This window comes from Pagrus pagrus (genome assembly GCF_965226575.1).
Source record: "Pagrus pagrus genome assembly, chromosome: 9".
Taxonomy (NCBI): domain Eukaryota; kingdom Metazoa; phylum Chordata; class Actinopteri; order Spariformes; family Sparidae; genus Pagrus; species Pagrus pagrus.
This window is the reverse complement of record NC_140193.1, coordinates 15369631-15584462: the sequence shown is the minus strand read 5'-3', so window position 1 is coordinate 15584462 and position 214832 is coordinate 15369631. Positions and strand designations below refer to the sequence as shown.

The 214832-nt window shown below is 40.3% G+C and overlaps 8 protein-coding genes across 17 annotated transcripts; 4 read left to right on the top strand and 4 right to left on the bottom strand.

Annotated features, from left to right (window-relative positions):
- Positions 1-4353: 4353 nt before the first annotated feature.
- On the bottom strand, positions 4354-7426 carry dap1b (death associated protein 1b). Of its 2 annotated transcripts, none has more exons than XM_084361820.1 (4): positions 7267-7426; positions 5521-5617; positions 4995-5061; positions 4354-4855 (listed from the first exon to the last, which is right to left on the bottom strand). In XM_084361820.1, exons 1-4 carry the CDS (start codon positions 7334-7336, stop codon positions 4739-4741), a joined length of 351 nt encoding a protein of 116 aa, XP_084217946.1. In that variant the 5' UTR covers positions 7337-7426; the 3' UTR covers positions 4354-4738. The 2 variants fall into 2 exon arrangements, with proteins under 2 accessions (XP_084217946.1, XP_084217947.1); XM_084361821.1 differs by having other exon boundaries at positions 4995-5058.
- A 4319-nt stretch (positions 7427-11745) lies between these two features.
- Positions 11746-105166, bottom strand: pkp4 (plakophilin 4). Of its 5 annotated transcripts, none has more exons than XM_084361865.1 (23): positions 104943-105166; positions 87132-87265; positions 66062-66174; positions 58905-58939; positions 52487-52618; positions 51906-52099; positions 50788-51370; positions 48879-48905; positions 40815-40985; positions 37617-37827; positions 36520-36652; positions 35126-35339; positions 26281-26464; positions 24403-24520; positions 23576-23767; positions 22084-22257; positions 21669-21819; positions 19805-19997; positions 18230-18314; positions 17948-18065; positions 17710-17850; positions 16881-16945; positions 11746-12770 (listed from the first exon to the last, which is right to left on the bottom strand). In XM_084361865.1, exons 2-23 carry the CDS (start codon positions 87258-87260, stop codon positions 12525-12527), a joined length of 3609 nt encoding a protein of 1202 aa, XP_084217991.1. In that variant the 5' UTR covers positions 87261-87265; positions 104943-105166; the 3' UTR covers positions 11746-12524. The 5 variants fall into 5 exon arrangements, with proteins under 5 accessions (XP_084217991.1, XP_084217992.1, XP_084217993.1 ...); XM_084361866.1 differs by having other exon boundaries at positions 52493-52618; XM_084361867.1 differs by lacking the exon at positions 48879-48905.
- Positions 105167-105252: 86 nt separating this feature from the next.
- Positions 105253-139285, top strand: LOC311262484 (coiled-coil domain-containing protein 148-like). Of its 3 annotated transcripts, none has more exons than XM_084361872.1 (15): positions 105253-105355; positions 107446-107534; positions 107988-108109; positions 112216-112319; positions 114143-114234; positions 114348-114499; positions 116680-116775; positions 116904-117085; positions 117594-117732; positions 123260-123466; positions 134014-134154; positions 135815-135933; positions 137367-137484; positions 137670-137804; positions 139071-139285. In XM_084361872.1, exons 2-15 carry the CDS (start codon positions 107480-107482, stop codon positions 139212-139214), a joined length of 1806 nt encoding a protein of 601 aa, XP_084217998.1. In that variant the 5' UTR covers positions 105253-105355; positions 107446-107479; the 3' UTR covers positions 139215-139285. The 3 variants fall into 3 exon arrangements, with proteins under 3 accessions (XP_084217998.1, XP_084217999.1, XP_084218000.1); XM_084361873.1 differs by having other exon boundaries at positions 105306-105374; XM_084361874.1 differs by lacking the exons at positions 105253-105355; positions 107988-108109 and having other exon boundaries at positions 107450-107534.
- Positions 139229-184356, top strand: LOC311262483 (activin receptor type-1-like). Of its 2 annotated transcripts, none has more exons than XM_084361871.1 (12): positions 139229-139252; positions 168674-168747; positions 169371-169625; positions 171578-171850; positions 172106-172372; positions 174840-175045; positions 178580-178679; positions 179657-179803; positions 180711-180986; positions 182244-182441; positions 183028-183158; positions 183260-184356. In XM_084361871.1, the coding sequence occupies exons 2-12, from the start codon at positions 168681-168683 to the stop codon at positions 183392-183394; spliced, it is 2055 nt and encodes a 684-aa protein (XP_084217997.1). In that variant the 5' UTR covers positions 139229-139252; positions 168674-168680; the 3' UTR covers positions 183395-184356. The 2 variants fall into 2 exon arrangements, with proteins under 2 accessions (XP_084217997.1, XP_084217996.1); XM_084361870.1 differs by lacking the exon at positions 139229-139252 and adding an exon at positions 155259-155624.
- On the bottom strand, positions 139355-143744 carry upp2 (uridine phosphorylase 2). Its single transcript, XM_084361875.1, has 7 exons — positions 141822-143744; positions 141553-141667; positions 141296-141454; positions 141082-141196; positions 140780-140989; positions 140545-140691; positions 139355-140354 (listed from the first exon to the last, which is right to left on the bottom strand). Exons 1-7 carry the CDS (start codon positions 141872-141874, stop codon positions 140212-140214), a joined length of 942 nt encoding a protein of 313 aa, XP_084218001.1. The 5' UTR covers positions 141875-143744; the 3' UTR covers positions 139355-140211.
- On the bottom strand, positions 143832-150107 carry LOC311262486 (uncharacterized protein C7orf57 homolog). 2 transcript variants are annotated; one of them, XM_084361876.1, is made up of 8 exons: positions 149862-150103; positions 149623-149669; positions 149295-149459; positions 148544-148640; positions 148059-148179; positions 147714-147793; positions 144352-144449; positions 143832-144061 (listed from the first exon to the last, which is right to left on the bottom strand). In XM_084361876.1, the coding sequence occupies exons 1-8, from the start codon at positions 149870-149872 to the stop codon at positions 144057-144059; spliced, it is 624 nt and encodes a 207-aa protein (XP_084218002.1). In that variant the 5' UTR covers positions 149873-150103; the 3' UTR covers positions 143832-144056. The 2 variants fall into 2 exon arrangements, with proteins under 2 accessions (XP_084218002.1, XP_084218003.1); XM_084361877.1 differs by lacking the exon at positions 143832-144061 and having other exon boundaries at positions 144358-144447; positions 149862-150107.
- A 4942-nt stretch (positions 184357-189298) lies between the features above and the next one.
- On the top strand, positions 189299-206651 carry acvr1c (activin A receptor type 1C). Its single transcript, XM_084362576.1, has 9 exons — positions 189299-189467; positions 194764-194994; positions 199712-199957; positions 200076-200306; positions 200404-200571; positions 201056-201212; positions 201675-201799; positions 201934-202064; positions 202885-206651. The coding sequence occupies exons 1-9, from the start codon at positions 189398-189400 to the stop codon at positions 203008-203010; spliced, it is 1485 nt and encodes a 494-aa protein (XP_084218702.1). The 5' UTR covers positions 189299-189397; the 3' UTR covers positions 203011-206651.
- Positions 206652-209560: 2909 nt separating this feature from the next.
- On the top strand, positions 209561-214012 carry cytip (cytohesin 1 interacting protein). Its single transcript, XM_084362929.1, has 8 exons — positions 209561-210098; positions 210412-210461; positions 210591-210645; positions 210791-210893; positions 211130-211223; positions 211332-211398; positions 212554-212620; positions 212837-214012. Exons 1-8 carry the CDS (start codon positions 209931-209933, stop codon positions 213313-213315), a joined length of 1083 nt encoding a protein of 360 aa, XP_084219055.1. The 5' UTR covers positions 209561-209930; the 3' UTR covers positions 213316-214012.
- The last annotated feature ends 820 nt before the right edge of the window (positions 214013-214832 follow it).

Here is a 214832-nt window from a genome sequence, read left to right as displayed (position 1 = left end):
TATGAAACTTGTGTAATCCACATTTAGGATTGTTCACATTAACATTGAAGTTGGAAACCTAAATACAAAGGTGAAGTAACAAGATACATTGACACAAGTATTGTACTTGTAGCCGGTTTCCATTTTGTGCAACTTTAACGCACCGGAAGGCTTCATGTGAGAGTTTAGAAGGAAAACGATTGGCTGATTAATCAATAGATATTAATCAACAACAATATTTGATAACTGGCATAATCGTTGAAGCCACCTGTCAGACAATATGACCAAACATTTTTCTGATTCCAACCTCTAAAATGTCCGGATTTGCTGTTTTTCTTTTGTCATATTATTGTGAAGTAATTATCTTTGCAATTTTTGGACACAACAAACCATTTGTAGATGTCGTCTTGGCCTCTGGGATTTTATTTTTTACCCATGCCAGTCATTTGAAGCTCTACACGACCTATCTCATGTCAGACTATATTTTATATTATATGGTATCTCTTACCCCGCAGTATAGATATATCTTATGTCTTTAGTTATTTGCTACTCTGCAGATTAAGATTTTACGCACCAGATATAAAGAAGCTCATAAAACACGATGCATCACTATATTAAATCATCAGAGGACATATAAAGAAACATGGCACCACCTGGACTGGCTGCAACATTAAAATGCTGCTTTGCATTAAAGATTTATCGGGCACTTTTACTATTAATACATTTTTGTACCCGGTGCGTCTGCACTTCATATTTATTTTCTTTATTTAAATGTGGAATCTGAGCACTTTTCCTACCTCTGCCTGAGTAACACACACGTTAACTGGTGTTCACTTCTTGTGGCCTATTGATGCCCAAATGTAAAATTATCAGCTGTAACACTATCACCAATCTTTGTAGATAATCAGTGACTTCTTCTTTGTTGATGTACATTAGAAGAAGGTAGGGTGAAACACAAGTCGGGGCTTTTATGTAAATGTAGTCTAATTGATTTAGGTTTGTATTAGTGGCTGTTAAAAGCAGGATGTCGTCCAGAATCTGAGTCGACTGTAGGCGTCTTTTTAATTACATATGTCAGCATATAGCTTCATTTAAAATGCCATGAGCCTTCCTGCAGGTATACCAAACCTTGTCTAATGAACCTTTAATCAAGTAAAAGCTTTAAAATTAAAGCTCAGGCTGATGGATTAGTGCAATAATAGCACGGTAGTGAAGCTCACAGCACACCGTAGTCTGTGGTGACCTCATGAGGTAACAGTGTTTTATGCAGCTTGTTTCATGTGCAGAATTTGAGAGGTGTCATCACAGTTTCTTGTATGTAATTCTGTTTTCTTTACTTCATCAGAGATAATCTTAATTATTCTACAGTAAACCATCATATTTAAAAGTGTAATGTGCACATTTTGGGGGCTGCAAACCACATCTTCCTTCAGTCATCCCACTCCTCCGCGTGTGGCGGTGTCGTGCGGTCGGTGTGCGCACTGTTTCCTCAGCAGTGTGGTGGGCGTTGTGGGGTCAGCGAGCCTCCTCAGATGGCTGGGGAACGGGCAGACACTGGCAGTGAAATGCGCCATGTCTGCGAGTCAGAAGACCACCAACTGCTCGGCTCCTCAAACAGAGCCGAAGAGGGCTCTGAACTTCACTCACAGATGGTATCAAAGGCATGTGCGAACAGCATGAGCATCAGAGAGAATATAAGGTCGGCACATTGTGTTGACAAGGCTCTAATCAAGCACTTTTTGGCGCACGGGCGAGCAGATATTGTTTGTGGACTCGTCTGATGCAAACAAAAAGGCTCATGTATGAACACACGGACTTGACACAGAAGAAAGAGGGTACACACGCTTTCATGTACACAGCTCAGGGATTATAGATGGAGATGTTGTTTAGCAGGGATCTTAATTGACAAGCAAGAAAGCACATTGTGCAGTGTCAGGGTGTGCATATAAAGCAGTACTTATAGACAGGGTTCATGCCCTATGGTTAGGTAGTTTATGGAAGCCCTGAGAGGCAGGTAAGGGAAAAAAAATCTAGTGACACATAGTCAATTTTGACTGAAGTGCATGAAGAAATTTAAAGTCACCTGCAAGAATACATAAACGATTTTTTAGTCCTAGTTGGGAAAAGGAGTAGTGGTGGTGCACATCAGCCTCTGGTGGGCGTGATGAGTATTACCACAAAACCAAACGCTTCAAGAAATGAGTCTGACATGTTTTTTTTAAAGACTTTCACTGGTTAGGGGAAAAAAGCAAAATTATCCTGATAAAACCTTTTTTCACCTGTTTTTAGAGATTAAAACCAAAAGTCACTAGTGTGTCAGGGCTTCCGTAGAAGTTTAGAGCCTGAAAAGGACCATTAAAAACAACATATGGACATTTTTTTGTTCTCAAAGTAACGTGTGAAACTGCAAAAAAATAAATGAGAGAAAAAAAAAAACCAAAATTGGGTTTAAAGGATTAGTTCACCCAAAAATCAAATTTCAGTCATTATCTACTCACCAAAAAATGCTGATGAGAAGTCAGGTGAAGTTTTGTAATCCACAAAACATTTCACAGATAATCAGCGTTGTAGTGTTCTCCTAAACAACTGAAGTAGATGGGGACTTGTTTTAAAAACCATCATGCTGCAACAATGTTTTGCTGTGAAGCTCCTGAAATGTTTTGTCGACTACAAAACTGGACACTGTTGTTTCCCCTTTAATGACAAGTTAACATGTCTGCTGTGACGAGGGCCTGTGTGCAGCATCAAACCATCAAGGTTCATTCTTCAGCACAAACATGACCTGACAGAAACTAAGAAGGCTGAGGAATGTAAAGTGGAAACCAAAAAATTGTTTATAATCCAGTCGGCCACCCATCTCCCGTCTTCCACCTCGTTTAAAAATGCACCCTTGGCCTCCACACAAACCTGCATTCATACATTTCCCAGAAAAAAATCCTAAATCCAAAGAATCACTTGCCTGTCTGCACCACAGCCACAATGACAGGCCTACTTTCAAATAAGTGCTTACAGGATTACACGATAGTTTGTGCGTGCTGTCCTACATAAACAAACCTCTGGGTGGCTGCAGTGTCTTCTGCAGACGGAGTCGCCCCGCCCTGCGAAGGTAGGAAATGGTCAGAATCCAACATGACACACGTTTATCCTGCTGTTGTTTGTGCAGATGCTTCAGTACATTTTGTTGGACTGATTTTCTTCCATTCAGAACATTTCAATATGAGTCACTGCCTAAACATACAGGAGTCAAAACAGTTATTTTGGCGACATGGAGGGGTAGTTTTCTGTAACACTGCAATCGACAGGATTTAGGTCCAATCACAATGTCCCTAAATCCCTGAACCCTCAACGACTTTGTTGAGAAGAGAAAGCTCTTCATTAAACAAAGTAAATAAACTCTCTTTGTTTTCATGGCTGAATAAACAAACTGACCTTAGTATGAAACTGTGTTGTCCTTTGTTTTACTTTGTTTATATGTGGTGGACCCTGCCACCTTTCTAGCTTCAAACAGTGTTCTGGGGACCTTATTTTCCTCCGAGAACAGCTTGTTTAGTCAGTTATGGAGAAAAAAAAACCTGTGAGTTTGTTTGAATTTCTTCTCCTCAACTACATAGTGCCCCTTTAATGGACGAAGCTTGTATTCAAATGTGAATTTATTTTAGTTCCTCTTTCTCCAGACAGTCTCAGAGTATTATTACCTCATTAATACTATAAATATTTAAATTCTGCTTTTGAATTTCTTCTTCAAAACTATATAGTGCCCCTTTAAGTGCGAGGGGGCGCAAGGGCCAGGCACATCTCACTTTAACTGGTGGGTTTGGGAGTTTTTTTTTAACATTTTAAAATAAAATAAAGAAAAAAGGTATGAATAAAAAGCAAAAGCAGGTGTTTCAGGGGAAAAGCGACATAATATTTCACAAGCTTATTACTTTTTTTGCCATTTAATAAACAAGAAGAGAATTCAGCTGTAGCAGAAAAGGGGAGATCTTTGGTCTTGATTTAGAAATGTTGTTTTTGCATATAGAATAAAATACATCTGATATTCAAGAGCATCACCATCTGGATTGTTTTTTTGTTTTTTTTAAATCCTTTCCAGGCCTCCCTAGTGTTTTACATCACAACACTATGAACTGTGTGCAATTACCTCAGGGGAAGTCTGCAGAAATACAGAAAGGGAGCATATGGGCTCAACATTTCTGCAAGAGAGCACTCATGCATTCCACAATTTGACAAAGTGAGAGCCCTAAACCCTTTCAGATGATCCTCTGACCTTTGGAGTCTCAAGTTTATTAACAGCTAAATGTTGCCATCTAGTGGTCGTTGTAGTGCACAGCAGAACGAACCATTTGAGGAATAAGGAGATCTGCAATCAAGTGATTCCATGCAATTTCTTTTTATTATTAAATCTAGGAAGTGCCAAGCGATACATAGTAAAGATTCACTGGAGAAAACCTCAAAAACCTCACTTTACAACCCCCAACCGTCACATTACACATACCCAACACCATCTGTTTTTCATCAGCTGGTAAACAACTACAGCATTTCTCTGACAACACTAAGAAAGGCACGTTAAATGCTGGTTTAAAGAATTCTCACAAATAAGCACAGCCTGAAAAAGCCCATTTTCTCAACTAAATACAGAGCTCGATGAAAACTCTTCATCAACACTCAACAGAGTCCCCTCGTGTCTAACACTTCATGTTTTGTCTTTCACAGCTGACTTAACACGGTTCCCTCCGGGGCCTTCTCGAACACGTCCTGTTCAAAACTTCCTCGGCTGCTGGATGAAGAAGGTCCGGGGCAAGTGGGGCTTCTCCACCGCTGGTCGCACCTTGCTGTGCCTCACGCTCACCGGTGTCTCTGGGAAGTCGTGGCTCAGCTGCAAACACAGGAGGAGTTCATTACCAACACGGCTGTGGCACCTGAGAGGCACTGTGACAAATCCAGTTTGCTCACTAGGAGTGAACTTGACACGCAGAGTAAGAACTGTTTTTTTTAAAAGGGATGTTTTTGTTTACCTTGTCGAGAGTTCCTGCCAGGAGAATGCCAACTTGTTGCATCCTGTTGGAGGTGGCGACAGACCTGCTGCAAGATCACAGGTTTCAAATGGGAGATTCATTTTTAAAATTAAAAAAATAAAAAAAGTAAATATCAGAAGTCTAGTAGGTCAAAATGCTGCTGGATGTTCTTAAAATATTAATATGAAACTAAAGCTGCAATTATTCATCGATTAGTTGTCAACTCTTATTATGACGATCTATTATTCAGTAATTCTGCAGAAAAAGAGTCAAAATTCTCTGATTTCAGCTCCTTAAAAATTGTGAAATGTTCTGGTTTCTTTTCTTCTCTGAAGGAAACAGAATATCTTTGGTTTGTGGACAAAAAGATATTTGAGGACATTGTCTCGGGCTTTAGGAAACACTGATCGACATTTTTCCCCCATTTTAAAAGACCAAACAACTAAATCGATAAATCAGCAGTGGAAATAACCGTTCGTTGCAGCCCTAGTTTCTTATGTGTTGTTGATGCACACTGTCGTCCTACCTCATCTTATCAGACCTCTTGGTCTCCTTCTCTGGGGTCCCATGGGTGGCACTCTCCTCCAAGCTCTTCTTGGCAACCCGTTTACCTCCAGCCTTCACTGTTGACCCAGAGGAGAGAGGTTATCTAGGCCGTAGTAGTATGCTGTATGCACCTGTGTTTGGCAGGGATCCCAACCCCCCTCTGTAAAATCCTCTACCAAACATTCAGCCTTTAATCAACAGCAACAAGACAGGGAAATGGGACAGCTTGGACATTTTGAGAAACTCCAGCAAATGCTCCTATTGCAATGGGAAATACCACAAAGATAGTCAAATATGGTAGAGCCGTACTGATATATTGGTTGGCCGATATTGGCACACAGATCTATTGGTATCGGAGTTTATGTTGCCCGATATGAAAAGTCTCATTATAGCGATAATGCAGAAAAAGATGCTTAATAATTCTTAAATGTCCAATAAGTGTATAGAAACACGTGTTTTGGTCATGTTCAAGATTGTAGGAATTTTGGAAATCAATATTTAGGATGTTAATTCAGTTTTGCAACCCTGCCCTACAATGGCAATGTATAGGGCCCATGGGTGATAGATATTAACATGCCTAACCAACAGTGCCAATAGCTCGAAGGAGAATACTTGCTGAATGTAGATGAGATCACTGCGACCGCCTCAAGCATCTTCATCGCTCCAAAGTTATAATAAATATAAAAATATTAAATATTTCCTTAAAGGATCAACTAAAAAAGCTCTACAAAGCCTGCGGCACTGACTGTTGACAGCACTCCCCTCTCAGTAGCAGATAACATGCACAAGCACCCACACGCCTAACCACCTGACCGCTTCAGCTTATAGGCGAGCTGTTTTTCCCTCAAGGAATTAGGTCATTTTACACTTTCTTTAGTTTAATTTTCATACTCAACATCAAATAGTATGAATGCTGTTTTTTTTAAAACATTTTTTATATCCGTTGATAAAGATACTTGGAAAAATATGAAACAAGAAAAAAATCAAAATCACTCTGGAGAAATCATGTCCATGCTTGAGCCATATCCTGAGATGTGGGGCCACATAAATAAGACTTGGAAAGTTATAACAACGTGGAAATGGCAGCTTCCCATGCATGCAAGTGTGCAAGCTTCACTTAAAATGCAAAAAATAAAAAATTAGCCACACTTTATTCTCTCCAAATACCATGTCGGACAGATATTTTTTTAGGCTGAGTTGATCATGGCTGGGGCTTCATTTTTGGGTGAACTGATCCTTTAAAGTATTTCAGTAAACATGCAAAAAGGAGGCAGATCGCTTCAAAACATTTTTTTTTTCCCTTCGAGCCGAGTTTCTCTGAATCAATAATGAGCAAAAACACAAAGAAGGACGGGATATCGGATGCGTTCAAGTGTGGATACAGCCAGTGGGAACACTGTGTGACTTCGAGCACTGGGGCCTGCTGCTGGGGAAAAAAACAAAAGCATGTGGGAGGAAATCACGGCTGCAGACGCTCACAGTGATGCAATCATCACAAAAAAAAAATCTACAAAACTAATCACTTCCCTCGAAACAGTTACAGCGGAGCAGCGTGTGCACCATAACAGGATTTAAAAAAAAACATTAGGTGAAGAGGAGTGTCGGTGTGCACGGAGCCGTATCTGGGTCGAGCAGTGGAAAACAACAACGCGTTGGCTTCGTGTAGTAAAACAAAAAGAAAAAAAACTCAAGTCAGCGCGAGTAGAAACGTGTGAGCAGGCTTTACCTGCTGGAGGGTGTCCAGCCTTCAGCAGAGGACTCTCCTTCGGCCCGGATTTGGACAGTTGCTGCACCATTTTTGAAAAGTTTTCCGGAGATGATAAAACAAAAAGCACCAAAGTCTCCTCTCTCGACGCCCACTTTGTTGTTTTTATACTCAAAGCGAGGTGACGTCACGGGTGGCTACAGGAAGCCCGCAGCCGTGGACACGCCCTTTTCTCAGTGTTTCACCGCTGTTGATCCTCCACTAATGAAGCGAAACTGAAACGGTGTGTCTCACACCGATCATACGCTCCAGATTAACGAATCGGACACATCTATGTATTTTATTGATCAATTTAAAATGCTCTTACTAAGATTTATTTCTCTCTCTTATTTTGAAAAGCTCACATGGACAACAACAATATGATGCTCTGAGACTGTCTGATGCAGAAAGAGGAACTAGAGGAAATTCACATTTGAATACATGCGTCGTTCATTAAAGGGGCACTATGTCCTTTAGGAGAAGAAATTCAAACAAACAGAAATATTTATTTCTGAATAAACAAGCTGCTCTCAGAGGAAAATAAGGTCCCCGGAACACTGATTGAAGCTAGAAAGGTGGCAGGGTCCGCCACATATAAACAAAGTATAACAGTATGAAACTGTGTTGTCCTTTAAGGTTTGTAAAAACAAAGAGAGTTTGTTTATTTAGTTTGTTTAGGCATAAAAAAAAAAATCAGTCAATGAAGATCTTCTGATTAAAATGTCTTCCCTGAAACTACATAGTGCACCTTTAAGTACAAGATATTAAGAGTCTGCAGACACAAACAGTCTCTGTGGAGCTCAGGTTGTATATGACTCACTGAAATCCAAACTTTCTCTTGTTCATGTCATGGATTTTCCTTAAAAAATTAATGTAAAAACATTTGCAAAATCCTACAGCTGTACTCCAAATGCTTCAGTTATGAGTGTAGTTATTGAGCTAAACGGAGGCTTATCATTGTTATGATTCTTTCTATATTTATTTCAAAGGACACCCCTCATGCTGATGCAAAGTAGGGGGAAGTTTAATAGTCCATGAAACATTTCTGGAGCTTCACAGCAAAACAGCATTGCAGCGTTCTCCTAAACTACTGAAGTAGATGGGGACTTGTTTTAAAACATAAAACAATGAAGAATAATTATAATGAAGAATGATTACATTTAGCTCTATGGGTCAAACTTAAAAAGTCTCCAAGACTAGGTCTCCTACTTCACTGTGAAGTCCATTCTCAGTTTTTGTGCACTGGAGGCTTCAATTTTCTACATCACACTTGTGTATGCTAAATACTGGACCAGGATTGACTATTTGTGATCACATTTCACGCTAAAATCAGATTTCCAATGAGCAAAGGGAAAACCTGCACTTTCAGTTTGAAGGTACACACACTTCTATAGTGTATTTTTGACTGCAGGGAGACTTTAAAAGTGTCACTCAGTTCAGTGATGAGCTAACAAGTCTAACAGGTGAGTCAGTAGATGTCAATCAAGCACAAATGAAAACACCCGCAGGTGTGTGTAAATACAAAAGAGTCCCATCTGGTTTACAACCTGCTTCTACAGTTACAGATAGGCAGTGTTGTAAACATGTACGCAAAAGTCATACCTGAGTAAAAGTGTAGATACTGTGTTAAAATGTTGCTTTGGTCAAAGTGAAAGTCAGTCATACAAATAATGCTTGAGTAAAAGTGTTAAAATATCTGATATTAAATGTATTTAAGTATCAAAAGTAGTAAGAGTATACTATATACTATATATAGGTGGACTGATTATTGACCTTGCTGATTATCAGACTCCATATTCATCATTTTTCTGATAATCAGAATCAGTTTAAATAATGATAATAAAAAATAAAAATAATAATTGCATGTGCTGCTTTGGCTCTGATGCAGCATGTTGCAAATAAACTAGTAGTTGTATTGGAGTAAAAAGTACAATATTTTCCTCCAAATTGTAGATTGGAAGTATAAAGTAACAGAAAGTGGAAATACAAGTACCTCAAAATTATACTTAACTACTGTACTTGAGTAACTATACTTACATTCCATCACTGCAAATAAGAAAAAAAACATTTGTGACTCTACGTGCTCTGTCCTCTGTGACATGTTGCCTCACTGCAGATTAAAGCAGAGTTTTCCGAGGTTTAACCCTCAGCTGAGGTCGCTGTCGTTGCTCTGCCAAGCACAGATCTATAGCTGTATATATAACTGTCCTTGTTTTATTCAATACTGCAATGTTATAATCCTCTGTCGCAGCTCTCGTGGGTATTATTTGTGTTTTGTGTCTCAGTAGTGCATGTGTGAGGTTGTACAGTATGTTCTTGTGCAAAGTCAACATGGTAACACATTAATTTTCATTAAAACATCAAAAATTGAAGCCTTTAGTGGTGAAATGTAACAAAGTAGGCTTACATTTCCTCGAGTACTTTACTAAAGTACAATTTTGAATGATTCCTTTACTTAAATACTTGCAATTTATGTTACTTCACACTTCTACACAACAATCCAGAGTTAAATATTACACTTTTTCACTTCACTTCATTTATTTAACTGCTACAGATACGAACTATGTTGATTTTACGTACAAAACATGGAATCATCTTAATAAATATGGTGCATTGTTGTAGATTAAAGGCCCCACAGACCCTCACAGGTGTTTTCAGTTATGTCGTTGATGAGACTGGCTCAGGTCGGGGTTGTGCAAAGCTCTGCTGGGCTTTCTGTGAGATCATTAGTTACTTATAAGAAGAGTCAAGATAGACCCTTTTCACAGCAGACATTTTGACTTGTCAAAGCAGGAAAATCACAGGTGGAATTTATAACGTGAATGATGGCTGCATTCCATTTAGGTGAGCTGGTTCCAGCGCTCTGCTGTTGTGCATGCTCACACGCTGACACAGCTCACTGGGACACTTATTGAAGCGGAGCCATCGCTATTAACGTAATTGGTCACACCTGTGCGTTTCCTGCTATGACAGGTCAAAATGTCTGCCATGAAAACGGGCAACCGAAACAAATAAACTCCTGAAGTCCCCCAAAACAATTTTTTTTATCTTGTTGCATGTGATAAAAATGCTCCAATCTTTAAGGGCCATTATGCATGGTGAGAAATTTCCCTCTTGATAGGCCTACTTCATTTTGTTGGCAATTTTTATGTTCTTAAATTCAAGTAGAGTTTTGAAAGCAGCACTTTTACTCACTTTAAGTAAAAGTACAGAGGACTTCCTCCACTACTGCAAGCCCTTCATCGTTTCGGTTCGGTACTCATGTTTGCATATTGCTAAATATATGTGTTTAATCCAGATATCACACAAGGAAACTGTTTCAAAACGGAAGGAAGCAGATTTCTTTCTGTCTTTATTCATTTACCTATGAACTGTTCCATCCTCTAATATGGAGATCATGTGTAAATGTTAAAATGTGCTAATTAGTGAGTGAATCTGGTGAATCTGGTGAATCTGGGGCTTTGTGGTCAATCAGACCATCAGTGGTTAAATACAGTAAAGACTGAAGAGCTGCACATCTGGCCCTCTTAGCCATTAAGTCTAGAATCAGTCCTGTTTTAGATTTATTGTGATTTTGACTCTTTTAAATACTTTGTCTGTGCTGAGTTGACAGCTGTGTTGGTGTTGGTGTTGATACCGTTTATATTCTATATTTCCTTCTTTTCCTATTTGACAAACATCACGTGTAATTCATGGCACAATTCAAGCAGGATCAAAACTGTATTAGTCTCTCTCTGTTGACGACTGTACACTTTGTTTCTGAAATAAGCTCTCATGGGACACACCTGAAGAGGCATGACCTCACATCTCTATATCAACTCCTACCTTGACTTCTTGCCAGGAAGCTCCAGAGGGCAAATCTGCAACTGTGTATGTTTGTTTCCTTCCCTTTTCCTCCTGTTCCTTGAGTTAGAGTTTGTATTGTGATATGATTTTCTTGGGATCCAATTTATTTTGCAGTGTGGTCTTATTTTTGGATCCAAGGCTGGATTGTTGTTTTGGCCCACGCTCTCCCAATTCAATTTAAGTTTCCATATTTAGCACAGACCTTACCTTTGAATCCTGCGCTGTAAACACATTCAAACTGTGTTGTTCATATCCAGTGCCAGTATTTGTTTCTGAAATTATATACTTATTTTGACCCCAAGGGCAAAATGGTAAGCACAGGGTCAGTTACTGATTATAGTTTGCTGGGTTTCGCCGTTCTGCTTCGGGGCGTCTCAGCGGTGCAGTTTTATGAAACACAGGTCTGCAGGTTCACGGCGTGTTTGTGTAAATACAATTTAATGAAACCGTTTGTCCCGCAGGAGCAGAAAACTGCAGAGACACGACTTCAAACGAGGGAAGCGTTTGATTTCTCCTTTTGGATCTCTGCATGTTCACACTAATTTCTATTTGGGCACCGGGAGTGTAAAAGATACGTTTGTACCTGTGAATAAAAAGATGCGATTACACGCTGCGTTTAAAAAACAAAACTGACCTTTTTATTATTTTAGCGTGGTTGTATTATGATGCCATCTTTGTCCACATATTTCTTCATATATTTATATATCTCTAGAGATTTTAACATGGCACAAGTTTCTTTTTTTAACCAGTGCTGATGAGTGTAAACCAGGTAACATGTTGTTCTTTTTCTGTATTTACAATAAAATGAAAGAAATGTACAAGACTCCATGGCATTACACAGCTTCAACATTAAGTACAGATACAATTTGATCCCTCTGTACAGTCTAACATTAGTTTACTATCTTTTTTTTTTCTTTTTTCTTTGTTGTTTTACACAGATATGAGTTCATGATCCATTTTGGCTTCGGCACATACACATTCCCCCGTCTTGACTCTTACCGCGGACCTTCGCGCACATGACTCACACCTTTCATCATGCTATCACAGCTAAGAGTTTCATAAAGAAAATAAAACTAACATCTAGACAAAGCAGGACACACGTCTCCTCACGCTAGTGTCACATATCGTCAGACCCCTCCAGCGTGATTCCATCATCTTCTACTAAAATAAAAAAAAATAACTTAAAAACCAAAAATAAAAACATTCCTTGATTTCCTTCTTTGGCACACATTCCATCTTTCCATCTGCCATCACTCTCGGTTGAACTCCCCGTCCGTACACACACATTCACTTTACAACAAACACACTTATAAAGCCAAAGATCATGAAAAAGTTTGTCAGTTCTCGTGTGCTCCCATGGCTCCTCGCTTCTGCTGCAGGCTGAATCTCCCCACCTATACCCAGGAGTCAGGAGAGCCGGGGTACTGCTCTGCCCTGTATGAAGGCCTCCGTGTGCTAGCGTAAAAGTCCACGTAGTTGGTGGTGGATTTCAGTCCATGAGGCTGGGAGCTGTAGTCGACCGTGGGCGGGTAGGTGATGACCTCCTCCAAGTAAGGGTCGTCGTAGCCGTGGGGATGCTTCAAGTACATTCTGTACGTGTCGTAGTTCCTCCGGCCTTGCTCCTCTGTGTAATACATAGGCTGCATGGAAGAGAGACAGGTAGGCTGTGGTGAACTCATGTCCACTGGAACATTATCAAATATTGTAATTAAAGTTATCCTCAAGGACAAATCATGAAATCAAATCATGTTTTTGATTCTCTTTATGGTCAGCATTTCTTTTTAAGCAAATCAGTGTAGCTACTTTCTGTAATTTCCTCTCTATATGTTAGTGTTCAATGTTAGTGGCAGCATCTGCAAGACTTGAAAAGATAGTTGATTGCGAAGTCTCACCCTCAGGCTGTCAAAGACTGACGCTTCCGACATGAGCTCCCAAAAGCTCAGTATTTGATGATCTGAAGATGAGACTCGACAGTTAATCATCTTTCCCCAGGAAGTTACATTTTGTTGCTTTAATCTAGTGAGACTGTTTTTAATTTCATGTCATTGATGACAGCATCAGAGGTGTTTTACAGTAATTTAAAGCTAATGCAAATGTAACATTTCTCACTGCTGCCACCTCATGTTAATCGGTTGGCTTTTATTGTGAAAGAGTCACAGGATCACAGAGCATTTGTCGCTGAGGGTAGCTCTGATTGTGTTTGTCCAACAAAAGACTTTTTGGACAACGGAGCAGTTTTGAGATACTTGGACTTGTTTCATCATTTTCTGCTACTTAATTAAGGTAAAGGTATATTTATTTGTCATTTTACAATACCAACATTGAAAACAAAACTGAGTTTATGAATGAATGGCGAAGTCTCACAGCCAGAGGTGGTATGGTAGCAGGGTGATCAGACTGTGGCTGGCATGGGTGTCTTATATTATAATACTTACTACTACTACTACTCCTATTACTACTTACTATCAGCATTGGACTAGTATAACCTGGGGACCTCTACTAATTTGTAATAATTGCAGAGTTTGCCTGTGATCTTAATCCAGGGAGAATCTGAGAAACACATTTCACCAAACACAGAGGTCCAAATCAGCACCTCTGTGATTTGGGGTCATACTTTATTTGACATCTGTTTTTATAGTGTTGGGCAGCAGTCAACAGCTCTGCTGTGACATCGGCTATATTGACATTTATTTGAGCGATTACAGAGACGGTAAGGAAGAGACAAAAGGTTGTCATATTCAAGTACAGCCACAAAGTCTACTGTTACTTGATTTAAATGAGCTGCAAATGTGTTTTTAAGCTTCTGACACATGCAGAAAGTGGCCAAACCAACTCTAAACCATATAAATAGTGTGGGTGCTGGAGAACAGACGCTCTGCTTCTGAAATGTTGATGTTATGTTGATGCCTTGATATCATACCCGGGGGATGATGTCAGCAAGTTCAAGTAAAATACAGACTTCACTTATTCTCCATGAGAAACACTGATGTAGAGGGGCGATATCAAAACTCACATGAGATCCCCTGGTAATATTGTGCAAACAGGGCTTGCTTTTGCTTGCTCGCTTTTATCATTTGTTTCTTGTGCTTTTTCTTCTATAATCTGTAAAGCACACTAGGCTGCCTTTGGCTATGAAATGTGCTTTATTACTAAGTTTGCCTTGCCTTACTTGGATACGTTTCAGAGGAAAATATTATAAGTTCTCCTCCACCAAGTTATCTTACAGGTTTAGTCAGTGTCGACTTTGCAGATTCCTGTTTTCATTCAAAACCTTGATCAGCTTTTATGATGCATCGTTACCCAGCAGCATTAAATCAGCTTTAAATGCAACTTACACATAAATACATCATCTCTGTTCCCAGTCTGCCAATTTGAAATGCTGCATAATTAAATGACACTTACAGGGGCCAACGAGTACTTTTGCTTTTGGTAGTTAAAGTAACTTGTATTTTTACAAGTAGGAACTCAATTACAGGGATTCTAGACAATTTCACATTATCTTACTTTTACCTAATGGAATAATTTGACATTTTGGGACAACCGCTTATTCACTTTCTTGCAGAGAGTTACATAAGAACATCGATATAAGTCTCACGTCTGTCTGTTGAATATGAGGCTACAGCTAGCGGCAGGTTAGCTTTTAGCTTAGCATAAAGACCGGGAACTGGGAGACACAGCTCACATGGCAACAGTACCAGCACTCATTAACATGTCATAAACTAATCTTCCACCTGATGGTAATAAAATGACACAACATATACTAACATCTCCCAGGTTCTGCAAAATGCACTCTCATCAGGCTGGAGGTTTTTCAGTAAGTAAACTAATCAATCACCTTCCAGCCCGCATGTCCCTGGTCGCTAACGCAACAGAAAACTGCTTCAAGGAAAATGTCAGAAACCCGGAAGATAGATTGAATTGTGTTTATCTGAAATAAATGGGCTAATGACTGTCCTCACACATTAACTGGTCTAAATGTGATGGGATGAAGGACACAAGAGAGCTCCCTCTTTGTCTCCCCCATCTCCTCCCTCCTCTTCGCTGTGCCCATTATCTGAGTGGGCACACATGGACGTGTCGCGCAGTGACAGGTGCCTGAGACGCACCCAGACCAACCCAATCCCAGCAGTCACATCCACTTTGGCTCAGACAATAGCTGATGTGCTGGGTCACTCCCAGCATCGTCATTTATCCACAGTGGAATACGTGTCAGTCTCTTTATATTAGTCAAGTAGGGTGGAAGAGCTGGTTGTCCGCGCCAGGTTTATACAGCGCAGGGTGGAGGGATCTCAAACGAGCGCCTTGTACCAAAACTATCAAACATTTCCTCGAAGAAAACATTGGTTTTCCAGGATGGGATCACACCGAAAGTCTGCTTTCTTCGTCTCAACAATGAAACCAAGTAGGCCCTAAATGAGTAGTCATTTAATCAATGACAAATCTAGTTCAGTTAATCGTTTTCAATGATAACCATTTAATGTTCAAGCCGCGTCTCCAGTGTTTATAAAAAAGCCTAACACGTCTTATCGGTTTTATTATTCATGTTATTGTTCTTATCTTTACTGTTTGGGATTTCCTTCCTTTTTATTTTGTGTTAATATTTTAGTCCACTGTGTAGGATTCAGTGACATCTAGTGGTGAGGTTGCAGATTGCTACAAACTTGACACCCCTCATTTCACCCTCCATAACCGTGCCCGCTAAAAATGGTAATTAGGTTCTCTCTAGAGCCGGTGTTTGGCTTGTCCTTTCTGTGCTACTGTAGAAACATGCAAAATGCACAACAGTGTGCACCATGACACAGCAGCGTGCGTAACTGTGCTTTCAAAAGTGCTGTTTAAAAATAGATTTATGATCAGTATCATCATCGCCAAGGGGCTAGAGGAAATTGAGAAAGTATGATGGATGCTTTTTTAACTTTTTTCTGACATTTCATCAAAATAGTTAATCAGAAAATAATCAATATTCTTTCTTCCCTTCTTTTTTTTGTTCCTACCATGGGTATGTGGTTTACCACATTTGGGATGGTATTCTGATTCCTTACTGTGACTGTCAGTTTTATGATGAATGTTGTGGGTGCTGGTCAATATGACTATTACACATGAATATTACACAGAAAGAATGAAATATTTGGTATTGTGACTTCCTTCTAAAATGCCATTAGGCATTAGTCATTTTATTTTCCTTTGCCGACGGGATGGACTGATACTAATATGGGCTTTAGATGCTTCTCGTTTGACGGCCTGTTGGTGACGGCTCTGCAGGCGGCTCTCTCTTTCCGGGACTATTGTAAAAGTAACTCTTAACTCGCTAACTATTGATAATACGAGTTTTATTATGTTACCCCTGGTGGTCTGTTTGTTCAGTTTTTTTCTGTGTATTTGTGTTCTAAAAAATAACCGGAAAATAAAGAAATTAGAAAAAAGAAAATAATCAACATATTAAAACATAATGAAAGTTATCATCAGTTTTGAGCGCAAAACGTTACTTGATTGATTTTCTTTTGTTTTGTGATTTTTATGTCTACATGTATCCCTATTCAAAGAGCACCTCTAAGAAAACAGGAAGTCCAGGAAGCATCACACCATTACAATTTTTGTGTGATACTGAATGTTGTATTTGATTACCATGGTGCTGTTTTGTCATTGTCATAAGTTGTAAAATACTGTATGAATTACTAAACTACTGTATGCAAAAGAATAATTGTGTAAAACAGTAGAACCAAACATTTATGCAGAATGATTGTATTTACCTGTGTTCTTCTGGGCTCCTCTCTTGTGGGTGAAGAGTAGTAATATGGAGAAGGCTGTCCAGACCCTGAAAAAAGTCAAAATAAAAAGTGAAGTTTTGTGTTACTTGCAAATATAGATGCGAATACAGTTCATTTGAGATCAGTGAAAACGTCAGCACACCACATCCCCGTTGGGCAAATGTCTGTATTTAGACAGAGCAGGATCAAGAAGTGCTGGAGAGAGAAATAACACCAAATAATTGAGTTGGCCTGGGCTGCTCTGTTGTTTACATAACCCATGGGATGGGTATTTCAGTTGGCACTTGATCCAACCGGTGGATTCCTGAAACACAATTTCCACTTCGTCCTGTAAAGCACCGACTGTTGAGGCTGCGGCTCATTTTGTTTACTCTGCCCGCCCCCCTGCTCCCGCCAACCAGCGTAGGCTGGCGAGAGTTCTCGTCTGGCGGTAGTACGTCTGGGTGCCCACTCGCTGCCCCTGTCTGCATGCTGCGACTTGGGCCTGCTAACAATGGCCCCATTGTAGAGCGTCCACCACTGGCCAGGCTGTTCCGTTTACTGCTGTGGGGACCAACTCCAGCACAAAAACAGCTCTGAATTAAACTGACTGGCAGGCTTTGGAGGAGACGATAAGAGAGTTCTGTCTTGGCAGGGAGACGAAACAGCCATAGAATCTGCTCGGAGTGTTATGGAGGATAAAATAGATAATGCCCTGCGCAGAGAGGACCACGGGGTAGCTGTGATTACAGTCTGCTGCAGATACTGTTTGAACAGGACTTTTAAGATGATATGCAGGCTGTAAAACGTTTAAAAAGCTCTGTCTGAGTACCTGTATACTGCTTTTTATGGATGGTGTTGTCCCCTTGGTAATTATAAAATTGCATAGTTGACTGTGCTCTCTGATAATCTCTGATAGTGTCTCTATGCTCTTTGATGCCCAGCATGGCAGGAGACGACGTGGCACTGGCAGCTGTGAAGAGAGAAAAAAAACACATTTTGACATTGAATTCCAGAGGTTTTCCTGTTTCACTGGCGGTGTCTATTTTCAGTGCTGAACTAGAGCCTACCAGGGTGGTTGACCGGGGACATCTGAATAGTGCTGGTGGGCAGGGTGGGCTGGGACTTGAACCGGTCCCTTTCAAGCGTTGACACTGGAGTGAGGAAATGGTTTTGGTTCCATCCATCCTGTTGGGGGAAAAACGAGAATTCTTTGGTTCCTTTGCTCGCTGCTTTTTTAACCTTCTGACCCGTTGGTATTTGCAAGACATGTCTTTCTTTTCTGTTAAAATCAAAGCATGTTGTACACTTGTAACAATGTATGTATAAACTATCAGTCCTAATGTGCTTACTTTCTTATAGATAGTACGCAGATCTCGGTACTGCCACAGTGTGTTCAGCACCTGAGCAGTTGCTTTAACCACCTTCATAGAGTACCTGGAAAACAGACAACAACATACACGTCAGGGTCATCTTCATCCCTTTAGCACGTCACAACTTCACTTGTTTCACAGCGGATAAACTGGAGATATTCAAACTAATGGTTTCACATTTTGTGTTTATTTTCTATTAACGACTTCCTGCTGTTATGTTTGAGCTTCGTTATTATTCAATGGAAAGAAAATGTCTGTACAGTTGTGGCAACAGATTCATATTTTAATGAAAACACAAAACACTTTGTGGACTTAGCTTCTCAGTTGTGATGATTTGCTGCTTTTCTTTTTGATTTAGACTTTTAATCAAACAAACTTAATAGATTTTTAATAGTCTCCTCAGCCTCTGGGAACATGTGGTGGGGTTTTTCGACTAAATGATTAATTAACAAAAAACTATATAGACCCACATTTTGATCAGTGTATGTAGCATCATTGGCAAATATGAACTCGGAGTGTGTGTTATGATATTGGAGTATTTGAGCTTGTACAGAGAGGGAATAGATGTTGTATTGCTTAAAGTTATATTTAGAAAGACACCAACAGACATTGATAATACAATGATGGGAAAGAGAGACAAAAACAGCTCATAACAATTATTAAAGATAAAGATTCTGTGAATAGCAGTCGTGCTGCCCTGACTCGTTCATAGTAATTTCTGTAACTAATCGTGTTATACAATCTGCTTCCTGTTTACAACGGCATGCGCATACTCAATGTACATGAGTTGCTGAAACAGTGCTAAAACGCTTGTCTGGAGGGAGATTTATATTCTTTAAAACCCTGTTTTAACACGTATGGACTAGGCCTCAATCTCCAGTTTCATGACACAAGCTTAAAATCTTCCAAAAGTAACAAAAAACACGAGCATCTTGTACAAAATAGGCTGTAAATTTGGAAAATATCTACCTCATATTAAACGAGTACTGTGGATTTTGTCCAGGTATTACAGCAAGAAATCTTTTTTTCAATGCACATATGTGTATCCAAGTATTGTTTTAAGACAGGCTTGAAAAACTGTGAGCCTATCCTTTATATACATTTCACAATGGGGAAAAAGTAGTCGTAAATATGTTCCAAATGCATTATTATAGCTGCCATAATATGACTGAATACATTTACATTTATTTTTGAGTATTTTAAAATACACTGTAAATATTAGAGGACAGCCTGATTGAAGGAAGAGAGTGTCCTCAGTGTGTTTTAACCTGGAATATAACTGAATATATAGCAGGCTGGAAATAGCTACAGCACTGTTCCTTCATTCCACGGGGACTTAAAACCTCAATGCACACAAAACCACCTTCCCTGTGGCTATATGAAAAGCCTGTGCGTGTGTGTGTGTACTAAAAGTGGGAGTGGCTGTGTAGAACTGTACAATGTCAGGGACAGTCTGTACAGCCCAGCCACCAGCCACATATGGCTGATGACTTGTGAAGCGAGTCAGGTTTACAGCCTCACTAAAAGGGACAAACACACGCTGCTGTAGCACACCTGTCTCCTCTGCCCTTGGTGATGTTGACCAGCTTCTCGATGCCGCCCGTGTCGGCCAGGGCCTTGGCGTTCTCCATGTTTTTGCTGGTGACCTCGTGCAGGGTGCAACAGATGGCAGCCACGGTCTCGTCCGACAGCAGGGTGGTGTTCCCCCCGGGGAGACGGTTGACCAGGTCCCTCATCGCGTACTTCCCTGAGAGTGAGGAGGGGAAACACAATGTGACTATACAGCACAGTTGTGAGCAGAAGCTTATGCAGAGACATACAGAGATTAATTTAAAGCAGTTTTTTTTAACATGTTACATAATGTATAAGCGGATGTATGCCACAGTGACCCACACTACATTTTGTTCTCTTTATATCATGAATGATACATGGATTTAGCTTGAGACTGCAGTGAGGTAGGCAGTCTTCCGAAATGACTTTGCGTTATCATCGCAAGGACGTCGGACTGTGTGTGTGTGCATCCTGGTGTTTAAAAAGGATTGTTTCCCCTATCTCTCCTTCAGCACAGCAGCCCAGCTGAAGGTCCTGAATGCATGCAGCACAAACACACACACACACACACACACTCTCTCTCTCTCTATACCACACACACTAAAGCACCTTAAAGCCAACACTGCAACTCCTCCCCTCTCTGCCTACAGGCGTCACCCCTGCATTGCTGGAACTGTAACTCCTCATTAATTCCACAGAGAGCGCACATAAAAACTTGTTTTTCATTAAATGAGACCGCTTCATGGAACAAAAAGGGTCTGGAGTGAGATGAAATTAAAAATAATGACTAGTGGGGAAAATGGTTACACAATACACAATGCCCTTGTTCTGTTTGTACACTTAAACACATTGTTTAACACCGCTCATGCTGTCAGCAGGCAAAACAAAAAAGGATTTGGGACGATATATGTTGTGAAATAAACAATAAAATGTCGACAATATTGCATGTCTTGCAAATCTGATGCATGTTGTACCAATTTCCCAGTCCCATGTACTTCCATACTCAGCAGTTAGATGCGTATCTGTAATGCACATCAATATATTCATGTTTTCTGCTGTATTAGTGCACGCAGCCAAGCTAAAAACATTCACAACATGGCTTATCAGTATCAGCAAAGGTGAGTACAGTATTAAAAGGTGTAGAATCGTGGCGAGAATCGAAGGTAGCTCTGAGACCAGTAGATACAGAGACATGCAGGCGGGGACAGGATAGGCATGAAGATGCAGAGGAGAGAAAATAGCCGAAAATGGCGTGTAGAGCTGGAATATTTTCACGTTACTCGATGGATTGAGGATATATTTCGGCCAAACCAAAGGTGGTTGTGGAAAGACAAACTATTTCGACAGCAATATTTTGTTGGGTTTTTTTATTAGGTCGGGTTTGAATGAAGTGTGTTTTACGATGTGTTAAGGAGGAAACTGAGCTCAAAAAGAGAAACTTGAATTCAGACTGTGTATGGTTGTATTTTTGTTTTCAAACTAGGCATATCAAATATTTCCTTTCTTGACATTATTTTGGTTACATATTAGACTTTCAGATCTCCCGAACTGAAACTATGAGGGGCGATCAGACTGTCGCCTCTTGCCAGTACAAAGTGGTATCATGAGACAAGCTGGGCCAGGGCTAGCTGGTTAGCATGCTGACGTCAGTGGATATCTCAACAAAACATTAATTATAGGTCTTTAACATAATGTCAACACTGTTGTTTAATTTTTAAGTTCATTTTTAAATGTTTTAAACTAAAATTCTGACCATATCTTACAAATCCCCCCTTTAAGGATGCTCATATTTGTATATAATTCTATTTAGCACATCTGAATCCATTACAGTCTGACATGTTAGTTGTTTGACAGTGTGACTCCTGACCTATGAGCTCCTTGTTCCTCACATCCAGTGCCATGTTTCTCAGAGCAGTGGCGACCGAACACACCACCCTGTCGTTATCCATCCGCAGCAGCTCCACCAGGATGGGCAGTCCCTTCTCCTTACGCACTGCTGCACGAATGTAGGCTGCAAACTTTACACACGAAAACACAAAAAAGGCATTAAACTTTCAAAAGGTCGATACGCCACACAGGAAATGGATGGTCTTTGAGCATGTGTTCTTCCAAGTGTGAAACTGACATCAGCTTTGACTGACAGAGGAGGTGAGCTGTTAAATCCTTTTTAACCAGTTGAATAGATGCTTTGTCTCAGAGGACATCACATTTAACAGTAAAAACAAAAGACAATGTGTGATGCTGTTGCTGCGTACATAGATACACAAACACTGGGACAGTACCTTCCAGTTGCCAGCTGACAGGTTCTGGAGAGACCCAGCAGCGCCCTCCAGAGTGGCGGGATTTGAACTCTCAGCCAGCAGTGTCAAGTAAGGCTTCACTACCGCAGGGTGCCACAGCATCTCTGCCCCCTTGGGAGACTTTGAGAAGCCGGGGATCGGTCCCACACCGTCCCACTGAACAGACAACCACAGAGTTAAGTCAGGCTGAACGAGCGGTGATTTTCATGTCAAAAAATACATAAAAAATTACAAAACATGTAATGCAACTAAGGTAGGGAGGATGTAGAGGAGAGGATGCCAGGAAATGTTCCAGCTCATCATCAGCACTGCAATTTTTAAACAAGCTGGCCCATGGTTTTAGATTAGACTGTTCTACAGGAACATGGTGGTAAAATACATACTGTCGCATCTCCAGAGGAAGATAGATAAATCTCAGTCTCTTCCCTAGGATATACTGGACATTTAATATGCAGGCTCTTTACTGTTTGCACCGTATATTGGTGGTATTTAAGCACTTCATATCCTATCATGTCGGAGCCAAATTAAAATTAAAAACAGAAAAAAGACATTTAGATGACACTTGTTGCACAACAGTTGAGATGTATAGGTGGGAACGTTGAAAGGGAATTTGGCCTATTACATTGTAAGATAAGGGAACATAATTGCATGAGTAGAAAAGTTGATTAACCTTAACTCTTTTCATGCAGATGTTATTAGGTAGCACACACAGCTTATGACTGCATGCCTTTCTGTCTGTGGTTTGTACTTGTCCAAAAGATTTAGTCAATTCTACTCCCAAAACTAAATTAGCACTGAAATTCCATTAACGTTGAGAGACCTTATCGTTCACAATTTTGGGATCACCTGTTGTATTTTTGTTTTTCTTGTTTCCTTCAATAATTGCTCTTTTAATTTAGATTTAAACAACAGTGTAATTAAGACACCAAATGTGTTATTCAAATTTTGAAAAGTTAAGACCCGGAAAGAAGAAGAATTAATTGATTCAAATCTTCTTTTCTTCATTTTGTCCACAGTGTTTCTCAAAGACAGAGCTAGATTTATTGGTTGTCACAAGATAAAACAGACATTTAAAAATTCAATTTCAGTCAGGACTGCGCTTTTGCTTTGAATTTGTTTTGCAGTCCGGAAAAGCTTCAGTGCAATTGGGCTTTAGATGTTTTGGGAATACATTTTTCTTTGGGCTGTCTGCAGTCTAGTCAGTGGTAAGTTTAAATAAGTCCAAGAGTTTGAATAAGTTTGAAGTGTGATTTGTCAGTCCAGTTCAGCTAAATTTCAGGAATCAAATTCCAACAGTGCTAACGTTAGACTAAGCTTTACTTTCTATTTTAAGCTTGAAGAAAAGCTCAACCAAACCAACATGTACTTCTAAAAAGGTCTTTCTAAGACCTAAAAGTATGAAAGACCATTCAAAAACACATTGACTGTACTGAGTCAAACTCTTTGCTCTGAGCCTAATTTTAAAAACACTCACCGTCTCTTCCTGCAAGCTCTTTTTTTTCTTCTTTTTCTTCCTGCCCCAGCAGCTGGAATCCACCTCTTTACTGGGCGACTCGTTGCCCAGTAAGCCATCCAGCTCCTGCCCCCCTATCAGTCGGGACGGCGGCAGCTCCAGCTCCAGACGATATGACAGGTTCCTTAGAGTGCAAATACAGTTCTCCACAATCTGACGGCAGGCAGAGGGAGAGGTTTGGGTGGGTTGTCACAGTAGCAGCTTTCTAAATCACCATGACAAAAGTTTCACGACAATAAACTGTATGCAGCGGCACGCTACAGTATCTACAGCCAATGTGTGGTACACAGGCCTGCTACTCACAGCGTTACAAATCAATTAGTTATGGAACCCAAGGGTCTGCAGTTAAAGGATATCTGGACCAGAGTAAATAGATTTTACTCCACGCTGTTTGAGTGCTGAACTGGATCGGTCTCAGGGAATGTCAATGAGCATAAAGTCTGTGTGACAAAATTATGATGCGATCTCACATTAAAGACCAGCCATCTGACTTTATATGTCTTTTATGGCACAATTTCATTTCTACTACTGACAGAGAAGTGTTTATATACTGTAAAGCAGGTTGGTGAGTGGATTCTGAATGTCTTCTGTTGCTCATGAATGGCTTCTGCTTTGGGCAACAAAAGTACATGAAACAGTTGCTGCTGGATGCTCTGAGTCATTTAGACACAGGCAATGAAATGATTCAAACAGGGTTAAGTAGGACTTTTCCCTACGGTCTCTTATCGTGTGGTAACATGTTTTCCTCCTGGCCTAGTGTGTGTGAGTGTGTGTGTCTAAGTGCGTACCTTGCTGTCAAAGTCAGAGGTGTTTACACAGGCTTTGATGACATACAGTAGTGAGTCAACGAGACCCTCACAACTGCGCATCTGTTTTCTGGCCTCCTCTCCAGCTGAGCTCAGGTTCCTTTAAAAAAAGCACAACACACAAAAATAAATTAGGCCTTTGATTTGGGGCTTTGCTCAACAAACAAATGAGCATACGCAAACACACAAAAACGCAGCTGCCTGGTTGTGTGGGTGTGTTTGTGTGTCCCACTTGAATGTGTAATGTGGGTTTTGCCGTCCCAATACACCATCCATAATGTATGAAGTTTGTGTGTGGTCTGACTCAAGTCATTATAGCACTTTGCAGAGTAAATAAGGAATTAACCAAGTGCACACACAGACAACCATGTATGTGTGTGCAAAGAGGTACACACACACACACACACACACACACACACACACACACGCACACCCACACACACATTAACACACTCACACTGAGGCTAAACCACAATGTCTTCAAAGGAAGAAGCCCCAGGAGAGAAGCTGGGAGTATGTATGAAATGTTGATAGTTTTGAAACAGAGATTAAACAAGTTAAAATCCAAGCTTCTAATTAAAACAGGCAGAGTTTATGTCTATGTTGTGTATAAAACCATTATTTATGTTAAAGTACACACCATTCTGATGCTGATGGCCATGAAAATGTGACGCTTCACTCGTCCTCATTACATTTTTGTGTTTAACGCGTTGGTAGATGAACTTCCAAATGAACTCTGTACCCTTCTGTGTCTAAGCTCTGCGAGTTACGAGCTATGCTCCATCAAGTGGTTGCTTTTTAACGTACTTAGGTTTTTGAAAGATGTTGCGAAAACTGCTTTGTCTTACTATGCACCTTGGTCCTTGGTGGAATAACTTGCAAAGAGATCTGCAATTAGACAATTTAAGGGCTATTCTCTACAATTCTCCTGTTTAATTGTGGATTGTGTATATCATGTTTTATATGTTGCTTTCATTATGTTAGTGACTTTAATATGGCCAGGTCTCTCTGGTAAAAGAGATCTTGATCTCAATGGAACTTCCTGGTAAAATGAAGGTGAAATAAATAAATAAATAAAAGCTATTTACAGAACAAATGAGAATCAAATCTTGAATGCAACTATGATAATGTCAATTGGTGTAATATCCTTGAAATGAATAAAACACACAGAGATGTAGAGCCTGCGCTGGAGATTTACTTCATCTGCTCTGGAATTGCTCTTATGTTGAAGAATTTAGGAAATACATAATGTGAATAACTTCTGATGCTCTAATAACCAAAACCTCATCTGACCTTAGGATCTTGATTTGGGGAGACATACAAGGTCTTAATATGAGCTTTAATATAAAAAAATACTTACTTACTCACAGTATGTTCTACAAAACTGCAATTCAGAAATTTCTCCTTCACAGAGGCAATGGTTAAATGAATTAACATCTTTTACTACAACTAAAAACATCTTGTTACTGTGAGGAGGAAACTAGCAATGTATGAATAATTATGGGCCTTACTACATGATTACACCCCCTCAAAAAAGTGAGTATTACACCCCCCTCGTGCTCTCATTGTCTGCTTAACGTCGCTTCATATACTTCATTATCACACATTGCGACCTTACTTTATTTATTTTTCAGTTGTGAACATGGAGACATTTCTATTATACCAGGGCTGTGGGTGGGCGTTTGTTTCTCGGTTTGGCTTCCTCATCTGTATTTGTTTGTGAAAATAATGGCTGTTTACTTCAATAAAAACATCTTTAACACAGCAATTTACAGTACGAGCTCCCTCCACACTAGATGTAATAGCGCCAGTCATCCACCTAGGGGTGCTAACACCAAGTGTGTTCATCAGGTGGTTCACCTCAGACAGCCGGTGGTGTTCCTCAGCACCAGGGAGGAGTGGAACTTCAGCTTGTGGTCGTCGTCGAAGGTGGAGCTGCTCCATCCGGAGTGAGGGATGATCACAGTGTTGGTCAGAGTCGTTAAGGCGTCCCGAATGATTGTCATCTTGACGGCGTCACATGACGACAGGTTCCACAGCACCCCTGCCGGAGACGACATGGGCGTTGAGAAAACAGGCATGCAGACGTCCGGTTATGTCAGCTGTCACGTGCAGTCAGGGTAACCCCAACAGTAAGACCAACAACTTGGGCTTTTAATAGCTCAATGTGTGTGTGCATGTGTCCACAAAAACAAACAAGCAGAGACAGACAGACAGACACACACGCGCGCGCGCACACACACGCACACACACAGATCCTGTGTGAAAATACTCCTCTTCACATATAAAACAACAGCTCTAGCATGAGGGCTTCAGACATTCACATCAAATTTCATCCTAGCAGAATACCCTCAGGGCAAAGATTATTAACTTGAAACGGAGAGAAAAAGAAAGAGGACGAGGCGGAGATCCATATGGCACAGCCTCAGACATCTGAAATCATGCCATCATTTCACTGAATTCAAATATACTTTTGGTAACCACTGATAATCATGCACAGTCCTCAAAAGCCTTTGATGCTGCATCTGTCGAGGATTAGCCCGCATGTAGCATGTTCTTCTAATTAGCTGCCTCTTGCTAGGCTTATGCTAAGGCACAGGCTGACTTCTGCGGGGCACTTTGGAGGAGGCTAATGCTGGACGAGCTGAACTCCACTGTAAATACAAATATGATGCCACAACAAAACTACAAAAATGCATGTACAGTATGCATGTGTGTTAATGGTCCAACTGTAACTGCCTCATGACTTGTGCATAGGGATGGGAGGAAATAAGACTAAAAAAAACAACAAAATACACAAAAGTTGATTGCGGTGAATTTTTCTTATCAGGATAATGGTGAATATCCTCACATGAGTGACTTGAGAAAGCAGTCTAGCTCTGTAACGTTCAGTTTTATTTTGATTTCCGGATTTATTTGGACTTGCCACAAAGAGGCTGCATCTTTCCAGCCATGCCAAAATCCTAAGCCTGTCACCAAGGTTGAAGGCTCAGCTTGCACATTGTATCCCCCACAAAAAAAAAGTTAAATCGGATGTCTGGAAACACTTTTTCCAAACTAAAGAACGACGGGGAGATGAATTGCCCAAAATGTATTTATAATTTATTCATCCTTTATTTATGCAGGGGACCTTATAATTTATATTCACCTTGCTTAATATAGTTTATTATTTATTTTTCTACATGGGCAAGTACAAATGACACTGCTAGTTTGAGTGTTCATGATGACGTTGAGCTATAATTAATGTTTGATATGAAGTGAAATCAAACATGAGCTCATCATTATGTGTAGAATAATGCCTCTCACATTTAATTTCTACATTCTGGCTTCAATTCACCACCTCTGCATCTGTGTTGCCAATTCCCCCTGCATCGAAAATGTGTGTACGCACGGGTCAAAGTTTCCGTAAATTAACGCACATTTCCTCGTCGAGTATATTTTTATAAATGTCGATTGCTTAGGAAGTGGCAAGGTTTATAAATGAGACCCCACTGAACTCTACACCGTGCATACAAAAACACCTCTCTGGTAGAGGTCAAAAATAAGCATTTGCTTTCCTGACTTCCCCTTTCTTAACCTCACTGTTTATTTCCTCTCAGCACGCTGTTCCCCCTCTCTCTCTAATTGAACCAATGGAGACAATAATAGGCTATAATATGGCCCTGGAGCCCAATTCAAACACACTGCTGGCAATGAGCTATACAGGCTGATCTGTGTCTGCCAAGCAATCCATTTCATCAACAGCCATTTCCCATACCATTATCCTTATTAACACGACATCAAAGTGCTTTTAAACCAGTTAAAATCCTTAACTGAACTTTGATTATTTCATTTTCATTTGACGGAGATTTAAGCGATACTTTGGGAGTTAGTATGCAGCATATGCGTCTTATCAGGGCCTGCCAGAAGTGTACGTGGGGCTGCATGTGGAAACCCTAGCATCAGGTGGGCTGACGTCTTTGCTCCACTCAGGCAGTGGGATACATTTCAATCAAATCCTTCTGTGGCGATCGAGCTCTGCTCCTTGCGCAAGCACATCCAGGTCTGTGTTTGCCTTTCTCACGGGATACCCGGACACACAAGGATTGCCCTGAAATAGGACCTCTAATGCGCCGATAACACATAAATTCTCATGCCTGCTGACCAACTTTCCTTTTAACTCACCAAAAGATGTTCCTCCACACACACTTTAATGTCAATCTGTAAAACATCTTCTGCAAGATTTCTGGTCTAATGGAGGCCGTGGCATGCCAGAGAACTCACCACATGAATTCACTGAGGTGTGACTGACAGCGCCGTCAGAGGTGCAACACCAGCAGCAATACCCATAAGTCATATCTGACAGTCAAACGGGGCAGACCTGTGTGTGTGTGTGTGTGCGCGTGTGTAAATATAGTGCTAAACCGTGTTCGCTGCTCAGTAACCTGTTCTCAGGTGCCTTGGCCTGGCTTTAAAACACTGACCCAAGGTAAACACTGTTGTGACACCAGGGCCAATAGTCTGTCCAGAGTTAGGCTCCAGAGAGCACAAGGAGAGAGAGGGAGTGCTCAGCACAGAGAAAATATGAAGCTCGTTAGAAAGTCTAACAGCTATTGAAGCATTGATCCCAGGACTAACTGAACTGAAAACCAGATGGACATTTGCCCGGAACTGTTGCCGTTGTCTGCAACAATTCACCAGTTTTGCTTGTAAATCAATAATGTCATCCCTTTATGGAAGGTTTTCCTTGATTTTTTGCATTGACTTTCTCTTTTCTTTTGCCAGAAGACACACTTCAAGTTAGAAATGCCAACGCAAAGCAAACCAAGACTTTATAGTACCGGTTGCGATATTTTATTCGACATAATCTCATTCATATTACGAGCATATAAAGAGACTGCTTAAACAGATTCATAGTGGCATTAAAATGGCAGGCTGAATTACAGATAGAGAACACGGATTTCCTCCCTCAAAGGTGCAGAATACTCTGTAGGTGTGTGTCAGTGGTCAGTAGTGCTGCCCCGAATATCATTTTTGGGGCTTTAAAGCTCAGTGAGACTTACCCATGAATATTGGAATCCATAATATGTCAGCCATAAAGAGATTTCTAGCAATTGCAAGACGAGTGTTACTTACAATTTTCAGGTGATTAGCCAAACTCGTAGAAGATTCGTGATCAGCCAGTTTCCTTTAGCATATCTTGAACACGACATTTTGCAAATGTTGAGGTTATTCCAGACACTTGACTTTTTCGACATTTTCCTGGCTTTCTAACTCTCACTGTTGCACGATCAAATGTCACTGTCCCAGCTTCAGTGCAGTGCCGGTGACCTCAGATGAGAGCTGTGACGCACAAATTCAAGCTGAAATCTCCTCATCTGAGAATAACTAATGATAAGTAACGTGATGTATAATGAATAATATTGCCCTATTAATACTGGGTTATTTGCTGATGATGTAAATCATTAAAACAACAACAACAACAACAAAAAACGCACCAATGCCGATTTGGTCGTCTATTACCATGGCAACAGCAGAAGCTTCGAAACATTCGTGTCAGCCCTCGGGGTCAGACTAGCCTTTTGGCATTTTCATCTTTATTAGAGGCTCGATGGTGGACAGACAGACGACTGCAGTGATAGCTCTTTGAGGGATCGACTTTGTGTGTCAGGGCCCAAAGTTCACAAACTGACTAGCACAACACTGAGCTTACAAACCTACACCTCCTCCAGAACAGGTTTCGTATTCTTTTTTGCAGTATTTTTCTCTGTAACTCAGCCCTGCAGTTATTATCTGATTACATTTGGTGTCATACATACATCAGGCTGTCTACCACTAAAGAGTACAACACACTGCATATGCTAAAATTGTTTTGGTGACATTTGCAGGAAATATAATCTGCTAAACTCTTGCTGTAATAATTACAATGACTCCAAGACCCACTAGGAGATTGATTCTAATCAAAAACAGAACAGTCTGTCTCTTGGAGAGAGATCAAATGAATGATTCATAGTTGCTATCAATATCCTGATTGTTATACAGGCTATCCCCCAGGTTGTTAGTGGTCGTATCACAGGCTAACTTCTGATCTATTGACCAAAATCCGAAGGCTTTTTGGATGGCTTGGAGTGCAAAAAACTTTCTGCCTGTGACCGAGTTGTATTTTTAACTCTCTGCCATCATTACCACATAATTATTGTTGAAATATAGTCAAATTTTCTTTTTTAATCAATGAAAGTGACGTTGTGTGACTTCTGTCCATCATGCAGCGTGTTCAGTGCAGCCCTGTGGAGGTGCTGCTTTTTTCACAATTTAATGTCAGTTTTCGTTTTACAATTTCATATTCAAATTTAGATTATTTGCTTACAGCACTAGCATTCGACACCCTCTATCCATAGCCCCTTGATTCGGATAAGGAAAAGCTCCCCTAAAAACCCCTTAAGCAGGCTTTAAAAAAATAAAAAACAGCTTAGGAGGAGAGAGTTGGGATCCAGAAATGCAACACAGAGGTTGTGTGGACAGAATACTGTGAAAAATCTTAGTGTATCTGTAATTTTACTACAGCAGTTTACTAAATCCAACCACTGAAAAGCTGTCTTGTTTACATGTTACTGGTTAAACTGCTAGCTACCAAGCTAGCCATCAAAAATCTGCTTTGGTAACCACAGTGTGTTTCACTTCTGATGACAACATGCTAACAGTTTCTCCATGCTTCTAGTATTTGTGCTAACCAAGGCTAAAAACAACCCACAACCATCTCTCTCCTGGACACACAGAGATTAAACTGGTCTTTTGTTGGATGAATCCTAAAATGTCTGACAATCTTCATCTCTTAAACCGCAGGTCAGCATGTCATCGACTTTGTGAGGTGCGGTTACCGGGTAGGCATTTACCTCACTCTGTGAAAAGCTGCTGATCATTCAAAAACTGCACTGTTTATTAACCTTTCAATTTCTGGGAGCTGAACTGGAAACTTGTCAATGCTGCATCGACTAAACCTCAGACCGCAGCATGCTGTGTGATTTGGAAGTTTGTGGGCGTTTCTTACTTTCTCCCTCATGCAGTGGAAGTCGGTACTTTGCGGCTTACGGCTATAAATGGATTTATTTCTGGATCAAATTAAGTTTCTCATTTTTCTTATGATCAAAAGGTCTTAACCTCCTCATTCACGGCTCTCAAACAAAACAAACACAGCAATCGATGCCAGCACTTGGCGACTGGGTCTATTTGTGTTAATGCCATTCTGATAATCTTTGTGTAAACTGGAAAAAGCCTCTTTTTCACAGTAGGTTTAGTTTGTCAAACTGATTGTTTTTCTATCTATCTATCTATCTATCTATCTATCTATCTATCTATCTATCTATCTATCTATCTCTGGACAGAACTGTAGTCAAATAATAAAAAAAAACCACCCACAACAACCAAACAAGTTTAAAATATGTTAAAGTAATTATTTTACTCTTTTATGTTTTGAATGCAAGTCTGCAGGTTTAGAGTTGTAAAAACAGGTTTGCCATTTTTGGAAGGAGCAGCTGACTCCAATGTCATTAATGTAATTAAATTTGGCATGCTCTTAAATGCCATCAAACAAAGCTGTGTGTAAATACCAGCTCACTCGCTGCAAATCCACATCTCCACACCAGAATGAGACCCAGACAACAAACTAATCGCAATACTTCCTAAAAGAATCTAAAATACTATTTATGTACATGCTAACATTTAATGGCTAGGTTTTGCGCTACCCTCAGATTAATTGGTGCAGATTTAGTGGCGAATGTGTGGGTAGCTGGGACAATGGCTGAGGAAAGAGAGAAGAGCTAATATGGGCACTTTAGTATTTGTTTATATACCGCAAATCATATTGTCATCGCATTGCTGAATAAATGTTATCGCACATTGCAGATTTTCCTCATATCGTGCAGGTATACATGTAATGGGATAAATTAGGATACAAAAAAGGTAACTATATTCCCCTAAAGTTATAGAAAAAGTATGTAATTAGATTACAGATACATTTACTATAAAGGGTTTACCAACAGGATCACAGTTTTAAATAAAAGTCATCTTATTGATGTTTCTTTTCTCTTGTCTTCATTTCCATATGTCTGGTATTGAGGTAATCCAAAAGTAACGGAAAGTAATCCAGTTACATCACTTTAATATTGATTGATATGATGCTTGGATTGTTACTGGCAACATTTTTTACAGGTGATAAGTAACTGTATCAGAATACATTAACCCTCACAGCCCTGGCTATCATATGACTGTAGTGAAGTACATTAGTGGAAGAGTGTAATAGTAAAAGAGGAAGTCAATGATAAAAGAACTGGCTCATGTAGTATCGATAATACAGTTGCTTAACCAAACAAGATCAAGAGATTTGTCTCTTCTAGCAACAGATGGGGAGTAAAGACGAGTGCATGCCAGTCAAGTTGATGAGCTCCTGAATGAGTGATTCTTGTTATTTAACAATCATCTTTTTTTCTGTATGAGCAAAGAATATTCAAACAGACTCTCAAAAGCTCCAACACAATGAAATCGTGATTAAGAAGAATGTAGCTGACTCTGCCAAAGTAAAGCCAAGATAAGGGGAGTGATGTAATATCTAACACCGGGTGACAAATCATTGCTTTTGTGTGCGTGCAGTTTTATCTGTCCCCCCCTAAATGGAGCTAATGGCGGTGCTGTGAGGCCTGGCCGTTTGATCTGAGGGGTTGTCTAAGGACAGAGGAATCACCACGACAGCTGCTGGAAGTCGAGGCAGGTAAGGGAGCCGAGGTCACTTTTGTGTCCCCACAACATGACCTCTGACCTGGAGCTAGATCTACTGAAGCACAGGCGACACCTGGACCTCCCAGCGGAGTCGAGAAGGAGCCGCTGACACAATGGGAGCCCTGAAAGCTTCTCAAGCTTAAATCTCGCACCTGTTGGTTTCCCCACTAGCTTCAACAACAATGACGCTGCCTTAAAAGGTGTTACGATTGTGTACAATATTTCCCAAACAGTGCTTTAGAAGTAGAAACGAGCCGCTGGTGAGTGAGTGATTTCTGTCTGCACCACTGAAAGCTCTGATGTGGGATGCCCTTGTCATCCAGCTGAAAGCTCTTTATGTGGATTGTTCTCATCAGCGGTAATTAACCAGAGGTGATGCAGCACTGCTGACCTTTTCTAATTGCTCCACATCCTGGGGCCTGCACTACCAATTAGCCGCAGCAGGCTCTCAAGACTCGTAGATGAAAGGGAAAAAAAACAAAAAAAACCCCAACTTAAAACAGAGCTCACATTAAAGCATGTCTGCACAAGCTCCTGAAATTTGAATTAAGGCAGCGAAGAAAGACATTTTAAGTGTTTTTTCAGTCATCAACTCCTTTGCTTTAACATAAACACCAGTATGAGCAGAGACAAATTACGCTCTTTTAAAATGTTGATTATTTTCTCCTTTGGTATGCTTTAAGCAAAGTAAACAGACACTTCATTGAAACAGGAAACTGAAGACCATCTCTCCCCCAACAATATACAAATACTACAGAGTATTGTGTCTGTACCCCGTGTATTGTTTTCCTTTGAAAGACCACTGGACTGTAACCCGAGATCATGTAAGAGCGGGGGCTGGAGTCGAGCTCAAACAGCTGACTCAGCCACCTAGGAGCCAAATGTCTTGGCTTGCTTATTTCTGTAGCGCTCCACCCTGATCCTAAACAACATGGATTAATACCCTGTTTGCAGAGCTTAGACATCACACAGTCCAATGCAGGGAGGAGGAGAGTGACAAGCAGACCGTCAGCATCTGTTGTTTTCAGACAGAGAAGGAGCTAAATCTCTGCGTACAACTCCTGAGGATGTGTGGTTTCATTTCTTTGCAGGCCTCATAGGCAGCAGTGACAGCAGTAGCAGCAATTTAAGGAAAAGCCTCTATGACTCAGGTAATATGACAATCATAAGCTGAGGATAGACCATAGTAAAGACTCTGTTTAATTGTTTAGTCACTCTTACTTGTTAGGAGCAACATGGTATGGTTAACCATGACATGCAGCGCCTGATCAACTCGAGCAGCATTCAGAGAACACATCAACATAACTCCCTCAAGACACCCCCAAGGTATGTCAGGTAAATAATTCAGCAGCTTCTGCACAGCCTCCCGGTCCTACTGTAACCTCACGATAGAGCGCCTAAGGAGCTGATGAGGGTGGGCTGTAACAGTAGTGCCAAACTGACCAGCTGATTAATGGATTAGACGATCAACTATCATTAGACAACAATTTTGGAAATTGATAAGTATTCAAACCTGCAATAACTGACTTTTTTGGCCCTTTGTAGGCAGCAGAAACACGTTGTGAACAGTTACACAACCTCACCTTTTAAAGTCCCCCTCCCTTTCCTGTGAGTGTTGATGAGCTGCACCGTTCTCCAAATATTTAAATGTAATTTTGAACTATAGCATTTCTTTAACTATTTTCTTACACTTTATAGACTGATTAAATGTATTGATTGATAAAGAAATCAACTGTTACTTGAAGCCGTAGATTACAGGAAGTTCATTTTGATAAGATAATTTGAAACAATAACTTTGCTTCCTTTTTTATCCAGATGAAGGAGTATTACAGTGCATCGTCATTATGGGGTGGATGGATAAAGTATGAAGTATGGATACTACACACTGGGGGAGAAACTATCACACACACAATTTATACAACTACACAAATATTCTCCACACATGCTCACTTACCTGTGACAAGCTCCCGCACTTCTGCATCTACAGTCTTTCTCAGCAGGCGGAGCAGAGCTGGGATTCCTCCTGCATTCCTCACAGCGATCTTGTTTTCGTCCATTGATTTGCCATAAACGAGGTTCCTCACGGCTCCACAAGAGTTCCTCTGAACCTCAAGGACCTTGTGGTCTAGTAGGTCCACCAGATGTTTAATTCCTCCCAGTCGACACACCTATGGGCAATTTGTGAATGAGATCACACACCATTAGAAAAAGATTCTGACCACTAACAGCATTTTTAGCTGTGGAGAGGACAGTCATGCATTTATTCATGTGACAAGAAAATCTACACCCTGGGAATTTATTCATACCCGATATAAATTATTTGGAGAAGTAATGCTAATTCATGACTACAGGAGACACAGGAGATGGTAGTTTGACAGACTCAATTTATATGTTCATCTGGAGAAAAGAGTGACATGTACAAGGTAAAAATATTTCCATCAAAATAAGCTTCCTGCTTTTTTATTGTATAGTATGATCCATATTGTGATATACTGACATTCGGCATCTGAGAATAAAAGACACTTCAGATCTCAAATCTCAAGTCCTCTTCCTGCGTCTTCTAATCAAACCTTGTCTTCTTTCACCAAAATGCATCAGGAAAAGAAAGCAAGAGCTTGACCTTCAATGTTTGAAAGGAAAAAAAGGTTGGAGTTCTGCGTGTCTATCTATTTAGTTGCTGTTACGGCCGTTTTTATGACATGAGTGAGCAGTGTGAATGTGTGTAAATCTGCAGTAGATTTTGTCTCAGTGAAGGGTATGCTGAGCAATTCTATCCAGCCTTGGACATATTTTTCATATTTATATAATTGTGCTATCCACATTTTTGGATATAATGATGTTGACTCACCAAAATGATTGCTGAAGTCTCTGAATACAGCAAAAGTACTAAAAATAGGCCTTAACATGCAAGAAGCCAGAATCTAATCTGCTAATCTGCCAGAAGATTTGATAGATTAGCTGTGATTTAACTGGGAGGTAAAACCAAAAGTGAGCCATGATGTCAAGAACAATCTCTCACTGGACAGGAAAACTGTGAGCATATGTGCAACTATATCAAGTATGCAAGGTTGTGTTTAATGCAGAATGGTGGTCTGTAGACTGTGATGAATGTCTACAACGGACAGTATGGTTTTAACTTTAATTTCTTGCCTTTTACTACCATTATGGGGGTTTTGTTTACAGCTAGTCTAATGGTCTTGACACTTGTACTTGGTGCCTCGTTGGACTAATTTTTCAAAAAAATTAATAAAATTGTGGAATAAGCATCTGGAGTGAAGGTAATTGAGCACAGATGACGACAAAGTCATTTTAATAAGACAAAGTATCGGATCAGTAGCAAACACCTACCTCTGTCTTAATCCGATTATCCCCATAGCACAGGTGCTGCAGGTACGCGGCTGCGTTGGCCTGCACGGAGGGAAAGTGGTGCTGCAGCATGTGAATCACCTCTGTCAGCTCTGGGTCACGCCACGCAAACTCCCTAGAATTGCAGGTAAGGTGCAAAGGTATCAGCACGACGACAGAGGCAGAAGAAAAGTTGACTCAGGCACAGTTTCCCACAAAATGAATACTTCAGCACCTCAGGGCAAACTGATAAGCCCAGGAAATTACATTCACATCCGGTTCTATATAACAATCCACTTTGGTCACACTTGGATTACTGCTTTTCTGTTGGCAGTACACTAAAGAAAGGAGCGTGGAATGCACTGTCTCTCGACTGCTCTTGAAATACACTAAAGAAATACTCTAAAGTAAATAAAAATGTCACTTGTCAAAATTCCTTCAGATTGATATTTGATAAAGAAAACATAATTTGCAAAGCGAGAAGCTACACGCTACATGAAAAACACCAAAACTTGGTGCTACTAATTCATTAAGTATGAATTATGTGCAGCAAGACCCAGGGAAGGCTGAGCTATTTTTCTTTTGGATTACATCATAGCACAAAAAGCCAAAGATGAAAAATAAACTATTTCCCCATGACAGAAATCCTGTCAAATCTTGGGGGACGTTTTTCTTCGATGCACTTCCTGGGTTCTGGTGTTCCCGCCTGGTGCACTCACTGTAAGTAGTAACACTACAGCAACATACACGGATGTAAAGAAAGCTCCCAATGTGCAAGGTCAGGTGTTTACTGCAGAGGTCAATCCACTCTCTCTGCTGACACACATCTGTACGACAAGAGCAGACACAGCACTTCAATGTATGTGAGACTCCATTGTTAAGTGGCCAGGCGTAGTCGAGCCAGCTTAAAGGCTAGAGCTGCATGTGACTACCCATGGGGCTCCCTGTTTGAATAGTAAGAGGACACCGGTGTTGACCCAGCAGAACAGGGATGCCTTGCAAGCATAAGTAGTCCCTGTGGGTGACTGGTTCCTGCTATACAAAGCTGGTAACTAACGGCTGCCTATATCTGGTAGTGTAGAAACGTGAACAGTGCTTACCTTGGATCCTTCTGAATGCTGTCTATCGAGGGTGAGCGAGTGGCACCATCGTCCATGACAACAGCCTGTCGAGCGTAGTTGGGATCGGAGGGCCGGTACTGGGCTGAACGGTATGGGTCGGCATAGGTGGCTGCGGTGTTGAGAGCATAGTTGTTTCTTTGGTAGATCATGGCACTGCGCTGGCTGGGTGTCCGCTGGAGACTCCCCACACCTGTGGGCCAAGAATACAAAACCTTCAGACAGAAAGTTTAAACAGAAACAACACACACAAGCCGACAAAGCCATGTGAGTAGAGATTAGCAGACCTTTTCAGCTAAACTCTGAGCCTCGCACACCGGTAGCACACAACTTTAAACCGAGCTGAAAACACAAGCATGCGGCCGTTCCGACAGACTCAGCAACTTCTAAATCTGGAACCAATTAATGACGAGGATAAAACACAGCTCCCATGGTTCCACAAGGCAGAAGTCTTCTCCTTCAAGGGGCTGCTTGTTGTTTTGTTTTTACAAGATTGTGTTTAAGCAGAGGGATCCTGCCGGTTTTCAAAGAGGACAGGAAGCCTCAACCTGCTCGATGATCAACAAATCCTTCCCTCTCCGTCCTCTGCGCCATTCTGAGGCTAACTTTGCCAAACACAGCAAGGAGGCAATGGCACACCATGACGAGGTCCAAAAACAGTCAGAGATACGCTAGTAAAGCGGAAGCATCACAAACACAAACATGTAGAGAAGCCATCCTTTCAGGCAAGGTCCAATACTCAGCCTCACACAGCACCCTGCTTCAGTCATCTTTCCTCCTATAACAGCTCCAAGTGATATTATGACCTAGTTTATAAACACAATGGGTCACAAGCACAGAGCTGCATAAACAAGCGGGGTTGGATTTAGCCCTCCTTCTCACCAGAGTCACGTGATGTGTGGCAGCGTGACTGCTGCGCTGGTCAGATCCCTATCAGACCTCCAACAGAAGGACTGGGCATGTGCGCGCTCAAACTCCCTCCTCCCAGAAACCGAGACGTCAACTTGTGGTGCTGCTCCAAATACACAATTTCTCACATCAGTGCACTTCTATGTTGGGCAGCAGCACCACCACCACCCTGCAATATGGTTATCTCCCAAAATGTAACCTAGCAGAGCCAAGGAAGACAAATTATAAACAGCATAGTGGAGCTTTGCAATTTTACCACAACTATTTGGATTCAGTTCCTCATCTTCTCAGCCAAGGATCAATATTTCTACTTAACATAAAAATCCCCCACTTACTCACACAAAAACAGTGCAGTGCAAGCTTCCAGAAAAAGCCAAAGAATGCATGCAAAGCCGGTAAGGCCTCATTGAAATTTCATTTCAGAACATAACAAAGAAAATACTGGGATCAAATTGGATTTTTCTAATGAGGTAGCTCTTACAAATCCTGCATATTGAACACCCCACCAGCTCCGCCCCACTCGCCTTCTTTCAATATAGCTGGCATAGACATATTATAGAGGCTTGTCTGGGGGCTTTTTCACAGCATCAATAGCGTTTATTAGTGCGCTTATCGGTCTAAGCAGATCTCCGGTGTGGCAAGCAGAAAGCTGAATGAAGTGTGTGTGTGTCGGTGAAAGCTATGCATGTGTATTTGAGGCAGGAGGGATGATGAGATGAGAATGCCAACATCAGGAGAGCTGGATGCTGTGGATGTGGGTAACCAAGCTGTCCCCCTGGCCCCTTCCATCCTTCTTCTGATTCTCAGTGTGACACACGGGTAATGGACTCCTTTGTGGCAGGATGACATATCAGTACCTGCCTATTAACTCATGTCTCACCCTTTCTGCCTGACAGTGGAGGGAGGAATGGAAGAGAGGCAGGAAAGGTGAGGGTGACACGGAGAGAAAGAAAAATAGAAAGCAAGAGAAAAAAGCACGGAAGAAAGACATAACATACGTAGCGCTAAAGGGCAGGTGGACAGAGAAATGGTGCTCTCCAAGAGTCAAGAGGGCCTCAGATTAAATGGGAAAGACTTCGAGAGATTTCAGGACAAAGGGAGCATCTGTGATGGATAACACAAACAAGTGCTCTGTGTCTGTTTGAAATGAAAATATTATGAGAAAAGAAACACTGCTAATCTTGACCTGTGTGACTCCACTGCATGAAGACACAGCACGGGGAAAGGGGAGAGAAGATGACGGGGGATAAGAAAACCAAATAGAGTTTCTGGTAAAAACACTGTGGATCATTTTTATACTAACAACATCAATCCAGACAGGGCAGGAGGAAGGGAATAATGACCAACACAACCCTTATTTAGGGCATATGATATTATTTAAAAATCCCCCTTTAAATTCCCCTTAAATATTTGACTTTTTAAAATTAACTTTACCTAGCTAGGTGCAATAGCTCGAAGAACACCGTACATGCTGATCAAGCATCTAGTAATGACAGATTACCTCATGTACTGATGAACTGTAAATCAAAATAAAGGTGATTGCAACACAAATAGCCTATAAGTTGTAAAATAATTATTCAGCGGTTGTTTTACAAAAACATGTTGTTTTCTTGTGGCCTGGCAGCAAAGAGGCCGAAAATGATCGTATTTCAGAGAAAATTATCGTCCGCGAGTCACAACCACAAGAACAAAGAGGTGTAAATGTGTAATTTTACAGAACAGGTGTTTAAATAAATTACTGGGCTTACTGGTGCATTCAAAACTAGAGGTGTGGAAATTTCTTGATTATAACATGCATCGATGCAGAGACGTAGCATAAGTGGGAGTCTGCAGTTGATTGTTGATTTTATGGCCTTGGCTGAACAACAAAAACAACAAAGTTGTAAAGTTACATAGCAACATTGCGCATTTAGCAAGAACTGTTTAAATGAAATCATGTTGCAAAGTTTTCTTAGGGTCTCTTGGATGTTCAGGACAAATTTCAACCCAGTCCAGTAAGAAATAAGCAATTGCTGAGGGTCAGAATACACATGTGCAGACTATGACACCTCTTCAACACCTAATTCTTACACCTCAAATATCTGAATCAATTCACTTTTGCTTTAAGTTATCTCTGAGAGCTTTCTTTTGGTTATGGAAAATAAACAATAGTTGGTAGTGATGTCTTATCGCGAGTGTTAGACACAAACTTTGGCATTTGATGTCATTACAAGGGGACAGCCCATAGATTAGATGCTTATAATATAACCGTATAAATAGTGTGGGACCAACCTGAGGTGCTCCTGTAGAGGGTGCCCCCCTGGGTGTGGCTCGGGCTGCGGTACAATGGGCCCTGGAACGTCCGATCCTCGTAGATTGGTGCAATGTGGCGGTCCGGGGATATGGCTGACCTTAAATCCTGGCCCAGCTGGCTGTGCTGACTGGCATATGAGCTCCGTACTCCTGAAGATGTAGCAGAGCGGTTAGCGGATAAGTGGTTAGCAGATAAGCATTTAGCAGCAGAATGGTGTTCTGATTGGACAGACAGCCTCATAACTGAAGTGTCAAAGGTTTGAGTGCCGTAAGAGCAAAGATCGGTCAATCAATTCCCCTGTGTCCTGTCAAAGTGTCACTGAGCAAGACACTGAATGACTTTCAGCTTATTTACTGTAATTCTTTCTGGATGGCAGTATCAGCTAAATGTCTGAAACATATCAGAGTGCTAAGTAAGGCGAATATGACAAGAAACAGAAATAGGAAGGGAGGTGTTTTTTCGCTTTATATTACCTCATTTTTTATAGCATGCTTGTATTATACTATCAAATTATTTTCCCTTCACTTTCTAGGCAGCCATTGCTTTCCATTTATTCTGTGATGGTACAGAAAACAGCTCAAGAGACTTCACACTTGCGTAAGTTGGGTAATCAATCATATTAAACAGCATGTCTGCTTTAATTGTTGTCAAAGTTACAGTAATGTCATTGTTGCACGGTAACGCAGTGCACTGATTTGCAAAGTCTGCTCTGCATTACCATACAACAATGATGAGACCATGGCAAAAAATAAAAGCAGATGTGATGTTCACTGTGACCTCTCTCATGCAAGTTAATTTTGATACTGGCTGGAAATGAATGGGAACCAGTATGCTGCAAGAAAGGTAGGATTTTATTTCCCTTTAATTAAAATTTAAAGGAGCTCTGTGGAACTTTTATGTTGTGCTGGGAGGCCGGTCGTTAGTTTTCGTTAGCGAACTAAATTTCTTAACCAATATCAGCTACTGTTGCTCCCTGTTAGCGGAGCAGGGAGAGGCACTGAGACAAGGCACTGGAGAACATGCATAAAATCACATCGTGTCACGGAAAATCTGACCCAAGTTCTTAACCAAGAAATCCACAGTCCAGCAGCGTTTAACAGCTTAAACAAATTGTCCACAGGCTTGTATAGGCCCTTTAAAAGAAGTATGACATGCTTGTTGATATCAGTAATGAATACATATAAAATTAAAAGGTAGTATACACAATACCTATAAATAACAGAAAAATCTAAATTGTGTGACTATTGTACAAAAAGTGTGAGGCTAGAATAATAAAGCATGTTACCATGAATTTGATTTTGTCACACTAACTAAAGACTTATATAATATAGCTATAATATTTTTCCAATTCTCTATAAAGCTACTGAGCCTTGAACACAAAGCCCACTTCAAAGCAGTAGCACTGGCACAGACAGACTGCTGCATTGCCTTGTGTCCTCTGTTGCACTTAAAAATGGCACAAAGGCTAAAGTCCAATAAACTGTGGGTTGAACGGCAAAATTGAAGTACACTGTGAACTTGCCTGGATGGAAATTGGTAGCACTTATACAAAGAACATTGAGTAGAGAAGGACAAAACACCCAACCTTATCATGCCACTGTGGATCTGATGGAACAGTCTGGTATGGTTAAAACACAAATTAAAAATGTTGTTGAAAATGCTAGACCAAGTAGGGTGTGAACCAATCAGAGCATGGCAAGAGCAGATGTTTGGAAAAGTGGAATATGGGAAACAGCTTCTGTAATCAGCAATATGCTAACCTGACAGGGGTGAAAAAAGAAACACGCAGGTGAGTTCTGCAGCTAAAAGTCCCTGTAACAACAGGCCGCAGGAGCAACGTGAAGCGGCAAGTCCGGTATGACTCAGATTCACTCCAGATGTGAAACAATAACAGCATGATGAGGCAACAACATGGTCTAGAACCACAGCTATGAGACTCCTCACCCATCACCTTCCATTATTACTCAACCAACCTCTACTGTTTTTTTCCCTTAAAAAGGTCAGTTTCAGATCGTCAATGTTATTCACCATTCATGTTGATCCTGCTATTTCCAAAAGGTAAATGAGTTCAGATTCATATGTTTTCTGCTCAGATTTAGCTCTGTTTTCTAGTTAGAAAGAAAGACTGAATCCAAAAGTCCACCCTCTGGACTTGCAGTCTTAAGTCATACATATTGTGATGCGTTCACAGTCATCAAGTCAAGTTTGCAAGGGGGTGAGACTGCAAGCCTAATACAAGACAGGCCTAAAGACTACAATAATAAAACACATTTTGATTACCTCTACAGTCTATGTTTTAATAAAATAACTGTTTTACACATTCAAAATAAGTTCTACAATGTCACGTCCGTATTGCAACAAATTTTGGGTTCAGTCTGGTGGGACTGCACTCCAAGCAGACGCTGCAGAAAGTCTGCTTTAAGGCCCTTGCGGAGTGGATAAATTATGGGTTTGGACAGCCCTTAGCACTTGCGACCTTCCCCCAAACGCGCCTGCAAAGTCTGCTAGTCTGATGATGACAGGTATTTACAAACATGTAGGAAAATGTTGGAAATATTTCCACGATTTAGTAGAAAAAACGTCTGCGTGACACAGTAATAAGAAGAAATAAGCACATGCAGAGCCATTTTCTAGCCCGTCACTGCAGAGAGCTGGGGTTGATTCTTGATAGAGCTTGGTTGTGTGTTCCTAAAAGCATATTTAGCTGTTTTTTTGTGTTGAACTAGTGAGTACTACTGGCAGATAGGGGTGCCTTCACAGTCATGTGGCGGAACCAGGAGGACAGTGGGAACATGCTGCACTCTACACCCTCCCAGTGAAGCACATCGGTGACAGGTTAAAGGAGCCTGCTGGTTTACACCCTCCCCAGATCAACAATAGGGTTAGCAAGATTAAGAGGGACAAATCTGCAGTAAAACAAAAAACATGTTTAATTAAAACACAGTACAAAATTAAAATCTATGTCTCTGTGTTTGTGTTAAATCTCACATCAGTTAAACTCACTAAACTGTGAAGCCCAGTGGACCAGGATACAGTTGGCAACTAACTGCTCATTGCACATTTCACGAGCCTCCAAACGTCACTTGGGTCCTCTCCAACTGCATGAGCTCAGACGCAGACTGCTGCTCAACAACAACTCTACCATGCAGGACCGGCTAAATGAGGGATTCTTGTCACAGTCTGAGACGGAGGAAATTAATAAATACGAATATTTGCCTCCTCTGGGAGCAGGGCAAGGGAATATCTTAGATATAGATAGCAGGCCAGACTGAGACTAACCTCTGGAGCAACAAGTCTTGAGCAGTTAAGAAGAAGAGCTCGGGGGGGTGGGGTGGGGTTAGCTGCATAACAAATACTAACTACTACTACTGCCCTCTATTGCTCTGGTCTGACAGGGTTAACAGCCATGGACTGAGCTTACTTCTCATACAAAAACACACACATACACTGGTAATAGTATAGTGTAGACTACAGAGTACAGAGTAAATGAGCATTCCCCACCAAAATGATAACAGTCCTGAACTCTGAACAGTGGGTGTCCTTGTCAGGTTTGGCAGTATTTCACTGAACGTTTCTCAGGGCATTTTCAGGCCTGTATTTCGTTTGCTTTGTCCCGACTCAGAGTTTAATTTGATATAATTGTTACATTTTTTCCCTCGATTCATTCAAAAGTTGGCCTTGTAAGTTGCCCTTGTAAACTTGTAAACAAATGCCACACGCGAGTAGGTTGTTCTCTAATAGTTGTAAATATAACTGGGAAGATTTGCCTCAAAGTGCTTCCTCCTTTTCGTTTTTATCTTCTTTATAATGGACCACTAGCAACCTGTATTGCTTATTGTTTTCAGTTCGTTCATGTGGTTAATACCCCGTTCAGGAGAGCATATAGACAGCAACTAAAGAAAAAAACAGTGTTCTGACACATCTTGTTAGAAGATGTGCTGCCAGAAGAATTTCACTGTCAGAGGTGAGCTCTGGCAGGTGCATACCACCCATAGTTACACAACAATTATTCCTCATCAGGTAAACTACATTAGATTATCATTAATAATCTGTCTATTATCAGTCTGTGGAACAATCTGTCGACTACATCAGATCTGCATGCTCAGATCACAGCTCAAGACCCACCCCTTCTGTTGGCTTTTGATCGTACTTAAATTGTTACTAATAAATGGGCTCTCATAATGTTTCTTTTAGTAGTTTTTACATTCCTCTGGGATTTTATCTGGCATGATATTTTATTGTGTGTTCTGTTGAGCTTTATTTGTGATTAGTTCAAATGCTAGCTATTCAATGCGAAGAAGCGTTTTCTAAATACTAACTTAAGTTAAACTTATAAAACAAATAAAAGTTTCCTTGAATTTTTATTTTATCAGCAGCTGTCTGTTTAAACAAACTGAGTTGTAAACAGAGGCCAGTCATTGCAGCTCCCCCCCCACTTTTCACCTGTGTCTGTCAGTTGGTTTGTCATAAGGATTTCACAAAAACTACCGATTGGATTTCCAGGAAACATGGATGGCGGATGGGTCTGGGCCCAGAATAGAACCACCTAACTTTTGGTGCAGATTCTGGATAAAGGGACGGATCAATCATTGGGCGTTTTTCAACATTTTTGTTAAATTCACAGGGAATAATGCATGGATCTTGATGAAAAATCTGGTGTTTTCATGTGGCTTGTATCTATGCGAGTAAAAAAAAAAGGACTGAGATTTTTTGTTTTTTTGTGGTTGTGTCTTAATTACCAAATCTGTTCTTTACTTTGACTATGCAACAGGTTGTCCCCTGACAACAGCACTTCACCTCCCCCTCCCAACCACCCTACTTCAATAGGCCACCCTGCATTGTTTAATTCCTGGGCTGAACATCAATCCCATTCCACAGTGGCTACCAGGTTTTTTCTCCATAGTCGCAGACTTGGTGGTTGCTTGGTGGGGAAACCAGTCATTTCAATTAACCATTCAAAAGAAATTGTTTTTCAACACCGTTTTAATAAAAGCAATGAGCCACTTAATGCAATGCTTTTAGAGCAGCTTAGAGGGTTTCGGGCACTCCAGGGCAAACATCTCTTAGCTTTTAGCGTGTTCTCTTGTGGCTTTTCGCTAAATGAACCATTTTAGCTGCAATATAAACTGCAGGTTCACAATATTAAACTTATCAATGGACTGTATTAAATACCCAAATAGCTTTGAGGCACAAAGGAACTTAAATATGAACTACATATAAACAAGTACTGTGAAATGGCAGTCGTGCTGTAGTGCAGGATAGGGAGTAAAAACCGAGCAAAACTGAATAATGCTGCTGCTGTAGTGCCACACTCAAAAGCCCAGGAAGGGTTTCAGCCTCTGTGGCAGTGCACACAATAGCCACTAGCAGCAGCTTGGCATGAAATCAGTTCAGCTTCTCTTGTTCAAAGGTTTAAAAAGAAGAGAGGGGAGGTATTGGGGAGACATAAGGAAAGGCGGGAGCAACGGAGAAGAAAGCAGGAGAGAATATAAGAGGGGGAGGAAAAAGAAAGGATGAGAATGAAAGGAAGGTTAATGAGGCAGCCAAGGACCACCAGAGACTTCTCATCCCGTGTAAAGCCTGGCCACATGAACCGCGCTTTTTGGCACAGCTGTGACCGAGCGCGAGGGACAGAATCTACCAGACACAGGAGCCTCAGTGCATATCTCTACCTCTCAGCAGCCCCACTCCTGAAAGTAGCAACATTCAAACAACCTTAGAGAAGACTAATCCGTCTGCCTTCTGTATTCTGCTCCCCTGACAGAGGGGTCTGCAGTCACTTCTAAAAGCATCTGCAAATTGTCAGGGAGAAATAACATACTGCTGTCTATGGAGGATGAATGGCCCACATTCCTGGTGCGTTATAGTCATTTAATTCTCCCCCCTCAGCCCTCTCACCGTGGCTTTAACAGATTACACTTGGCAGAGGCTAGATGAAGGGCGGTGGCGGCTTGGCGCGTGCTTGCTCTGGAGAAACAAACACTTAAATGGATGCAGCTGACTGCGTTCCTCAACAAAAATCATTTTCAAGAACCCTCTGCAAACAAGCAGGAGAACTGGCGTGATCACCAGCAAAATCATTGAGAATAGCTGTATAAACAGAGAGTACCGTGGCTGAGACTACCACTGGCTGTCATGCAGGTATGCCATTTCCCCTTGCTCTTTCTTCATCCAACTCTGCTCTGAAATGGACATGGGGCGTAATGAGCACATTATTAGAGACAATTTGTCTTCATTTTTCAGCAACGAAGGGAAGGTAAGACTTCCTGCCAATGACAGTGCAAGGAGCGGAGCCAGGTAGGAGGTAGGAACAAAGAAGGGATTGGAAAGAAAAGAGCACGAGATAGGTGAAGACAGTAAATACACATGAAGGGATAGAAGAAAACAGAGGAAAACACAAAATATGTAAGAGGAAAGGAGCGGTGAGTAGTGGAGGCAAAATAACATTTTCTGATAGATACCGACAGGAAGCCACCGACAGCAACAATATCAAGGTTAGGCTGTCGGATGGTGTTTGCCAAATCCTTGCAATTGAGCCAGATCATGTGATCACCCCATTTCCTTCCACCATGGCTCATCAAACACTGACAAATTACTATATTAGGGGTAAGGCCTCACTGAAGTGTATATGAGAGAGCGGGCAGGGGGTGAGAAGAGGGAGGATGTGTGAGGGATGCTTTACCAGAGAGAGGAGAACTAGGCTGGTGTCTCTGCTCAGAGGACAGACACTGAAAACCCATTTGTGTCTGCTTGAGACACCATCACTCATGGCACTGTGACATAACTGCCTACTTACAGGAACCTGCAAATGCTGTGGAAAATGAACGCCTGAGAGAAGGGTAACGCGTCCCCAAAAGAGGAGGAATTCTTGCAACGAGGGGTCACAAAGTCTCTGTCATTTAATCATGGTTGGGATTTCTACGGTCCAATAAAGAGCAGATTGATATCTGTTACAGGCGACCTGTGCCAACAAGGCTGGGAAACAAATCTCTACAGCTATCTGAAAAAAGTACCAACCCGCTTTAGTACACTAAAAGCTTGTTTCCACCAACAATCCAGGTAAATTCAGTTCAATTTATTACACATTACAACGGTTATTTTAGCGGATCCACAGTTTGTTTCCTTGTTGTAATAATCGACTACGTGTGTGTGCTGTGCATGGTAAGTGTGTGGTACCACTAGAGATGTAAATGCGAATGAAACAGAGGGTACAAAAAGGCTACCAGTTTGTATATGTCATTCAGGCATATGCAAGTTAATACATGCATCAGCTTCTCAAAAGTTAGAAGCAATTTCCCTTGTTGTTTCCCAACTGCCGGAAAAGTTCATTTAAGAATAATGTTACTGATGGAAATGCAAAACAGATCTTATGTTTCAGTACAGACACTTACCACAGGTTATATATGGGTTCAAAGGGTACTATACCAAAAGAGCTTTGGTGGAAAAGCAGCTTAGGAATGGGGAGTTTGTGGGTCCGAGTTGCTAGCACAAGAACTAATTTATGAAATACAGTGTGTTTGTTGTTAAATCCAATATATGTAGCTCAAATTGTCTATTTGATTTTATTGCTTAAAAGTTTACCCACATTTAGTATTAATCTTCCAATATTATGCTCGCATTATTTTTCTCATACTGTCTATTAATAAGCATCTCTATTCACTACAGGAGCTCCGTTTCAGCTCCTGTCTCTTTAAGGCGCCCACTGCCAAAAAGCCCAATCTGCTCTGATTGGTCAACTTTCACAGGCCTGAGCAGGCATTGCCCAAGATGATTCAGTATCAACTCTGCCACACAACCTTGTGATATTGCAACCTTACAGAAATTTGATCAGCCGTCTGATTTATATAGGGCTAAAACCAAAAGATGAATATAGCTTTGGAATTACATGAATTACATGCAATGGTTACAATGGCAAGCTGTTGGAGATGGCAATTTCACCGAGAACAAATACAAAAGAGATGTGTACATGCAGCACCGACATGCAAACACAGAGCACTGAGGATGATGGGAAACCGATGTCACAAACAACCAAAAATGTTCACCTTGAACGTCATCATCAACCAGGGCATCTGAGGATATCCCCAGGCAGCATGAAGTCAAGCAGACAACAGTCTATTAACCTTGGAACAATAATATAGTGATTTGCTAAAAAATGCTTCTTTTACCTTTGGAGGAAAACAAAAATGGACCTCGGCTTGGAGCACTTACAAAACACTTCTTTCATGTCCTTCTCCCGCTGAAAAGCGTTCACGTCTTACTGAAATATGAACTGTGGTTTTTATTATTTGTCAAAGCTACATCCTTATCTACAGGAGATACCTTAAAACATGAGGGCTGAGCATGAATCAGCACAGGCTGGCCTCTTCCTTTTTGCTGTGTGGAAAAATTGGTTGGCTCCAGATTTGGGACAAGATAAATGTTTGGCTAGAAATAGCCAGTGTTTGTTTTTTGCCTCTTTACCTCTCCTAAAAGAATGACATACAGGCTAGTTTAGGCAGGCACGCTCTCCAATTACCATCTTCCTGATATCAACTCACCTCAATAATTCTGAAGAATTTACACACACACACACACACACACACACACACACACACACACACACACACACACACACACACACACACACTTCTTTTTTCCTTGGTGAGTGCCAAAGATATAACCTTGATAAGGCACCTATGAAAATAGTGAAGCTTGAAGGAAATCCATTATGTGTGGAAATGTTTTCTTCTACCTTCTATTTCAGTGCATAGAGACACCTCCTTTTGTATTAAGTTAAAACTTATTAAACCTTTTCACATAAGAATTTAACATTAACCAATACTTTTGGTTGAACTTGCTCAAATTAAAGAGTAACTTAACAGCAGCAGGAAATCTTGTTTTTTTTTTTTACTTCCAGTGGTTTAACTTTTCACGTCTTCTCACCAGAGCGATGTAAAAATGTACTGCTAACCACACTGTTGGGTGTGGTTAGAGGTGCAACAGAGTACCAGAGAGGGTGGTGAAACACTGCTTTCCAGGCTGGTGTTAAGTTACTCTCGAAGCTAACTGTATGCAGGCTCACAATGTTTCAGAGACAAAAATATAAAATTAACCTAATGGGCATGTGCACATATATGAACCTTATGTTTTGCTGGTCTTTGTGTGACGTGTACAAAATGTTCAAACATGTGAGGAATGTCTTTTCATGGCCACATACTAGCTAAGGGCTACTAGATTGTTGTTTCCAACTCTATTGTCAACAACAAAACAATGACCAGCAGTCTGATATCATCTTTGAGCTAATATTTGTCCTCTTGCGGGAACGATGGCTTGGCTAAACTCCAAGACAACAGCTGACCTCACAGTTATTGTTTATGTTCAGGTTCAGTATACTGAGCACAGAGCCAACGGCAAGCCTATAAAAGTATCAATGTATCACTGTCCAAATATTTACAGCCTGCACTACAAATCCTCTACTCAAGGAAATCACAAGAATGTACGAAAAGCAATAATGTTACAGCCTTCACTGAATTACTTGAGGTTTACATACAGGAAACACAAAATACCCCTTTTAAAATCTGTTAATTACATTATATCTTGCATATTACATTATTTCAAAGGAAAAGAAATTCTGACTATGTTGAAGCACTTTATCTCTATGTACTGTATGCCCTTTTATTCATTTTGGAAGTTAGCACACAAACACACAATGACACAGTGATTCACACAGCTATGCGCCAGAGGAAAAGAAGGGATATCGGGGCAAAATAAAGAGGAAATCACTATGTACTGTACTCTTTGCCTCTTCCTGATTTGACAGAGGGTATTTTCACTCTTGCCCTTAGATCTTTTTATATAAAACACTTGAGCACAGATATACAGACATTTGAAACTAGTTACTCTAAGTGAGTTAGAGCAGGCTGTTCAGCTAATACAATATAAATGTCAGTGTGTGTGTATGCGTCTGAGCACCTGTGAGGCTGTCAGGTCGCGTCATCCTCTCGTAAATGTCGTAACTCTGGGGTCCATAGGGGTCGGTGTTGTGGAGCATGGAGCGAGGCAGAGTGGAGCTGTAGTGCTGGGGCACGGCGGTCATAGTGGCCCTGACCGGAGACGACGAGTGACTCGGCTGCTTGGTCAGCGGGGGGTTGACCCCGTCCACCATCGTCAGAGGCGAGCCCATGCGGCCTGATGTTGAACCTGCAGAGGCCTGATAGGGCGAGGTTGTGCGGCTGGCACTGCCCGATCGCGAGTTCGTGGAGCCCATGCGTCGCAGTGCAGCAGGGGAGTTTTTCTGCGTGGTGTAGGGCGAGCCGCTGCCACCGCCGCCGGTGCTACTGCTGCGCTGGGCTGAGGGCAAGGTTGTGGAGAAGATGCTGGAGAGGGGTTTGGGTTCGGTTACGATGGGGGAGCCGTAGGCACTGCCAACTGAGGTACGCAGGGAGCCGCGGGAGGGGGACATACTGCTAGTGTAGGCTGGCGAGTGAGAGCGAGAAGGCACTGAGCTGACCCTCCGCATAGCACGGCCAGGCACTGCTGTTGTCACTGCTGGAACCTGCGAGTCAGAGAGAAAACAATATGTCTTCATGCATTTGTTACTTCAGTCCTTAAGGAGCTATAAAAACATGTTTAACTCCCTGCTATAAATTTACTTCTGCAATGACAATTAAATGCTAAACAGCACAGCATTACACAAACCAATTCATTACAGGGCATGACTGTACTCTGGGCCATATTTATTTTCTCTTTTCCACCCCTCTCTGTTGTGTGTGATAGTGCCATTTGGTTTCTCAGTGGTGTGTGTGTGCAACGCTGTATGAAGCATGATTGTGTCTCAGTATACTGTTTACCTTCTGTGCCTTTAAGTGTTACATTGCTACCTTCACAGAAACACATGCAAAAGCATTTCTATTTTGTTGTCATGAATTAAAAGATTAGAATCAGTTATGTAATTAAACTTTCGGAGCCCTTGAACACCGTGAAAAGACTGGTTAATTAAAAAACGCTGTGTATATCCAAAGATAAGTCTTCACCGATATTTTTTGTGCCTGACAACAGCAATATGTTGTATGTGCAGTTGCTGGCAGTACCTGGGCTGAAGCCTGGCCCTCGGCCCTGGCATTCCTCACTAGGGTACCAGTGCCAGCACCGGGGAAGGAGTGCTGCATCCTCAGCTCAGCCTTGCCCAGATTCTGGCTGCTGTGGTAGCCGCTGCTGGCATCCTGGTAGCCGCTGTCCGAGTACGAGTTCATCTGAGTGGAGCTACGTGAATTCCCCGCGGACCCTGAGAGAGAGAGCATGACAGAAAATGCAGAGAGATAGAGGAGAGAGGGGAGGGAGACAGAGACATCATAAATGGTTTCATAATAGACACGACCTTTACCTAGACAGGATTACTAATGACAAACGGCACAGGAGGGGGAGAAATGTTCTCCCATCCTATAATTCAGTGTGCCTTGGTACATAATTCAGCCTTCATAAGCTGTGATGATGAATCAGTTGTAAGCAGTGACACTCAGAGTATCAAGGCAAAGGTGCGAGACAAAACAGTGCTCTGCATCATCAAAAGAGAAGTAACAGGAAACAATTTGTAGCTGAGGATTCGCAGAAAATGAAGAAGTGACTGAAAGAAAAGAGGGCTGCAGAAGATGGAGAGAAGGTAATAACAGACCCTCACTTTCATGGAGGGAGGACTGCTCCGGGGAGTACAGAGACACCTGCTCTGACTCAGTCTTGATGCGGTAGCTGGGCGACTGGGAGCTGTCAGTCACCCGAGACTTGGCGTCCCCTGAGGCAGAGGCATCTGGGAAGACAGAGCAGATCAGGGAGTCAGTCACAGAGGAAGAGGTTTAAGTCTGAAACAATTATATAGTTTTGGCTTTGGATGGAAAGATTACAATAGTCATTAAAGCAGTCAATAATGTTTTGAGTTGAGAGGAAACGATAACAGACAATGATTTCTGCAACATTAGTTTCATGTTTGTGTACAGTTGGGAGTCATTAAATTTTACTACCATACTAATTCGGGAAGGCTAAATTGTGAAGCACGTCACTTCAACAGTGTATACAGTCATGCTCCAAATAGTTTCACTGCTTTCAACATTTCCCGTCACCACTCCCCCTCTCTTCATGCACGACAACAACCAGTGTGGCAAACAAGAGCTGGAATTAGCCTCCTAATGTCTCTGTGCACATTGTTCACTCATAATCACAATCTAGTTAAGCGTGACCAGTGTCAATGGGTTACTCCGCAATCACTAGAACAATAGGCAGCAAGCGGCAGGGGGGACAGGGAGGCAAACATTGGCAGCCAGGGTCTGACGAATCCTGCCTGGTTAGCTGGTGTGAGAATGAAAGCTGAACCCCGTGAAGAAGCCGCTTTGTTGCCTGAGCTGACCTGTTGAATAAACCCGTTGACACATCGGACTAATGTGTCTGACAACCTGGCACCTTGCACTCCCTCCTCTGAAGATTTAACAGTGGTGGCCTGTTTACAGATGGGACTCAAGCAGGTCTTGAGTCATATTGCTAGAATACACATTGACCTTAAAAAAATCTAGTCAGTATCAAAAATTCTCACTTTTTGCCAACTGTGTCACTTTCAAAAGTGCTGTGATTTGTAATTCAACATACAAGCCATCACACTACACACATGGAGCAGTGTGTGTGTGTCAGTCTTAATGCTGCTCATCATCCACATTTCTCTCCCTCCCTCTTCTTCCTTTTCTGTCAGAATCAGCTGCGTATGGGCTTTTAACCAACCAAATATTCCTCGATCTTCTCAAGCCAACCATGCTGTTGCTGCCAAATTTTAAATCTGTTCTCCTCTCTGCTGCAATTGTTGCAACCCTAGTCTATCCCATTTACCTCATGTGCCCCAGGTCTGAGCTCCCCACAAGCTAGCTCCTTTCAAATCAATTCAGATTTCCAACCAACTCCACTACTGCCAGCCTCCAACTCCACTACTGTCAGCCTCTAACTCCACCACTTGCCAGTCTTCATCCGGGGAGTATCCTATACCACACACTGTTTCATCACCCCCCTAAAATACGATGATGTCACGATGGGGTCTAATCGCCAAAGACTATTCACATCTTGTTGTGCATGTCAAAATAATTCTATTTCACTTGAATAAGTCCCTCCTGATTAAAAAAATATTAACCATGAATCATAAATTCGGGCCCTTGTTTCAACATTTGGACTCAATCTAACTCCATTTGTATTTATATATGGATCAGGTCTCTACACCAAATCCTAATTTTTGCATTTCACAACCAAATGTGGATGACATGTATGAGCTTTTGCGTCAAGGGCACTTAGGGTGATTATTAATAGCTATGATAGCTATGATAGAAATGTGGCTGATGTTTCCATTTTATTTCATATGGAAGTTTATATATATATTGTTGGACAGGAATTAATTTGTGAGAAGCATCATGATCTTTTTGAAGGATTCACAACATTTTTCAATGTGATTTTATTTATTTACGAAATCAATTCATTTAAAATGTAGCTAATGAAACCAAAGCATTACAGCTGAGACTTAATTACACTTTTGTAAATCGTGACGGAAGTCTGAAAACTGCATAGTTAAGAAAGATAGGCTATTGAACAGCTTTTCGTTCATGCTAGAGAGAGTCTGAATCTGGTCCAATCCTTCCTGCCTCAACAGATCAACAGGCCTACAGACAAATAACTATGGGACACTGTACAAAATATCATATGAAACCATCTGGAGGGATCATGCCACCTGGGGGTGTTTTTTAACAGTTTGCAGGGGACGCACCCTGCGACAGGCCCGAACATATAGAGAGAAAGCTCAGAGGGTGAAACGAGGGATTTGACATTCTACTGAGTATTTACAGTAAAACAACAAGACAGTTCTATAACATCAAGAAGCATTTACACGTCCTTTAAACCTAAGCAATGACATGACTGAACAAGTCTTTTGTCTCCTTCCATCCTGGCAGTGACTCCGTGTCTGGCACACAGCGTGTCGTTTCGGACCACAGGGTTTTTATACTGAGCCTTGACCCTGTTTGATGAATGAGATGCCAAAAAGCCAGAACAGAGGAGGAGCAGGAAGAGAGGGAGACAGCAAGAAAGACAGAAGCCCCTTTTCTTCACAAGATGAAACATTACTGGCTTCAAATATCCATGTATGGCAGCAGGGTTTTTGGCATTCACAATTAGCTCTCTTATATGTAATAATTTAATGCTGTTATTTTAACACACAACACCACCTCTGAGTATTTTGTTTTCCTACAGACACTGAAGAGCAGAGTTGTCTGTTCTCACAAAGCGCTGAAATTTAAAACTTAATTTTACACTTATTTGCTTCAGTACCCCAGTTGTCTAAGCACCCTGTATCCATCTACTCTCTTGTCTATTATTAATATATAATAATAATGCGCAGTTTACACAGTCCAGCAGCATACAACTGTCTGCATCTCAGAAGAATTTGAATCCTATTTTCTTCACAGGCTGTTTTAAAGGTGTTGTACTGGATTTAAAGAGCAACCTTTAGGTTGTTTCTCTCATTTAATTAAAGAGTTGGAAAATTACATTGATTTCCAAAATTATATCCCTGCAATCTCTACATTACTACAGCAGAGTTGTTATAAAAGAGACAAACATACTGTATCTGCTAGTCGTGTTGTTCCACTGACACGAGCGCACAATTGAAATTCACAACAGTTTCAACTGATTTGGTGTGGCTGCAGATGGAAGAGGAGGATATCACGCTAATGCACAGGATTACCAAGAAAGCCAAGGTTATTCAAACATAGACATTAAAGTCCCAGTTGTTTAAGTGCTCTGGTGGGATGAGCTGACGGTGTCAGGTCACGACACTCTGGATTGAGCCTTAAAAGGAGTTAGTGTTGTGAAACTATGCGCATGTGAAGAAGAAAGTATATCTTGTTTGAAAAGGTGTTTTTAAAATTTGTTTTGGAGCAAAGTTTAAACTTTATAAGCCTGTTTTGATTAGATTATTAGTTATTTTATTGATAGGTCCAGGTGACCAATGAAAGTGAAGTTATGGCTCTATCCCTATTTATTTAGATAGGGGGCTGGTCTTCTTTAGTGCATAATAACTGCCTGGGGACATTGCCAAAATGGCTGCCAAGTGGCAAGACATGCCAGAAAGGACTACAGTGACATCTGGAATCATTTTTGTTTTCGTGTCCACCCTTAACATTTTGACACTGGACGTCACATAATGGAGTGTGGCAAACTTAATTAGCAAAAAAATTGTATTTTAATGCTAATTATCAGACTGGTGAGGATTAAAATACATATTTAAAAGCATATAAAGGGCCACATCCTTATAACTATGACTATTACTACTAACTATTACCCTTGCTAAGAAGGAGTACAGAGAAATAGAGCTCTGTTGTGAGGAGAAGCAGTGGATGGGATGCTACAGTATGCGTGGCAAAAATTGCAATCACATATTAGACAAACCAAAGTACTAGTGGCTGGCTACTTTTTCTTTGAATTTTTGCTATGATGTCTTGTTACATATAACAACATATAAAATCAAATCACTTGGTAAAACAGCATTTTCATTGCACCTTCACAATAAATGCAGTGAGGAATTCAACCTACAAATTGCTCTTTAAACATGTTGAAGAGATAGCAGAGTCTTGTCACTCACATCACCTGTATAAAAAGAGGGATTTACACAAATCCTCAGTATGCTGATTGCCACAGTGGTGGCTGTTAAAAATGACACAGTTCCTGTTTTTGAGCATGATGCTGACATGTTCAACTGTCATGTCTTAAAAAGAACAAAACAGCTAAACAAAAAGAGACAGGGTACAGAAACAGAGACAGCTTTCATCCTGACGTGTTTGTTGTCTACTCTCAGTGGACACGAGGTGTGACTGCATTGACATTTCCTGGGGCTAAAAGGCTCGTTTCCACAGTAACACTTCTATCCCAAACTCTCAGACAGTGGAGACAGGCACTGGCCCACGAGGCCTCCCAGACAAACTCGGCCCATTACACTCTGTGCCACACATCTAAACTTTAATTCATTTAGATTGGAAAAAAGTACATTACCACGTTTGATGAACATTTATCATCTACAGCACAATGAGAAATCAATACCAAGCAAAACAGTGATTGTGATTAGTCCCCGGCTCTGTTCAAACCCTAATGAAATGTATTCAGCGAGGAAATGGGGAGTGGGCCGCAAGTGAGAAACGCGTGTAGTATTAATATTCCCAGTGCATATGTACAACTGTAGCCCCCCATGGGCTCTTCTGACGGGATCGACAATAAAAGATTAATGACCATGGGTGAAATTCGCCAAGTTCCTCTTTGCAATTAATAAGCCATGAAATACATTAGTATACTCAATTCATTATCTGTTTTCTGCTGAAGATCCTTCCAAGGATGTGGACTAAACAAACAGAGACTAAAGGGGTCTGAGAGGGATCCTTCCGCTCCCCATCACTGATGCTGTTGTGTGTGTGAGAGTGGGCTGAAACAGCTTAGATAAATATTAAAACAAGAATACGCCTCAGGCTGCCCATTAATGTAAGCTTGGTTGAAGAGGCTCGCATTAGCAATGATTACTGTGGAAATGTAAAACATGTCTGCACAACACATACACACACAAACACACACTTAATCAAGCCAGTAAAGAAAGATACACACACAGTCTCTAATGTTGATATTAAAGAATAATTCAAAAGCACTTGGCTGAACAGTTAAGCCTTACTTATGTTCCACATGTCACTTTTTTATCACTGTATTATTCAACAGAACTGTCTAGGACAGTTGGACCTCATAAGATAAAGCAAGAATATGTAAGCAGATGGGTATTTATGGTGGTTATTGACCACTGACTATAGGTCTAAATTAGAGTCAAACAGGACCAGAAATTAATATACACTTTGTGAATGTAAGCTAGAGTTGCTACAATTAGTAGATTAATCTTTTAGTTGATAAGTCAATTGAAAGAACCTTTTGCGACTCTTTTGATAATTGATTAATCATTTGACTCATTTTTGGGGCAAAAATATCAAACATTAGCTACTTAAATGTAAGGATTTGCTGGTTTTCTTTGTCATTTATGATTGTACATGAAATGTCTTTGAGTTATGGACTGTTGGTTGAAAAAAGAAGCAATTTGAATATGTCACTGTGGACTCTGGGGATTTGTGATGGCCATTTTTCACAATTTTTGACATTCTATAGACTAAATGATTACTTGATTCATCATAAAAACAATTTGCAGATTAAACAATAATGTAAATAATCAACATGATGATGAGATCAACTTCTTATGAGTATGTGCTCAATAGTATGAGTGACAGGACCAACAGAAAAACACCAATGTGTGATATTTTTTGGACTCTTATCACACTGACGGATAAACCTGTAGTATGAATGTTGCCTCTTGATATAATTTAATATTACAATCTGTTGCGTGGATGTTCCTCCTAGTAATTTTTCTCTTCTTTACAATACCATTGATTCTAGGTATACTGTAATTAACAAGGTTTGTCTCACAAAGTGAAATATACCTGACAAAAGCAATTAAAACTTGTAATTGTTAGTTGAATCCCTAAAGTAAGCTAGCCGTAAACAGAAGATACAGAGCCACAGGTTGCATCAGACAGTGTAGTGAGAAAATAAGTCTAAGTAGGTGGCCTTGTGACCCATCATGTTGCAATAAACCTCTATTGAGTTAGTAGTATTGCTGTTGTGATAAATACTGTTTTGAAGTTTATTTCAGGTTAGGGAGTGCATATACACCAGAGCTGGACCGATACTAGAGTTTTGGGACTGATGCTGATATATTAAGTACACACACACACACACACACACACACACACACACACACACACACACACACACACACACGCACACTCGGAGTATATACGTATATACATTTCCTGCAATGATCTCTTAGATGTGGTTGTTAAAAAGATATGTGTGTAATATACGCAGGGTATTTTACAGTTTTAGAATAAACTTTCACAATAAACTTGGGAAATCTCTATTATACAGTGCACATGGGTTTTTGTTAAGAAGAGGGATAGCTATCCAACAATTAAGTGTGTGTATTGACATACCTGCAGTCCTCCAAGGCAGGGACTTCTCAGACGAGCTGTATGGGGGACAACAGGACATGAAAAAGTCAATACATGACTATAAACCAGAAAAAAACACAGATCACAGATGGTAATCACTGTGTTTGAGATAAAACAGCTAGAGGTTCAGAATATACTGCCTGAGTGCAGATTTAATGTTTACAACTCCGATATAAAGTCCATTCCTGTCATCTGTGTTTATCAAGACCAAAAGGTGCCTTTGGTGACAGCAAGTGTTTTGTTTGATCCTCATCAAAAAACTATAAATGTGGGGCTGGGAGCTTTTCTTCACCTGCAGCTTAAATAAACATGCCAAGCAGAAAAGTACAAAAGGCCAGAGGAGGAATACACCCTGATCGGAGCTGAAACCGAGCACAGACAAGCGAGGCAAGCTACTGAAGTAAATCAGAAGTGATCATACAGTACATTCGCACCCAACCTCACAGCGTCCTGACATCCTGACATAATCCTGACATGCATGCCAGTGTATATTGCAACATAGAGATGCTCAGTCTCCAGAGAATAATGTAGCAGAATAATGGTCCAGCCAGAGAGCAATCGCCGTTTGTGACTATTACTCAGCCACGACCACTGAGGATACCGAGCGAAAACAGAAAGGATCTTGTGACAGCGAGCAGTGATTGATGATGAATCGTCCTGGATCAGTGGGTGAAGGATTATTCACAATGGCAAGCTCAGACCAAGCACCCAGTAGACAATGGCACACATCCCAAAAAGATCCCAGATGAATGTTCAGAATCTGCATACTGCCACAAGCCTTTAATTGCGTCTCTGCGTGCTTGATATTATTTAGAGCTTGTCTGACATAATATTCTCTCACAATTGCTCCGAAACACGCTTGACATTTTTGTTTGCGGTTTTCTAGTGGGCTACACAGTCTTATTGACTCTTCATTTGTTGCACACATTGTTTTAAATAGGGTGAGGCCTGAGGTATTAATGCCTGACAGCAGGAAAGCTACAAGGGAAATGCAGACTCCAACAGCTATCTGGAGTTTTACTGGTGAACCCACTGATGCTGGAAGTATATCATCCCAACTCATACAGGAGCAGGCTTTTGGAAGAATGGTCTTTCCTGCGATCTCGCCATGATAGAGAAAATAGGTCTGCTTCGATAACTGTAGAGCAGGATTTAGATTTCAGACACAAGAATGGTGCATGATCAGGAACTGTCATGCCTTAATTGTATTTCCTACAGTAACTGTGTTTATTCTTTCACTTGAGAATTTAAGTTGAATCTGGGTACTTAACAATATTTTGTCTAATGGCTACTGAATAGGAGACTACCATTGTGCACTGTGTTTATATTCATTCATTTATAGAGTACCAATCTAGCTGAAAAGAAGGTCTGCACTGTTACTGAAAGAGAGAAGATTACTGAGAGTCTATCCATTACTTCACTAATGTTGTCATCGCTATCAACAATCTCTACCAGCATCAGAAACTTGTAGGAGAACAAAAGCAACTTATGCTGACCAATTACAGTTCTTTATCTCTTCATGTACTACCTCTGTTGTTAGCCCAGATGTTCACTGATTGTGATGCAACCTCTTCTATCTCATGGATGACTTATGAAAGCAACATTATGTAGGCGAACGTTGATTCTGGAGAAAGATTGTTAACTTTTGAGTCAGAGACGGGACTATAAGCATGATTTGTGCTATCACAAATCGTTTGAGAGCCAATCCTGGTCCAGTATTTGGCATACACAAGTGCGATGTGGAAAACTGACGCCTCCAGTGCACATACACTGAGAATGGACTTTTTGAAGTAGGAGACATCTTGTTTCCAGTGGTTAGACTTGTGAAATGAAAAATATTTGCAAATTTACATTAAGGAAGTTTCAATGCGGAAGAAGGGGTAGGTGCTATTTTAAGGATTTTAATGTGGTAATTATACTTTTTTCCCCCTGCTAAACCATGGCTGACAGATTTTTTTGTATTCCTTAATACATGTGTGGAGGGGATCTCTAAAAAGGAAAATTATAGTTATCCTGCAGCTAAAGCATTACACTCAAATGATTTTATACAATACAGTCAAGTCCTCAGCAGAGAGCAAAATGCAGAACAGCCTTGCAGGCCATCTTAACAGCCACCTAATAATTTCAACTTATTTATGTACCTATGAAAATACTTCCTGACCAAAGGGAACAGAAAGCCATCCTCTTTCTCATAGCCATTTTTCCAAGACTGGTTATTATGACAGACAGAGGCCAAGCAGGAGACCTCGGAGCAGTTTTGCCACCCATTTCTTTTTAATATCCTCTATTTACTGGTCATTATTATCAAGCGGCTGATGTTGCAACTGCTGCTATTTTTCCATCTAAGGTGACACTCAATGAGCTCAAAGACGCATGACTCAGAATTTTAATGAGCACACAGGCAATTAAAAAGAGGAAGTTTGGCGAGTTGTGCTCCACTGAACCATGGCAGATGAAGTAGAAGAATGGCTACCATAATGATGATGCACTGTTCCTGCTGCATGCCGACCGTCTGGCTGAGTGAAGGCAGCGTAAAGTGATTGTAAAGCTGCCGATTTTGATAAACACCAGGTCTAACCTTGACAGGACACTTTATTTCCCATCAACCCTTTTGGCTGAGCAGAGGTTGCATCTTTAAGGATCTTTGCCAGAGGTCAAGTTTGATGATCACCCCTCTCTATGCTTGTAGAAATGGGGTGGTCAACTCTGGAGGTGTCATGAAATGTAATGACTCCGATCAGAACCCTTAAGTGTGCTGTCACCTCTGAGGTCATCCAGCTGAGCTATTGAGCCAAGCAGTGTGACCTCAATGGTTAAAGCTAATCTCCATTCATACACAAATGTCCAGTGACAGCCATTTTATTTGTCCTTCTCTGGCTTTAAAGAAAAGGCGTGAAAATGGTGTTACATGTTTTTTTTAAATGAGCCCCTAGGAGGTGGTGGATGGTGACTGGTCCCCCAGTGGGAAAAGTGGTTGCATTTACATGCTCTGGTGTCTTTGTGATTGTAGAAACCTGCTTTCTGAAACGCTTATAGAACAGGATGATAAGAAACCTGGACAAAAAAGATAGATTTCTGCTGGAAAGACCTGTTTATTTTCCCACTCTTCAACCCTTACCTATGTTTTTAGGAGGTCTTGTGGCTATTTTCATGCCAATGACGCGTATCTCTATAGTCTACAGCTGTTTGGGGTTGAATCCAAAATAATTAAATCCAAACTCAACTCATAACTGAAAAAGAAAAACATTATTGACTTTTTGCTACAGCTAGAAACATGAGCAAAATAAATCAGGAAGCAAAGCTACACAGCAGGTTATTTAGAGAATTTGAACACGATCCTAGTCGATTTTGCGTTCCATTCACATCTGAAGAATTGTGACGATCAGGCCAATAATAGTTTAAAAAGCAACTTTAAGATGCAATTTTCCACACACAAAGAAATAACATAGAGACAGTCTTGGTCTTTGTATTTGACAGTTGCACTTGTCACACAACAGCCATGCAGGGGTAGAAAGGGATCCTGAAAACCCTGGTTGCTTTAAAAATATCACTGATTATTATGTCCACAAAAATAGCAATGCATTTTCACCTTTATATCCCCTACATTTGTTGCAACTCGTGCTTGTTTACTGCATGAATGAAAGCTGCATGGATGTTGCTGTCTTAAGGATTGTGATTGACCTCTGAACACCAACAAAAGGAACTAAATTTAGACCCTGGTTGCCTCAGTCAATTTTTTTTTATTATACTATTTTAATCCCACAAGGGGAAATTCTTTTTAAAAATGGAGGTAAAGTGTGTGAGTTCCAATAATGGCTCCTGGGTTCCTTCAACAGTTCTTACATACACAGGGAACCAGTCTCTATTAATACAGATATATAGGAATGTCCCTGGCACTACTAAATTATTAGATATAATATGGCATAATTCAGGCCCTACGCTGTCCACTGTGTGGCTGTATTATGCAGAAATACATTTTTAAAAAGCAAAAATAAATAACAGGGTAGACCTTAGTGCTAGTCATCTACTCAGTATCAACAGACTGATGTTGCCAAGCCTCTCAGCTGCCAATGATGAACTGGTGAATTAAGTGAATGAGCTGATCACTGCACAAAACAGATTTGAGTGCTGATTTTCATTGTGACTGGCACACAGAGAAAAACCCTTTTAAAGGTGCACTATGTAGTTTTGGATAAGATATTTTAATCAGAAAAGGAAAATCTTCATCGATTGATTTCCATGGCTGAATTAACAACCTGTCCTCAAAGGACAGGCCAATTTCATACTTATTTACCGTGTTTATATTTGCAGAACCCTTTTAAGTCGCCAACTTTGTAGCTTCAAACACTTTTCTGGGGACCTTCTTTCCCTCTGAGGAAAGCTTGTTTATTCAATCATGGAAAGATATTAATCAAATAACATTTTTACCTTATTAGTATTGTAAATATGAGTTTCTGAGTTTGAATTTATTTTTTAAAACTACATAGACCACCATTAATATATAAGACTGAGCAGAGGAAACTTGCTTGGTCCTCTAGCTTTGATGCTAAAATAAATCTTGAGGTGCAATTCAGAGTGTTAAATGTAAATGTGTACGAGTGACTACGGGGAACACCACAGGAAAGCAAGGGTGTTGCTTATATCTCCAAAAATGATCGCTGGAGTGGTTGGACACACTAAAATTGAGGTCTGAAATACAGCACTTCTTAAAGAGGAAATGAAAGTAAATAGGCCGGCAGTGAATATTTTCAGAGAGCTGTTGTCCAGACCTTTTTGGCAGCACTTGAAGCTGCTCTATACCTGCAGCTCTCTAAAAAAGGGAGAAAGGGGAAATGGACACTCTCACTCCTGAGTACTGCAATCTGCTGGTAGTTGGTGGGCACTTTTTGCAGGTATGCAGGCTGGAGTGCAAGAATGCAATGTGTCAGGGCATAGGGCTCATTATGACAAAGCAAGAGGAGATGGCAGGAAGCCATTACAGCCCCTGTTCAGACCAAGTGTCATATATCCAGATATATCCCAATTGTATCATGGCCCATTTGAGTACAAATGCAGCTCAAACCAGGCATCAGAATACTTAAAGTAGTTTAGGTGATCATCAGGCCTCCAGTCTGTCAGCAAAGTAATCGCACTGTTCCCTTTTGTATGAAGAGTACTCCGTTTCACTGATCATCCAGAGTGAGGGGATGGAAAACAATGGTGGTTGACTACCTAACTGTTAGGAATTTACTGTTTAATTTAAAATCTCACCATTATATCCTTACATCCGCAACCTTATACACAATCGTACACTTTCCAATTAGCCACACATGATGAAAACAGTTACATTTTCAATGGTTGGTTAAGCATTAGTAAAATAACCACACAGTATAGCTGCTGCCATCAAAACTGCTGGCCATGACCGGAGGGAATTAGGAAAAGGAACAAAGAACCATCATTTTAATAGTCCCTGAAAAATCAGACTATTTAGCTATCTCTTAAATGTCACAGTCAATTAACCTCTTTTGTAATTTCCCCTGCCGCTTTAAAGAATTACATTTTTAACCAGACCAAAAAGATGGTCCACATTAATACGTGAAACTGCAACTGAAAAGGATGATGCATGAATTTCTGATAAACCTCACTCTCACTATTCGATTTTGTTTGTCACTGGGCACAAAATCTCCCAGGAAAATGAAGGCTGACTGGTGATACAGGCAGGCTGGCAGCCTGGCACCATATCTGCTTCCCAGGTCTCCAGTATTGACTAATACCACTTTCACACCAAAATTAGCATGTATATGTGAGGTTTTTACCATATGTAAACCGGCTAAAAGTAGGCATTTCTCTTTCACAATGCCGGGACTTTTGTCTTTCAATTTTGTTTTCCTTGTGTCACGTTCGTCATCACGAACGCAACAGAAAATCAGGGACCAGTTTTTTCTCATCTCTGTTGAGAGTTGCACATGTGCAATACCGACCAGGTAGCTGACAAGCACAATGATGTTCAAGCATGGAAAAGTATCAACAAGCCAGCAGCCTTAACAGCAACGTTAGATGTTGTGTTTTCATCACAGCTGATCAGAGCGAGAGTGGATAAATATCCATGACTAATGCAGATTCAATTTGGAAACAAAAGCCAGATTTAGCGAGTATTAGCTGTATTTTTGTGCAGTTTGAAAGGCGTATATGTGAATCTCCTGTGTTGTTAGTAGTTGCTGCTCTGAGGAAAAACAAAGCAATCCGTCAATGCGAGAGTGGCACCAACAATAATACCACTGTTAGCTCCCCACGCTTGGGTCTTGTCTGTTTCCATCTGAATGCCAAGATTATGTCTACCTCGATTATCATTTTGCAGTATTTTATTACAAGTTTAATTCATTGTGGACAAATATCAGTATTGATCTTTACTGCTGTTATTGGTCAGTGCCAACAGCATCCCTATACATCACTGCATCTTCTGCATCTTTGACAAATTATACTTAGAGTTAAACCATCAAAGCCACGTGATGATATAAGACTGGTGTCAGCCCTTCTTCACAGCGGCTCTGTGAAGCCCATTGGGATATTGTATGCGGTATTGAGCTGTACAAATGGACCTGACATGTCTGAGCCACAGCAGACAGGACAGAATGTGCGGTCACTGAGGTGTGATGATCAGGCGGCCTAGAGCCGTAGCTGATGAAGTGGGAATGAGTTCCCAGAACAAACTCAGAAGCTCCACACTCCTTCCACACTAACAGCAGTGCTTCACTGAGCAAACAACACTCAACTATCATGCACATTCACAAGCGCATACACATGCTGTCACTGATAAACATAGGCTTAATATTTCTGCCTACAAATCCAGTTTTTATATTTTCATTTCCGCTTAGCTTAAAGGTGACTTGAGTCAATTCAGCAGGACAAAATCCTGCACTGATGTGTTTCTGATTAGCTTAGACTACACTGGAGCAATATGTCTGTTTCAAAATAACAGGACAGGTGGGGATTGTGTTCAGATTTACTGTCCAATCAGAACTGAGCACACTGGGTTTTCTCCATCACTATGCCATAAGGTTACACTATGGAATATGGCCACTGCTGTGAAGGATGAAAAAGCCATGTGTTGGATTGTAGTTGTCTGTATGTGTGTGTGTGTATGTGCATCTTCTCATTACCTGCTGCTACCAGCGCCTGGCGACTCGGCCCCGAGTCTGCATCTTTCCAGCTGACTGGCCACAATCTGCCTCTCCACTTCCAGCTCCCTGGTTAGCCGCTCAAACTGGAGCTCCTGCACATAAACACACACACACACAAAAAAAATGGGCCAGAGGGTCAGGAATGCATACTCATCAGAGAGAGCTTAACGTACTTCTATTGACAGATATGACAAATATGAAGTCAATATGAGGGAGGGAGGTTGACAGTTTGACAGCTTGCTTCAACAGTGTTGTGCTTCATTGTGGCGTCGAGGTTAATGATTACACAAATTAGAAAATAGGCAATGCAAAAAAGCTAATTCAAAATTGAAATGTTTGCTCATGAGTAGCTTTAAAAATAGACACCATATACATTCCCGTACACAAAACATGCACACACACACACACACACACACACACACACACACACACACACACACACACACACACACACACACACACACACACACACACACACACACACACACACACACACACACACACACACACACACACAGGCTATATGGTACTGCCATTTTTCCAGCCCACACAGTGAGATAAGCACCACTTCAGTGGGTGATATTTAGCCTCGGTGGCACTGCTCCTATGGGAGTCGAGTAGAAATCAGCATTTGACTAATTATCTAGCCTGAGCGAGGCTATTACTTGCGCAGCTCTCTTCTTCCAAGCACTGCATCGTGACACTCATAAGACACACACAGGGTCTTTTGTACACATAGAAAATGACTGCACACACAGACGCAATCTGGTTTACCTTAGAAATACCTTTTTACTCATCCACACTGCAAACATGGCAGTATAAAGAGTAAAAGAGTATCCAGCACTCCAGCACCAGCACTTATGGTCTCACAAAAAGGCCTTACTCACCATAACTCTGTGTACAGATGGCAGGATTCTCGCCTTGCAATCCTTACTGTCCCTTATAATGTCCATTACCATGGTCAATTACATTCACAGCCAGCTGCATACACATACACCACACACACTTGCACAAAGCGGCTCTCAGCTTCTTTTGTGACCTGTCTGAGGAAGTTTAGTCAATCTTCGGCACTTAGACCAGCCTACTTTTCACACCTACTCTCCAATGTTCCCTGAGGGCACATTGAAATTTCCTTTCACATTGTAGAAATGCTCTACTCACCCCTCCCCCCAAACTACTGCTTTATACCCTCCACTGCTCTCCTCTCCTGAAGACTTGACTGCAGTGAGAGGGAGCATGCAGGAGGGAAAACTGCTAAGTCCTATTTCCTTGATATAATGGCATTTTTTCGTGTGGCAGGGATACCTGTGTGGTGCCATGAGAAACCCTGATCTAATCTTGAGTAGCGCATATGTAAATTTGAAGAGACCTTTCTTCATTCCAAAGAAAATGTTTTTTGCCCAAGATGCTATGATATAGAAAAATAAATCAGATTTTCTTCTTAAAGGTCAACTCCACCAATTTTACACATTAACGTGTGTTTACAGGTCTTCGGGAGTACTACTGCATATGTGAAAAAAGTAGCATGAACACCTTTGTGGCTCCAGAGGAAGCTGCATGTAATCTGATAAACTGCCTCCAGTGATGTCACTCCATAGCTCAGTTGAACTGTGAGTGATATAGGTGCTTTTCTGTTTTGAAAAGCAGTCCACTGGTCTAGCATTGCACTCCTATAACACTGTTGGACTCATTGTGAACAGGTCATAACAAATCGAACAAATCCATACAGAACCAGAGATATTGTTTTTTTTCCCCCCACATCGTCTTCCTCCTTTTCAAACATACTGTAAAAAAAACTTTAATGTGTACAATTGGTAAAGTTACCATTTTAATGTGATTTTTTCTGTTTCCTTTACTCCTCTTTCAATATAAACTGAACATATTTGGGTTGTGGACAAAACAATATTTGAGGACGTTGTTTTTGGCGTCGGGGGAGACACTGTTTAACATTTTCACCATTTAATGACACTTCATAGACAAAACAACTAATCGATAAATCAAGGACATAATCCACAATCAATAAAAATATAAAATCAATAGACTAAAAAGGACCGCATGGTATGGATTGTTGATCGTCATGACCAGAGTTGCAAAGATTCGTTAATAAATCCATTAAAAGAACATTTGTTGACAGCTATTTTGATAATTAATCGTCACTTTCCAAGCAAAAATGTCATTAACACTAAATTTTTTTAGGTCCAGCTTCATAAATGTAAGAAATTGCTGCTTTTCTTGATAGTAAATTAAGATTCTTGCTGGACTGGACTGCTAAGTTGGACAAAAGGGGCATTTGAAGACGTCACTTTGGGCTCTAGGAAACTGAATCACAATTTTTTGATATTTCACAGACTAAATGATTAATCTATTGATCATGAAAATAATCAGCAGATTAATCAATAATGAAAATAAAAATTAGTTGCAGCTTTATTCATCAGGAGGTGTGTTTGCATTTGCACAAACAACATAAAACACAGCAGCTCACAGTGGCTGGTACCTCTGGTACCATTCTTCTTTTGCAATACTCAAACCCAGTCCACCAACAAAGTAATGCAGAATATGTCCACACCTTACTGTGTAAACCAGTTTTCATTTTACAATAGTGTAGCTACAAAGCACTGCTAATCTTGATGTGAGATAAAATGCATTTCCTGTAGCTGCTTCTCAATAAAAGCTTCCCAGGGGGTTCCCGGTGGAAAGCTTTTAATGCCAAGAAGCAGCAAGGAATGTTTAGTTTGCATTAGCAGCAACTTAACACAACAAATGCAGCTCCAGTTCAGCTGCAGTGAGACTGATATCTACTTTGAAGTACAATGACGAAACATAGGAGTTAAAATAAACTCCAAATCAGACAAATTCAGTAATAATCTAGCAATAAATAGTGCCTTCTCTCATAACTATACTTAATTAGCACTGGCACTGGCTGATGTGGCTGAAACATGGCCATGCAGAACAAAACGTTTAGAGACAGTAAATAACAACTATTTCTGCCAAAGATATTTTCAGAGGTTAAATATTCACTTTGTTGATTTTTTTGATGTTTGGCTACATATAACTGTATTCCTCCAATTTAATTGGCCTTTGAGCTGCCACTTTGTCTGGAGAAAGCAGTTTTATTCCCCTGTATACCAAAAAATTATCGAGCATATTAAATGTTCACGTTCAGATTATTATCCCAGTCCATCCCAGAGTGCAGATACATGTTCACAGATACATCTGGGAGCAGGACAGGGATAGTGGCCAAACACTGATTTACTTAGAAGAAGAAATGAGCCATCAATCCTGTGTGTGACACATAACCCCTGTTGAGAGATTGAGTTGCATGAAAATTGCCAATTTCAACCTTTCATTCCAACCAATCATCCCTTTTTTCATTCTTCTCTCGGGACAGATGTGACTCAGTATGAATAGTCAAAATACTGAAATGTAGTTGAACACTATGCATGCGCAGATTGTCGAGGGGAGGAGGACATATTGAATTCATGGGCTGCTTTGGGCTGTTACAAAAACATCTTACAGCTGTAAATCTTGAGATCTAAACTCTTGATCGTGCACATACTCAACCAAATCCTTCTTAACATCGAAACAGAACGTGAAGGTCACTGACAATACAGATTATTCTCTTGCTAAGGCTCAGGATTGAGCCCTTTTAAGGGATAGACCATACTGGCAGTGTAGTTTTCCCACAAAATAAATCGAGGGATTGAACTATTTTGACACCATTTCCACACACACACACACACACACACACACACACACACACACACACACACACACACACACACACACACACACACACACACACACACACACACACACACACACACACACACACACACACACACACACACACACACACACACACACACACACACACACACAAAGACGCCTGTATCCTGTATGCATTCAAAGGGCCTGAGATGGCTTCTGCCCACTGCTGGTTCAGCAAATATAAGATGACTTTTACGAAGGAAACAAGGGATAAGAATTGCATTTAGGAATTCGATGTATAGGAGAGAGAGGACAAAGAATAATAGGGGAGCCTCACATTCATGCAGAGAGAGAGAGAGAGAGAGGGGGTTGATTCAAACACAGTCTAACTGCTGCTTATACAAATCTGGAATTACTCCAGTGTGAGATTCTCCCACCAATATGCGAGAGAGAGAACATAAGGTGAAAGTGACAAGAGAGGTATATAATCCACATGGACACACACAGATAAAAGAGGCAGGAGGGAGAAAAATCGAACATTCAAACTTTTAAATACAGATCAGTACTGCTAGATATGGGAGTCTGGGAGCAGTAGGTCATTGTGTGATTATACAGGAGTGTAATACAGTGTAAATCCACAATGATATACCGTACATATGCACTTTCTTGCATGTGTAAAGCTTACTGAGTTACAATATGCGTGTCATTTATGAATATGTAGCAGGTGCTTATGGAACAAAGATTAAATATATGGCGAGACACAGACCAAACCGCTTTGTTTACCGTCTTTATAAAGACAGAGATTTCCTGCTCATGCAAATGTCACTATTCTTGGCCAACCAATTCTGCGCCTTCTTTCTTTTAAGCTCATTATCCGACTGTTTTGTTTGGCACTGTGTCACCTTCTCAAGTCCAGCAACTTCATCTAAGGCAGCACTTCTCATTATACAGCGCTACATGCAGGCATGTGAGGAATAAACAGCTATTCCTTTCTTAGTACTTTACACGCAAAAGTGCGTTGGCCTTCAGTCCTGCTGATTAGATGATCTGTGATCTTGATCAAGCACAGAAGAGAGAGACATCTGTTATGGACATGCGGCACAGAGGTCTCTGTCACTACTGATATTCAGAGCTACCCCGAGCCCATAGTGGATGGGCATCCTGCCTGCATGCCTGCAGCAACCCTGCTGTTCAGGGCTGAACAATTAATAACTATTATCAAAATCGCAATATGGCCAAGTGCAATATCGAAAACACAAGAGCAGCAATTTTTTTCTGATTAAATGTATCACAGCTTTGTGGTGCTTCAGAGTAATCATAGTCTCCAGATGTGAGGAATATGCTTAGAATCATCATCCGCATCATCGTTATTTTTTTTTCAGTGAAAATGACCATTCCCATTAAAGTTGCGACTAAATTTACAATTGCAATATCTGTCAAAAATGATGTCATAAATATGTCATATCGTTCAGCCCTACTGCTATTTTTGGCATGGAGGCAGTCCAAAGTTTCCTACATGGAGCTCTGTCCTCCAGGTCTTTTCTATCGCTTGACAAATTGGTCGAGGCTCTCTTCTCAGTTGTACAACTCTTGTGTCTGTTGTATTGATTTTTGTAAGAAAGTTGTTTTACACTAAATTGCATTTTTTATTATGGGAGCACTTCAGAGAAGCAGGAGAATAGAAGAGTTAGGTGGCATACTCTCTCTGATCCTGCAGCTATGAAACAACAATGCACCTTTTCTGTAATGCAGAGTTTAATGGCCTCTCCGGTAGCTTTGCAGAGCTACAAAGCATCTGCATTTGCAGGTAGACAATGAGATTCAAAAATCAACGTGCTATTTCAGAATCGCTTCAGGTGTTGATAGTGTTGCTTCAATTGTCCACCTTAATGCACATACACTAACTTGCCTCCCTTTCTGTTTCTCTCTCCCAGCATGTGTCGGGTCTGGTGACCTCAGCAGTATGTTTAATCAAGTCTAGGGCTGTCCTGAATACAATTTTTTGGGCTTTGGAGCTTCGGTAGTAATCAACAGCAAATATTCAATGTTTTGTTCCGGCTAGTTAGTGTCTGCTCATAAACTAATTTGATTTGCTCATCTTGCTTTTGCCTTTCCACCTCTGGAAGAGCAGGTACAGGTATGGGAGGGAACGAGTCGCAGGAGATTGTCCACTAGTTAATCAACTGCGGATGGCATCATTCTATCAGACTTAAAACATAACAAAAAAAAATAAAAATAAGATAAAAATATATTTTAATGGGTGTTAATATAACTGGGCAGCCCACCCAAGTAAAGTCTATGTGTGGGAAACACTATGCCATGTGTAAATGAGAGAGAGAGTGAGACAGCACAGATCTGAAAATAGAAAATCAATATGTGGAGGCCTATTTTGCCACAAATAAACAAATTTATGGGAAACCCTGTCCCCGTTGACATGCACTTTGTGAAATAATCACAGCGTAATCCAAACACCAAAATTGGAAAACAAATACCTACCCAACAAACTAGTATCAGAATAGCTGAATATTTGGGTCCAGCTCTCAAAATCGCCCAAAAAACACATCTCATGTTTTGGATTTTTTTCACAGCAGCAGGTGAGCTGCATGTGGATGAAGCTTGTTGTTTATTATATAGCCTCTCAAAATGATCAAAATCAACGTGGTGCCGAATGACATCACAACAACCAGGTACACTTACAAACTTGTACAAAACAACAACATTAGTAAACCTACATTAAATGGGAGAGGTCACATCACAATCAGTGCCTTTACAAGAGGGATGTATTACCAGAGAACATCTCTCTCTCTATCTCTCTCTCTCATGTGCAAATGTCATTAGGCAGGAGGGGGAGAGCGAGTGGAGATTGTCCATGTCCATCATGTTCTCAGGCGGATAAAAAAATAGAAGTTATAAAAAAAATTTTTTAAATTGTTAACGAATATACCTTTGCGCAAACTCGCCCAGGTAAAGTGTATGTGTGGGAAACACTGCACTAGCTAAGATCAGTGTATGATGGAATTGTGGCATCAAAATGTGCCTGAGGCCACCAAATTTGGGATTTTACAGGAAAAATGAACCCACCTAGCTGGCAATTTTTCACCATCTAGCTGGCTACTCCATATCCTTGTGGAAAGCCCTGCTTGGAGGATCACTGCCATCCCTCTTTACTCTGTCATCCTCAGGCTTTCCTTTGCAAGAAAGCATTTTAAAACTTTCTTTCTCTCACACGTTTTTCAACAGATTTTCCTTATACTGCATGAATCATTTAGACTATTATGAATATGGATCCAATATAGTCCATAATTAGCTTGTGATAGCACAGGGCTATGTGCCAAAAGTGGCCCTGGTCTGATGAAACAGGGACAAGGATCACACTCATAAGTAGGGCTCACATTAGTAATGGAGAGAGAGTACTCACTGTCCGGTGTAATTCATTGCATTTGCCATGCTTGGCCCCTACACAGAACGGGACACATCTATTCAGCCTAACGATCAGACTGAGCGCAGCAGTAATGACCATTAAACAAGGCCTATGCTTATTTAACGGGTGTGGGCCCAGCCTTGGACGGTACCAGGCTTAGTGTAGAAAGAGAGGACAGGGACAATGGGTGGCCAGCTTTCCTGTACCAACAAGGCCTCAACGCTTTTATTTGCCATTATAATGAGCCTGTTGGGCTTGATCTGCCTGTAGTCCAGGAGCTGATTCAGATCCTGTCCCCTTGTGTCCTCAGACAGGCCCTAAAGAAACAGATGACACATGGCAGTAGACCACAGAACCAATATACAGGCTCCCTTGTCATCTTTATGGATGCTGACAATACAAGACCCATCTGAAATGCCTGAAGTGGCTTGTGCCCGCTGCTGGTTCAGCACAGAGACTGTGGTGCAGCATAGATAACAGAGGCTTACGCACACACAATCCCCAAATGTCATGCAGCCATATAACATAAACATATACCAATTGTACTGCAACTAAGGATTATTTTCAACATCATAATGTTGCTGCTGATGATTTTCACGATTAATTATGAAAGTGCTCATCAAAATTTCCCAGAGGCCAAAACCCAAAGACACTTCATTTTCTCTCATCAGTAACAAAAAACAAAAATTATTTGATCCAGTTTGCCTTTTTAGCTTGAAAAATGACTGAAATATTTAAACGATTATCAGAACAGCCAGCTTCTTTCGATCGATTAATCAACTAATCATTGCAGCTCATGACGATCAACAATAACCTGTTTCTGTTTCATACGGTCCTTTTTTTCCGTTAATTACCAAGTGACATTAAATGTTACACAGCATACTTGAATTCAGCACTGAAAGACAGAAACTTGGCACAGCCAAGCAATCAAGAATCAAACAATCTATTGAGGATGTTCCTTATTTACCATCTTCTAAAAATCCAAGTTTTAATTTTCTTCAGTTCTTCTAAAAGATAAACATCTTGTTTTGCAATAAAACCAGTTAAAAGTAGAAGCCCTCCAAGAGAGGCTGCTGACTCTGAGGTAAACAAAGTTTCCAATCGAGCCCAGCTCTTCAACCGAGATTGTCTGTGATCTAAAGTCTCTCCATACTACTCGAGTTTCGAACATTTTTCACACACTAAATGGTCAACAAGCACACACTTGAATTGTTGTTTCCCTCCCTCAAATAATCATTCAGTCTGGTGTCAGTGTATACTGTACCGTGGCTTGTTTGTCTGCTTACAATTTTCAATTCAGGGAGCATGAATACATTATCCAAAACATTTTAATGCATATCTAATGCTTTGGCGGGCAGGTTTGGGTGCATGAATGTAAAGATTGATTATGGAAGTTTATTCTCCTTAAGTCAAAATGAAATCATATAAATTGGAATTGCAGTCTGCTACACATTTGTCTTTAAGTGTTTATGCAGAAAATATGGTCTTGGTATCAAATATTCTGACTTGAAAGGTAGTTTTGCTTTAATTTCAGGTTAAGGATTGGAACATCACCTTGATCCGACTCCCTCCACTTTGCTACTAAGACATGTGACGCCATCTATCTAACTGGCATGTCTGTACAGGAATGCATGTTCACATCAGTTCTGCACAGACACAACCTAGTAACTGAACAGATGCATCCTTTCACCTCCTGTATGTAAAACAAGGCACCTACAACATCAGACATGCCACAGTATGACAGATTACGATAATGTGATGCAGTGCTGTGATGTGTGAAATTGTGCTTAAATATTCTTGGTAACTCAGCACCTTCCTTTATATGACAGAAAATAATTGAGAGGTATACATCATGGCAATTTTTAGTAGGTAGTCTTGGTAGTGAGTGTCCAAATCTCACTATCAATTAAGACCTGAGATCTTATCCTTAATAGTTCTTGTAGCCCATGTGAGCCTGTGTTAAAGTGTGTTTTGGTACTGCTGCCATTTGGGCCTGGGCCTGGAAAGAAAGACTTGCACGTTCATTTATGATATTCAGATCCATTATGCATAACCAGTGCAGATGGCATTGCCTCTTAACCAAAGACAGGAATCTACCAGAAATATGTTTGTTCATTAAATGGCAATGAGGCTTGACAGCTCTGCATCCCCACTGCAGCGTGGCAGACCAGTTCCAACGAGAGCCCGACAATGCAGCGCAGTGGGAGAATGACAGCAGAGGTTAAAGGATTTCTGCAGCAGCGGGGACAGAAAAGCAGGCCTGAGGTGTGAGCGAAGAGAACAGGCCTCAGAACAGTCCGTGTGACCAGACCTGAAGGAACCACACAGTGCAATTACTCACAAAAACTGCCACAAAGTCACCTTGTTAAAATACTAAGGTTTTGTGGAGACTGGCTGCCACCATAGCAGAATTATAATAATAACCGTGTCGGATGGAAAGGCATTTAAAAATACAGTAAAGTGGCTTGCTGAGGTAAGAGAGTGTACAGCTGCAGGCGTAGCTATAGGTGAATCACAGGGAGAAAATTGCTTTAGCACCCACAGCTGCACCGCAGCTTTTATACTGTATAAGCTGATAATGTGACAAGAGGCCACAAACAGGAATGTGAAACATCATTCACTCTCAGATAATGGAAAAGCAAGTTTACAATAGAACATCATTTCTGCCAGGGTTTCTAATGCCGCATTACAAGCATTTATAGCAGCAAACTTGCAGCGCTACTAAAATGATTTTTTTTTTAATTCTTCCATCCAGAGCAAAATGACTTACTGCAGTTGTATATACAGGTCAAAGCCGGATAACACAGAATATGGGTTCTTATAAAATGTGGTTTCCTGGTGCATGTACAATTTTCTGCTCGCTCCCTGTGACTGTCCAATCATGTGTCTCATCGTGGTGACCTCCATGTTGTACCAGTACACTTTTGCTGCTTGTGATTCTGAGCTCGCCACTTCACATAATGACTATAAGCAAAGGTCATAGTAACGGTTAATAATGCATATAGTTAAATCCATGCCTCAAGTTTCTCTGTCCTCTAACTGTGATGAAAAATACATTTCTAGGGTGTTTTAAAGAATTCCTATCTAGATAGAAAATAAAAAAAATTATAAAAAAACTTCAATAATCTGGTGTAAGGTGCTATGACAGAGATAATTTTGTAGCATTCAGTGGCACTTTTTTCTGACATAGTAACAGATGTTTTGCAGTTCACCTTCATTGATAGTCTATACTCAACAAAAAATATCCAACAACAACAAAAAAACATATCTGAATCCCAAAATTGAAAACGAGACACCTACCAAATGAACAAATATCTGAACAGTAGAGTTTTCCAGTCCAGCCCTATTAAAGATTCTGCATACATAAACTGATTTCTTTGTAAAATTCGGACTAGTCTCTCCCTCTGCTAGTGGCTGCTAAAAACAAGCAACATGCAACGTGATGGACTGCATGGAAGAGGACCTGCTTCCTCTGTAGATAACAAAAACAAAACAATTCTTACTTTCAGGTGATTATAGACTAATGATAACTAGTAAAGAACACTTTTTGTATTGTTGCGCCTGAATCCCCCTAAATCCTCCACACTGGACCTTTAAACTGTTGCCGCAGGAAACAAAACAACTGAGACGTGATCTGGAGTACTCAGATTACTCCATAAAAAGATTAGCATTATTTCAAAATTACTATAACAATGATCTCCAGATTTCATCACTCCAAAAATAATCCAACGTTGTAAAACATGCTGGTGACACAGATAAGTAAGACCACTGAAAACATCATTTTCTACATTTGAGCATGAAAAGGAAGTTACGACTTGCTTGATAAATGTCACTGAAGAAACTGTATATTCGTGTGTTGATTGCTATTAAAGGAGCTGTCATCTGCATTGGCAACTGCAGCAGCAAGCACTTTCCGCACAAGAGATTGACAACAAAAGAAAGACTGTCAATAACAAAGACACAGACGACTGACTTTGCGGAGGGGAGAGAAGAAAAAATCCTGTCAGCACTCACAAGCAGATCCACAATTCAAATTTTGTTTCCAGGCGAAATTCTTTTTGTTGGGAGGATTTTCCTATTTATTTGTTCATCCACTTTGACAGTCTTGGCTCATTTACAAGCACTAAGTCATTTAAATGCAACAGATTTGTTGCTGAAGTGTGACAGAGACAGGTGTTTTGAGCAGGCAGAAGAAGCATGCTGGAAATAGACAAAATGCAAAGGCTGATGGGTTTTCTGTTCTCCACAAACTTAACTCACCAAAGTAAATGCCTTTCCATTTCTGTCTCATTAACATTCACAGTGTGACGCACATAATTACACCTTAAAAGCACAATTTATGCACCATTAGCAGTTCAAGTGGAACCAGCAATATGCATCATCATTTGAAATAATTTAAAATTTTAGCGGACGCAAAGTTTCCTAAAAAACTTTCTTCTAATGCACATAAAACCTGATTTTTGCGAGGGCCCATGTCCGACACATACTACTGGCGCTTTTAATCCAACTTCATCATCTTATCATTGCTGCTTTTAGCACCTGCGTAAAAGCCTGAATTCAAAAGACTTTCCCTACATTTAAAAATCCTTCTGATCTAAGTTTTCTACGAGACCTGCTGTTGTTTTTGTGCACTTACAAGTTGTTGAATCCCAACAAAAGCCTCTTATGTGATGCCGCCGATAATAACGCCGAGGCAGAGTGGCAGTAAATGAGAGTAACTCACAAAGGCAATCTGTATCTCCTCTATTGGAACAAAAACCAAAAAATGCTGCCGCGGTGCAATCACACAGCCAGTGCAATTCACGTAGACCTGTGAACATACAATTCCTCGGAGAGATCAATAGCGTTGTGTCAGACAAAAAGAACATTGCTCCCGGCCAAAATGAGGAGAGTAAGCAATCTAGGGAGTGTCAATCTGGAGGTTGCTGTGTTGAACAAAGAGTGCAGTGACTTGGGCGATTACCTCAGGATCAGTCATTTAGAGAAACTCATCTGAGAGATGTTTGGGCAGGAGATGATACGGAGACATAAACCTCATTGGTGATTCACTCAGACAAGTACCTTAACTTCCTCAGGGGGCATATGCCAGTCCAAGGACAGCCCCACAGTATTTACTGTGCTTCCACCTTCCTGAGAACAACTCCTGCTCCCCAATGACCGGGTCCTCTGCGTGCGCTGTTGACGGTGGCAGTGATTACAGTGATAATGATGATGATGACATTGACGATGATGAGTATTAACAGGCTAGTTTGGGGGAGATCTCCCGGGGCTGGGTTCAAAACGACAGCGCAGTGCCGTGCCAGAAACACACACCACTCTTTTGACATCATGTCACATTGGGGGCAGATTATCTCCTCTTCCTCTTTTCCTTGTTCTCTGTTTTCCACTGCGCTGACAGCCTCCTGCCACAGCGCTTTAGAGAACCATTCACAGGTGACAGCCTCTCTGACTCTGCCTCCCTCCATCATGCTCACACTCTCACTTTTGTCCTTTTCCCTTTTTCTCACCACCCTCTGCGCTCTCCCTCTGTATCTGAGCTTTTTGTCTTTCCACTGTATATCTGAGCACTCTCCTTCACCTGTATCCCTCCCCTCTGAATCTGTCTCACTCTTTCCCTCTTATACTCATTCTGCTCCCCCATGGGGTAATTGCTCAGAGCCAGGCTTCCATTTTTATGACTATAATCGAGGCCAGAATGCTTATGCCTCTAGATTTCTCCTTGCCTGTGTCACAGCGGTAGCACGACGGAGAGGAAGGCAGATAAGACCCTGAGGAGCGGAGAAAATCACTAGTCGATTGTAATTAGAGTCCTTATTTCGCCTATGGAGGTGGAATAGACACTATCGCCTGCAGAGAGAGAGAGTTCAACCTTTCTGCTGCGCTTATGGCATGGAAATGCAAAATGGCAAAAACGTTGCCTTGAAGTTTCGTCCTGGCCCCAACTATTAAGTCCTTAAGCTGGGTCACTTAGACAAAGATGACTTTGGCTTCATTAAAACATGACAGTGTCTTGCATCGGTATCTCAGGTGGCTAATAATTCAGTCAGCTCATCAAGCCATTAAGAGGGTGCAGGAGTTGTTGCACTCATAGCAAGGTTAGCGCTTGGGCTTTGCAAAGCAGGTTGGAGTTGGTCTATGTGTGTCTGTGCCTGATTCGGATGAAAACCGGGTCACAGAGTGTGACTCCAGTAGCGCGGTGGTGAAAGCAGGAGGCAGACAGATTTTTCATGTGTAATGGACTTTAACAAAGTGGGAAAATTCCACTGTGGTGCTTTCTGGGAGGCAGTGTGTTGAAACACCACAGCGCGGCGTGCCTAAAAGGCCCTTTTTGCCGGCTGTGTGGCACATATAGGCATGTCCAGGCACAGCTAATAACAGCATCACTCTGAAGGCAAAGCCTCATAATGGAGGAGGAAGAGAAGCACAGCAAAACACAGCGTTTCCAAGGGCAAAAAAACGCTGTCTTGATACTAGAAATGATCTGCTCAACTGTGGTTAAGACTGCAAGGACTAAATTTGACCACAGAATTACATTTATGTTTGAGGGGAAATCTCTCCACAACACAGAAAGGATAAAGAACCGAATCAACTTCCTCCTCTGCCCCGTCTGAAGTTCTTATTTCTGCAAAACATCTCAAGTACCCGCCAATTAAAAAGGCACAAAGTTTAAGCTGTGCTTCTGATCATGATCCTTTCTAAAAGAGAAACACAAAATGTATTACACTTGCTACGAAATGTGGCAAGTGTACAGCTGCTAAATGCTAACAACAAAAACAAACAGTGCCTTCATTGCTCCAGATGACAGTGTTGTTGATACTGGACATTAGACGGCTGTTTTTAAAAGTTAAAAACATTTCAATCATGATTATTGCTTGGAAAAATGATCACAGAGGTACTTGGGAACCTGTGGTACAAGAAAATGGTTGGGTTTGCTGATAAGTATTTGATCAGATCGTTTAATAGAATTTTTAAAAAGCTGCCTATGTAGAAATGAAAGGGATATTGTTATGAATTAATGCTTCAAATTGTCAAAAATGTTGTAGTGCAGTGGTTGCCAAAGTGAGGGGCGTAGAGGCTAAATGATTGAGGCGCGATTCTGTAGCCTAGCAAAGCATGGACAGGGTTCAAACGTGACAACTACCAAAACAAAGACAAGAAAACATGACGAGGCATATCTCACCCTCAGCTTCACCAGGACAACAGTGCAGTGTATTTCTTGTAGAGAAAATTATCAAGTTTGTTGATTTGTTCCAAGAGAGTTTCCATTTTTGTGCAGCTAGACATTTTTTGAGATCTGTTGAAAGCAATGAGTGCTGCTTCACAGTAATAATTGAGAGAAGACGCATGCTGCACTTCTAATACTTCAGCTATAAAGATGACTTGTTCCTTATTTAGTGTTTTCAGTAGGATGTCACAGTGAAGTGGCAGTTCTGTATTAATTACAGTCAATTTGTGTGTGTGGGTAGGGAGCTTGAAAATATTATCTACAAAAGAGGAGCCCTGCAGAAAAGTTTGGGAACCAATGCTGTAGTGAAAGAACACATTAATGACAGATACAGGCTTATGTATTTCAACAAAGAAAAAAGGAAAAAAGGAAAACGTTCCTATTTAACTTTCTTTTTATGGACTTGTATGTATAGTTCTATGTTTATTTTCATCCATCTTTGTTGAGTTTAGTCATCCTGTTTTTAAGCTGTTTTCATTTCTCTCTCTATTTCAATTAGAACTATTAGCACTGGGTAACACTGAGAACAAAAGAGAGAGTGTCAAATTCCTTGTATGTGTACACATAATAGGCCATGTGATTCATTATGGCTGCAGTGTTTCTGCAATAAGCCTTGACATTTCAAATTAATAACCCTTAATATGGCAACCATACATAGCAGGTTCATTTTCTAACAATATGCGAGCTGTCAGGAAGGCATAAGCCTCGTCATCACCCACCATCCCTCCCACTTGTTCCATTTCTCAGCTTACTGATGCTGTAACACAAACATAACTAAAATAGGCATACTGGGGATCCATTGAAGACGTGTGTGTACATTATGCAGTGTTTGGTGAGGATTAAATCAAAGTTGGACCCCCCCCCCCGCCTCGTTCCTGCAGCTACTACTCTCCTGGGGGTGCGGTAGGAAGCAGAGATGAGGGCAGAGTGATCAATGCGATGCTCTTTAAAGACCTGGCCTCACACTGATGCCGTCTATGTGGGTGCTACTGGCTCCCTTATGAGACAACCTAAGGGCACCTGTATACTTGTTTTAAGATTTGGCTTGTTCACAAAAGGCTGGTAAATATGGTGCTGGGTGCAACAGCCAGGAAACTTCAACATCTACAGCCTATAAAAGCATTTGTCCTCATGTATAGTATGTGCAATTAAACGTGTGCATAAGAACACCTGAATGGAAATGCCCTAACAAATAAATATTTCCTTTGCAATAATCATGTATCTTCTTTGCAATGGATAGCTGTTGCCCAAGAGTTAGACTTTCTTCATCTTTGAGAGTTTGCAAACAAAGACACTGACCGACCGATCTCTTGTATCATGGTTTAAAGGTGACCTGAGGAGTTTACTTGTAAACAAACACAATGTATGATGTGTATCCTTGAGGCCTCACAAATGTGTTGACTGCATTTCCTTCCTAATAAAACAACTGCACAGCTGATTTTTTAAAAACATATTTTAAATCCTGCATGGTTTACTTTGGTTTTCTTTGTTCGCAAGCTTTCTTCGCCCTATATAGGGCTTTAAGTCTGATTAATGGCAGGGTGCTCAACACATTTGATAAGAGTCACTGGACATAAATTAAAGAGCACTGCAACTTCTTCAATAAATGCCTTGGCGAAATGTTTCAGTCGTCTCCATGGTCACCGGTGCCAGCTTGCTTAGTAATATTATATCAGTGTTAATACCCAATCAGGTTGCAGGACAAAATATGATTGTATCTGCAACATAACATTCTCCAGGTGCGCAACATGAAAGCAATGTGTCGAGCTACCCTGACCTATGTTACCACTGCCAACTATCAATCAGTGGAATAGCTTTGTCTGCATATACAGATAATATGGGGAGCCACTCGTAACAACATTGCTACATCGTGCTACTAGTGGTCAAAAGATCTAGGACAACTTTAAATACTCACCCATTCCCTTTACTGTGACAACCAGAAAGGGCCCAACCAAACTGACCTTGTGACACCATCACATTATTTACCCTCATCCTATTTGGTTTGTTGCATTGATTAAATACCTTTAACAGGCTATTATTTGTTGCCTTCTGGAAAGTACAACAAATCTCATGTAACCTCAACTAGTCACCTTCAATCAGTGCGTTATTGTGGCCGTTGTGTGGCTTCAATAGCATACACAGCATAACGGATGCATTGAAAATGACAATCTTTCATTCATTATTGCTAAAACAAATGTGACAATAAATTGTAATATGGATTTGAGGTCATAACATAAGCCCTACAACACCGTTATGGGCTGTCCTGGAGATCATCTTGTGGCAGTCTCTTCCCAATATTTACATAACGGCAGTTGTTGGAAACACATTTTGATTTGCATTTTGTTTAACCAACATGTCCGAAACTCATTTGAAATTTGCATATTATTTGGGTCTACACAGTCACATTATCTCAAAGGATGAAAAATAAAATAAACACGCCAATTACCTTGCAGATTCATCAATAAGAGATCATCTTAAGCCCTTCTACACATTGAAGTTTTAACTACATTTCATATCTGTCCACCGCCATTTATGACTTTTGTTCATTTCAACTGAAGCAAATTGCTGTGTTCTGCTGTCACATAGTATTTAAACCAGACAGAAAATAAAATGTCACATTTATTTTATGTTGTAAATGTGGGTTTTTAGAGGTCGTGTTATCAGAGAATGATATGGCATTGTTTATTTGCACGTAAATGCACACAGTGTAAGCTCTGACAAAATGCAGTCAACCATTTTATACATTTAACAGTTGTAAACTGCTAATGGCCAAGTGGTTAAAAGCCACTTGATTGAATGTGGCTGTCAACACATTTCAGCATCAGTGAACGCTATGCTGACCCTGTACCTACGCTCCTTGTAAGGCACACTGGATACATGCCTGAGCTAAACTGAATATGATGAAAAACTTTAAAGTAAGATGCAGTATTATCCAGCTCTAGAAGTTCTTCAGCTGTTTTCTAAGATCTGGGTTATGCTAGAGGAGAATAAGCTCATAGGGCGTGTTGTCCGACCATGTTGGAGGGCAAAAGTGTTAATAGTTGTTCTGAACGATCTCACTCAATGGTGAGGTAAAAAACGTCCTTTCATAGAGCAGGGAGGGACATGTTAACTGTTTAAATATGGAGATAATAGTAAACTTTATCAGACAGTCTCCCTTAAAGGCCATTTATAGTGTTGCACTTGGTTGTTCACATTAAAAGAAGAGCTTGGGAAAGGAGTTCAAACTGTGTTCATTTTCTCTACTCCGAACACCTGGCCACTGTTGGTTTCAGATCAACTGAGTTAATAACATTCAAAATTATGGTCCAATTTTCAAGGGATGTACAATACTGTATGGTTTTGGAAGTGCCTCAGAAAAGTGACATGCAGGTTTTTTTTCCTACAATACCAATAGTGATAGCGATGCGATTTATTAGTCAGCACTGCTTTTTTCAAAGAACCTGCAGTCACTGAAGGACAGGAGCACAAATTAATAAAACTCATGTGTACAAAACACTGACAAATCCTTGTACGTCTCCTTGTCATAGTATAATTCAAATAAATAGGGGCTAATCTATTCTAATTAGAGACAATCAGCTTTGTCATCAGTCCTTGACAAGCTCTTTATGTTCTCTATAAATCAAATCTTAGCAATTTGGAAATCAACGGAAATCCTGACTTTATTTTACCAATAACGTGCCCGCATTATTTACGTACACTCAACTTTATAGTATAGGATGCTTTTTTAACAGTAATTCAAAACATTACAAATGAACAAAAACTTTAACAACTGATTTTTTCAATTCATAATTAAAAAATGTCCACCCATTTTTTGGACAACAGGGCTTTGTGAAACAAAAAAACTATTTTTAGGAATTGATCAATATTGACTTATCACCCTGGCCTATCCCCCACCTGCCCCTTTTGAGTCGCTAAGGCAGAAGGAAACTAGATTTTAACATATGGTTGCCGTGTCTCTATATTGAGGGAGCGTCTGACATCCAGTGAGGCAGTATCTGACATCCATGTCAGATGCCATTAAATCAATTAAAGCTCCAATGAAGAATCACCTTGAAAAGGCATACTGCCAATAATTTTCAGTTTTTAACTCAAAACTGTTCCCCCGCATTAAACAGTTGTTGTTTCCTACTGCAGCCTACAATAAACAGGCTCCTCACCTGGTTAGAGAGCAAATGCAAACGAGTTGGTGACTACACTGCCAGTTTTGGAATTTAATAAGAATATAAGTAGCACTTTAAAGCTCAGTGATGGTTAAAAAAAAAAAAAGGTAAGAAAAAAGGTAATAGTAGGGTAATAGTTTGATAATAAGGAGGTAAGAAAATAAGCTGTCTAATATTATCCAGATGTATCCAATGTTAACACTCAACACTTTCACAATTACATGGTATTACTTAATGATTACCTCTTTATTAGCGCACCGTTACCCGACTATTACCAAGCTGTAATGTTAAGTGCTAACGAAAATAACAATATCAACTATAGGCAACAAAGCTACACAATGTATGTGCTAACAAATGGTATTTTGCTAGATATTTCTCATACAGAACTACTGAGTATTGATTTTTCCCAAGATATTTATTCTAATATTCAAATAATACCAAAAACATCAGTGGTCTTTGGAATTAAAAACAAAGAAAAATACAGTCAAATACATTGACAAGACATACCAGAGCGCTGCTATTGCTGAATCCACAGAAAAGACAATCTGTCTGGATGAGTGCCACAGCCTCCCACTGCTTCAATTACACTTAAGATGAAACAGATAAAAAACTAGGTCTTAGATAATCCTCGAAACAACCCTTTTGCTTAAATTACATTTTAATAAGAGAATAAATACTGACGAGGGGAAATTCTGTCAAAAGTCAATTCTGAATTACAACACGGTTTTAGGTTATGTGTTCGTGTCAGGCTTGGATAAATAGCATGTGTGATTATTCAAAGCCAGCAGGAATGTGCAAAAAGAAAAACATTGACATTAAGCACTTAAATGGGGTCTGTAATAAACCATTATGGATATGACATCCAGATGGTGGATCAGTGCTGTTAAAGAGGCACAGAGCAATGACAGGACTCTAATAAGTGGGAGCTTCAGCACGACAGAACCAAATCCTCAAATTAACGGCAAAAAACTGCAGCTCGTTAGCAGTCAGAAGGGAAGACAGGGAGAAACATAAGTCCAAGCGACTGAACACACAGGGAGAATGCAATCATAAGATGTTGGTGAAACTGTCCTTGTTTGGGCATTTGGGCAGAGCCTGTGCAGCTGTAACCACAGCAGTGACAGAAGCAAAACTTTAGTAAGAAAGACAGAGAAATGAAGGAAGACCAGGAGTGAAAAGGACAAGTGAAGGGGGAGAAAGCAGCCAATAAAAAGGAAAAAAGGACATAAATTAAAGATAGTGAAGCCAAAGAGTAAACACTTACCAAACACCCAGTCATCCTAAGCCCCAGCCCTAACCGCGACCACAGCTACAGCGCAGCAGACTTGCATGTTTACAGCGACAGCGAGATCCCTCGAAGGTCTGCCTCTCAACAATCACAGGAAAGCCTCGTGCAAAAGCACAGAGAGAAGAAAAAACACTCACACTAGCCCAGTCTGACCTCCTCCATCTTTACATTCTCACTCACCCTCTGCTTTGCCTCTCCAACTCTGCTAAACACTGAGCAGAATGATCATTTTGCAGCCTCTACTCTTTAGCAGGAATCCCCTCTGAGCCTGTCGCTCTGAAAAGCAACGGCTCAGGCAGGCTACTCGCTCTTCCTGCTTGCCTGCATGAGATCTGCTCTAACCGGACGAGCCACTGAGGAATACTCTAGGGAAGGAAGTGACATCGACAGGTGCTCCCTCCTTCCTTCCTTCCTTCCTTACTTACTCATGTAAACAATACCCACTTTCCTGCAGTAAGCCTAAATGACACTTCTGTGAGTCAGTCGCTAATAAATACCAGAGAACGCATTTAATTCATTTCAGCTCAACTAAAGTGTCAGTCGGGAAATAGAAAGGTATGTCGGATGTCATAGAGGAAAATTAACAACATTAATAATGAGCAAAATCTCTTTAGCCCGGTTTGCCCTGCGCTGGATTCCCAAGAATATAGAGAGCTGGAGCGAAGCCAAAGAGGAAAGGAGAGTGTGTATGTGACAGAAGGGAGTGTGGATGAATCACAGAGAGACAGGCATGGATGGAGTGAGTCAGAGGGCATGTCCCTCCACAGGCTCGCTGCTAGAGATGATCTTCCTGGTTGTCCATTCATGCATGCCAGGCCATGACTGCAGGCAATAAACAACCAATAGCTCCTAGTCAAGCTTATTACATTTCAATTTTCCACAAGATGACAAAAGGAAGTCCAATCTGCCCACAGTTCTGCTATAAACAACAAAAAAAAATCTTTTCATCGTCCCACACGCAGAGAGATGACAACTTTCTACTGCAAGCTCTGTACCGCAGAGGTAAGTTATATGATTACAGTGACAACAGGGTTTGTGACACAAAGTCACAGGAAAAAAATGTCCACATGCGTTCCCAGGAGGACTTCTTCTTAGTAGAATTTGTGACTCACTGGACAATTTAGCGTTCTGTAAATGTCACTTTACAAAGTGGTTCATAAAAAGCTTTAACAGTGCCGTAATATGAGAAATGTAGCATGAATCAGTGGGTTCTTAGCAAAGTACGAACAGAAGAGACACACTACCTGTTCTTTGACAGAGGCCAGGATGTTGTTGGCGGTGTTGTCAGCCTCCATGTTGCGGCCAGTTGAACTGTCGCGGATGGTCAACAGAAGCCCCTCCTCCGTCACTGGGCTCTGCTCAGGAGCTGGCATTCCTCCTGCGTGAAACACACACGCACACACACACAGACACATATGATCGGGTCACCGCAGGCGTTCTTCTGAGAAAAAAAAACATCACAATCTTGTACACACATACCAGACTGTGTGCATGTATGTGCAACCACACACAACACTCTTTTGAGTCAACCACTCCCTGAAACACACAGGCGAGTGATGAGGAGTGACTATCGATGGCCACGCGCCGCAGCCACCACCAGCAAAACACAAAACACACACCCACACACGCCATATGGCCCGAAGAGGAAAAGGCTGTCAATGTTTCACGTCTGTGACAGTGCAAATCAATGCCATATGGCCTTGAGACAACACACAAGTTAAATAATGATTTGTGTATGCAATACAGTCACATAAAAAAATACAACACAAAACAGAACGACAGCCAAGGCACACAACAATTGAAATAAAATCCTAACAATGCAAAAGCTGCTCTAAAATACTAAGCATGTGTGCACAGGTGGTAGTTATACACATTTATGTTTAAGATGCTGTGGAAATAAGTAGATGGGGATGCGCGAGGGCAGGTCTTTGAGGAAAAAAGATAAAACAAAAAACAAGTCAGCAGCCCGACGGAAGAGATAAGGTGTTCCCTGTCTCCTTCGCTCTCTCTGGCCTCTTGTCCGCGATTGAAATGAGAAAGTAGAACGAATAGTTATGGTCTCATTATATCCGTTGACAGGGAGAGTGTCAAGGGAACGCTGCTCAAGGTGGATCCATATTTACTAGAAAGAGCCTGTTGAGCCAGACAGGGCAGCTAAAGGCTGTGATGGCTGCCTCACAGCTCAGTCCTGCAGCAGGAGCAGCAGCAGACAAAAGCAGAGGCTCTAATAACACAGGAGGAATGCGACTTCAGGGAAACGGGGATTTTACCATGACTTTTACTGCCTTAGAGATCCACTGCCGCTGTCATCTCCAAGATACGAACAGAAAGACATATTCCACCCACTGGTTCCTACACATATATCACAAACTACATGATTTACTAACCCTTACCCTAACGATGTTGTGGTGAGCTATCTTTACATGTGGATATGTCGGGGAATATTAGCTTCTAAACCACCATGAAATAACCATATGGTAATTTACAAAATAGCCTTGCTGCTAGCAATTGAATACTCCCCCCATTAAAGAGTCTATTATAATATTCTTAATCCATGATGGCAGCCTGAGGGTGGGAAGACCTCATATACAGTAGCTTTACTGAATGAGACAATGTCACGCTGGCAGACATCATTTAAGAGGTTAAAGGGTCATATACTGTGATGTAAAAGCACTCACCGACTTGAATCTGTTCTCACACACACACACACACACACACACATGGGCAAGTAAGGAATCATTTAGCTCAGGCTGACAGCCAGTTTGTGTGAGCTGGTTGGGTTGTTTACACTGAGAACATAAAAGTTTTTGGCCAGGGATGAGGCGGTTGAGGAGGAGGAGGAGAGGGGTGGATGAAGTATGTGGGAGGTCCCCCAGACATTTGGACGAAATGTGACCCTGAGGTATTCTGGGAGTCTGTCACCAAGGGCTGCGTGAGCATTTCAAGGTGTCTGAGTCCGAACGGAGCCGTGTGCCAGCCCTGGTGTTAAATGAGGGATAAGGTTTTACTACTACTACCAAGCATGTTAGTCTGCGCAGGATATTCCATTTATCCCCCTGTCAGTCTTGCAAATTCCTTTCCTGCTCATTCATAGCGTTGCAACACACCGCGCTGGCTCCCGCCCACCTCCACACTGCAGAATCAAGGACATGGCACTTGATTCCCAGAAAACACAGCAACAGGAAACGGGAAAAGCTGTTTGAATTTGACAGAGCTCCTCCTCCCTGACTTCTGCACAAACACAGAGGAGAACAACGCAGACGGGACTGACTGAGTGCACATTTTTAAAACTGACAGAAGTTGCCAACCCGGTCAGGGTGGACAAAATCCTCTCTGCTTTGTTTCTGACTTCTCACAGAAAGACAAAGAAAGGTGTACAACTAGGGAAGCTAGGCACTGTTGTGGTAATTGTTGTTTAAATCACCACAGATTAAGAATAACACAAGCCTTATCGGGCCTTCCTGTAACCCTTCACTATTTGATAAAAGATTCACTTGCCTGCCAAAAAATAAAAGAAAGGAAATTCCTCACGCCTTGACCACAATCTGTGTATATAATCTGATCAAAATGAAATCTAAACTTGACTGTAGGAAAGTGCACACCAAGCAAACTGTAGGAAATAGAACCACAGAAAAAACAACATCCAAAAAAAAAAAAAAAAGGAAGCTATCGAAGGCACCATTAAGCAAAGAAAACTGTAATGTGTATCTGAGCCTACCTCTGAAATTCCCCATTTTTTATCTGCTCCAGAATGATTTCACTCTGCTTAGCTGGGAGTTCTCAGCAGCCTTTGGGTAAAGGAGTGAAGACAAGGATGCTGCTGCCAACCTACCACAGTCCTATAGGCACACGGCTGACTGGTTCTTCAACATTTCTCTTTGTGTTTACCTCCAAATGCTGAGGGGGGGGAAATTTCCTTGCTGAACTGCCTGGCGGTTAAAACCTGTGGTATGTCCAACTCCAGACAGTTTGAAGAGCAAGCTGAGAAGTAGGTGAGGAGCTAAGGAGGCGAGCTCGGTCTGTGCAGATTTCAGGGTTGTCATTAGGTTAATACCTAAGGGCCGTACTGCGTAGTTCCCACAGAGTAAAGATGACCTCATCCTGGAGGCAATGAAGAGTCAAACCAGCGTCTAATTATTACCATTACGGTTATTTCCCTCGACTACGCAGAAAATAAACATTCTGTGTAGACGACATCATGACAGGATCTTTGAGCTCTTGACAAAACAAACATGATTTTTTCTGACAGTATTTCTTTCAGTGACATTTTAAGATAGACTAATAAGCATCTCTTTTACTAGACACTCTTTCTGGTCGTAGCTAAATCTCCCCTTTAAAGTAACATAATCCTCAATGTCTGCAAGCCTGCCAAGAAAAGTCTTAGTCCGACCCCACCCTGACTCGTCGGATCACGTGATCTGATCCACTGACCTCAGACTCCGGCCACTCCTCTGAGCTTCTTACACAACCACTCTTTCCATGACTTGATTAAATGCAGTCTATGGAAGGAGGGAAAAGGGAATGGAAGCTGACAAATTCTGTTAGTGTCAGATCTTATTGACGGGGCATGTTTCTGAAGCGAGTTTAGACAGATCTACTGTCCCAGATTCAAATACTGCCTCACTGCATCAATTTCATCTACAGACATGAATTCATCAGTTCTCTGATCCCTCTGAAAGCCACCTGTGCCACGTATCACTTTCCCCAAGGAGGACCGTAGAAGCAAGTGTAATATCGGCCGTCGCACAGGCTACGTTCACATACACAGGAAACCAGGTTACTAGGAGAAATCAGGTTGAAGGAGGAAAGCAGAGAACACGTTTTTGAACACATTTTTTTTAACTCTCTATGTTAAAATGCATCTGGTCATTAAGCACATTTGTTAGCAGTAAGCATATTTAAGTATATTGGTAATTTATAGTTCTGGACCGAAAAAACCTTTTGTTATTTTCAGCTTGGAGCATTTGGAATGATGCCGCTGTGTGAGAGGTCAGGCTCTATAACGGAAGAGCACAAAGTTTCCTCAACTTTGTTGATGTATCTGAATTTGAATACAAATATCCTGCACTTAAACAGTGAAACTTACTCATTTACAAGTTTTTGTTTCAGCTCCTGTTTCGGTCCGACTTCTGATTTGATTACTTTGGATTCAAAGAGGAGCCACGATGAGTAATAATCTTCCCTGTCATTTTCATAAAACCCACAGTAACCAGGAGGCTTAAGTGCAGGTAAATCCACTGACTGATGTATTCCTTCATTTCCCACTTTTACTTCAAGAAGAGATAAACTGCTGCCACCGGTGCACATTCATTGTCCCTGTAAGTCAAAGAATCCATTGTCTGCCAGTCAGCGGGAGAAAGATTTGTCTTTAGGAGGCTGAGTGACACCAGGTCACAGACATTCAGCACAGACAAATGGGGATGAGCTGAGAAATAATTATACATTAGCCTAAATTTCAATTGCAGGGAGTCTTGGAGCAGCAGCAGTTCAGATGCTGATTGCTCCAACTTGCTGAGCTAAAGAAATAGCCAGCAAATCTACAGCACAAACAGAGTTGAGAGCTGTGTGAAGCCGTATTTTGATGTTGGAAAGATGGGCTGCCTATATTAAAATATGTATATGAAAACAGTTTTGGTGAGAAATAGGCAGTGTACTAAGTAGTGAGTAGTAGTCAGTAACTTCTATACAATTCCTTGAAAATTATCAATATTTGGTATCATGTCTGATATCATGGTGAAAATTGGCATTGGGGGCACACAATTTCAGATTTTTAATAAAAGATAAATAAACAGGGCTACTGTGTGTTAGGCACAACAGCATCTAAGTTAATTTAATTCGGGAGGAAGTGGGACTCTGTAGGCACCGTAGCTGTGCATGTGTTAACTCGCTGAAAACACTCAAATAGTTCTGGAGAATCAATAGTTCAAAAAATGAGTATTGAAACCATTTCAAATATTCAGTATCAATAATTTAGACAGTTTGATCAGAGTTTAGTGAGATTTCACTCTCTCTCTCTATGTCTCACCAAACTCTGATACTTTCTTTGTCTCTCTCACTCAGCCCAACTATACTCTGTGTCCACGGATGCGGGCGTACAAAAAAGTACAATCTATAGTTGATACAACAACATGACATCTTTTGCATCATTTGGAGGAATTGTGCAGGCAAAATAGAACAACAGGATACATCATCTTACTGCACTTCTTTTGGGGGACAAAAGAAGTGATAAGTAACAGTTCATTACCATCTTGGCAATCCATGAAGTGGAATCACAAAACAGCTTCCCGTAAGAACTACAACTTATGCAGTGATCTGATCAATATTTAATCGTGTATCAAGCTTAACATCCCATTAAACCTCTTAGGCAGCATGCACCCCACAGGATGTCTATAGCAACCATGAAGTGGTTCATGCTTGTTATAGCTTAGCTGGATTGCAGAGAGGGATGACATTGTACAGGTTATTTGTTATAAAAACCCACATCCTCTCAGGTCCCTGTGCCACACGGTTGTTTATGACTTATCTAGAGTGACTGTAGCATGTCAAACTTTGTGAGGAGAAATAAAGTCCCATTGCTAATCTCTCAGCAGCTGCAAAATAGCCCCAAAGACCCACAATGCTTAATTGCTTCTTTCAAACAGTGTATTGACTTTGCTAAATAAAAATAACATTTGTGGTCAAGTATAATTTATCAGAATTCACCAAGATGAACAATAATATATTTCAGCCTCAGTAAATCCCCAGAATGAAGACGGAGGTAGAAAAACACTTTTGCATCCGCTCATGAAGCATTCACAGCAGCAGCTTTATTTTTTTTACTGCAAGTCACTGAATTCTGAAACAATTTGTGAAATCCCCGACTGCACGGACTATTAGGTTAAACAACACGTGGTTTGGAAGTGCTGACTGAAGCCCTGACAGAGTAATTGCTCTGAGCAGATTTGAGAATGTGGGTAGCACAAATACCAGTGGTCCTGTACACACTGCATGTCTCAGATTACCCTGAAACTCAGAAAGTACATTGTTAAGTATCCATACACTGTGATTTCTTAATACTGAAGGTGCCACACAGGGAGATTTTTTTTTGAGGAGGATGACAAATTCTTTGGTAAGCGCACGACCGACTCGCCAGCAGCAAAACACAAAAAGTTATTATTAGATCCCTAGACGTTTCACTTTCTGCTCTCAACTGCTGAAAATGTTCATATTGACACACCCAATGGCAAAGGAATGTCTCCTTTCCAGAGCAGAAACAGTCTCACATGCACACACAATCACTCTATCAATCATTAAACTGCAGAGAATCATGCAGCCTTCTTTAGATAGACACATACCTGTCCTTCTGTTGATATACGATTAAACAAGGTGAGAAATAAAGCGCTGGATGGAATGGAGACAACAGTCCGACAGCATCTCCTTCACCTCCTCAACAAAGTGGGCATGCAGAGTAAATCATTTAGAAGCTGCACCCATGCCTACCTCACACCTTTAACCTCACCCAGACAAATGTTGCAATAACCTGCGGCCTATCTGAGCATGTGTATCCACAGGGCAGGGCTTGCCTCTGACTAAAGACAGGAAACGGAGTCATTTTACAATCAATGCAACCCAGAAACACACACAGACTCATACAACAAACTAGGACTGCATGATATGTTGTCCCACTGACACTGCGATGTGCACATGGCCAATAATTACATCGCAGGACATGTTTGGGTTTATTTTCCGATATCGCACGTCCTGCAATGCGAGTATTCTGCTGAAGCAAAACTTGCACAGTTTACATTTTTCTTTTCACTAACTTTTATTGAATTGTGGTCTATTTGTCATTGCAGTGCTACTTTTGGGGGACATACATTTTATTTCTACTTGCCATTTGCTTTGTTTTGTATGACGGAGCATTTTTATTCGTAATTTATCATTTTTTATAATACCTGTATTTTCTCATATTGCAAAATATATTGCGTAAAGGAAAAACAGCTCAATGTGCTGTGCAGCCCTTCCACAAATGCATGCATATTCCCTGCTCTGCATGTTATCTTGCATGATATGTTTACACAAAGAGGACATGGGGGAGATGACTGCAGACCAAATAATCCATGTTTGCACAGTGCAGCAGTAAAAACACAAGACTAACTTTCCGTGAACAACTTCCTACAACATTCATTCACCCTTCCTCACAACAATACCCCGACTAATGGGGAGCAGAGAGGCTCAACTGAAGTCTCGTCAGCTGTTTCCAACATGTCACCCCCGCTAATATGTTGTGACAGAACAGGACTTAAATTATTCTCATTGCATGTAAATCCCTAAAACAGAATGAGAGTTTCTGCTAGACGGACTTGCTACATCCTGTTACACGTTGTAGGACAAATACATTTAACACCCTAATGCCTTTCTGCATATAATTACAATGGAAAGACAACAACTGCAGCAGCATGAAGGAATTACTGTGTTATACACTCTCAAGAAAAGTCTGATAAAACTCATTCCTTATGTTACAGATGTGGCACAAGACAAAGATTTTATGCACTTAACTAATTGACAAAGTTGTATAAAAGAATTTGATCCTGGCTTGGGATGTTCATTATCGAACCTCATTTAACAGTTCAGTTAAAAATGTGTTTAATCAATGCTGCAGTGTTATCAGGCCCAACGCACTCCACTTGCTGTGTCAAATATTTCCCTACTGCTGAGCATATCAGATGGTTATCAAATGATCATGTTTCAATTTTATGTTAACGCAGGATTGAGAGAGGGAGCGAGAGAGAGAGCGAGAGAGAGAGAGAGAAAGAGAGAGAGGATTGACAGAAATAACGAGATCATTCGAATGGGAAAAATTGAAAAGGAAAATTAGCATAACAAATGTTCGGCTATTGGCAGTGCCCTGGCCTTCACAGTGTAAGGTGTCTCTGAGGTGAATAACTGAGCTCACTCAGCACCTTCTATTAAGACTGATTACAGTAAGAAATGAACTGCCAGAAAAATAATCAATCACAAAGCTATGAGTTGTATAAATTGAGCTTAGCTGACTACGTCTTCATAAAGAGGACAATTTTGTAGGTTTGTTGTGATGAATTGGGAGATAAAAGAATGATGGCTTCGACATTTACTACCTCTCTGAGACATATTATTGAACATTTCATGTGCATGAGTGACTGTGTGAGAAATAAACATTATGGATACGATTAATTTCAGTTATGTTCTGGTTGTCCATGTGTGTGGCAGGGAGCTCAACTTTCACTCTTAAAAAAGTGTGTTCCAGTTACAAATAGCAAGTTCTTACTCTCAAAAGGTAGTGGACATACTTAAGCTACATTCTGATAATGTGTCTGACTAAAATGGCCCATAAAAGTGCTTCAGATTGCTTGTTATCCCAGATGACATTGGCTGACTGCCACTTTTGGGACAAAACGCTCCAAAGCATAACAATCAACTGGAGGTAATATTTTTTTCTTGATATTTAAGTATATCATTGGCAACACTCATACAATAATTCCTGTGGTGGAAATTTGAAGGTTTTATTATTTTTAATTTTTTCTTAGCTTTTTGCATTTCACCATGAAATCCGGACTGTTAACCGGTTTGACATTTTGTGACTCTTATGTGTGATAATCCTTAAACTTTGTAATACCTTTTATACATTTTCATCTAATTTGATAAACAGAGATTAATAGATTCAATAAATGTGTTTTTTGTAAATAAATATTTTTCTTATTTCTAAGGGCTCTGGAGATAAATTTGCACATCGTGTTGTTGTTGGCCATGGTTGCATTTCACCATGTTAAAAAGCTTGTGAAACAACTAAAATTGATGAAACTTAAAGAGTTCCTTTAATGAGTATGCACATAGGAATCTATAAACACAAAGGGAAGGCAAACATGGAGGTTGACGTGGAGACTCTGGCCAGGCCTTTCCAGTTTTAATCCACACTCATTAGATCTCATTGGAGAATCTGAAATAAAAATTTGTGGATTTCAGATTTTAAAGTTAAAGTAGAGCTTGACATGATGAGCTACATTCTACATGCAACATTTGGGTATATTGCTACACGATTAGACTCAAGGTTCTCAACATTTTTGAGTAGCGATCCTCCAGAAAAATCAAGTTTGCATTTATAAAGCTCTCAAGCACTGGGACTTTTGATTCACAAAATGCTGAAAGTGTCAAAATGAAAAAAGAGGGTATTTTTTGTGTGTGTGTGTCCCTTCAGAACTATGTGAACATGCACTTTGACTCTTAACAAAACACACTCAAAATCTTGTTTAATTCCAATTACATCACTGGTACAGGCAATGCAATGTAAAAACTACCCCTCAGTCTAAAATATGATTCCATTTTTTCCCCTACAACCAACTGGAAATCCCTGGAAATTAACTTGCGACCCCCTTGGGGATCCCTACCCAAGGAAAGAAGGAAATCAGCGGCTTTGCCTGGTTTTCTGACAGCTTCAAGCTAATGAGTAAAACTCTGAAGACTTACTGCAAGATCAGATAAACTTACTTTCCCTGAGTAAAATATAAATGATGTTGATTACTGACCACTGAAAGTATCAGTCAGCTGTGTATCAGAAATCTCAAAAAGTTTGGTATCAAATTACAATGACAGCAAGATTTCTTGATTTATTGATATACTGATTAGAATCCCATCTCAAACCACATGTTGCTGTAAGACAACAACAGCAGAACCAGTCAAACATCGTTGTTAGCAGCTGCCTGTCCAACCTCATCTCATTTAAAGCAAAGCCTAACCCCTTCAATGTGACTAAAAAAGTGTAGCTGCTCTACTTGCACAAGAACAGCTATGTTTGAAGTGATTGATAACAGATTGACAGAGTTTTCTCTCCCTGGATTGTTATGTTCAGTTCTATAAAGAATGATATGAATGTGCGGAGAAATGCATTATGTAAATCATAACAGCATTCCTGCTGTATGATGTAAAGATAATGATTTCATATTGACACAAACTACTCTTCTTTACATTTTAATAGAGAAGCCCCAGGCTATACATCTGTAAAAATACGCTCTTCTGACTTCTCGTCCTTAAAAAAGTTGTTCAGTGTATTTAACAAGCTGATGTAGACAACAGCAATAAAAATATTGAGACTGAGAGGGTGAATTCATCAGCGCAGTAAGAGTGAGTGATTTCTGAACTTTGGTAAACTTGGAAAAGTAAATCACAAGAGAGAGGAAACTACAGTTCCTGTGAAGTATTATGAAACCAGCTTAAAGAGTGAGATGGACAAGCAGAGGCCCGGCCATGTACTTCCTGATGTCTGATTTGCATTGCCGCTGCCTACTCAATGCTCGGTGCAGGGGTCAAGGAACAACGTGTTGTGATCCATTCAAATGTGAATGAAGATACTGATAACTGCACAAATGAAATTTTAAACAAACATAGTGATTGACATGAGGCAGAGTCCTTCGTTGCAATAAAACCCTTGGTAACTAAAACTAAAAATCTGCTTCATTAGTGATTAGTGATTTATTGCTAAACTCTACACTGGTCAGGGTGTCTGCAGTGACTCAACTAATTAAATCTAAAAATAGAAAACATTCATTTCGGCGTTTGTTGGTAAACACACCTGTAGACCTGGTGCACACCTCAAGTCATTACAACTAACAATGACTTGCCAACAATTTTTGCTCATCTAACCGCTCATGCTTAAAATGCCCCCAAAGCTAACAGTGTACTTTTAAGCAATTAAGCTGAATGAAATAACCTGCACTCTGACACAGAGTGTTCTTTTAGCCTCCACTATTTCTGGCCTGCAGGTTGGAAAGTGATCTCTGAAACTCCTGGGGAACAGGAAAACCTCATCTATAATTCTGTCCCTTCAGCAGGTGGCCTAGCATTGGCAAGATCTTGGCTCCTCCGGAACATTTGCCTGCACCTGGAAATGAGGAATAAAGCTAAATAAAAGAAAATTGTTAATCGATGAATGAATGATGAATAGATTTGTTCTGCACGCTGATTTTTTTATATGGTGGGTGGGAGGATGCGAGATGTTTCAGGGATAATAAATGATATAGTTAAAGAGGCAATGAGAGTTAAGAAAAACAGCTGGACGTTGAATATTCAGTCATTATCTACTCACCTCCATGGCGATGAAAAGTTGGATGAAGTTTTGTAGCACACAAAACATTTCTGGAGCTTCACAGCAAAACAGCGTTGCAGTATTCTCCTAAACAACTAAAGTCGAAGGGGACTTGTTTTAAAGCTTGTTTAATATATAGTTGTTAATAGTTTATAACGTGTCCAGCGTTATCCAAACCAAAGCCTTGAAATCCCAAAATAATTTGAAAAGGCAATATTTACACCCTTGATGCGTGGTTGAGCTCATACACCCACTTGAGCCAGATTTGTTGTACGCTTTTAGCTTAGCAGCTACAGAGAAGGTTTTGGCTTTATGGAGGCTGTAAATATGGTTCATCAAATCAGTTTGAGAACTTGGGGCTTCTGGAGACTCAGATTATGCTGGCGAAGCTGTATGGAGCCATTTTATGCTTTTGTTTCTGTTGTTTTATCTACATTTTGAAACAAGTCCTTATCTACTTCAGTTGTTCAGGAGAATGCTGCAATGCTGTTTTGCTGTGAAGCTCCAGATATATTTTGTGGACTACAAAACTTCACCAGACTTTCCATCGACATAAGGGTGAGAAGATAATGACAACATTTTTGGGTGAACTTATCCTTTAAAAAAAGAAACGCTAACCATAACTAGGGATGTAAGCAATAAGTCTGCAGTCGATTAAATGTTCCTTAAGATTTTGTGTTTCATTGGACGTTGTTTGTCATAACACTTATGAAGTGTAACCAGTCAGATAGTGTTGTGGGCAGAACACTGAGTAAGACCACAGAGACTACTGACTACAGGCAGAGAAATAATGCATTGCTCGCATTTCAACAACACTTAAAATATGATTTGGTTTATGAAGAATGTGATTAAGGGTTTCAAATGTTCTTATAATATATCCAATATTTGTTTCGTACCATGTTTAACCTTATTGATTAAAATGCGCTCAATTTTGATAATTTTTTGAGTGTTTTCTTACTTTTAGTCAGGGAAATTAGTCCTTAGGAAAGGTTAGGATTAGAGATTCTAATGACTGAATACACATCTTGAGACAGACTTGAATATTTCAGTAACTACATCATAATCTACTTAAAGACAGTTTTGAGTTGGTCAAAAAACTTTTGAAAGATTGTCAAGGACTGTACTCAAAACATACTGGGACAACACCACTTGAGAGGAAACCTTGGAGAACCAAAGTAATAACCGGAATTAGTGAAATGTATAAAATCAGTTCATCACTTCAAACACAAGGATACTAACATGCACTGAACCATGATGCAGAAAGAATTAATGTAGTCACTAAAGAAAATGTCAAGTCAGCCAACCAGCACCAGCTGACCTTTTACACATTGATTTAGCTCAGGTGAATATAAAATGAATTGAGAACTTTTTGTTGATTTATTGGCATACTTAAACAAAAACTCCTTGGCTCCTCACAGACTGGCAAAACATCTCCAACTGCAATGTCACTGCGTACCAAAGGGAACTTAGGCTCTCTGAGAGGTGGCACCATATGGATAATCTATCAAAGGGGATTTAATTGAAAAAATAAATCACCTCCTACAAGTTGGTAAAAATAAATTCCCCTTTAGTTGTACTCTGTAATGATTCATAGAGGATGTGCATGACTTTGCAGTTCTGCAGAGGGACGTATGGTTTTATTTGAGGCATTGCTTTGAATTTATATCCTTCCGGTGCCGCAGACTAAAAGTGTGGGTGCCATCACGTTCATCACATCACAGAGATACTTCTGCAAATCTTCAATATGCTATTATTTCTTATCCCAGTGGCCACAAAACATGTGCAACTCTTCTACTAGGTGTGACTTATGTTTTTCAGCATTTCTGGTTTCATTTCAGCTATAACGGAATATCTTAAAATGATGTGTGAGAACCTGGGAGTGAATGTCCATCCAAAAATAGGAGGGCTTGGCATTGTTCAGGGTTAGTGGTGCATGCAGAAGATAGTGCACTTTGGATGCCAGAGAAAAAGCCCTTCCTAAAATGAAAACAAGCCCATTAACAGGTTGGATGTCTTTTTAAGCTAGTGGCATAGAAGTCATAGTTTCTCTAGTGACATATCAACACTTTAGACACCAGACAGAAAAGTGGTTATTCTGGGATATTTCACTGCTTCCTGGTGTAGATCTGCTAACTAGGCTTTGTCCTCGAGAGCGAGGAAAACTTAAAGAGCAGTGTCTTATTCTTTTAAGTTGCATCAATCATTGCCTTAAGGCGACAAAAATGTTTAGCTTTGATGCTGTCACGATATCAAGTTACTCTGACAAAGAGCGAAAAAAATAAAGTATAAGCTTTGATATCACACGGCACACACCTGCCTCACAACTCTCACAACCGAATGCAAAGCTTAAGATCTATAAAATGCCATTTTAAATGTCATGTGCTTGAACTGTATTTGTTCATTTCCAATGTCAACAACTCCTTTTTCAGAGTCAATTTTACTTTATAGCAATCTTTTAAATGCTTTGACATTTAAGTGAAGTGAATATTCGGCTTCTTGGCAGTGTTTTATGGTTTAACAGGTGAGGCAGACTAATCGTGCAGATTGTTTCAGTTTTCAGTTGTAGTCTGGGAACAGGCATAACCCTCATGGTCGTGTAACCTGACATTGGGGAGATGCCTTCACCTTCTGACTAAATTCAGACACCGAGTGCACTCACATACCACTTTGGGGTGATACCTGATCCCACAAACAAGCTATTTGAGTTTTTAAACGAGTCTAAACCGAGAAGCACACAGCTTGTAGCTTGTGTGCCTGAAACAATAAGCCAATTAAGAGATTAATCAATTGGCGGAGAAGTTTGAAGATGAAATCAATACTAATGAGTCATTAATCAAGCAGAAAATACCAAACATTTGTCTGGATAAAAGTCATCACCTTGGAATATAGTATCTGCCGATTTTAACTATTTTCTGACATTTCATTGACAAAACAATTGATTAAACAAAAAAAATCCACATATAAATCAACAGAGGGAATCATCATTAGTTGCCGCCAATGAAACATGAACTAGTTCTCTCATTTTTATCAAAAGCTTGGTGTGTAAGACTGTTGAATTATTTACAACAGTATTGTATCTGGCACAAAATCTACTATTCAGCATTAAGTGTCACTCGAGGTCATGACATGTTGTTATGACTGTGGCGGCAACTGTAGTGTGCTTATATGTTATGTCATGCACTCCACTGGGATGGACTCTTGCACCAAGATGGACTCTCTTTACCATCAGTAAAGAGAGTAGTCTCTTTCGCCTGGGGTGATAATGTGAGTAGCACTTTGAAATATTCAACAAGGTATTATGTGCCCTGTTGAGGTAATTCTGTGAGCCAGCCAGGCTTAGATAGATGGGATTGTTTGAGCCATGAGCTTGTAGGAAGACTCCAGTAGTAAGGCCGCATGTGGAGCATACGACAGTGGAAAAGCTCTGTCCCTTCACCGCTGCTGTCCACATAGCAGAAACTGACGAGGGGGCGTCTTTCAGACTCAGCATGTCGGGCCTATGGAGGGCTATTTTACCGGACAAAAATCTATTGTGCGCCTAATCTCTAAAAGCGCTGACATGCTTTGTGTTCTGTATTATCTTTAGCTGTCCGGCGTCCAACCAAAGCATGAAATCTGGGGCTCTTTCAGGAATCTATCTACATATCCAGTTAGATCAACAATCAGCCGGCAGCCGCAACCGCCAAGGATTATCCACAGAAGCCAGTGCAAGGCTGAACGCACTCTATACATACAGTATGGTTCTTTAATTACTTTGATTTATACATGATAGGAAACCATGATGAACATAATGCAAACACATGAATAACTGTTAAGCTTGAATCCTCCAGTATACTAATTCTGTTTACAATATATATAATATATATGTTGAGTATGAATCATTTTTTTAATCATTGGTCTGCTCGTTGGTTTCCTCTATAAGTCTTCAGAGTGATATAACAAAGATTACCAGTACACAATGGAAATCCCCTACTCTTCTACATGTGGTTTGTTCTCGGGGAAGGCAGGGGAGACAGATCAAGTCTCTTTAGACCACACGATGCAAATGTGGAATGGAAAAAAGAAGCTATGTAGGGTGGGAATTGGGGGGGTGGGGGTGGGGGGAAGCTTTCCATGCCAAAGGATGAATAAAAGATTTTCTTACTTTTATCGCCACTATGAACTATTATCATCTCACACTGGAGCCACACCACAGTAGCTGTGAGTCCTTCCCAGACAAAACCCCCCAAATCTGTTGAATCTCTCCCACACTCTGGAGCAAATCTGCATCATAATGCAAACTCAAACTACTCACTGCTTGTAAGCATAAGCAGTACATCTGTTTTTGTGTTAGGGGTGGGCGACCTGGCAAAAATAATTATATAGCAATCCATTTGATTGCAATCACAATCCATGATCTAAAATGTGATCTTTTTTTCTCAGTGTTGAATGCCCTGTAGACTATAGCCTGACTTGAAAAAGCGTTTGAATCTATTTATACCATTTAAACAGGGATAGTATTTTTTGGCACAAGCTCATCATCAGCCAGTCTGCTAGCTGTAATTTATGCTGCATTGTTTACAATACATCACACAAGGAAAAGCATGTAATGTTATTTGTCAAATCAGGACGGCAATCTAGTTGGATAAATCGCCTGATGCTGGTACGCTGCATTAGTCATTGTTTTGGCAATGGTAATATTTGTCGTTTTGGGAGATACTTCTAATTGAATTATTCAGTTGTTTAGGTATTAGGATGTGATGGCTAGTCATTGTGGTTATGTGAAATCTGGAAACATCACAGCATATACTAAGCCAATCTCAACTATTAACCTTATACGTGGATTGTGGACACCTTCAGGATCGATCATGACCATGATCGCCCACAGCCATCTGTGCCCAGAAATTCAGAGTTTTTGTTGTGAATACACTTTTATTAAAAAAGATACTGTTTATTCAAAAAATGGTAAGGGAATAAATAAAACCCCAAAACCTGACTGCCACCCAGTAAAAGCTTTACTTTTAAGAGCACTTGACTCATTGAATTGTGCACAAGAGATGCTGACCTTCTCTCGCCTGACTGAAGGAGGAGGTTGACACTTGAGCACTTTACTTAAATACACACATGCATGCGCAGGCACAAGGAAAATAACCATTTTGTTTCCATGAGGCTGGAGAAGACTGGAAATACTTTCCCTTTCTTAAAAGAGGCAGAAAATGCTTTTTGATCATGGTAGAAAAAAAGCAAATCTGACATGTAACACAGGGGTGAGAGCTTTAGCCTTGATGTCGGGCCAGAATTAGGGGGTGAAAGAAATACAAGGAGGAGAGGCCCGCCAAAGGGCGCTAAACTATTCAACTGTTGTCGGTTCCCATTGAAAGAACTCACCATGAAGACTCGGTCAAACAATCATCCCAACAAGATTTTGTGAGCACGTTTGTGTTTTTGTTGTCCACTGAGGCACAAGATTGTTTTTCGTGCAAGTAATACTTAAGCACCCGCATGAGCAATGCATTAAGTTTCACTAACATGCTTTACTATCTCGTACATCATGAGTGATAACCAACATGCAGCATGACAAATGAAACAGGCAACCGGTTGGCTGAATGTCCGAAATACTACAACATCTCTCCTTGTGCCAAACACACTGTCACTGCTTATAGTACAGAAACTACTAAAAAACTAAAAAAGAGGGTGAAATGTGCTCTTCAAACCAACATCCCACTGCTGTTTCAATCCCACAGTAAACCACCCTCAATGGTTGTCAGCTGTGTGGCAGTGTGTGTCCTGTGCAGTAATGTGAATCACGAGGGGAACAACCTAGAGATTCCTCTGGAGTGTGAGAGAGAGTTCACGTATGATCTCATCTGCCACATGCACTTCTTCTGCTGGCTGCAAAAAAAATAAAAAAAATAATAATGGTGCTATGGTCACATCAGTGATGCAGGCAGGTGACCTTTCCACACCTGCATGGCGATAGGAGAGACTTGTATCACTGCTCCCAGCATCTTTGGCGTGACAATCGGAGTATGAAAGTTGACCTTTGGTGACTATCCATCAGAACAAAATGAATGACTGCGTTGAGCTTTCCTCTGCTGCGGTTGTAACCAGACATGACACAGAGGGATGAGAGTTAAATGGCAAGTTCCTCTATTCCCTTTGCAATTGCATTCCTCACACTGGCACAGTGACAGACAAGCACTGGGTTATCACTGGGCACACGTATGTGATTGTGCATTTTCAAATCAGACCCACAAAGTGGGGCAAGGTAATGTATATATGTCTTGAATGTTGCACTTAAATGCATTAAAGTCAGGTAATCTGACTAGTTTTTTGCAGCTCACAATAAAGGCGAGTCTTTAAAGGCACATTATTCTTGTGCAGCACAGTGCAAAAGCAATAAAGATCACGTTAAGGAGAGCGCCAGTGTTTAAAATGCAGATTAGGGTAATTAAATATGGCGTAGTTTGACTTGAGCGAGTGAACGTGAGGGTAAAGGTAAGCTTATCTGGTGGGAGCGCAGTCTCTGGATCTCCGCCCCTCGGCGACCTCGCATTCCTGAGATTCCCACACTCCAACCTCACCTGCCTTTTCCTTACACCACTCAGCTACACACTCTTCAAGGGCAATATCGCTGAAAAAAATGAGTTTTGGGGCTCGCCCGAAAACTAAAACAGTTTGTGTGTGTTAGCTAGCTAAGTTTTCATCCTAACGGTTACTGGCACGACAACGGAAGGCGGCGCGTGAAGGTCTCCCTCAAAAGGTGTGCGGTTGTCGGTCACAAGAACTAGATTAGCCTAATATTAGAGGCTCTCCCGCTGTGAAGAAGACTAAAGAAGTTTATCTTGTGCCACACACACGTACAAAAAGGGCACACACTCTCTCAAGACTTTCTGAGTTCCTCCCACATCGCGCACAGATGCTTTTATTTTCTCCCAATTACTCCGCAGTTAGCGAGAAAAAAAGCAGTTAGGTTTACCTTTAGGAGGACTGGTGTTGCGCTGGCTGAGCTGCGGCTCGGATCTACATCGGAGCAGGTAAGTTCATCGGTAAAAGTCCCGTCGTTTAGTTCCCATGCATGTGGAAGAGTGAAACGCGCCTCCATATATAAAAAAACAAAAGCTACAGCCGAGAGAAGAAGAAGACAACCCCTCTCCGCTGCTCCCTGCCTGCTTCCAGCAGCAAGCACAGTCCCAGGCACTGCGAGAGAGCGTGCATGACGTCAGTGGGAATGTGGGGAAGCAGTGCGCACTCCTGATTGGCTGCGACGGGAGAAGGGGGCGTTCCCAAGGAGGTTGGCATTGTTGAATCGAGCAATGGCAGAAGAGATGACAGTTGCCTTGGTTACAAATTTTGTCAACCCGTACACTGTGCAGAGAGGGATAGCACAAGGTGAGCCGGGGTTCAACGGGTAAATGTTTGTTTTATGCGCATAGCAAATACTTTATACTAGTCGTGTGTATGTGTTGCCTTTAGTTATAACGAGGTTCTGTAAAACTTACTAATGTTCCTGTTAAAAATTGTTGCCATATTTAAAATGTTCTGACTTCAGAGCAGACCTAGCTAGCTAGCTAGCTAACTAGCTAGCTAACAAGATAATAAAACAGCTGCTCCCCCTGACACCTTTCCAGCTCACCTGCATTATTGTAAGTTTTAGTATGCGTTCATGTGCTTTAGTATGATGAAAGGGGTACTATGTAGTCTTGGAGAAGAAATTCAAACTCAGAATTTTAATATTTGAAATATTTATGAGGTAATAATACAAACTCATTTATTCAAAACTGCATAAACAAGCTGTTCTCAGTGGAAAATAAGTTCCCAAGAACTTGGTTTGAAGCTAAAAAGCTGGCAGGGTCCGCTGAATATAAACAAAGTAAATCAGTATGAAATTGTGTTGAAATTCAAGGTCAGTTTGTTTATTCAGTTTATTCAGTCATGAAAACAAAGAGAGTTTGTTTATTTATTTTGTTTAGGCATAAGAAAAAATCAGTTAATGAAGATCTTTTTCTAGTCTCCCCCAGTGCACCTTTGAACTAAAGTAATGCAGTGACTATTTCCTCAATTAATCAAGTATCTAACTTGTGAAGCGTGCCTATCACAGTGTCTGTTGATTGAATTGATTTGTTAAACTTGATTGATCAATACCCAATGGTAGGTGTTTAACCTTCATAGAGGAACGAAGTACCCTGAAGCCAATCTTGTGTAAAAGTAAAGATATCATGTTAAAACATTACTTTTAAATCATCCATAAGGATAATTTAGTATCTGATATTACATCTACTTCTTTGGCAAAAGTAATTTTTATGACAATACATGTACTTTATATCAAAAATACAAATAAAAGTAAAATATACAATATACCCATATACTGTGGGTTGACCGATTATCGCCCTGACAGATTGTTGGATCAGAAATTCAACATTTTTCTGATTATCCTAATCTGGGTTTTTATAAAATCCAATTACTGATAAGATACATTAACTTAAAAATGGTCTTTGGCTCTGATGCAGCATGCACTTTGCAAAGGAACTAGTTACCAAAGTTAAAAACTAGATGTAGTGGAGTAAAAAGTACAATATTTGCTTCCAAAATGTAGTGGAGTGTAAGTATAAAGTGGCAGAAAATGGAAATACTCAAGTAAAGTAAAGTACCTCAAAATTATACTTAGGTACAGTACTTGAGTAAATCTACTTGGTTACATTCCATCACTGGCATGGAAATGTTATTCATACTTAAAGAGTTGGCCATTTTTGCTTAAAAATGATTAAAACAATTAATGGATCATCAAAATTGTTGCTGAATATTTTTTGTCGACCAACTAATCAGTTTATTGATCAAAATTTCCTGCTCTTAACTGTGTGGTTTAATGCTACATGACTTATCAAGTGCGGACAATCATCCTTAGGACATAATGGCAGGCTATTACTTGTTGTTTTTCTGAGTGTTAACCTTTGCTTGCCATTTAAAGTCAAAAATGTAAAAAATGATAATATTGCTCTGTGTTATAAAAAAAGAAGGCTCTCTTTTAGAGACATGGGCAGAAAATAGCAATTATCCCCCATTGAACCGTAACAGAGCAACAGTTTTCATTTCACACAGATTTTATCTGTCCCTGCATACTTCACACTGACCCCATACACGTTGTACATCTTAACTGGCTCAATGCCTTTGTGGACAGATTTTTTTAAAGCTTTATTGAAAACAAAGACATAGTGATGTTCTAGCAGCATATCTGATCACACTGGGTTCACCATCTGTCCCCTTCCAAACACTAAAACTTGTGAGAGTTGACTTATTTTCAGCAATGTCATGCAGACCTTGATTATTTGGCTTTTGATGGGCTTTATTGCGTTTGGACCAGAGTTTCCTGTTATTTCTTTGAATGACACCACTGAAGTCAGGTACCTGTGCAGGTGAAATGTTTTCTCATCATGTTTTGCACAACCTCTATATTTCACATGCAGCGGTCTTTATTTTTGCAGTCGCTGTAGTTCATTCAAATAGAGCCCTACAGTGATGAGTGGAAGGGATCTGCAAACGTTCATTACAAGCTACAGAGCAGAGGATGTTGGTAAGTCAGCGGAAATGAGTTTTGAAACATTGCTGACTTGTGACATGGTGTCCCATTGATATGTTGAACAGATGTGACCTGAAGTCCCCATGTTGAATTCTCCAGGTACTGTCAAGTCTTTGATGCTTGTCAGGGGCAGTGTTGCTTGTGTTTATTCACCTGCTACTCTGAGTCACAGCTGAACTGCTCAAAAAACTGTCTGACACAGTTAATCTTCCCTCCACACACACACACACACACACACACACACACACACACACACACACACACAGCTTTTCCAAATTACCCATACAATCCATTAGCTCCTTTCTGTCTGTTCTTCTATCTTTTACCTCTATTTCTTTCTTTGCTGAAGTCAGCATAAAGACTTCACTTCAGACATTAAAAGTGATGAGATTTTCAACAATTCCAGTGATCCTAATTCAGCCATATCATTTGCTTTCATCCATGCAGAAAAACTGACACTGCGGATGAAAAATGGTCTTGGCAGCTCAAAGTACAAACCAGCTGAATATAAAAGACTACAAGCCATTGTTGATGCCAAACGCCTGGAGTCTGATCTAATTGGACAAAAGGTAAATTTTGGTTGTTATTAATATCATGCCTGTGCTTAAATCAGCAGATTTATGATCAAATCCGTTCCTGTTACATGTAATAATATAGGAATCAGCAGCAAATGAAGAGGAATGTGCTACAACGCTATGATATAAAATGCTTTTTCCAGAGCAAACAGTCAGTATTACCAACCACAGGACAAACTTGAATTGACAAAAACCTTTTTGTTTTAGTGCGAGGTGATAACAGAGCACGTCTCCAATAGTACTAAATAGCTGCCTTTCTCTCTATTTGTCTACCTTTCTTTCTTCTCTCTGACACGCCACATACTGTAAAGGGATTTCATTCCATATATAACAGGCATTGCATAACCTTTACAGTTTGTCCAACAACATGAAACAGAGCAGTAATATCGCTGCCATACACAATAGCATTCCCACTTTCATGAATATTCATTTGGCTGCCTGGGGTTTTCTATAAAACAGTTTGAGGTTCATAGTCGTCTGACTCAGAGTGGAGTAAAAGTTAATGCTGGGGGCAATGGAGATAAGGCTGTTAGACCTGCAGTGTTTTAATTGGTAAACTGTGGCAGAAGCCTTTTTGTATCACTATGGTTGCCTGTGGCTCCTTCCAACCCTGCTCTCTGCATAGCCTAGATAAGACGGGGTATGTTCACATTCGCTTGCCCTGCTAAAAGGCAGGCTCTCTGAGCATCTCCCATTGGTCATGTAATAGAGGGTAAATAAATGACCATGAGTCGCCTCAAGCATGGGATCATTTTTGCTCTCCAGGAAGGACCAGCGGCAGAAATAGATACACAAACCTTGAAATGTTGCCTCATGATAAGATTCCCAGCAGCACTGTATGAAATTGTAAAAATATAGCTACCTTGCATTAGAATAAAAAATGTTCAGAAAGAAAACATTTAAAAATGAGAAAAAAGAGATGTTTCCATGATACTATGAATACTAATACCTTGGTTAAATTAGAAAACATGAAAAAGCAGAACTGAAACAGCAGTCCTTGTTAATTATGTATTCGTACAAATATGCACACAGATTATCTCCATTTCAAGAAAATGTAAAATAGCTAAAGAAGACAAACTGGCAGGATTCAAACACTACTCAAAATGACAGAAAACAAATGCAAAACAGTTTAAGTTAAGAAAAAATTTGAATACTTTTTTTTTCAGTCATTTCATTTGTAAGGAACATAATATTTAAGCCTTTTCACACCCATGATAGTCCACCCGCACAGGTGTTTTCACTAGTTTGTCTAATTAGGCTCCTTCTCAGGACTGTGTGGGCATGTAGGTGACTGAGCTCCACTGACATCTCTCTGACCCTGCTGTTAATTTTGCTGCACTTTCTGGAAAGGAGAAGTTACACAATTAATGATTCTCTGTTCATGAAGTTTGTTAACCGATCATAATTCCAGTAAGGCTCCACTTAAGATGACCAGATGTCTAATAAAGGCTGTGACCTGACATCATATTTACAGCTTAGATGAAATCTGACAGCAATTATAAAGGGCCAGTTTTCCAAGCAGAGCCCTATAAAGACTGTACAATACCTTTTCCCCACTACTCATGATGACCGTCCTGTCTTGTCTTCGAGATACTTTAGACCTTTTTCATGGAAGACATTTTGACGTGTCACAGTAGGAAAAGCACAAGTGTAAATAATACATTTGACGATGGCTGAACTTTATTTAGCTACTTCATTTACAGGGTCCTGCTGGGCTGTGAGCAAAAACCTTATTTGCTTTTTTACAGTAGAGCACAATATTTTACCTTCTGCCATTTTATTTAAGTGGCTGAATTCTGTGTAAGAAGTGTATGCATGATATATAGTGTCCTGAAACATTCCCACAATAAAACAATAAACATCGTGTCCATGGCATGCCCACTACTTTCTGATGCAATCCCATAATGCAACGTGTCACTTTATATAGATGTGACAAAAATTATTACATGTTTGACATCTCGGTTTACCGCTTTTCTACTGAGTGCCTCTTATAAAAGGGGTAGTAAATGTGTGAACAATTGAACAGAGCTATTGTTAAAAGGTGAGCTTTTCCTGCAATGACAAGCCAAAATATCTGCTGTGAAATAGGCTTACGACAAGCAAGAAATGTGTAAAACACAGTCCAATGTGATATTGGTGTAATGGAGGGAGGGCCATGCATTTAGACACTATCTTCATTGTGAAGTACAGATATGACTTGACTAGCAGAGGAGCACCTTTATTTGTAGCTATAAAAATGTATTTTTGACTTTCTACCCAGGTGTTCCATGTGGGTCATATAACAAAAGAATTTAGTCGAGCCAGATTTTCTCAGATCTTCAAAATACTCCTATTTTGTTTGTGTAGTGTCAAGGCTACAATTTACTGATAAGAGATATCTGAAAGGCAGCGAAATCAGCAAATCTGCAATAGACCATCTTCACAATATTTGATTATCAAATATGTTGTTTTAGCTTGAAATACTGCCTGATGTTTCTCTGGACTTTCACTTTTCATTGTCATTACATTTCTGATAAATCAAGAAGTGGTGAAGACAATTTAACAATTTGTCAGATTCCTGTCATGTATATGACTTGCAACCTGGAACACAAGCAGTACAACATTTGAGCTTCCCATCCTGAGCATAACGTAAGAGGAAAATGGCTGCTGTGTGAATGTGGTCCATGGCTGGATTAAGAGATGAGATTTGAGATAAGATATCATCAGAATCAGGTTTATTGCCAAGCATGTTTCCACATACAAGGAATTTCCTTTGGTATTTTGTTGCTTAAAAATTATATTAGAAGAAAAGAGAAAATTCAGAAACAAGTGCTACACATATTACGAATCAAATGTGTGAAATATATCATTTTTTCTTCTACACAAAAATGTAGACGTCAATGTGGGATGGCATTGAAAGAAAAACAAAAAATTGAGGCATTGATTGTCTCCAGTTTGACACAAATAATGAGAAAGTAGTGCTCATTAAAATGGTGTAAATGTCTTTTCACGATACTATAGGAATGGGAATGTGACTGTACACTGTGTGGTTTAATATTTAATACAAGATCGATAAGAATGAATATTAATAGTTTGCTTTTTTTTTGCATTTAGCCGAGAAATCACTTGATGTAAGTTCAGCTCCGGGCACAGATAGTGTTGAGCTGAGTTAAAGCTAATATAGCAAATCAAGATCACCTATTACACACTGCCTGGAAGAGGCATGGGATGACATAAATTTGGCCTTTTGCTTTCAGAGCAGCTCTGGTTTTAGATTGAGCGCTGTTGATTCCAATAACTATAAGATGGACGTCACCCCCAGGGCAAATGTCCAGCACAATATATTCATACTTCTTTTGCAACAACAGCAGCAGCAAATTGACACATCGATAGACTGTCACGACATAAATCAACACCCAAACTCCTTTAGATTTCCTGATAATATGAAATAGATTGTACCCATTTATTAGTTATGTGAGATTTTCCTTTGTACAATTATCTGAGCCAGTGGCCTGTGCATGAAAACACTGATAGGAGACAATGAGAGCGCTATGAAGGAGGGCCTTGTTCCGTCATGATGAAACAGAAAACAAATGAGAGGAGATTAAGTCTTCTACCTCCTCCCTTCCTCTCCTAATAACATGCTTCATGCGTGTCATGCATGTTTCTACTCGATTTTTTTTTTGTTTATTTTCCTTTCATTCTTGAACAATGACACTGTTTCAGGTGAATTACCCCAGTTTATGAGCCTCTCACAGACACAATAATGCTGGTAAAGCCTGTGTCGAAACATCCCTGATGTGCGGAGAGGGACGAAACAACTCATTCTTAACTATAGGATACAAAAATGACCTGTTTATGTTTCACCATCCTTGCAGCATCATGATTCATTCACTTTATAGTTGTTATGCTTCTCCGATGTTTTAAAATGGTCCCGATAATTGATGCATTAACGCACTCCAGAATCAGCTCTGTCCAGATTGAGTTAATTATTTGAAGGAGCAAATAAATGTAATGGCTAAAGTGTATTTAAAAGCAAACACTCAATTTGCTTTTTCAGTGCCTATTTCAGCTGTGGGGAAACTGTTTATTCCTGCTGTGCATTAAACCTTGTCTTATAGGTTCAAAAGACTCGCTGTGCAGCCAAGGCAACCAAGGAGAGCTCCATATTACGGCAGCACAGACAGGTGTGGAGCAGAGAGTGCCCCAGGCTGCAAAAGGCTGAGTAAGAGCCCCCTATTACTCCCTGTCATTATCTGCTGCAGTTTTCTGGATCTGCTATTACACCATGCAACCGTTCCACTTAAGCCCCATTGAGCCCAGGCAGGAACCTGCATGAAAAAATAGGGTTTAAAGAGGCTAGGGGACAAAAAGTAAGCTCAAAGAGAAGAATGTACCAGGGAGGAAACAAGAAGAGAGGAGATGGAGGATTTAAGCTGATTTTCTCTTGGTGATGACATTGAATTAAAGGGTGAGAAACAGAGAGAAGTGGGGGAGTTGGAGCCGGGTGGGGACAGAGGGTATATTGCGTGCTGAGGCAGAAGTGTGGGACTGAGGCCCCAGCGGTGTCATGCCTTGTGAAGTGAGAAGGGCAGCGCTAGCTCTGGGGTGCAGCTTGTTTGGCTGCGTAATGACTGTGTCTGAGCCACCCAAGGTTAATGATGTACACAAGCATGAGCCTCGGTAATGAGTCTAGTCATAAAGATGTGCCACTGCTTGCAACTCTCTACACATATTTCTAGTTAAATTACCATGGGATTCAATAGCCTCCTTGTCAAAAGCGAAAACAAGCAAATACATCTCTGTGGTTACTCTGCCTTTATTCACAATCACATCAACCCCTGGTCCTGTTAGTAAGAAGTAAACAATTACCGCAACACACTCTGTGGGCCTGTTAGTTTGATACATTATGTCCCCCCAGTCGAGTCAGTGTGTGACTCGACTGGGGGGACATACATCCAAGAGAAAACATAGCAGTGGTGGAAAGTACTTAGGTACTATGCTTTAAGCATAAGTTACTTTGCAGATTCAGATTATTTATGAAAAATGCAATCAACAAATACATTTTGTTAACTTATTGTGATGTATTATTATTGATCAAGCTACCAAGCAATATATAAGTAGTTAAAATGAGTCCCCGCTGTACCAGCTGAAACATTTCAGTGATGCCTACATATCAATACATCAATTATATTGATTATTCTGAGATGGGACAATGGGATGATTAAAGCAAGTAACAGTAAGCTAGTTTGCTCAGGGGGGAAACCCCATTGCATGTAGATTAGGAAAACCTGAATAAAAAAGTTGCAATATATTGGTAGATAACATTAGCAATACTCAACAGACGTTCTTCTCTCCCACAGAAAACACTGCTCCTAATACGCCTCATCAGTAGTCCCGCCTTTAATTCCATAACTTTGTGACATAACACTACATCACCATGTCACACATTTGCATAATTTATGTCTAGCAGCTAGTTTGGTATGTACGAATTGATTCAGCAATCGGTGGTGCTGGGTCAGGCATGTGTGAGCTGACCAGTCAGAGGAGACTCTGTATTCAGGAGGTGGGGGCTTAAAGAGACCGGAGTTAAAAAAGAGTGTTTCAGACAGAGCGGGAACACAGTGCTGCAGCACTGAACAGTATGAAAACACTGATGTGTTTTTTTAGGCACTTACTGTAAGCACATAAACATATTCTAGTAGTAACCCAAAATAAAATTATGAACCTGAATATGAGAATTATACGTCTCCTTTAATCGCAACTCTTTCACTAACATTAGGTTGGAGACCTAATTTCCCTGTTGGGTCACAGAAATGACAGCTTGAATTTAGCCCAGACTAGCAGTTAGTCTGAGATGTGGCTGCTCTGCAGATATCAAAGACGCACAGTACGTGAAATAAACACAAGTCGGACCACTGTGTTTAACTACATATATCTAAATGATACAGTTATGGCTGAAAATGACCACAGAAATAAACAAGTTTGGTTCCAATATCTTGTAGCTAAATGTAATGTGGTTGTATTTATCTTTCTCTCATGAAACAGGGAGAAGGCAGAGAATGACATCCATGAATTTGTAGAGCAGCTCAGACCAAATGGTAGAACAGACACTGCCATCTTCTCACTTCAAGACTATGGTAGACAACACTAACAGTTTTAAATAGTGCTGGTAACTGTATCTTCATTAGTCTCTGCTGTTCATAAGTACTGTACTAATATTTGTCCTCTGTATGTCTGTGTTGGGGTTTAGGGCTGGACCTGGAGAGGGAGCGTGAGGCATTCAGGGTCGCCACAGTGGAGCCTGTTCATCAGCTCAAGGATGACCTGTGCTTCAGACTGGGTGAAGCACAACATCAGCAGCTCACTGCTCATCAATCAAACTGTGAACAAGTAATACAGCAGGTATCTGTATGTCATTTGTGCCCACAGTAGTGACCACAGTTAGCCTCAACAGAGTGGAGAGATTTTAAAGTTCTTCTCAGAAAAATAAATTGATATAGTCTTTTAGTGCACCTGGTTTAAAACATATAATGGTCCAGCTTTTGAGAATCCTTGATCGTACAACACATGTCCTTGACTGTTAGCGAACCATTTGGAGTGTTTTATCCCGTAGGTGCACTCAAAGCTTTTAACAGTGAATCTTAGTTGTTCTCACTCACTGCAGGTACTAAACCAAAAACAGTCCATCCTGCACGTCCAACAGAAGTTGAAACTCCCCTGCTTTTTCTCACAATGGCCTCAGCATGCACACAGCGTTGCATTCACTGTCCATGAATCTCTTGTTTGTCTGATATCCACAGTCCCTAAGTCACCAATGCTGCCTTTGACTCTGAGAGGCTTTTTACAAGCTCTCGAGATGAATGGCGAGATTAAGGAGTAAGCAGGGGTCTTTAAAGACAGACCATACTTGGAATGAACCGTCTGCCAGCCATTTTGTCTCCTCTGTGTGGCTCACTCATGCTTGTTTCTTTCCCATGACCCCCTCTACTCTCGCTGGCCCACAGCCCCTAGCCACCTGATTGCATTGGCACAATAGGAGAACCCCCCGCCTTTTCATCTTTTTTTCATAACTTTTGTGCATTTGTTCTATTTCTCATTTCACCACATTACTTCACACTCTGACTCACTATGAATTCAGAGAGAGATCCTTTTCAGGTGCTCTATAATTACATTTTCATCCCTGAGTCATTTAAATGAAACTAAAGAGAAAATCAAGAAAAATGGGCCAAGTGAAACACTACTTTACAAAAGGGAATCAAAAGGTATGATAAGGTGCAAAATTTACCCCATGCCACGTTACTTACCAAAGATTTTTTTATATGTTTTGACACCTCACATTATAATTCAACATTTTCATTCATAATTGAGAGTAAATGAATCCATCCATCCGACCTTCCATCCTTCCATCAGTCATCCATGCATCCCTCAGTCCATCCATCCATGCAGATACAGTAGGAGTCCACATCTGTATCACGATGCATGGATCCAGTTGAGATTCATGGCCTTGAATGTTGGCTCATTCATAAAACTCACTGACATTAACATTTTCTGTTGGAGAAAATTAAGATCTGCTTCAATATTTCTTTATTTTACCATATTTCATTTGATGAAATTCACCAGGAGATCAAAAAATTGCTCCTGCTGAGACTGAAGTGCTGAACTCATGTGTAGGCGGTTTAACAGTTAACGGTGTGCAAGCTATGTGTGCGTAACCACGATTGACAAGCGTCTAGTCATGGCTGTAGTCTGCAGTCATGTCTGCAGTCATGCTTGGACAAAAAGGGTGCTGGCGGGCATGTGATCACTCTGTGGAGGCAAACAACATGATGCCAGGAAGCAGAGTAGAGGAAAGTGAGATACGTGTCTTCAGTGAGAGGGCTAAAAAGAAAAAATGTGCAAGGATAGAATAGAATAGAGGAAAAGGTACTAGATAAGAATTCAAAAAACTGATTTCTTTCACAACCAATTGCTCCTATTTGAATACAATCAGAAGAATGTGTTAACATGGTCTTTGTTGTGTTTTCCTTCTACCACTCCTCCACAACGTCCAATCCTTAGAATTTTTGAAACATTTTTTAAATGTGACCACTCCTTCACTATTTCTGTGAATAAATCAGAGAACAGGGAGAACAGAGAAACAGGCCTAATTATTTGATAAGCATTGTCTCCATTTCTAACCAGCTGTTCCCCTCCTTCTGATACCTAACATCTTAGAAAATAAGCAGTTTCTGATTACTTGCTATTACTGAATCACTCTCCTGATAAACCTTTTTGAATCGAGACATCTGAGAGAACAGGGGGGACCTGAGTTCAAACAGTGCTGTTGATTTGAGCAGGCATAGAATAACGAGGAGAGAGAGTGAGTGTTACAGCTCTTCGCATCCCTCAATCCCAGATTTGTAGCTGTTATTTTTCTCTGTAAAAAAGAGTCTTTATTGTCTGATATTAAGGTGGCAATTCATAATCAGCAGTTTGATTTCCCTGCACAGAATAAGGTCAAACTGTCAGTCATGTTTGTTTCCAAAGTCTGTGTAAATTTAACTGTGTTTTGTTTTTTGTTTTTTTTATCCTTGAATCACTAGATCAACTTTGTTAAAGACCAGCAACATGAGATAAATGCAAAACTTCAAGCAGAGTACCAGGCCTTGGAAGAGGAGATCATTTGCCTTGACTTGGGGGTAAATTTCAGCAAATCACCAATTTCTAATCCATATTTTGGCTTACACTTTGTCTTTAGATGTGATTGCTACAGTGTGTCACCAAACGTTTCATTTAAAATCTCTTTACATCATATTGTCCTCTGCAGAAATATCTCACTAGTACTTCAGATAATCTGGTGGACATAGAAAACGTTCCCGAAGAGGTTTTGCATTCAGACTGCCCTTACCCAGAGCTGAAGGACTCCCTTATCCAGGCCTTCCACTCCCTGTCAGAACGGTACCAGAGCAGACTTCAGAGACTTCAAGAGCAAGTGCAAAGAACTGACAGGTAAGCCTGAGGACAGCTAAAGTTCAGCTTTAACTACACATTGATTGAATTAGAAGATTTTAGTGAATACATGATAAGTGTATGACGATCCCTTCAATATCTTCCTCAGCCTTGATAGAAATGGACTTTTAATCATATTCAGCCCTCCATTTTGATAAATTCATGCACAGGCAGAGCTCCAATGTAGGCTGGGCAGATCTAGATGAAAGATTAAAAGCTCAGCAGGACATCGACAGCATATAGAGACACTGTCACTTCACTCCCAAAAAGCAAGCTGTTGAGCATGACAGGTCTTTCTCACCAGGAGGTTGATTATATCAATGTCTCAGAGCCACTTCATGACTTGATTTCCATATGGTCGCTTTACAGTATAGCACTATTGGCTTCTATGAGTAGTATGCAAATGATCAAAATGTATCCTCTTGAAATGAAATGAAGTGAAACCAATTCAGGGGAACATGACATCATAGTTTTGATCATGTATTTTCTGGGTCGGACTCTGTTTCAGGTTCTGTGGCTGGTGTGCTGATGACCACCAACGCTTCCAGTTCACTGCGTCTCAGTACACTCATGACATACCAAACCACAGAGCCCTCTACATGGACATGCTGCAAAGACTCTTCCCTGATAAAACTAAACAAGAGCTGGTCAGTACTTTGGCAAAATATGTTTAACTGATTTTAAACTGATTTAGTTGATTATTAATAAGATCTTCACTGATAATATAAGATTTAGAATAATAAGATTTTCAATTAAAGAAAAAAAAAGAAACAGTGTGTGGACAGTAAACACACATGTAGGTCTTGGCCAGGAACATTTTATGTAAAGTTATGTTTATAGTAGAACGTTTTCCACCAAAGAAGCGCTGCTTCTTGTACCACTTCCATTCTTGATGTGAATGGAAGCTATCCAGCAAACCAGCCTTGTTTTTCTCCCATGTAGCACCATGGAGCTTAAACTAAATGTTGTTTTGCAACCAGTTTGGTAAAATGACAAACAGATTAATCTTGAAACCTTGAAACCTTGTTATCAAGGACGTGTTGTCAATGGAGGCGTTGCACAATGCACAACAACCTGTAGTATATGACGCAATGTATTTTCTAATTTATTTCATTTTATTTTGTTACACCCCTAAAAAATCTTTGATTCATCAGAAACAATTTTGATAATCCAATAATAATATTGAGAATATATTAACAATAACAACTAGAGACAATATTGTGATGGCATCATACCAACTGCTGAGCCTGTCAACATGTTACTGCATTATTACGTGAGTAACCAGTATTCATGGTTCAAACCAAATCCATCTAACACACACCCATGACTGCATCTTGCACGGCTGTAATGTCATGTACTGACAAAAATCTGTCCACAGACAGACAGACAGACAGACATATAAACACCTGGTAAACTATTCAGAACTGCTTCTGTGGTCGTTCCAACTACAATAATTTTACCCAGGACCACATTTTGCCGTGATGACGCACAAACCCACAAGGTGAAAACATAATGACTCAATCCAGATATCCTCTTTTCTTTAGTGTCTCTTTTAGGAGACATTTTATAGATTAAACGATTAATTGATAAACAATTGGGAATATTAATTATAAACATTTACAGTTAATAATACTTATAATTAATAATTGCTTACCCAGGGAAGTTTTGCTGACATCAGTGTTCATACTTATATTGTACTGTTACATTCATATATTTAACACAATCTGATCTGCTGACCTCTGAGCAATTGGAGATCATGTGTCTTGCTCAAGAGCACTGCCCACTGCCCTCTTAATTGTTCTCCATGACTGTACTGCACACAACGTACATGCCCCAATTTCACAGATGGAAACACACATGCATATACTTTATATTGATGCACTTCCACACAGACACCCATCTAAAAATGTAACTCTGAAGCCTCCCTGCAGTGTGAGTCCCCGACTCCCTGATCAATGTAGCTCAGTGGCCTGAACCGAGCACACACAGATAAGCTCGGACAATGATCTGCTCAGCACCCCGCAGGATGTGCCATGTCACCCACTGTGGACGACTGGCTCACGCCACCGCCCAGCATCGCCATGACAACCGCCAGCCCTGCTCTCCTCCCTCACCCGCACCCAGAGACCTGTCCTCATATCAGTTCCAGCTGGGTGCTGCATTTAGAGCTGTGATCGTTCAGCCTGGGGGAGAAGAGGAGGGAGTGCGAGAGGGATAGATGTGTTTCAGTCTACACTTTACACTTCCTCAGGAACAGACCCAGAGTTGATGTAATGCTGACTCCACCTAATTCAGCTATTAGTCATAATTAAGCTTGCTTGCGTGCAGTGGATAATCAGTGTGGAGTACAGATTGGGTTCCTGAAACCCCTCTGATTAAGTGCATAAATGCTTTTCTGATATCAGTTTGTGAAATCTTGATTTTATACAGGCTTTCTTTGGCATTTTTCCCTATCTGAACAAGCATGACATTGATTGGTATCCAATATATATCCAGCTCAAAGGATGGTCTCCTACTTAAGGTGAGCTCTGCACGACAAGTTTTGGCTCCATTAGCAATAAAGTGAAAAAAGAAACCCGTTTGTTAGCCAGCAGTCTGCTTTGGGTAGATATTTTTTAATTTTATTTGTCGTGTGAAAAATAACTCCCATTGTACTTGCAGACATGCGGGTCGATTGGAAATTCTATAGTTAGCACTTTAATTACAAAATCATTTCTATGGAGTCAACATCTCAGGAGCTTTCTTGTGCTGGTTCACTTCAGTTTGAACATTAATATTTTGCTTAACTGCCGTTTAGTTCCATCTGCGTGCAATCATTTCAGGATGATTGCAACATTTTCTGTTGCTTTCGTCAGTCTTCTTTAAATTCTAACACTTTAGTTTATAACTAGATCACAGGTGTGACATATTACCACAGTTAAAAGGTTTGTGAAGTGTAGCAATTTAAGACCCTTGGTGATAAATGAGCTCCTATGCTCTCTTCAGTTGCTTGCAGTATCTACTGATCGAGGGTCTGATGAAGGGTCATTACATCACTGAATCTCGAATCTCCTGAAGGTTAAATCAGAGGTTAACCTACTCTCTGAAGTGTGTTCTTTTATTTTCTGGAGGCATTTCTTCATCAGAAGTCATACGACGTAGATATGTTGGGTTTTAGTGTGTTCCTTCATGCATCTTCCATTGACTTTAATACAGCTGTCACCACAGCCTGGCACCAAAGCAAGCTTTTTGCAATTTGTAATGACCCTTGATGGAGAAGAATAGGTTGGGAGAAAACTAGGAGTTTTACTTTATGTTGAGATTTGTGAGATTTAGGCGTGGGACAATATTAGAATTTAACATCATGGTTATCTTCACCAAAAGACTCACAGACAGGACTCACACTTTTGTAATCAACATCCTTTTTTGTGAAAAACAAGATACATTTAAAAGATACAGGAAATCAATATAGGACTGTACATTATCAAGCTTGACAATGTTTTTCAGTCTCTCATGTGAGGATATTCACAATTATCCTGATTTATGATTATTCCGATAATGGAAATTCACCACAATCAACCGATCCTGAGTGTCTTATATTGTCCCATCCTCCATCTTTGGTTTTGAAGAGAAAAATAGAGCAGAAGGCGAGGCTTTAGTGAGTTACATGAGTCACATGCCCTCACTTTGCTCCCTTAATCACTACATATGTGTCCAAAATGATTTATTTCAGTTTTAACATTATATTGAGATTCTGGTCAAATATACACAAATCCTTAAGGATAGAAGCAAATCTGTCTCAGCAAAGTTCTTCTTTTATACTGCATGTAGAAATGTGTGGACATGTTTTCTGCGCTCCCAAAGTAGAACCAGTCTCTTAGTTCCACCACTATCACATTGTGATACTCCAGCTTGCTTAGAGTGGGCATCTCCCTCTGCTGGATGGGGCACTTTATTGTCTATTATGACTTACAGTCCTCTTTAATGTTCTCTCATCACAAGCAGGAGGCCAACAGAGTACCAGCAGGTTTTCACAGTAATGCACTCATAATGTACTGATGCAGTTGTAGGAATAATTCATACCTCTCACCTATTCTGACTATACCTGGGAAGCCATTTTCATTTCCTCCTTTTGTATGGCTCAATCCTCGTGGAGACAGCTCTCCGGTGGATGCAGCTGCTTGAGCTAAGAGTCGTGCCACTTTAAGTGTGCACTGCAGACACAGTGCGGTGGATGCTTCAGTACATACTGTATGTGACGTGTTGGCTAAAGAGCATGCCCATGTGCAAACACACATTGCATGACAAACGCAGGCCTGTGTGCATGTACATACTGTGTTCCTGCTCACTCACTTCAAACAACACAAGAAAGGCAAGGGTAGTGAAAGAGAGGACAAGGGAAAGTGAAGAACAAAGGGTGGATCTTCCTCAAGTTCTGAGGCTGTGCATTAATAAACAGGATTTGCTCGACTGCCTCTGGCACTTCTGTTCCGTTGGCAGGTCTGTCAGCTCACTCATTTTCAATAAAACCAGTCAGCCATCTAATGCCATCCCACCGTCAGTTAGCCGCTATTAGCCCATAGATGAATATCATTCCCTCTGTTCCAGTGAAGCAGCCAAGTGATGCAGCCTCTGTGAGCGCTGACACAATGATGAATAGCTACAGGCATCCCTCACACAGAAAGGAACTGTTTTCCTTCAGGACATTTCACAGCCAGGAGAAAGGGACCATTTTATACACCGGCGGAGCTAGATCTGACACAGAGCTTTCCCGATGGTCCTGCTGCCATTATAGTAGACAGTGTATCACGTCAGGGTGATTTTGAGTTTCTGTTTTCATGTCACTAATGTTGTGCAACACTGTGTGGAATACAACTGTGTTGCTATTTGCACTGCAGTACTTCAATCTTGCCATTTTTTCATATGATTTTTGTTTAATGCTTATAAGAGTTATTGGTATTGGGATATTCCACTGACATCGCTGATTCATGTACCGATTCTATAGTCTGATTGATTCAATTTTTCCTTCACTCTCTTATGAAATTCTCTTATTACTTTTGAACACATGTAGAGAAATCTACTTACCAGTAGTCAGTGTTTTGAAAAGTACCCAGAAGTCCTACTTCAGTAAAAGTAAAGATGTTGTGCTAAAATATTACTTTATATCACTGAAAATGAAAGTCATCAATGCAAAAAGTACTTGAGTAAAAGTATTGCAACAATTGCAACATTTGCAGAATAATTAAGGATAATGGTAATGGCCAATTAACTATAATGCCTACTCTAACCTGTAACATTATATACCCATCAAGTTGGACCCCTTCAGCAGCTTGTAACATGTAACTCACGTGCTGCAGCCAGCCCTTCAACCAAAACAAAGAATGGAGAAACTTGGAGAGAATGGAGAAACACACACATAGGAAGTGAGACTTTATTTTCTGGTCAGGATGCCAGATGCCACTACTCCACTGTATCTTTTTAAAGCAAATAGTTGTTTTCTGCCATATTAAAGTTTAAAATCTCACATGTAGGACCTTTAAATTATCATAATTTAACTTATTTTAAGTATAATACTTAATTAAATTAGATAAAATTACATTTCATAATTTTAAAAAATGAGCTACTTTGACTCTGATGCAGCACGCAGTTAGCACTTAAATTTAATGGAGTGAAAAAGTACAGTAATTGCCTTTGGAATGTAGTGGTGGAGTGGAATGATAAAGTAGCAGAAAATGGAAATACTCAATGAAAGTACAAGTATCCTAAAACTGTACGGTACAGTACTGTACTTGAGTAATTGTACTTAGTTACATTCTATCAAATAAAAGAGGTTGCCAGAGCACTTTGCTCTCCTACACCCATTAGTATGTGAAGGCAACTTACTCTACAGTTGGAATACATTTAACTTGAATGCATTTTTGTATATTTTTTTGCTCTTTCAATACAAAGTGCTGTGTGGTTTACCACAGCCTCATGTAACCTTACACATTATACCAACAAGAACAGTAGTAATAATAGCAATCATCTTCATCATTATAATCATAACCATCAGTAAGAAAGAACTCTGGTATCATATCAGAATTGTTATTGGCAGATGTCTGAATTCACGTATCAGAGCTGACACTATAGACCAGTCAAGACATTCAGTAATGTCTTTGTATATAAACGCCTTCTTCATGCACGTTGTTCCTCCAGATGGAGCATGAGCGTGTGTGGGACTGGCAGCACTTCACCCAGGCACAGCTGATAGCCGTGACCCAGCAGTGGCAGCGGGACCATAAAGAGCTGCTGGTCAGAGTCCTGGTCACCCTGCAGGACGCGAGACATGCCCACCAGGAGGAGCTGGAGCTCCACAGAGGCCACCAGCACCAGCAGGACATCTGCTCGCATCTCAGGGAGAAGGTTAGTGTGTGGTACACCTCTTCACACCAGGAGCTGTCACGTTTCTTACTTTATGAGATGGTGCTTTTTATGTTCTCAATTATGCTACAGTTCTGTGTCTCGGAGCCATATTTAATCCCTGCAGGAAGTGGATCTATAACTGTAATATTATACTTGTTCATTGTTCTGCTGCTTTAGTCAGTTTGAGCTCTCTGTGGTCTACTTCTCCATCATTTTTATTTATATGGCGCAGTCACTCACATCTGCTGGTGTAGTGAGCTGGTTTCCAGTTTCTACTTTTCCTGTTTCCTTTTCAAACTATGTGTAGTTGTTGGGAGAGATGTGTGAGGAGTAAGACAGGCAGAGGCGTCTGACTGCCTTCTCGTGTACAGTATATCTGCTGACGAGGCTGCATACTACGCCAGGCTGCCTGACAGCATCTCTCGCTTTAGCAGCCACTCGGGATGGGCTGTGAATGCAAACAAGCTAATAAGGATGGTCTTGCAAACATGATGTTGCTGTCTCTGAGGGCTGCTAGTTCACATTCACACAACAAACAAGTTACTCATGTGAACAAATCCGAGTGTTGTTGATGCAGCGCTGAAGAAATTGAATTTGCTTTGCCTGCCAGTTTTTTTTTTTTTTCTTTTAAATGGTGCTTATGTCCTGTGGCGGATTTAGATAACAAGGACACTCTGATGTACTGAGATAGGGTCGGTGTGAGCAATCACGACTGACTCTAGTTTTGTATTGTGGACATGTAATACTACTCTGCAGGGGCACCAGCCCATTCATGAGCGGTCAAGCCGAGTATGTTCCCTCCTTGTACAATAGTTGATTTTTTTTTTTATGTCACACTTAAATTTTCCAATATTGTCAGGATAAACAAGCTTCTGCAAATATCGGAGAGCCAGATATAATTTATCTCACCTCAGGCGTCTCAATAAACACAGAGACACACACACACATTTAGTAGTCTACATAATCAGGGGTATTTTTGCAAATGGGGTTTTAAAACAAAACAATCTCCGGAAATCTCGGAAATAAACTTTGTCCATACTAAGACCCCTGAAAACACATATCATGTGGCCCTTCATGTGCACTGCCAGCGTGCCGGTGTAAACAGGAAGCAGATTGTACGCTTGCTTAGCTGTAAAAAATACTATGAATGAGGCAGGGAAACGTGACTGTCATTCAGAAAATCTTTTGTGTCTTTCTAAATAAAATAAACACAATATTACATCCATAACATCAATGTACAAATTAAAATACTCCAATATCATATAACATAACACATAGGCTTTTTCGAGTTCACATTTGCCAATGATGCTAGGCTCAGTTAGAACAAACATGGAGTCTGTTTCATTGTTTTCAAAAATCTCCTTTTCTGTCCGTCTAGACATAAACATGAAAAAGGAGTTTCTGAATATCTCCAACCTGGAACAAGTTTTTCAAAAGGTCCTTTTTCAGTGACCTAAAACTCACCAAAGGTCAAAAAACATAGAAAAAGCTTTGAGAAAAAGCCTGTGTACGTGTGGACGAATACATTTTCACACTCAGCCCACAAATTCATTCAAATTTGTCCTGTCTCTGATTTTAGTGTTACCATTTCATTTTCTGGCAAGGCTGCAAACTTGTGCCATAAATACTGGCTCTTTATTTCACAAGCTGCGCTTAACTGTACAAACTTGTGACCATAAACACTCTGATTTACTGCAGCGTCCCTGATGCCTGACACCAGAATCTCTCTCTCTGAACCTAAAACAGAGATTGGATTGTAAGACCGTTTCAAAGAAGTGACAAATGGTTATTGTTCATGCCGTTTTATATGAATGCCTCATGTTTTAGGAGAAAGGTGCAAAAGGGGTACAATCTTAAGTGGCATTACTCTGCTTAACATGTGAGAAGAGGGGGAATGTACAGAGTTAAAACGTATTGAAGACAACATAAACACTGAGGGTTTTAACTGTTTTGAAGATTCAGACAGTCTCACTAGAAGAGAACACCTCGGCCACTATTAAAAGATAGTATTAAGTGTCCATGAAAAACATCAATTCTTGCGTATTATCACAGTGAAAGTCCGCTTGATTTCTGTTTTGCTGTATGTTCGCTTTAATTCCAGGAAGTCATACTGTTTCAAGCAATCAACAGCTTGCGGCTTCTTTAATTTTCACATATTTCAACATAGTACGTGACAGGACTTCAACCAACCTGCTTTTATTATGCAGCTGATGCATTCACTTGGACTATTTTCACTTTATCCATCACTGTGCTCCTTCATTTACTACTGGTGTAAGTGAAGAAACAAATTCAAGGGCAAAAATCACTTCACATTCAGTTCTGCCAGAGAGGAGCTCCTTGAGATACACCTGCAATGACTGTGGCATTATTTAGATGAGAAAGACATAGGTTTTTCAAATGATTGAATATGTTATTCAAGACAGCGGTATGTATCTGCAAGCATCCTTTTTGATGTATTTTCAAAATAACTTCAGCCTTTGACTTCTAGTAGATGTAAACATTGCAGTACAACATAAACTACACGCCTCTGAATATGGCAAACACATCCCTGAGTTATGTTTTCATGGCTCTCTGAGGCAATAAGAAAAAATAAAATCACACAGCCATTTTTATTCCCCTGACTTTTCCACATCTTCGTGTTTTTGTTTATGCAGTGTGTGTGCACATATTTGAGTTTGTTGTGGAGCCTCAGATGGACGCCTGTTTGCATCCAATCATTCTTTCCACCGCCTTTATCATCCCAGCACAGAGACACAGCGGCGAGACAAGATGGATTCTCCTCCCATTTCGCCTGCTTCTTTAACGCTTTCTTTTCTGCAGCTGCTCCCTCTGACCGAAGCAACGCCACTGTCTCTGCTGTTAGCCACGCTACCCTCTTGAGATCAACTCCCTTTCTTATTTCTTATTTTATTACTATTTTATTATGTGTGCTGTATTGTGTCATAGGATTTAGTAAAAGACTTGCGCAATGTAGCTGGCAGGCCACCTGTATCACAATGTATATTTTATGGAGGACTCACGGTCAACATCGTGATCCATTATTTAGGAGCAATTCATCCCCAGTTGTTTAACTTTGCTTTTTTGCACAGTATATTGTATGTGCGAGAACTTGTACCTCAGGGGGTACTTGTGCAGTTGCCAGAGGTTACATGGAAAGCTCAACTAATTAACACGTCTAAACTCGACTTAAAAAGAGAAAGTGTGATTTCATTTAAAAATATATCCACACATCTGTGTTTAGTAGGTAAATAAATGCCAAAGAGCCATATAGGATTACAAATTCTTGTGATCTTGGTGGGAACCAGTAAGTTGCCCACCCGAGTCAGTTGTAACACATTAACATAACCTGCTGCAATTGAGTCTTAAGTCTTATTTGCCCAGGCCTAGCATTACCTGGGGACCTCGAGTAATTGGTAGCTAATAATTGCAGAGGTCGTCTGTGATCTTAATCCTGTGCGAATCTGACATGTTCCTAATTTGTAAAGAATTCCACCCTTTATTACTCACATTATTTCACCAAACACGGAGGTCATATGATAATTTTAGTCCTGTGCGAATCTGCATCTCTATGATTTGGGGTTGTATACATCTGATTTCTGCTGTAAGACAGCTTAACAAGCATGAAATTGGATCACAGCTCATAATATGTTTGACAACAGTCAACAGTTGTGCTGAAAGTAAGTGTATTAACGTTTAAAAAAAAGGTTAGCAGCAGCAAAGGTTGTCATCAACAAGTAGCGCATCCTTTACTTGATCTAAATGAGCAGAAGGGCATACAGAAAAGTGGGCAAATCAGATCTAAACTACATTAATAATGTGGCTGCTGAAAAACAGATGCCTTGCTTCTGGAAGCTGATAGTATGCAGAGCCTTGACATCATATCCAGGAGGTAAAGTCTGTAAATACAATTAAAATACAGACTTTTCTTATCCTGTGCAAATGCATCACACAAAACACAAATGTTGGATTGTAATTTCTAAATCCCACAAGGTCCCCTGCCCTGAATACTAATTCTGTGCGAATAGAGCTTAGATTAAACTAGTTAGTAAGTGAGAAAAGAAGTTTAATACCCAGCTTAAAGTCATGAAAAAAACAATTAAAACAGCGAAAAGTATGCATAAAAAATGTACTATATAGTTAAAAAAAAAAAAAAAGGTAATGAACACACCATCGAAAAAAAAGAGTTAGCTTATTTAATTTTGGCTGCCATTTCAGCACAAGAAAAGATAAACGAGAAATATACTTTTTAAAAAACGAAATGGTTAGCTTAAAGTAATGGATGAACAGCTGATCAGTGGTGCGTTTATACATTTTGTCTAAGTCTACATTAAAATGAGAGTGTGGCTGTTCTAATTAGAGGGTGCTTTTTCTGTATGAATTAACAAGCGGGTCAGTTGCAGCGTGGGTTAATGTTCAACATTAGTAACTCTATATTTACTCAAAGGTTAACCTGCAACTCAACCCACAAAACATTTGCTAAATCTGCTCATCTAATGTAGCTTAACATTTCAACGCATCAACATTTCAGTGACCAATACCTCTAAGCTAACTTACAAAAGTTATTCAAATAACACTGATTCATGTCCATGCATATATGCTGAATTATTTCAGCTAATTTCAGACCGCCATTTCAGCTGCTCACGATACAGTGAATGCTTGTGACGCTCTGCTGCTGAAAGAAAGAAAGAAAGCAAAAAAAACGAAAAAGAAACAGATTTTAAAAAATGAAATGGCTAGCTAAATGTAAATGATTCCTATTGTTGGCTAAATGACCTAGCTGCTCAAACCAATGCAACCATATCCACTTTTATACAAGTGATGTTTGATAACATCCAGTTTATAATCCATTCATAACATAACTGAGTGGTGCCAGTTAAGTGGTACTTTTGGATTTGGAGCCACTGGTCTGAATGATGCATCTTCACAATGATGTAAATGAGCTAAGATAACAACTCCAATGTTTACAGCATGTTTGAAGTAGATTAAGAAGATAAAGGACTGCTGTGTTCCTGACGTAGTTATATTTCCTCGCTGTGATTATGCAAATAACCACCTTCTACATCTCATCTTCTCTGAGCCTCCATGGGTTCAGATGAGAGCACATATTGGACAGTATTTTGGTCAGTGCAGTTCCGGCTCTTACCTCATTATAGGGAGCGTGGCTGTGTGCTGCCAGCTCTCTTCTGACGGACGTGTAGTGGGAAGAAATCCAGGGTAATTGATTTCAGAGTTGCCGTGTACCCCTCTGTTTTGGAAAGGGCAGGGCTGTCACACAGAACATCGCTTCTTCTTGAGAACCACAGATTGGCCATGCGAGGATGACTGGCTGGATCCATGTGTCCGGACAAAGATGACATAACTGATCATAGCAGTTTCAGGAGGCGCTCTTGATGTGTTATATAGAGGGATTGTAGAAGGTGTGTATCGTTAAAGTAAAAGTCAATAGATGATTAAGACACCTACTTAACATATCATGCATGAGATACAGCTTATTTCATTCCAATTTATCTCTGTCAGACAGACTCTTCTTCTCAAATCATCAGCTGTTTGTTCTGCAGTGTTCTGGCTGCTGTAATTAGCTGGCATTGTTCTCCGTGTTACTGTTCATTCCAGCCTTTAATTCTGTCCTTGCTTTCGTTTTGCCTCCCACTTATATCTCACTCCCAGGCATCTTTGATGAGCGATTGTGTTTTCCACATGAGTAAATAAAGCCTGGAGGGATGACAGATTGTTGCCACATGCTCAGGTGGGGAAGGGATGAGCAGGCCAACAGGACAAGCGACACAACAAGGAAGATTTTCACGAGACGGGAGGCTTTCTTTTATTGCAAAAGCTCATTTTTCATTTCCTGCTCTCCAGAGTACTTTGTAATATACACAGCGCTGATGCAGATTAATTTATACCCGGATGATCTGCGTGCCCTTCCTGCAGTAATCAGTGTATTCTCTAGGCACTGTTTGTTAGCAGATCCTCTGTCATTGAGTGTTAGCGACTAAAAAGTACAGCTCTTCATCCCTCTGGTGGCTGAACTGACACGACAGAGTCTCAGTAGTTGAGACAGTGCGTGGGCCACACAGTTTTTCAGCCGACAACTCTGAGGAGTTAATTGCTCATATGCGGATCATTTTTTCTCCTCAAAGTGATGTGCTTGTTACGGACTTCAGGATAATTCTTATAGTGCTAGCTGTGGAAACAAAGAAAATTGCATGGCTTAATTTTTCTCATTTCTTAATGGAAATTACTTCTTGTCTCTGTATAGATTCTGGAAATCTCATGTGTCATTAATGGCACTCAGTAGAGCTGTTTTTATGAATACTCCACTCATTCTCTCCAGTTTGCTGCTCTGGCTCACAGAAACGATACTGGTTGAAGATTTGAAGTTTTGCATGAGTTCACACCTAATCTGTTTCACTCATCTATTACATATTGAAGGTTTGCCATTAAATGACCCTCCGATGGAAACTTTGACAGCTGCTGCGACGCCCCTTGACAGAAGGCGTCACGATAACTGTACAGTTGTATTAACAAAGGTTTTGAGCAGGCTGCAGTACGCAGATAAAAAGGCTATCATTCTTTTTGTTATTCTGACATCTCTGCAGTCATTTATGTGGCACCATGAAAAAGGATGCTGTCCCATTTCTCTTTGAATTCCCTGAAAATGAGATTCCAGTGACAAATTACTGAAGACTGTACGTTTTATTCCCTTTGTGCTCCCTAAAAGGCTTTTTCATCTCTGCCTAAACAAGAAAGACATACAAAATACATCAGTTCTCAGTGGATATAAACTTTAAAGATCCGTTTCAGATAAGGTGAACACTGCAACTGAACTTTGAACTTCTTGCTTAATGAGACTAAAGAGAAAACAAGAGTGTTATCAGTCACATATTAGCTTGCATGTCTCCAAAAATATGCTTTCCAGGCCCGCCCATCAGGTTGTTTACACAGCCCATCTCTCAAGGTCCCAAGCATCAAACACTCAGGTATCTTATCTGGGCCAGGCCGATAGCTTGATGGATGGTTTAATTATGTGTGCTTGTTTTTCTGTAAAAAACAAAGAAAAAAAACAAAGCTTTTTTAATTGTATTTTCAGCATGAGAGCGGGAGAAGCAGGGGAATGACATGCAGCAAAGGTCCCCTGCAGGACTCAAAACAGGGCTTTTGTAATTACTGTACATTGTCAGCTTCTAGATGCCACCAGAACATGAATAATTTAAAATGCATTTAAACTGTTTATATGCACTGTATGGAAAATAATCTCAGATATTTTATATTGTATACGGACTTTTTTTCCTAAGGCAAAAATAACGTTGCAAGAAAAGATGCCCACGATGCACACTAAAGTGTTTTAGTAGCTGTTTTTTCAGTCTTTGTTCAAACTTATGTGGGGTTTTGTATAGGTCTGGTGTTTTGCTCAGTGCAACACTAGAGTCATTCACTGGAATCATTCCTCTGACCTTCCAAAGATTATATTACAAGAAAATACTGGAATAAAAGCCAACAACTGTTAAAGGCAGCAGGAACTCCAAAACAGGACAAATGTAACAGTAACTTACAGCATATGAAGCATCATAAATATTAAAGGTGACATATTATGCTCATATCAGATTTATAATTTTATTTTGGGTTACTACTTGAATAGGTTTACATGCTTTAGTGCTCAAAAAACACATCAGTTATATCATACTATTCACTGCTGCAGCACTGTATTCCCCCTCTGTCTGAAACGCTCTGTTTTAGCTCCTATCTCTAAAAGACCTCCCTCCTGACTACCCAGTCTCCTCTGATTGGTCAGCTCACACACGCCTGACCCAACACCGCTGACAACAACAACTTGCCGCTAGTCATTAATTGTGAAATTATGTGACACAGTGGCATAGTGTGATGTCACAAAGTCACGGAAGTAAAGGCGGGACTACTGACGAGGCGTTTCAGGGGCAGAGTTTTCTGTGGCAAAGAGGAGCTTCTGTTGGTGTGGACTTAAACCTTTTTAACTTTAAAGATCTTTTACATGCGCAGGAACCTGTATAAAACACTAAAGGAAAGGAAATAACTGAAAAAAGCATTATCATCTCCTTCCTGTTGGTTAATCTGCAGATTATTTTCACGATTAATGTGTTAAACATTTAGTCTATAAAATGTCAAAAAATTGTGGGGGGGAAAAAATGCTCATCACCGGTTACCAGAGCCCAATGTTACATCCTTAAAATACTTCTTTTGTCCAACAACAATCTAGAACCTTAAGACTCTTCATTTAAAATCATGAATGCGAATAAAGCAACAAATCTTTACATTTGAAGGTGCAATATGTAATCATTTCAGTTTAAAACATTCAAACATTTACTGAAATCGTCAACAGAATGTGAAGAAATAAATGTGGCCAAGAAGCTGGACAGCAGATGTGTGACATTTGTGCTTGGAAAATGACAGACATGATTAATCAATTATCAAAATAAAACTAAACTAAACAACTTTTATTTCCACCTGACAGATTGCAAGTCTAATAAATATTGACACAATGCTGTCACTATTATTACCCAGTCACTACTCACTGTCACGAAGATTGCATATTGAACGCAGTTTCGGGGGAAATTAGAGCCCTACATGTCCGCTTGAGAGAACATTTTGATTTTCAAAGAAGAAGCCTGTTGTGTCTCCCGCTTCAACACTGTCAAATGCAGCTGGATTAGAGGCTGTATTTGTTTTGATTCCTCTCTCAAGCACGCAGCTGCTGCTGTTTCTCAAGCGCACATCAAATATGATTGACTTGATGATACTGCTACTGGTGCTAATGTGTGTGTGACCATGTTAATTTGCAGTTCATTCCTTCAGGGATTCCTAAGCTCTCCTCTGATAGATCTGTGAATGTGTCTGCCCCGTCGGAATGCAACACTTTAATACCCGGCATACCACCGAGAGGCTGCTGCATAACGAACCTGTCACTCACTCCCCGGCAAAATGTGGACTGTGTGTGCCTGTGCGTGTGTGTGTGAGATAAGTTTAGACCGTGTGTTTCCAGATAGCTACGTAGCTGGGTGATTGCTTTCTCTGCAAACATATGAACACAATTTTAGAAGAGTAATATTTGTCAATTTTCTGCCAAGACATCGTATCTCCAGTGTTTCCTCTGTAATTGTTTTGTTGCAGTGGTTGCAGGGGGTAATTTTTGTTTTTTGCTTCACGTCCATCCCTACTGGTCTTTGTTGGTTCTCATGCTATAAGTGGTTACAGGAATAATATTGTTCATGTTTTCATGTCAAGTTATGTGATCATGACGGAGTAGGCCTTATTCTTATTTGTGTGGAGCTTTTTTTGTTTTGTATGTTTATCTCGATTATCAATGTTACATTTCCCATTTTCTAGCTGTTGTGGCATTGTGCTTACTGCGGTGATCAATGGTGGTCCACCATTCTGGAGTGGTGGACCACCATTGATCTCCATGTTTGGTGATTACCATTTTTTTTATATATATTCATGGGGTTTACACACTCTCTTAGTATCATTAAAGCCCTTTTAACTCTATTGGTAGTGACACAAATCTATAGGTTGCTTTTGTTTATCAATAAAAAAGATAATACTTAGCGCACACACATTTTTGCATACTACATTTAAACTTAAAGGGTAATTCCCCTAATTTTACACATTAAAGTGTGTTTACAGGTCTTAGGGAGTACTGCTGCATTAGTAAAAAAAAAGTAGTTTAAAGCCTTTTGTAGCTTCAGAGGATAGATTTCCTCCAGTGATGTCATTCAGTGGCTAAGGTTGTGGGTAATATAGGCACCAGGTTTTTTGACAGCAGTCCACTGGTCTAGCATTGTCTAGTTAGATTCATTATGGACAGTTTAAAAACAAATCAATGGACTTATGATTCAAGTCAATTAGTCCAAGTCTTAAGCAAGTCCCAAGTCATTTTTTCTTGGGCTAGCCAGGTCAAGTCCTTAGTTAAGGCCAGTCAAGTCCCAAGTGAGGTTCCCTTTTCCCTACCCAAGAAGCCTCAGTCTTACCTGCAGTATCCGGTCTTTATAAAAAGAAAAGACCAGGTCTTAGTGCCTGTCAAATAATGATATTGATATTTATTTAACCTGTTCAAAGGTATGACAACGAATTGAGTTTTTGTTCATTGAAATTCAGGGAAATAAATGAAATCAAACAAAAAACATTTCAAAAAAGAAGATACTTTCTTTAAAAAGACAGTATCGTAAAATTGGTGGAGTTAACCTTTAATGCTCACAATCCATACAGTGTAAAAGTTGGATGGGTATGTACATGTGAATGAGTCTTGACTTTTTGGGACTGTGCATAATACCTGAGTTCTGTTTAAAATAGAGCTTCTTTATGATTCAATGATTTGATGGGTCCTGTGGTGATTTAAAACAAAGTGTGAAAGGCAGTTTTGACACCTCCTCTAAAGTTCATTCCACGCTTTGGCACCGTGGCACTGGGGCCCAGCTGGTTGTCTCCCTGTGAGTGATTCTTTCAAGACAGCTGTTGATGGCCAATAACCTGTGTTTTGTTTCTCCCTGGTGTGTGTTTGCATCTGTGTTTTGTAGCTGCAGCAGTGGCGGGCCCAGCAGGAGGAGGTGGCGAAGCTGGAGGCAGTTATAGCTGCTAGACAACAGGAGGAGGAGGAGGCAAGGTTAAAGAGGGAGCAGGAGCGGGAGACGGCCATCAGATCGCAGCAGAAAGAAAAAGTAAACACGTCCTCGACTCACCCATCACATTTAATGTGTCAGTGTCTTCCTGCAGGACTTACTTGATAACACCATATATGCCTATGGATGGGTGCCAGCCTTCGAATAATTTTATTCCTTGGATTTTAATGTTTGTGCTGAGCTCACAGCATCCATATGAGGTGTGCATATATTAATTTCCCGTGCGTGCAAGTTTATTATCTTGAGGGAAAAACAAGATGATTCCCTTCAAATTCATCTGCCTCTATATCCTGCAGCCAGGCCGCTTGAGAGGCACACAGCCAGCTCAAAATGAATAGCGCTCAGTTGAACAAAAAACACAGGACTGTCTTCAGCAGGAATGATCTGCTCTACATGTTAATGCACAATAGGTAGAGATAGGTTGGGTTTGGATCAAAGTTTTACAGTGCTGAAGTTAGGACGTATTTGACTCCACCGGATAGCAAGCAATGGGCAAACATATAGCAGTGACTTCACAGAAAAATAAAGTAGTTCTCAAAAGCACCAAATAATAAATGGCATGTCAGCTCAGGCTAAAACCTTTTAGTGTCTATAAATAAGCGTTTGAATGTCTATACACATAAAATAATGGCTGAATGTCTACACAAAAAAAACTGAATCACGCTTTTAGAACCATTAGAAATGTTTTGTAGCTGTCCCAAAACTGTGGACACTTTAAAATAGCTTGCTTCCATAAGTTACATAAAGCATATTATCTTTAAGGACATAAAGAACTCATGATTTCAATAAATGGCAGCCAGTTGATAAAACTACACTAGCTTCAAGTTGCTCACCATTGACCATATTCATATGGTGGACACTTTCCCTTGGCGTCACGCTCAGGGTGGAAGTTATGATGCTGTGTTCCAGGTTTCATGTTGTGTAAAGGTAAGGAAACTGACTAATTGTTATCCTTTCACCTCTTGCCAATTGATCAGCAACTGAAAATTTGGAGGGACACCAGACCATATTTGTAGGTAAAACAACATTTAATAATAAAACATGTTGTTTTACCTTGAAATACGGCTGGATGTCTCTCTGGATTTTCCCTGCCCATGATCAATCAGGAAGCGATGAAATGAAAACAATTTGTCAGATTTCCTACGTGTGTAACCTGGAACACAGCAGTATGAGATTTTAGCTTTACATCCGGAGCCAGAGGAACATGGCCGCCATGTGAATATGGTCTTTTAGTGACTTAAAAGTTGAATTGTGGGCACACATGGGGATCAAATTGAAAGCATACATTGTTAAAATTATCTGGGTATTCTGATCATTTAATTTGGTTATTGTCTTCACAGGTACATCAATACCAGGATGTGTGTGTGTGTGTGTGTGTGTGTGTGTCTGACTGTTTAATTAACTCTCTCCTCAAGGGTCTGCTAGAAGAACATGGGCAACCTGAGACACTCTGATTAATGAGAGCATTTAGGCTGCATTGGATTCCATATAATTTAGCACAATAGTCTGTCAGACATTGAAATATCATCTCATTCTCTCTATTTACACTTATCTGATTCCTGCTCTGTCGCAATCAATAGGACATGACGATCCAGAGAGTTCCGCAGGGAGTCAAATTAGCGGAGGTGTGGTTACAGTTCTCGTGGCTGTTGTTAACTTTTTGTCATTATTCTTTGTAAACTGTTGTTTTCCCCTCCAGGTCAGGCAGTTTTATTTAAACCAGCAGAAGAGGATGGAGGTGCTGGAGCAGAGGGATCGAGAGAGACTCGCTAATCTACGGAGTGTTATGGAAGAACAGGCACGGCGAGATAAAGAGAGGTGAGTGTTGCACCATGGGAGTTGTCACAAAGTCGCTAAAAGAGTCGCCCAAAAGAGAATCCAGAACTCGAAAAACACTATGATCCTGTCCGTTACCAAGCATGGCATAAGATGCATTTACCTTATTGCTTGTGGTCTTAAAACCGCTCACAATCACAGATATTCTAAAAACACATATTTATGATTTCTATTCATATATTCAATATCATTTAATTAATACATCACTTTACCGATTGCCATGGCAATAGTCATCTGTGGCTCAACATGAGCTTTGTTAAGTCTAGAAAAATAAACCTGGTGATGACAACAAGGTTACCTGATCTTGGACTTCAAGACTAGAAATTTCAAACGGGAAAACCTGTTTCACAAACAGGAGGTGCAGAGTTTGAAATAGGTGGACATTTACCAGGCAGAGACTGTAGGGTTTAACATTACTGGAGATTTTCCTGTAGTAGTGGCTGTATCTCTGGCTATGCTGCTTCACTTTAGAAATTATTTTTTCAATCTGTCACCCAGCTTTTTGTTGGTGCAATACGAAATTCCAGACAGACTAAGGGAGGCTGATAAACAGCAACCTGTGTTAAAATCCTGGATAACACTGAACTTCACAGACTGGTGATAAATATCAATGCATCTGAATGTGAATTTTGCTTTTAACCTCATTAAAGGTGCAATATTCAGGAATTTTAGTTAAAAAAATTAAAAAAAAACTAGAATTATAAACAAAATATGAAGTTGAACATTAAGTCAAAGAAGATATTCTAAAATGATCCATCTGCACGTCTAGAATATCTCCATGTGATCGAATAGTGCTGCCATCAAAAGTTTGAATATTTCACCATATTGTCGCTTTAATAAAGAGCAGGAACAAGCTGATGTTTCACAATATGTATGGGATAAGATGAATTAACAACTATAGAGCGTTTTAGGGTGAAACAAAAGGAGGGCAGAAGGAGTTCAGTTCTGTATTTGATGACTCAAGATTTCTTCAACTTCGTGCACTTCAACAGCAACTTAACAGCACTTAAACTGACTTGTTTTTGCTGACCTCCAGCACTGCAGTGATGTGGAAGTGTGCTCCAGAGTGTGCCAGTACATCACTGTTTCACTCAGAGAAGGCAGTTTGTAGCTGTTCAGTTACTCTGCTTTTAAAACATATCCCGTTTGGTGTGGTTCGCTTAGCATTTCTCTGCAGACACTCACAGAGACTGGCATTAATACCAGATAATGGTGTTGACTCATGGGGGGCTGAGAAAGAGATAAAAACAGATGATGGGAGAGCAGCCGCACTCTGGCAGCTCCATAAAACCCTCCACAGCCCGGAGGCCTGCTGTGTCAGGAGTGATAGGTAACGTTGGTTGTGGCGGTGGCAGAGGCAGAGGATGAGAGGGGCTGCTCAGGTCTGATGTTCACACCCTCTGCGCTCCCTCTAGGGTGCAGTTTCGGGCAGATATGTTGCAGAGGCGAAGGGAGGAGATAGAGGCCCAGGAGCTTGAGCGGCAGAAAGAAGAAGAAGAGAAGCAGGATCGTCTGGAAGTTCTCAGAAAGCAGGTGGATCGTTATCTGCTCTTAACCTTTTCAACCACTCTGATTTTCTCTATCGACTCAAATGACCCTCAAGGGAAGACTTGACTCATCCTTATCTGAGTCGAAGCATCACTGCCACCTTATGGCTGTGTGTATAAAGACAGTTGTGTGTTATCACTGTATTAAATGCTTTTTTTCTTATTAATTAGATCGGTGTGGTGGCAGAGGCAGACCCAGAGAGGATGATGGCAGATACAGAGGCTTGGAGGAGTCGACACTTGAATGTAAAGGAGTTTGAGCTCCAAAGACCTCTCTACAGTATTAACACGTACACAGACACACAGGTGAGGCAGGATAACATCGACCCTCCTCTAACCTTTAGCTTTGTATGATTACAAACGCTCTACCCTTTGGCTGCACGGTCAGTTGTCCCAAACTCCTTATCTATGCTGTGAATATATTAAGCCTGCAAAGGCCTTTTTCCCCAGTTTCCTTGATGTTAATTTAGCCATTTACAGGCAGAGGTGGGAAGTAACAAAATACACATTTTTTGTTACTTTACTTAAGTAGATTTTTCAGGTATTTACCCGTTCATTTTAACACGAATATCTGCACTTTCTACCACTTACATTTTCAAAACAGGCTCCCTACTTTAGTTTTAATGCATTTTAGGGGAATTAGCCATTATTTTTTATTTTGCGTCATTGGATGCTGCCTTCCCAACATCACAAGACTAATTTCTTTTGTGATAATCAGTGCATATCACACGGCCGATGTTGCAAGACAGAAACAGACAGAGAGGGAGACTCGGACGGGGAGAAAAGGCGCGTTAGTGTCTTGTATCTGTAGAGACCCTGCAGCCCTCTGCCTGGATTTTCTTATTTGCTCAGTTGTTGCTGCTCGGGACGCTTTACCAACCCAAAATGTCGGTATTTGACATCCTGGGAATGAGACTCAACAATCATTATCTTACTGGTGTGTTTAGGAACAGCTGGGACGAATCCTACTGATTCTACCTTTAAGTTTAATAGTCTTTGAATCATATTAATATGGTGTGAGGTTCAGTTAGCTTTGCATAGAATCTCTCATAGAGTCTTTCAGAGCCTGTACTTCATTACTTTTACTTGAGTAAAGAAGTTGAATTAGTACTTCTACTTTAACCAGAGTCCTTTCTATACATTTGTACTTCTACTTGAGTAAAAAATGTGTGTACTTTTGCCGACTCTGTTTATTCTCCTCTTGTGTGAGACTGACACAGTGAATTGGGGGGAAATTATGCAAGGTGGTTGGCTGGTCAGACAATATTTGTTCTAATCTCAGAGAACTTTATAGATGGCCTTGATCTCAAGGCCACACAGTCAGTCAGTCAGTGAACTTTAGAGTCTCTGTGTGGGAGGTTTTGTCATCACTGTAGAGGTTAGATTTTGGTTATTATGCAACACAGGCAATGACTAATGATTGTCAAACTGCACAAACGTTCTCCTCAAATACCAAACTATAAAGGATGAGTGATTCATCTTGTTTCAAGTGTTAACCATAAAAACAAAGAATGGTAACATAGTGGGTTTATTTATTTATTTCTTCTTCTTTTTTTTTTTTTACTTTTCCAGATTGTGTCCGATCCAAGGGTCCGAGTTGAGCAGGCTCTGAGGGAGGCTGGTCTGCACCACAGTCATTATGCCAAAGAGGTTCTGAGTGTTATAAAGCCTCCAAAACCACCTAGACGAGATACCTCATCCGTACTCAAGTTCTGACCAGACGCTTGTTTGGCATCACAACAACCCTTGTTCTGGTATATAACATTGAATTAAATGTAAAAAAGATATTTCACTTTGTGTAAAAGCAAAATGCTACACAACATCAACAGTATTGACCATCAAGTGACACAGTACAATGCTATTATAAACTTTTATTGTCTACAGCACCTCATGAGAAAAACACAGTATCATACAGAATCTCTGGTCATAATATACATGTATCTCCACATTCATCAATATTTATTGACTGCTTATGTAACATTCATAAAGTTTGTATTTGCATAAACAAGACTGTATGGCAGAAGCTACTAAATGTTATCATTTGATAACACAATCACCACTAAAATACATGTAAAATACAGACAGTACATTTTCGTCACAATCTTCTTGTATCATAAGAGAAATTACTCAAGGAAATACAAGAGAAAAAACCTTTAAAACAAAAGGCCACCAACAGATTGCAAACCTTGACTAGAAGTGAATAATTTCCTGACGTGTTACAGATTTACGTGGGTGTGAAACCAAAAGAGTTTTGTTCCAGTCATTCAAAATGTGAAGTGGGTTTCTTGATTCTGCAAACACCCCCTTTAGATTTTGGAAATGTCTTGTTATATCTAAAATGATTATTGTCTTAGTCAAAGACTTGTAGCACCACCAAAAGTTAATCAGTTGTACATTTTTCGAACGTCAGTCTGAACAAATAAACTACTAGATGTCAAAACTTTGGACTTTCTTGGCAGAGTCAAATATTAAAATCAACATACAGAACACGTCTTTTTGGAAAATTAACATCACTTTACAGAAGTACCAGAGTATTAAATATTAAAATTTACAACACATACTTACATATTTATATCAGAAATCAGACAAATCTAAATAACTTTTTAAATAAGAGTCTAATGCACATATTAACATGTTAAGTACAGTACATACACTATACATATACACATATCAGTCAAAGCTATTTACACTCTATTTGGGAGATGTGGGGGTCTTAGACAACAAGTCCCAGCCGTTTCTTGATGAAGTGAGACACCAGCACTTGGGGTCTCTGCTGGTACTCCACCAGAACATCATGAGAGGAGGTGATCTGGTCTCCATCGAAGCGGTTTAGCAACGCAACACAGATGACAGCCGCTGGAGATAAAAAAGGAGATTATCAGTCACATAGTGTGCCACCTGGTCCTTGTATTGGACGTCATTGGGTCACATTAAATCAGTAGAATTGATACAGGTGCATCTACTCTGAATTCTGTAAGGCTTATGTCTTTATTAACCAACATTGAAGTTTATTAATTAAAGGATGTAGAAGTAACAAAAAGCATACCTTTAAGGCCACAGACGCGGCACATAGCAGCAAACACTGTGGACTCCATTTCAATATTCCTCACTCCGGCCTCGTAAGCTTTCCTCAGATACTCCAGTTTTTCTTCATGAGAGAAGGAGCACAGAGCTCCGTCCAGTCTGCCTTGACCTAGAGAGACACAGCACAGGATTATCACTACCTGAACTTGTTTTGACCTATATGCCTCATGTGGGATGAGTGTGCAAGATGTTCATACCTTCATAGAAGTCATGGGTGCACATGGTGTTTCCGATCACTGTGGGAATGTTTTGAAGCTCTGAGGAGCACTGCAGAAGCTCGTTGGCCACTCCCTCGTCCAGCTCAGTGCTCCTGGTGATGACTTTACCCAGAACCACCTGCTCAAACTGGGGGCGGAAGGAGTAGTCCACCGCTTTGTCCGTGACCACCACCGTCCCTGGGGCCAGACCTAGAGACGAGACCAGGCAGAAAAGTAAATCTATTTGTTTAATGGAGAGCCAGGATAATGATAGAGATTTAGGGAAAGGACCACTTGCTTACCGACTCCACCAGATGTTCCGAGGCGAAACAGGACCACATCACGGCACTGAGCATGGTGCAGCAGTTTGATGAGCTCATGCAGCATGATGGAGATGGAAGGAACTCCCATGCCGTGCTGTGATGGAAACAAGATCAGGATGGAAATTACTTTAAAAAAAACAGTCATGCAATAGGCTTCTAGGACAGTAAATGTCACTGATGATGTAATACTTACACTGATAGAGAGCACTGGCCCCACTTTATACATGCAGTAACGATCAGTTCCCTCGCAGATGTCTCTGAGTTCCTCTGGGTTTCCAGACAGTTTCAGCTCCTGGTGGATGAACTGGGCGAAAGCCTTCATTCGATTCGCGCTGCCACCAACACACACAAACTATGGGAAGCAGAGATAGAGAGCTAATGAGTTTCGTCTTCTAACTTTTGAAATTGTAAACCTAAGTTCAGTATTTTTAAAATTAGCAATTCACAAACCTTAATATCTCCGAACATTTCTGGAAGGTTGTGAGTCTTGGTGCTCAAGCTGAAGTGGTAGAGAATATCTTCCTCCATGGTGTCCAAGTAGGGGTTTTTGACTTGGACAGATTCTCTAAGAGCAATATAGTACAGCACATTAATAAAGAGACAGATTGTTCAAGTGATTCATGAGTATATGCTTTGAGTGGAGAACCACATATTGGATTTTGAAGAGGAACAAGAAAAACAGTCAATTCAAAACTTAGTTGAAGTTCCCAAATACTTACTTGATGTACTCGCTGTGGTCATTCCCCATGCAGTTGAGTAAAATTGGTGCCATGGCTGTAGGAGTTGCTTTAAAATTCAGTTTAAGATGTCTTCCAAAGTTTCTCTGCTGTTAAAACTTCCAAATACGCTTCCCAGCTGTTTTTGAATAAGAGTTATAGCCTGACTGCTCAGCTAATATAGCGTTGACATCTGAACTTGCCACTGATTGGTTCCAGAGAGAGGAGTAGCACCTGTGCTCACTCTGACAAAAACATCCACCCGCCCCAGACAAACAGAGCGAGATCAATCACATGAAAACAATGATTGGCAGCTTCCAAATCTCATTGCACCTTCAAAAACAAAACCCCACCAGCGGCTATGAAAACAACTTACGTGACTGTTGTGACTGAACCTTGCAACACCAGAGGTGGGGTCAAGGTGGAGAGTCTTAACCGTAGCCAATCTGAAGCCAATGAAGTTGCAATGCTGTAACTTACAGCTATCCCAAAGAACACTGACATTTGACTTTGACATGCAATACATGGGAATGTCACAGCAATGACGAACAGAGCTTAATGTAAAACCAACAGACATGATTGAGTCATCCCTGCAAGAAGACCCTTGAAGAGTTGTAACACTTTTTTTTATGTATTCATATGTTCATGAGATGATATAACGACATCTAAAATGCGATTTATATATGTTCTTTAAAAAAAAAAAAAAAAAAAGTAAATAACTAAGACTAGGCTAGGATTATGCCTGACAAGCTGTATGGAGCCATTTGGGTTTTATTTATTTTTTTATTATCATTATTTTTAATTTTTTTTAAAAAGTCCCCAACTACTTTGTTGTTTAGGAGATTGCTGCAACACTTTTTATGCTGTGAAGCTCCAGAAATGTTTTGTGGACATTTTTGGGTGAATGCAGCCTTTAAAGGTGCAATATATAAGAATTGGTGACCACTAGAATTCATGGAATATGGTGTCATAACACCAGAATATGCGCCAACTGCTTCTAATCTACCCTTAGCTAGTTAGCTCAGTTAGCTGTGCAGCTAGCGATCCAGACTGAGTGGTGTGGTATTATGAAAAGGACAGGCCAGGGCTAGCTGGTTAGCATGCTAACTTCGGTAAATATCTCTGCAACACATTACATAGGTGAGTTCGACATAACTTTTCTCATTTCTTCACATTCTGTTGACAGTTTTAGTTCATTTTTGAATTAAAATTCTTACATACTGCACCTTTTAAGAGCAATAATACACTTTTGGTGTGTGCCAGAAAATGCTGCTCTAATGTGACAATATTATGGTAGATCAGATAATATTCAAATTTCAGCCTATACATTTTTTAGTATATGGGAAAAAAATTAAACCATCTGAATAACTTTGATTTTATTTAAATAATCAAACTTTTATTCATTAAAGCCGCCTTTAGAGTTACAGACACTGCAAAAAACATAACACGAGTTACTGGTGCCTAAGGAAGACAGTTAATGAGGCACCGCTAACAGGCACAATAAATAACAGGCCCTAGCTTTAATTCAATGAAGCAGCTAGTTAGCTCAGTTAGCTGTGCAGCTAGCGATCCAGACTGAGTGGTGTGGTATTATGAAAAGGACAGGCCATGGCTAGCTGGTTAGCATGCTAACTTTGGTAAATATCTCTGCAACACATTACATAGGCGAGTTCGACATAACTTTTCTCATTTCTTCACATTCTGTTGACAGTTTTAGTTCATTTTTGAATTAAAATTCTTACAAACTGCACCTTTAAGAGCAATAATACACTTTTGGTGTGTGCCAGAAAATGCTGCTCTAATGTGACAATATTATGGTATATCAGCTAATATTCAAATTTCAGCCTATACAGTTATTAGTATATGGGAAAAAAATTAAAACATCTGAATAACTTTGATTTTATTTAAATAATCAAACTTTTATTCATTAAAGCCGCCTTTAGAGTTACAGACACTGCAGAAAACATAACACAAGTTACTGGTGCCTAAGGAAGACAGTTAATGAGGCACCGCTAACAGGCACAATAAATAACAGGCCTTAGCTTTAATTCAATGAAGCACTTTCACACTTGAGTAATACATCTGACATGACAAAACAATTGAAACAAAGGAAAACGCTTGATGTGGCTCAGCATGAAGGTGTAGAGAAACAATTTGTTGTTAGAGGAGAGGATGGCAACTATCCTGTTGGAAGCATTTGAGTTTAGACATCCTTTTTCCCGATGCACTGGCAGTCTTCTAATCTGTTGACATAGGAATATATACTAGCATGAGTCATTCAACAAAGCGTTATCACATCATTGACTTATAATCACACATAAATTCTTAATGGCTGAAATATAAAAATTTCACACATCAAATTTTGTGGCCATCATTTCATTATATACTGCAGTATATTCACTTATTGGGTCATACAAAACTAATGTGCTGGTGAACTTTCCTTTTATTATAATGGAGGTGAATTTCGATGGCATGATTTAAAAAAAAGCAAGAAAGGAAATCATTTATATCAGGAATACGCTGTGCTACTTACTTGACAAATCAGCGTTGGCTATTGGTTTGTTGTCTTCTGCATAACCAAAGCTCATCAGCTTCGACATGTCGACAGGAGCTGGTCTCTTGTCAAAAACTCTTAGAACAACAGAGACATTAAGGCTAGATGTGATGGAAAGACAATTTTTTGAAAGCTTTTTTAGGAAATCAAACTAGATTACACGGGTGGTGCAGGGCAATATGAGAGTGTACATTACTGACACCATTTTTGCTTAAAGTTGTGGAGGTTCCAAGTAGCTGGTTCATTTTTGAAGATTTATTAAAATTTAAATGACAAACAAATCTAATGTTCTGTTTTGTCATTGCCCCAAAGTGCCTATTAGATAAACAGAGAGAATAGCACAGACACAGTTTAAACATTAATTATGTACCTAACCCTTCTGAGATTTTGGTTCAGACAAACTCTGGCTACTCATTACAAAATCTTCTTCCATCCTACCACATAGAGTCAACAACAGGTATTTACAATTGTCAGTTTTCTCTTCATCTTGCCAAAGTTAACAACCAACTCTGGAAAACAGTCCACCATGTAATTTATGGGCACCCCATGAACAGAGTTCACCCCATGAACAGAGGCTGTGTCCTCACCACAGCAGCCCAGGGTTCAAATCCAACCTGTGGCCCTTTGCTGCATGTCCCCCAGCACCCCCCCCCCCCCTCCCCCATCCCATTTCCTGTCACTCTTACAGCTGTGCTTTCAAATAAAGCCATGGAAGGCCAATAATAATAATAATAATAATAATAATAATAATAAAAACATTTAGAGGCACCCCTTAGCTCAGTAAGTAGAGCATAGGTTCGAATTAGACCTGTGGCCGTTTGCTGCAGTCATTCCTCCTCTCTCATCTGTCTAAGCTGTCCTATCTAATAAAACCATAAAAAGGCATTTAATCTTAGGTTTTGATTTCTCATCTTCAAATAAAGCAAAGGAAGTGTGTGAAATTATAATTTTCACTCACTCAGTCACGCTTGTTTCAGGACTCTCTGTTCTGTTGACTCCCAAAGTCAATATACAAAGGAGAGCTCATCACGGCACAGCAATGACGCAAATTATTGATTCTGTTTTTGCCTATTATAATAAATATGACTGGAGGACTGGAGATAACTTTTTTTGGAGTTGATCCTTTGAGGACTTGTTGACGTGCAGTATCAAAACAATTCATACACCCCGACCACAGTCTTTATTGTCTTTTCTCTGGTAGCATTTTATGTGAGGTTATTTCAGGTTTGGACAAGTCATTGACATTTCCGTAAAGGAACACTGCTGTGACCAGATGTGAGCCAAAGCAAACAGGTGAACGTTCACATTCCCCTGAAAGCCATCGCTCTGTATGCTTTTTGAAATTAGCATGCAGTCTGCCCATGAGTGTTTCTGCTTAGTCACTGACGTGGGGACATAGGGTCCAGAATTTATTGACAAAACCCTTTTAAACACAGATTTTGAGATGTGTATCAGTCATATACTGTATCTTATGTGTAAAAAACACTTAAAGGTTAGGTTCACAGTTTTTCAAGGCTGTCTTATAAGAGTAGTCCGATGCCCATGTGTAAATTAAAACAGGTTTTGCTTTTAGTAATCTTTCTATGATACATTTTTAATGTGCTTTCAATGTACTTTAAATGATGAGGGGCAAAATCCCCAGTTACATGAAAGTAACATGAGGCTTCAGTCACTCCAGTTAGACAATTCAAGTGGATATCTCTTGCATCTTACATTGGGGGTGCAGCTTTTGAATCACTGATCGGATCATTTTCTTGGATCAGCAATAAGAAAAAAAAGGGTAAGGTATAAAATCAATTTTTAAATGTGCTACTTCGACTATGATGTAGCCCTCTCTCTCTGTCTGAAGTCACCACCATAGGTGTATCAAGTAATGTCATTGAATTTTTTTATTAATATTTAGGAGGTCATGTTTTAACCTTGGTTGGTTTGTCAGCAGGATTACACAAAAACTATTGTACAGATTTCCACAAAACTTGGACTGGGGGTGAGTCTCAGCCCAGATTAGACTCAATTAAGTTTTAGTGCAGATCCAGATAAAAAGAGATGGATCCAGGAATTTTTCATTAATTTCTCAGATATTAACTTATGGCTCTAGATGAAAAAAATCAGGCGTATCTATGTGGCTTGTATCTGTAAGTGAGTACAAAAGGAGACTGTTGGGCCTTGGCAGAGGTATACGCTCTACTGCCATTCTAGTTTTAGTGATTTTATTATGAAACTGTTCTCAGTCTTGCTAAATACCCTGCCCACAGCACTATCTGACGGGTTACAGGACACTAGTAATGGCCTATCAACTTTGAAGGCTACTGTGCTTGACAGGCAAACAGTGACTGGTGTTGTGAGCTGACAGGAAGGCAGCAGATATTGTCAAAGCTGTAATAAACATCACAATCTTATAATCAGTGACTATGATGACAAGCATGCCCAGTCTAAAGAGGTCAAAACTGCAGCAAAACTTAGTAGTATATAGAAAAACGTCATTGTAAAACCAGTGCATTTTGCTTACAGTCAACAACAAACAACATTTAAGTAAAGCTACCCTATTTAAATATTTAAATCTTGTTTGGTAATGAGTGTCATGATGACCCTGATGCTCTGTTCTAACAATAAAGTTGTTCTATATACCACAAGCATTGATGGAGTTTCGACCTCTTTAGACTTTTTCTCTGTACCTTGGAAGTAGGTGAAGTTGTACCAGAAACCCCCACTCTGCTTCTATGCATGCCAAGTTTCAACAAACTGAAAATGACCAGCTTACAAATCAGTCAGTCAATTCTCTTCAGAGTAAAACACAGCACACATATGTCTTGTCTGTCTTTCCGCTGCAATAGTAGCAATAAAACTCTATTTAACCATATGATGGTTACATTTTGCAATTAATCTGCAGTTCACATGCGTACTAAACAGTGGGGGGCAATCCATATGGTTCATGAATCAACCGCGTTCCTTAACAGTACTTATCACTCACATTAAAAGCACATTAGGACAGGGCCTTTTAATGGCGAGTATGAGCAGTTACAATTACACAAAGCTGTTTCAGTGTAATGAAAAACTGTGAACCTATCCATTAATAATGCTATCCATCATACTGATTATAGATTAGGTAGATTAGGTTAAATCTGTATTAGGGTAATGTAACTGCTTTCTACTGATGACACAAGTAACCATTTACTCCTTTTACACAGCTCCTTCCACTCAAAATGACTGCTATACTCTGACATATTATGATCACTGGTGTATAATAAATCTATTTGCATCTAAGATGCATTCTGTGGTACCAGCAGCATACTTAATATTATACAGAACAACAGCACCATCTTGTGACCATATGAACTTACATTCTCTTGAATTTGCTGGTCTGATGATATTGATTGGGGGACTGCAATTTCTCCATCTGGTTGGAAAGAATGTCATCGTTCTGCAGAACAGAAAACAAAGCCACAGTGTGTGATGGTTATTTTGTGAACGTAAATACAGCCAAGAAAATATATATATCTATCAGTTTCTTGCTTCAATTCGGCAGTATGCCCTCGATGTAACATGACAGCATCACTCACACTCCTTCTAGTTCATCTTAAAGCATAGGGTCATGACAGAATAAGCCAAGAGATAAAATTAATTGTTATTGCAACGACTTGTGTGGCTAAATTACTCCTAAATTAGCTTGGCATTTGTTTGTTTACCTTCTCTTTGCCATTGCTGCTGCTATCATCCCTCTCCCAGGCTGACATATTGTCAGTTCCAAAGGGAGGCTCTAGCTGTTGGAAGGCTCCAGGGTGTTTCTTCTCTTCACTGTTAATTAGACTGTTGGAAAAAAATATATAGGGATATGAAATGTATCTTTCACTTAATGATAGCTGGAAAATATACTGAAGATAAAACAGTAAAACTCTGGCTGATTGTTCCTTATATTTTACAGTACTTGCTTTAAAAGCTTGTTACAAGCTTGTAGCAGTATCAGGTGCAGGTACTAGCGATGGCAGCAAATGTGTAATAGTGTGGTAAGATTATTAGCACTAGCAGGATCAGTACAGTGGCAGTACTGGCAGGAGTAGTATACTAGCTGCAAGCAGTAGTGTTAGTAAAGGAGGTGGAATTGTTCTTCTGATACCATAAACTGGGAACAATTCAGAGTGCATGACAATAATAAGACAAATGTTACAAGTACCTTGGTTCGCTATTGTCTGCTGATGCATTGCAGAACCAGTCTGGAGGTTTGTATGGACAAGCTTTAGAAGTGATTGTTTCCTCGTGCCACAAAAGTCCTGTTGAACAAGGATGAAAAAAAAAAAGGACAAAAATACATTTTAGGCTAAATGTGTTAACCAGCAGAGGTGGGAATTAAGTACAAATACTTCATTACTGTTCTTAAGTAGATTTTTCAGGTATCTGTACTTTGACTATTTATTTTTCTGACAACTTTCTACTTTTACTCCCTACATTTTAAGACATATTGTTACTTGTTACTTTAGTTTTAATGCATTTGAGGAGAATGATCGACTATTTATGACATTTTACCAACCCACAACGTTGGTATTTGATATCCTGGGAATAAGATTCAACAATCAATTATCTTTCCGTTGCGTTGACAAACAGCTCGGACAAATCCTACTATTTCTACCTTTTATAGTCTTTGAATAATTTTAAAATGTTGTGAGGTTTGGTAAGCTTTGCATATATGACCGGTAGAAATGTCTTTCAGTGGGATAGTTTTTTTACTTTTATACTTTGAGTACATTTCAGAGCCTGTACTCTTACTTTTAACCTGAATAAAGAAGTTGAATCAGTGCTTCTACTTTTACCAGAGTCCTTTTTTTTTTACACAAATATCTGTTTGAGTAAGAATGTGTCTACTTTTGCCACTTCCGTGCGAGCGAGAGGAATGTGTGCTGATATTAAAGGCAACAGGGTGGCTTTACCCTTATGTCCTCCTTGTTTTGCAAGTCTGACATAGTCAGTATCACTCTCCAGCACTCCAACCCTTCGCCCCCGGGCCTTCTCCTCAGGAAGAGTGCTGATAACTGGGGACAGTCCTGGGATCTGGGAGATATGACCATTTGGCCCATGGTACCCAGTTTTCACACCTGCAATGTTAAAACCACACACGTACTAATTTATATTTGATGCTTCATATAAACAACTTCTTCCCACCATGGCCAGGGACCACGCAGGTATTCTTCCTGCTGACGATACACAGACACCAACATGGAGGAACTAAACTAAGTCAGTATAAACAGTTTTACTTGCCAGACTTGGTCGACTGAAGATCGTCACTCATGAGAACTAACGAATTTCTGGTGAAAATGGGGGAGAAAAACGGTAAACTGTAAACGACAGCATGCACGAGCGATTAACATCAACACACTACGTGAACGTTAGCTTTGATTAGCAAAGATAGCTGTTCATTTGTTCTAGCCTGAAATCAAACACAAGTGGTGGTAATTAGTCTTAAGAAGAAGAAAAACAAGCTGTGTCGTTGTACTTACTCTGAGTACATTTTGGGAGCAGAGAGTCAAACTGTCGCGCACGGAGCTGTTTGGAACTTGTGACCGCGTTGTCATGGAAACGGCTTGCAGGTACAGCCTGCGGTACAGCAGCTGCTCCGTGACGTGTGGGGCCGACAGAGGAGCACTGTGGGGTCTGGTTACTTCTACTAAGTTACTTAATGTGTTGGTTTTCTTAGGATGTGGCCAAGGACAGTGATATTTGATGAACTTAGCAGCCCGTTAAGTGTCCGTCACAACCGTGTAAAGGCTCCTCTCAAAGATAGGTCTGGTCAATAGAGTGGTATAGTTTGTAGTCCTAAAACCCGGAAGTCAGTTAGCATTTTTTGCACTTCCGGTTCCCTCGTCTCAAAGTCAATGGGTTTTTTAAATTGGTTTCAAAAATGCCTGAAATTAGGTCTGTGATTACTGCCAGTGTTGAGGGTAAAGTGTTACTAAAGCAAAGTGTTACAGTAATACATTACTTTAAGTAGTAAGGGGGTAATATAACGCGTTACTAAAAATATGTCAGTAATATATTTACAACAGTTATGTCACGTAACGCATTACAATTGGCGTTACCGACCGAAGTGAAGCGGTTATTGTTGTTTTTTTAAAAACCCATCCACACCAACATGACCATATTTATATAGGCTCTGCATGTGTTGATTATAGCCAAGCCTATAAATTATTTGTTCAGTCTCTGTATGACTGAAATGAGTTGTATTTTGTTTGCCTAATGATGAAGCCTAATCCTCCGAGTGCACTTTAACTGACATTTTTGAATCACATATGTCCATGCATCCCCTGTTCTGTGGACTGAAATAAAAAGGCATGTCTTGTCATGTCATTATTGGCTACATTATAGAAGGTATAGGTCTATTGTGTTTCATATGACTAAGCCTACAATTGAAAATATTTATTCCTATCTTATTATACATCAGACTTTGATCCTTTGTCTACCTGCTCATCACTGTGTCCAAGGCATTTCGTTTATTTAAAAAGATCTTGGTTATTTAATTGTTCTGTATAGATTATTTGGGCTTTTTTTAAACTAAAAAGTAGTGTAATAAGTAATTTATTACTCTACGCAAACAGTAATATTGTAAAATAATATATTACTTTAAAATTAATGTAACTAGTTATGTGTAATATATTGCATTTTGAAAGTAACTTGCCCAACACTGGTTACCACATGCTGAAGATATAGTTATGTTCTACGACATAAAATACATCATTAAATGTCAATTGAATTATAAAGTGCTTACGTGTCTTAAAACAGCGGTTGCTAACAAGTGGCTAAATAATAGTAATAATAATTATAATACATTGGTCTTATGTAGCGCTTTTCTGAATACTCAAAGACGCTTAACAAAGAACAACAACAAAAGAACAACAAAACAAAGAAAACACTACGAAACAAAGAAAACAATACGAAAACAATGAGACTACAGAGGTTGCCAGGGACTCATCTACTCACTAGTCCATCTTTACAGGCCAACTTTAGTTACAAACTATTCTAACTCTAACTTTACAACTTGTTGACTGATTAGCTTATAGCGCCAGCATCTTTTTTCAATTGTTCCCAACGAGGACCGAGCGTCTGCGGCAGCCGTCCAGAGAAAAGGAGCAGCACAAGTGCTTCAAGTTGAAAATTACTTTTCTTAACTTTTCTGAAAGGTGCTGGTGATGTCAAAATTGTTCTTTTGCTTTTTCCTGGCCTAGGCGATAATATTCACCAATTTTTTGTCTCGTATGGATCATGTCATGCACCCACCTTCTTGTTTATGTCCCGATATCAAATAAAAAACAAATGGATAGTAAACCGCAAAGGGACAGTGTTGACCATACAGTGGTTGTTTTCAAGATGTTGATGTCATAGAGAAAATCTGCATGTGCAGCATTTTTTCTCCCAGCGAACAAACACTTCATCTCAGCACTCCTAAAAGCAAATCCAGCACTTTTCTGCCTGAAAAAAATGCTATGTGGACACGGGCCCTTATTGCACACATTCTACTCCTTTCCAAAAAGTGCCTACATTACCCACAATGCATCTTAGCCGCTGAGTGACATCACTGAAGGCAATGTATCAGATTGCATGGAGCTTCCTCTGGAGCCACAAGAGACTTTATACTACTTTTTCACATATGCAGTAGTACCACCAAAGACCTGAAAACAGACTATATTGTGTAAAATTGGTGGTTACCCTTGAAGCACAAAGTTTACGTAGCCTACTTGCACTTGCTAGTTGCAGTATATATTGATGCTAATACATTTGTACTTTGTACTGAAGTACATTCTTGAATGCAGAACTCTTACTTACAAGCACTGGTTCCCCCATGTTTAAAAAAAAAAAGCTGCGAAAGTGCCCTCTTGGATGCCCCTTGATGAAATGTGATAATGTGCCCTCTAGGGTGTCCTTCCAGTTGGCAGAACGTGGTGAAATGCCCTCTCTTCACAATAAATGTATCACGACTTTCTGTGCACTGCTGCCCCATCACGTACAGCTGGTGGCCTTTTTATTTTTTTCACCCTTGCCATATGTCTCCATATGTGCTGTATTGTATAGTGATGTTTGAAGACTTGAAAATGCTGAAAAATGTCTGCAAGTGTTAAGTAATGGTTAAAAAAAACCCATTAATGCATTGCACGCTCCAAAGAGATGGATCTCTTTGTAGAAGCAGTGAAAGAGTTATTACTGTGAAATTAGTCTCTTTTAATGCAAATATGCCTGTCTTTTGGAGAAGATATACAGTGGTTTTATTACAGATAAATCACAATGTGTTCTCTCTGGTACTAAATTGATTGCTTTTTTAGTAGCCCAATCTCCATAAGTGTTTTAAATATGTCGCACTACTTAATGTTTTGGCTGTTATTATGAATTATCTGAGCACAGGACTATCTTTTATCCCGACCCATACCAAATCATCTGTCCATGCACAGTAGTCTGATTATTATAATCAATAAAGTAATGCTTCAAACTTTCTAGAAATAACTAATGATTAAGTAGGCTGTGTGAGTAGAGTGATCTCTTTTGGGGGGTTAGGGTTAGGGGTTAGTATTCTACATATAAATACCTTATTCTATGTATGGACATTATTTCTGCTTTTTTTAAACATATAGCCTATCATTTGTATTGGCTGAAGTACACCAAAAAGCTTGAACCCTTGACTCCCTGAATGCGAGCCGGAAACATGGGCAGAGCTAACATAACAGTAATGGTCCTTTAATTATCGAGCATGTCAAGCTACCCAGAGAGAATACGTCAGTGACAGGAACTGTACGCTTGAGCTTCAGCATAAAAGCACAGTGTAGGCTTATCACTGAAAAATAGTTGGTAGATCAGACAATGAAAAAATGTTGGTTGTAGCATTTTGAGAGTACAATAGGATGTTTCATTAGGGGTTTCATTTTGAGATAGTTACACTTGTGTATTTTTTTTCAAGTTACTTAATACTCCTAAAATTACAAAAAATTGCAATTAGCTTCTATGTAGACTTAACTATAGAGCAAGGCTGGATTACCAACCAAAGTATTTCAAGATGGGATTGCTGTACAAAATACATAAAGTATACCTGGCCATTTTGCACAATCAGTATTTTGACTATTGATACTTCAGTTCATTTAGCTAAAGGGGTGGAGGAAGTATTCAGATCCTAGAGTACTTCAGTAAAAGTAGCAACACCAATACATCATTAAAAGTCAACATCCTGCATAAAATGTTACAAACTAAATAATAAATAAAGTACATAAAATATAATAAGTAAAAGTTGTCCAGAAAAATAGCCGCTGAGTTTTATACTAGTGAATATTATATTATTGGATTATTATAGCTGATGTATTCATGTGTATGTAGATATTAGCCACTGTAGCTGATGGTAGCTGATGGAGGTATATATATGAGTAGTTTAATCTAAACAATGTATTCTTTCTCATAAGGTTATGATACATTTTGTATGTAAAATCTTATGTATATTTTTACACTAGCTAGTAATTACAACTGTCAAAAGATGGGCAGCTGAGTAAAAAGTCCAATATTTCCCCCTGAAATGTAAAGCAACGGAAGTATTATATGGAACAGAAATACCCAAGTTAAGGACAAGTACCTCAGTTATGTAATTAAGTACAGTACTTTAGAAAACTTACCACTGTCTACTGATAATATTTGTGCCAAGTAAATTTCAAATGCAGAACATTTACTAAAATACAGGGTCCACTTTTACATAAATGTTCCTGCAGTTGTGGAATGTAACTACCTTTATTCAACCATTTTACATAGTACAGTGTTGAGGTACCTGTACTTTACTTTCAATTTCCATTTGATGCTACTTTAAACAACTATTGGATTTGATTCCCTGCACCACAAAAAAGAAAGAAAGAGATAAAGTGCCTTGGACTCATGATTCTGAAATTAGCCATTCTGCATAATGAATCCTTTTGCTTTTGGTTCCTTTATTGATACTCATCCTTTTGTACTTTCACCTAATTAAAATTTTGAATGCAGGACTTTTAATTGTAACATTTCCACACTGTGGCATTGCAACTTCCACTTAAGTCGGGACAAGTCGGCCCTTCTCATATGCACCTTTCGATCCACAGGTGTGCAAAAATTTTACTCTGTGAACTTTTACTTAAGTAAAAGATCCAAGTACTTCCTCTTCCACAGGTGGCCTGAATTCATCTTCAACCCCTGGTAATAACTTAAAAGATAAATTTACCCAAAAATGAAAATTCAGTCATTTTCTACTCCCATGCTCATGGAAAGTCACAATTCATACTTGAGTAAAAGTAAAGCTATCATGCTAAAATATTAATGTACTTAGGTATAACTGATTGCAGATAAAAATAAAGTAATTCAAAAATACAATACTGTGGCTCTGATGCAGCATGTAAATTATCCAGTAACTAAAGTTAAGTAAGTCACCCACAATAATAGTACTTGAGTAAAAATCTTAAAGTATCTGATATTGCATGTACTTAAGTATCAAAGTACACGTAAAGGTACATTATACTTATATTTACATGTATGTATATACCGATATTCATCTTCTCTTTTTATGATTGTCGATGAAATTAATTAATTTTAAAATGTGCTTCTTTGGCTCTGATGCAGCATGCACTTTGCTAAGTAACTAGTAACTAAAGTTATCAAATAAATGTAGTGGAGTAATTATTACACTATTTCCCTCCAAAATGTAGTATAGTGTAAGTATAAAGTAGCAGAAAATGGAAATGCTCACTAAATGTAATTAGTTACTTTCCATCACAGTTAATGATTGAATCTTCTTTTTTGGGTGAATTTATTCTTTCAAATTAAAAGTTTTATTTTGAAACATGTGACCGGAAGAGCGCGCAGTTGCTCCCTGGCTTGACTCGGGATAATTACAGTGAGTTGTTGCAAGGTAACTTCCTCCTCCAATCCTGTGTTTTCTTGCCTTCGTGGATCGGGGTGCGAGTTGTGTGAACCCTCGGCAGCGCTAACGTGTGAAGAAGAAGAAGAAGAGAAGAAGGGACGAAGAAGAGCGTTACAAAATGTCTCTTCGTGTCCCCTCTCCGCTAAACATCGAGTGAATTCGTCACTTTTTTTTTTTTTTTTCTGTCAGGCAGCGACCGACGGACGATAATGTTGGCGTCACGTAGGTTCCTCTTCTCAGACTTTGGAAAACAAATCGGGTATTGTCGGTGAATCCTCGGGAGATGGCAGAATAGTTCGACCTGCGCCTGTTTCCGAGCCCTCGTAAAGCACTTTGAAGAGATAGACCCGAGGTAAGTTTAATCGTGGCGTATTAAAATGTATGTTGTAACCGCGCTGTTTTGCTTATCAGCTGTATTGTGTTGGACGTTTCGGGAGACGCGGTGGAGAAGAAGTTTGCTAAAAAAAAAAAAAAAAGGTGTCGTGACGTGCTCTCATAAGAAATCTCCCTCTGAGATTTTTCTTCTTCCAATCTTGGCCTGTTTTGTTACTGCAGCCACACATATTCTCATCACATTTATCAACTTAGCTTACGTGAACACATCTCAAATATGGATATAGTGAAGCAGAGCAGCGCAGCGTGTTATTTAGTTATTTTTTAATATAAGAGATGTTTTGCTGGAGTTGTTGATAAATGGTGGGAGGGGAAAAAAAGACTGAAATTAAACGTCTCTTGGTCTACCACTGCGACTTTTCGTGGTGGTAATTTCACAATCAAATCAAGCTCCCAGCCTGGCAAGTAGTTGTGACTTCGTGAGGAGTTATTTTTTGTTATGCAAAAACAGTCTTTGGGAGGGTCGTTGGTGCTTGATCGTGTGTCTCATCATCCCATGCTGGGCACTTTTAACATCACAATCGCAGCCCTTGAGGGTGGGGAGAAGAGCCCAACAAACACTGGTGAACACACACAGATGCTTTACATGATCTGTGGTTTAATTTTGAACTAGAGACAATTAAATATCAGCAGTCTTAATACAAGATGAAACTTTTCCCATTAGCCCAAACAGGAAATGATTAGATTCCAGGGCAATTAATGTAAAACAAAACAGTAGAGCTGCTGCTGCTGCTGATGAGAAGGTGCAAACTTCATTACGAAGGTGTTAACTCTAGCTGAAAACATTCAGAGATAATTGTGCAGATTAAAGAAAGTGTGAATGGGAATGTCTCACGCCGAAGTGTTTCTTCCTCAGAATCAACTCATTGTGCTGCAAAGTTGCTCCCACAAATTTACAGTCCCACATACTAATCAGGGTTTCCTCCAGATCTCCTACTTGAGAGTGCATTTTGTTGTCAGCCAAGCTCCTTTTTCATTTTGTGACATACTCAAAGTGTTACCGCCTAAACCATTCAGCTTAAACTGACCACACTTCAGTTTACATGCGCGACAGACTGACATGCAGTAATAGTGTCTGGCATGGGAGACTGTTTAATCAATATGGATTAGCCACTCAAAGTGAATCTGAACCACCAGTTGAAGCTGTGAAACATGACTTGTGTTGGTGAATTTTCCATTATAGTTGTTAAAATCAATGATTTTTTTCCTTAAGTGTTGGATGGAGAAGTGCTGTAGTTGTTCATATGTGGTTGGTTGATGATCTGGAGAATGTAACCCCACTCGCCGAGGTCTGGCCCCTTTGTTGGGCGCCTGCTGTTCTCAGTGGACTGATAGTGGTCAGATAAAAAGGGACGTCAGACAGTCTGGGCTCAGATATGGTTCAACTCCAGGGGATCTTGGCGATCCCGTTCTGTTCCAGCCGAGGTAACGGGCACCAGGCTGATTGTGACCCGCTCGCCCTCCTCCTTCTCCCCCGCGTCTCGTTCTACAACAATGTTATTGCTTGGCTTCGGGCCTGTGTCATTGTTTGAAACAGCCTATCTGTGGTAACTTATTCCTCAACCAGGCAGGAGGTTATCTGTCTCTCAATGCAATCCCAACAATAGGACTGGTTTGCGATGTCTTGGCCAATGGTAAAAAGGAGAGCAGGCGCCTTGCGTTTGTTTCAGAGTGGCCTTATATGCGTCTTATTTATGATGCTCAACGGTATTTGTGTTTTTAGACATGTTTATCATCCTGTCAACAAGTAGTTTAGAGGTCAATTAATCAGTTGGCTGATCAACAGAAAAGTAATCAGTTACAATTTTGATAAGTGATGAATCCTTTAAGTCATTATGGCTGCAACTAATGAATTATTTTAAGTAGGAAAAAAACATAAATTGTAGTTTCCAAGTGGTATTATTGTTGCCGCTGCTGTGGCAAAAACAACCAAATCGCTTTCTGTTTTCTTCAGAGTAGCTTCTACCAACAACACAGGACAAAAAGTCAGTTAATTCATTCATTCAGTCTAAAATGGAGATGTGAAAGCAGACAGAATTGGTGCCAGGCTGCCAGCCTGTCACCAGTCAGCCTTTATTTTCTCTGGAAATTTCATGTCTGGTGGAAGACACAATAGTGAAAATGAGTTTTATAGAAATCATTATTCAACAGCCATTACTTTGTGCAAACGGCATTCACTGTGATTCGTTTCAAAAGACATGTCTTTTGCCCGTTTTATTATTGACGAATCTGCCAGTTATTTTCTTGGTTGATTATGTGTTATTGATTGTCAAAAACTGGTGCGAAATCACAATTTTTCACAAATGTTATTTCCCAGGGTGGCATCTCTGTGTCCAAATAACAGTCAAGAATCCCAAGATGTTTGTTTTGTTATCACAGAAGACAAAGAAAAGCAGCAAGTATTCACAAAGGAGAAGTTGTAAGCAAAAATAGTGTGATATTTTTGTTTGAAAATCAACTTACTGAATCAACTGAATAATCAGTTGTCAGAATAGTATATCATACAGTGTCTTCTTACAAAAGGCAATGACTTACTTATTGAATATTTAAAACTAAAATATAAAAAACTGATATGAGAAATTGTATTTAATTGAAATAAGAGTAATTTGGAAAACACAAAAAGATGTTCTGTACAAATATTTATAGTTTGGCCATAAAGTAGTCAGCCCAGTTGTTGAATAGCAACAGACAGGAGTTCTGCAGTTAAAATAAAATCGTTATTTAGTTCAGAATTAGAGTAGATTTTTGTTAATTTATCTATTGTTTTAACTCATAATGTAGCCTACTCTGATTTCACATCAAACACGGATCATTTCAGGTGTCAAAACAGTTTTTTTTGTGAAAAAAAAGTCTAACATTTATTATTAATGATTCAGCTGTAATTAATTGTTAAGGAAGAAGACTATAAAGAAATCAAGAAATTGCTTAAATTTTTCATCTCCAGTTGGTGATTAAGTTTCTTTCGATCAAGCGGCCGATCATCTAATAGCTGTAGCTCTAAAGTAATTTTTTGTATGTTTCTTCCAGTTTCTCCCATGTTGATCATTTGCTGCTTTTTCTGTTCTGTTCTTTGTTTTTGGACTCTCGATAGAGAAAAACAAGCTAAGGTGTCTGAAGATTTCAATGTGGGCTCTTATCAGCATTTTTAACTTTAACTAACATCTTATAGACTAATTGATAAATCTAAAAAAAAAAGTACTTGTCAGATTATTTGATAGTGAAAATAATCAGTAGTTGCAGCCCTACAATGAATACAAATGTGGGTCCTGATCGCAGTCCTGCACATGCCTCATTCAAGTTTTCATTCCTACATTATGATTCCAGAATTCCTTGGCTGCAATTTCCTTGGCCACAAGTGCACTGCTGTAGCTGTTCTTTATGATGGACAGAAAGTGTATAATTTGGTCTGATCATTTCAGTGAGCACAAGTATTACATGTAGAAGTATTGATGGGGGCTATCGGGGGGTAGGCCTCTGATAGTATCATTTCTGTGTGCACGGTAATTTGGCTGTCAGAAGCAGCTGGCAGTTTGGGCTAGAACAATATGCAAGTGGAGGGAGAGGGAAGTGTGAGCTCCAAAAAACCCTGAGAGAGTGTGTTGGGGGGTTGGGTTGTGTGTGTGTGTATGTATGCATATGTGTGTGTGGAATCAGGTTACACAGTCTGTCATTAACAAGAGAACTGCAGTTATGAGACCAAGATAGACTGCTTCAAGTCTGAGCAAGAGTCTGAGGCTCATCGCTCCTCCATGTAGGTGGCTCTCAAGGAGGGGAGGGGATACTGTGTGTGTGTGTGACGGGATATCAATGTGTGTGTGTGTGTGTGTGTGTGAATGCAGGTGGGAGGCAGTGGCTGAAGGGTAGAAAGGGTGCAGGATTTGGCTTCCAGCTCAGAGTGGCAACCTTCAGCTATCTTGCTTCAGCTTGTGGCCATGTGTACGTCCTTTCTATCTGTGTGTGCACACATGCATCCATGTGTGTCTATATGCTGACTTACCAGAAAGTTTGACTAGCAACAACCCTGGCATCAGATGAGGCAGCAGGCTGCAGAGGAACACAGCATGTGGGTTGCATTTTGCTTCTGCTCTATGCTCGTGTCCAGCTTTTTAGAAAGGGGCCCTCTGTCTGCGGTGTTATTTTTAGTCAAAAAATCCTTGAGCCTTTTTAATAATCATCAGCCTTATGTAGCCCAAACATATCACGATGAGAACGGCTGTCTGGGACTCGCGGGCACTGCAGTCTCAGCATGACACTGGAAGTTAGAGGGAGAAAGAGAGTGAGATAAAGGACTGTGTATCAGCCAGATTTTGTCTTGTTTCTCTGGCTGCAGTTTGGGAGCTCATTCCCTTCTTCCTCTTCTGGTGGCTCTGCGCAGACTTATTGATTTCTATTATTCTGTGTTCAAATGTGGGTGAAGGCCAGTGGAGACAGTGAGAGGGGGAGACAAGACACTACCGTCTGCACAGATGCACACACGCATGGATCTGCAGGGCTCGTGGCTCCTCTCCTGTCTCCAGACTAACCCCAGACTGCACTGGAGACAGTCTGCAATACACATTTTATGAGCCCTTCACTCGCTTCAGTGCTCTTGTCTTATCGCTCAGCTGTTAGGGGGGAAAGTTATGGCTTTGTTTCAGTTGCTGCCTCTCTCTGATCTCATTCCCAGTCGGAGGCATGGGCTGTTACTTGGTGTGGGCACTTTGTCTACGAATTGTGAATAATTTGTGCTGCATCTCTTTGGGTCATGGGGTCGTAAACTGAAGTAGCTCCGACTTGATGGCAGCACTACAGCATCACATTGTTGAATTAATCCAGTCAGTTCCGGATGCTTGAACCAAATGGGGTAGTTATAATTACATCTGAGCAATATGGTTTAAATCAATATCACAATTTTGTACTCATTTTTTGTGATATCTGCAAACAATTTGTCCGACAATAATTAATTAGACAATTATTTTCCCACTTCAAGGTGCAATATGTAACAACTTTTGTTTTAGCAACCAAAAAATTAACTGAAATTATCAACAGACTGTGAAGAAATAACAGTTTTGAGGTTATGGTCCTGTCAGCATTCCCTGCTGAGTGTAAACCTCCTCCCAGCGGTCCAAGGCTCTCCTGTGCTACAACAACACTTCCCCAGTGCTCCAAGCTCCCAGTCCAGCCCGCTAGCTGCACAGCTAACCGAGCTAACTAGCTAAAGGCAGCCACAGTCAGCAGCAATTAGCGGTTATCCTGCTGATATGCTGCTCTCTATTTGTTTGGAGTATGAACTCAACAGGTGGCTAGATCTTACACATTGTACCTTTTAATCGATTCATAATTATTTTTTAAAAATGCATCACCTTTTCTTACATTTGCAATGTACACTTTTACATGGCTTGTTTTAACCAAAAACAAATGGCAGTTAAGGCCAAAAAACAAGCACAAAATTCACACTGAGAACTAAAACTAATGAATTTTTGCTAAAAAATGACACAGCAGTAGGGCTGAGTGATACAGCCTTAAAATATGGAGATTTTTGATAAATAACCACCAGTAATGTGAATATAATGACTGAGTGGGTAAAGGCAAGTATTAGAACAAGTAGAGAAGGCTGTTAAGTTCAGCAAATGGCATCACTTTACCATAATGGAGCCTCTAAAACCAGGAAGAGACACCATTTATGCCATATCATGATATAAAGATATCCAATGTCTAGAATGATATATAGTTTCATGTCATGATAAAGTTATAAATCGATGTATTGCCAGCCGTAGTGCAAATTTCTGTTGGTTGACTTAATCAATGAATCTACTAATCTCTTTAGTTCTAGCAAAATCCCTTGAGAAATGGTTAAATTATATTTAATGCAAGGAACCATGCTTCACTATTTCAGACAAATCAATTCCACCAAACATTTATAAACAATGATATTCAGTTATCAGCCAGCCCTGCATGCAAAGCCTTAATTTCCAATTCTGGACCTGATGGTTAAAGTTTGTTTCAAACTTTTTCATTAAAATTGTCTCCTCCCTGAAAGGCCAGGAAGCTCCCGGCCATAAAGACTCCATTGGCAGTTGGATGTAATGGCCTAGGCCGGTCGCAGTACTGAGCATCGTGCTGTAAAAACATTGTGTTGTAACAAGCTGTTTGCTGAGTGATTATCATCACGGTGGTGAATTGTTTTGTTGGTGTCTGTGGGTCACACACCGAAGGTTATCATGCTAGCCATCAGACTCCTGTAGCTCTGCCAAGCAGGATGCCTAATCAATCAAGACTAAACATTCCCTGAGCTGTGAGTATCTAAATGCAGAGCTCTCTGAGCTGTTTGCCTGATTTACTTGTTTCACAAGAAGAAAAATATGTTAAAAGGGTGTACCGTGATACAAATCAAGGTGTCCTTTTGAGAAAAGAATTGGCCCAGAGCAGTGAACTTTGTGAGATGGTCGTTTGGAGGGAGAGTGTTTGTGCATTCCTCTGTTGGCAAACATAGCTGAGGGCCATAAAGACAGTGTTTGAATTGGCTGTTTCAGATGTTTTTGATGGCTGTGTGAAAATGAATGTCTAATTGCTATGGCGACCATTGCATGGAAGACTTGTTAACAGTGTCTTCTGAATGCTGTAAAACATTCAAAGTTGTGTCCCACAAGACTTAATCCAACAAAGAGCCATAACAAATACTCTTTGAACCACAAAAACTACCAGAAGAAGAAATGTAAGTGTTCGCTTACGTTTTGGATCTCTGTGCAGGTGAGGTTTCTCACTGTCATTGTCTGAATGCTAGACTCTTCCAGACTTCCGTATCTGTCTTTAGTTGTCCTCTGTCTCTCTCACAAGTATGCTTTGTCCGAGTATGAATCAAACTCTATCTCACGACTTCAGTCGAAACAAAAGTGTAATCAAAATCCTTGTCTGTGTTGTGATGGGGTGCCTGCCAGAGTGTGTCATTGGTGTTGTTGATACCAAGGTGGAAGGTAGGGTGGGACTCCAGCAGGAAGAAAAGGCAACCGTTGTCTCTGATTACATTTGATCTAGACAGAGTACATTGTGTGTGCGTGCCTCGGTTGTACTGTATCCAAGGAACAAAAACCTGTCACGCTCTTGCCTACTACAGTGGATGTGTGCGCGAGAATCGAACATAAGCAGGGGGCATTTGCATTTGATTACATTCCTCACATTGTGAAAGGAGGCAGCTGCTGAGATACCGTAGTGCCCTGAGAGATGGAGCCTGGCTCAACCTGATGGGGCACTGCAGATTCCACAAGCTTTTCCAAGGGGCCACAAAAGTCCCCCTTTCATCTCCCATTTGATGAGGCCCTTGGCCAGTGAGGTGTGTTTTCAAAGGTTAATGAGCTTTGCTTTCTGCTCAGTAGAACGATCCGTCATTCACACACAACCTCAGTGTGTGAGGCTGGATATTGAGATGGGCATTTCGCTTTTATGCCAGACAAGGTCACAGCACAGTGATATTTCAATACTATATAAAACAATACCTGAGTTTGGTTTACCAGGGTAAGTTTTCTAAAGTACTCTGCTGGATTTATGATGACAACATCTCCTAAATATACAGATCATTATACGGACTTACAGGTAAAGGAAATTACTTTGGTTCAAAGCTTCTACTGGGGGACCTTAGGTCCTGGCATTCATGTGGATGCTCTTTGACATGTACCACAAAAGTTGCTCAGGAACGACTTGAGGACCATGAGAAAGAGCTCACTGCGTTGACCTGGTCTCCAATCGTGTTGCTGCAAGAACAAGTCTGATCCGAGATATCACCTCCATAGATCAGACTAGCCTTTGACCCGTCAAGTGATGGACACAGGACCTCTGGGGCTGTATTGTTGTGTCCTGCACCAAGGTCTTGGCAAGTCTTGCCACTTGCTAGCCATCTTGGGAAAGCTCCCAGGCAGCCCCCAGACTGTTTACCAGTTTGGCTGTGATACAGCAGATGCTTGGCTTTTGGGGCAGTAGGGATGGGATAAGTGTAGTACAAGCGTCATCACTTGTGTTACAGATTTATAAAAAAAAAAATGTTATGTGGTTTGTCTCCTCTCTTATAACATCTCTGGCATTGTCGGGAGATCTTTTGAGTCCTGTGGGTTGCGAGGTGGGGCCTCCATGGATCGGACTTGTTCCAGCATGTCCCACTGATGCTTGATCGGATTGGGATCTGAGGAATTTGGAGGCCAGGTCGACACCTTGAGCTCTTTGTGACATACCTCCGGCCATTGCATTGTCACAAGATGATGAATGTTACTCACTCTATCTGTCAGTGTTGTGGCTGATTGATATCAGTATTTAAAGGTGAGCGTTTTAGCCACTTTTGGTTCTGTGGAGAAGGGTTTTGATGAGGTTGTGCCTGTCTTGTTTGTATTTTGTACTCTACTAGCATGCAGATTAAAGCCCAGTTAAACCAGAAGAAGGCTGTGAAGTATTAACTAGTAGTCTCATGGCTGGATTCTTAATGACTCAAACCAGCTGCTCACTTTATACCTCTGATAAAACATATCAGAGGAACCAAGCAACCAAAACATCTTTTTCTATTATTTGCTGCCCTTTCTGCTATGATGACCTGCGGATTTTGTTGCCAATGACTGGTTGGCCTAAAGTTACCTAAGATATTAGTCCTAGGATCACAGTGAGAATGACACATCTGACAAGTCTACAGACCAACTGCTCAAAATACTGCATGGAATTTAAAATAAGGTACAGCCAAACCTTGTTCATTGTTTTGCTGCATTTTTGAGCACAGTAAAAAAGCAGCACAGACGGATGATTTGACGTCATTTTAAGAAAACTGACAAAACAGTTTTTTGCCATTTTGCCATTGTCCGGCCTGATGCTTGCATATAGGTAAGATATAGAGCAGGACATATTTGACAAAAACACAAAAACATCTTTGACATTTTGATTCATGTGAACTTTAAATCCAACATATTTGAATCACATGTTCTTCTGTTCTTCTGATTCATTGTAATCTTATATTCTACTCAGTTTGTAAGCACAGTTGTATCAAGTTTGAATGCGTATTCCCTCAAAACCTACTAAAAAGTTAAGTTTGTGTATTTTTTTTACTTAGTTTTAGTCATCCCAAGTGTTGTATTTTACTGTAGGCAGAGAGTGTTTTTTCAACTGTGGTGAACGTGTTGATTTGCTGAGCTGTAGTGTGAATATGAATGTGGGCTGCTGCAAAGAGGAGGACTTTCGCCCTCAGGTCTGTATTACACCCACATCCACCTAGGAGCAAACCATCTGTGTGTCCCTGATGGCATGCTGGCACTTTGGCTGTCTGGGTCTGGAGCCGGGGACGGGGGACAGGGACACGAGCAGCAGGCTCCGCATTGCCCCAGTCTCTGCCTGCTTCTTCCCTCGCCACCCCGCAGTTTGCTGCAGTTTCCTTCGGTGCCTGGGCTATTTGTGCCGCGGTAACTGTGCCAGCCTGCCAGCTCAGACACAGATTCCACCTCTCGTCTCCCCCTTTGCCAGCATGATGACTCAGCAGCTCCTGCAGGGCTTCCAGCCTCCTCCCTCCGCAACCTCAGTGATACACCATGCTCATCAGACAAAGTAGTGTTTTGTCATTCTCTCCTTCGTCCTGACCTGAATACAAAAACAGACCAAAATAAGAAAGCATCCAGCTAGACTAAAAGGTTTTGTTTGTTGTTGAAAGCCATTTCAGCAATCAGTTTGAAAATGTCACATGGAAACAACAAATGGTTATAAAATAATAGGTTTAATGTGACACTTGAAGACGTAGAGGTGGGATGCGTACAGACTCTTCAAATTAAATCATCCTAACTGTCTGCGTCCTTCTCTTTTTGGGTTCGGTTGTCTCAGCATTTGAGTGGCATGTTTAATCATCTCCATCTAATCACTTTAAGCTCTGCTCAACTTCTTAGACAAGTGCTTATCTAGATAGCCCTCTGGAGTGGGATGACTGGAAAGAGTCTGGGGAGGAAACGTAGTGTCATAAAATGGGAGCCTTGATATGCAGGATCACTTTCAAGTCCCTCTAGCAGTGCTCAGCGGGAGTCAACCCTAACATACTTTTCACTGGGCCAAGGCTATTTCAGCTATTCCTCTCCGGGTTGTACACACTTTGACTACCTTGTGTTGAGCTCAATGTGGCCTCTATGTTTCCATGTGCAAGGTCGGTGCTTACGCATCTCAGAGGCATTGATATCCTCATACAAAATACCTGTGGTGGGAAATGTATTCAGATTATTTACTTAAGTAAAAGCAGAAATCATACAAAATAGTGCATTTAAAGTAATAATGCTGCATTCAGAATTTTCCTCAAGTAAAGGAACATAATTATTATCACCTACACTACTTAAAATCAAAGTTAAAGTACTGATTATTAGGATAAAATCTCGATACAGAAATGTATCACTTTCTTTTGCAACATGTTATCAATACACTTCCTGCAACGCCACTGTTGCACATGCGCACATTGCGATGTCGATGTTGAAACAATATATTGTGCAGCACTAGTATTTCCTTATGTATGTGATGTCGTAAAAACGAAACGCTAAAATTTCTTCACGTTCACAGACCTTGTTTCAAACCCAAAACCTATTCAAAAAACCCAATGACCTCAAGACAAGCGAGCCAGACGAACTTATTTTCCGGGTTCAGGATTCATTCTTGTGGTACCCTATAGTAAGACCAATTCAATTATTAGTTTCAACAGCATTAAACGTAGAAACATATATCTGAAGTTATAATTACCACGTGGTCTCCTATTACAACGCCACACCAGAGGACATAGGAAGAGGGAATAAAAGTAAAAGACGGGGGTTGAGACAGATAGAGAGGGGGGGAAATGAGAGCACACCCTTGGCAGGATGTCAGCTCTGTGAACACACACTGCAGAACACTGCCAGAGAATTCAATACGCAGGGATAGAGGACTTCAACACGCACACACATTCACACACAGCGCCATAAAGTTGTCTGTTCAGATCGCAATCGGTTCTGCAGATGCTGCTAGCCCTGCCTCTCTCCTTTCCAAGAATCCCTTCTGAGGTTTCCAATATCAGGACTCGTCCTCCGCGCTGTGTATTCAAGCAAAGCTGTTTGCTGGCTTGGTGATATGTTACCAGCAAGATGTGGAGTAGTTTCTGTTTGCCTTTGTGGAAATAGAATACATATACAAATGCATACATAGGCACCTGCAGGAGACCACGCAACTCGAAAAGGCCCTCAGGTTTTGCAATGCATAGACAGACATATTTGCTCTGTACATAAAGAGCAAACACATACCAGGACTACTGAGCTGCTTGGCTGTCAGTGTGCGGCTCACTGCTTATGATGGCTTATTTAAGACAAAGTGTCTGCGTGGGAGAGATGAATGGAGACGGAGATAATTTCAGTGCCCCATCGAGGGTCTTTCAGCATTAAATGTAAACAAAAACACAGCAAATCATTTACCTGCACTAATTGAAGCCATTAAATGGAGTTTCATGTCATGCTCTACTTAGTTAATTGAGGTGAGTTATTGATCCGTCAGCCAGCGCATGAGTCTGAATGTTTTTGCTCTTTCTACATGAGTGATATATGAGTCAGTATCGAGATAACCAGTCAGACAGAGTCACTCTTTTCTCTGTGCTCCAGACTATTGTCTTTTACTCCTCTGCTTATCTCTTTATCCTGCTTCCTCTGGCCCCCTGGCTTCCACCGCAGCCCAGCCGACCGTCCCCCACCAGCATGGTGCCCTTCTTCCCGCTGTCCCCTTGGGCGCTGACACCAGACACCTCCTTGTCCCACTTCCCTTCCTTTTAGCCTACCTCGCTGTCGCAGCCCACACGCCTCTCCCACATTGGCCCCGTTCTCTGCCCTTCTCTGACCCACTGTCCCCCAGTTGCCCCTTGGCTATACCTCATTCGCCTCCTCGTGCCCTCCTGCCCGTTCCCTGCCCCCATTTGCCGCTCCCCTCTTCCCCCCACCCACCCCCCCACCCCAGTCCAAAGGGAGCAGACAGAGCTCCTGATTATCTCCGTGTGGCAGCCTCTGTTTTGTGCTCTGATTAAAGGAGCAGCATGTGGTCTGTGTGTGAGCGGGCCCGTACAGACGCCGCCGTTGGGCTAATGCTAACATTACGTGCTTAATCATTTATGTCTGGGAGACGGGCACAAAGGCCTGGAGGGGGTGGAGGTAAGGGAGGGGGGGGGGTATTTATCATTGGCACAGATGCACTCAGGCGCACACGCACATGCTTCCAAGATAACGGCCCCGGCATAAGCGGGGCACGCTGCAGGCTATGATGTCTCCCCAAAACTCGCATATCATCTTTGTAAATTTGGTGGTTTCTTCCCTTGAGTTTTCAGTGTGGGTTAAACTGGTGGTCTGTTTAAAATCTGGCACGGTGTAAAGCAAACAAATAAACATAACTGCGCGGCGTATGTGGACGCCTTCGCAGACGCATTAAATATTGAAGGATTAGACTGTCTCCGGGTCTCTAAACGATAGTATTTGGGCACCCACACTCATTCTCCCCGCTGCGCTCCTCTCCTCCTCCTCCTCGTCCTCCTCCTCTTCGTCCACCTCCTCCTCCTCCTCCTCCTCCTCTCTCGTCTGTCTGCTCCTCTCCCCTCACTGCCAAGCAGCCTGTCCCTCCAACACACACAGACACACATACACGTAGAGGCAGCCAATAGGAGAGCACCAGTCTCCCCATTGCTTGCCACTCAATGCCTTGTTGCCAGGACAACAGGAAGGCATGAGACCCACTTTACTTGAGCGTTTTAAACTTGGTGTTGACTCTTTTTCTGAAAATAAGAAAAGGTCTCCCCCTGTAAAATTGCTCTCTCTAATACTCTTAGGTCGTGAGCAAAGCCCGTCGTCATCGGTCCGTCTCTTTTCTGTCTCCCTGAACAGTGTCCCGAAAAACAAATACTAAAACTCATTCTAATGCTTCAGTATAAAAAGTCGCCTCTTAATCTTGTACTTTTCATACAATTTCAGCCTATTAATTAGAGTGCAGCCCTCATTTTCATGTTTTTCTTCTTCTTTTCTCCCCCCCTAGGTCAACAATGACGTCCGGGGACGTGTTTCTTCTGGTTTTGATCGTCATGGTCCTTCCCTGTTCCAGCTTGGAAGGTAAGTGTCACAAAACACAGCTTGTCACGTCAGACCTAAAAGGGAAGGCTTTTGCTGCAGGGAGGAGAGGTTCCTGTTCCTGCATAGACAGACAGAATCTGCTTGATTTTAGCTGCCTTGCTAGCCTTGCTGTTGCAAAAGATTACAGTAGGTCATACACTGTCACTAGAGGGTCCTGAGCACAGACGTTAGTTGTAAAGATGTGTAATGGATGTCTGTGTTCTCCCAGTCTCTGCGACTCTTGTTAACATACAATCTTTCAGCCTCTCTGTCTTTTTCTGTCCCCCCTCAAGTCTCTTACGTGCACAGACCAAAAATTCACACAATTTTTTTTTCCTTTCCCCGCCCCTCCTCAGTCTGACTCCCTCTCATCTGCTGTCTCTCACTGTTATTTTAAACAACTGCAGTGGCGGCGGATTGCAGTGGAAAGTGGAGTTTTTTTAGGGTGGGAAGCCACACTTGTCCTTGTGCTTACATTGGATATATGTACATGAATCCTTACAAGAGGGTTGTCACAATGCATTTGGAAGCATATTAGAGATTAAAGTCCTCCTAAAAAGCTCTTCATACTATATTCAATGATGAATGCTGGCTCACTCCATAATTGTTTTGTTCTTTTGTAGGTGATGTCAGCGTGAGAAACTCCGAATGTCTGTGTGACGGAGAGTCCTGCACCAGTGGGGACAGGTGTTTCGGCCAGCAGTGCTTCACCTCTCTCTCTATACTAAATGGGACGTCGGTTCTTCAGAAGGGCTGCGTTGAGGCTTACAACGAAGGGTCCTCACGATGTGGAAACCCACCAACACCTGAGCTGGTGGTAGAGTGTTGCTACGGGGATTTGTGTAACATGAACATCTCCTTGCAGTCACCGGTGAAAGGTGAGGCATCTTTACACTGTGTGAAAAATATCCTGCCTCCCATCGGGACAAGTCCCTTATCAGAAGTTCATCCCTTATCAGAAGCTTTTTCATACACATGTGCTGGATTCCCTTGACTTAATTTGACTCGGCAAAACAGCCCTGCGTGGCAGGGATTTGCCTTTCCACTACAACATGGCTACCAGCTTGAAGGTGTGACTTAAACCAAAGATGCGCTTGTCGTGAGTAGTTGTCAAAGGAGCGTCTGTAAATACTCCCTGCAGAATCATTGGAGAATCGTCGCTAACAAGTCCCCCATTATTATTACTGCTTCGTAAGCTTTTATTACGAAGCAGCAAAATCAATAAAAAGTTGGGTTTTCATCAGCAAATTTGACTCAGCATGACTCCCGGAGAGGCTGAAAGCGACCATGATGTAACGCTAAATTAAAGCAGATGTCTGAACAGGGACTCGGGAGAGAAACTTAACTTTAAACCACAGAGATTCAGTTAAAAAGCTTTCAAGATATAAGGTGTTATTGTCACTCTGGTTGTACAAGTTCACTCGTGTGAAATTCTTTTGCTTAGATACTCAACTACAGAGATGGCAAATAGTAATTAGTAAATTAGTAGTAAAGTAACCGCAGCCCGCTTGAAGGCTGGTTGGGTGTGGCTCGGCACGACCTCGGGTGCTTAAACTGGTCATGAAAACGCAAATCAGTGCAGCATTGATTGACTCGCCGCAGCCAAAAGTGCCAATGGAAAAGCCTGAATTGAGTCTCTTCAATAATGCATACAAATGAAGGAAGACTGTCTCAGTGTTTTCCACAGTTTTCAGGATTTATTTGTGATAGTTGACCCCTTGCAGAGAGCTGTGCTGGTGGGAAGCACAGATATATCTTACATTTCAGAGTTGGCTGCAAAACTGCTTTATTAACAGCCTACCACCGACTTGTGAAATAACTTCACAAATTCTTATAGCTGGCCAACGAACATTCCTGTAGACTTGTTAATCAGTCAACAGTATCAGCTGCGTTTTCATTGCGGCTGGGCGATGTGGTTAAAATCAGTAACACAGTATTACAGCAATCTAACTTAACATTACTTAATATGGTGATTGTATGCTGTAAAAATTACACTTCAGATAATCTTAACTGTGTTCAACTGTTCTGCATTACATCAGAAACAACTCTGTGGACGTGTAAAATAAAAAAATTCAATACTTTTCATTAATTCAACATTTCATTTTCATTCAACAGAGTTTACTTGGCATTACTGCAAAATGATACAGCTGAGAGTAATAAATTATGACTAAGGCCTAATATCAATGGAAAGTTTTGAAATAATATGTACAAATCATACAAGGTTTGTACAGGTGCTCTTAATCCTTGAAAATGCTTGAATTTTAATTTGGTGTTTTTAAGGTTAAAAAGTGCTCGAATTTTAAATGAAGTGCTTGAAATTGTAGCTGCACTTCAACTTCCTCCATAATAAATTGCTTATTTCAATGATTAAATTGGCCCGGACAGGTTATATAAGGTGCCAAGTGTACAGACAAGTGACACATTTTGAAATATGAACCTTTTTTGTGATTTCCTTCAATGTGTCACCCAGAATTTTGGTTGTTTATAGCACAATACATCTGATATAATGTGATGAAGTGAAGTAAGTGTGTATGAACATAAATATATAATTTAACACACCTGTAAGGGGCTGGAAAAGTTTGAAAATGTAGTCAAGTTGGGATGAAGTCTGTCTCTTTAAAGACATTCTGTATGTGGAAAACACTGGTGTCAATCTGTTTAAATTAGCAGGTTTTCTGTCAAAGCTCATGTATTTAAGATCACTGGATTGGTCTTTTCAGTGAGCCATTCCAACTTTCATGTTTTCTGACCTGAGTGAATGCCATTTAATTTAATGGGGTACTAATGCTATTGCTCTAATGGGTTTCCCCATATCTGTTCCTCTTATCAGATATAGAAGTGTCTGCTGGCAGACCAGTCCTCAGGGAGCAGTTCTGTGTGTGCGAGGGCGGCGTGTGTGAGCATGACCATCGCTGCACAGGCCAGCAGTGTTTCTCCTCTCTGAAGATGATTGATGGGGTGGCCGTCCAACAGAAGGGCTGCCTGAGGGACGACGAGGAGGGCAGAGCCACCTGTGCCACGCCACCCTCATCGGCCCATGTTGTCAAGTGCTGCCAGGGCCATCTGTGTAACATGAACGTCACTGTGCAAGCTCCAGGGAAAGGTGACTTTGTACACACTGCACACATTTCTCTTGGCTGCCGTTCACCGTGGACCTTATGTCACTAAAGATTGTGCAAAAGTTCCGCTTTGGAGCTGATGTTCAGTTTAATTCATGGCAAGACTGAAAAGCTGTGCGTTTTTGTTTTTTTTCCCATAGTTTTATAGTATTCCAAGAATAACTTTAATTATTTCTTGTCGAAGGCTTACTTATTTACCAGCTGCGTCTCCTTCATTCCTTCTTCATCTTCATTTGCAGAGGAGGAAGTGAAGCCCCTGATCAAAGAGGAGCACGAGTGTGTGTGTGAGGGCAGCACATGTGCAACAGGGAATCGCTGCATGGGCCAGCAGTGCTTCTCTTCTCTGACAGTCAGCGCCGGCTTGCTGTTGTACCAGAAAGGCTGCTTTAAGATCTACGAGCAGAGCACGATGACCTGCAAGACCCCACCTTCCAGAGACCAGACTGTGGAGTGCTGCCACGGGCACCTGTGTAACATGAACAGCACTGTGCAGCTTCCTGTCAAAGGTACAGTAATATACAACCCAGAATGCATCACAAGAGCTCCATCTGTTGATTGAACTCTTTCTGCATTCAGGATAGGGATGATCATGTGGGTCAGTTCTTGCTGTTATAGACAAAGTAACACACATTCATTCCCCTCCATCATTCTCCGCTGAGAGGGCGACGCCATCGCCTGTGAAATTGTCTGCCACGGCTGTTCTGGATGGTTTCTGTTGGCCTGAGTTACACCTCTGTGTGGTCACACTCCTGGCACCTTATGAAACAGAAATGGGGGAGACAGTGGGCAAACCAAAGAGAGGTTTTGAATATGATTTAGTCATGGTCCACTTCCCGACTCTGTCCTCTCTGTCAGAGCTGGCTGACAGGAGCCCAGAGGGTGAAGCCACCTGGGAGTGAAGGAGAGACAGTTAAACACAGAGCCATTGTTGCCCTTTTTGTTTATTGTTTCACCTTAACTTTTGTCTGTATGGCAGAGTTTTACATTATATTTATACCATAAATACTAAAGCTGCATCGTTTTAGTTATACATTGAGGGATTCCAGTGACAAAGAGTAAATTCCCACACACACTTTTCACCTCAGCATTGATAGATTTATTAGTAAAGACATCACCATCAGCATCATGTCTTGAGAAACCTCAACCTTTCTTAATAAATCTATCAATGCAGAGGTGAAAAGTGTGTGCGGGAATTTACTCTTTTCCTCTGGAAGTACTTTTTGGGGGGTTTGATTCCCTGTGCCACAAAAAAGGGATAAAGCAAGTGGTTTTCATGTTGCTTTTGTCTCATCCTCACAGTATTCCCATATGTTGTAAACCTCCCGTCTTTAGGCCTGTCGCAATCACTACTTTTGTTGGATGATATATTGTCCCAGAAAAAACTTTATTAAACAACTTTTTGGTCATGTCAAGACCATTTAATGTCTCCTAGAGATAGTAAAGATAATATGATACAACAATACTGCAAGAACACCCTTTCAAAGAGCAATCAACTTTAAATTCTTAATAATATTCAGACACTGGAATTTGAATGTCAAACAGATATTAAAATATCCAAAACAATCACACAACGCAACGATGAATATCGATAAGTTGATAAGGTAATTATTGTGACAGGCCTAAGTCTCTCTTGTTACGTTGCCACAAATACAACAATCAAGTGAAAACTATATTTTTTAAGCTGTCTAAATACATCCCTTCCCACATGTTTGGTTCGAGTCTAGTGAGTTTCTGAAGTGTGTCGCTAGTGGTGTGTATGTGGGAGAAACAGTTCATGATTGGAGTGGTTGAGAAAAGGGGATCATTGTCTGTGCTGTAGGCAGAGCTGAGCCGTCTTTCCCTTCGGAATGTTTGGAAAGTGTGAATGGTGGTCAGTTCCTTAGGCTGGCCTCCGCTGACTTGATGAGATTCACTGTGTGTGTGTGTGTGTGTGTGTCTGTGTGAGAGAGAGAGAGAGTGTGTGTGTGTGTGTGTGTGTGTGTGTGTGTGTGTGTGTGTGTGTGTGTGTGTGTCTGTGTGTGTGTGTGTGTGTGTCTGTGTGTGTGTGTGTGTGAATGTTCATGCGCATGTGCACCCCCGCCCTCAACTGGATTCTTAAGATGGTCTGTTGGGTGCTGCAAACCTGTGATTTGGTCGAGCCTCAGTGTGTGTGGTCCTGTCAGGGGAAAAGCTACAGGAGTAAACAAGAGTTTTTCCGTCAAACTACATAATTATGGTCACCTCTTCTTCTTGTATCCCTGTAGAGTACTAGTGGACTCTCCCAACTGTTACTTAAGCAGCTTTACTTTGGTCCCGGCCTATTCATTTGGCGGCCTGGAGGCCACATCTGGCCCGGAAGCAACCTCAGAGTGGCTCAGTATACATAAATCTGATAGATGACAAACTATGTAATCTACATATATATTGTATATGTCCATGTAGGTCTCATACGGACATTCTTATAGATGTGATTTACATGTAAGAGATTGCAACAAGAACACGTTGATTCGATGCAATGCAATGCAATGCAATACGAAATACTAAATCCCCCAGGGGGGAAACTGAGTGCCATCTTACATATACTGTGGGACAGGCACCAGGTGGGACAATAGAAAAAAGGCATATACATCTCAAGGCAGTACAAAATAAGAGGAGAGCACAGCACCATGAATAAGTTAGTTATTTTGTATGTCAACATTATTCATGGCTGGATGGTGTTGTGGTAAAGAATATGATATTTTGAACCCCCTATTGTGAAACCCCAAACTTTCCAGATAAACTTAAAATAAACCTTGGTATTTTTACTACATTAATTTGTGTTTTTTTAATATTTGTCATCGCGAAAAGCTAAACAATCGGCCAAAATTGAATTTGTAATTGAATAGCCCTTCTTTAGACCTTAATCAACCTTTGTGTTCTAAAATGTCTGAAATGATGACCTGATCTGAGTCTAAAGAGAAGTCACACGTTGTAAATGTTTCTCCCCCCACACAGCTGATGAGGTGTCCAACTACAGCGTGACCACACTGGCTATCGTCATCGTGGCACCCATCATCGTCCTCATCGTCCTCTCTGTCATCGCCATCCTGGTGTTCAGACGCATCCACAACAACCAGATGGAGAGACTAACATCACGAGATGCCGAGTATGGAACTATCGACGGCCTCATAGCATCCAACGTGGGGGAGAGCACTCTGGCGGTGAGTAGTGGAGACCATGTAGGAGGAGGCTACCTCCACAGCTCATTAGAAAGAATAGTAAAAGAGCAGCTCAAGGCATATTTTAATTGACTGCCATGTTGAATATTAAGCCAAATCGAATCCCAGTCTTTTATCTTAACCCACCTGTTTCCCTTTGGGTTATAAATTGACCACAATCTCTAGTGAGGCACATCACGTCTGCCTTTTGAATTAGTGAATAAAACCCATGCAGTGCCTCCATGTTCTGAGTAGCAGAGTTGGTTTAACACAGTGTCATCAGGCACTCAAGATGGAAACTACGGAAAGATTCCCCTAAATTGAGTTGGTTTTACAGACTTGAAGCATGTGATATGTACAGTACAGTGTGAGCAAAGCTGTGTTGTGTCAGAAAATATGTATCTGTCCAGAATTCAGTGACAGATTATAAAATATTAAATAATCTGGCTCAGGATCAGTGAAAAGGCTTTTTGAAATCCTTTATGGTAGATTTGCTTTTTTTTCATGGAGAAGACCATATGATTTTTAACCGTATGCATTTCAAGTATTCTTATATATGCAATTGATTATAGATGTGAACTTGTCAAGCTATAAGTCTTAAACATTTTACAGCACCAGAAACCCTCAATAATTTAGATTTAGTTGTTGTCTGGTGTGAGTCATTTGAAGACCTATCAATCATTTTTAGAGTGATGGCAGATCCAATCTTTTTGATTTTGGGTGGCATGGTGGCTCTTTTCTGTACACTTTGATCATAGAGTCTTTATAGTCAAATGTGTACTAACAACAGAGATGGAAAACCCCCTTCCAAAATTATGTGTTGTGTTAACTGAAGGGATTCAGCTGAAGAGCCAAAGCGCAGTTGCATTAGTGGGGACTTCCGCCTCTTCTTTGTACACAAGATCATATACAATAGAGACATGATTGCACAATAAAGCTTTTTTGCCTCTTTTTTTTTTTTTTTTTAATTCAGATTTCTGATCAAGGCAGTAATGTGTCTGTGATTGTCTTAAATATGGCACAAGTACTGAATTGAAGAAAACTTAAAGCAGTTCAAAGGAACCACTTTTGTTTTCCTTCGACGTAATGCCAGACTGGTTCTTGTGACCATTGTTGTGAAGTTAAAAATGCTATTTAATTTATCTGAATGGCTTCCTTGGTTCTACAGTGGTGAATTACTTAAAGCACTGTGGTGGGAGCAAACAATTTAAAGGCTTAATCACTGCATTGTTATTTATAGTGCTATTTATCCATCTAAACTGCTTGGGATAAATTAAGGAGTTTTGGACATATCGGCCGTAGAGACGTCTGCCTTCTCACTCGGCTCGTGGTGCTCAAAGTGCTCGAAAAATACATTTTGAAAACTCAACAGCAATGTGTCTTTCCAGAAATCATGACCCGATTACTCAAGATAATCCACAGACCTTGTTGTGAGCAGTTTCATGTAGGAACTATATTCTTTAGGCTGAATTACACACAGCAACTATATCACTGCACAGAAGGAAGCATCAGTGTACTCATGGAGGAGACGGTTGTCCTTGTGACATTGCAGGATGTAGACATTGATAGCGTCCTAGCTTAGTTTAGCCTTTCTTCCGTGAGTAGATGCACACTTCCTTCTGCATGGTGATACGGTTTGCAGGTGTTGTTCCTTTATATTCACAGAAGGCAGACATCTCTATTGCCAATATTTCCAAAACTCTGCAACTCACGCTCAAAAAATCTAGAGGAATAAATAGCACTAGAGATAAGAGGAGAAATGTTTTTTTCCGGTGGACTGTCCCTTTAAGCCTTAAAATGTTATAGTGCTTAGTGTCATTGTTGGGTCAAAATGTGCAACATCTGTCTCCAAAACTAATTAGATTCAACAGTGCAGACTAAGGCTTCTGAACTTTCCAGAGCATAATCTCAGGAGAATGTGGTCATTCTTATGCAAAATATATTTAAAACAATGCATAGTGGCTGCATATGCATGAAATGTGTGTGTGTTAAGGTAGGTGGTGCAGTTGCTGGAATGAAATTGTTGTTTTGCTTCTTCTGTCATTTTTCCAGTCTGTGAGAGGACTGTCTCTGGCTATTTATTTTCCCTCCACTCAAGCTTGGATTGTAAGTTTTCTGCAGAGTGGTTTATGTTTTGAGGCCCGCTAAACTGATCCAGAGTCGAGGTGGAGTCCTGTGGTCAGGGTTTAGCCTGAAAGACAACCCAGCACATTCACTTGGCTCTCCCACTGTGTAATCAAGTTCAGCAGCAAACTGCTCACAGTGTTGTGGCTGTAACCGTCCATTTTGTGATTCTGCATCCTCACAAAAACAAACGTTGAGCATTAAGATACATTAATAAACTTTGTGTTTTCTAGGGAGCATTTATTTTACATTTATGGCTTAAATGTGTCTTCTTTGGCTGTCATAGAACATTGAATCTCTTTTGTAAGCATGTCTAAACTCCTCAAAGCCCAGATTATCCATTTATCTGTAATTTGGAAACTTGTAAATAACATGTACAACTGTTAAAGTCTGATCATTCAAATATGTGTGTGTTGGAGAAAGAAAAAGCTGATTTTGGCGTTCTCTCAAACCATTTCCAAAGTCCATCAATGCACTTGGCAAAGGAAAACCCAAATATGGAGCAACCGAGTGTTTGTTTCAGCATAATTAAAAACTGCTTGGCACCACCATGAGAAAGATTATTAGGAACGGTGGTGTGGCTGTGAAAAAGCAAATCGGACTGAAACACATGTGCTCGTCCCTCTGCAGCCTGCTGCCCAGAAGTCATCTCTGATTATAATGATATTGCAGCGTTCTGATTGCATCCCGCCGCTTAACGGCCTGGCCCAAATATACCCTCCTAAAAACAATCCTCCTGTACCAAAGAGAGGGATTTAAACTCTCTGCAGAGTAACTCATCATTCATTTTATGGCCTCTGCCTCACATTCCTCTGTTGTGATTCCAAATTGTCTCTCAGGCAGCTCTTGCATTATGCATCTGTTTATCTGAGGCATCACTCTTCTCTGTTGTTTTCAATCCTCGTCCTCCCCTCCCAGTTTAGTCGTTTGTTTTGCTCGGCAGCTGCTTACTCCACTGCTGTGCACTGCCCCCCTGTGTTGGCACCGGGATGCTGCATGTCTCATAGCCGAGATAAAAATAAAAGGCTTAGCAGCATTGCGCCTGTTTTCGAGTCTGGCCCTCGGATTAGATAAAATCTCCAGCGCCCACACCAGTCACCAGGGAGGGGGGTGGCACTTCTGTTGTTTACTCAGCAGGGGGCACCCTGCACCTCCCAGCACAGACACACACCCACTCACACACATAATATCCTGGTACACACACAGCTTGCCACCCTCCATCCCGTGTGGGTGCCACATCAAAGGCAAGTCTCCATCTGAGTCCCAGATGCTCCCTATTTCATCATTTTTTAAGACTGAAGCCACGGGATTCCTTTGGGGAGGTTTTCATTCAAATAGCCCACATGCAAATACACACAAAAACGCATGTAAATATACAAGCTCTTTACTCTTTGTTTTTTCCCTCTTTCCCAGGATCTGCTGGATCATTCCTGCACTTCAGGAAGTGGCTCAGGACTCCCATTCCTCGTTCAGAGAACCGTTGCACGACAAATCACACTCAATGAGTGTGTGGGTGAGTGTCCTGTTAGAGGCTGTTTTCATAATGACAATAGTGCTGGCTCAGAAGACTCAGCCTCCTCATTCATTTCAATGAGGCACTCCTGCTGTGCTGACACAGGCAGTAAAAATGCAGTAAAGTCCTGCTATAGAGGATGGAGCTGCGTCTCAGCCCAAGTAAGCCTCAGTTGAGCTGTACTTGGTGTGGCAGCATGCTGTGACGGACAAATAAAGTATGTGTAAGGGCATATAGATAAAATCCTTTGTAGGATGTTTTGGTTCTACAGTTTGTTTGTAGCATATTGCTGCCTGATAGTCTTTCAAATTGGACATTCTCGTTCAAATTTTCACAGATCCTAATGCACATTTTTTCTACTTCAAAGACCACCCAATAGATGCAGTACAAGTATCTACTTTATTTACGGTCATGAATGTGTCCTCAGTGCCAAAACAATAGCACAATGTTTGTTACTGAGTTTGGCTGAAGTATTTTAAAGGGTATTGCCATCCATTTTTCACATTAAAGTGTGTTTACAGGTCTTGGGGAATACTATTACATATATATATATATTTATATATTTATATATATACACACAAATATACACGCACACACACGTCCAGTTTTACTCCCCAAGACCAGTAAACACACTTTAATGTGGAAAAAATGGTGGAGTCGCCCTTTAAGTGTTAAGTATAACAAACCTCTTTTCACAAGGACAAATATGTCGCCATAGTTATTGGGGTTGAGAGTCACTAATGTTGAAATAAAAAGTTCACTCAGTCCACAAACAACAATTCTACAAATTCAGTTTGCATGAATTGATTTTTGGCCACAAGGGGGCAGCAAAGCAATGTGATATTTACAACAACCTACTGTGTCTCTTGTTCTCCCTGGAAACTGGAAGTTCAAGAACATGGTCACTAAGCTTACATGTGTTGTTCCCTTCATACCGATAGCAAACACTCATTCCCCAATGTTTATTTTCTGACCAGGTAAAGGCCGTTATGGTGAAGTGTGGAGGGGTCAGTGGCAGGGAGAGAGTGTCGCAGTCAAAATCTTCTCCTCCAGAGACGAAAAGTCCTGGTTCAGAGAGACGGAGATCTACAACACAGTGCTGCTGAGACATGAGAACATCCTGGGTACGTACTGTAATGCATGCATTTGGATTCAGCGAGCTGTGAGACACAACAACAAATGTTCCTGTTTTTATATCCTTCTGTCGTTCTGTGCCTGTGTAGACACTTATATTTGAACAACTCAAGTGTAATAAATGCTAAAAACATAGACTTGAATCAGGCTTAACACTTAATAATAATAATAATAATAATAATAATAATAATAATACTTAGCATGTATACATGAGGGAATGACCAATTTTCAGAATAAATGTTTTATTTTGTTTTTGTCCGATTGCTGATAAAATAAATTGATTTAAACGTCCCACCCATAACAATTTCTGATTGGTAACATGATTAATACCAAACAACAATTACTGCAAAGTAAGTAGTACAGTTATCAAATAAATGTAGTGGAGTAAAAAGTACATTAGCCTCTAAAATGTATGAATTAGCAAAACCTGGAAATACTCAAGTAAAGTACAAGTACCTCAGAATTGTACTTAATTACTTATTACTACTTATTCTAAATTTTGACACTAAGACATTCATTTTTACTGCAAATGTATGTATATTGGTTGTAAAAATATCTGTTATTGCTTTCCAGCTCTGATTAATCTTTGCATAACTAATAGATAATTAAACCCAGCATGTCCTTAAATTGATTGATTATGGCAGGGCATAATACACAACAAAATATCAAGAGGCTGTCAATGAAATACATAATATTTTAGACATTTATTCTTTTAGAAACATTAGTATTTATCTCTTATTTAAGAAAAGTAAGAAATAATTGTGCAGACCATTCTACCTCCTCTTTACTGATTATTTATTGTCCTGTAGTAACCGAACCTGTCCCAATGGTTATGTACAATGACGTGTTAATTAAAACATTTTATGAATGACATTGTTGTATTTCTCTCAATTATAGGCTTCATAGCATCAGACATGACCTCGAGGAACTCCAGCACTCAGCTGTGGCTGATCACTCACTTCCATGAGATGGGCTCCTTGTACGACTACCTTCAGCTCAGCACCTTGGATGCGTCCAGCTGCCTCCGCATGGCGCTTTCCATTGCCAGCGGCCTGGCGCATCTCCACGTCGAGATCTTCGGCACTCAGGGCAAACCGGCTATCGCCCACCGAGACTTGAAGAGCAAGAATATATTGGTCAAAAAGAACGGACAGTGCTGCATTGCTGACCTTGGTGAGTAGACTGACTGTTTATATTTACATGCTCTTTTTAATTTCATAGCAAGTTATTATAAACTTCTCTGTGGAGAAAGACCTCCAAAGTGTCTAAAAATACATAATATGTCAGGTAGAATTTTGAGTTTTGGATCTGAGTGTTTCAGTCCTTGTTAACATAATTCAGCATCAATAAGCAGCTGATTTTAACCACCTTAAAGCTACTGTAGGGGTTAATTGGATGTTATCGTTCGTGGGCATTGCATAGGAGATGCATCTGCACTAATATCGCTCTGCTTGCTTCTATCTGCTGAGGCACATTTGTTGTTAATTTAGGAAGAACAACCGCTGCTAAATGTACCGCTCAGCCCTTAATCAAAAACACATTTAGAGGAAACCAGACCACTTCATCTAATACATCAATGTTCCATTTTGCAGATGCTTGGATAAAAAATAATTCAGGTACCAGCCATAACTGGGCGACAAGCCCGACATGTTTATAGGCTCGATGTAATGAAGTCTGCTCTGGGTGACGCATTTTGCTGTCCCGACAAACACGATGGCTGTTGTTTGTCTCACACTCGAGTTGTTCTCATCGTCTGAGTACATCCTGAGTGAGGGAACAGGGCTGTTTACGATGAATAAGTAGTGCTTCAGCATTTAGATTTGTCTTCACCGTAGTTGGCGATCACAGGAAAACTCAAATCAACTCAAAACTCAAGTCCATCTCAACTCAAATCTATGTTTTTCTTCTTACTTAACTTGAATGTTTAAATGTCTTTGTGCACAAGGATGTATGTGCACATTCAATCATCTGCTTAGATGGTTAGATTAATTTGCTTAAAATGTTCAACAACGAATCACAATGCATTTCTTCGGTCAAATTGTAAAAGTGACAACATCATCCGAAACACGCTCACATCGCATCAGGCTCTAAAGGGAGAAACACGCTAATGTTGCATCTGGTCTTAATGGATTAAACCTGGGCCCTACTTTTATATATTTGGGTGTGAAGGTTCAAAATGTTTTGGTGTTGGTCATGAAGATCACCTCAGGCAGCAACCATGAACCGGGCTACGATGAAAACGTAATCCTTGAGGGCAAATGTGCTCATCAGAGTACATCCACCACAAAAATGGCCTATTTTGTCACTGATCTAGAATTTTCAATAAGGGAGAAAAAGGAGAAGTTATTTGAAAAAACAAACATTTAAAGCTATTTTTATATGTCCGTTGTATGAAGGAGATCTTTAAAGTGTTCTGTGTTTTCATGCTAGGTCTGGCGGTCATGCATTTTCAAGACACCAACGAGCTGGATGTGGGAAACAATCCTAAAGTGGGCACAAAGCGCTACATGGCCCCTGAAGTACTGGATGACTCAATTCAGATGGACTGCTTTGAGTCCTACAAGAGGGTGGACATCTGGGCCTTGGGCCTCGTCCTGTGGGAGATTGCCAGGAGGACGGTCAGCAACGGTCAGTATGTTCTTTTACACAACACTGTACTGTTAGATTCAACGTAATGGTGTCTTATTTATATCAATTATTTTCATCAAATACATCAACCGGGCCACGTGTTGAGCTAGTAGGTTGAGAATCTGCATTATCTACAAGCAGAGTATTGTTTGAAGATGTGGATAAGCAGAATATGTATCCTAAATACTGCAATAATGTGTTAGTGATGAGAAAAGAAAAAAAAGGAAAAGCTTTTCTGACATTGATAGAAAGACTTGGCCTTGATACACACTTCAACACACACTGTGGGCATCTTATGTGTAAAAAAACCTTTTTCCTTCATTCACTGTCGGATGAGTTTATTGCTTGATGGTAGGAGCTGGGCTTTCAGCAACACTTCACATATTGATTTACCCCCACCACAGCAACCTTGCATCTCTATTTTGTCCCACAGCTGCACTTTAGAGCAACTTGAGGTCAAAACAATCCATTTAGCATCTTAATGTTTCATTTGTTAGTCTGTGGTCAGTATAACTTGTATTTTACACTTAGTTTTAAGTAATGTGATCTTGAAAGTGAATTCTTGCCTCCTGTGCTCTACCTGTAGGTATTGTAGAAGACTACAAGCCACCTTTTCATGACGTGGTCCCAAGTGATCCCAGTTTTGAGGATATGAAGAAGGTTGTGTGTGTGGACCAGCAGAGGCCCAACATCCCAAACAGATGGTTCTCAGACCCAGTGAGTAACATTCAAACTGTCAATAAGTCATGCTTTTGATATGAAGGAATAAAAGCATTGCAATAACACTCATTGATGTTTTTCTCCAATTTAATTTCCAGACTTTAACTTCCATGGCTAAACTCATGAAGGAGTGCTGGTACCAGAATCCGTCCGCCAGATTAACGGCGTTACGCATCAAAAAGACTCTGACAAAGATCGACAACTCTCTGGACAAAATCAAAACTGATATTTGAGTTGGCCTCGAGAAGAAGAGGCAGAAGTACTAAAGGACTTTGAAGACATCCAGAGGGTGGACCATCTTAGAGAAAATCTCAAAAAGACAAAAGACTTGATGGGTTTTGGTGCCCTTATAGTGGCACAGACCTGTATTTATTTTAAAACACTTGGCGGGACACATTTTGGCATCCAAAGATGGCCTACCGGGCATTTTTGAGACTGCCAATGGCCTTGGAAATAGGAAAATATCTATTCAACTTATGACATAGGAGCTGGACTGTTAGAAATGTTCTTCAAGGAAGAATCTGTTATCCGGGCATTTGAGTAGGATTGCTTTTGTTAAAACCGCAGATTCAGTTTGACACATGTTTTAGTTTGAACAATGTCTGAACATATTAGCAGTTTCACTTTCTCTCTTCTATTGTACCGCATCGTTCATTTATGGTGGATTCTTTTGGAAAAGATTTCAACTTGCCAATCGAACCTGCCAATTTAATCGTGTTAAACAGTGATCACAGCAAGCAGTGTTACGTTTTACTTTTGTGTGTCACGCACCTCTGTTTACAATGCTGTCAGAACAAATCTCAACAATCCTGTAACGTTTAGTTGTACGGGTGCATCACCGGCACTGTTCTTTTCCTGAGATATCGTCCGACTGAAGGTACTCTGTCGCAGACCTTTGGTATATCACCATGGATTTTACATCGGATTATGTACCTGTTCTATGTTTGTTTCTTCAGCTTTACAGAGACAAATGCTAAAAGAACAAATAAAATATCTGCTAGATGATGCTGAACTCTATTCCTCCAGAAGGCCTGTAAGTAAAGCCTGGGAAGCCTGTATACTGTCTTAACGCGTGCATTGTTGTCTTAATGCGTGCATTGTCGAGTAAATGAAGTCAAACTTCAGCCTTTTTTATTTCTTTAACATTTTATATCAATTAGTGATTTATATTAATTAAATAGAAAAACATGTGGTTTATCTGTCTCATTTGTTTGTCTTGTCAGTCCATCACTTTGGTCACAACAGCTACTGGATGAGGTACGAAGGAATTTAGAAATCCGTGGTCCCTGGAGGACGAATCCTTCTGACTCGGATGATTCTTTTACTTCTTCTGTAAAGTTCGGAGAAAGTCTTGAAAGTTCAGAAAAAGCTTCTTTTTTAACCATTATGTTTTCAAAGTTAAAAATGTGCTTTAATTTTAATATCCTCCTTGAAAAGTGCTTAATTTTCAAACTATTCTGGTGATTCATCACTCACTCAGGTAAACCAAAGACCTTTCACGATTTGAAGGGAAATTATCCCATCATCATTTTCATTTTGCCCCTCGGCAGCCACAGAGACTTTTGTCTGATTTTACTTTGCTTTTAAAACTTTTTTTGATTTCTCTGCTCATTTTAATTTTGAACTTCCTTGGCTTTGGTGTGTAGACATGACACTGAGATTAAATTGATGTTGATGCAGCATTTTTTTCCCCCTGCTGTAATAATCTTCTCTGATCTCATATGATCCCCTCAATACATTGCCTAAAATCACATATTTTGAAGACCATTTCAAAAATATTTTTTCATCTGAGCCCTCATGTCCCTGCCACCTTTCAACACAAAGTGACACATTGTGTCAAATCATGAATCTTCATTATTCAGAATCTTTAATATCCTGTTGTTTTTTTAGTACCATCTGTAATATCTGTGATTTCACAAAACCTTATCCATCCCTTCTAACATTTTTCTCCTGTGATTTCTAAGTTTAATAGGCAAATATGCGGACAATATATAATGGCAACCAAATTATTTACTTTCTCAAATAAAGCTGACTTTTGCAGCTGTCGGCACTGCAGCTAAAACCCGATATTTCAGTGTCTGCCTTTGTGCAAGTTAAAATCTATGGCCTTAACCATCGTTCGGTCATTTTAGTAGTCTTACTGTGCTGTTTATTGATAAATCCATGGTGCTGAGGTAGCAGATGGATTTATAATTGCACCTTTTTTTTCTCAGCAGTCAGTAATCTGTAATATTATCTAAAATACAAACCAAAGTGAGAAGAAGCAACATGTAGTCATGAAAGAGGATCATGGAGACTGACAAAAAAAACTAAATAAAAAGGTGTATTTACTCGTATTTTAAAGATGCACTATAGTTTTGCGGACGGAAATTATAATCAGAAGACAAAGATCTTCACTGACTGACTTTCTTATGCCTAAACAAACTGAATAAACAAATTGCATTTTGTAGTTTTGGGGGAAAATTCTTATCAGAAGAGAAAGATGATTTTTGTTTGACTTAACAAAATAAACACATTTTCATACTGTTTTACTTTGTTTATATTTGGCGGACCCTGCCACCTTTCTAGGTTCAAACAGTGTTCTGGGGACCTTATTTTCCTCTGAGAACAGCTTGTTTATTCAGTTATGGAACAAATAAATATTTCTGAGTTTGTATTATTACCTTATTACTATAGTAAATATCATATATCTGAGTATGATTTTCTTCTCCAGAACTACATAGTGCTCCCTGTAATAGACAGTTTTAAAAGACAGTTGTAGTAGGGAGAGAGAGACAATAACTGATGCTCCCATTGAGACATCTTCTTTTAAAATGAACAAATCACTGACTGGTTGTTTCCACAGAATAATATATCTTCACACTATAAAAAGCTCAACATCTGCACTGACAAAGCACCAAATTAATTGATATTCATTTGGAAAAGGTCAAAATCCCAGATATTTTCCCTGCCAGCTGTAAACAGAAACTGCGTGCGCAGCAGCTATCTTTGGCAGATGTCGAACAGAAACTGGGCTCCTGATGCTTCTCAGACTGATTTATATGCAGCAAGAGGAGTTTCGGGCCAGATGATGAAAACACAACCATGGATGTCTGATGGTGCTAAGACGCCCTGCTCGCATGTATCAGCTATCCACACAGACTGTCCTCATATTCAGTGTCACTTGATCCATCCTGCTCCCACAGGGCGCAGAGTTCTGAGTCAACCAGTTTAAAAATCACATCGTGTTTCGTCCCCCCTTTGGGATTGAGCTCAGTTCACTCCTTCACTCTCCTGGTGGTTGCTATGCAGCCTGAGCAGCAGAAACAAGTCTTAGTGACATATGGCCTGCAGTAAATAACTTCTCGCATGCAGGTGAGTTGAACGTACAGCATGCTCATCTAGTAATCACCACCTGAAAGTGTTTACTCTCTGCATGGTTGGACAGATTTGGTATCAGGGCTACCTGTCTAGGCTCTTTTCTTTAGTTGTGCTGACCTGAGTTCTGCTCACATCCAGGGAAAAAACCACAGGGGTGCAACAAAGACAGGATTACCAACCAGGCCAAAGCAGGAAACTGCCAGCCCCTCAGGGGCCTCAAATATGTGAACTGGTCTTAATTAACTGCAAATTTGTTGGGGAATTTGCACCTCTCAAGTACAGTATCAACAAAGGTGGCTCCTGCTTTATCACCTCCTATTGATCACTCATTACACCTTCATTAGTCTGGCTCATATTAGGCTCATGTGGTGCTCCTTCACAATAAGTCTGTTGAGTCAAGTAAGCACACAAAACTGGGGCAGGTAGTTTTGCAACATGGGAGTACTGGTTGGGTACTGGGCATATGATGAGGCTGCAGTGATGGAATGTAACTAAGTACAATTACTCAAGTACTGTACCTAAGTGCAATTTATAGGTACTTGTACTTAAGTATCTTCATTTTCTGATACTTTATACTTACACTCCACTACATTTTAGAGGCAAATATTGTACGTTTTACTCCACTACATTTACTTGATACTGTAAGATTAGTTACCTTGTAGACGGCATGCTGAATCAAGGTCAAAGCAGCACATTTAAGAATTCATTTATTTAATTGACAATCAGGTAAAAAAGAACACCGACTCCAAAAATCAGAGAAATGCTGAGTATCTGATAAGAAAATTGTCTGACTCCGAGTATACAGTATATACATACGTGTGAATATATCTTTAATTTACTTGTACTTTGATACTGAAGTACATGCAATATCAGATACTTTAAGGCTTTTACTCAAGTAGCTACTATTCTTGTGGGTGACTTACTTTTATCAAAGTAATATTTTAACACAGTATCTTAGTTACTCAAGCGTGACTTTTGGATAATTTCCCAACACTGTCAGGCTGCCATGTTTAGTTGGTTGTGTGTGCTGTATGTGATGAGAATCTGGAGGTAACAGGGTACAAACACTGTCGGGAAATGTTTTGCCCCAGTGCCTCAAAACAGATTAATCCAACCATGGCCACTAGACCCTGGAAACCAATGCATGGTTCAGTGAACTGCTTGTTCCCAAACTTTTTCTCATCAACAACCTCAGACACCACAGACCCCCATTTGTAAAGATTTATTTTTAAAATTTGTTTTGATTTATACAAAAGTGCACAACACCTTGACCAAAATAGTCATTTTGTTACTTATGTATGGAATTATAGTGAAAATTAATCATTCCTACCTCTGCAATAAACAATTTATTTGCCCGCTTGTGTTTAATTATGGAGTTGGATTAGAGTCAGTGCACTCTTCCCAAAACAATCACTAATATTCTCGGGGGATGTGTGTGTTTGTTGACCTCAATGAGGAGTTCACTGATCCTGTTCTTTAATTGCAGTGTTGTAAAAACTACTCAAACATCATACTTGAGACATTGTGTTGAAAGATGACTTCAGTAAAAGTGAAAGTCACCCATATGAACAGTACTCGAGTAAAAGTATCTGGTATTAAAGATGCAGTATGTAAGAACTGACCACCTTTCGAAGTCATACTCAAAACAAACAGGGGGCAGCATATCGCTAGAGTAACTTCTCACTGCTGCTAACTGTGGCTGCTGTTAGCTAGTTAGCTCAGTTAGCTGTGCAGCTAGCGGTCCGAACTAGGAGTTGGGAGAGTGTTGGTGCTTACATCGCTAGCACAAGAGCTTAAGACCAGGACGTATCGGGGCTAGCTGGTTAGCACGCTAATTCATATAACTTGGTAACGCAAAACATAGACGTCATAATGTCAGAACTGTTATTCACATTCTGCTGATAATTTAAGTTAATGTTTGAATGTTTTCAACTAAAATTCTTACATATTGCACCTTTAAATGTATTATAATTAATTTTGCTGCAATAAATGTACTTAAATATCAAAAATAAAAATCACAGTGATATATATACAGTATATATCTAATTATGATGATAGACGTGTATATATATATCTATCTTACTTATCACTTAAGTACAGTGCTTGAGTAAACAACTTAATTACATACCATCACTGTATATTATAAAGTAGCAGAAAATGGAAAATACTTATATAAAGTACAAGAACATTATAATTGTACTTGAGTAAATGTACTTAGTAACATCCCATCACTGTTTAAATAGGGTTAGGAAGTTGCATATGCATAACATGCTTGTATCTGATATTGTACATTAGAAACTATTTATTTACTGTAAAGCAAGAATTAATAATTATTTTAAAAATTTGACCACCCCACAATTTCAACGGCCCCTTTCTGGCCCCCCTTCTGAAAAAATTCTGGGGGCGCCCCTGGCTGTAGTTTGTACTTTGCATCGTGTACAAACAAAAACTCTGGATTAAATAAAATGGATCAACAGGCCTATAATGAAAATAATTTAGATTAACACACTTGTAAATAGGTGACACCTCCACCAGCTGCAGACATGTCCATGCTGAAGGGGCTGACAGGACAGGAGGAGGTGTTTTCACTGGACGTGCAGCTCTTAAATGGATGTGCTGCACACTTTCTCTCTGGCTCTCATTCACATGTCTTCATCAGAGGTCTGCAGCGCTAATCCTCTTAATCCCAGTCAACAGAGGCGGAGCAAAAGCTCTCTTTGCGTTTTACAGTTCAGCCCCCCCCCCCTCTCACCCCGCATTCACTGCGAGGCGTTTGTGCGGGCTGCGTGGCCGACGGACTTCACCGCGATGTGTGATGTTGTGTTTTCTGTTTTCTGAGTAAAAACGCCGGACACGGAGCAGATGCTGCCCAGGCCATGACCGGTCCCGGGAAGCAGAGCTTTCAGGCGGCGCTGATCTTCCTGTCCGTCGCCCAGCTGACCGCAGGTACAGTGACAGACTCCACTCAGCAGGCTTCACCACGCTCATCAAGTGCATTCATTTAGTAGATTACATCATTTTAAGGCTTTAAGCGAGTTATTAAACTGTCTCGGGTATACACCACTGGTTTGATATGATCAATAGTTCAGTGGACTTCACCTTTATTGTATTCTGAGAGAGCAGCTGACACTATTTTTCAAGAATTGTGTCTCCAAACACCATGAAATGAAGTTTATTCAACTTTGAAGAATACGTGATTTAATGCTCTTAAAAGTTATAAATTAGCCTACTTGATGATAAATGTTTTATAAGGCTGAATGTCTCTCTCTCAAGCTTTAAATGCACAGAGCAGGTAGGCTATTTAAAGGAAATTACAAAACAGCCTGTTTCTCCAGGTTGGATCACCTGTGGGACAGTAGATATTCATAGACCATGTGTTTTAAATTGCTCATAATAGCTTACTAAAATTAAAACAGAGAGTGACTGATAGGCTAAAACCTTACTTAAAAAATATGTAAATATTGTCACTTTTATTCTTTGTTGCCATTCCCCTCATGCTGTCAGATCATGGTCAGATCATGGGGTCAGTGTTAGAGGCAAAAGTTAAAACTCTGCTGCTGCTTTATGCTTTAATACCTTTTTTAATTTACACATTATTGAGACATTATCTTGATACTTTTACCCATTTGTTTAATTATCTAATTTGACTTTAGATGTATACTAATGCTGCATCAATTGGCCAATTAATTAATTGGCTCATTGACAGAAAATGAATCACTGTGAGATAATCGATTACTTGTTTCTGCCATTTTCAAGAAAAAATTACCATACAACTTCTTCTCCAGTGTGACAACTTGCAGCTTGTCCTTGTCAGAGATGACAGCACGCTGAATATCTTTAGGTCTCAAAAAAAAAAAAAAAAAAAGGCAATTTTAGGATTTCACCTTGAAATGCACGTGTCATCATTTTCTTGCATTTTATAAACCGAAAGATGAATCAACAAAATAATCAGCAGATTAGTTGATAATGACAATAATAGTCAGTGATCAATAATCAGTAATTTTAAGCGGTCGTCCCCAGGCTGTAGTGCTGTATTAGATCCAGAGTTCAAATAAAGGTTATTCTACATACAGTCTGTCTCACTGGTGCTAATGACGAAAGCTTCGCTGCATTTCACTTCTTTAAATTGGATCTCCATCTGAATAATTAGTTAACAGGTTGATGAGAAGAGTTTGTCCAAACGTATCGAGCATCTCACCGAAGGAATTCAGTCTCAACCGACTCTTAGTGATACATATTTGGTTATTTTAAGAGTAAATACATTGTATAAAGTGTGTTCACCGCCCCAATTTAGAGCTGCAGCGCTATACAAACATCTTTGGAGAATGAGGAAACGCGCACACATTCCAGGATGTGTGGAAATAAGCAGAAGTGTTTGATTTAAAATAGCAAGAAGCTTCCTCAAAGTCACTGATTAGATTCAGCTTTTTTTGTGATACATGTTTTCCCGAGATAAGTGCTCCATCTACAAACTGCGTCCACATTGCTGAAAAGAAGTTCTTGATGCCTTCGATGACAAACAGCTCCAAAACTATTCTCTCAACTACAGCATGTATCGCACCACAAAACTTTTTTTTTTTAACTATGTTATAACTATAAACTTTTATTGATTTCTGGCTGTCTTCACACAGTTTGTGTGGTTTGTTGCAGCTCATTTTGCAGACGACAATCCATAATCAACATGAAGTCACATGTAAGGGGACTCTCCTGGTTGGACACTTGATGTATGTCATAAAGAAGGAGGTAGAGAGAGTAGGAGATGAAGCTGTGAGATGAAGCAATGTTTGAATATAAGGCGGCAAATTCTATTGAGTTAACAGTCACCAAACTTTGTTACGGTGCCCTATTAGACTGTGTGTCTAATAGATCTGATGAGGATGTATTTTCTGATTCGCAAACTGAAGACAGTGTCCTACACAGGGAGTACAATTACTAAACTACATGCAAAACCAGAAACAGACAGTAGATGGAAATTCTCAGTGGAAAACAGCTCCAACACAGTAAAATAGTGTATTTTGAATATATTACTTAACTGCCACCGTACGTGATTAAGTAAGCGATTAAACACAAACACACTAATGCTTAGTGATTCATCTGCTTTAACAAAGCTTAAAAAGCGACGAAGAGTGTTTAACCTCAGTTAAAGCGCTACAGGATGTTCAAACTTCATTCAGTAAGCATTGTCCTTGAGAGAGTTGTTGCCAAGCAACTCCAAGGTACTCGCTAGAAAAAAAATCTTTTTTGTCATTTTTCAGTCAGGCATCCCCTGAACTGAAGTCCCGATCTTTTTTTGTCAAGAGGTTTGTGTTACTTCCAGGAGGAGCTTTAGAGAGTTATTTAAAAGGTTGGTGATATTCTGTATTATACTGTCAATTTCAATAATCCCATTTAATGTCCAATACTAATGCTGGGTTACACATTCCTTCACTACAATGAACATGGGCACTGCTGTTTATTTTGAGTTAATCCTACGCAGTCTTGGTGCGGTAAATGCTCACCGGTGCACCAAATGTACATTAATCTGTGGCTGAAAATAGTCCCCACGAAGGGGCTATTTGCCAAAAAATACAGTGCCCAGCTGTTCCAGGAGAGATTAGGCTTGGCTGTTTAAAAATCATTTTTAAACAATTGCATTTTCAGTGAGTACATTGGGATATAAGAACATTATCTCCATGTATAGCACTCAGTGTAAAGTGGAACAAAATTGCCTTTCTTCAGTGCTCCAGTGCACGAAGAAACAGGATAGGGATGTAAGATAGTACTGAGAGGAGAACCAATTATTGGTATTTTGTATGGGGTGTCTTGACTTAAAGATATAGAACAATGCTGGCCTTTATTTTGAAGTACATATCACCCTGTCTGGGTTGATGAGCTGCAACACTCAATCTGTTTCAGGGATGACCCTCAAATGTTTCTTCTTCCATCTATTCAGTAGTAAAGTATAATTGCGTTACACCCCAGGGATCAATCCACGGTCCCATTATGTTCTCTTTTCGGGTAATAGCCTTTAGTATTAAATGAGACAAACAGCTGCCATAAGACCTCCTTCTTGAGTTGCTTATCAGCTCTGAAGGACTAGAAATCTTCAGATCTCATTCAAAACTCTGACGTGAAAAGATACATACTGACTGAATCCATGCATCCGACCACAAACATTAGATTCAAACTCCATTTGCAGGAGTAGGAGTCAACAACATCATGAACTTTGACCACCATCTCAAGAAAGGCTACAGATGTTGTTGCTTCCAGTTGTGAAATGTATCTAGTTTAATGTGTGATCATATCTGTCAAGTGCTGGAAAAGATTTATGAATGTTTTTGTCCTTCTTGGAAAGAGTATTACATGAACAGTATACATGCTTAGATTGCTCCACTTCTCTTTCGGGTGTCAAGGGGTCAAAAACACCACTGCAAGATTTAGTGTGTTTTGATATGTCACGTTCACCCAAAAATGAAAATCCAGTCATTATCTTCTCACCCTCATGCAGATGGAAAGCTGGTTTTCGTCATCCACAAAACATTTCTGGAGCTACACAGCAAAACAGCGTTGCAGCATGTCCCTAAACAACTGAAGTAGATGGGGACGTGTTTTAAAACGTTAAAAGAAAAAAAAGCAACTAAAAGAAAATAAGAATGGCTCCACTTGTGTAATCCCAGTCTCCAGAAAGCACCAAGATCTCAAATTGATTTGAAAAGACGCTATCTACACCCTGCGTGAAGCCAAAATCATCACTGTAGCTGCTAGGCTAAAAGAGTTAGCTCACACCCTGTCGGAAGTTTGTGCACAAGCTCAGCGGTGTGTCAATACCGGAAATAAGGTCTTTGCAAATCAAATTGGAAAATCAGGGCTTTCAGAAACTTGGATTACCCTGGACGAGCTGAATGGAGACACATTTTGTCTTTATTTCAGCTGTTTTTTTAAATATTTAAAGCATGTCCCCATCTACTTCAGTTGTTCAGGAGAATGCTGCAACGCTGTTTTGCTGAATTTGAAACTTTCCATCAGAATGAGGGTGAGTAGATAATTAATTAATTTTCATTTTTGGGTGAACTTGTCCTTAAAAATCAGGGTATGGCTTTCGAATTGCCCCTTGAAAAACGTATATATGTGCCAAATCATGAGTTAAGGTTTATGAGTTAAGTCATGTCTTAATGGTTTGTCTTGTATTTTTTAAATCATTTTAATTCCTGTACTTCAGCTCTATGGCCACATACACATACTGTCTCTCTGACGATATGAGTGACATTAACTTCCTGACTCTCAGTATTAATGAGGCCAAATGGGTTTCAAATGTCCTGATACCTCTTCAGATGTCATAGTTAATTGAAAAAAAGTTAATTGATAAATGACAAATACAAGGTACAGAAGCCCCGAGGGGCAGGTGAGAAATCTTTTTTTCTGGTGAGCCATTTACGAAGTCTGATTTGTTGGGTTAGGATCTGCGATCTGGTGGGAAAAACAAGAAATAAAACATTCGACTAGAATTTTTTTTCTTTCTCCTGAAAAGACTTTTTGTTTTGTTTTCTCAGATGGAAAACAAGAATTAAGGAATTTAAGATTATCCTGCCCCCACCAGATCACAAGTCACAAACACAGGAGAGAAAATATTTTAGATCGGACTTAGAAAATGGATCACCAGAAAAACAAAAACAAAACACTCGCCCCTCACGGCTTCCACAACCAGGATAAACCAAAGAGTAAAATAAAGAGGTGACATACTGACCAATTAGTTCTGCATGAATGTAAAAGAGTTTGTTATCTGATAATCAATGGTCACATTTTAGAGTAAATTACAACTTTATAATATGATTATACTTGGACATCATAAAGACCTTTACTTACCTTATTATCAGCAGCTATACATTTCACCTACTGGCTATATTAAACATAGATTCATTGAATAACTTATAATATTCTTACGGTTTATTTCTAGGTTTTTCCAGTGAGCAAGCAGTGCAGCCTTGCTTATCAATCACTCACAGTCTTATCAAACAAAGCATGACAGCAGCTCCAAGTAGAACACAAGATTATCTGGGTGTTAAACTAAGAGGCATTACTCTGTTTCCTCCACCTCGGGCTTTTTAAGAGCATGGACCTTCTTACATAACAGGAGAATCCTGCTGGACAGTTTCTGAATGAAACTGTTTGGGGTCATTTCGACCCTTTTTTTTTTTACGAATCATTGATTTAACTTTGTTGAAAATAGTGATCTGAACATAATGGGTAATTCGATGTGTTTCAGGTCTGAAGTGCGTGTGCCAGCTGTGCGCCAACCACACCTGCGAGACGACGGCGGACGGCGCCTGCTGGAACTCTGTGATGTTGATTGACGGGAAGGAGGAGACGGTCAAGTCGTGCCTGTCGCCCTCTGAGATGAAGGGCCAGGTCTTCTGCTACAGCTCCAGAAATGTCTCCAAGAGGAACTGCTGCTTCACCGACTTCTGCAACAACGAGACTCTGCACCTACGTCCAGGTATGACGCTACTGAAATGATGCAATCTTGCCTCTGTGTCTGGTTGTCTTTTATTTATTTGTTTCATGAACGTTTTCCCGTTTAGACCAGTAAAGAGTAGTGGGAAAGAAAAAAAACTCCCCTCCAGACAGTCATTTGATGTCACGTTGCTCAGTAGTTACAGTTTTCATTCGACAGCAGCACCAGCCCAGTCTGTGTGGGATTTCCCACTCATTCTGGCCCTGGCGAGACGAGGTGGATGCTGATCCTACTAGATCCTGTGACATAACAAATCTGGCAGACGCAATGGGACGGCGTGTGTGATCCTCCCTCCCTCCCCTCTCTGATTTATAAATAAATACTGTCAGCCATGTAGTCCTGCTGCAAGTTAAAGCCTCTCATGGGTCTGCTGGGTAGAGGTTGGCCTTAACGCACATGGGGGATTACTTACACCTGTGGACATTCAGTGGAAAACACTGGGAGGTCAGAACAGGTTCAAAGAGGTCACATTGCTGCCATTCATTAATTACGTTTTAAGTATTGTGTTTTTCTGTTTATTTGTAACATTTACAGTTATGGTTCATGGTGATTGAAATACTTGTTTTAACGCACCGTGTTAATTGGATCATTTTTGAAGAATGTAAATCAGATTTATTAAAGCTGCAATAATCACTTTTTTGGCATCAGGGACAGAACTCCATGACTAGCTGAAAAACACACGTATTTCACACATTATGGCCTGAAGTTGACATGGTTAACGTATCATAGATGGAGCAATGATAGTGTCTGTTTGGAGTTGAGTTTCTAGTCTTAAAATAAGTCGCTCTCCTCGTAGCTTTGTTTTTAGGCTTCCACTGACTCGTGAGGAAAAAAGCCGTTGTTTCAGCTGCTAAATCTCCACTTTGTTCCCCAGTTATCCTCTAACAATGTCTATCCGCTGTTTGGTGCTAAGTGGCTAGAAAAGGGGTCGAGAGAGCAGTTCGACTGACCGAATCAGCAAAGTCGCCCGCGTAAAACCCAGACAGCGAACTGAAAGATGCTAAAACTCTCACTAGAGCTGCGTAGAACTGCAGAGTGGGGTTGTCATCACGAGAGAGCCCGTGCACATTTGCGTAGTCTTTCGACGCTTTGTTCAAATGAATATATTGATTAGTGCAGGTCTGAAGGTGCAGCAAGTGTTTCTGGAGAAAGATAGTTGATTGTTGAGTCTCCTGCAGGTCTTTAAATACTGAATACAACTTTTTTTTAACCTTAGAATAACTAAATCATGTTGATGCTACAGTCTTGTAATAGGGTGAATGGTGTCTCTGTCTCAGCCACTCTGTCCCCCTATCACTTGTTTCTGCACTATGTAACTTCAGTGAGAGGGTAGGATCACAGCGTTACATACATACATACTTTAAGATGCAAGTTTTCAACACATAACATTGTTATGACGTTATGAGTTTTGTTTGTAGTTCGCAATTACACTGCCTCTGACAAACTGTTACAGACCCAGGAAGTTAGATCTATTTAGGTGTGGCAACCAAATCAATTGTACTAAAGTGAAAAAGTGCTGCAGATTCCAGTGCCTGCATTCATATTTAGTGGTGCTGCTGCATATGCGCCTGTGAACACAGTATTAAATAAACATTGGCCCATCCATAATCTTTGACACCTAATTAAAGAGAAAACTAAGTGTTCCCCCTGCACTGATTTATTTATTTAAAGTAGTTAGATGGCACAGTCAGACAGTGGTCACTTTCATTAAATGTAGAGGTGATGCAGGAGATTTGAAGTGCTGCAGACTGTTGATGAGATGGGTCAGTGCTGCAGCCTGAGGCTGTGATGGTGTTGACTGTGAATGAGGACACCAGAATCAATCTGTTCCACTGCTCTGCTAAATATCAGCATGTGAGCTCATCCACTCTGGTGTTTATTCTGTACACAGATGCATAAATGCTTCAGTTCATGTTATGGTTTCCTGGTTTTGTGGACTTGGATAGCGTCTATGTTCTTCTGTGGTTAATTTCCACACATGTATTTGGATGTTGTGCCAAAAAAACACTTTAAAAGGCGAAATGACTGCTGAGATTACATCCTCGACCTGCGCAGCAGAACTCACCTCAGAGTCAAAGGACGGTTGAAATTTGTGTCGCCACTGGCTCAGAGGAGAGGAGAGACTTGTTTTGCAACATATCTACTGCGCTCCAGTTGGACACATGGCAGGAGATGTATTTAGGTAAAAGGCTAAAGATGTCTTAGGAAACTGTGGTTTAGTTCAGGATGTGTTGCTTTGCACATTTAGCCTTTCGCAGATGTTTAGGTCACGCTCATGGTGAGGACATTTCATACTTTGGGGATTTGGTAGGATGAAGCGGCTGAAGAGACATGGAGAAACTTTGTTGGATTTTGGTTTTTTAAGTCTGTGTTAGAATCAGAATGAAAAACGTGTGCACACTGTCCTCTTTACTTGCACTCGGGAAGCATGTAATAAAACATTTCAAAACACAGACCTTCATCATGTTATTGTGTTGTAAGGTTTTTTGTTTGATTTAGTTTTTTGTTGTGTTTCTGTGGACCCTTAGTCTTCTTCTATGCACCGGTCAACCCAAAGATTTGTTGATTAATCAATTAGTAGATCGAAAGAAAAAAAATCAAAAAACTATTTTGATAATTGATTAATTGTTTCCAGTCATGTGTCAGTTGACCAAACTTAACATTTCAAACATTTGACTTCAAAATGGAGAGTGAAGAGGAAATCTATTGTAATTTAGAGACTCTCTTAAACAGTTATAGGCATCAAATACTAATTACAGGGATTTTGCTCCCCAGGAGAGCAGTTGATGGTCACTTCAAGGTTTTGGCAACAGGAAAGTGTGACGGTTTAAGTTTGGTTTCTGTTAATTCCTGTTTTATTTTGAAGTTATATCCTCCTGTGTCGTGTCTCACTTTCTACTTCCTCCCTTTGTCTGTTTTCCCGCCCTTTTTGCTCCTCGCCTGTATTCAATTAGTTAATCAACCCTAGTGTATTTAAGTCCTTGTCTTCCCCTCTTGTCAGTTCACAGAAGTCTGTTGCTGTGTTTCCGTGTCGCTGCGCCTCATGGTGTGTTTCTGGCTTATGATTCCTCGTGTCTTCCTGGTTTGCACTTTGCTTTTAATTTGTACATTATTTTTGGTTTCTACTTTGTTTCGCTTTTGTTTCCTGGATTACTCCGGTTTTGTTATTTGCCTTTGCCTGCCTCGTCTTGCTGCTTTATTTTTTGGGATTTTGGTTTTCAGCTTTATTTGATAAAGCTTGTTTTTCTTCCCTGCCTGCTTGTGTGTCTCGCGTTTGGGTCCCATTTTGTGTAACCTGACATAAAGTACAAATTAGGCTAGCTTAATCAGGTCTAGGACTTCACATGGCAAAAAAACCCCATCATGTTGCAATTGAGATATGATAAACGATTCATGGGAATGATCATTTTTTGTGTCACCGTTTTTCATTTTCTCTGAAAACAACTGACGAAATCATGTTGATGTGACATTTGTTGGTGTCTGTAGCAAACAAACAAACATGTTTATTACATCCGGAGAACAAGATTTGTAGGCCAGGACATCTCTGCAGCTCTACAGTACTTCATTATAATCCGAACGTGACACACATAGGCATGTAGGCAATATGACTGAGTTGAGTTTACTCCTAATACTGGGCATGTGCATCCTGCGTTGCTATGGATATGTTGGTGATATCATCAGACTTCATCAAAATGACAAACAAAGATTGAACATGTTGAATCTGACAAAACATCTCCAAGCAATTCCAACAAGGACAGACAGCTGTGGCACCACTCAAACGTCTGTGTTTGTTGGAGAATGTGTGATTGGTTTTGCTTCTTTTCTTCCTTATTTCTGATCGTAAAGAGTCTTTGGGCCATTGGTTGGACAAAAGAAGCATTCTGGAGACGTCACTTTGGGCTCTGGGAAGTTGTGATGAGCATTTATAACCATAATTCTGACATTTTATAGATCATTAAACCATTAATCCTGAAAGTAATCAGCAGCATGATCTTTAATAAAGGTAATTGTGTAATGCTGTTCCAGTGTTCACTGTGCGTTGTTTTCCCAGCACGTCTATAAATCTCACATTATCACAGCACCCACAAGCTCTCCTATTTGTGTTAGTGTCCAGGTGTCCTCTCCACCCACAGACAGAATGAAGGTCAGAGATAGAAATGCTAGGTTACGTTGTTTTGCCAAACCCACAGTTTATTACCAGGTGCACCTGTTTCTGATCAGAGCATGTCGCTTGTTTTAAATGAAGAAGAGGAAACCTGTTGTGAGAAAAAATACATTCAGATTTTCACGTTATGGAGAATTGGCTCTGGAGGATTCTGCTGCTGTATCTCTTTATTACCTTTAATCACTGAGATTTATGGTCAGACACAACTTCGCGACTGCCAAATCCACTTTTTCCATCTCTCTAAATTTTAAGAACACTGATAGGGTCATGGCTTAATTCTGCTGAGCTTAAGGTCAGAAATGTGTCCTTATGAAATAGTACATCAGCATATTTAGCAGTTGTTTCTGTCCTCTTGAGAAAATACACTTTTATCACCAATGACCACCAGAGGGTGCAACAATCATGGGGAGCTCAGTGATGAAACATAACTACAGATTGCCTCTCATCCTACTGATCCTTTGTATTAAGAATTCGGTCATATACAATATCGGCTACCTTCTCATGTTGGATGTGTGTGTGTGTGTGTGTTATCAGAGAGGCCTTTGGAGGAAGAGCCCGCCTGGAGCAGGCTGCAGCTCGCTGTGGTGATCCTGGTGCCCTCCTGCCTGGTGTGTGTGGGCATCCTGCTGGCCGTGCTCGTCGTGCAGGGCCGCCGCTGTGACTACAGCAGAGCCCACAAACAGGACCCAGAGGAGCCGCTGGATGACCAGATGCTCATGTCACCTGACAAATGTCTCAAGGATCTGATCTACGACATGAGCACCTCGGGCTCTGGCTCAGGTAAGAGCAGAATGTTTGATTCTTTCTGTGTTTAACTCAAGAAGATTTCAACAAATGATTACAAATAAATATCAGCTCATGGTCTTGCTGGTGGGAATCATTATTTTGTGTCATGCAGGTCTGCCCCTGCTGGTCCAGCGGACTATAGCTCGGACCATCGTCCTGCAGGAGACCATTGGGAAGGGTCGATTTGGGGAGGTGTGGCGGGGGAAGTGGCGAGGAGAGGACGTGGCGGTGAAGATCTTCTCCTCTAGAGACGAGAGGTCGTGGTTTCGTGAAGCAGAGATTTATCAGACAATCATGCTGAGACATGAGAACATCTTGGGCTTCATTGCTGCTGATAACAAAGGTGTCGCATTCAGATCCAAACATTATCAAGTCCACTGTTATTATAGTTATGAGGTAACATGCTAACACGTGACTGTATAATCTGCTGTGTGCTGCAGATAATGGCTCATGGACTCAGCTCTGGTTGGTGTCAGAGTACCATGAGCATGGCTCCCTGTATGACTACCTGAACAGGTACACACTCTCTGTGGAAGGCATGATCGTCCTCGCCTTGTCCATAGCCAGTGGGCTGGCACATCTCCACATGGAAATCATCGGCACGCAAGGTAAGGCTGCATCTATTAAAGTTCACCCAGAAATTAAAATTCACTCATTGTCTTCTCCCCCTCATACCAACGGAAAGTCAAGTGAAGTTTTGTAGTCCACAAAACATTTCTGGAGCTTCACAGTAATAATGATCAAATTACGATGCTGTAGGACATGAGACGTTTAGAACAAATACTGTATTTTGCTTGATAAATTCATAAATCCATCAGAAAATTGATTAATTGACAGAATTATATAAGCACTACAGTAATTTCACAGTAAACCAAATACAGTTCAGCTGTGTTATTTCATTAAGTTTGATTGATGGCTGCGATAATTTGATTACATGATGTGTACAGCATGACAGAATACTACACAACACTGCTGCAGAGGTTTGTTTTCCATCAATCAATCCTGAAAATGTATCACTGAAAGGTGAAAAATATTGATCTTAACATAAAGCACATTTTTGAAGAACTTATTTGTGACCTTTTTTGATTTTAGGGAAACCTGCCATTGCTCACAGAGACCTGAAGTCTAAAAACATCCTGGTTAAGAAGAACGGCACAGCGGTCATTGCAGATTTGGGTCTGGCTGTGAAACACGACTCCAACACCAACACCATCGACATACCGTCCAACCACAGAGTGGGAACCAAAAGGTTGGAATACCTTCACAAGGCACAATACAAGTAACACACACACACAAAAAAAACCCTGGATTTAAAGTGAAGCGAGCAACTTTTATCAGCGTGGTTCAAGCTCTGTTGGAAAAATGTTGGACAAAAGTCAGAAAACCTTGAACACTTATTTTGTATTAGAAAGTCTTTACATTTCTTATTTTAAAGTGATTGATAACAATACCGTGAGTCAGCCAGGTGTCACTCGAGTGCGGTCAGTTTTTTTTTTAAAGACATTGTATTTGTTCTTCAATTTCTAAAAAATCTATAATGTTTGAGTCTCTTTACGTTCAGAGTGATGAGCTGAGCTTGTTTTTTTGTAGTTGCTCCATATTCAGACAAGACACAGGTTAACAACAAACCCACTCACAAATCAGTTAAGGATGTTTGAAGTACTAGCCACCTTTTTATTTCATTAGGCCTTAATCACTTTTTCCTCTGCAGGTACATGGCCCCGGAAATCCTTGATGAGACGATCAATCTCCACAGCTTTGAGTCATTCAAACGGGCGGATATCTACGCGCTGGGCCTGGTGTTCTGGGAACTGGCCCGAAGATGCTCCGTTAGGGGTACTTTAAACGACACATGCACATATACACATTCATTTGGTTTATCAAAGTCAAACTGTGGCAGAGATGATAATCAGTTAGGCAGGGGGAGAAAAACAAAATTAACAAACTCTCCATTGTCTTCATTTTTCCAGGACTTAACGAAGATTTCCAGCTGCCTTATTATGACCTGGTGCCTTCAGATCCGACTGTCGAAGACATGAGAAAGGTGGTGTGTGAGCAGAAACTCAGACCCAACGTTCCCAACCAGTGGCAGTGCTGTGAGGTGAGACAATATGTCTGATGAATCATCATGTAAGATAGTTATACCTGATAGTACGATACTAACTCATCACTTGTGTGTGTGTATAAGAAATTATACTGCGTTGCCTAATATAGAACATATTTCTAGTTTATGGCCAATTTGATGCAAAATACAGCTTATCGTGTCTTATAAAATAGGTACAAGGTAAATTTAATATCATTTTTACAACACTGGGGTTAAAAAAAACTACGTATGACTTTTTCGCAACATTGCTGTATTGAAAGATCTTAGCAATAAATTCAGTGAGTCCAATGTTATTATTAAAGAAAGAAAGGCCGGACAAAAGTACAAAATAACACTCATGTTGCATGAAACCAGACATTCCCTTAAAAAGCTTCAGTAAGTTTTGGGGGGAAAAGACACTCAAAACTCCTCAAAGTCACATCAGCACAGGTGGGATGACACACCTGACACTTTTTCTTAACTTCACCTCATCAGGTTACTGACCAAGAGTGATTCACAAGCTGAGGTCAGGCCCTTTTGACTTAAACCTCTTATTGCTTGCATGTGCTGTCACTGATTTCACTTTAAAATAATATCTAACAGAGGAATAGTAGGACTAAGACTTTTATGTTATTCCTACACATCATTTTATTCATTTTTGGCCACCAAATAAAATGTTACGCCACAAACTTTACCCTCTGTAGTGGGTAATTCAACGCACATATGAAGCTTTTAGTATTTATATTCAAGGTAAGAAGCTGACGCTTCAGTCCGTTGGAAAAAGAAGTGACATTTTCGTTTTTTAATAAAAAACACTGTGTCCTTGATGATTCTCCAGGCTCTGCGTGTGATGGGCAAACTGATGAGAGAGTGCTGGTACGCCAACCCTTCTGCTCGACTCACTGCTCTGCGGGTCAAGAAAACTGTGTCCCAGCTGTCCGCCATCAAGGACGTCAAAGATTAGATCGACTTGTTGCCCTGCAGATCAGCGCTGGCGCAGGCACTGGTGCAACAGGAGACTGAGCGCTTGTTGGAAGCAGACAGGGAGAAACCGCTCTCTCTAACTGCCTGAGGCTGCCCTCTGCAGGACACAACCGCACTGTTCACCCTCAGAGAGCAGATTCAGGTTGTTTTTGGTGCCAAAGTATTGTAGGAGGGTGTCTGTGGCTGCTGCTGTGCACATAGACACCTTATAAACCAAACGGTTGAAGGAAGAGCCATATGAGATAAGAATATGTATAATGTATATACAGATTATTTTGCTACCTCAGACATTTAAGTGCCCAAAGCTTAAAGTTGCACATTGTGATGTTTTTTGTGCCATATCTTGTAGCAAACACAGTATTGATGGGTAGGTAGTGTGCTGACAATCACAGAGGATACTGGATAAGTCGCCCTGGTATCGACTTGTTTTAAATGACACACTGTCCCTGATCATTTGAGCTGTAAAGTTTGTCGTTGAAGATAAATGGTTCAGTGGAAAGGTTACGAAATGCTTACAGGAATACAAATGTGCATTTCCAAGTGGAAGACATCCTTCAGCCCAATATATCCGAGCAGGTTTTTTATTGTGATTAAGTTCTAACTAACCACAGCGGCTCCATGGAGGCAATGAGTCGCTTGTTCTGTTGGTCCAAATACTGTGATGACAATGTGATGACATCCCCGGGGATGTATCCCAATACTTCTGATGATCCTCTGACTTTTCTGTCAGTCCAGCTAAAACTAATCATTTTTGAAATTATTATTATCTTCGCCGCCCTTAGGCCAAACTTTTGGGGCAGACACTGCAGGTGAAAACATGCAGAGATCAATATTGAGATTTCCGTAACAAAACACCTTCTTTCAGACCAGAGGAGAGAAAACTTTCAAAAGACACATAAGGGTTATTATTTTAGTTCAGCTTTCTGCTTTCTGTTCTGTAAATGTGTGCAAACAAGCACATCTTTAATTATGTAGCCTAATGTACGTATTTAATCATAACAGTTCTGAAAACTTGGAAAACAAAAATAATTGTCTTAATGTAAGTGATCAACGGGGGAAGTTTCATCCATTTTCACCCCAATCACCTGTAGTGTCTTATGTTTTTGTCTAAAAATGTAAGGAATTTTACAATGCATACCTTTCAAAGGTCAATCTTTAAAAAACAAAAGTCGCTCTTTAAAAACCTCGGACTCTAATATGTCAACAAAATGAAACAAAACAACCATGGACCTGGCTTTATCGAATCTTCAGATTTGTGTTCTGAAAGTATGTTCAAAGGATTACAATGTTAATATTAAAATAACATTATGCACAGTAACAATTTCAGAAAACTTTATTTAAATAATACATTATTTAAATTCCCAAATATGATGAAAGCGAAGATCAGATTTTGATTAAGCTAAAGATGAAATAATAAAACAAGAGGATAATGACAAAAGACAGAACAGACGAAACGACAGATGTAGAAGTATCACTGGTGGTAAATCTTTACATTTCTACATTAAAATGTCTAAAAACAGCTGGACCTTTCTTATATATTTTGTTGACTTACATTATCCTAAATGTTTGCAAAAATGTTCAAACCCAGAGAAATCATGAATTTAATTCATGGTAACTTCTGAGGAAACATCAGATGATACGCCAGCGACTGAGGAAGGAAGGCGACAAACATCACTAAAAGAAATGTGAAAAAACTTTAATACATCACTTGCTCCGTGAACATTTCTGTCTGAGTTACGTCAGATAGATTTTGATCAGCAATGGTGGTTGTTTAACAATGGAGACAAAAACTCCCATGATCCCACGCTACTCATGTCTTTTGTTTTTATTGAGAGACGTGTAGACAGACATTTTACTTCACATTTCATAGCACAGCTTGGATGATGGGCGCCTAATGAAGCCTGTAAAGCCAGGTTTAGGGACAATTTATACACCACGTGTGCCTGTATGGGCCCACATGTGCGTGTTTCATATCATGTGAAGTGATCCCGCATTTAAAGATGTGAATCTGATTAATCAGTGTAGTGTTTGTGAAACCGGTGCTGTGGAGATAACCTTTCCCATCCATCATGGGGTTAAATTCACATCTAGCTTTACGTACACAGTCAATGTTCATGTTTTTAGTTTGCTAAGGCGAGGTCCATATATCCATGTAGCTGCTTACTGTAGGTGTTGACACATACAAGTGTTCTGCTGGATGATATGTAGCATCAGCTGTGTTGCCTCTTGAAAATAAGCTATGTACAGTAGCCTGTTGCTCTCTTGGGAAATATCCAACCCAAATCTCCACAATAAATGTTGACGATGTACATTTTCTGCAAACCACAGATATGTTGCAACTTTATGTCTCTTTACATTCAGTTTTCAATTTCATGTTGTTGCACCGTTGTGCGGCTCTGGCTATGTTAAAGCAGCATTATGTAGAAATTGGCCTCCCACAGTTTCTGAGTGCAACGCCACTGTGATAAATACAAATCCCAGGTCTGTAACAGTTTGTCAGAGGCAATATAATTGCTAACTACAAACAAAAGTCATTAGGTCATCACGATGTTGTGTTGAAAACTTGTATGTTGAAGTAAACATGTGTGTAACACTGTGATCCTACCCTCTCACTGAAGTTACACAGTGCAGAAACAAGTGATACAGACACCATTCACCCTATTACAAGGAACTGTACCATCAACATGATTTTGAAGCTGTTATTTTTAAGGTAAAAAAGTTAAATAATGTTGCTTTAAGGCACAGAAACAACTTGGTTAGGGTTAGGAAAAGATCATATTTTGGTGTAAAACACCTGATTTGGTCGTCGCAAACACAGCTGGAGATGTTCCAAGGTGCCCGTAAAATTGTCCAGTGGTTTCTCACTTACAAATGTTGAAACGCAGTCTTGCTGCTATGAAAGTCAAGTCGTACACATATAATGTGAGCCTGACATGACACGTATTGCACAAATGCCAATATGGTACGTATGACACATACCAATTTGAGAGTATCGGTGGTTTTCAGAAATGTAAACTGTCAGCATTTTATTCTGCCGTCTTCGCTCTCTTCCTTCTGTGAAATGATTAGTTGACTTTAATCATGCAATCATTGGACTTTCTGTGTTGCAGATTACAGATAGGAAATATTGAAAATGCAGTATTCAAGCGTCTGGCTCTGCCTGTGTCCATTGTTAACACTTGTAGTGTAATTAAATTAGTTTTATATCTCGTGTTGGATCTGTGCTGAGCCAAGCTTTTATTTTGTCTTTTGTGTCATATCTGCTTCTCCAAGAATCAGACGGGTGACACAGAAGAGATGATAGCTAAAAGACTTATCAGTCATTCCAAAGAGGAGTGATCACAATGTGCAATTTCTGACTGGTGTCTTTTTTTTATATATATTGTATATTAAATTGCTAAATATTAACAAATGTGATACTGCTTTCGTGATATATACTTTTGATTCTAAACCGTCAAGTTATTATTTAGGTTCATATTTTGGATTAATGTATGTGAATGTTGTGTGTTGTCGCTCAGATTTCATGCCATTGCACTGTATCTTTTCTCTTGCACTATTTATTCTGTATAGAAATCAGTGATATCAGTGGGTCAATAAACTGTTTTTCATGGAGTTAACTGGCTCAGTTTGAAATAAGTCTTCTTCATTACAACCCAATACCACCAATGAATTAACCATACGATAACTGTAGAATAAGGCAAATATTATTTGTGGTCTTGAGCTGAGAAATAAAGTGTCTAACAAGTCAGTTGTGATTGTGAAAGCACTGATTCTGCAGAGCTCTGCACATTGAAAGAATTTCCCAGAGCAGCTTATCTGAAACAGGCCTTTTGCATTTTCCCCATCTCGCTTACCTTAACTGACGTGACTCATCTCCACTTTCTGTTCTGCCGCTCTGTGTGTTTATGATGTGGATGTGTCCGTTATACAGAGGAAATCAAGCTGTACCACACTGAGGCTATCAGCACTTTGCAAATGAGTCAGAGGCCTTAAGAATGTGTTGCGAGATGCTTTAACAGATTTGTCAGTGCTTTGAGATCACGTAGTGTCACTAACAGGAGTCTGATGGACACTTTCATATAGTGAGTAAAGTCAGCAAAAGATCTAGTTGCTAAAAATGTTTACCACATTTACATGTTTTCTAGTCCGTCAAGTAAGAACACAAAACACCAGAATGGACAGGAGGAATGATTACAGTGACCAATAACTGTTAAATATACACGTAGGCATGTGAGTATTGTATTTAGACAGAAGAAATACGAATCTGTCCTTTAAACTCTATACAGCCTGATTCAGAAATTTCTCATGTATGAATCATTGTTTCATTATGAAGCAGCAGGAGAGTTTCTGCTGTCGATGAAGAGAACAAAACATGTACTTTTCTGTTCTTTGGCGTTTTGGAAATGTGGACTGGAATTAGCAATGTCCCGGTGAAATGGGATATCTGTGTTCCAGACGGTCCCGTGGTCGGTTGGCCAACTGGTCCTGCTGAGGGTCAGTGGGGCAGAGGGGAGTGCTGTGAGGCAATCTGTTAGTTAAGGAGTGTTTCAGCTGGGTTTAAATATGCAGCAACAAGGCTGAAAGTGAAATGGCCATTTTATCAAATGCTGTTCTTAGAGTAAGTATACATTTAAGGTGCTTCACTTGAGTATTTTCATTTATACTTTTACTCCACAAGCCTGCATTTCAGAGGCAACTGTTGTACTCTTTACTCGACTACATTTAGCTGACAACTGTAGTTGTTTCAACAACTAAGATTGAGCACAGAAGAGATTACAAAACACAATGCACTATTATAGATTAAATGACCTAACTATACAATTCGAGATAAAATGATTATGATGAAAATAAGGTCCCCACTGTTTGAAGCTAGAAAGGTGGCAGGGTCCGCCACATATAAACAAAGTAAAACAGTATGAAACTGTGTTGTCCTTTAAGGTCAGTTTGTTTATTCAGTTTATTCAGTCATGAAAACAAAGAGAGTTTGTTTATTTGGTTTGTTTTGGCAAAAACAAGTCAGTCAATGAAGATCTTTGTCTTCTGATTAAAAATACTTCCCCAAAACTACATATTGCATCTTTAAATCTGAGGTCTGACTACTGGTAAAAAGAAAGAAAAAAGCAGTGGTGGTATTCTTGTTATACTTTAATTATATTATTATTTTATTATTATTATTTATATATTATTATTACTAAATGAGTCTGTGTGGAGTATTGCTTTACTGATTACACTACTTTTGTGTTACTTTCACCAAAATAACCACAGATTTACTACAAGACATTAAAAAACGGAAGCTGCTAATATTGTTTTGCTACCATAGCCTGTGGCAACGTTAGCTTATGATTGGTTTTAACAGTAATTTTGCTGACTAGCTTTTAAAAAGCGGTTGATTCTTCCATTGACAGAGGCTATATCTTGCCAAAATCTTCTGTTGCTTCAGCTTGCTCGCACACCGAAGTCAGCCTGTCTCTTCTGCTTGCTAGCAACGTCGTCTCTCGCTGTTAGCTAAGTGTTAGCCATAATGTTGCTTTAACCAAACCCTCTTCAAGTTACTAGTTGTAGAGAGTTCCCATACATAGATCGCTATGACTTGACTATTACGTTTTTTTTGTTTGTTTGGTTTTTTGTCCTTTTCTCTTATAAACTCATAGTAATGGGAGGACAACTATTCAGTGCCGGACTCAGGATGTTTGAGGGGAAGGGGCAAAAAAAAGAAAAATGGCACTTTGTCAGGTTTTGTCCAGTGGAAGGGCTCTTTCCAAAGTTTTATCTGCCACCGGGGCATCCAAGAGGGCACTTTTGCTGTGTTTTTTTTTTTTTTTTTAACATTGGGCTAACTAACATTAACATTGCTAATGCTAGTTAGCTAATCACAGGAACCACATAATACCAACGGTGTTACACTACTGTCTGACAAACCTTGTTAGAAGCTGGAACTCTTGTTAGAAGAATTCTAAATATTTTTAAATATTAATTCCCGATCAATCTCAATTCAAGAAAAATAGATAGTTGTATTCTGCACCTTTCTACAAGCTCTGTAGATATATATTTTAAATGATTTGTAAAACATTAATAAATGTTATCAATATGACCTTTAACTTGTAATGGGAGTATTTTTACGATGTATTATTAGCACTTAAGTAAAGGAACTGAATACTTCCTCCACCATTTTCTCTGTTGGTCTGGTCAAAAGAAAGCTTTTGCACACGGCGAAAGATGATATTGTTTTTCTGCAGAGTAAACAGTGTACCCTTTGAAGGCCTGTGTGCGGTGGTGCATTGAGGTTCAGTTTTCTTTAACCCATCAGCTATTGTCTCCCTGACTGCCGGCCTGTGTGTTTGTGTGTGATTTCCCTTTTGAACTGAACCATGTCTGATGCCTTCTGCCCAATGACCCGTGCTGTCTGTTTGGGGAGCGTGACACTGGCCTTTTGTCTGTCCTCATAAGACAAGTCTCCCTGCTTGGCAGAACACAGGACTCGGGCTCAGACTGAAGCTTAGCCCATTGAGAAACTGAGAGTGAGAGAGGCTGAAAGCAGGTGCTGGTGGAGGCGTGAGGTGGCAGTTTCTCATGCATTGCTGATTTCTGACAGACCATAAATCGAATTGCTAAGACTGCAGAAAAGGGAAAGGGATTGTTTGAAGGGGAATGATAAGAAAAGCTTCTTCTTCTTCTGCAGACCAGCCCTTCTTAAGAAAGCCAAAAAACAAGTCAAAGAGGTGAACAGGAAATTAGGTACGTGAAGCTGTGATCTGCAGATGCAGGTCCACCACAACCCTCACATGACGTGGATTTCCGCTTTGACACACTTTGCTCCTGCCTGCACAGCAGGGCAGGGCCACACAATCGCTGAAGAGCTGCTGCAGCAGGACATGATGATGTTTTGAGGACCAGTCTACCATGCAGTCCACCATGAATTTCAATGGACTTCAACAGCAGGGCAGTCAGGAGAATTACATTCTGGATAATACTCTGAGGAAGAAATGCTCCCTGTGGTACAGGCGCTCACTGAAGGGAAACAATGATCGACACCGGCAGAACACAGGCTCTCAATCCAGAGTGCGAAAGGTGAGACTATAAAGCTCGAAAAATAGAATGTAAACACACACTTCTGCAATCAAATAACATCAAACAATACAAATTATTAGATAAAAGCTGCAACCTTTCTTAGTTTTCGAATGAGAAGCAGTTCACTGTGTAACAAAAAACACAGAATTTTCCTACAACTGGCTTAAAGCCCTTTAACAATTTTAATCTTTTGAGTTATGCAACACTATAGGATCAACATGTTCTCGCATAGTTTCCTAACAGGTTAAAAAAATAGTTTAAAATCGATTATATTGTTTTAAAGAGGAACTCATTTGTATTTCTCCTTTTGCAGCCGAAACTAAGCCACTCCAACTCACTGGTGGATTACTCTGACCCACAAAGGTAAATATATCAACCTGATCAGCAATGTACTACATGCAAAAAACTATTCATTGTATTTTCTTTGTTTTTTTAAATAGAAATAAAACCTAAAATGTTGGTTTTTTTTTTGCATTTTTCTCTTTTGCACAGGATCACAATTGCACTGGAAAAGCAAGACAATGAATCATTTGGTTTTGAAATTCAGGTAAGTTTAAGATCAATAACATACAATATGCATCATTGTCAAGCCTTTAAATCTCTAATCCTAACTCATTTCTACACCCACTCAAAGGCTTTTTGTGGCAGCTCTCCCTCTTTTCTTTAGTAACTAAATGTGCTTCTTGTTGCAGACCTATGGCCTGCAGCTGAAGGACAGCTCTGCAGTGGAGATGTGCACGTTTGTGCGCAAGGTGCAGGAGGACAGCGCAGCTGAGAGCGCCGGCCTGACCGCAGGTGAGCCACCCACATCCTCTGCACATGCTTTCACACACGCACAAAACTGTCAGACCTTATCATACCTTTCAGTTGAACATAAAGATTGACAGATATGTCACTTAACATGTACACGTTATGGTCCACCCCCCCCACCCACACACATACGCACACAGTGATGGACAAATACAATGCAAAGTCATGTTGTCTTCCCGTAACTGACGAGTTCCTGTTTTTTGCGTCCTCATTTATTCTAGGGGACATCATCGTCACTATAAATGGTGCCAGTATCGAAGGGTCATCTCATCAGCACATACTTGATCTGATCAGAGAATCAACCAACAGCTTGAGGTAAGTAACAGAAATGACTTTAATGACAACAGAGGATAACCTGCACGGAAATAAAAAACACTACTCTGGTGATCGTGTATTTAACTATGTGTTATAATATGATTGCAGGATGGAGACTGTATGTGGGAATGTAGTGAAGCAGATAGAGCTGGAGAAGAAGATGAATCTGCTGAAGGTGAGTCTCTCGGATCCCGGCCTCGTTCGCTGTTCAAAGACTGCAGCTCTGTAGTTGTATTAAGCAACCTACTAAACCATTCAAACCTTCCTGGTAATAATGAGAGCAGAGCTGCCACACTGTAGTTAATTACAGGTTGACCTACTGCTGCACCACAGTGTGAAACAGCCTAACATTTCACAACTAAACCTACACAGCAGCTTTCATACCGAGGTTTTGTTTTTGCAGTGGTGGAGGAAGAATTCAGATCCTTTTTTTACAGGTGCTATTTGTAAGAAAAGTTGATTTTTGAGTCTCAATCTCAACTCGTTAAATAATGACACTCTAGGTTTCCAAGAAAAAAACAAACAACTTTTCTTATAAATAGCACCTTTAAGTAAAAGATACTTAGAGGAGCAATATGTAAGCATTTTAGTTGAAAACTCAACATTAGGCCAATTCATACATTATTCTCAGCACATAAAGAAACACTTAAAGGGTAACTCCACCAAATGTCCACATTGAAGTGTGTTGACAGGTCTTGGGGAATACTACTGGCTAGGTGAAAAAGTAGTATAAAGCCTTTTGTGGCTCCAGAGGAAGCTGCATGTAATCTGGTCAATTGCCTCCAGTGATGTCACTCAGTGGCAAGTTGCATTGTGGGTAATGTAGGCACCATGTTTTTAGAAGGAAGATGATTGCGTGGAATAAAAAAGGTGATATCTCTACATAATGAGTCCCACAGTGTTATAGGAGTGTAATGCCAGACCAGTGAACTGCCTTTTAAAACCTGGCGCCTACATCACCCACAATGCAACTTTGCTCGCGAGTGACATAACTGGAGTTTATCAGTTTATCACAAACATTCCAAGTTTAATACACATTCTCACTGGACTGGGAGGATGTGAAAACTCGTGATGTGAAGAGCTGCCAGACAAATGTAGTTCAGTGAAAAGTGCAATATTGTCCCCTGAGATGTGGTGGAGTATAAGTTGTACAAAATGCAAATATTCAAGTAGAATCGCTCTTCCTCAAGTTTGTACTTCAGTACAGTATCTGAGTAAATGCACTTCTAACATTCCTCCTCTGTGTATTTGAACGTAAACATTTTGAGTGCATAGGTTAAAAGAATTTCACTGGAACTCAAACCGAATGTTTTTTTGTTTGTCTTTACAGCAATCACTACGTGAGAAGCTGATGGAGCTGCAGGCACTTACATTACAGGAAAAACGCCTGATGCGAGGTGAGAGAATTTGTCAAACCACAGCACTTCCTTTCTCACAGCCTTGGTCCTCTTTTGTGAAGCTACTCTGCCTTCGGTGTGAATTGAAGAACAGCCTCAAGATAAACTAGAAAAAAGGAGTTCCCCTGAGAAATGAGCATTTGAAGCTGCTGACGAACTTCCTGCTGCAAACTTCTCGCCAGCTGCAACTTTTACTCACTTTGTTTTGTTTTCCAGGTAACTTGAACAACAGCAGCCTCCACCTCTCAATGAACTCCTCAGCGTGCTCCCCCGCAGGCCACCGTGGCCGCCGTTTCTCCAGTGACAGCAGCTATAGGAGTGTGATGACAGATGACAGTGACCAGGCCAGTGTGTTTGGGGATCTGAGCTCTCCCAGCCCCTTCAGTGCAGCCAGCACCACAGACGATGGCTGCTTCTTCTCCAGAGATTTCACCTCACAGTCACAGGACAGCCCCGGCAGGTTCTCGTCGACCAGCAGCCATAATCACCAATCCCTCGGACGCTCCAGCAGCTCCAGCTTGGCCGGCAGCAGCAGCTCCCTCTCGCCTTCCTGGGAGGAAACGAGGATCTCCTCCTTGTTTGGCACCCTGCCCCGCAAGAGCAGGAGAGCCGCCAGTGTCCGCAAACACATCTTCAAGTTAATTCCTGGACTGCAGCGATCAGTTGAAGAGGAGGAGACGGGAACAAACACTTAGTGACATGTTGTTCAAATGCTGCTACTTTCTACTTGATAGAAAGGGTTGGCATGGTTTCTTCTGCTCCGAACACGATGTAGAAAGACATAGACACTGTAAAGAAGTCTTTCAGCACACTTAAAGGAAGGGGTTAACCCTCCATAAAGAATTAAGTGTTTGCTTTTCAGGGGACACAGAGATGAGAGACATTGTGGCACTTGGCATTTGTCAATGTCAAAGTTTACCCTCGAGGGCCCTGAGCCTGACTCACTGCTTGGCACAAAAGCATTATGATGGAAATGTAAAATGTTCTCCCTTTGAACAAGTGTTTGAATGAATGTATATACAAGATATGAGTGTGATCAGCATTAATCATATCAGCTGTATTCATGTAGCAACCTCAATTTTAAAGTGAGACTATACTACTGACCTAAAATATACAAGATGAGAACCATTCACTTTTCAGGTCAGACACGCATCTAAAAGCCACTTCTGCTACATTCAGGTGCTGAAAACCAAAACCAAACCTCTGCTGTGAATAGATGGCTGCTGAGCTCAAAACAGGATGTGGGTACAGGAGGTACTACTTAACTGTTTTCATTTCTAAAGCTATTTTCCGGCTGCACACAATTTAAAGGCTGAAATGTTATCTTGTGAAGTGTGAATGTAGATAATGGTCACGCTTTATTTTTATGTGTATGCAAAAGACCTGCAATAAAAAAACATATAAGATCTTTCAAACCCACCAGTGTTTTTCCTTCAGATACCTGTGAATGATGCACACTCACTCTCAAGGTGCAATTTCAACAGGAATGGTGTGACTTATCAAAGGGTGATGCAACTATTACACATGATTTACTCATAAAGAGAAACAAATGTTTAAGGGGGGGGGGGGGTACAATAGCTGTCAAAGATGAAGCTAAAGATAAAGCTTGAGAATAGAAACCCCCACACATTTCCTGTAATAAGTCTCACTTCTTTGGTTTCCTGCTGCTGCTTCTGCTAAAGACTGACAGAAAGACAGAAAAAAGAAAACTCTATAGTGGGTCATTGTCAAATTATGATAAATTAAACCGTGTTTTCATGCACCTGATGGTTACCATTTACAAAAAAGAAATTTTACAGAAGCAAAACTGAGAAAGATAACATTCAAATAGTTTGCAATGAAGCAGAAAATAAAATGGTTTAATGGGCTGATATATGAACATTTGTCACAAGTTGTCACATCCTTTATTTAAAGGTCCAGTTTGTAGGATTTAGGGCTTTCTAGTGGCAGAAATTGAATATAAAATTCATGATTATGAAATAATGATTAAACAATTCTTTTCACACTGTTTTCATTTGTGTATCATCACCTGAAACTAAGAATAGTTGTGTTTTCGTTACCTCAGAATAAGCCTTTTTTTTTTTTTTCCCTTTTTCCACTGAGTCCGCCATGTTGCACCGCCGTGTTTCTCCAGTAGCCCAGAACAGACAAACCAAACACTGGTTGCATTTCACCATTTTTATACTTCACCTTTAAGTAAAGTACTAAAATC

Excerpts from the sequence above, each read along its gene's own strand:
- LOC311262483 (XM_084361871.1), top strand. The coding sequence starts at position 168,681 with ATGACGTCCGGGGACGTGTTTCTTCTGGTTTTGATCGTCATGGTCCTT. Across the intron at positions 179,804-180,710 it reads GAGACATGAGAACATCCTGG|GCTTCATAGCATCAGACATG; the intron begins GTACGTACTGTA and ends TCTCAATTATAG. Across the intron at positions 182,442-183,027 it reads CAGGAGGACGGTCAGCAACG|GTATTGTAGAAGACTACAAG; the intron begins GTCAGTATGTTC and ends CTCTACCTGTAG.
- cytip (XM_084362929.1), top strand. The coding sequence starts at position 209,931 with ATGCAGTCCACCATGAATTTCAATGGACTTCAACAGCAGGGCAGTCAG. Across the intron at positions 211,224-211,331 it reads GAATCAACCAACAGCTTGAG|GATGGAGACTGTATGTGGGA; the intron begins GTAAGTAACAGA and ends ATATGATTGCAG. Across the intron at positions 211,399-212,553 it reads AGAAGATGAATCTGCTGAAG|CAATCACTACGTGAGAAGCT; the intron begins GTGAGTCTCTCG and ends TTGTCTTTACAG.
- pkp4 (XM_084361865.1), bottom strand. The coding sequence starts at position 87,260 with ATGCCAGCTCCTGAGCAGAGCCCAGTGACGGAGGAGGGGCTTCTGTTG. Across the intron at positions 36,653-37,616 it reads AGCATTCAGAAGGATCCAAG|GGAGTTTGCGTGGCGTGACC; the intron begins GTAAGCACTGTT and ends CTGCAATTCTAG. Across the intron at positions 24,521-26,280 it reads AACACCACCGGCTGTCTGAG|GAACCTGAGCTCAGCTGGAG; the intron begins GTGAACCACCTG and ends CTTTTTTTAAAG.
- dap1b (XM_084361820.1), bottom strand. The coding sequence starts at position 7,336 with ATGGTGCAGCAACTGTCCAAATCCGGGCCGAAGGAGAGTCCTCTGCTG. Across the intron at positions 5,618-7,266 it reads GGCTGGACACCCTCCAGCAG|TGAAGGCTGGAGGTAAACGG; the intron begins GTAAAGCCTGCT and ends CTGGGTCAACAG. Across the intron at positions 4,856-4,994 it reads TGGCAGGAACTCTCGACAAG|CTGAGCCACGACTTCCCAGA; the intron begins GTAAACAAAAAC and ends CTGTGTTTGCAG.
- LOC311262484 (XM_084361872.1), top strand. The coding sequence starts at position 107,480 with ATGAGTGGAAGGGATCTGCAAACGTTCATTACAAGCTACAGAGCAGAG. Across the intron at positions 108,110-112,215 it reads CTGATCTAATTGGACAAAAG|GTTCAAAAGACTCGCTGTGC; the intron begins GTAAATTTTGGT and ends CTTGTCTTATAG. Across the intron at positions 114,235-114,347 it reads CTTCTCACTTCAAGACTATG|GGCTGGACCTGGAGAGGGAG; the intron begins GTAGACAACACT and ends GTTGGGGTTTAG.
- LOC311262486 (XM_084361876.1), bottom strand. Across the intron at positions 148,641-149,294 it reads AAAACAAGGAGGACATAAGG|GACTTTTGTGGCACGAGGAA; the intron begins GTAAAGCCACCC and ends CTTGTTCAACAG. Across the intron at positions 148,180-148,543 it reads GCAGACAATAGCGAACCAAG|TCTAATTAACAGTGAAGAGA; the intron begins GTACTTGTAACA and ends TTTTTCCAACAG.
- upp2 (XM_084361875.1), bottom strand. The coding sequence starts at position 141,874 with ATGGCACCAATTTTACTCAACTGCATGGGGAATGACCACAGCGAGTAC. Across the intron at positions 140,990-141,081 it reads CGGAACATCTGGTGGAGTCG|GTCTGGCCCCAGGGACGGTG; the intron begins GTAAGCAAGTGG and ends TCTCGTCTCTAG. Across the intron at positions 140,692-140,779 it reads CACCCATGACTTCTATGAAG|GTCAAGGCAGACTGGACGGA; the intron begins GTATGAACATCT and ends GTGTCTCTCTAG.
- acvr1c (XM_084362576.1), top strand. The coding sequence starts at position 189,398 with ATGACCGGTCCCGGGAAGCAGAGCTTTCAGGCGGCGCTGATCTTCCTG. Across the intron at positions 199,958-200,075 it reads CACCTCGGGCTCTGGCTCAG|GTCTGCCCCTGCTGGTCCAG; the intron begins GTAAGAGCAGAA and ends TGTGTCATGCAG. Across the intron at positions 200,572-201,055 it reads GGAAATCATCGGCACGCAAG|GGAAACCTGCCATTGCTCAC; the intron begins GTAAGGCTGCAT and ends TTTTGATTTTAG.